At 43.3% G+C, this 249,873-nt stretch overlaps 6 protein-coding genes and 1 long non-coding RNA gene across 7 annotated transcripts; 4 read left to right on the top strand and 3 right to left on the bottom strand.

Moving 5' to 3' along the window:
* Positions 1-16,728: 16,728 nt before the first annotated feature.
* SH3D19 (SH3 domain containing 19) lies at positions 16,729-167,632 on the top strand (the record flags this gene model as incomplete). Its single annotated transcript, XM_082483062.1, has 23 exons — positions 16,729-16,788; positions 18,543-18,675; positions 81,586-81,725; positions 81,927-82,173; positions 102,709-102,748; positions 124,140-124,180; positions 132,427-132,469; positions 133,695-133,842; positions 134,072-134,273; positions 134,885-135,871; positions 147,429-147,536; positions 151,223-151,335; positions 153,566-153,624; positions 155,941-156,205; positions 157,522-157,590; positions 158,852-158,924; positions 159,233-159,363; positions 161,727-161,785; positions 163,435-163,622; positions 163,887-163,939; positions 164,462-164,648; positions 165,597-165,694; positions 167,101-167,632. The coding sequence occupies 23 exons, from the start codon at positions 16,729-16,731 to the stop codon at positions 167,215-167,217; spliced, it is 3,561 nt and encodes a 1,186-aa protein (XP_082339188.1). The 3' UTR covers positions 167,218-167,632.
* A 5,658-nt stretch (positions 167,633-173,290) lies between these two features.
* On the bottom strand, positions 173,291-177,616 carry RPS3A (ribosomal protein S3A). Its single transcript, XM_082482507.1, has 6 exons — positions 177,511-177,616; positions 176,582-176,685; positions 175,131-175,318; positions 174,748-174,956; positions 174,048-174,157; positions 173,291-173,456 (listed from the first exon to the last, which is right to left on the bottom strand). Exons 1-6 carry the CDS (start codon positions 177,570-177,572, stop codon positions 173,335-173,337), a joined length of 795 nt encoding a protein of 264 aa, XP_082338633.1. The 5' UTR covers positions 177,573-177,616; the 3' UTR covers positions 173,291-173,334.
* A 188-nt stretch (positions 177,617-177,804) lies between these two features.
* Positions 177,805-181,156, top strand: LOC309671552 (ribonuclease CL2-like). Its single transcript, XM_082482812.1, has 2 exons — positions 177,805-177,995; positions 180,676-181,156. Exons 1-2 carry the CDS (start codon positions 177,987-177,989, stop codon positions 181,111-181,113), a joined length of 447 nt encoding a protein of 148 aa, XP_082338938.1. The 5' UTR covers positions 177,805-177,986; the 3' UTR covers positions 181,114-181,156.
* A 5,162-nt stretch (positions 181,157-186,318) lies between these two features.
* Positions 186,319-188,411, top strand: MBOAT4 (membrane bound ghrelin O-acyltransferase MBOAT4; the record flags this gene model as incomplete). Its single annotated transcript, XM_082483005.1, has 3 exons — positions 186,319-186,437; positions 186,991-187,206; positions 187,496-188,411. 3 exons carry the CDS (start codon positions 186,319-186,321, stop codon positions 188,409-188,411), a joined length of 1,251 nt encoding a protein of 416 aa, XP_082339131.1.
* A 3,082-nt stretch (positions 188,412-191,493) lies between these two features.
* On the bottom strand, positions 191,494-213,148 carry PRAG1 (PEAK1 related, kinase-activating pseudokinase 1). The gene is made up of 5 exons (XM_082482070.1): positions 212,849-213,148; positions 209,641-211,475; positions 200,420-200,577; positions 196,279-197,018; positions 191,494-192,818 (listed from the first exon to the last, which is right to left on the bottom strand). The coding sequence occupies exons 1-5, from the start codon at positions 213,131-213,133 to the stop codon at positions 191,781-191,783; spliced, it is 4,056 nt and encodes a 1,351-aa protein (XP_082338196.1). The 5' UTR covers positions 213,134-213,148; the 3' UTR covers positions 191,494-191,780.
* A 28,544-nt stretch (positions 213,149-241,692) lies between these two features.
* CLDN23 (claudin 23) lies at positions 241,693-242,391 on the top strand (the record flags this gene model as incomplete). The annotated part of the gene is made up of 1 exon (XM_082482264.1): positions 241,693-242,391. One exon carries the CDS (start codon positions 241,693-241,695, stop codon positions 242,389-242,391), a length of 699 nt encoding a protein of 232 aa, XP_082338390.1.
* Positions 242,392-248,135: 5,744 nt separating this feature from the next.
* On the bottom strand, positions 248,136-248,888 carry LOC309671097. Its single transcript, XR_014269104.1, has 3 exons — positions 248,799-248,888; positions 248,496-248,682; positions 248,136-248,163 (listed from the first exon to the last, which is right to left on the bottom strand). It is a non-coding gene; the product is annotated as an uncharacterized lncRNA (long non-coding RNA).
* Between the last annotated feature and the right edge of the window lie 985 nt (positions 248,889-249,873).

Raw genomic sequence — 249,873 nt, 5'->3', positions numbered from 1 at the left:
GTTATATGGGACCATAATTGTTTCTAATGCTCAGACTTTTGAGATCAGTGACTGAATTAAGGCGCTACAGAAATAAATAAGCATAACAGAAGTTCACACAGTAAACATTTTATGCATATGCCACTACATTTTTAGTTTTTCATTATATTTTTGCTGTCTGACCATGTCTCTTTTTAGAGTTGCTTAGTAAGTAATGTTGCACAGGTTATACAGGTGAAAAAAGTACAGGTATTTATTATAAATATATATTTATATATATATATTTAAACAATATTTCAATTAATAGATACAATTAAAAATACTTAAAGTTTTCTGTCAGAAAGCACATCATAAACACTTGAAAACATCTGAGGAACACCATATGCAAGTAGAAGGATGCCTCTGTATCAATACCAAAGTAACCAAAAGCAAACAACAGAAAAGATAAAACCTTCATGCAGCCAAAGTCAAGTAAATTGAGATGTCGTATTAAAGGACTATGAGAATAAGACCGAACATTGAAACATTCTTTTCATCCATTATTTAATATCCTAGATATCTGAGTATCAAAGTAGTTGCACACCTGCAGGGGAAAGTTAAAATGAAACAAAGGCAGATATCTTCCAGATACTTGAGAGGCTTAAGCAAACATATTATTCCCTCAAGCACCGATATCTAACTCAGAGTCCCCCTTCTTCCCCCCCCCCCCCCCCCCTCCATGAGCTTTACATTTTTATTCTCTTTTTTGCAAACCAACTAGGCTTTTAATTTAATTCAATTTTGGGCCATAGCAAAAAAACCCAAAACAAACACACAAGCAAACAAAACAAAAACACTGAACACCCCCCACCCCCAAACCTACCCAAACCTCCACAACACCAACATACAAAGAGCTTAGGAAGACAACAAATGCACTACAGGTTCCAACAGGTCATGTAAATCATAGTAGATTTTTATTTTCATTAGAGGCTGCATTTTGAACTGCCTTCCTTTTCTCCAGTCTTCGTTAGGATCCCAGGGCCCCTGGACATTCATTGGCTTAGTGAAATACATGAGGAAATTTCTGTACCGCAAGTTGCCACAGCCCATATAGAAATTCTTTGCCAGTACAGTAGGTATTTCTCTGCTTACATCTTTAAAATCTTTTCTCTATAGTGGACATCTCTGCTCCCAGCATGTGTGCTCTGCTTATATTCTTGAAACTGGTAGCATGGCAAAACATACAGCCCGTCTCAAAAGTAGCAGCAATTTTTTCCATTTTCAAAATGTCCAAAAATATACAGGGTACAACTTCAAGATTTCTGAAGCAAGCAAAAAGCAAAAGACGGTTATGGATTCCCCTGTATCTATATATGCATAATTCATATGTTCAAGATTCAACTGCATTATCAGAGTCTCCCCCCACATCCCAAGCCTTGCTTCTTACAGCACATAAGATGCGTTTTCTAAACACTCTCACGCAATACAATTAACATGATCTAGTTCACCCTCTTTGCAGATAAAACAGTCCGTATGTGGAGAAGCCAGCATAAAACCTGGACAGTTTACCTGTTTGGGTACCCCTACCTCCAGAAGGAAGCTGGCACTCCATACAAGCGACTCTCCAGATAATAAACCACCTGGAACCAGATACACTAGAGAGCATTGTGCAAAACCAGTGCGAATTAGCTTATGAGAGTCTGCCAACACTGGGAACAGAAGTAATCCCTTATAAAATATTATCAAAGTCTCTCTATTCCTTGCCCCCCTACTCCACTCACACTTCTTACCTGCCTACCTCTTCCCTGCCCACACTGGCATTACACTTTCTAGTACTCTCCTTCCCAACAGTTTGCTTCATATACTCATTTACTTGAAGGCACCTACCAGTATACTGCTACTTCATAAACAGGCCTGTAAAAATGAATAGTACTATTTCAACATTACTGACATTCCTGCCCAGGGGAAAAAAAAAAAAAAAAAGGAATAAACAATAAAAAATAATAATAATAATAGATCTAAGTAGCAAGTGGATTTGAGAACCCAAGTTCGGAGGCCTAGGAGCTGTTGTGTTTTTTTTTTTTCTCCAATTGTTACTGACTTAAGTAGGTACCACCATATGTTCAATGCACAGCTTCTGGTAGCTTTTGCTTGCAGCTCCAGAGAGCTCAACATTTCTACCAAAAAACATTCAGAAAACAAGATGCATGCTTAGAGACTAATTAAAAAAAGCCTGCTCTAAGTAGTTTGCCTAATGTCATACCTAATAGTCCCAACCTGTCCACTTCCTGCCATTTCCCTCTTTGTCAGCCCTCTCCTTCAAGCAGCAATTTTCCCATTTCTGTAAAAGTTCCACAGACTCCTCCAGGGAAAAGTGTCCATCACTGCATAGCCCTGATCCACCCTTTGAGCAGATCTGTCCTGTGCATGAAGTGAAGCAAGCAGCTCTGTAAAAACTAATATGATTGTGTAATTAAAGATGGTATCATAGGGTGCAGCAAGAAAACTTAATTAACAAAGCAGAGGCAAGCTCAATTCTGGAATTTACAAGTTGCTTGACTTTACAGCTTAGAGGTAGTTTCAATGTAGACTTTGCATGCTATTTAGGAATTTAAATAAAAGAAACTGATATTATCATAGAATCGTAGCATCATGGAATATCATAGATATTATCATACAATCATCACGAGTATGCCTGTCCAAGCCATGAGCAGCCAGTTTCTCCAGGAGAATGCTGTGGGAAATGGTGTCAAATACTATCTATCTAGATATTACATGAAGAATTCTGTCACCTTTATGATACCAAGAGTAGAATTGGAAACTTCAGATCAGCCTCCACTACTTAAACAACAGTAACAGAGATTATGGCTTTCTTTAAGAATGCTGATAAAAATCAAAGATCGGCCATGTAAGACTCTTGAGATGCATGCAGAGCTCTGGGATGTACCACACACAAGGTAACTATATAAACTGTCACCTTGTCTTCTCCTCTAATCTGTTCTAATTCTCTGTCCTCCCTAGCCTTCACAATTTTCTTTTTTCCACATGCATCTTTCCTATCCCAGCCTCAGACTCTACTCCACAGACTTCAAGACAGTACTCATTCCCTCCCCATCAGACCCTCCTTTAATATGTCTATCTTGTAGCTCTCTAAACATATTTTTCGGGGGTAGAGGTTCCATACTGGTGCTTAGGTCATTACAGACTCTGGAAATATTTCCCTACTTCTCTGCAGCTGTGAGAAGGCCTAATGTGAACAGAAATGGTACACGTCTCACCACACATTCAAAAACCAGCAAGATGTCAAGAGATCCAGTGACAGAGCCACTGTTATGTTTGTGTGTCCAGTAGGAAAGCTCTTTCCATGAAAGTGCTAGTTATTGACATTTATGTAAGAATTTATAACCACCAGTATGTTATTGAACACTCAAGTCCTGCCACTGTTAACAGTTTACTGCCTAAGTAGATGACCACTACAGTCTCCGCTTGTAGTACGGACATCTGTTCCGACACAAGGATATTTTAAGTCTAGCCACCATATATTAGGAACAGACATAGCCCCAGTGGAAGAATCTTCAAGACAGGCTGGTGTGTCCCCTCACCTGCTGTATAAAGTCCCCTAAGGTCCTATTTATCCAAGATATTTAAGAGCTTCTTGCTATTTCCAAGTCCCAATTTGGGCACACTCAAATTACAACACTGGGAGTTCTCAGATACGCAGGTCATTAACAACTGCCAGCATTTTGATTCAAATCGGGTCTTTTGCAGAATTAGATGACACTAGGACAGAACAGCAAGGGCTTTCAGTGCTGCTAACTCTAGAAATGTCTGTGATACCAACCACAGAAAAGTTTTAGGAAGTTTCCCTTGAGCTGATGTTGCATGCATCCTGCCTGGTTCATTTCCTAGATTTGTTATTACAGATACAAACACTACCCCATTGCTTTATAAAGATCTTCAGGAGTATGTGACTGATAAACTGTAAAACCGCTGATTCGTCTCCACCATTGATGTACTCTAATTAAAACCTGCACCTAACAGTATACTGCACATACATACAATCACAAGATTAAAGCCACTTACATCTTTAATGACAAAGAATCATGAAAAAGATCATTCATCCCTTGGTAACAAAAAATAACATCTCAGTAAATTCAGCCTAGCGGTTCATTCTGAATGTTCACTCCTACTGCACAAATTCATCACAAACAGACTGTACAAAGCATCAAGTGAAAAACAAAAATATCAAATTTAAATCATTAGCTGAAAACAACTTGCCTGCAGCAAATATTAAGTTGATGAGGGCTACGTTCACTTATATTTAGCCCAGCTGTCGGATCAGAAACCTAAGAGTAGTGGGAGAACACAGAAATTATCGTCACAGCAGCAAATACTATGGCTTTTTAATCATCTTTCATTTAAAAGTAACAAGACAGCAACAAGCTGACTGCAATGTGCAATAATATTTCTAAGATCAAATCAATTCCCTTAAGGAAGCAAGTATTTCCAGTTTGGAAAGCATCTTGGGATACTAGGATTTCCTTAGTAATACAAAACACTAATAGATTGTGTAGACTTCAAAGACTTCAAAGTCTGTAATAGTGTTCCAAAAAGCATACAAAGCTTTTGACAACTTAAGTGGTCACAGAGCAGATTCTAAAAACAGCATACCTATTTAAAAAAGGAAAGTAATTGAATTGGAAGAGATACTATCTTTCAAGATACATATCAATCTAAAGTTAGCATGTTCTAGTTATAGCAGTAGTATCACAGAATCACGGAGTTTCAGAGTTGGAAGGGACCTCTAGAGATCATCTAGTCCAACTCCCCTGCTAAAGCAGGATTGCCTAAAGCACATTACTCAGGACTGCATCCAGGCGGGTCTTGAAAATCCCCGGAGAAGGGGACTCCACAACCTCCCTGGGCAGCCTGTTCCAGTGCTAGTAGAAAGAATATATTCATTATATTTGTGGTAAGCATATTCTGTTACTAGACTAGTAGATAACTAGTTTTTCTTGGTTATTTTGCAAGACTAAGTGTGCCACAGTAACTGCAACATCACATTATTCCCTGTAAAACTAACTCAAATTAAACAGGACAAATAACCTGACTGCATTGAGTCCAAAGGTGAGAAAATAAATTGATTTATAAAACATTGATTCATGGAGGAAGGGGTAGAAGTGAACTTGGGAGCAACTAACAACAAAAGTAACAGTGTATTTTAATCAGTTCATGGTTAAAATTTTACAATAATTTAGCCTTTTCTCTCTGCTAAATCCTGATCAAGGTATTACTCCATCATTTGATAGTCCTGACAAGTGCAAATACACCTTTTCTGCAGTCCATTCACAATTCTACTTCCGAAAACCACTGCTCAGTTTAATACTTTGACCCTGCCACACCAGAACAAAACCTTTTTGGCAAGTAAATCTTTCCGCAATTCAACCATATCTTATCTATCAGTCATTTAACCCTATTACAAGGTCAAGTCCACTTACACATGCCTTCTAGAGCTATTTCAGCTGCCTATACTGATAACACTTTTGTCTCTAATCCCTCTTCTCCTACACAACGTACCTGCCCCTACTGCCAAAGGTTTATACCTTTAACAATCCCCATGTGGAACAAGAAGCACCAGTGTACACATGACACATGAGGAACTGAGGTTCAAAGAGACAAGTCACTATCTCCCCTCAGATCTTCCTATATTCTCTGTATAACTGGACAATAGCTTTTGAAATCAGGCAACTAATTTGCACCTACATAAACTTTGTCGATTTCATATTAAATAGCTTTCAATGTAAGCTTGTTTAGTTCGTTGGGATATTTTTCCTGAAAATCCGGTCAAATGTTGCATATACAAACATGCTAACAAGCATCTGTCTCTCCCTAAGTGGCAGCAAAATTACGCAGTCCCATACATAGGTCTGTAACAGTGTCTGTGCAGGCTCTGGTAAGTGAATGAGGGTGGAAGAGAGCAGAAATCTTTAGCACAATTCAACCTATTTCCAGTTTTAAAAAAAAGCAGTAGTCCACAACTGCACTGAGTAGCTTTAGATTAATGATGAGATTGAGAGCCAGTCATTGGACTCATGGAGGATATCTGCTTTCAGTTTTCCTTCAGAAGTCTGTAAATCATCAACTCTTTTTCCACAGCTGATTACAGGGCTGAACTCCCCAATCAACAGAAGTACTTATTTTAGTGCAAAGTACACTGGAAGAACAGCCTAGCAGAGAATCCCTTGTGAAGTCTGCTCCCACTGGAGTGTCTCTCTTCAAAAGTTTCACTTTTGAATTTAAAAAAGTGCAGAACTTTGCAGCATTCGGGCTTCCCAGGCAATGTACGACATACAAACAGAAGATACACTGCCTAATACAGTAAGGTAGATGCAAAATATGCGGCAACACTCTTCAATTTGATTATCAAGGTTGTCTACTGTTGAAAGGCAAAGACGCTGTGTTCTCTAACTGTTCTCATACACAAGTGTACTTCTGTTATCAGATACTGTAAGCTTTTGCTTTACTGGCCAAAGCTTTCCACTCTTGTCAGTCCAGGTACACGAGAGACAAAGGAGAGATGGATAAGAAGCCTCGATGGCAGTGAAAGAAACAGCTTATATCAAAACATTTTCATGGATCAGTGTGGCATAAAGGGGCTTGAAATTAGACAACTTCAAAGAAGCAGAGGGAAATTATATGGTCTTATACATAGCTATTCAATCACGTCTCTGCAGTCTCTGATAAGTGAATAAGGGAGGGCAGGAGAAAAATGAGTGGCAAATTTTAGCATGCCTCAACTTAGTTCCAGCTTAAAAGGGACCTTGTTCAGGGTTTGTTTATTTTTGATTTGAAAGAAAGCCTTCTGCATAAATTTATCAGCTTTTCTTTAGGGACTATGATCTGGGAGAGGGTTTAAATTTTATTAGCAAGAGTGTTTCAAAGGAAGACATCAATCCTTTCAAAGGAAAGGATTCATCCCGCTTGTGGTAAGTTTTGCTACAAAAGCAAAGCCTATGAAGAACAGTCACATCCCCACCCTTATGATCCTATTCATTCACCACCAGAATGCAGAAGGATTACAGCTTGCTCACTGGAGAGCAGCAGGCCTGTGGCAGGCAACTGAGAAAATGTCAGTGGTCAAATGCCACTGCATCAGAGGACACTTTTTGGTTAAGTACTACTCACCTTCAGAAGCTCCACTAGCAAGAAAGCTGCAGCAGACCACTAGAGGAATGGTTTAAACAACTTGAACAATTATCCTCCTTCCTCATTTTTCTTTCATGTTTCAATGCTGCCATTCACCAGTTGTCCTGTCCTTTGTCTACCTCAAGCAAATATTTCACATTTAGTCACCTTTCTTTATCTTTTCTACCCAGTATCTGCAAAGACACTATGCCGCCCATGTGTGGGTGGGAGAATATATGTTTTACACTGATAAACCTATCTGCTTAAAAGCCTAACAGAGAACAAGCCACCACAAATTGTAAAGCAATGTAGTTAATCAAAGTATCAATCTGTTCTCATCAAGCACAATTTAATCCAACCTGCTAACTTGAAAGTAAGACTGTCTTGTGACTTGTCCCCACAGAGACTGCCTAACAAGATCTACCTCAAGAGAGAAACTACACGCAATATGTTTCATAACGAGACAAAAATCTTACTGTCCTATCTACAGTGAGCCTGCTGCAGTTAAAACACACAATTCGTCTTTTCTCAAATCTCCCGGGACGTACACTGCTCACATGTTTATTGCAGATTTACAGTGGCTCAGACAAATAATTAGGGTATCCCTAACCCCTTCATGTGATCTACGCAATTCTATGGTATTATACATTAGGGGATTCAGGTTACAGACACATAAATATTACAATTAATAAAGTAATAAATACATGATAATGTATTAATAGAGTAATAAATATACGGCTCTCCAGTCACATGAATAGGCAATTCCTCCACAGTTAAGTACAGCAACAGCAGCAGGCGAGAGGCCCACCTGACAGCCCCAGTTCAGCAGTGCTACAATGGCACAAATGTGCACACTTCAAGGGCAAGCAATGGCATCACCTCACACTGGTGGCCTGTGCACTGGGACACAGGCTAAGCCAAATCCCAGGCCTTCAGAGACTTCTGCTGTGTGGGTCAGCTGAAATGAAAGAACAGTGAGGCCAGTTAGGCAGTATCACCCAAAATGCATGGATGGGTTAGGCTAAAATTATACACAGTGGGTCTAGGGAGGTATACGGCTAACTAGCAAAGACAGTTCATCAAAGGTCATATTACCACAGCAAGAGAAGTGGCAGTGATTGCTCAAGAAAACAGTAATTAAACAAAGCAGAATAGCCAGAGACCTTGATGTCCTCAAGGAGGGCTCTGTTTCCCTGATACACCACAAAGCATGTTCATCTACCATGTGCATTTGCACATAGGCAATTTCACTGGAACTCAAGAGCATACAATTACTGAAGTTACTCTTGCAAAGTCCCAGGAGGAACGAACTACACGTTCACATCCCTAGGTTATAAATCTGAAGCTAGGGAGGGAAAAAATAAGGTTGCAATTCTAGTGGTATGACTTGTTCCTTTTAGAAAGAGATAAGGAATATAATAAACCTGTTTCTCTGTTTTATTTGATCTCCTCACATTTGGCCTACCACAGAAAGGCAACAACTCAGTAACAATTAGTGGTTCAAAACACAGATTACATTGGTTAAAAACTTAAGAATAAAATAGCAGCTGGGTTCTTAAAATACAAGATAGTTATCTCTTTATTCTTAGTAGCACTCAGGCACAGTGTGACAGGTATCTTGGCTGCTGCTAGCAGACAACTGCTGCAAAAGGGATGTGAAAACATTAAAATAAACTGGAAAAAAAACCCAACAACTTAAAAACAGCACCTCAGAAAAGTTCATTTCTACCTATATACTGAAGAAAGCAGATATCATGGAACTGAAATCAATTCAAAGGCTTTGATTCCTAAATCACCACCAAAATTGCTGACCCAAGAAAAGCATGATTCCATAGAAAACCAAGCCATTAAAATGTCTGGGGCCCACAGACCAAAGTGTTTAGTGTTGTACGGTGTGAAATAGGCATTATAAGCAACAGAAGCAAAAGAAAACTCAGTCTAAAACTTTGTTCTGTGAGTTCACTTTCATAACAAGTTTCAAAGAGAAAAAGAACAACCCCAAAGGGCATAACACACGCCACTGAATCAAAGCTACCTTCCATTCCTTGATTTATAGAGAAATTGCAGATATCGGCTGCTGTGTCTACACTAGTAATTTTGTTTTGTCATAATTGAAGTGAATTATTTGGAAAAAAGATAGTTATTGCCAACCTCCTGATCTCTACTGAGAATTTGTACAAGGTTTGTTTCAAAATTTATCACTATTCCGGAATGGGAAGGAGCAACACATCATAAAGCAGACATTTAACAAAACCTACTTTATGTTCTGGTTATGCTAGTGGAAGAAAGAAATCAAAATGATCCACGCAATCTGCAACATTGATTTTGCTTTCCAAGATAATTCTGACAGCTGTGTGACATACAAATTTGGCCCCAACACGCTCATAATTTAGGAAAACCACATGCTTCTTGAAGTTGTGATGCTGAAGTGAATGGAACTTCTTTTCTTTTTTTAAATATTTTTTTTTTTTGAGAAAGGCAAAACAATATCTATATCTGAAAGTATAAAATGAATTCATAGGAAATTATTAAGTTGCCTATCCAGAAAACCTTCCTGACAGGAAGATGAATGAGACCAGCAAACCAGTAGAAGATTCTATACTCTGAAGATTTAAAACTATTTTCAGAACACTAGCATACAGAATAGAAAATACTACCTTCCCGAGAGAAAGATGGTCTAGAAAAAAGTTATCAATATACCTGTAATTATCATGTGTAGAATACAGAACACTAAATTAAGCTATATATTTTATGGCTAAGCAATAATATGTAAGATAATTTTTCAAGTTATTTGTATAACATGCCAAACTACTCATTCTAATAAGCATAAGAAGCCCAAGAATAATGTTCTCAAGTCTACAAAGTGACAATAAATATGTGTGTGCTTTCACCACTAATCCACAATAAAATGCAAACACACATATATTCTAAACATTCCACATTTCATGATAAAGAAGCCATAAGCATTTTTTTTTTTTATTTCCAAACTCTCAGATGATTGTGCAGGTTCTAAACACAGATCAAGCACAAGAATCAGTAGTAAAACACCATTAAGGTTATCCTGATTACTTGATCAATAAACCAACCAACAAGCTTCCCCAGATGATTGTCACCAAGTTTTCACAAAGAACCTCCACTTTGCAGATGGTATTCCTCTCTTTTGTCCATATGCACATGATACTTCTCTTTATCTTTCTTTTTCAAATTAAAAGCTCCAGAAAAGGACAGAATATGCCATAAAAATCAAAACTGTTAGGTACACAAGGGATATTGCATAGTTGTTAACATAATACTTACTCTAGGTGCATATTTATTTCTTCTCCCACGGCTTCATTCACAATACAAAGTTTTTGTTTTTCCTGGAAAAACAATGGTTTTATAACTGCATATAAATTTAGATAGGTATCTATCACACAATAAAACCCTCTCATACTTCTCAATATATTCATTATAGTACACGGACTATAATATTTGACTAGATGACTTGAATTTATCTTTCTGTACATGATTAACTGAAACTACTCATTTTAGAGAGAATTACCACCCCAAGATACTAACCCACGAAGTCAACATTATTACCTACACTCTGAAGCAATAAACTGTTAGTGATGTGTTGAACTAATGAATGAAGTGAATGAGCAAAAGCGTATCATTACACAGCTTCAGGACAACTGTTTCCTTGCACTGTAGGATGGCAGAAGCCCATCACAAATTACTTCTCAAACCTAGTAAACTTAACAAGCTACTAAAATCTGAAAGGTTGTTTTCGTATCTCACCCTGTGTACTATGTATCACTTGACATTAGATGGGGGGTTCTGATAAAATGTTATATTTAGTGGATCGACAATTTTGAATGTAAAATGTACTTTTATGGTCTTTCTTTCCTTCTTTTAAAAAATAAACAGAAGAACAGAAAGAACAGAACACTGTGCAAACCAACACTTTTTGCATCACGTATTTGCAATTTAGCTTTGAGAAAGCTCCAGAAGATAGTGAACTCCCTTTGGCCTAAAATTACGTTCCAGGCTTGGCAAAGAGAAAAGCAGTTGCAAAATCCTTTTTCATTTCCTTTTTATGACTATCAATTGCCAAATTTGGGGAAAACCACTGAATAAACATTACTGTTTAAGATGAGACCTACAAATCACTGGTCACTGAAGAACAAGTGTAAGGAAGAAGAAAAGAAAAGGAAAAAAAGACAAAACAAACACTCCTTACAAAATCCCATCCCATCCCTCCAGCTCCCCATTCCCATAATGAACAAAACCCCATGTATTTAGTCTCACAGGAAACTGCACGGAAATGCTGTTCTCCCTCTCTCTTTCTATTCCAACTCAGAGCAGACAAGCAGAAGTTGAAGATTTATTTCACATTAATGCCTACTGCAAAGTCAAGAACCTCAATAAAATAACACTTCCCATATCTGTGAGCACAGATCCAGGAAAAAAGCCACATCTCCTCCTGCAATGACACCCTTATTTAAAAATATTAGTACAGATTTGCAAGTTGAGTGGACATTGACAGATTATGGTTTTCTATATGTATGTTGAATTATTTGCTTTTAATACACACAGTAGTAAACAGCAAAATCCAAAATGCATTGTTGGCACTTTTATTATGTTTAGTGCATAAAAAGCCAAATCAAAGAAAAATCCCCATGTTATTGAGTTTATAGTTCCATTTCTATTAAGTTTCATTGCATTTATACAGGTGGTAGATGTTTTTCCCTCTAAGCTTCTCCAGCTTTCCGAGGAATAAAATTATTTGTGTTATATAAACAGTGTTAAGTTGTCCATTATGCAGAGTAGAAATTAATTCTTCATCTCTGATGTCATAACACAAGTCTATTCTACTATGAAAATATGTTACACTCTTACACCGCCTAGTCTTCTCCAAATGGAAACTGAATGACACTACAGCATCTTCCATTCTTGTGACTGCCTTTGCCTGGATAATAAGGCATATGAATGCACTAGCAAAAAAGAAACTTATGTAGTCTATACAACACTTGTCTTAGACATGTTGCCAGCATGCAAAAAAGTAACTGTTAAATAATCAAGGGAACAATTTAACAAAAAAAAAAAATAAATAAATCCAGGTAATCTGACACTTCCATAACAATTCTGTATCTTTTTTTCCCTTCAGTCTTGCCTTTGAACCTTTGGGAAAACATAAATAGAAAAACAGGTGTCTTTCTACTCCAGGGAGGAATAAACTAGCAACTTCACACCCTGGAGTGTAAAAGAAGGTAAATAATAGGCCTTTCTGAATTGCAAATGAAGACTATACGTCTTATAAAGGGAGTGCTCTGGAAAACACGGAACCTCACAAATTATGTGGGAGAACAATATCTACTAAAAGTTGGGGTAAATATCAGAAGCTAGTAAAACTGAAATTTAATTACTATTTAAACTTTTTAACACTTGGAATGATCAATACTGAAAGCTGAGTAAAGACGACTGTTCGATGTCAGACCTAGCAGGAATGCTTCTCGGGACAGATAACCGAAAGTCAAAGCACAGCCTCTCCCACCTAATTTTGTAACACCTAAGGAGACTTTTACAGACATGGGAAAGCACAGGTTCCACCCATCAATAGGTTGTTGTTATTCCTGCCTGAACACTCCCAACAGTGGGGAGTGTCTGTGCATGTCTCTGGGAACCCTGGGGCTTCTCACCTCTACTACCATCCTTCTGTCTGACGCTGTCAGAGCCACAGAAGCTACAGTACACCAATACTCTTTTGGGTTTGGTTGGTTTGGTTTGGTTTTTTGTTTTTTTTTTAAATAGTTGGGGTGTACTCTTATCTCTCATGCCTGAAATCCAGCACCTCTCCTCTCACATTTCCCCTCATCCCAAATTTTTCAATTCACTTTTACGATCTTCCTAAAAATTGGCGATAGATGTGCTATTGAAAATTGCAAACTCAGCCTTATGCAAAGTCACATCCGACATACCAACCCTCACAGAGCTCCAAAGAAGAGGCACAAGCTGAAGGCAGGAACAGTTTGAAGAGGCATGAGCAAGTCTGTCTGTATGTGCAGGCCTTGAATGTTAGTTGGTTGCAACCACAGCATGTTTGGAAGTAATATCTCCAACTTGATATTTATAGGACTATTATCTGTAGGACATGGTTCTTGACACTGAATTACAAATTTATGATTTTTTTTCCAACCTCTCATTAGAAGGGGGAATAGGCTATGAGAATTAGAAAGCATACGTCAAATCAATTTTTTTTTGTTTTGATATATCAGTTATGAAAGTACTTCAGTATACACAAAACTAGTACATAGTTTACCAGTTATCCCCCTGCTGAAACAAAACTTACAGGATTTCTACCGTCATCACATATATTGCCATCTCTGTTCTCTGTTTTATGTTTTTCCACATTTTACTGTTTTATCTTCAAGTCCAGCTTTCCCCACAGACACCATTTTACTTGCATCGTAATTCATGCCATCGGTACTCCAATAATAAAGCACTTCAACGCTGTTTTGGAATACGCTATCTCTCTGCTAGTCAGTATTCAGATATCCCTGCTGTTCTCAAGCATACTTGTACTCTGAAGGACATTAACCTCCAGTGCTGAACATCACGTAACATCCCAGGAAGCCCTTCATTGACTTTATGGAAGAATTTGCATACAATCAAGCATCTGCACTGGAAAACTAACTGCAAATAAATGGTGTTATTAGTAAGTCACCACTAAACCAAGCATATATGACTAATGACAAATTAATGATGGATGGTTGAAAACCTCTCTTCAGGAGCGCCCATACTAAAAGCACATCCACCTGCAATTAAGCATACCACAACAATCAACCTAATTGGGAAGAACGAGTCCTCAAAGTTGCCAACACTTGAAAATTCAAACCCACTAGATTCAACATGTACAAATGGGGTTGTGGCAATGCCTCTCCATCCTCTAATTCAGCAGGACTGGGAGCCAAGATCTGCAGTTTTCACTGACAAGGGAAAAACCAAGTTATCTACCAACTCAACCATCAATAAGATCAATGCAAAAAATAAAACACAGTACTGTGATGGATGACTAATAACATAGTAAACCTACCACCAGAAGCAGTCAATGGGCTCTATGGGCCCATGAGGGCTGTACCTACTGCTATTAAAATACAGTGCTACAGCAGCTGTCCCATCTCACATCCCTCAGAGTACTACAAAAGGGTTTAAGTATCAATTTAACACAGGATGGTATGAAAAGAGATTCACCTTGCACCTCTAGCAACCATTTAAACAACAGATTCTCTCATGATAGACCATTTCAGGTATCTGAAGTATTATTTTAATGTTGCTCTAGAAAGAGGTGAAATCATTAAAGAACTCGACTTGAGAAGATTAGTGTAAATTTTTCAAATTAAAGACCACATGAAAGCAAACCTGAATAAAATCAGCTTATAAGTGGAATGATTGAGCTTTGGTGCCTCAGACACCAGAACCAACCATGTTTACTCACAATCACTGAATCTTACAAACATTTATTGGGAAACCTTCAAAGCTTTAAAGTTTCTAGATGGATTGAACAAGTTTCTTTGGACTTAGACAAGATTGTATGAGCAATATGGTGGGAAAAAGTATTACCTGGACTTGCCAGAAGAATTCTCTCAGATCTGTTAAATTCTCTCTTACTTGCTCTGAGTAGCGTGCTGGGGACACAATCAGCATCACGAGCTACTGTAGTAACTGCCTACATGCAAGAGTTCAAGCCAGCAGACTTAACGCTCTCCTCTACTTCTCTTCCCTTTTACATGAGCCTAAGGCCAATCACTCAGCTCAGTTTCTCTCCTAAGGTGAGAGCAACAGACTTTTTGAGAGCTCTGTTTATTATTAAAGCATCAAGTCATCATTATTCAGTTGACAGCCTGACTGTTTTAACTGCCCTGAAAACTCTGAGTCCCTGCGTACCACACTCAGACAACACACTTAGACTTATGGCCCCCACCAGAAACCCCTACTTGGCAAAATGTCTCTAAGCCCAGGACCTACAAGTAATGAATTCTCATCTTACCTTCATTTCTATGTTTTGGCATTGTGCAGAAAAGATAAGACACAATCAAGGCCCTCTAAATGAAGAAAAAAATACATTAAGTGTTTCAGAATACCAGTGGGAAGACTTCATGCAATGAATGGCTATTATTAGAGTGCTATTTTGCTTAGCAGATCAGAGTATATAATCAGTAGATGATGCAGCCATGATTTGCGAAGCACAGCCTTATTAAAGACTAATGAGATAAACGAGTTAAAATTTACATTTTGCTCCACTGATAAGGTTCATTGGCACACTTATCTCCAATAACATGGTCTGAATATTAAACCCACTTATTAACGTCTAGTAAAGCTAATTATAATGCTGAGTGGCATTAAAGTATAATAACCAAGCAGCATGTTAGAATCACATCCTTTAGCATTACTGTAGCTCTGAGTTAAGTGTTCTGCATCTGGAAACAAACACTTGTCAAGTTCAGGCTGTGAGAAAGCACTAGCCTTCTGTGCCTTTTTCCTGACCCTTCTGAAATCCCAAAGCCTTGTTCTAACAATGCAGCAGGCAGGTAAACATTGCTCATTACTATGATTTCAACAGTGTCTATCTTATTGCAGTAACAGTAAGGATTAAGTGACAAGTATTTTTGTATCTACAATATATTACATTACACTTGTCATATACTCTCTAATCCCTAACAGAAAAAGCACTGAGGTACTGACAAAATTAACAACAGAAACCTGGAGACTATATTTGTTTGTTTTTACTCACCTTTCTCCCTATTGTCTGTCAAAACTTCACGTATTACTCTGAAGCATCCACCATTTACTGAAAAGGATACTGAAAATACTGAAAATATTTTTATATAGGCCCTACATATTTTTATGCCACATTTATCTAATGTCACCACTTAAATGGACAACGATCATTTTTAAGGATAACATAAGAGGACAAGAGCCATAACATTCTTTCCATTTTAATCTCCGCAATGTATCTCTACTGTGACAGCAATGGAAAGAAAGCAAGACAGGGGATAATTAAGTGCCAGCTATCCGTGGATCAACAGTAACCCATGTCAGGACTCACATGTGCCAATTCAAAAAGAATTTCTGGTAAGCACAAGCTTAAGATGCACAGTTCCTCTGGGAGCTCCCTATCCCAACACAAGAGCAGCACCAGCTCTCCTTCCATGAGGAGAGCCATGGAAGGTACAGGACTGCTCAGTAGCCATCATTACCTTTCCAAAGTAAAAAATACAAAAAGAATGACAACAAAAAGCATAAAACCACTATAGATAAAACAACTCCACTTCTTATTTGTAAGGTAATACTCAAAAGCAAATATTCATTATGCACATAAAAAAGGCCTTGCAGAACTACCAGATTTTTTTCTTCTCTGGGGAAAAGTGAAAAGGCACTGAAAGCGTGACAATAAAAGAAACTAGCTGAGCAAATTATGTGTGAAGCATTAAATGCAACTGCTTTTTGGAAAGCGCTTTTGTTCATTTCAATTTATCACATGATTTAAACATTCAGCTTGTAATACAATCCATTCCATTTTCTTCAGCCCAGCTTTAAAATACAGGCATGCCATATTTCAGCAGTATAAGCAAAGAAACGCAGTGGAGCCCAGAAACAGATGATGAGGTATGTGAAGCATTCCACTGCATCTCTGTTTACAGAAATCCATGGGTATCCACAAGGCCGTGCTGTAGCCAGGCACAAAAAAATAACAGCGGTCCACTTCAGTGGCAGGCTCTAGTGCCACAGAACCACCAAGCCAGATAAGCTCCACCAGACTCTTTCAGCTACTAGTAGCACGAGTCATGTCGAATGAACCCCCCCGTGCTCTTCACACAGTTCCTATGCCACACATCAGGTCCTGATACCAAACCTGGAAAGGAGTGCTTGTTGAGCGCTCCGAGGATCCCTCCCAACAGTCTGTCTTGAAAACGGATACTTGTGACTTTGGAAAAGCAGAAACATCAAGCCTCTTTCCCTAAGGAAAAATCCTGCCAGCCTGATCCCACAGGAGCTCCTCTCTCTACACAGGTCCTTCCCACAGAGGATAAAGAGGCTCTGCAGTCTTTTTCCTTCAATAAATTGCAGTAGATGTGGCTTTTCCCAAGCCACTTTACGAGTACAGTTTGTTTGCTAAAAGAATGATCAGAGAAGCTGCTCCAATTACTCTTTCAACTATGCTAATACTTGGTAGGTATTCTGAATCTAGATGCTTCAATACTTCCCTGCATCTATAAACAACAGATGCTTCTAAAGTATATTATATTTTTAAAAGAGAGACAGCCAGCAGCACAGTATTCCCACAGGCAGCCTTGTCAAAAAAGCTATAAGTGGTAAATAATTAATTTTCCTAGGTTAACTTGAATTCCAGACTAGCATTTGTGAGCAACAGTGCCATGGAAAGGTAACTAGCAATTCTAGTTTGTATTCCTGTCCAGTGAGGAGTTTTACCTTACATGCAAGCACTGACAGCAAAAGTTTTATCATCTCAGAGAGAGGAAAAATAAAGAACACTTATGCAAGTCCAGCAAAGACTCCTCTGTGAAATACACAGAAGTCTGTGCTTGACTACTACTGTATTTTTTATTATTTCCTTTTTTGACAGTTAATGGGCAAAACATAGATAGGTGCTGAGCACTGATGTCAGAATGCAGCACACAGAACCCTCCAGTATCATCTACCCTACAAATAATTAAAGACGCTGTTCACTGCTTACTATGCTTTTTTCTCCCGCATTACAAATTTTTGACAGGAAGGTTGGGGACAATTCTAAACTTGGGGGAAGGTGGACACAAGGGACTGGCACATTCCAGCCAAATCTTTTCAGAATTGATCTTAAGTTAAGCAATTTACCAAGTAAAGTTTTAAAACAGTACATAAAATGTTATGACTAGTACCGGTGTACATTCAGTATTTGTGGTGTGAAGTGACTGAAGTTTTATATAGATTATCAACTGATGAATTGTGATGCTGTATCACACTTAAAGAACGTGAATGATCCAATTCTTTTACCACTTTATTTGTTGCCTCAAAAGCGCTGGCAGATCATAACAGACAAAGAATCATTCATACAATCAGGAACAAGCTGGCCTTTGAGACAAGACTTTGTAGAAGGTAGTTCCTTTTCCTGGAAATGGTCCACAAGAATGGACTAGAAAACCACCTATACAAACACTTAAGAAAAACTTCATTAACATGTTATTGCTTACGCATTCATTTTCTGACAAATGAGGGATTTCTTAAGTAATTCTATACCTGGTGGTACCCATAAAGGGGACGGAAGGGCCTCTCACGCTTAGCTTTATTTTCAAGCCATGGAACTAGATCTAATACCCCAGGAATTTTTCTTCAAAGTGTGATTTTATTTCTTGTGCTTCTAGAACTGCCTTGACTTTGTGACCGAGAGCAAAGTTGATGGACCTCAAGATCCTATTTCCTTTCATTTCAGCCGGATGAATTTAGAGGATCAGAATACAGTCATATATTTCTTTATAATAGAGCTGCCTTACAACCGTGATAAAGAAATGGGAGAAATGTTCTGCTCTGTTCATTACAATCAATAGATTATGTAGCTCAGTCAGAAAGCAGAGGGAATTATGAAAAAAGAAAGCAATCTTTAAACTATTAATATTTCCAGAACAACTTTTCTTTTAGATACGCAGATTCTTACCTCCCAAACACAGCTACTAATGTCAGAAGCCCTGAGATTCATATGGTCAGAATGACTAATATTTACATTAAGCAAATGTATTGCCATAGTAACATAGACACCACAGAGCTATCTACCTGCCACAGATCACTAAATTATTTAGCATGCCAATACTACAGTGACACTGTGTAAATGATCACATTCATTAAGAGCAGAGTATGTGCTGAAAAACTGAATGTTAGACAGCTATATTTATTGCCATGAAAAAAACAACAGCACCAGTACTGAAAAAAAAAAAAAAAAAAAAAAAAAAAGCAGAAAAGCATAGAGGAAGGCTACCGCCTGGCAGAACAACACACCTTGAAAAGTTTCATTTAAAAAACATGTCCACATCCACATCCCAGTCACTGTGCAAAGCTGCACAAATATAATCCCACTTATGGGACATAAACCTGACCTGCTGTGGCCAGAATAAACTGAGATATTAATTACCTCCCACATTACATTTTGAGGATAATAATTAAATTTGTTTAACATGCATTTTATATTCCCAAAATAGTATCCTATATTGTGGGATTATAAGGGCTAGTGCACATGAAATATTCAGAAGTAACTATGACACACTTGCAGAAATCTGTAATTCTTCAACAGTCAACACATTTATAGTCAGGAGAGAGGTGTAATATTCTGGGTGATGGTCTGCCATGTCCTCCAAGTGGTAGATGACGGCAGGGATCTGAGTGGTTTGTGTAAGTCGCCATACTCAACCTGAAATAAAGCAGTTTGTAAACCTCAATCATTTCCTGCACTATGGATATTTTCCCCTCATCATGTGCAACAGCAGAATCAATGACAGGTCAAGAGAGCGAAGGGACAGCTCAGGCCAGCTCTTGGGACCAGATAGATTTCTTCCTGATTTTTGGCAACTGTAGCCTCTTCTTGTATTGGACACAAATAATGATTTTTCACATCTCTGAACTCAAAACAACCAAGAGGAAACCTAAGAGTCAAAGCACAAATATCCAGACACAAAACTAAACCAGCCCAGCTCTAACCAGCTCCTGTTCTCTGATCTTTGTAATGCTTCATCAGCTCTATTTACAGGATTTCAATACAAGAGAAAGCTTTAAATAATTTCTTCTACTACATTTTTATGGAAAATAAGTCTGGCATACACCCTTCTCCACCCTCATGCTTGTATTATTTATTCATTTGCATGGAAATGCCATAAAGTCTTACTTAAAGACATTTTTATAGTACTAGCAATAATCAAATCCAACCTCAAAACAATAAGTTACCATAACAGAGACTCATGTAGAATTTGATCTTCAGAGACCAGCTTTTTGAAATATTGCAGTGTTTGGGCCACACTGTTTTACAGCGAGAATACTGCTTAAATAACAAGAGTCTGCTTTTCTTAAGAAAGTTATTTTAATTAAGCGTTATTCAAGAACTGACTTGATCCTCCACAGGAGGACATCAGGAAAGTATGGAGAACAGCACCATGGTTTGAAAGCAGTTTTAGGAAGTAGCCTCATGGGACATATCAATAAAATCCAGATTACTTTCCACTCTCTACTAAGTATTTTAGATCCTTGGAATATAATCCATACTGTAAGACAATGTGACATGCATAATTGATTGTTTTTAACTCATTCAAACAATGAGTGACATTGCATACCTCACTGTCACATGAATGAAATCTTCCCTAAATGCTCCATCTGTATAGCCTAAATCTTTCCCTCCATTTACCAGCTGAATCTTATTTCTGAGATAAAACAGATACTCATACCAAAGTAATACTACCCCAAAACAAAAAAACACAAACCACCACAACGAAACCCCAGAAATTTTTCACTCCATTATCTTTAGAAGATGACACTAATAAAATTATTATTTTGAAACATGCTGTTGACAATCAGCTTCATTCTGCTTGTCATCTCAAAGAGCCTCTCTCCTACTGGAATCTGCTATAGGAACCATTTCTACAAATACACTTTTTTTTTCAGTAGAAGATAGAAACAATTCATGCAGTTATTTAGTGACTTCCTGTACCAAAGAAGTAGGCAGAACTATAGCTAGTGGCATATCATACTGGACCAATCCACACTTACAATTTTCCTGACATCCTGACAGTTCTTACAGCTGAGAACATAAGATTTGGCACTTCAAATTAACTAAAGCATCTTCCAATGCTAAGTTGAACATCAGCATTACTGTTACTAGTAATTTTAGCCAAGCTTGTTGCTATCCTAGATTTATTGCAGGAGCTTAATTTGCAAGATTGCCATAATCAGACAAGAGGTATCAAGGGGTTCGAATGATTTGAAGTAAAAGAAATCTAAGAAAAAATAATAAGGAAGTGGGTACCTTTACCTCCATGTTCTTTCCATTCCTCTGTAGCAGTGCTATAGAAATGTAATGCAAGATCAAAACAGAGTTCTGAAAGCTATGCACAACCGAGGTGCAACTACAGAAAGACAAAAGCATCCACTTAGCCATGACTATACAGACAGCTTCCTAATATACAGAACCACAGAAGGGTGCCTCAAATACTGGTATTGGAGAGCACAGGTGTGGTGAAGAATGCCAAAAAGCTGAACTGCTTATGGAAGTCAGTTCATCTTCCTAAAGTATTTAGGCGGTGAATTTCTTACACGGTCTCCACTCAATATCCCACTTGAGATTATGAGTATAAACAGAATGTCTGCTGGCTTTAGAGAAATACCTTAGTCTGTGAAAGATGAATACTGCTGATAGGACTGTCCAAATATAAAGTGATCAGATCAGAAGCAACTGACTAGTAGACTAATTAGCAGCAAGCAATAGAATTATGCAAAGCCTCCAAACTCCAGGCAGAGGTATCAATTATGCTTACATGTTAGAAATCACCTTGCTGATAAAGAGCAAGTGAAAACAGGAAGTCACCTTCAAGCATTCAGCATCTTAAAGCACATTTGCAATGGAGCCAGTGGAGTAATTTCATTGGAGTAATTTAAAATGTGCATTAATACTTGAAATGTTTCTATGACAATTGAGCATCCAGCTAAAGTGGCTGAAATAAGCCTTTGACAATTCTAGATAAGAAACACTAAGCAATTAAGGGAGGTATCCAAACACTAACCTTAAATTCAACTTAGGTTGAATTTTCTCCTGCAACTTCCATCTTTCAAGCTTACAACTGAAAGCAAAGTCAGTCCTGCCACATAAGCCACAATTAATTCTAAACACAAAACCCGTATTTTGTTTTCAAGCCAACAGTGAGTAGATTAACCCAAAAAGCAACAGCAGTCCACAGGAATACTGGCTTAATTTTATTAGATTTGGCTCAGCACCACTACGACTGGATCCAAATTGTCTCCTGCAGAACAATTTAAGTAACGGCAATGCATAACACTTTGCTCCAACAGGAATGCTTTACATATCAGATGTGGTGTCATTCCCAAAACAAGCCCACGTTTTTGCATGGTGCTATATTATGCTATAACAAATCTTCTCAAAACCTAATATTAAGCAAGCCTTACATGACACCAGCTTACATACAGCAGAATGAGAACTAATGACTGCAGATGAAGCTGAGCCGCCTTCAGGCTGATTGGAAGCCTCTGTGCTGAGCACCACCGTGCTTCCCATTCCAGGAACATACGTCCAAGGTGGTTCTGTACAGCGACCATTTATTAATTTTGGTTCTGTGTCATGCAAAACTGGTTGCACCATTACCAGAAACAAACTGACTTTGGAAACATTAAAGCCAAATTTTCTGTAGTACTGTGCCATGCCATGCCAAATCCAACACACCTAAACTGTTTTTGGACCTACAACATGGTTAGCCCACAGTCCAGGTAATCTGGCAACATACAATTGTGAGTTGACATTACACACGCATGGTCAATATGCATTACAAAAATTTTGCACAGTATAAATTATGAAATTATATAACCAGACATAAAGCTTCCTGCACAATAAGCAAGATTTCTTTTAGGCTTTCCCAGTAATCAAATACAACTGCTACTTGAACTCCCTTAACCAGCACACAGAGTAGCAAGTTCAGAAGAAAAGCAAAGTAAAAATTTCAGTATCGCTTACTTTTAAAAGATGATTTTACAGCAAAATGCTTCTATTGTATAAATGATGACTCAAATTGGAATCTTTTTTTACTCTGTATACACAATAAAATCTGACCCACTATAAGGGTTTTTGCATCCAGATTGTAAATAGACCTATCATGCATATCCACAGGTAAATTAAGACAGATAGCTAAAAACTCACGTGTACCTGATTTTAATTTCTGGACGACCAAACTTGTGTTGTGTCAGCAAGGCAAATTTAAGCCTGCAGAGCATTACTGGGTAGTCCTCTACTACAGTTGTGTATGCATACATGTCTGTACATGTGCTTAACTGTAGCTCATTTGGACAACTCAGTATCCTGAGAATAAGAACAAAAAAAGTCAAAATACACCATTTCTGTGGCTCAGTTAAATTTAAAAGTCAGACTAAAGCAGGTATAGGAACTGAATAGCAGCTCTACTGCAGTTTCACATATTAAGGTTAACAAGCAGCAAGTAGGCTAGCTGACAAGGACATAATTGCAATTAAAGGCAACAGCAGCACATCTAATTTCCAGTGCTATAGTCAGTATCACAAGAGTGTTTTGTTAACACTGAAGTATCAATGACTGTACAAATAAAACATCTTACATCTTTTTACTTTTAAGATATTGAAGAATCCTGTGGTGCGTTTTACTTTCTCATGCATTATTCTGATATGAAGCTTGGTCTCACCCAGTGCAATGTGTCCTGTTCAGTTTAATGGCAACTTGATTGCCCTTTCTTAAAGCAGAATAGAAGAACTGTAAAAGGTTCATTTTTATTATTATTTGTCACTATTGCCCTTCCTTCCAGGCTCCCCCTTCAAACCCAATTTTTCAAGCAGTACACCTTAACTGCTTCAAAGCCCTGCAACCTGACAAGCCAACAAAGAAAAGGAAACCACGTGTTTAACACAGTCCCCAAACTGAGGTAGAATCCCCAGGCTTGTAGAAGTGAACATGTTTAAATGCTTTGTTGGACCAAGGCCAACTCAGCACTTTGCAGGACTAAGCCCCAAAGAAGCAACAAGTCTGGAAAGAAGAATCAAATCCAGGCCTTCCATATGGTATAAAAGAGCATTAACTGACACAAGGGTTGGCCTATATTTGGTCAAATTGCAATTTCTTTGGGTTTATCCACTGATGTATTGGCATGCTAAAGCAGGCTCAAAAAGATCACTAAACATGAGGAGCTCCAGAGACTTTTTGCTTAGTGGTTTAGAATCCAAAAGTTGAAGACAGTCAGAGGGCAGAGAAGACCCCAAAACTCAAATACATCTCATCCTCATTTCCACATCTTAGTCCTCCAACCACTTAATTTTAATGGAAGTACCAAAATCCTAGTTCTGCAGAGTGTTTTGCCGAAGAACCAAATCGTTTCAGACAAAACAGAGCTAAGAGCTGATACCGAAGTTTTTGTTTGTTTTTGAGGTGTTGAAGTACCTGGCTAAACGCAACTTGCAAGAACATACTAAACTTTCAAATGACTCATCACAATCCATAGGCAACCACCAGAGCAAATAACCTGTAGCTATAGCTGGGGAGCGGGAACTGCCTTTATTTTTACTAAACCAGAAAAACTCCTTCCATGCTCTGCTGTCCTCAGCCAGGATGGGAACAAAGCACTTTGTCAGGGTTAGCTTAGCCAGCAGCCTCTCTCACGCTGGCAGCTGCTTTTATACGTACCAGGGAGACTGAAGAGGTAGAGCAAAGCTTAGCATTATCAGCTCAAGCCCAGGATTTTAAAAGGAACAAAGTCTTTTGCATACCACAACAACTCAAAAAACTCCCTGGGGTGCAATGCCCTTTTCCCCTTCCATTCTGCCCCCACAACGAAAAATTATCTCTGCCATGTTTTCTAAGTGGCAGAAACTTCCAGTCCGGACTCACCAAACAGGATTAATGCAGCTATACTCTGCACATAGCTAAGATCCTGTCTTTTTAGTCATTATTTACTCGTATCTATGCACTTCTCCCTCTCTTTCAAAACTACCTGTAACAACAATCAGGGCAATTTTCTTATAGTAATTCCTGTATATCTAGAATAATGTTTTTAATTGTTCAGTCATTTGGCGTCAGCTGATCTCCCACAGACAACCTGCCATATTGCTGAAGGAATTATGTGAGTGATAAAAATAAAATGGGTAAAAACAAAAGAGATGTATAAAGGAACAGACCAGGCAGACGTAATAAAAGCTTTTTTTTCAGCTCCTCCTCCCTGCACACACACACACACCCCCCCACACCCACCTCCACAAAAAAAAACACAAACATTTCAAATTCCATGACTAAAGCCACAGTTGACACCAGCGGCTGGAATGGGACAATACCAGAGAGGTCAGTAAAGTAAGGAGCAGCAGCTATCTAAAATTTTTATTAGAACAAGGGAGGCCCTCTCACCACAGGTATCCATGCACCATCAATGGAAAGTCTTTCATGAATTCAATAAATGTAGAATTCGTACAAGTTTTGGTACAACAGAAGTCAACCAACAGCAGAACCACCAGCACAATGTCTCTGATTTAACAAAAGCAAGCAGAAATTGGGTGAACAAATTCATAAGAACCTGAACAGATTGCCTAACTAACATGACCTTTACTTAGACCCTACCTCCTAATTCTGCTTGTAAAAAAAAAAAAGTCTGTGCTGTTCATCCCAAACTCCATTCCACCTCATCTACTAACCTGAAGTAAGAGTAGAACAAGCATTCCAAGCAAGGAGGCAGACATGCACAAGGCTCCTCTTCACTCCAAAATTAGATTATTAAGAAGATTATTTTAAACACAGTTTTATCAAGTTTACCATAAGATTTTCTCATAATAAGTACTTATATAGTGCAAAACTCCTATCAGCTTTCTTCTTTGCTAACTCTAGTCCTTAAAGCTTTCTTTGTTCTAGTAAAATAATTTCCTAATGAGCTTAAATATCCAGAGAAGATGCACTATCAAGGACAGGTCTGAACCAGGACTAGCTTTTTGCTGCCATTTCATAGTTCAAAGTAAAGTTGACTTTGCAACTTACAATTATTAAAAAAAAAAATTAAGCTTTCAGCCTCCTATTTTCTGATCATACTTCCATAGAGTTTCAATTTCTCTCTCCCTTCCAACATCAGAAAGGCAAAAATTATAATCATTGTTTTGTGTCAAGCTGCTCAATTTGGATGCCTGCTGTGCTATCATTGACACTTTTCCCACAGGTGCTCCAGGCAGTGCAGAATTAAGATAGTGAAGTAATTGCTACCATACTTTTAGTTGTTGTCACTACCCAACTCAAAAGAATTAGAAGTACAAAGCAGGATCATCCATGGCTGACAGAGGGAGAAGAGCTAAAGAAATAAATGAGACAATAACGTAAGAAGGAAGAAAAATTAGAGAGAAGTGCAGAGAAAAGGGATAGATGCAGATAAGCAAGGGCCACTTAACACACTGGAGTCTGTCATCTCTCCCTCCAGTTCCAGTATCACTTCTGCAGAAGAGCATTTGGTTTATCAGAACAGAGTAAGTGGAGGAAGGTGGAAATAGCAGAACTGAAGTAACAAAACGAAGCTTTTTTTTTCCCAGACAAAAAGGGATGGGAAGAAATAAAGAAAAACAAAAATGGGAAACAAAAGATAGATTTATATGATTTGCATTGATTAAAACACTAATCAGTCTCTTTTGTACTGTACAGCAGTGTTAAAAAACCCTGCCACTGCCACCACCAACCATGCCCATACATACCAATACATATACAAGCCAATATACATTGCTATTAGGAGTTGAGCTGCTGCGTACTTAATAGAGGCAGATTTACTGAACAGGTATTTCTAAATTCATGTTCAAACCCCACAAGTGCCATATCTAAAGCATATGAAGTCCTCAATATCTACACTTTGAACATAAAAATGACAGTTTCAGATACAGATATATTGCTATTAAAAAAACTGAATCATTACATAAGCATTAAATAAATCTTATGCCATTTATTTCCTTGATTCTTTATGTGCCAAAACATGAAAAGAAAAAAAAACAGAATAAAACAAAACAAACAAAAAAAAAACCCAGACGTGCCCACCTTACTATGCATTATTAAAATGCCAAGCACACTAGGTTGTTAATTTTTCACTTGAAGTAACTGCATAACTTGGTTGGGGAATTATTCAGTTCTAAAAACTCTGTAGCCATTTCATTTCACCTTTCATTTTCTATCATCCACAAGGCCAAATCGTATATGCAGTTTAATGAAAAGCAAAATGCACAAGTCCTTGAATCCCAGATACAGATGGGATGCGCGGTGAGTGATTTTTCTTACCATAACTGATAAATAAGCAAAAAAACCCCAAAATAAAAATAAAAATATACAGAGATGTTAGTATAAGCGTAGTAAGTCAGAGGTTGTTTTTATCATACTGGAAACAAAATTTCTTCTTGCTATAAGCCCAAGATATATTTTCAATCTTTTTATCATGTCTCCATGCTATGTATCATGATGGTAGATGGTGATAGATGAATGGCAATAGAATGGCGATAGATTAAAAATAGTGACACTTGGGTGTATGAGAAGCTTTAAAGAATACTTTGAGCATAAACATAAGTGCATGAGCAAGAAACTCATTATCTATATGCCAACAGACAAACACAGCACATGCTCAGGGACAGATTCTTTTTGTGTGAACACCCTCCTGCTATTAACTGTGCGGGACTCAGGGTCAGGGATGGATGCCGAGTCAAACTTGCAGTAAATAAAAAAATTTAACCACAACAGATGCATGTTTATCTAACTACCGTTCTCATGACTCACACAAAAGAGGTCTTTCAAAACTTCTTAATATGTAGGCCTGTTGTTGATGCTTGCTTAAACACTCTAGGAGATGGGAAACGTGCATACTGATCTCCTTCAAAAATGGGGTGATTGGAAGATCACAGATTGGGCTACTCTTTGTATAAAATGCTAAACATCCACCTGGGCAGCAATTTGGATGCACAGAAGTTGTCACCTGGTCACTTGTATAAATAACATCCTGTCTTTGCACTCTCTGCTCAGGCTGTGAGCATGCTGAAGAGAGGGAAGATTGTGGCATCATCTCACTCCTGACTTAGGTAAGTGGGAATCCCACTTGCTGGGATCGGTTTTCCAGCTACTTTCCCATAGACAATTTTAAGACAATTATTCTACAACAGGAGATGCTTACTGCTTCTGTATGCTACTACAGCATTCTTTATTAAAAGTCTCAAGAATGAGGATATACCATACAGGTTTGAAAAAAAAAAAAAAGATGTTAAAGAAGTATCGCACAATACATAAATTCTGTAGTTTGATAGGAGAAGGGGTTTGGGGGGTATGTCCTTGTCCAGAAGTATTCAGCACAGGGCTTGTCTCAATTAGATTCAAAGCCCATATTGTTTCAGAACATTTAAAAACTTTTTTGGAAGACAATAGTGACACAGTAAATGAAACATGCTGACAGAGCACATCCAAGCTTAGTTGTCTTATTAGTAACATGCTAGGCAATACATTCTGAAAAAAAGAAGAACGCATACTTTTACAAATGTAGAAAAGATGCACTTACATGGTCTCCCCAGTTTGCATTTTAGAAGATGCAGATATAAGATAGAGTTCAGGTGATTTTCTGGTGTACATGTTTGTAACATAATCATGCAAAGAATCAAAAAGTTCCATTATGAGTGTATTGGCTTTGCGTGGCAAGGTTTTGGTGGCAGGGGAGCTACAGGGGTGGTCTCTGTGAGAAGCTGCTAGAAGCTTCCCCCTGTCCAACAGCCAATGCCAGTCAGCTCCAGGACAGACCTGCCGCTGGCCAAGGCCAAGCTCATCCGCAATGGTGGTAGCACCTCAGTGAAAACGTGTTTAAGAAGGGGGGGGAAAACAAAACAACCTGCAGGAGAGCAACCAGGAGAGAGGAGTGAGAGAAACAACTCTGCAGACACCAAGGTCAGCAAAGGAGGGGGAGGAGGTGCTTCAGGTGGCGGAGCAGAGATTCTCCTGTGGCCTGTGGTAAAGGCCATGGTGAGGCAGGCTGTCTCCCTGCAGCCCATGTAGAGCAGATATCCACCTCCAGCCCATGGAGGACCCCACGACAGGGCAGGTGGATACCTGAAGAAGGCTGTGAACCCGTGGGAAGCCTATGCTGGAGCAGGATCCTGGCAGGACCTGTAGTCCCATGGAGAGAGAAGCCCACGCTTGAGCAGGTTTGCTGGCAGGACTTGTGACCCTACAGGGGACCCACATTGGAGCAGTTTGTTCCTGAAAGACTGCACCCTGTGGAAAGGACCCACACTGGAGCAGTTCGTGAAGACCTGCAGCCTGTGGGAAGGACTCACATTGGAGAAGTTTGTGGAAGACTGTCTCCCGTGGGAGGGACCCCACGCTTGAGCAGGGAAAGAGGGTGAGGAGTTCTACGCTGAGAAGGAATGAGCAGCAGAAATATGTGATGAACTGACCGCAATCTCCAGGCCCCATACCCCCGACGCTGCTTGGGAAGAAGAGGTAGAGAAATTGGGAATGAAGTTGAGCCCAGGAAGAAGGGAGGGGTGGGGGGAAGGTGTATTAAAATTTGGATCTTATTTCTCATTACCTTATTCTGACTTCTAATTTGCAATAAATTAAATTAATTTCCTCAAGTCGAGTCTGTTTTGCCCATGACAGTAATGCCCATGACTCCCTGTCCTTATCCTGAATCCTCAAGCTTTTAATTATATTTTCTCTCCCCTGACCAGCTGAGGAGGGGGAGTGACAGAGCAGCTTTGGTGGGCATTTGGCTTCCAGTCAGGGTCAACCCACGACAAAGAGAAAAACCAAAGCATTCATAAAAGAGCATCAGTAACTCTGCTCAGGATTTCTCAGGTTATTTTTGTTTGTTTGTTTTTTTCCCCTTCCAGTTTCAGGAAAAGTAAGAAGTTCTGAACAGGGTCATTCATGATACTGTGATTAAGCTGCTGCCTTGCCTTTCAAAAGTGCCAGACCAGTTTTTCTCGTTTCTTTTAAGAAAGCAATGCAATGGGACAATAGCTTCATCTCCCAAATTAACTATTGTTGGGCACCCAGCTCTAGACAACTGGCTTACTCTGTGCAAGCACTTTATTACTACCCTCCTACTTGTTTATATTTCTCAACATGCAGCATATTATTCTCTTTGACTGTAGTTGCTTCCCACATGTTCATTCATCTTAGTCTGTCTCACTGAATTTCTTCAACTGTCTTATTAAACAGTCTGAATTATTCTTTTCCAGCTGCATGCTACATTGACTTTCAGTGAAATTAAGGTGCATTTACACCAATGAAAGGAAAACACAATCCAGTCACAGTCTTAAGATTTAAGTTTTCTAGGTTATGAATATTAATAATCAAAGATTACCAATTCATCTTAGTCTCAGTTCTATCCTTCTAGGACAAAACAGTCTAGAGACTTTCTGATAGGGTTTTTACTAAAAGCATAGCTCCAAAAGATGGGGTGAGCCAGTCGAACAGCTCATAGTTCTTTTTGCAAATATGTTAATAAAAATTCCCTATTCTCTTAAAATAAACTTGTCACATCCTTTCCTCCTCTGGAAAGAAAGGATTCTGGTTTCTCAAAGATTGTTTTCCTCTTTTATTTCTCCAAGATTAAACCTCCATCTCCGCATCTGGGCAACAGCCATTCCAAGGTGAACAAGACCCTTGGAGGCCAGCAGATTCTTTTGCATCTCATCCACCCCAGCAACTATGAGTAGGGCTGTGCCTCTCCCTACCTGGCCACAAAGAAAAGTAATAGAAGATACAGCAACTTTGCCATCTATTCTATCCCACCCCCAAAGATCCTTGGTATGAAGGGAACCGATTCCAGAATGCATCTACCATGACTCCAGTAAAAAGACTTTCGTTTCCACCTTAAAACACACTTTGCTGTGCAGCTGACACAGTTTTGAAAGAGAAAACAGACTGATAAATGTTACAGCCTTAAAATAAGGGCAGAAAAAGTAAAGTTGTTCCTCTCAGGCATAATACCTTTTTGAACTGCTCTTGGGATGAAGCCTACCATTACTTCCTTAATCACAGCAAAATAAAGTCCCTGTCTTGACATTCATGAACAGCAAAAAGTTACACTGAAGTTTCTAAGCTGTTTTCAGAAGAGAAATATTTCAATTACTTTGGCTTTTGAAAGTTTTTTCCCCCTGTGCCATGACCTTTGTGGGGCTTAGAACCGAAATATTTCCTTGGTTATCAAGGAAATTCATAAATTGATCAAGCTCCAGCTTTTTAATGTTCTCTTACATTCACTGAAGATACTATGACATTTCCAAACCAGTGAAATATCAGTGCACCCATTTTTTTTCTCCCAGTATCATGGGAGAGATATCTCCCAGTATCTACTTACTCACTAGAATCACCCACAGAATCAGATAACTGTCAGTGTTTTATGAGTGTTTTTTAAATGAGAAGATAAATAATTAGATCTTTAAAGACTGTACTGTAAGATAAATTTTAAAGTTACTGAATTCACATGTAGAAGCTTCATTACCACAACATCTTCAAAAGATTAATTTTTTCAGTTGCAGCTGGTTGCTCAAGGGTATACCTAAACAATTATTTCATGAGGCTAAAATGAAAGCTCCTCTCCAGAACATCCTACAACAATAATACTCTGCTGCTGGTGTGTAGAAAGTTTATTTCGCATAGGCCGCTTGAGAATCTACACCATTTTACAGATCAGTAATGTAATTTCAGCACACAGGGAGAACAAACTCTCAACTCAAGCAAAGCTCATTAGGACTTAAAAACAACCAGCAAAACTAGGAACGATTAAACATCAACAGCCTGAGATAGGGTTGTGGAGTTTTTTTAATAATGTTGTTATACATCTCCTCAGTATAACTGGGTAGCCATTAAGTGTGAAGAACAGCTATGAAGTGAGAGAAACGCTATTGAAGAAAATCAGTATTGTGGTACTTAGCAAGTTAGTTTGTAATATCCCTTTTTATATCTGAAGGATCCCAAACAGCTTCAGAAAGCAATCAGATTGTAATTGTACAGTGATTAAACTGACAAACACTGCACTGTTCTGCACTGAAACAAAATGTTTATACATTGCTTGCACTTCAGATGTTGGTAAAGGGTAACTTCAGATATTGGTAAAGTAAATCCCAGAGTAGTACCAATCAAGACAACGAGTTACAGTAATTTGACCCAAAGTCTGTGTTCTCATAGGTAAGTTTCAATACTGTTTCAGGTTAGCCTCCTTCTGCAGTAGTGTAGTCAAAGATTTCCCCATTAGCAAAAGATTCAACCAAAAAAGACATTCACATATTGTCACACATGCTACCTTTGTGTCACAGCTAGAATGCAGTGAAACTTTCCCTTCCTCTTGAATATAATGCTCCTACTAGAAGAAGGTAAAACCCCCCATGTGTTTCACAAAACAGTTTCCATGCAAACTTAAAAAAAAAAAATCTTTAAAACCTGGGACTGAAGTAGTCAACTGCACACCTTTATAATAAATTGAAATAGCCTACAATAAAAGAGCCTGTGTATAAGATACACTGTTGTACTTTACCAGTAGGAAGAGGAAGCTTTTGAATTGAATGGACGTAAAAAGAATAATACGGTAAATCATTTTGCAAATGACATGCTAGTTCCAGCAACCAGTACCCTTCAGGAATGCATCATATTTATGTAAATCACTTCCACCTTCTCTTGGTTAAGAGAATTTGATTCTTAGAGATTTTGTTCTGCAGTTTTATTTTGTATTAGCGTGACTTTTTCCTTATAAGTTTGCTGCCATCACAACTGTGTTTTTTAGTCCAAAATAAACGTAAAAACACTGTGTTGATAATGCTCACTTTTATTATGAAAAACAATCATTTTTTTCCGTTTTGGTTTTTTTTTTTTTTTTTTTAAGACTATCATAAAAATCTTTTAATTTCTAACACTGAACTTACCAAATCTCCTTTGTTCAGAATCGTCACAAATTCCCCTAGGTTTCATAAGGCTGCTACCAAGCACGATTTACACTAACTTAGTACTAAGGTGAAGCCAACTCTGGAAAGATACCTACTTATTATTCTTATTTCAATGGGACCAAAGTTGAGAAAAAACAATTGTCACTATTATCAGAAAACTAAGCTTACTTTTTTATTTCATCATGCCAGCGGCCTCTCCTATCTACCACTGCACTTTGCTAACTTTCCTGCACTGTGCTTAATTCTTTAGGGCAAAATATGCTCTTATCTAATTAGACTCAAGACATGAGCAATGACAAATAAGTCAAGATGGTTGGACAAAACATTCTTTATGACACACCCTGAAACTTTGCAATGAATAGCCTACATTATGTGATATGTTTTTTTCCTTTTTTGTCTTAAGCCGAGACAGAGCAAGTGTCTTACGCATTACTAGCAATGTATACACCTTTATACTTCTCCAAACTGCCAGGCAGATGCATCCTTTATGGACCTATCCCTCAGCATCACAGTGAGAGCAAATTTGTATGCTAGTATAAAGTGCTGAAAGATTAGAAGTAAGAACTATTTGAATTACTTATAGCATATCATTGACTCCTAAAGAAGGCCATGACAGGTAGCCTAAACTGACCTAAGGTATCCCATGAAAGAGTAAAATCTAAATAATGTAATAGCTCTTTTCTATTAATATTAATATTTTGTGAAGCTCAAGGCAGTTCAAAAATTACTTACATCAGTAGAACAGGATCTTCCTCTATAATGGTTTCAGAAAACTGATAATAGCCAAGTTTTTACTGGATTGCTCCTAAGATCAAACTCACTGCTGAATGAAAAAAAGACACTTCCCTCTCCACAAATCTGAGTCTTCACCATTTTTCTACTTTTTTTTTTTTTTTAAATCAGAACAAACTCAAAACCCTACAAACCTTTCACCAGAAAAAGAAAAAAGAAAAAGAAAAGGAAAAAAAAAAACAAACCAAAATTGCCCACACACCAAAACCCAACCAACCAATCAAAGAACAACAATAAAACCACCCCTCAGGAAGAATGCAGCTGAAAGGACACATGATCCTAAGATCCTGCATCCAAACTAAGTAACTTTAAAACAGGGCTTTTACCAATTTTGTGTCTTTTTTCGTTCTGAAATTCCAACCTGAAGCTAGGAAAACTTTCCTTAGAAAAGTTTAATTGAAAACAAAAATACATGGGAACATAATTATTTCAAATGCATTAGTATTTTCTCATAAAAAACATTATCAACTCTAGGCCCAACTGGTATTAAAACCTTAATCACAGAAAAACTTAATAAACTTAAACTAGATACTCAAGCTCTTACATTAAGAAATTAGAATTGTTTTCATGACTACTGTTAGCTAAAGCAAGAAGAAGTCAAACATACTAGTGTAATTGATGACTTGAACTATCAAGGAGTAGGAACTAGTGGGAACTAGAGAAAGACTTCACATCATTGTGTTAGTTCATGTCACTTTCCACCATCAGTGACTGCATTGCCTTTCCATTAGCATAACTAGACTTTAAGTCAGGGACAGCAAAAATGACTAACTGAAAGCTGTACACTGCTATCAACAAAGTTACAGAATTAGATTGGACTATAGTTTACACTAACGGTTGCTGTTCTTTGTTTTCTATCAGGAAAATTGACTTGCTTTTATTGAGTATGATATTAATGTAATTAAATTCTAATGCTACAAACCATGTGAAGAACAACTCTTACCTACAGCAACTGATTGAGAAATAGTGACTTTGGCAAAGCTGCTTCCATACAGCCACAGAATCATGGATAAGCTGTAGCTCAGTACATGTAAAAGCTGATACTCATTCAGCTTTGAGCAACCTGGTCTCAAGGGAGGTGTCCCTGCCTATGGCAGGGGGGTTGGAACTAGATGATCTTCAAGGTCCCCTCAAACATAAACCATTCTATGATTCTATGATTCAATTCTGGATATAGTGCTATCTGTCTTGGGAACATGTAATTCTTCTGGACAAACAGCCTGCCAGCTGAGCTTCTAGACAAGGCTTGACATTTGGAAACATTTTAATGATTTGCATTTAATAAAACAGGTTTATAACATGTCAGAGCTGCCAATTAATTCCTTCAGAAAGTGAAAACAATGACATATTAAATACTTAACTTGTCAGGCATGAGTGTTATCTACAGCCCCTCAAGTATCCTAAAGATACATTGATGTGATACTTTGGGAACTTGCACAATGTATTGCAGAGAAACCAGATGCCTCCCTAACCATTACAGAGAAACACATGTTAGTATGAGAATATCCTCACTTCCAACTTGACAAAACAGAAGTCTCCCATTCACAGGTTGGCATCAAGAACTGCAACAAACTGCATCAAGAGAGAGGCGGAAAAATCAATATGTAGCATTACAGGGGAGGATAAGACCAGACTAGGCTACATAAAAGGCTGCTGAAAGATGGTGTTCATTTTCACAAAGCAAGTGTCTGGAGTTTTAAAACTAACAAACAAAGCAGAAGAGTTTACCAGATAGTTAATATTTAGTTAATATCTACCAGCTATTCCTATTTTTTCTAATCAGTTTCAAAGAAAATCTAGGTATATAAAAAGATGGAACCAGTGACTGTTGTAAAGTATCATTTTGTATTTGTTTCCTTTTCTAATGTTATTTGACTGATATGATTGGCCTACTTGATGTAACCAATACAACTCTGGAAACCAAACATACTGACAAATTTCAAGCTTGTCTGTACTAATCCCAGTTTCATTTCACACCCACACATCAGGCTCCCTCCTACTAGCTAGCCTGGGCTTCTCTTATGCACCCAACTTCCTTATGTCAATCTTGCAATTAACATCCACGTCTCCTCCCCAAATGATGCCAACTCTTCTATGAAACATTCAAGATATGAAGACCACACCCCCCTTTCATATTCTTTCATCAGCCCCTTTTGCAACCTGAGCTTCTCTTGGGAAGGAGGCTCATAATTATTCACCCCTTTTCACCTTGTAAAACAGCTTATCTAATTTAAAAAGACACATCTAAAATGTTGCACCAAGAACCAAATGATACTCATGCTTGTAGATCAGGTCAGGGAAGAGATTTAACTGACTCTTCATCTGTCGGCTGACTAGTTTCACTGCAGAGTAAGATGATTCAATGACAAACCAAAGCATAAGAGCCTCTACCCCTTACTCAGTTTTTGTTGTAAAAGGATTTCTGAAGTTTCTGTGCTCAATTTTTAAGCACAGATAGAAAAGATGAGTCTTTCCTCCTTCAACTCTTTCTGTATCCTACCGTGTACCTGTTAGAGTCAGAGGAAAAGAAGAAAATGTGCACTTGTCACATGACAGGCTTTTCAACTATCTCATATCCCATAGTCCAAACGATATGGAGATATTCTGAAACCAAAAATGAGGAGTCTTGCCAACTCAAGAAAATCCTGCTGTACAGTCTTTTGGGTTCTCATCAATGTGTTACTGGTAATCTATCACCAATTTATAGGGTATGTAGGTCACATACAATTACTCTCCAGAATTTACAGGGCACCAAGAGACAGCTAAAGTGCATTTGATAATTGCCATATATTCATTCCACATGTAAGCAATTATTGTGGTTGCCACAGGAGTATTATGCAACTGTCATCCTCTGTGGAGTATACTGTATAAGTGTGAACAAGAAGAGAACTGAAACACCAGACATTGACAGGATGCTCCAGAGCCCACATTACCTAAATGCAGCTCAGTGCTACTAGAGTCTCTACTTGACATTTTAAATAAGACTGAAGTCTCAAGCCTGCTTTTCAGAGGACAGGTGCCCAGACTGCAAAAACCTATCATGACGCCCAGCATGCCAAACAGAGAGCTCATGGTTCAGCAAACAGACTTCTATTATGAATTACCTATTACACGCACATACACACACGCACTTTACCTGCAATTAAAGCATGTCAACAGGTCAGCAAGGAAAAACTTGCTCTGGCAGCTGTTCCATTTGGTGGACAATCTAGATCTAAAGTTTCTTCAGCTGACACCTTTCAGCAGCATTCAGCTTTCCACTACAGACAAGAAAAGGCAGAGAAAGTAGAAAAGTAAAAATTATCATTCTCTATTAAGTAACTGCCCAACACTTGAATGAAATTTGGCAGCTGAACAAGTGGGGGAAAAAAGCCAAACCATCTTAAAGAGAAGAAGATGATAAAATCTCAAGTATACAAAAGTAGTGACAAAGTGTATTCCACAGTATGAGACAGGTCCGCACATACAAGATCAGAGCTTTCAGGCCTTCCACCCTACCTTGGCGAGAAGTCCTTGAAAACATCAAGGCCATCATCAGCTATGAGCCCACACCACTGCAGAAGCAATCCACATTTCCCTTCTTTGCTGCCTTCTGGTCGCTGCTGCAACCCAAAAACATTCGCATCCATGCTGCACCTCAAACACACTTGTGCATCACACGCTGGATGTGTTTGGGGCAATGAAGAAACTGTTCTGGCTAAAAAGTAATCATGGGGGCAAAAAAACAACCCCCAAAAAATGCAAAAGCATAAAAAAGTAGTGTGACACTGAATGCTAAAGCTGGCTATGCTGCCAAAAAGCTGATTATAAAACTCAATTTTCAGACAGGAAATGCATCATAACAACATCTTGTTAAACAAGCTAAACACATGCAAAGGCAAAGGAGAAGGAGAAATCCACACCTTTCTGTCAACACTGGAGTCATTTATATTAAATTTATATTTGACATGTAACAAGGCCGCACACATACCAAAAAAACATCTATGAAAAGGGTGTCTATTCATTTACACAGTACTTAGCATTCAAAATTGATTTTACAGACATCCTGCTAACCTGTCTGGCAGAAATTCCTCCAGACGACACAAATTAATTCAAAATAGGGAGACTGTCAGTTTTTCTGTCTTATAAGCAAGTTAAGATTCTGAAATAGTTTTACATGATTCCTTTCAGCATGCTGAAAAGTTAGAGGTATATATATCAAGGGAGAAAATAATTATTTTGCGTTAAAAACAATTTTTGGCCAGAACTTATAAACAATGTTCTTAAACAGCTTTCCCATCAAAGTAGCATGAACAAAACCACCAAAATGAAGAGATTATGGGAAGACACTTTTAGTTTGTAGATCACAAATATAACATGGTTCCCGCACAGGCTAGACTAGATGATCCAAGAGATCCCTTGCCATTTTATGCTCCTGAATTTTAGGGATGATTATACCAGGTTCCTCCACAGAGGTAACTAGAAATCTCATAACAGTCATTTAGCATTATTTTTACCCTCTAATAAAACAAAGAGGTAGTCCTAAAATCCAGCCAGTTTACTCCAGTGAAATGATACCAGGGTGAATCTCTCTATACTCCAGATAATCTCTAAAACAATTCCTGCCAGTGCCTTTAAAGCAATCCTACTCCAGCCTGTGCCTCTAAATAACAGAAAAGAAAATATATACCTAACACCAACACGGAACCAGATTAATCCAGAAAACATTACGAGCTAAGGTTTGGGTGGTTTGGTTTTTTTGTTAAAGTACCCTTTAAATAGTATGTGGGGATTTTTTTTAAAAATTCTACATAAGGAAAAAAGTTTGTTAGTTTGTTGTTTGTTTTTTTTTTTCTTTGACCCCAATTCAGAAAGGTATTACTTTGCATAGCTCACTAGAGATAAAAATCCATAAGAAACTCATGACAACGTCTCCACATGCTTTTATCTGCTGACATTCTGTACGGCCTTTGTTACTACTAGTTGGCTTCCACAATCTGAGGATGTGTGCAGCATCACTGAAATAGTAAAATACTGCTCACATAATGCTATTTCACTAAAACATTGTATTTTTAATATATTTTCTTATTACTCAATCATTCTAAGTGGGGGCTCTAAAGGAAGGAGATTTATCCATAATTTGTAATTAACACTAACTCCCCTCCTGTCTGCTTCATATATCCATTATGTTTGGTCATAAAAATAAAATTATAAGTTTGATTTGTTAAATACAGTCTTTCTATTTTTGTTTTGCTGTATCACTTCTCTGTGTAAATTTATAAGTGGAGCCTATAATTGTGTTCTTGACCAAGCTGTCCTTTACCTTAAATGATTATTTTCTCCTTTGGATTTATCTTCTTTAATTTGCAGCATAGATTAAAAACTAGTCATACACATAATAAAAAGGTATAGTCTAAATGAAGTCCTCATGATTGGAGTTTAGTCTGTGGAGTTTGATCAACCTGGCATTTTTCTTTCCTTTTAGCTACATATGAAATAGTCCATCACAGGGAACAGAAAATGGGAAGAAAAAAAAAAAAAAGGAAGAGAAATATCTGCTATTCACAGTCAGAACTAAAGTCTAGCACAGAAGAGAAGGTAACCCTGTGGATCAGAATTAAGAAAGGCAGGAAGGCTGGGGGGAGGGGGGGGGGGGAAGATGAGCCTCTTAGCACATTTTTTTTAAAGATACAAGCTGAAGAACATTTCTTATCTAGAAATCACAAGCCTGAAACTGAAAATTGGTACAAGAGACTGAAACCACAGTCAATAAAGAACAGAATCATATGAGGAACAACCCCATTTCTGGTCTGGCTAGTGCATGTTTTCCATTATATGCTTAATAAAATATTACACATGTTTAAAGAGTGGTGCTGTATTATCCTAACATATTCAGTGTTTCAGCTTCAAAGTATTACAAGACTGACTCAATGATTCTTTGTTACTACTACCAAGGCAGTAAAGAAAAACCACAAAGGTTTGTTCTTTTGTAGTCTACAAAAGCATGATTTCTCTGTGATATACAGTTGATGTGCATGTTTTAAAAAGAAGGTGTTCAGAACATGGAAAGACTCTCTGATCACACATATGTAAAAAAAATCTGGATCTGAAACCTTAACATCAAACTATGGTAACTTTCCAGAACCTAAGTGCCTTTATCTTCCCAACTCATTTCAAAACAAACAAAACAAAAAACAAACATACACCTTAGGTTAGAGGGCAAAAGAAGACTGAGTCTATCTAGTATATGAAAATCACAAGAATTTGAATAATCTAAAGATATTCCAATTTCTAATCAGCTTTTTTTTTTTCGTTAAAAAAGCTGTAATTAAAGAAGCACAGTTATAATTAAACTGAGAGTTTGCTGTACTTATGGCCCAGGAGAGTCTCATTAATCACACAGTATTGCCAGAGTGTACTTGTTACCAGCTCTCATTCACCTTTAGACAAAATTCACTACCGCCAGGTAGAAAATAATACATCCTTATCTCCAGAGAGCACTGACACTCTTTCTAGACACTGATAAACCATTACTGCCAAGCACAGTCTTGCCTTATGTAATGCATTTTTGGAAGAAAAAGTATTTTCCTTTTGACTCAAATACACAGCTTTGTAAAAGTGAGCAAGCAACACCACACACCAGGTAAAAAATAATATACATCTGCATTCTTCATCCTAAGGGGGGGTGGGGACAGGGTGGCAGAGAGAGAACACAAAAGGTTTCTGCCTTCTCATTTCTGAGAACTGAGACAAATTTGGAAAACATGACATGGTAGAGGAACTGCTCAAAAAAATTGGAACCCCATATAAAAAAAAAATCATATTAATATCAGATAAAAATATATTTTTACATATATATATATATCAGCTTACATTACTTGGATAGCTTGAAATTCTCTCCTAACATCAATATTAAACAGTTTTAAAACATACAAATAGTCAATTCATAGTAGTAACCTTCATGAATTAAGATGCTCTATTTTATATCTTGATATCATCAACATCATGACAGAAGGCAGTTTTCAATGTTTCTTCAAACCACAGCAGAGCAGTCTGTCAAACCTTCTTTTAATAGGCAGATTACAGGACATCCTCAGAATGGCAAAAGCCTTTTCAAGGATTTGTAAGTGAGTAGCCAAGAACTAGCCATCCTCTTTTACACAATTAATTTCGAGCTCAGGATTACACTGCATTTTATTTGAGATGAAAGTTGTCCTTAGAGACTGTATTGCATCCCATGTATTATAACCTACACCACTACCCCGGCTAGATATTATGAAAGATGCATAGCCTTGTGGTTTGGGAAATTTAAATTGCTTTCCTTATCTTTCCCCTTCATGTGAAAGCCCAAGAAAATAACCCCAGAAACCATAGTCCACAGATTTATGAATCAATACAAACACTCCCAGTAGCAATACATGCCATTCCAAATCCCACAAAAACAGCAGATGGACTTTAAAATATTAAAAGGGAAGTATGTTAAAAATTAGCTCTGTTTCATACATGCATGATGGTAATTAAGAGATAGAACATATCACAGAAGTGTTACATCCTTGGAAACTTCCCTCTGTGAGTAAGAAAATAAAAGTCTCCTCAACGGTTAATTTTACATAAAATTGTGCCTATTTGCTTTTGATTTAAAGATCAGTTGACACTGCAGGACTTGCTCAAATCTTTATTTTTCTTCTGCTATTCACAGCTTTGCCCAATAGCATCCAACTGAAATTAAAACCTTGTTTAATGTCACTGTTACCTCTATTCAGACAAATCTCACACAGTGAAGAGCCATCTCTGTTTTGTGCTGTTATCAGACAATTAATTAAAGGAAAAGAGTTAGTGCACCCAAATAAACACAGGCTACAAGGGCAGCACAATAGAGGGTTGTTTACAATATACAGTGGATTACACAAAAGAGTTTGCCAAATTGTCACTAACACAAGCTGATTAAGTCTGCATGGCAGAAAGCAGACATTAGCACAGGTCTGGAAGCAGTAAAACCACAGTGGCTTGGATGCAACACCATACAAATATGACTAAACTGCTTTTGAAGCTAACCCAAGCATCTTCACACATTTCCTAGCACTCCCTGTTCTAGGATTTGCTCCTGCAGAGCCCCTGTGGGTATAGGCATGCCCGCAGACCTTTTCTCACGTTGTTGTCTTATAACAGGCAGTTCTAGCTACTTTGCAACAGCCACAGCGAAGCAAAGTTCTACGTCTCACTCATCTACTCCATGCAGGCGAAAAGAAAAAAAAAAAAAAAAAAAAAAAGATGAAAAAGAAGCATAATGTACCTTTTGGATCCTCCCTGTCAGATGAGACATAAGAGCAGAGTTAAGGAGAAAAGGAATTCTCAGTACTGTGAGTACTGTGCTCTCCCTGGATTTTACAGATCATGATGCACCACAGTAACCATCTCCCATTTACCAGTCAAAGGATCAAAAAACACTTCAAAGTCATCTAGTCCTTCCCCCTGTACCATGGTAATGCCCATCATGTTTCTGTCACAACTCACATATGTTTGCATCACCCGTTCTTAAAATTATTCACTTTTCCTGATAATGTATTCCAGTGCAATAGTGTATTACCAACCAAGGAAAGAAAACAGATCACCAAGAGAAACATGTATATTTCACATACTTAGACTAACCCTCACTCTCATTTCTCCACTACCTCTTTCTCTTCTTTGCAGCTAAAATAACAGCTCCTGGTTCATTCAGTCATTCCTCCAGATACCCAGGTATTCTTACTGCTCTCCAGACTCCCTCCAATGGGTTCATATTAACTCCTTTTCTTCCTCTTTTTTTTTTTTTTAATTTAAATAAATAACATCTTCAAAACTGGAAACTACCTCAACACTGGCTAGAAAGATTACTGCATTTAACTTGCAGAATATACTTCTATTCTCACATATGTGATGCAGTCAGAGGACCCCACAGTAAGAACTAGAAAGGTCCTAAAGGTTTACTGAAGCAAGCTCAGGGAAGCATTTGGTCCTTCTGGCCTTCTCTGATTGCTCCCATCACCCAGGAGACAGTAATTACTTTAAAGAAGGCTCTCTGTGTTTGAAGTAAGGAACTGGGCTGTGGGGCTCATACTTTTGCTATGCAAACCTCAGCCCCAACCTGAGAAGGAGCCCTATTAACAAAACTCTTTTCTAAGGGCAGAATTCAATCATTCTGTGACAATATCTTCGTATGATATTCTCTAATTTTACAATTACAAAGTGTTGACTCTTACTATTCTTGTCATCCACTATAATACCTAAATCCTTCATATTATATAAAAAAACAAAAACCCCCACCCCAAATCCAAAACACTATCCCATGAGTGCATTTCTAGAGAAAACAATGTTTTTCAAACAGTTTAGCACTTACCCACAGTCAATTCCTCCAGACATTCTTTAACAAGAGTGAAGTTTTGACATTTTCTATCATAAAGAGTCAAACTATCAGAGTCCAACTGCTCCTCGTCTGATGGCAGAGCCTGTTAGCATTTCGGAGAAAGAAATTACATTAGTCTAACATGGTTTAATCTTAAAAATAAAATCACATGGGCTACTACTCATTTCTTTGTCATCTTCTACTGCTTTAGGAGGGTTTAATTCCCAGCGAAAATACTGGAACAAAGAATCAAAGCTAAACAACTGGGTCTACAACTGCTCATTTCCACTTCTCCCCCCCAACACCTGTAAAGACAGACACTATAATCATTGTTCTCAGCCTCACAGTATTACACACACATCCTCCATGAGTTAAGTAACTGCAGCAGCTCAGGGATTACATCAGCCAGCTCTTACCCTTTCAATAGTGTTTTTTAAACACTTCAAACTTAAACTTATCTAAATGCTCTATAACTCATTCCTTCCTCACACCAGCTTAGGGTTTTAGCACTTGCCTTGAACACCCATCACAGAATCACGGAGTTTCAGAGTTGGAAGGGACCTCTAGAGATCATCTAGTCCAACTCCCCAGCTAAAGCAATGTGCCCAGAGCACATTACTCGGGACTGCATCCAGGCGGGTCTTGAAAATCTCCAGAGAAGGGGACTCCACAACCTCCCTGGGCAGCCTGTGCCAGTGCTCTGTCACCCTCACCATAAAGAAGTTTTTCGGTGTATTTGAACGGAACTTCCTGTGTTCTAACTTGTGCCCATTGCCCCTCGTCCTGTCATTGGGAACCACTGAAAAGAGCCTGGCTCCATCCTCCTTCAACCCACCCTTTAGATACTTGTACTCCATAATAAGGTCTCCCCTCAGCCTTCTCTTCTCCAGGCTAAAGAGTCCCAGCTCTCTCAGCCTTTCCTCATAAGGGAGGTGCTCCAAGCCCTTAATCGTCTTAGTTGCCCTTCACTGCACTCACTGCAGCAGTTCCCTGTCCCTCTTGAACTGGGGAGCCCAAAACTGGACACAGTATTCCAGTTGTGGCCTCACCAGTGCAGAGTAGAGGGGGACAATGACCTCCCTCGACCTATTGGCCACACTCTTCCCTATGCAGCCCAGGATTCCATTGGCCTTTTTGGCAACAAGGGCACATTGCTGGGTCATGGATAATTTACTGTCTACTAGGACCCCCAGATTCTTCTCCTCTGAGCTACTTCCCAGCAGGTCCACCCCTAATCTATACTGGTGCTTCGCATTCTTTCTCCCCAGGTGCAGGACCTTGCACTTGCTTTTGTTGAACCTCGTTAGGTTCTTCTCTGCCCAGCTCTCCAGCCTGTCCATGTTCACTTCCTAGTCCCCGTCTCTCTTACTAAACATGAGGTGAAAAAAAAAAAAAAAAAGACCCATCTGCTTTGCACTATCTGTCCGCAGCTCCAGTCTTCAAAAAGTAGCAAACCTTTCCTGTCTTTCCTTTTACTAACATATTTTTATAATGATTTCTTGTTACTCTTTTTGAGTTGGCTATTATATTATAATTGCATGTGCTTGTGCTGTATTTTTACACTTGCCCTTGGCAATCCAGCCTGGATTCCCTTTCCCTCCTTGTTGTGTTTGATGTTAAAGAGCTCACTAGTAGCCAAACCAGCCTCTCACTACTTTTTATATTTTCCTCTGCAGAAGAATAGTTTCAGTTTCTGCCACTATCATAGTTTCCTGAAGGAACAATATCTCTTCTTAACACACAGAACTAGTGGATAAGATTCATGCTAGCCAGACTTACTGAAGTATACCTTTCTAAAAATCCATTGTTTTATTTTAGCACAAGTCCTTCTTCCCAGACTCTCATTTGCTCACTCTCACACAAGTTACTTATCTTCTGGTTATAAAAAAGCTTGGAAGAGCCTGTCCTCTGGTTGCTTTCTGCATATTGAGTACCGGGAAAGCTTTACTGAGGTCCTCCGAGAACTTACTAGGAACCTGCACCCCACTGTACTCTCTAACCAACACTCCTAGGTAATTAAAGTCCTGTGATATGGATGATTTCTGCTAGGTGTCCACACACGCTCTCATTCAGAAGATCTCCCCAATTTGCCAGCCCTCAGTCACCTCTACCAAGACAGTACCAATAGTCTTTTCCTTTTTATTCACACAGACTTTTAGTAGAACTGTTTAGAATGGAAAAGTTTCTTTGTTCTGCCATCAGTTGTTTTTTCAACTCCCTTATGCCACAGACACCAATATTCCAGTATTTTTATCTCAGAATATTTGAATGTACTTTGGAACGATAACTGCTTAGATTGCATTATCTCCTGTCACTGAGCCTAATGCTGAGTACTCCTGAAGTGTTGCTGTTGAGTTGATGCCTCCTTTAAACCTAAACTGTTCTGTAAATTTTGCCAAAACTCTGTAGGAATGTTACCACTAGTAATGCAATATGCCTTGCTGCCAATACAACAAAATTTTATCCCCCACACTTGCTGCTACTTTGAAATCCAACAGTAACTTTCCACCTATTGAATCATTGCACACGTACCTGCTACATTAATGATATAACACACAGCAAGTACTGAATTTAAGCTATGCATAGTTTATCACTTCCTAAACTAGTACAACATCCATGAAATGGGAGGCATTACTATCACTTTAGAATTCTAAATTGTCAAGAGGAAGAATCAGATAACATTTCATTCATCTTTAATTCATTTAACTTTTTAAAATGTATCTGCACACAAAGTAATGTGAATGCTGTTGAATTTCAGTGAAGGCTAATGGGAAAAGTTCATGAAAATACAAGCCACAAATTCTGCTAACAATTTTTTTGCTTATAGCAAAGACTAAAAAACATTAATACCCAGGAAAGCATTCAGGTAGCTTCTGTATACACTGAAAGTAATTCAGTAATTTTAACTGAGTTGACTGGAATGTCAGCAGAACCAAGGTCTGTGTGCCCAGAACTTTGTCTACTCCCTCAGCTACAGAAATCGATCTAATGAAGAGCATAACAACTTCCTTTTACCTTTGTCCTTAACACTGGGTGGTGGATGTGATTTACCATTTCTGATTAACCTATTTCACTAACAAGTAAGTTGCTAAAAACAACACCACTAACAAAAAAATAGCATGCAATACCATGCATCATAAATGCAGTGTTTGCTGAACTGCCTTAGTTATTTCATAGAATTATAGTTTCATAGAATGGTTTGGGTTGGAAGGGACCCAAGATCATCTAGTTCCAACCTCCCCGCCATGGGCGGAGACACCTTCCATTAGACCTGGTCGCTCAAAGCTCCATCCAGCCCGGCCTTGAACACCTCCAGGGATGGCGCAGCCACAGCTTCCCTGGGCAACCTGTTCCAGTGTCTCGCCACTCTCACAGTAAAGAATTTCTTCCTAGTATCTAATCTAAATCTACCCTTATTACACTCCCTGACAAAGAGTCCCTTACCATCTTTCCTGTAGGCCCCCTTCAGATACTGGAAGGCTGCTGTAAGGTGTCCCCAGAGCCTTCTCTTCTCCAGGCTGAACAACCCCAACTCTCTCAGCCTCTCCTCATAGGAGAGGTGCTCCAGCCCCCTGATTATCTTTGCGGCTCTCCTCTGGACTCGCTCCAACAGGTCCATGTCCTTCTTATGTTGGGGGCCCCAAAGCTGGATGCAGTACTCCAGGTGGGGTCTCACAAGAGTGGAGTTTCTCTCTCAACATTTAAATTTGGGGATTTTTTCCCCCAACAATAAAGGTTGTTGTGAAAAGAAAAAAGTTTTCCAAGTCCAAGGACTCCACTGGCATCCAAGCAAATCAAACATACCTCTATCTAGCCCAAAGAAATTCTGTAAAACCATCTCAATACTACGGTCTGTTCTGCTGTGTCAACACTAAGAAGTCAGGAACCCCTAAGCACTGGGATGTTGTTGGCAAATATCACCACTGTAAAAATCATGCCAGTGAAATACTGCTGAAGGCAGATGTAACCACTGACATCCATAAAACTTCTCTGGTATCTGGCAGCCAGCTCACACTAACGTCTCCCAGTTCTGTTCACATTGATGGGACAAAAGCATTAAGAACAGAAATCACTGTGAGGGCAAATCAGTTTCTGCCCTCCGTGTTTATTTTCCTCCTTTTTTCTTTTTTTTTTTTCCTACCACTTTTAAGACAATGTACTTCCACTTCACATGCTCCTCATCCTATGAAAATGTTTCAAGGAGCTGATAAAGAACTTTCTAATTGTTTACCTGAAACCACTCCAAGCAGGCAAGCATAATTAATCTTAACGCAAGTCAGCAATTCAAGAAGGAAATTATCCTGCTACGCCTATTGCTGACTATGTGTTCTATGCTTCCCGGTACTGAATAGCAAAACGGCCAATTTAAAAAACAAAACAAAACAAAACAAAAAAAACAACAGGGAAAACATAATAAAAAGGCAAGACCACCTCAAAGTAACAGACTAGCTAAATCCACTACTTCTTTGAAACTCAAAATCACAAGTCCCAGTATGACTGATATTCCAAATCTACACCACAAGCATTGCAAGGACTTTTGGGTGGTTCGATAACATTGGAGCGAAACAAGGAGCTATGCCCCTTTTTTGAAGGCATTAATGGTTCACAGAAAAATCTTGGTCTGCTTAGCACCTGTCATAACTGCACCTTAGTCAGGCACACAGGAGAGGGAACCCACACACAGAGAGAGAAACCAAGCCCTCATCTCCGAAACAAACCCACATCTTGCTGTGGCTGGGAGCATGCACTTCCTGCGAAGTCCAGCGCTGAAAATAAAGGGAGTTCCTCACAAGGGGAGATAAGCTTTTGTCTTCTGTAGGTTTTCTTACAGGAATACTGAATTTATGACACTCTACTAAAACATATTTATGGCACCAGCAAAGCATAAAAGTGTCACAAATGTGCAAGGAGGAAACAGCACAGCTATGTTTAATAAAGCACATGGGTCCAGTGTAACAAGGTAATAAGCCACAGATGTTTCAGCTTCAACTTGTAATTATAAAAGCAGCACCTCCCTACTCAGGCTACTGTCTTCCCTTATATGTTCAAGATACATATGCTTACAGAAACACTACTATTAAAGTAATGCCAGTACACCGGTGAAGCAGCAAGCCAAATTCTCTCTCCCTCTCAGGTTTGTTGCATTAGGGCAGGAGCCTGCCACATCAAAATGGGTTAACTCAAGTTAGTAAAAACCCACACTACTTTTTGGACCTGGCTGCACAACCCCCATTTTTCATTTGTTGCTCTTTGATCTGTGTGTCAAAAAGCAAACATCTGAAAAATGTTTAGTTATTACAAATATATTAATTGTTAATAAAACTGACTCAAAAATACAAAATTATCTTCCCTCCTGCTCAGGCATACCTAAGGTTATACAAAAGATTTTGTGAACGCAAGTGGGATTGATTCATCAGCAGTACAACTCTTCAATCATCGGCACAGTGCAATAAAAACAGCCAACAGTTAAATTTAAGTTACAATTCAAAAGATTACTGGCACATAGGTCTTGTCAATAGCTTAAAGGCTTTATTTTTATTTTTTTTACATACATTAGGAAATCCTTCTAGCTGTGAGCTCTTTTGCTGGCATCACTTTATGAGTTCCCCAGGCAAACTAAACTACTACTAGAATAGTCTCTACCTTAGGTCTACTTATATAAAAATTTTCACAGAAATAAATCTTGCCCTCCACCAATATACAATACAAGCAACTTGTAAAAAATGAACTAGAATTAGAAGGATAAAGGGCACAAGTGTCTTTCAGCAACAGTTAGTTACGCAAAGAACCTAGCACATGTTTTTATCATCACACAACTTTTTTGCCCTTTTTTTCTTCTCTTTTTTTTTTCTAAACCAAACCAGACAAGTTCTTCTAAGGCATGCAACTGTTCAAATAAACAAAACTGTGTCTGTCATACTGTTTGGAGACTACAGTAGAGGTACAAGGGGAGAAGATGACATTTGACTGTGCTTCTACAGTTAAATGGCAAAAATTACATAATAAGAATTTGCCTAATACTTTTAGCACTAATCTAGCTATGTATTTCCCCACACAGAACAGATAACATGTCCTCTACAATGCTAATTATGATTAGACCAGAATTAACTGTCATGGTCTAATGGTCTATAGTCACTGTGCATGTAGGCAATCCAGTATTACCTCACAATTTGACCTTTCTAAGAAAAAAAAAACAGTCATTGATTTCCCAATAACTTACCACCCATGGAGAGCCACCACAGTTTGAAACAAAATAAATTTCAGGACAAATTCTGCAACAGCTATGAAAACATGCTGCATTTAGTTCAGAAACAATGCGAGTCAAAGCTCCAAGTACATCTTACACAAACCAACTCAGGTTCCGTCCTTTTCAGGTGGCAGTTGATTTTGGAGGAAAAATACTGTAACACATATATATGGAACTAGGGTTTGGGTTTCCTGTATGGACATACCTATATTTGTGCCATGTTTCCAAGCTTAACTCTGTTAATTAAAGGTAATCCCACTAAATATCAGAGGTAACATGTTCTTAGACTGTGTCTTTGCATGCCTTCAGCCTCTACCACCATTGTCACCAGCTCTTTACCTTACGTGTTCTGCTTTCATTCCACATGGAATTAATTGCCTCACCTGGACATGCCCTTCAGGATCACCTTTGACAAAAATTTTTTGGCCACATGGTTTAAAATAGAAGGCATTCCTAGCATACAATCAAGGAGTAATTTACTAAAAGATACCTACATATAATAATAAGAAGCCTTATGATCGATGCCTAAGACAGAAAGTAGGGCAAGACGTGTTCCCAAAAGCTCTTTGGTCTTCATAACACTAACTTTAGATGTGAATGCTTTGCTACCATCACAGCACCTCCAAACTTAAATTGACACTCGAAAACATACTGGTGTGTGTGTCCATATATATTACATAGGAGTAACTATTCCAGAACCACTTATTGCTGTATACATTCACAAGTGCATTCAAACCTCTCCTTTCAATTCAACCCAGTCAAGTCTTCAGGCTTGATCCAGGTCTAACTGACCTACTCCCCATGACACAGTGAAGTCCTAGCTCTACCTCCCAAATGGATGAATCCAATCAGAAAAAGGCACCATTTCTTGGAGGCTGTTCGCATGAGTTTTTAAAGGTACATCAATTCTTACAGAACAGTCATACCAACAGCTACTTACAAGCCTTTATTTGGCCACTATGTTGTACTGCAAAAAGGACTGAAAGAAATTAAGAATTTCCAGGTCACTAGGTGCCCCAGCTTTTGACCAGTGCAGGCCTTTGTAGCCTCTTCTGGAAGCACCCCAAGGTTGCTTGTCCTGACTCAACAGTATCAGAGCATTAAAAGTGCATCCATAACATACCTAAAGTATAAGCATCCACTGTTGTGTAATACATTACCTGAAACACACTCAAAAGCAAGACACAAAAAGCACCGTTTTGCCAACAGCCTTCCTTGATGCCCTCCCTCCTGGGGGCTTACTCCAATGGGAATAGAGGATACAATTTGTCCTGGGTTGCAGGTTAGTCTTACACAAAATAACTACCTGATTAGGTTAAGGGGAGACCACAAGTAAGCTAACAGTGCCAAGTCAGCATGTTTGAGTAGAAGAGTCTTAGAGTTTAAGTGCCTATAAACCAAAATATAGTTATAAAACTGTTACAAAAAAGAATGACTGGAACAAGAGGTCACAAAAGCCCTGTTCTCAGGAGCACATAACAAACACGACAAACATACTAACTACTCTAGACATGCCATAGGGCACAAAGAGAGAGAGAGAGAACAACTCTCAAACGTCTGAGAGAAACTACTAGTCACAATAAGATTATACCAGGATGTGGAGACACGCATTTTTTAAACCTCGAGTATGGAACTCAAAGATTAAAGAACTAAACAATATTTCCATAAGTTGAATTAAAATTTAAAAAGCCCTTGCAATGAAGCCTTCTGTGAGTATCAAAAAGCAGCATTTGTATACTAATAAATAAAGATATACAAGGGTGGAACAGCAGCATTTGTGAATAAGTTCTTTTTCAAAAAGCCTTAAAACTTGATGTACATCAAAGTAATCTTGATAACACTTTAATGACCAGTTTAACAGAGAAACTGATGCTTCAGATGGTACAGAGAGTCTGTAAATCTGAAGACTTAAGCTAAACAGGCATCAATGCATTAGTATAATCTTCCAAAAACAAAATACAAATACAGATTTCTAAAACTCAGTTTCATGCCAGGATCAAATAAAACCACATCAGCAGCAGCTTCTCCAATTTTGGTTCTCTTAGTTTTGGATTCTATGAAGTTTTGTATCCCACTTTGGGGGAAAAAAAAAAAAACACCCAAACACAAAACAACCCTCACAGAGGATAATACAATTTTTATCATCACTACCATATAGTTTAGACACAATGTGGATACAGCAAAGTTTAAAAAAAAAAAAAAAAAAAAAAAGATGTAAATGAAGTTACGTTCCTAACGTGGGCTTTCGAAACACATTTTTCATCATTTTAATATAATTCACTTATTTTCCAAAGCACATATCATCAATCATCATGGCTCAATAAACATATTAAAATAGCTGTTAGCAGAAGTCAATTGAAAACATTTATCTTGATTGAGATGGATAACAGAAAAAGACATCTGGATGTTCCATCAGCTTCACAACTGCCATCCTCACACCAATATCTCACCGGTACAATCTTGCCCTTTGCACTTATTTATACTTTACAACGTAGATTGTAAGTTTTTCTGTCTTTTCCTTCTCCCTTTGACCTTCCATGTTCATCAAAGCAGAGCCAGAGAGGAAGAAACAAATTACAGCATCAGGTCCTAATTCTTCGATTAGTTTCAGATCAGGTGGACTCTTCATATACAGCCCAGCAGAAATAAGGTAACACAAATAACGTGCAAACCCTAATCTGACTTCACTCCTTTGGGTATTATATACCCTTCCAATCACCGTTTTTTCTAAAAGGTTTACTTCTAGAAATTATGATATAAAACCACCATAGGCCAGAAACATAGGTCTGGACTGCATGACCTAACACTACTATCATATTGGTGTGCGAGAGATCTCTTTGAATGGACAGTTTATTATCACTCCCTCATCTCTCTGAAAATGAAAACAGATAAAAGCATCATGCTTCACCACTAACAAGATGAGGCCCTGAATCCTTCTTACAGTTACAAGGAGGGACAAAAACACTGTTGTACAGATGAAAAAATGCAACTATAAACTCTTGCACAGCATCAGAGTTTCACAATGATCAACAGAAAACATGTAGGCAGAGAGAGAGGGCACTGGTAGATTCTAAAGTCTTTTTCAGTTCAACCAGAAGTACGACAGCATATAAAATAACACAATCATTTTTAGGCATTTTTCTTCTTATTATCATCATATGAGGTGCTAATGCTCATCAGAAAATCAATCAATCACACACCCCATGGAGGAGGAGGAGGAAATCAGGCTGAAATAAAAGTCTCCAAATGCTACCGAGTGTGCCTTAGCATTTCTCAATTATAAGAAACCACATACGCCAACCTGGAAAACTGTCTTATACCAGCAGGCTGCCCCTACACACAACCTCCTAACAGAGAGCATGTATCTATCTGCCCGCGCCTACAGATTTGGCCGCATGGAGTAATTCAAAATCACACCGAGTTACTACCAACCACCTTGGGTGACAGAACACGTTCACATGACCTTGCTAACAGTTCCTCATTGCCTCAAAGATCACAGCAACACAGCAATCACTTTATCAGGACGCACCGCCTTCTACAGTTACCAGGGCCCTGAAGTTGCCCGGACCTCTACTTTCCTTGGGTATCCCAAGAAAACACCAAAATAGCTGCCAGTGATTCAGCGAGCGATGCAATGAGTGCCCTGAAGGAAACAAACAAACAAAAAAACAAACAAACAATCAAAAAACCCACTCAAAAATCGGTGTTACCGGACTGCTAAAGCAGAAGCCTGAACCCAAACTGACAACCCACGCACAGGGTCACGCAGATGCAAGGAGAAATACCCGGTACTATCTGTGGAGCGTCACACCCGTGAGGAAAAAGCCCCCCGTGAAAGAAAAGCGCGCACCCCACGCTCTCACCTCGCCGCCCGCCTGCTCCCCCCTGCGCCGAGCCTGGGGTCTTCTCCCAGAAGTTTGCGGCCAAGGCTGCCCGGGTCGCCCTACAAACCAGCAGCGCAAAAGCCGAGCCAAAAAAGATAAAAGGAGATTAGGCAGGCATTATTTCCAGTGACCTATATACTCCCCCCTTCAGCCCGCCGCGGCCCTGAGGCAGACAGCAGCTGCCCCGCTGCGCGCGGGGGGGGACACACGACACACACCGGCCTCGCCTCGCCTCGCCTCACCGCCCCGCACCGCCGACCAGGACGAAAAGGCGGCGAGACACCTCCTCAACTCGGCGCCCGAGCTCTGCCCAACCCCGGGCGGCAAGCGGCTGCGCCCGCCACGGAGGCCCCGCCGCCAGGTCGGAGGCCCGTCCCCAACCGCCACCCCCCTCACGGTTCCCGCCCCGTTGTGTGTGGAGGGACGGGCCCAGCCCCTACCTGGCGCGGGCGGTGGCGACGGAAAGTTTCGCGGGGAGGGGTGAGGCGGGCTCCGCTCCCTCTCTGACGAAGCGACCGGCTCCGGGAGGGAGGGAGGCGGCCGCCCAGGTAAGCCGCCGTCAAGCGACGGGACAGCCGGGGCCGGCGCTAATCCCCCAGAAGAGGGAGGGATCCCCCTCAAGCCCGCCCTCACCGAGCGCCCCAGAGGCTCCGTCCCCTCAGGGCGGGCATCTTTCCCACCGACACACACCCCCTGTTTCTCTCCTTCCCCTTACGGCGGGCGGCCCCAACTCGGCACCGGCCGCTGAGTCAGAGAGGCGGGGAGGAGCCGCGACCTGGCGGGGTGAGGCCCGGCCCGCCGCGTCCTCTGGCGGGCGGCCGCTCTTGCCTCGGCGGGGCGCCGTCGGTCGGCACTGTTACACACCCCTCTTTTTAATTTTATTGTGTTTGGGTTTGTTTTTTTTTTTTTTTTCTTTAGGTGATACCGCGGCGTATGAGTGTTGTTGCCTCTCCACAGAAAATGCCGGTGCTCCTCAGGGCACGAGCAGGAGAGAGTTCCGAGTCCTCTCTCCTCGGTGAGCTGTACACTGGCCTTTGGGGGCCTGTTGTGGAGAGTTACGGGTGGGGAATCATGGAATGGTTTAGGTTGGAAAGTACCTTAAAGATCACCTAGTTCCAACCCCTCTGCCATAGGCAGGGATGCCTCCCACTAGACCAGGTTGCTCAAAGCCCCATCCAACCCGGCCTTGGACACTTCCAGGGATGGGGTAGTCACAAATTCCCTAGGCAACCTGTTCCAGTGCCCAGTAAAAAGTCCCTCTCTAGCTTTCTTGTAGGCCCCCTTCAGATACTGGAAGGTCTCCCCAGAGCCTTCTCTTCTCCAGGCTGAACAACCCCAACTCTCTCAGCCTCTCCTCATAGGAGAGGTGCTCCAGCCCTCTGATCATCTGTGTGGCCCTCCTCTGGACCTGCTCCAACAGGTCCATGTCCTTCTTATGTTGAGGGCTCCAGAGCTGGACGCAATATTCCAGGTGTGGAGCAGAGTACAGGGGCAGAATCACCTCCCTCAACCTGCTGGCCATGCTTCTTTTGATGCAGCCCAGGATACAGTTGGCCTTCTGGGCTGCGAGTGAACCTGCCAGCCATTTGCCTGGACCCTCTTGGAGGGTTACTCGCATAGCCCTTCTGAACTCAGAAAGCTTCCTGCCATCAATTTCTCCTACATGGATAGCCAGCAAACCATTTACATCTAGCCAACGTTACTTACAAATTAGAGTTAGAGATAATTCCCTAATGGTACAAACTATATAGTTCCTATTTTTAAATACCTCTCTACAACTGTGATAGAATGCCGTGGTGAATAGTTAAGGATGGTTCACTATGCTATTGTGTCATTTTGTTGTTTTTTTTTTTTTTTTAAATGGCTTCAAATAAATTAATCAGACTGCCAGGGTACTGATTGTGATTTTGCTAATGACTCAAAATAGGAATAAATGCTGGCCTATTAGGGTAACAGCTCATTTAAATAAATGTATAATATAATTTACCAAGTGTAATGGTGTTCTCTGTGAGCTCAGGAAGCTTTCTCTCCAAATGCCCTATGTAATTAAAGAATAATTTACTAAGATTACTAACTAACTAGATCCTCACAAGCTAACTCACTCGTAGGTATGCCAGAGTTAAGGTTTTTCCAACCCAGGACAAAACCATCATCCAAAAATGTAATCAGAAATAAAACTGACCAAACTTGAGCCAGGTTCCTCCACTTAGAAAGACTGGAAGAATCATTGGGTCTTGTAAAATATCTTGACATATGTTGAAGCTAAATCTAAGCTTTAAGGAGGGAGGAGCAGCCATTTCCAGAGGCTATAATTCCTCCCTCTTGCACTGTTGTTTATTGTTTTCAGAACTGCAAGATGAAATATTAGTTCAACATAACTCTTTAGCACTTCTACCATAGTATTTGCAATAACGTCATCCACCTCATAGTCTGAATCCAGAATCTGTTGCCTAGATGTCTGGGCATGCGTGTCTGGTGGAGAGGTGGTTTTCCTACATTAGATCTGGTATTTCTTACTATTCATTCAGGAAGCAGCTTCTGTGTGCTGCTCCAGAGCCTGGGTACACGGGTGGGTGGCATTCAGTGGCTGCCTAGGATGGCAGAGCAGAAACCAGCTTGGGAATTTGGGAAAACTGAGGACTTTGGCAGAAACTGAGAGGATACTTCTGTTTAAATTCTTTAGTCTCAGAAGCATGAGAACTGTCAACCAGCTCACAGATGAAAGATACCCTTTGTGTGAAACATCTCATTGTAAGCAGATCATTAAGGAATGAGTCTCTGAAGCAGTGTCTGTTGTGGATACTGATATAATCTATTTCGCATCTTTCTATTGCCACTCTAAGCATTTTAAAAACACTCTATAATTATTTTTCCTGTGATAATTAGGTTAAATCCAAGATAGCTGTCCCTTTACATCCCTATCTCTTAATCATTAGATAAGCTGTGCCATCACACAGAGTTAGAAGAGATGGAAGTGTAAAGATGGCTTATCACAAGCTCCAACTAATCCTCCTACTAGCCCTCTTTGTTCTGAAGGCATTCTTAACTACTAAGAAATACTTCACCCAGGTGTAAGAGTAAAAGGCATAGCACTTGAACCCAAACACAATTAACTGACAGTATAGTTAAAAGTAGCAAGGGTAATGCAAGATTTAACAAACAGCATTTGCCAATCTTGAATGTTGTGTCATCAGTACAAGTATGCAGTGCCTGTAGTGAAGTTGAAGCAGTAATTACAACTAAGTTTGTGTTTGTAGTAATTAGAGGACATAACAACATGTATGCTCATACTTTTGGTAAGCTGTTTTACTCCACAAAAAGGTCAGGCTTTCTAAAGAAATTCCAGAAACTTTCTGCTTTCTGTGACCCAGGGGTATGCCTGCAGCACCAGAAAAAAATTTACTGTTGCAGATAAAAATGACCAAGTGTATCTAAAATAGACAGCTTTTAGAAAAGTTCTCTTACTGTAAATTTCTATACCATTTTTTCCTTGTTACATATTTTGAAAGTATATAAGCATTTGTCCATTAAGAAGTGTTTTATGCAAAGTATTTAACTACACTCTCCAATTATAAGTTGCAGGTGTACTACAAATAGAAAATCCATAAGATGGATAGTTTCATTTAAACAAAAAAGTGATGGTCAAAAAACCAGAATGCTCACTATGAATTAAGTGACCCTTTAACTACCCCATTTAAGACCAATTTTTTGTAGATGTGATCTAGATATCATCTCAGTAAAACAAATAATCAGATCTCTTGCTAAGCAGCAAATGTGTTTTCAGGAAAGGTGTCAGAGGATTAACATGTCCCGTTTAAGAATGAAGAGGAATATGGGAATGTGTTCCAAGTCACGTTATGTGCTGTGTTACAGCCTTTTTTCCACACCTTCTGTGAGCGATAGGAAAATAGAAAATCTGCTTTAAATTTCCAGAAAGGTCCTTTAAGAATTTTCTCTATGCATACCTTAAAATCTTCATACTAAGAAAGAAAAGCACTGTTCTTTAAATGCTTATGAAAAACCACTGATTACTTCTACCTAAATCATATTTCATCTGAATGGTGATTATCCATTATCCCTTAATGTTTATCCCTTAATGTGCAAAGATGTCCCTAAGCTTTTTTGAGATATGGTTTTGCAGGTATTTTGCTTCAATGCACAATTTACAATGTAGTACCATTCTAAAATCATTAGTATGTGAAAGAAAAATGTTATATTTACATGGATAGAATCCAGACACTTGGCTAAACTGGTAACTAATAAAAATATTTATACAGATTGGAAATTAATATGTTACCTTCAAGTGCTTAAACAATACAATGAATACAAGAAACCCAAGATTGTTAAGAAAGAGATACTGAATTCTGAAATGTCTGTACTTTGATGAACAGAAACAACTTAAAAGATTTCATAGTCCATCTTAACTGGTATTTGTTGATATACCTGTTTCAAGACAACTGTTTAAACAAAATAAAGTGTTAAAGCAGTTATATAACAGGATTTAGTCAAAAAGACTCACCTTTGACCATTATAAATTAGTGATTTATGAGACAAACCAAACTAAGTTCACTGCCCCTATAACAAAATTATTTTTCCTCTTTAAAACCAGATTTGGTTATCCATGATACATTGTAAGGGCCTGACACTAATTTTGAGAATAAGTTAATTCACTCTGCTCCAAAAGTCAGTCCACTCATACTCTGTAATTTCTCATATGCTGTAAAATGGCACAGGTCAGCACTGCTATCAAAAGAAGTAATCTTGCCTTCCTCCACCCATTCTGTCCCTCCCTATACTTCCATCTTCCCTGATGCAGTTGAAGAAAATCTATGCAGCTGTTTGATAAACGAGATCAGTTCCCTGATCCAGATTAAAAATACCCCCCCCCCCTTTATTACGGTTAACTTTAACGTGGATCAGTTCTTTGATCTGGTTCACCTGCCACCACATAAATCCTTACCCTGGCACAAGAGAGGGAGCAGCATGAGGGCAGGAATGAGCTGGGGCACCATAAATTAGCATAAAGAATATGTGAAGCTGAAAATATGATTTCAAAAATGTCTTTTAACAGATATGCATCTAGAAACAATTGTACTCTGTCCTATTGTTTGCGAGTTTTTTTTGCTTGAGAGTTTGTGTCTAAAGCACATGCTATAATATATGCTCTGCATTATCTGAGAACTTGCCTTTGTCCTCTTCAGATACTCCCTTTTTCTCTTTATGCTTTGAAAACACAGAGCTGAACCCTGGCCTTGTGCTGTAAATCCTTCAAGCTGTGTACTTGGGAAGGAAGAGGGCAACTTATAACATGTTAAAAAAAAAGATAAAAAAAGTGCCTCCCTTCTCATGGAAACAGGACAAAACCTCCTTCCTCCTCAGTAGGCTGCTACTGTTGCAGGGTAGTTGCAGGATAGAAACTTTTTCAGTATCTCATAGATTTCTTTTGGATTTGCTAAACCATCCCTGCCAGCAAAGATTTATGTCTGGACCCTAGCAAATCGCTTACCTTAAGAATATAGCTGAAGGATAGTTAACAAAAATGTATCCCTAGAGGATGAGTAGCAGTAGACTTTAAAGGCCCATCCTCCTTTTCTAATTACAAGTTATACTCCAAGGTCCAGTGGGAGCTTTGGCCAAGAACTACATAACACATGTCTTAATGAAAATTAGGTTATGAGCATTATTCTGCTTTTCTGGTTATACAGCAAACAGAGTCAAAGCTACTCTTCCATAACCTATAACTTGCACACATGTCACATCATTGTTAATAGTGGAAAAACATCCATATTTTCTGGCCCTACTCCCTCAAAAGTCACCTCTGACAATCTGGATTTAATCACTTAATTATCTCAGATTTTTGAAAAAACAGAACATTGGCAGTTCATCAGTAGGGACAATTTTAGCAGACCGCAATAGCACTGTTGAACACTGGCTCAGGTAAAAGGCCTCTTCCCAGCTAATTACAATGCAATCTATGGAAATTCTTTAGAGAAGCACTTGCTTATTAATACCTACACAGCATTCTCCCTGTTTTCATAACATCTCCCTTAGTTTTCACCATTATATTGCCCTCCCAAAGTCACACTTCTTTCTGCTTTCATAAAACCTTCTACTTTGCCCTCCTGACAGACCACCTTTTTGCTAGACTCTCTAATCACCGAACTACTGACAATGGGAAATAGGTTACTTGCGGTATGGGAAAATCCTGCAGTCTGTGTTACATTAAGCCTATCTTCCAGATGTTAAATCAGACATATTGGAATTTATTATTTTTTTTCCCTGAACTAACATGAATTTGCACCTGCTGGAAATCGTTGCTAAGGGAGGGAAAAAGAAAATATCATACTGTACAAGACCACTGGTCTCTGAATAGTACTACTGTCCAGCTGCATGCCTGTGAAGATGCAGAGACAAAACAGGCAATAAAAGATTATATAAGTCTGCATGTCTCTCTTATACCAGTGAAATATTATTCAGTAGCATTCTTGTGGGAGTATATGAATACTGATCTCCTCTATGAATGGACCAATACTAGACAGGAGATGAACCATTCAGCTGCTAGGCAAAAAATCTATAGTGAATCAGAGAGTAATTTTTAGTGGTGTTTTATTCCTCTGCATGTGCTTTTTGTTCCTTGCTTAGGTCTGAAATAAAGTGATTCTTCACCATTATCAGATACTTTGTAGTAGGTGTTACTTTCTACAGAGAAAATAAGAGACAGAAGGAAGACTTGCAAAGGAGGAGAGTTTTGCTTTGCCTTTCTTGCACACGGTGTACGGAAAAAGGGGTTTCTTTCCTGGAAACTCAGTTTTTTTAATGGCTTACATCGTAGCTTAACTTCTTTTCAGAGTTTATGGCTGTTAAGAGTCGTAAGTATAAAGTAGTGGACTGAGAGAAGTTTTTACTTAATCTTTTGAAAAATTAGTTTTAAATTTTTGCCAGTAATGATTTTATTCATGCCAAATAAATACTCAGTGCAAGAGAAAAGCTGGGCACCTATCTTTGTGTGAGATTAATTACTTCAAATTCTCAGAGCGGGCAGTTGGAGAGAGACTCTCAGAAAGAGACTGAGAACAGCCAAGACAAAACCTCCAGTATGACTTCCAGCAAAATGACAGACATGAAGCCCCATATTTTAAGGTCCCTCCTTGTTCTGCAAGGTATTCAATAGGAAATTTTACTGAAATCCTCAGCAATTTGCTGAATTAGAGGTCAATGGCTATTTAGGGTCAAATATCAGCATTACTAGGTGCCTAAATTCTTTGAAATAAAATCCTGTTGGGATTTTTTCAAAAGCAACTGGCAGGTGAGAACTGCCCATAACCTTTTGCACTTAAAAGTCATCGGATGAAAGACATAGCCAGCATTAGGATCAAAGACCAGGCTCCAAGTCTCTCTCTCTCCCTTTGAGGGCTGGTTCCTAGCTGCCAGCTGGTACAATCATGCTCCTCTTGCTTGCTCTTCTCAGGCTTGTGCTCTTTGCAGCAGAGTACTCCAGCTTCAAAAGACTCCCTCGTTTCTCACTTTGTATAAATTGATGGGTAAGAAACATTGATGCAAGGAAGGAAAGGTGAGTTTGAATTTCTTTGGCTGAGTTAAAATTAAGCCCAGCTCTTTTATTTTTGTAGGCAAATGGTCTATTAATGTACTATTTCTAGGGCCAACAGCAGTTCCTCGGCAGATGTGATCTGACGAAAGCTCCCTTCAGTTCTTTCTAATAGCAGTTTCTAGACTCTAGGTGCAAGCTAATTAAAAATCTTCATCTGTAGCCGTAATTCGTACACTGAATCTCCAGAGAGGGCAGGATTGCTGTTACACTCTTCTGTATTGCATAGCCCTTTAGCTAGCTCTGAGCAGCTCCCTGCTCAGTGGAGACCTCTTGGATGGCTTTTGTAAGGGCCTCAGTTCCCCGCATGCACTCCACGAAGGACCTGTTACACAGGTGTGAATTTCACTCTAGCATCTGAAAGTTAGGCAGTGCCACTGCTGTTGGAAATCTGGCCATTAACTGTCTTGCTGAAGGCAAAATAGAGAACCAGAAATAGTCAGAATTAAAATTCAGGGGAATTTGTCTTTCAGCTGCCTTTTTTAGGGTAGTTCTGATGAGTTGTTTTGCTTTTCCTATTTTTCCTTATATTTCTCTCCCCAAAATGAGATTCTGTAGTATTTTACTTGCATTAAAGGAAACTTGCATATGGTTGCCATCTACCTATACAAAGAAAATAAAACAATACGTAGTTAGTATTCTAAGTAGACTGGATTATATAATGAAATGTTACTAATTTTGAACTGGGACTGTTACAGTTCAAGAAACATGCCCTAACTGTACAGCATGAGTTGTACACACTTGTCTCTGAGAAATCAATTATAGTCTGCACACCCAAGAACTTGTATATTTATAGAATGTAAGCTGCCACATACTAGTGTCTTGAGATTCTTTATCATAAGAAATTATTTGTTCAAGTTCAAGCTTGATACCCTTGTTTAAAAAAATACCATTTTTAGGGACTTTGTCCTTTAACATGTAGTCACTGGAAATTACAATCCTGATGGAATTCAGTGTTTTTCATTTGTTGGCCCTGGCAGCTGTGCATTAGTAAAATAAATAAATTAAATAAACAGCAACATCTGTTCCAGTCACTAGAGGCTTATTGCTGGAGTTATCTGCATCGGATGGGAGGAGAAGCTCTAGTAGAGGAGCTCAGCTTTCCAGAGCAGAGATTAGTGGAATCACTAGGAATAAATATGTACACTTGTGTGACCTGTGGGAAATAGCTCACCTGCCAAATGATGATGCTAACTAGTATTAAAGTCTGAAGTCCTCTAGCGTCTATTCTGCATTATTCATATGAGTAGGAATCCTATTATATTCAAAGAGCTAATATGTTATCAGTCTGTATCTTATTAAAAAGAAAATCTGTGGTGTAGTTGAGAACCTAAGCCTGTAGGTTTTATCTTTTAGTCCATTGTTCTTGGCTCCAGGATACCTCACTCTATATACCTATATGAATAGTATAAATGTGTTTGTGTATATATTTATGAATATACACGTAATTCTTTGTGTGCACGTGTGTGCGAGTGGGACTGGATAATACACATATGACCTTACATGCTGTAGTCAAGACACCTTCCTGTCTTGTTTTAATAAACTAAGCAATAAACATATTAGATAGCTGTGATGCACAGAAAGTAAGACAAGGTGATCTAATAATGCCTCAGGATTCAAACTCCAGGAATCTCTCCATACACCTGAGAGAGCAGCCACAAAGTAGGTATTCCTATTCTGGTATTCATCCTTGATTAGTTAATGAGTGCTCTCTTACAATTTTTAAAAAGGTGCAAAATAGATTCTTAATTAGCCAGGCACATGTTACTTGCCAATTCCATGAAAATCATCTGGAAAAGTAGTATACAGCTGTAGGAAAAACGCGGCAGAGTGAACCAGAATGTTTCACTTCCTTTATTGGAATCCAGAAACTCAAATGGAAGTTGCTTATCAGGGTTGCAGTCATAGCCAGAAATGCTATGTATAGTGCTATGCTTATTATGCTAATAAGTAAATACTAAAACTGGGAGGAAAACAAAATTGAAGTTTATAGACTTCTGAAGATGATTGTGCTGCTGAATGCTATAGTTGTATAGTGCATTGTTGTTTCAATTGGCAAAATTAGATTTCTGTGAAACTATTTCTGTACCAAGTCCTAAGCACTTAAGAAAATAATTTATGGTAGTTAATCTGTTCCTAGCTGGAACCTGAAACTCAAAAAAGGGCTTCCTTGGACAGAAATTGCTTGTTTCTGGGAAGGTAACTAGTTTGCTGCCGCCTTCTGGTTCTTGTGCAGACATCTCTTTGGATCTAATTGCAGCAATCAGAGACCCACAGAAACACAGAATCATTCAGGTTGGAAGGCGTCTCTGGAGGCCACCTAGGCCAAGCCCCTGCTCAGAGCAGGGCCAAATAAATCAGGACACTCAGGGTCCTTTCCAGTCCAGCTTCAGATATTTCCAAGAATGGAGATTCCACAACCTGTCTGGGCCCTTCCTCCAATATTTGACTGCCCTCGTGGTAACAAAGTTGTTCCTGATACCTAGTGGGAATTTTCTGTGTTCTAACTTGCGCCCATTGCCTCCTGCCTTATCACTCTGCACCTTCAAAAAAGACAAGGGGACGCTGCTGACTCACATTCAACTTGTTGTCTGACAGGACCTCCAGGTCCTTTTCTGCAGAGCTGCTTTCTACCTAGCTGGCTTCCAGCCTGCCCTGTTGTGTGACGTTATTCCATCCCTGACATAGGACTTTGCATTTGCCTTTGTTAAACTTTATGAGGTTCCCATCAGCCCATTTATCCCGGATGCAGAGGTCCTTCTGAATAGCAGCCCTGCTGTCCAGTGTAACAGCTGTGCCCCCCAGTTTGGTTGCACTCACAAACTTGCTGTGGGTGCAATCCATCCCATCATCCAAGTCTTTATTAAAAGCATTAAACAGTATTGGCCCTAGTATACATCCCTGCCTGAAGGCGCTGCTAGGAAGTGATGGCTAGTTGGATTTTGTACCGCTGATCCTAGATAGCTTCCTGGGCCCAGCAACACAGCCAGTTGCAATACCTGGCTTCTAGGAAATGCAGCTGTCAGGGAACGTAATGCTTGTTCCCTTAATTTTAGCCAGTAGAGTCTGTGGCATCATTATTCTCATAACATAAGCCCTAGAGGGCTGTCAGTGAAGTGAAGTTGCAGGTTTAAAGCAGCGAGTGAGCAGGAGATAGTGGTAGTGTAAGGGATAGTAACTGAAGCCTGGGAAGAGGAGTCAGAATGCCTTGCTAGATAACTGATCATTGCAACACAGGGGTTGTAAGGTAACAGTTAAAATGGGTTCAAAAGGGAGGAGAAAAATGGAAGTCAAGTCCCACTGATTATAATTTATATTGAAAAAAGTATTCCTGGCGCTTTCTTTGGTTCAGAAAGTTTCTGAACTGCTTATTGCTAGAGAGGGAGGTTAATTAAGCTATTTTCATCCTTTTCCTGTAAGTATGTACTATTAGCTATTGCAGAAGATGGGATATGAGGCTGGACAGACTCATCTGTGTGAGCCATTATAGAGTACTTGACTTCCATCTCTTTTCACATTAAAAACAAGAGAGGATTAGCAGGCTAAGTGGTAGTGAGGTAGAATTGAAGGAAAGATGATGTTGACTTTGTTTTGATATCCAGGAGGAAGCTGAGAATGTTGGAGGTTCCCACTTTCTTTTCCTTTAGAAACATCAATTTATTGCAAGCAGCAGGCACAGAAGAGAAAGGGGCAGAATATGGACTGTTTAGAGTAATTGTTACAGCTCTGGGAAGAATTATATTTACCAGTTCTCTCTAAGCACTGAATGCTAGCCAAGTAAGTCAGATAGATATGTGTGGGTAAAAGGGATATGTGGTAATTTGAAGGAACATGAGTATGGCAGCAAAGGCTTCTTCAACTTTGTGTCGGGGTGCTTTTCAGTTTTCAAATTATATCTCAGTCTGATCGGTAATTTTCAGGCTTCCTGCAGTGAAAGTTGTTCACATGAAAGTATAGTGCAGCCTATATTTGATTACTAATTGGCTGGCATTTATCTCTCCACTTTTCTCAATTTTTGTATTACATTTGGTCTGCAAAGAACATCAGTAATATGTGGACATCACAGATAAAGAAATCAGGAATTGCAGCATGAAGATATTTATTGTGTAATAACTAAATTTGATAATTGCAGCTATTTGAAGTAAAACTATAAATGGTTCATATAAAATAATTCTGGTTTTAAGAATAATGAGCTATATAATTTAGTAGCACTGGGAACTAACTTTAAAAGTTGCTGTGGCTAATGCTTTTTTCATACTAATTTCATGCTGTTAAAACTCCACCAGCATTAATGGAGTTAATTCTGATTTTCATTTACATACGTGCAAAGAAAGCTCAGCCTCAGTGATATTTTACGTACTGTTTCAAGTGTGCCTGAAACTGCTTAACCCACTTAATTCCACATAAAAATAAAGCTTACTGCAGAGAGATCTAATTGTTCTTATTTTATATGTAAACCTCTATGGTAAACAACAGAACAATGATATACTATTTTTGACATTTTAGATTTGCAATGCTGGTGGAACAGAGGCTTTTTGAGCTGTATTTTTATCAATGAAGAGTCAGTGAAAGCACTTAACTAAAAATTAGCTTGTATTAATGTAATCCTGTCCACTAGCTTCCATAGATGCTGGAAGTACTAACTGCCTGTATCAAAGGAAAGAAAAAGCATTTGATTTTTAAGACATAAATCAAGTCCTTCGTTTCTTACTCTTTGATCAGCTTTGCTTATGTGGGCGTGTAATTTGACCCCCTTTGCCATCTAATTTTCAACCTTTTTCCTCTCCTTCCCCTCAGTCTTCAGCTTTTATCAAGGCCAGATTATTCTTTTTTTTATTTTTTTTCTCCAGGGAATAGTCATGTCTCATTCATTTTTCTCTCTAGTGCTTAGAAACCCTGTTGCAATGTTAAACCATTAGGAAATACCCACTTTTTGGAACATCAAGTATATGCTTTTTTTTTTTTTTTTTGTTACTAGGCTGCCGCTCTATGGCCGTATGCATAAACTACAGTTTTAGTTCCACTGAAGTAAACTGTATTGTAGGAGTTTCTGGGACTGTGTGATAGCACATCTGGGCTTCATGTTCTACAGTGAGAGTATGATTACCTTAGAGAGGACAAAGGAAAAGACTACCATTTCACCTTTAGGCAGTTACCGGACTGATATCTTAAATACATTACAGACTATCTTTTTCATCATTAATACTGTGCATACTGTAGTACCCTAACATGTAATTTACCACAATGCTGCTTGCCCTGGCTGTCTAGAATAATGCTATTTTGAATTGGGTTTTCAAACGAGAGAATATTCAGCATTTTATGCTAGAAAACAAAAGGATACGCTTTCAAAAGCATACCCTGGCTAGGAAATCAAGTAGATGCTTAGACTGAGACATGTCTGGTGTCCTTCATAAGTATGAAGTTTTGATGCTTTTGAATCGGTGCAGTACCAATCCAAGTGTGTTTTAAATGCAGAAGCTTATATGTAGCCGTACACAGTGGTTTACAAATGGGTTAAAGGGGCATCTAAACCTTTATTAAGATTTTTTTCACTTATGCAAGATTAGAATATGCTGCCTAGTAAGTTATTATATAGGTCATTGTTTTCACATCTGCTTCTGAAAAAGGAGAGGATTGAACTGCAGCAAATTTGCCATCTGAGGACCATGAGCAAGCTGTAGATATGTCTGCCTATAAGCACTTCTGCTCGTGTTCTACAGTGTCAAGACCTTTCACAGCCAAAACTCATGTTAAAGAGGGTGGGAATGGCACTGTATATATGTATATTATTATTACTCATCCTTGGGCAATTTTGCATGTTTCCATTCAGAAAGCGGAATCAGAATGAGCTTGAGATGCATTCCTGCCTTCATTTCTAGCACATCCAAGCTAAGAGGAAAACTCCAAGCTTGATATTGATGGAGATCTAATTTCTTGTAGATGTTAATTTCTAAACAACACAATCCCTGGTCGATGTCCTGTCAGTGACCATCAGTTACTACATAAAATATTGTAAGGGCTTCATAATGATACTGTTTTCTGTATAAGCAATACCCATCATTTGAAAGCAATCTGAAAAATTAAAGTGCAAAGCAAAGGAAATTCATTCAGTCGGGTGAATAAAAGAGGTCTTATGGGCCAGAGAAGCCCAGTAGCTTGAAAACAAGCTAAAAATTTTTAAGATGTGTTTTCCTTTGAATATTCTACTGTATGCACTCCTGGGTTTGCTGAAAGGCAGAGGGTAAGGAGGATTGTTAAAAATTAAACAGCTTGCTCATACTAAAATAAAAATCCATTTTACAGTCATCATTGATTTAAACTAAAACAAGTGCTGGCCTTTGACCATGTTAGTAATATTGTTCCAGAGAATCTCTACAGCATTTTAATATTTTGTGTTAATGTATATTAATATTATAACAAAGTACAAAACTTCTTGGAATAGTGTTTTCCAGGATGTTAATCCACAAGGCATCTTTGGCTTGTAAACAGAACCAAGAAGGTAACAGTGCCTATGCCCTAATAAACCAAACTGTAATGTATATTAGGAGGCTTTGAATGCCACAGTTATATCCCCCCATTTAGGAATATTACAAGTAAAATTTAGTATGAATAGGAGATTGAGAAAGAAGGGGAGATCATAAAACAATATAAAGCAGGAGCTCAGAAAGAAGTTGGACAAGAAAAAGCTTGGGCATGGGAACTAAACCAGAATAAAATGAGATTATAAAAAAATTACCCCATTTTCGAAAGTATTTCTACAGCAGTCAGTGCAAGAAAGAGCAACTTAAGAGAAGTGGCTTAAAACCATATGCTGATGTTGCAAGTGATGACATTGAAATATAATAAAAGTATTTTTAAAGAACAGGGATGCTGACCAAATAGCTAGAGGCTGGAATGCAAAAGAAAGCAAGGCTGCCTGAAGCATGATGCAGGCAGTGCAAGATCCTTCTCTGTAGCTTATTCGTTGTAGCAGAAGCACCAATGTCCCCAGAGTACTGATCGGTGCCGTGTACAAACCTAGCCAGTGCTGCAGTGCAGCAGTCTGACACCTAACACATGCAGCTGAAGTCTACTGGCAGGACTAAAGGGTGAGATTTAGAGCAGTAGACAGTGAGAAAACATCAACAAATTTTCTGTTGGGTGGCTCTGTGTCAGGTATACGCACAAGCAAACTATGTATGCAGAAGCATACAGCTAGCAAAAGGTAGGTTAGCTATAGTTTGCAAGAATTAATGTAACTGTTGTTTTAAGATGGTGAGTTGAACTGCAAACCAAACCAGATCCTGTCACAGTCAATACAGTTTTTGAGCTGCTGTAATAAACTGAATAATTTCCTTTACATGGAGATACTAAAAATGTCCGTCTTGTACAAAGTGTTGTATTTTTTTCCCCTGAAACTTTTGCATAGCTTCATTGCCATTTACCATGATTTTTCTCCTGCATTCTTCCTAAATGGTTGGAAATGCCAGTGCACTGTATTCCAGATATGGCTGCAATATGGCTGCAACAGGGCTGTATAGAAGAACATGCATGCTGCTGAATTCCAAATATGATCCATGGCTATTCTCAAAATGCCACTGTTTCTTTGGTTTTATATTGGCATCATATAACAGGTCTGTAGCCTGCAGCTACATAATTTTCACCTGTCTGGGCTGGCTCTGCTTCTGAGACAGTAGGTGTCAAAAACTGATTTTTTTTTTTTAAACAAAATAACATGCCCTCAATGTTTTAGAAATGTAAACACATCTTAATATTACCGAGTGATCCTAATCCTGAGAAAGGCACCTTTCCTTCCTTGTGTATCTAAATTATTCACAGGGGGAGAAGGCCTACGAAACCAAATCAACCTTAGTGTCAAGACATGGAAATCTAAATAACTGTTTTTATCTTATCTTCCTTTCCTCTTGTTCTGTTTACTAGAAATTAGTCAGTCAAATGATTCTGTGTGTTTATTTTATCACAGTGCCCAGGTGATTTAGTTACACCCAGAATCCTGCTGCGCCAAAACAGAAAGTGCCTGGAGGACCCAGATGTAGTTTTCCCAGTTTTGCTGTCCCTTGCCACTAAAGACCTTGGGTAGCATCATTGAACTAGCAAGGTTAGAGCCTTAGAGAGGCAGAGTTAATTACCTGCTTCTGCCATCCCTGATGAAATGCCATTTCACTTTTCTGTGTTTCAGTTTCTACATGCATTTCCTTCATCTTATCTTTTTTTTTTTTTGGGAGGGGGGGTGTCATTCCTTTGTTTTGTGTTGTTCTTTTTCCATATTTGTTTTTGACAGTAAGCTCTTCAGTGTAAGAACAGTGCATCTATACAGTACCCAACACAAAAGGGCCCAATCTGAGTTGGAAGCTCTTTGTGTTGCTATAATCACACTAATAAATTCTTTAGTACCTTTATCACTTTATTTCACTAGACATAGTTCCTTACAGCACTTCTTCCTCGCTAATAGGTTAGAAGGAGCTGGACACCCGCTGCCACCCTTGCAAAATAGTGGAGGTCACGGTCAGATCCAATTAAGAACAAGAACTTAAGAGATACCAAAGTTAGTATCCCTTTCAGCTACCCAATGCTCTGCCCTCTCTCACCTCAGATTAAGTTTCACATTGAAGTAAATTCCTGTCTTGATTTTCCTGCTTTGTTAAATTATCTGTACTGTTTGTACTATTTCTTGTCATGTTATCTCTATTAAGTTATCATTTCTTTTCCTGTTGGCTTGACTGCAAAACTCTTATCATGAATATGCATAGAATCTAGTACAACCTTCAGGCAGTGGTGACTCTCCAATACTGTTATTTGTAAAAGATATTTTGTGGACGCTGTACACACAGTAGTAAATTTATTGAAGTGTAAAGAGAAAAATTGCTCAATACAATGCAACACTTCAGGAACACATTTTGGTATAGCTCTCAATCACATACAAACATGAAGTTATATTGTCTGTCATAAAAGAATTGAATGTGATAAATTCTGTGAGCAGTGTATTAAATCTAAGGCTCAAAAAGCTAGCCACTTTCACAGTACCAGCTCCAGGAAGCTGGCTTGATTTCCCTTCGGTCTTATATTTAACAAATTGCCATGAAATTATGTGGGTGCTCTTTTCTTTCTCTTCAAAATATAGCTTTGAAACGTCATTATTTAATATTTTCTCTTCACATCCTAATGGATAAATATTCACAATGCAGAATTTCCCACACCTGGCAGAAATTGGCAGTGCTGCTGTTTGTTAGAAGAGAGGCAAAGGACTGAAATGGAATGGTATTGTTGCCCCATAAACGTAATCTCAACAAATCAATCTGCAGGTCTGGAAAATTCATAGTTCTTCCGTTGGATTGCTTCAGCACTGTATGTGTTTTGTGGATAATGTGAGGACTTACATGCCTGATCCAAAACCAGCTGAAGTTGGCAGAAAGACTCCATTGTTTTGATTGTAATTCTTTGCAGTATGTGTCCTCATCTACTGACACAGAGTAAAATAGGCTGTCCTGGTTTGAGGCATACAGAAATACCTGCGCCTGTGTACAACATTTTGCATGTTTACATGTTTACAATATTGCTGCTGTTTTTTCAAATGAGGAAACCCAATACTGATGTAGAAGGAAGCCTGCCAAATTAAGTAAACAATGCGGCAGGACTACAGGAAAAGTTTTACACAGCACGTCTAGAAGCAAGAGGACTGAATTCACAGCCTGAGGGGAGGATAAGCAAGACTAGCTTTAAACTATCTTTGTGCTCCTCTGATTCTGGGTTGCTTGGCATTCTGACCTGGCTTCTGACTGGTGCGGAAGTTCTGGGCCTGACAGCACCCATTCGCCATGTTTTGAAAGAGGCCTTTGCATAAACAGGCTTTATACTCTTTATACCTTTGTACCACCACCACCAAGGACTCCACCAATTGCAGTACACTCCAACTATCTCAGTGGGCATAAAGTGGGTAGGAGCACATTTGAAGATATTTAAAGTGCACAAGAACTACTTCACTTTTATTGAGAAGTCGTAAGTAATTTCTATGAGGCTCACTTGCCAGGAAATGCTGTGCTGATACAGCTCTGTCGGCACTGTTCCAGTTCATCACTGAACTCCCCAAAATAACAGGAGAAATGCAGAAGACAAAACACCGGAGGTTGTGGTGAAACCAACACAAAGCCCTTACAATCAGAGTCTGGAACAGTGTGGACCATATGGGCTCATCATAAATGTGCTAGAATATTTATTATACAAAGAATAAGTATATAAACACGACTTTTTATTGTAGCCAGCAAAATAGTAGTGTAACTGGGAGAAAAATGAGGAATTAATCAAATGTGTAGTTAATGGCACAAACATAAGAACTGTGATATCAAACGTAAGGCTAGAATTTCTGTGAAAGAACAAACAACTTAGTGTGTCTTTTCAGTTTTTTTATTTCCTGGATTAAGGTATTAATGATTGTGGGGTGTTTGGGGCATTTAGAAGCCAGAAATAAACTAGAACATATAGCAAGTTTGTCCTGATCCTCTCTTATCTACTGCTACCCCTTCCTTCCTGGCTGTCTTGCTTCTACCTCCCTGTTCGTTAAAACTGCTTGTCTTTATTAGTGATGGTGTCACACTCCTTCACTGATTAAAAGTCTTACAAGATAGTCCCTCTAGACAGTTTCTGGTTCTACCATTTCTCCTGATTCCCTATTTCTGATTTCTGATTCTACCATTTCTCCTGATTCCTCACTAGCCTTTAATAAAAGTGATACTTCTGGTAGCCTCTGCATTTCCTGCTTGAAATAAGTTTTCAAGTAGCGTGCGTGTATTAGCCAGGCTGACTGAAGACAGAGGTTGTATGAAAACTGGGAGGCCTTTTAATGAATATTTTCAATATAAAAAGATTCATGTGACAGGACTCTGAAAACAAGACATTAGACAAATAAAAAATTAAGTCCAGTGGGTGTATTTTTTAAATGTTTTTACTTGATTCAGTAGAATCTGCTTGGTTTTCTTTCTCAGGGGTGCCATGAACTTCTGTTTTTCCTGTTTCTTCTTAGTTCACTGTTTGTATTCTGATATCACTTTGCACAGAAAAAGATTGCCTCTTGGAAAGTTCGGTTACACATGCTGTTCAAGTGATCCTGACAAGGATGAATGGTAATAAAAATTGTCCATACTTTGAACGTGACTTGGATTACACTGCAGAAATTACATGTCAATATTGGATAGACCTATATGGGGGATACACACAAGAAATATAGGGTTATATGTGGACATGATTTGTCATTTCCCTCTTGACACCACTCACTCTACATGCCTTTTCTTTATTTATAGGCAAGAAGCATGCTGACATTTCAATATTCCTTCAGCTCAATAGTTCAGAGTACAGTCACAGCAAGAAAAGCAACATATGTAACCATGAATAGCCTGAGATTAATTTCACTGGATTTTCCAAGAATTTAATTTTAAATTGAAAGGTAAGCCACAATGCTAATTTTACAGGAGTTTTGAAAAGGAGAGGTCAAATTTTAGGATTAAAAAAAAAAAAAAAGTATGACTAGCATTCACAAGATAATGAAGAGACTGGAAAATGGCATACAAAATTCCCTTTACATTTTAGTAGTAATTAAAAGAGACAACAGATTCTGTCCTGTCATGCAACATAATGTTTTACTTTATCTAGTTCTGGGCTTTAATTGTATTACTAGGGCCAAAAGTCAATCTTAGCTTATTTCTATTGTGTCTTTGTTACTGACAGAAACACGAATGATCTTTTATACACAAAGTCACACAAATGTGTGACACACATAAAAGTTGTGCTATTGTAATTGGAAGCGTGAAAAAAGTGTATGAATTGAATAAGGCTTCAGTTAATTTCATTAACATGCCAGGGTACTGTGATCATGGGCACATTAGAAATATCTTAACAGTGATAATTTTCCATGTCCCCTTTGAATATAATTTTTGTAATACATTAGGAAATCATGAAAATGCGTAGTTGTCCCCTGAAAGTTTTGACCTGGTAATCATGCAGAATGAATATGATACTTCTGCTAGTAGAAGACTAAGAATGTCAAAATATTTCAGAGTAAATAAGATGGAGATTACATCTTGCAAATACAACATATTTTGGTATTTTAAGTTAGCAAGAACGATTGCACTTGGGCAAAAATTCACTTGCTGGGGAGAACAGGAAGTGTAATTTAAGTATTTTCATTCACTACATCTGCTTTTAGAGTCTCCAGAGAAAAATCAGGCCTGTAAATTTTCACAAGTCTTGAACAAATACCAAAACCAGAATCAGAATGGAAACATTCAAGCATGTCACTTTTCCAGTTGTTAACACACCAGGTGTAATGTGAACTTGTCTAGTGCTAAGCAGTTACTTTTTTTTTCAACAAGACATTTTTCATCAGGACACAAAAATAAAAGTCCTGCTAGATTTAGAAATCTCTGGTTCAGCCAACATTATGTCAATATTATTGGACTTCAGTTGCTAACAACTTGCAAGCTGGAGAATTAATAACCAGACCTAAGTTGCCACCATTCGCTAATGAGGCTGGAACGTGACCTGCACACCTAACCAGCCATGAATACAAAAGAAAAAGCTCAAGGCTCATTTACTACAACTGTCAAACTAATGCATTTGCTTTATTGCTAATCCAAAGAAGGATGAGCCCTAGTGCTGCAGCGGTATATCAACATTCCACCAGTGTAAGCACCAGAGTAAAACAAGAGACAATTTACGCCAGAAATTCTCAATATATGTTTCCTTTTGCTATAAACGTTTCTAATGTCTTGCCCTGGGACTGGATGATAAACTCATATTAATCCCCTTGGAAGGCTGTATTTCCTGTAATTGTGTGAGATGGGACCAAGGTTTTATCTGCATATTTTACATTCTCCTTTTGCAAATTTTTTGCATTCCTTTCTCAGTCTTAAATCATTGCTTTGCCAATAATAATTGTGTACGCCAGAGCTATCAACAGTAGAAAATTCCATATGTTGCTGCACAGATGAAACGCAGAGAAGAGAGTAACTCAAACCTACCTCCTTTATATGCACCCCTCCAATCTGGGAAAAAGGGGGCTGTACTGTAGATTTCATAGCTGAATTCTAGATCAAAACTGAAAGTTATATTTTCAATTAAATCAGAACATCTCACTTGTGTTCTCGCAACTCAAAGGAAGTCTGAAATTGTTGTCCAGATACAAATTCAGGGCATGACCACATCCGTAGATTTTCGGAATATAAAGGCTGTGTTACAACCCTGAAGGTTTTGTGGAATAAAGTTGTCTCTGCGAGAGCTGCTTCAGGACTGATAGGTTGTTCCTGGCTCCAGCACAGTGCTGTACACACGGCTTTTGTGAAAGCATCCCAGAAACTGATTCTGACACTCTTTTCCTTATTTTCCAGACCATTGAACTCTTACTGATCGGGAATTGAACACTGTAGAGATCCTTTAAACAACTTCTGGCATTTAGACAGCATCGGGAGGAGGGGAATTCACAGTAGATATAAAAGATTTCTTTCCTTGAAGCCGATCCCCAACTGATAAAGTTAACCTGAGATAAGCATTTAGGAGATTTTGTCCTTAAAGACAATTTAGTTAGTCAATGGGAACACCAGAAAGAGTGTTGAAAGCACAGGTGAGTGTGTTTGGAATCCTTTTTGCTCTACTAATTCCTGGATGCCACTTCCTATCCTTGGAAACAACAAAACCCCATGTAAATTGGAGCAAGGCCCTTTTCGGAGAGAAGCGGAATATCCCATACCTCCTCCCATGGTGTAAAACCCCAGGAAATTCTACCCAGGCTTTTCTCTGCCTTTCATGCTTCCCACACTCCTACAGCTTTCTGCTCAGCAGCCCCTTAAAGAATGTGGCATTTCCTTTGAGCTAATGAAATTGCAAAATGCAGCTCTAAGCTTTGGACTGAATGGGCTGTTTCTCTGTGAGGAAAGAGTGCAGTTTCTTTCTGGGTAAAGGAATAAATATTTTGAAGAATAAGCAGCATGAGTAGCTGCAGTCTGAGGAAGGCAGATGTTCAGGGAAGGCAAGAGGAGGTTACAATATATACGCATTGGGGAAGAGTAGGACAGACTATGGTGACATAAAATGCCACAGAAAAGATGTGAGGGAAGTCTGAAAAGGTTTGAAAATCATACCTTAGGGAAAATATGAGTTGCTTCAGTTTTCAGCTGGGAACTGCTGTGTACAGATCTTTCTCAGAAACTGGCTAATGCAAAGCTCTGATGCAAGGTGCAAGTTTTCTGTGAGAAACTGTCCATCCAGCTCAGGATTTTGCCAAGAGTATCTTGCAAAAATGCTGCTAACCTTCATCAGTCCAGACCTCACGGGGAGATCCAGACATTTGGCAGACATTTGGTTTTCACTTATGTAACTAAACAGAGGAAATTTGGTTACTGTTGTGCCATCCCATTATAAACTTCAGCTTTGTATTTTTTTAATCACATGAATCTTTTTTCTTTTGAATGATGCAATCCTGTGATTATACTTGGTGAATACAGAAAAAAAATCTGAAACCCAGTGAATGTCCATATGTATATGTAAAGTAATAAGGAGGTGAAAAAATAGGATAAGGCCTCCATTGTTGGACTACACTGCTAACAAAACTCAACATCAAAGAGTTTAGCAAAAGGTCATTGACACTAAAACCACCAGATTGCTTTGTAGTAGCAATGTATGATTAGCATGAAACTATTTCTGGGAGTCAGAAAAAAAGAATGGGTTTGCAGCTCAATTTTTCATCTATCTGAATAGTATAGGTATCTCCTTGATTACTCAGGAGTTGTCAGGTCAGAAACTACAGTTGTTTAAATAAGTATGTATAACTGGAGTGCGGGACCCTAAAAGCCTAGCAAAATAAATTCTTGCAAGCATGAGTGTGAAATACATAAACTCCCTAGTCAATGTCAAGCCTTAAGCCTCAAGCCTCTTTAAAGGCAGTATGGAATGCCCTGATGATGAGGATGCCTGTCCTCATCTATTCCTCTATTGACATTTGGTGATTAGAGTAAGGGTTGTGGTGCAAAATTGAAAAAGACAGGACTGATACAATCATGTAGGATTAGTTTTATTTTTCCCTTAATTGCTACTGAGGTATGCAGGTCCTTCCTTCTTATCAGATAAATTGAAAAATAAATGTCTGAGAAACACTGCTGTATCTTGCATCACGTTTGGCTGGCTGGATTAAAATAAGCAGGTGTCATCGAAAATTTGTCAAGGGTCCTAGCCAAGTACTCAATCAAAGCTATCAAACTCATTTTCCATTCTTCAGCTTTTATAAAAAAACCAAATTGTTTTAAGAAGCTGTATGTTGTTGAATTTATGACTGAGAAATAATGTATGTAACAGATCAAAATATTTTTTTTAAGTTGGAAACTCCTAATATTCTATTTTTAATAGTCTATTTTGAATTTTTTAAAAGCTTCCACATTAGAAAAGTGTTTTTCCATTAGCAGACACACGTTACTGTAACTAGACTCTTATGACATCATTAATATTAAACTCTTCACCACTGAACTCACGAATTAGTAATTATCATACAATTATTTAGTTGCAGAATTATCCTATTGCTGAAGATTAACGTACCCTTGTGGACACTTCCCGTAAGTGTGAACTGTGTTCAGCTCAAGAAAAAAGTGACAGAATGCCTGACTGCTCAGAGGTGGTACTGTGGGGGGAAAAAACCAACCAAACAAACAAACAAAACAAAACCAAAAAACAACAGGACACTGCAAATTTTTTATTGAACTGTGAAGATTATCCACCTGGATGTCTCATATATTTCCAGGTAAAGGCAATTTACATGCATTTCATGGCAGAAGAACAGAAGAAAACAAAATCAAAGCTACTCTTATCTGTAACCGATTTCAGTACTGTGAGAAACTTCTAAATTTACTGCAATTTTATGACAAATTTATGAACCCTCTTCACCTTTTGAAAATTCTTTAGGACTCTGCTGTCTTCTGCAAGTTTTTCCCTTGTCAGCTCTTTGCACTGAAGTGCAAACTGCAGCAGAGAAGCTGGACGCTCATCCTGGGGCTAGCAGTGCATCTTCTTAGGTATTAGACTCACGTGTGTCCAATGTGATAGTACTTCTTACATCATGCTGTTGCCAGCTCACTTAGCACATCAACACTGTCCACTGATAACTGTGGTTATAGGGTAAGCATTAATACTTCGGAACTCAACCTACAAATCAATTTGGCCTTGACAGGCTCTTTTTCTAAGAAACTTTTACCTCTGAACCAGCTCTTTTACCTTCTGTATTTCTTCACAGTTTTTCTCCTTTTCCTTATTATCTTTAATCATGAAGGCAGTAGAAGCAGGTATATTTATGACCCTGCAAGTGATAATACTAATAATGGAGAAAAATACTGTTAAGAGATGTTTGTTAATAGGACAGGAGAGGAAAGGGTGCTTTTAGTCCAGCAAATTAACAGAATTATTTGTAAAATTAATTTTAAAACTAACAACTGTAAGAATCTCCCTCTGGATAGGTTTTCCCCTCTTGACTGCCAATTTTTGGTCTTTTGAAATTACTGGATTTGCTGCTTTCATGCTGAGATCCTCCTCATTTTTTTTGAGAGCAGTCTCAAAATTGCTAGTTTTGCGTAAAGGGAATTTCCCAGTGTTTCAATAAGAAAGGTCCTTATTCAAGGAACTCAATAATCTTCTATTTTAATCACCTTCATTCAGTATAAAACAGCTACCTTTAGACTGTCATCATGCCGATATGCTGGGAGCCACAAGCAGTTGCAACAATGCAAGGGGAACCCACACTTAGCTGGAGACGTTTCAGGAGGCCTGCAGGCTCCTGATATGTCATTCTCCAACTACACTAAAACCCATTGGACCAGCTGAACACAAATGGAGATCAAATTATCAGATCTTGGCCCTCAGCAATGTCAGCTTCCTATACTGGCTATATTGCCAATGTCATGCGTCTATTGAACGAGAGCCTTGTTATTTTGACTCAGAACAAAAATAATGTTGTCATGTCCAAAGACTACATTTTTCCTTTTGAAAACACTCTTTTTCATCCTTTGCATTTTTTAAAAATCCTTTGTCTGCATTCTTTTGTGGTCTGAGGCTCCTGTATCTTGGCCAAACACTGATACATTCATTGCAGGCTTCAGCTGCTTTGCAGAACCTGAATAGACACTGAGGCTACACGGGTGACTTCAATTAAGCAGTTCTATAGAGCTGATATTTTTTGTTGAAAAACAGTGTCTTTTTGCAGGGCCAAACACAGTAGCAATTCCAGGGATGCAAATCAGAACAAAATACTTAAAAAATAATAACTGCCAAGGCATCTAATTGAAGGCATTCAGCAGAGAGTACAAAGACACATGTACCCAGTTGTTTCCTTCTTTTACTCTACCATTGTGAAATTCCAAATATGTACATTACAGCAAAGATGCATATGATAAAGTAGAATTTCAGTGAGAAATTTCCAGATTTTAATAACCAAGTTGCAGACTCTTTGAGACAGTAAGGTTTGTTTTCTTGGAGAAGAGTAGCCATGAAAATATAAAAAAGTCTTTTTATTCCTACACACATGTACACAGCAGAGATTCTCACTGAAGTACAAGAATGCAATTATTTTTCCTTCACCCTGCTTGTAAGACACAAATACACTTTACTTCATGAAGGGCTTTAGAGCAGCATATGCCACATGCTGATGTGTTCCTCTTAACTACCTGAGACTACAGCAAGTGCTGTGCTTCTTTTTGTTAGTTTTTTTTTTTTTTATAAAATTTTTGCAACTTGCTTCTAAACATGTATTTTTTCTTCCCATTTTATTTCTTTTTGATAATTTCTATCAGTTTATTTGCTGGAAAGTAAAAGAGGAGCTTCGTTCCTTCACTTTCTGGAGAGAATTTCTCACATGGCTTTAATTCCTGCTGCACTTGAAACCGTTGGGACCAATTCATCCCCCCCCCCCTCCTTTGTTTCCTACTTCCCCTGGGCCTGACAACCCAGCAGAAGGCTTTTTTTGTGTATGTTCTAATCTGAGCCAAATTATCGCAAATTACTCTGTCTGGCCTAGGCTATTATTAGACCAGCCAGCAACTGTGGCTCTTTTGATTATTTCAACAGCTGGTTTTGTTGCTTGTCTGAAGACCCAAAAGCACAGCGCTCTCCTCCCCCTAGAAACTGCTTACCCAGATAAAGGGCTGTGTCAGAATCTGTTCCAAGACTGCTAACGTGGATCTGCCGTTGCTGCTCAGGAGCACTTTGTCAGAGCCTGTCTATCTCCTGTAGACTTCCCCAGTACCTCCATTAATTACACACTGTTATCAGGTATCAAACCAGTGACGTGATTCTGCATTTGACAGAGCAACCATAAAGCTATTGATCACTTGCAAATACCAATATAAACTAGAAGTGAGGCACAGCTCAGCGTATGGATGAGTGCATCTGGCAAGCACTCCTTAGAAAAGAATCACTTGTAAGAAATGGAGCTCTAGATATCCACTTTCCATCTCTACTCCCTTAAATAAGTCACTGCATAGTAGCAGATTTTGCAGCTGAGAGAAGTGAACATACTGTCTTACACATTCCTCTATGTTACCCTACAAACACTTGTTCTACAGGCATTTAAAACCTAAAAAACCCCACCTCTAAGCTTGAAGGCTTGTGGCATTTGTACACTGGCATTATGAGTACACCTACAGACAACATACCATGAAGAACACTAGCTACTGGTAAGCAATCTTCTTTTCAAGGCAATGTGCATTATTGAATGTTTTTTGCAATAAAAGCTTAAGAAATGTGATTCAAGTATTCCATGCAATGCTGCCTTGCATTTTAATTTTGTTTAAATGCTGGGAATTTTTACTTGTTTCCAGTAGTACTGATTGGAACCTGTTTCCAATAGCATGCTAGTTATTGCTACCTGAATCTTGTATCCACATATGAATTGTGTCATAGTTTGATCTCTTTCTTTCTGGTGAAATCTGTCCTTTATAATTTCCAGACATTTCTTGAATGGCTTCTCTAGCTCGAAAATCTAGTCCCTGTCCTGAGGGCATTTCCCACTGGCCAAGCTTGGTATATGGCCAAGCGGTTGCTTCAGAGACTTCATCACTTTATGTAATTTAGGTATTGCACTTTCATTTTTAAGTAGGACTTTCCCTGTGAACTGTAAGCAACTCTTGATGATGGTCAACATTAAATACACATGATCTTTCCATACTCTATTATTTGAGATTTTGGGGAATGTTTTCTTAGTCATAGCTGAAACTACTCTGTTCAGCATGTTTTTCTTAGGCCTAAATTATCTCCAAATGTATTTTTCAGCCTTATATGCTTGGAAACCTCTGTGTTAATTTCATCAACAGCAACAAAAGAAGGTTTAATTCAATTTTCTGGGGGATTTGAATTTGTGTAATGTGCTATGGTACATTTCTGTTTTTTACTTCCTTTCCTTCCCCTCCCAGCAGCAGTGAAACACATAGTATAAAAAGGAAATATTCAGGAAGTGGAAAATGGATGGTCCTTGTAACTCTTTGTGGTTAGTCGAGTTTAGGAGCTGAATACAGGTGCTGCTTTGCTCCACAGCAAAGAATAAGAATACAAAAAACACGTACAGGTTTGGGTTTTTTTTTGGCATGGGAGATTCTCTTTTGTCTCTCACACACGCACATACCAGCGACTTCCCTCTCTTCTGCTCTTCTTCCTCATACTTTCTGCATTGGAACTTCTTTTTTTTGTGTTTTTCTGTTGCAGGTGGGGCTTTGTGGCACAGCCCTATAGCATACCTGTGATGGCAGTGCACCACTGAGGAACTTTGTAAGCAGCTGGTGATCCTGTACAAGGCACGATGGTCTTGCATTGAAATTTGTGAGGTGAGATCCTTTGACCTACCATACAATCTACCCATGCAGAGATCATTCGGAGCAGGAGGCTTTTGAGAACACAGACCTGTAGTGGAAGGTTTGATTTGTCTGTTATGTAGTCCTGCTGTACAGCCAGTTTTATGCCTGGCCTTATATTCTCTTATAGTATAAAGCCTTATGTCCTTCTAAAGCGTAACTATTACACCCTTTGAACACTAAATGTTCCAGTGAAAAAACGTTCTGTTAAGGAGCAATGATGTAAAGTCAAGTGCTGAAACACTAAGAAATGCATATGCAATCACTTGTATTTATGCATTATGATATATTTTTCAGTTTCCTGATCACATACATTTTTTTCAACCTGCACGATCTGCTTTATTCAGTGTACAGAGTAGATGGTGCTTAGTGAGTCAACACAGATATTGCTCAACATTAGGATTGCTCAATGTTTTGTTGTATGTTCCTGGACTAATTTGTGGTCACATACTTTATTTATTTACTGTCCCTTATCCACCTGCTTTGAAGCTGAATTTAACTTCCTTATATGCTTTCTTAAAGTGGTGCTGAGTATTGAGTCATCTGTAAAAATATTTATGGCTTGGTTTTACAGTAACCATACGATGTGAAGAAACAATATAGTTTCCATTTTCAGTATGGGCTAAGGGAAAAAAAAAATAATTAAAGCTAAAACTACACCTGACTTCTAAGTGTCCAACCTGAAACGTGGCCAGATTTGTTGCATCACTTCTGTGCTGGAAGCGTGTACCTCAACAGTTTTGAGTGCACCCGTAAGACCACTTCTCCTGAAGTGGTTTAAACCACCCTATCAAACCCCACGCCAAGAAATACAACCTCCCGGCCGCCCATTACAGGCGGCCGCCGTGTGAACGCCCTCCTTCCCCCAGCCCGAAGCCCGTGGGCCACCCGAGGCCCCGCCAGCACCCCCCGGTCCTGCGGGAACTGCCCCTTTTCTCCTCCTGAGGCGAGGAAGACCTCGGACCCCCTTCTCGATGCAACCCCTTTCTCCCCCTTAGCACGGGGCTGCTCGGCTTCACCCCGCTCAGTACCGCCGGTAACACCACCACCACCGTCGCCACCGCAGAGCCCGGCCCGGCCCCACGGGGCACGGCGAGGTGCCCCCCGCGGCGGAGCGCTGCCCGGCGGCGGCCGCCAGGTACCTCCCCCCGCCGCTGCCTCCTCCGCCCCCTTTTGTGGCGGTGCCAGGCGGCCGCCGGGTTTCCTGCTGACGCCGGAGAGCCGCGGATGGGCAGGAAAGGCCGCCGCCGCTGCCTTCTCCTCTCCTCTCCTCTCCTCCCCTCCCGCCTCGCCCCAGCTCGCCCCGCCGGCAGGAGCGCGAAGCGGCCCGGGCTGAAAGCTCTCCGGGAGACGCGGGGCGGAGAGGGCGCAGGTGCGGGGCAGGCCCCGGGATCACGGGGGCCGCGCTGAGGGGAGGGCGCCGGCCGCGGGCGGACATGGCAGCCCCCGCTTCTTGAATGCGTTCAGCCGTCCGTCCGCCCGCCCCCTGCCGCCGATGGCCGAAGCCTGGAGGCTGGAGGAAGACGAGGAGGAGCTGCGGGAGCTCGGCAGGAGGCACCGGAGGGTCGCCCTGAGCTCGGCGGCAGGTGAGGGGCGGGGCGCGGCGCGGCGGGCCTCGGCGTGGCTTGCTTTGGGCTAGCCCTGGCCCCGGTCGCCGGGTCTGAATTCCTGTCAGGAGCTGGGGCGGCCTTGGCGGTGCCGCCCCGCTGTGCGGCTGTCCCAGCCGGCTTCGCCAGAGGTCGGGTCAGGTCAGCTCCGGTGCAGCATCGGAGCCGCGGGCCGGCGTGAGCCGCGGGCGCGCTCCCCGCGGGCTCTCCTCTCCTCCCCGGGGCTCAGCCTTCTCCCAGCTGGTGCACACTGTCTGCCAGAGACCCCTCCAGACACTTAAGGTGCCATATCAGGAAAGAAAATACCGATTTTTCCCGAAAGTAGCAAGGCGGAGGAACATCTAGACGTCAGGGTTGTCCACGTGTGGCTGTTTCCGTGTAGGTGTGGACAGCAGGCCTTGGCAAAGCGGAGGCAAGAATCCGTGTATACAAGAAGGCATGGAGATAGGAGCTTGGGAGCAAGCAGGTTGATGTGTCTTTATAGAGAGACTTGGAGGTCGCAACTGGCTTTTATTTGAAGTGGTGAAATCAGGTGGACCCTGGCAGCAATTGAAAGTGTTTCATTCAGACATGATTGTTAATTGAGGGGCAACACGTGTACTTTCTGTAGGCACTGAGGTGCGGATGTGGCATTTCTCTTTCTGTCAGTGTAAATTCCTCTCCAGAATGAATAGTTTTTCTAAGGTCTGTTTCCAGGGAAAATCTCAGCCACGCTGCATATTTAAAATCAAATTCCAAATATTATGGTTTTTAATAATTATGATACAACCTTAATGGTATAGTGACTCCTCCAATTCATGTGGTTTTGCATCCATTTGAGCAACAAGAAATTGAGTATCCCTTCGTAGATGACAAAAACATGGCGGTTTGAGGGATCACAGAGGAAAACTTGCAACAGGCAGGCCCTAGTTATGTCACTGCATATCTGGGCAGGTGCAGGAGGATTAGCAGGAGCCTGTTGAAACCATTGTGGCTTGGCACGCGCACAGGGTTTTGCCTTCTCTAGAGTAGGGTGCAAAAAAAAAAAAAAAAGAAAAAAAAAATGTTGTTTCTTGTATGGTTTCCTTACTAGCTAAATGATCATGCTGCTAGCTACGGTGTCTGGTTTTTAAAGGTGTTTCTTTTGGAGATTTTTATTAGCGGAAAACATAGAATTGATTCTACAGTTTATATATGTATATAATCTTTGCCATCTTCTTGTGGAACAAAGCTTGTTCCCACAGTTTGTCTTTGGCACAATGCTACCAATCAATAATAAAGGGCCAGCGTCCTTTTTTATTTTTTTTATTACTATTTTGTTCTGACAACCCCCCTTTGAATGGGCTCAGCACTGTTTACCTTACTAGCGTAAAGTATGTGTGAATGAATAGTGTTCTGCTTTAGCTGTCACGCCTTCTGTCCATCTGTGTGGAAGACTCTACAGTGGAAAACAGAACAAAGACTGCCAGTGGAGCATTCTTAAGGCATCCCTGAAGGATATCACCCGAGGTGGATGGGTTTGCTGTTATTCCCTTAGTTGACGCCTTTATTTACAAACCTATTGAAAATAACTGCTGGTTTTTTCATGTGTAATATGCACTTACACTGCCAAAATGATAATGTAAAGAGGTGTTAAATAAGCCTGTTGGATACTTTTGCTGGGTTTAGGAAATGTTGTTGCATCTTGGTAGATTATTAATTTAAGCATTTCAGTCTGTTAAACTAATTGTGAATGTGAGCAACTTAAATTTCTGGTATGTTCAGCTTATTCATGAAAGTGCATAAGGGCAGTTGCTCACCTTTGTCCTGCGCGTACAAGGTGTGTATGCAAAGTGGCAGTTAAAAGGTGAAAGTTCACAAATGCTTCTGACTGGCTAAACTCAGACATGTAGTTAGCACTGTTTTATTGGAGGACCGGAACACAGGAGACCGTGAAATGAAGAAGTAGTATCTTCCCTTGAATCTAGTCACAGTTGTGCTACGCCAGATACTGTAGGATGAAGCCAACTAAACTAATCTAACAGCTTGCTGCTGCTTGAGCTGTGATCTCTTCCATGGATGTGCACTTCTGCTTTCCCTCCTGTGTCAGCTCTGCTGCTTGTCCGACCTGTTGGTGAGTGGAGTCACTGAAGTTGAGGTTTGGTGGCAGCCTGGGATGATCTACCCGGTGGCTGCTGAGGCCTCTCGTGGAGATGTTGTGCTCGCATGAACCTGCACCAACTTGTTCTGGTGCGTTGGCCAAGCAGAGAGCTATTTTTCACATTCTCTTCAGTGGAGAGCCTGCTGATTCAGCTCACTGGAATGGTTTTGTACAGGTTCTGATGAATGTTGAAGCTGGCACAAGGGAAAGAGTAGGAACATGCAGCCGGAGGGAGGTAAGAGACTATTCCAGCCAGGACTTAGTTTGGCTTAGGTTGCTGTGAAACTGCAGCCTGAGAGCTGTTAGAGATCTGCTCATGTGGGGCATTTTATTGGGTTATCTGGGGCTTGTTGGTTTCATTGTTGTTATTTTTTTTCTGGATTGGGGACTTCTTTGCTGGTTTAATGAGCTGAAGAGGCTTACTTAAGCACTAGACAAATGTCAGAGCTGATGTTAAAGCAGAGAATGAAAACTTGGAGACATGAGCAGGTGAGATGGGCAGAACCACCCTTGTCCATGGAGTAGTCGTAGATAGCTCAGCTGTGTTGTCCGACTGTCCGTTTTACCCCACTACATGTCATGACAATGGAATTGTTTTCTCTGAATTCAAGAAAGCTTTTTAATTAGCCTGTTCTGGAAAACCTGCAAAAAGTTACTAAGTAGAGCAATTTGAGACTTTTCTAATGAAATTATTATCCCTTGGAGAGAATGCTGATAGTTTGATTATTTTTTCGGTATGTATAGGTTTTTTAAGCGATAGGGAGGAGAACTAGGATACATTCTTTAAAAATTGAGAAGAATAAAAGTAGCTGCATAGGTTCATTAAATTGAATCATCTGGTCACCTGCTGTGGGAAAGGAAGCCAGTCTTGCTGGCTCTTGGGGTCTTTTACTGGAATATAAATAAGTAAAATAATGTGATCGATTTCTACCCCCCTTGTTGCATATTTCTGTCACATACTTTATTGCTCTGGGAAGTAATAGAGAACACTGGATTTTTACTGGATTTTTTGGTTTAGAATGTTAGTATGTTTATTTAGTTTGTTTTTAGTAAAGTGGCAAAAAAAACCAAACAAAAAACAAGAACAAAAAAGCAAACTAAAATCCTATTTCCCCATAGACTTACAGGTTCTCTTCAGTCTAACTTTGGACCTTAATCTGGTGTGCTTTCCTGTTTTGACTAGCTTTTTATTCTGTGACTACTGACTAAAATAAGCAGCCTCGCAGGAAAGTTTAGAGTGAATACAGTAAATCTTAGTTGTGAACTGCATCAGCTAATTATGTGTCCTTATAGTCACATTAGGGTTTAGGGATAATCTCAGTATTCTGGTGTTATCTAAAGTGCACAAGAAAATTTTCACATATTCAGTATCTATATTATTTCACTTTGAATTCTGGTCAGTGTTCCTTGAGAAAGAATAGCCCATTATGGATGTGGCAGATGTTTCCTTACTTAAAAATCAAATAAAATTGCCAAATATAGAAGTCAATAATGAAATTTTTTTGATTTCATAATGAAGAGCTGTTGTGATTTGTACTTTCATGTGTGGTTAAAAGTACAGATGGTCAATAATACAAGGAAAGGCTTTGACTTAATTTAATATTGCTCTGTTTTACTTATCACAAATGCTTGTCTGTGGTTTGTTCCCACACAGCAGCAGTAAATTTTGCACATGAGTTTTGCTATGCTGACTGAAACATCTCGGTTTTTGTTTTTTTTTTCAGTCCCATCCCTCCCCCCCCCCCTTCCCCCCCCCCCCCCCCCCGGGTTTCTCTGTAGTATTTCAGATGTTTTCTGGAACTTTTTCAACTCTGTTGGGAAATTTTAGATTATGGGTGAAATAATCTATTTTGGTTGATTGACTGAGTGCTTTGGGGTTTTTCTTGCCAAAACAAGACCTAGTTCAGAGTTGGATCAATTCTTTACACTCCCACAACTCCCACATCAAACTGGCGCTGACTTGTTTTGGAAGCTGAGAACAATGAGCTGTGTCCAATATAACAAATTAAGTTTGAATATTTCACTGCTCAACATGCTGAGAGGTTATGGGGGTACATTTGTGCTGTGTGTCTGATGAAATTCAGTGAACACTTAATTTGCAGGCATTGTGGATTTTTTACAGATAAATGAAGACTTTGATACAAGAACGCTCAGCAGTAGTTTCCAGGTTAACGCAAAATATGTGTTTTGTAAAGTATAAGTATAAGTAAAGTATAAGTATAAGTAAAGAATAAGATGGTCTGAAATTCTTCATGAGCTTCTTAGGTCTGAGACTGATTAAGTGATGATGTCCTTTAGGGTTCACTGGATCATAACATGAACAGCTTGACCTTAGTACTTCCCAAGGGGTGCCAGTGACCCTGGAGCAGAGAGAAAGCATGATTAGGAAAAAGGTGGCTCTAAGAGTTAGTTGCTGTGTTTGTAAAATCTTAACTATAGCTTACATTTAAGAAGTGGAAAGATCTGCATCTTACAGAACAGAAGTAAGCATTGTTCAACTGGAAACTTTGCATGCCTGTGTCCTTTGGTGCTAATCTGGAAATTGTTCTGCTTTTCCATAGAAAGAGTAACCATTTATTGTCTCTTATTCAGAGAAGACAAGAAAAAAATCCCAATAGAGCAGATGAAATGTCTTGAATAAATGCATAAGGAAATGGGTTCAAGTTATGTCAGGGCAGGTTTAGATTGGATATTAGGAAGCATTTTTTCACTGAAAGAGTTATTAAACATTGGAATAAGCTGCCCAGAGAGGTGGTGGATTCACCATCCGTGGAGGTGTTTAAGAAAAGGGTAGATGAGGTTCTTAGGGACATGGTTTAGGAGTGGTGGTGTTTTTATCAGGGTAGGTTAATGGTTGGACTTGATGATCTTAAAGGTCCCTTCCAACCTCACTGATTCTATGATTCTATGATTCTATAAAGTCTACCTATGATCTGATAGTCTGTCCACATGTATACAAGAAGCCCTTAAAAGGAGGGCTGAGAGGAGAGTTGGGAGTGGATATTTGTGTTTGGTTTATTTATTTATTTATTGGAACGGTTAGCTCACAAGTTCAAGAAGTGGTGGAGTCGATTGCCAGCTGTGCGTCTCACCCCTCTTTCTCCTGGGATTCAGCCTGTTTTGTTTCTGTAGTCCCAATGCGGGCTCAAGGACTTCGGTTTTAATAATTGTTTGAGGCACCACCACTGTAAAACACTTAAAATTCAAAGAGCGCAAATAATGTAAATCTTCTGTAATAATCTCTAACTGTTGCTAGTATGTTGTATCATGTATGTCTTAAAAAGATTGCCTGATTAGACCTTTTCCATAGTCCGTTGAAGTTACTGCATGTATTTCTGCTAAATTTCATAGTCACAGAATCATAGAGTCATAGAATGGTTTGGGTTGGAAAGGACCTTGAAGATCATAGAGTTCCAACCCCCCTGCCATAGGCAGGGACACCTCTCACTAGACCACGTTGCCCAAGGCCACCTCCAGCCTGGCCTTGAACACCTCCAGGGATGGGGCCTCAACAACCTCTCTGGGAAACCTGTTCCAGTGCTTTACCACCCTCAAAGTGAAAAACTTCTTACTAATGTTCAATCTGAACCTGCCCTCTTCTAGTTTAAAGCCATTCCCCCTCATCCTATTGCTGCATGCCTGAGTAAAAAGTCCTTCCCCAGCTCTCCTGTAGGCCCCCTTTAGGTACTGGAAGGCCGCAATAAGGTCTCCCCGGAGCCTTCTCTTCTCCAGGCTGAACATCCCCAACTCTCTCAGCCTCTTCTCATAGGAGAGGTGCTCCAGCCCTCAGATCATCCTTGTGGCTCTCCTCTGGACATGCTCCAGCAGGTCCATGTCCTTCTTATGTTGGGGACTCCAGAGCTGGATGCAGTACTCCAGGTGGAGTCTCATGAGAGTGGAGTAGAGGGGCAGAATCACCTCCTTTGACCTGCTGGCCACACTTCCTTTGATGCAGCCCAGGATATGGTTGGCCTTCTGGGCTGTGATCGCACACTGCTGGCTCATGTTGAGCTTCTTGTCAGTCGGCACCCCCAGGTCCTTCTCCTCAGGTCTGCTCTCCAGCCATTCCCCACTGAGCCTGTATTTGTGCTCAGGATTGACCCGACCCAGATGTAAGACTTTGCACTTGGCCTTGTTGAACTTCATGAGGTTGGCTTGGGCACACCTCTCCAGCCTGTCCAGGTCCCTCTGGATGGCATCCCTCCCCTCCAGCGTGTCTACCTCACCAGACAGCTTGGTATCATGGGCAAACTTGCTGGGGGTGCACTCGACCCCACTGTCCATGTTGCTGACAAAGATGTTGAACAGTACAGGCCCCAGTACCGACCCCTGAGGAATGCCACTTGTCACTGCTCTCCACTAGGACATTGAGCCATTGACCACAACTCTTTGATTGCGACCATCCAGCCAGTTCTTTATCCACTGAGTGTTCCATGTGTCTTCAATTTAGAGACCAGGATATCATGTTGGGACAGTGTCAAATGCTTTGCATAAATCCAAGTAAGTGACATCAGTTGGTCTTCCCTTGTCCACTGCCACTGTAACCCCTTCGTAGAAGGCCACCAAATTTGTCAGGCATGACTTGCCCTTGGTGAAGCTGTGCTGGCTGTCACCAATCACCTTCTTGTTTTTTATGTGCCTTAGCAGAGTTTCCAGGAGGATCTGCTCCATGATCTTGCCAGGCACAGAGGTGAGACTGACTGGCTTGTAGTTCCCTGGGTCTTCCTTGTTTCCGTTTTTGAAAATAGGAGTTATGTTTCCCCTGTTCCAGTCAGCAGGAACCTCACCAGACCGCCACGACTTCTCAAATATGATGGCTAGTGGCTTAGCGACCTCATCTGCTAGCTCCCTCAGGACCCGCGGGTGTATATCATCCGGTCCTATGGACTTATGAACCTTCAGGTCCCTCAGGTGGTCTTGTACTTGATCTTCACCTACAGTGGGTGGTTCTCCATTTTCCCAATCCTCGTCTTTGCATTCTGCGTCAAGGGTAGTGTGGCTGCATCTTTTGTCCTTGCAGTGAAGACTGAGGCAAAAAAGTCATTGAGTACCTCAGCTCTGTCTCTATCCCGGGTAACCAGTTCTTGCGTTTCCTTCCGGAGAGGGCCCACAGTTTCCCTAGTCTTTCTTTTCTCGCTGACATACTTAAAGAAGGATTTTTTGCTTGCTTGAAGTAAATATAAGATACTAACTGAAGCTTTTGTGGAAGTTAAATAATGTAGCCTATATGTGGAAATTCAGCAACATATCTTGAAATTCAAGTGTAATGTCAGTGGCAAGAAAAACTGCTTGCAGTCACTTGGCCAAGAGTATAGACCGAACCACAGAATGTTGTGTCTTCTGAAGATGAAATCCTTCTAAAAATGAAGGCTGCTCTAAGGAAAATAACTGAATAACTTCTGATAGTCAACAGGGTGATTCCCTAGCCAAGGAAAGTGTAGAAGGACAAATAATAATAATAATAAGTATTATGATTATTATTATTGCATGATGAAATGGACCTTCATTTATGTTGTAGTCAAAGCAAGGCACAAAAATGTATCATTGCGTAAGGAGGATAACCCATTGAGTTATGATTGCCCAAAGACCATGCTGTTAACTGTCTTGCAAGCAATCATTTCCTGTCAAGGTAACAAATGATAAATCAGGGTTGTTGCATAAAGAATGGGGATACACAGCATAGGGCAGAATGACTCATAACCTCATTGCAAGAAGCTTTTACCATAGTGGTTGTTGTTTACAGATGGACAAAACTTTAATATTTGTAAATAAATTTGTAAATATTTACTTTTGACAATATCACCTTGAATTAAAATCTGGAAAAAACAGAGAAGCAGTGTTGACATTCTCTCCATTAAAAGTTGATGTAGTTCAATAAGTATCTCATACAATATGGGCAGTATGAAAATAAACTTTGACAGCACTTATAGCTGTTTGACATAAGGTTCTTCTGTTGATGCTTATTATCTATAGTTAAATACAGTGCTTTACATTTAGCATGGCTTAGTTCCTTTGCTTTGGTGATTTTGTGTTTGTGGCCATGGAAGTGTTGGCTGGAAGGGAGCTCTGGGGTCACCTAGTCCAGCCCCCTGCTTGAAGCAGGACTGTTGCCAAGGCTAGATTCATCCAGCCAAGGCTTTGTCTAGCTGTGTCTTGAAAAGTCTCCCAAAAGAGAGGGATTTACAGCTTCTCTGTGTAACCTGCTTCAGAGCTACACTACCTCCTAGTGAAAGAATTTTTCCTCACATTCAACCTGAACCTCCCAAGCCACAGTTGTGACCATTGCCCCTTGTAGTATTGTACACTGACACCAGGAACAGTTTGCATTTGGGATCTTTGTTGCTGCCCTTCAAGTAGCAGTGTGCTGCTGTTACTTAGCTCCTTTGCCTCATCTTTGCCAGACTAGAGAAGTCTGGCCCCTTCAACCTTCTCACTGCGCAGTCCTGCCTGCGAGAACTTCAGGTTCTCGAAGTGTACAAAAATGGAGTGGAAGCACTGCCTTCGTTGCTGGCCAAGATTTTTACTCTGCTCTTGAAAAACAGCATGCAGCAAAGTTACTGAAGCATTCCAGCGGCAGACTTGGGAAGACAGTATATCATCTGTTTATCTGTGGTTTATGCTTGGCAAGCATCCTTCCCTTCAGTGAAGGACAAAAATAAGTTTTGCAGAAAAGCATAGATTTAGTGGTGATGGCACACAGCAGGAAAACTTCCTTTTTTTTCCTCTCAACATTGTATGAATTTTGAAAGACACAGGATTTTATGGATATCGATATTTTTAAATTAACCATCTGACGTAGTGCTGTGTTACACTAACTGCTTCAGGTAGTGTTATAAATCAGAAGAGATCTGTATGGATTGCATGTGTTATTCCAAAAACATCAATTTGACATTCTGACTTCAGAATTTAGGATCTTCTTGCAAGATTTAATGGAATTCTAAATAAGATGCTTCAAAGACGAACTTAATTGGTTTATGAAGACTATACCCCAGTGTACAAACTGAAAAAAATACGGAACAAGAATTTGATAATTTTCATGTCCTTAGGAACATCATACTGGATCAGACAAAAGGTTCATCTTCTCAGGTAACCTATTTCTTACAATTGCCTACAAATGTCTTCAGGAAAGTATGCAAGAAACATCTCCTAGGATTCAATTTTTACTTCCAAGAGAGATTCCTTCCCCTCTGCAGTCAATGTCTTAGTGACATCTCAGAGGCAGCATATGAAAGGCCCTGCTAAATTGTTGCCAATTGATTTATCTTTCACAAATTCAATTCCTTTTTTGAATCCACTTACACTTTTGATCTTCAAGTCTTACTTGGTAGTAAGAAACACAATTATTCATTATATAAAATAAGTTCCTACCTTTTACATGCTGGTTGGTATTTTCACCGGGTATTCACTAGTTCTTGAATTGTGATGATTAACTTCTTATCTATATTTTGCTTTTTTAATATCATTTTGAGCATGGTGATTTACACTTTTAAAAACTTACATAAACTTTCAAGCACTGTGTTTCCTACAAAGGGGTTTCTGATCCATTCTCCTTCTAGACAGAATATTGTATGCATATAAGCAGCCATTTGATTGTTTTCTTCAGCTATAACATTTTGCTTATATTTATAAGAGTAAACTAAAATTAACATCAATTGTTTTCTTAAGGTGATAAATTTGTATTCATCGTGCACTCTGTCCTGCATTAAAACCTGAGTGCTCAAGATCTGCACATGAAAATTGATTCAGGTTGTGCACATCTGTGCTAAATCATTTACAAGAATTTTTGAGTGAACAGTGTGCTGTGATGTTATTCATTATTAAAATACTGTTGGCTCATCCTGTTGGAGCGATGGGACATAAACGCCTGGAGACAAGCTCAGCATTTTGATAACTTTCTCATAATAAATTGCTCCATCAGTGTGCTGTATTCATTTTACAGCTGTCTGCACTGTAAATCTAGGGTGCAGAAACTAATAGAAACAGGGAACTTGGGATCAAAATACAAGTTTTGGAAACAATCTATCTCCTTCTACCTAGTACTTTGAAAACGGCATTGTCAGGTGCCATGGTTTGTCTGATGGCAACTGCTGTAAGCTTTGTGATTTGTCATAAGCCTGTCAACCTTTGCAAGTATGCCTGACAAAACACCCAGTGATCTCCAGACTGGAATGATGAAGTTCACCTGAGAATGGAATTCCTGAGGGTGGGACACCTGCTGTAGTCTACCATGTCCATTGTTTAAGCGGGTATCATCTCTGGGGAATGCATAGTAGCTGCTGCTGTGACATTAGGCATGCTTCATTCCTCTAATTGCTGTCCACTAGCTTGATGTTGGTGGATCCATTATCAAGAACTATTTAATTGAGGTGTGTTGTTATGGTATTTTACCCTTGGCACTGTAGCAACGTAAAGGTACTTATTAGTGTATTTACAGAGGTTGGATGACTCTGACAGGACGTGTAGGCCTTTTTGGTGTGTGCACAGGAGCGGGAAGAGGAGAAGTCTGGGAGTGCGTGGGAGGAGAGGTATTTCTCCAAGGTATCGAAGAATTGGAACAGTCTCTGCCAGCGTGATCAGAGTGCCCAGGAACCGTGGGTTTATCTGCAGTAAACACAGGATTGTTTGTTTTGAGGATTTCTGGATGTTTTCGGCTTTGCCGTCCTTTCACTTGTTCAATTAAAGCTGCCTTATGGTTTCTGAAGCTTCTTGTTAGACAGTAGGGAAACTGCTTTGTGTTACTGTGAGTAGCAACAGAAAGAGTGGAATTTGCATTTAGAAGACTGACGAGAAGATGCACTGACCTGATGTCAAGGTTGGAAGCAGCTAAAAAATTACTTTTATAATAGCTGCTTTTTCTATTGTGTGTTTTTTGAGAGGCTGTGAGGAGGAGGAAGTACAATTTCCAAAGATCTGGAAAAACAGATGAGAAAGTTCTGTGAAATACTGTAATTTTTCAGAAGGCCAGAGATAGGTGCAGTCAGCTCTTGACTTAAGTACAGGGGCCACAAGTGAAGAATGAAAGTTGTATGCATCTAATATGAGTGGTTGTTTATAATGCAATTCTTAGAATTGTGACTTACAGCTTTCATTTTGTAAATGAGACACAGTATTTTTATTACAATTTGTGTATGTTTTGTAAATTGTGTTGAATTCAACTGTGTTTTCAATTTTTAATTAAAAAATAATATACCGAGCTGTGTGTTGTGGACCATACTCATTTTTGCTGAGCATGCTTGAAGTTCTTACTAAGTGGTATAAAAGTCCTATGCTCTGGAGGGGTTGCCCACCTCTTTTTCATCACAGCAGGTGGTGTTTCTATTTTGCAACTTACTATTTCCTTGTTGTCTCTCTCTCTCTCTCTTTTTTTTTTTTTTTTTTTCCCCTCCTGTCTTCCCTCTTCAAAGCATTGTTATTTTCTTCTCTTTTGGAGCTTGAGAGAATATATGTATGTTCCCCACCAGTTAGGCAAGTGGACCTGTGTTAAGAAGGTAATGGCACTGGTGTCCAGTGACTGCATCTTTCGGTCCTTGTCACAGTCACTGAGGACCTGTGGGCTTCCTCAGTAATCCTGCTCTTTGGCATTCTTCCTGATTAGCCAGGATTTCTGATGCTCTTCCACTATTTGAACTGGGATCTGGTCCCCTTTCAACTTCCTCTGTTAAGTTGTAGTAAGACCCTAATTTAATGTTGGTCAAATGAGTGTACACACCTTCATTTTCCCATGGACCAGGCTGATGCAGAAGTGACTGCAGAGTGATCAGATTTACTGCACAGACACGTCTTCTGCATGAGATGAAATCACAGTGCAAGGAATCCAGCGGTACACAGTGACTTCTCATCAGGATGGTCCTCAAGGAGCAGAGGGCACACATGCAGATCTACATGCGCGCATGTTACACCAGTAATGAAGGAGTCTGAGGTACCTTAAAGGGGATTTGGTATATGTTCAACAGTTACATTGGAGTGGATGTGGATAAACTCATCTCAGACCTCAATAAAATGTCTTCAGGCTGCCAGGTGGCTCACGTCTTTACAAATGATTTTTGGATGCTGATGCCTACGTTAGCAAATAATATGCATTAAAATATGGCATGTTTCAACAATAGGCAAGTGCTGGGCTTCCTGTTCTGTGGAATATGAGCTTAGAGTTGCACAACTTTTAAGCATACGCTCAATGCTAATGGATGAGGATTGTCTCAGGTTGCAACAATGTATTGGTATATACCAACATTATTAAACAAATCAATTTTTTATACCATTGAATTAATCCCTTTTATGATGTTTCTAGATCTCATAATCTTTGTTTTACGAAAAAGTGCAAGATACCTTTTGGGGATTAATCCATTCTGTGGTACTTAAGAAAAATCCAATGCATGTGAGAAGCAATTGTTACATTCACTTTCCCAGAATTTTTTGTTTCTGTGTGGCTGTTGGGCAGAATTACTAGTGTCACTGGAGGAAAATATTTTGTTAATAGGCTAATTTCAAATGCACTTCTATAGAAAATCAGTACTTGCAACAAAATCATTGAGGTTTCAGAGTGTTCTCTTATTAGGTGTCTTTATGTGGACTGGGTAGACAATTTTGGGCTTCTTTCATCATAAATAGTGACAAGGGACCACAAAATATTCCAAGAACAAGCTATTGAGTATTTCAGTGGTATCTGAAGAGAAATAAATATTGTTATTTGCCTGGTACATTTCTTCTGTTTTTATAGAGGTGGTTCTTTTGTGGTTGAGTGTGGTACAACCTTTTATTTTAATAAGTAATTTTCTTTCTCTGTGTGTCATTTCATCCCTCTGGTTTCCCAGTTCCTCCCAAAGTGCAGACTTACGCACTTACTTGCACTCACCATAATATCTAATTCCTGAATTGGAAGCAGTGTTATCTATAATGCTGTCAGTGGCTTCACAGGATGAAATAATCAAGAAACGATTTTTCTTGTTTGTTTGTTTTAAAGGTGAATTAGTTTCATGCGATACAGAAGTGGGAATACCTTCTCCTCATATTGCTATTCAGCATTTTATTGTGAATCCATGTCTCACGCACATTAAATAGGACTTAATTTCCAAGTGCATGATGCATAAGATTACACTGGAGACAATTGTTGTTGAGGTTTGCCATCTCAACAATCAAAACATATTGTTTTGTGTAAGCAAATTCCAAAAACTTTTAATTGCCCAATGGGACAGGATTGTTGGGTTGGCAGGGAGAGTGGGAAGGGTGAAATTTGCAAAGTGTTTTACATCCAAGAATAAATTTCCTTACTGTATAGCATAGTAGATGGAGATTCTGTCTTTTGAAAGTAATAAGACAGGGTGTGATTTCTCAAGAATTGTAAAAGATTATCTGAAATGTATACAACAAAGGCTGTTTCTACAACACATGGGTTTGTACTGTGTAGGTCAAAGGAAATTGCTTAAATGGTGGAAGTGATATCCCCTGCAGTCATAGCCTCAAATTATCCTGCCTGTGGCCAGGAATGCACAAGTTAAGGAAACTCTCATTTTAACAGGAAAAAGTCCAAACCAAACAAGCCAAATGCCCTGCAGAAGACTTAAAGAAAATTATTCTTTTTATATTATTTTCAGAAAGCCTTTTATCATGCTTGGCTCAGTCACTCAAATGCACTATTTCTCTGTGCATATTTTAAGTCTCCAGGCATGGAGTGTGCCTTAAATTAGTGCGGTAAGGGGTATGTTGTGACAGGCAAGTGTACCTATGCACAGGTGTTCAAAGCTGGAGGCTCTTTTGGTGCTGGATGTCCTGGTCCACAAGCAGGGCAAACCCCCGAGGAGAAAAATAATTGAATACATTTGGATCTTGAATAAGGTGTATGAATGTTTATAAGATGCTCTGTTAATACAATGTAAGAATGATGAGTTTATTACACGTGTCTAACGGTATTGCGTTTATTGCATGTTGTGTATCAGCACCCTATGGCAGGCAGACATACCATGCCATAGGACTCTGAGCTCTGTTGTCTAGTTGAGGAATATGCAGAGCCTCTGCATACCTACTCAATCTCAGATTTGGGAAGAAAGAGATAGTACGGTGGTCTTGAAAGATAATTTCCTTTTACGGGCAATGCTAGCAACATCAGAGAAATGTTTTTCAGAAATGTAGATCAAACATTTCTGAAGTGCCTAGAAAGCAAGGTTATAAATCTTTTGTCTAACCAAAAGTTGAGCAAATTGGTATTTTCCTCATGAAAGTATATATTAAAAAAAAAAAAAGCAGTTGGGCTTGTCTTGAGTAGCTCCCACTGTGATTTCTGGTGGTGTGCAGATACCTGTGTCTGCTTGTACCTGAGGTACTTAATCTCAGAATGACATTGCACTGATCAGTTGGGATGTCTTGTATGAAGATGTGGGGATTTGCACTTTCAGGAATTGTTCATTTCTTTAAAAAAAAGCCTTAGAAACAAATGTATCCTAAATTTCCTTGTTAAAAAAGTGTGGTAGAAGATACAGGGGTGGTAACATATGCATATGCTGCATATATTTGATTGCTTATATGCTTTATCATTCACGACCTGAGAACAAGACCAGTTCCCGGTGCTCCTATGTTACTCCTGCAAGGATGAGGGGGTAGAAATTCAGAGTCACAAAAACAGATCAGCAGCAAATACAGTACTGGCAAATGTGACCTGTTGTCCAGTAATTTCTTTTTTCACTTATATGTTGAACAAGTGCACAAAAGGCTTTAAAGGTGACTATAGTTTACTGTTAATCTCTTTAGCAAGTTAAAAAATGTGGTCTTTGGATAATTACAGGCTTTATGGTGGTCAGTAGGTTGCAGGGTTAAATACTCAACCACTGAGGTTCAAAGCGTTCTTTGGTATGTGTTGGGGTCTGTCGTGTCCCCCCCCCCCCCCCCAGCTGTGTATCAGTCATGCTTAAAAGTGGGTAAAAAGCATTACTCAAAGTATAAAAAAACTGCAGGAATGCTTTGTGCTTACAAGACTCAGCTACTGTTTAGAATTAAAACTGACAGACTAGTGTCATTTCATTTGGAGGGGGGTATATATTTTTTTGCCCTGCAATGTACTACTCTGGAATTCAGCAGCATACTGTAGAATTTAAAGCAAGTGTAAAGGCAGACAGTTTTTATAATTATAAAGTTCGAGTGCGTCCTGTTTTTGTGGCCTTTTGGAATATAGGGAAAGCTATACATAAACTAAACGAAAAAAGTTTCTTCCAAACCTCTCATTAATGTCTCCTTGAGCCTTCTGCCTTTTAAACAATTGATAAGGGACTCTGCTGTTATGATACTAAAATACATAAGTAAATGTTCAGTTTTATGGGCTTTGTTGTATAGCAGTTCCTAATAAAATCTAGTGAAATTTATAGTAGATTCTATACAGTGGAATTAATTTGCATTGTTCTGACTCCCTACCTGAGAGAAGTGATAAAAAGGAGGAATAGTTGCTGTAAGCCACAGTGTGCCTTAACGGAATGGAAGACAAAAAGATTGTAATATCAATGGCAGTTATTGCTTATCTCAGTGCAAATAAAGCAACTAGCACTGAAAATCCTGCAGATCTTTTTCCCAGAAAATGTGCAGTTTAGTTCGAATGAAGGCCCCATCTGCATTGGCAATTTGAAATGGAAATTTGGGCCTCTTGATCTAATGTGGTTGGCTAACAGGAACCGTTGTACCATTTAGCTATGATCAGCTCGGTAGTCAAGATAAATGTTACTAAAATTATGGTAGGAGCCATCGCCTTGTAAAGTTGCTGCATCAATCTAGGTTTGTTAAAGCCTGGAAGCTTATGCTCGCTTGGGTTGCTCATTGGGGATTAACGCATTCAGATTAGGGCAAGTTGTATAGCCTCTTTTAACAATTGCCTATTCTGAGAATATGACTTCTCTGTATATTTTGTATTTTGGTGTTGCCAGCACTGCTTAAGAGCCCACTGTTCCCATTGCTTGGTTTATCTAGAGGTTTGCCATTGTTACAGAAGTATTGTTATAAGCATCTCATGCTACTTTTCATTACGAAACCGCTGCTGTGCGATCAGGGGCTAAAACCAACATAGATGGAGACAGCTGGTTGCTCTAACTATGTGTCTTCCTGAAGAGTGTTATGATGTCCTGCCCCCTCTGGTGGCTGCTCGATTCAAGACTGATAATTAAGATGAAAAAAATCAGTATTTCCCAGAAATGGAAATGTTATGTACCCCTATTTGTTCCCTTCAGGCAATTCAGCTTTTAAGAGATCAAGCTGTGGGATGGGGTTAAGAGTAGGAAGTTACCTATCTGGGGAGGCAGTAGCTCAGTAGCTTTGCAAGTTCGAAGTGGCAGAACGTGTGTTAACTTTCCATTCATTTTTCAACAGCATTTCATGTTTATACTTAAATTTTTTTCTGGTGAGAGCACGCTTTTCAGTTGAAGTCACTCTTAGCAACAAGATACTTTGAAGAAGCTTGCAAAATAAACAATGGAAAACAATGGCTCTGTTTGGTGAGAGTTGCCTTTTTCCATTTCTTTGCTTGTCTTCCAGAGACAAGAGTGAGTTCCTTAAAAGCCATTGTTTTCTGCTTTGGTGATCTTTTTGGCAAAATCTTAAGCTATTCTGAGTTTGTGGAGCAACTGAAATAATGTAGAGTTAGTAATTTTTCTCCTGATGGTTATGTTTATATTTTCCTTGAGAAGAAAAACTGTTTTATCATATTAAAAGCAAACAAACAAAGAAGATAATTTTCCTGTGCTTGAAGGGTAAGAGAATCATCAGTTATAGAAACCTAACCCTTTCTGAAAGCAACTGGAACGTGGCATTTCTGTCTGCTGCTCAATCTTTGAATACTGAAAAAAGGCATAAAATGTCCATGCTATTGATGAAATATACACAGCACGATTTTGTAAATAAACACTAAATTTGCCAAATAGCTGTGGTATGAATAGCAAATCCTTGTGTCCTGATGTTTTCCATGATTCTTCGTCAGTGCTTAAAACCTGGCACCAGTCTTCCCAACCTCAGCTAGGAGCCTCTCACTTTTTCCACCTCGTCTGCTCCACCTGCCAGCTCCTTGACATCTTGCACTGTATCCTGCTGCTGAACAAGGATAATATATTTCTCCCGCACTGGCTGTATTTGTATAAGGGCAGCAAAGGTTTTGTAAAGAGTAGATGCTAGTATGAAGTGGAGATAATCTCTTTAAGTCTGGACTACGGAAGGTCAATTATTATGGATTGAGAGACTGCAAGTCTCTGGCTATGAGAATTGTGGATTGCAGGACAGATTCCTCTGTCTGCAGAAGAACCATTTCTGTTCTGTAAGTCTGTATTATCTCAACTAGCTGGCAAAATCTGCAGTAGTAAAATTATAGAGTTGATAGCACCATGCCACCTCTAAGATAGTTGTCAGTAAATCAAGAACAGAATTGCCGTGCTAGTACAAAGCCTGAACTACACACTGTTCTCCTCTAACCATCAGGTGAGAGGGATGATGCTGATTTTCAAGAACAGTTCAATAACCAAAATAAACTTAGAATCAAACAATCCAGTTCTCTAGCCTGTGAGTACTAGCTGCTTAGGAATTCCTAGCCTATTTGACTATAGCTATATACACAGTAAGAAATTGTATTAGTTTAGCACCACAAGGATAGGGAGAATAGTACTGGTGTCTCATCTGTGGAAGCTTGTGTCTGGAAGGTAGTATCTATCACTGGAAGTGCAATTTTTTTTTTTGTAAATTTCCCACGGCAGAGTGCAGACTGCCTTGTTTGTTCGTTGTGCATGCTAGTCCAGCAAACGTTCAATGTTTGCTCTAATATGACATGCGGTTTTGGCTTCCAGAGTTTAGAATTGAAGGATATACAGTATTGTGCTAGAAAGACAGCATGTCCTATAATGTTTTATAGCAATTTATGTCATTGATGTAGAGAAAAATCTGTAGTGCAGGATTTGATTTTCAGATCTTTGCATCTATATGGTCTTCTTGCTTATTTCTGTTAGAAAAGATTACAAAGAGATCTCTCAGTTGTTGAGGTAACATGTATAGAATAAAAGAGAATCAGCTGTGGGCATGCACTTTTGTGACCCAGCTTTCGCAAGCTAAGGATTTGCCTGAAGAATGCAGGAATGGGATCTGCATGTGTGTGTGCTAAAGTGTAACATATATGTGTGTGTGTGTATCTCTATGTTAAAGAAAAAAAAATATTTGCCTGTTTCTTCTGAGCTTTTATATTCTAGAGGTGTGTGGTGTGTGACATTACTTGAATTGGTGCTTGTACATAATGCCAAAACAGCATCTGGAATTGCAAAACTTAAACACTAAATTGAAAGACTCAGCTCTCTGAGTCTTTTGTTACATTTGATATTAAATAAAATTTAAAAGATTAGGTTCACAGTAACCTTAAACAGGTGCAGGTTTTATTTCTGCTTTAAAATGCTAACTGTGTACTAGTAGGATTACATTTCCCTTTGTTCTTTTTAGTAAGACCAGTGTACATGTGGATGATGTGCTTTCACTACGTTTATCAGTAAACAAAATGTGTAAACACAAAGGTAATGTTTCCTGTTTCAACATTCCAATAAAACAAAAGGGAATTGCATTGATTTCCTGAACAAGGAGGTTGCAGTGGGGTGGCCAGGCTGTGGTAGATCCACCAACTGGACAGGGGCTGAGGGAGGAGAGCTCCCAGACGCTATGTTTACATGTGCTCTGCCTCCTTTAATTCCTTCTTGCTGATTTATTTGCATGATCTTTTCAAAAGTGGGAAGCTTTTGCCTGAATACTGTTAGATTGTGGGAACGTACATAGCAGATAACACTGATAACAAGCAACAGATGGCAAGCAAATTTCAGTAGGAAGTCTTGCCCTGCTTTTTTCAGTACTCACAGGTAAGGAGGTTACATGAACAGGTGATAAGGGTGGAAGGAACCTTTCTGTGTGTATTTGAAAAACTGTTGCTGCAGCTCTGGTTTGAACTATACCATGCTGTTTCTAACTAACAGAGTAGCACACAGTGTGATGAAACGGAGATCGCTGTGAGTCAGAAACACAATAAATTATACACTGTGGCTATGACAGCTCAATAGGAGCACCTGTGGATGGAAAAAACATTAGAAATGTCTTTGAGCACTGTTGACATGCAATAATTTTTTACCTCTTTAATGAAAACATAATCGAACGAGCACATAAAACTTGGAGAGGAAAGTATTTCTTCTGTACGTGAGATAAAACTACGCAAACAAATGTGTGCTATTAAGAGAACAAATTTTATTTCAAATACAGAGCTTTAAGGTTAAAAATAAAATCTGTGAGTATGAAATTTTTTTTAGCAAGAGTTATTCTTCTGCATAGACAAGCATGTTTACTAACACAGGAAAAATAGCTTTCTTTTTAAAATACACAAAGATGGAATCAGAAGCAAAATTACTATGGTCAGTGGAGATTATATATAGCTGTAAGAATATCCTTCTAATTGCATAGTGAATCTTTCTGTAATAGATTATTAAAAACCCCTCTGCTTTTAGAATATATATATTTTAGAAGGACACAAATCTCAATCGCTTCTTTCAGGTAGTTCAAAAGTCATGCGGTAAGGGATATGCTGAATTTACAATATAACTGTTAATATGTGAATTCTAATAACACAACGGAGTGGCTATTTTTTAATGCTTGTGTGATAATCTTATCTGCTAGGAGAAGTATTTTATATTGGAACTTTCAAAAATTGAAAAACTTTTAGAAATGTATCTAGAGATGGCTTTAGCAACTAATACATTGTTCAGCAAAAGAAGCGTATCTGACTTGATATGATTGTACTATCTAGATTTTTGTTTGCGACACACTCTCATTGGTGCAAATAAGCTACTTGAAATACTTACAGGATAAACAAAACCCTCTCTGAAAACACAGAAAGATTTTGTATCTAGAAAACACAGAAAGATTTCGTATCTAGAACACTCAGAAGTCAAAGAGTTAATGATGGGGCTGCACTGGATTCAGTGTGTTTGCAGATGTTGCTGCAACCAACTGCTGATTTTTCTCCCATCCTGTCGGGGAACTCTGCCAGCCATGATTCATGGAATGATTTTTTTGCGCTGAGTAATCTGTGGTTTTTCTTTTTTCCTCTTCCCTCTCCCTTATTTTTACCCTAAACTAAAGTGCTATTCATTTTAGCTAAAGGGAGGGGAAGCTTCCAAAGCATTAATACAAAACATTAAATACACTGTGTTTTGAGTAGAGGATTTTTAACAAACGTTAAACTTCCAGTAATTTTACTTGGTCTCAGGCAGAGTAGTGCAGTGCAGAAAAACAGTTTTGTAACAGAATCAGTTTTGGTTTTGCTAGTCATATGGTGTCACTGTTCTTTTAAGACTTCTGTACTAGTATTGCTAAAGAACATCAACTTTTGTGCTGATATTATGCCTCCTTTCTCACAGATCGCTCTGAAAGAAATAAACCAGACTGCCGCTCTTCAGGGTAAGAACCATATTTCTGTATTTATTCTTCGCTTCTTTTTCTTTTTTTTTTTTCTTTAATTTTTTCCTTTTATAGTGTGAATTGGAAATTAGCCAGAAAAATAAAAATGCCATTCTTCTTCTTCTTCTCTGTTTTGGTAACAGTAATGAAATACCAAAATAACTTTGTGTTAAAGGTAATTGTTTTATATTCCTTACGGGCAAAATTTTCCAAGGAATTAACAGGACTTACTACACTGTAATTGTGTGCACTTAAAATCCAAAAGGCTTGTTTATGTGTCACATACAAGGTTGTTTGGTAAGACTGTGATTTAAGACAAGAAGCCCTCAAGACTCTTGTTTCTCTATTCTTTGGACTGTTTGCTTCTGTAGCAGGGAAAATAGTTCTTGGTTCATTCAAGAATAGCAACACTTTATTCCATTAACTGTGATCCCATCACACCTAAGGTTTCAAAATTGAGAGAAGCAAACAAATGAGTATTAAAAAAACAGACACACACACAAATATTTTATGTTTAGTTAGAATTTCCATCAGCAATTGCCATAAACTTTCTAAGCTATTGATTTGCAAGGCCACATTTTCCCTTAAGCTACTGAATATTCTCTGGTTCTTCTCCTTATCCCCTTGTTTTTAAAAGATCTCTTTCTCTTTTGCCTTATTTCCAACCTCTCCCTCTCAATACCCCACCAGGGAATAGGATCTCGTACATATCCTGTGGTGGATCATGGGATTTTAATGAAGTAAAGTGATCGAGCAGACCAGCTAATGCTGGCTCTCCCACTCCTTTGTGAAAATCCTTTCCGAAGGATGCCCCTGGTGTCCAGCCTTCTGACATGACATGACCTTTTCATTTGATTTTTACCGTCTGATTTTTTTGTTACATTTTTATAGTACAGTGGGTTTGCTTTTATAGCTAGAGGAACAGAGGGAACTGTAGCCTCTTCTAATAGCACAGCTGATGTGTTGTATCTGCTGTGTGGTGTGATGGAAGAGAGGATATTTTTCCCCTTCCCTCCCATATCCACAACAGCACTGTAGCTGTTTCCAGCAGTGTGTTTACGTTGCAGGGGGAGTATTGCCTTTGTCTTTGATTACTTATATCTACTTAAAACATCAATCACTGTATTTCCCTTTATAAATAAAAATAAGTAACTTTTTTCTTAAAATGATGCAGTTACAGTCTACATGTTTGAACTTGTATTAGATCATGTCATGTTACAATAATGTCAAATAAATCCAAATCATTATCAAAAGGAAATCTAATTTTATTAAAATGTTTAGTTTAATGTTGAAAAAGTTTCAGTCTGTTCCCCTTTCTTCTGGCTGGTCCTTCCCATCAGTACCTTTTTGCTCTGGAATGTATTTTAGAAGTTCTAATTTGGAACCGAAAGCAAAGTGAAAATTCAGATTTTTTTCCATGGAATTGGAATTTCAAATGTGGACCAGCCCTGACAATAAAACACTGCCCTAAGTTGTCTGGGTTACAGATTCCAAATTTTTATGTGGAAAGCACATAGAAAATAACAGTATCATGTAGGTTGCTCATAATGTTGAGGAAGAGGCAGCTTCCAATAGTCTTTCATTCCTGTCAGTAGTGCACGTGCTTTCTAACCGTATCTGTGTATCTTTTCTCCCCTTCTCAATCTCACCAGCCATCGTGTCATGATAGTTCTGCTTTCCAGGATGAGCTGTGAGGAAGAAAAGTCATTGTTTAAAGGGTAGTGTAGTTTTGTGCATGTCTTGCTCCTGCTTCTAGGCCAGAAGAAGCAGCCTGCCTTACTTAGATGATGTACTCTGCTAATTGATACTGCACCACTCTATGGTTCATCTCTCATTATAGTTGGAAGCATAATCCTATGGTGAGAAATTGCGGGGTGAGATTCTTATCCCCAGTCTGGCCATATCATGTCTGGGGAAAGAGCTGCAGCCTCGTGAAGACCAGAGCCCCTTGCTGTAAGAACTAAGGGAAAACTCAAGAGTGAAGTATGCAACACTTAATTAAAGTGCAAAGCACACTTCTCTTGTAACATGGGCAGCATTTCAGAGCTGTTTGAGTTCCACTGGGGACAGTTTTATGGCTTATGACATTTTATGATGAGCTGCTACACCCTTGACACTTTCTGGGGGCAGCTCATGACAAGGGAAAGAGAAAAAACAGTGGCTCAAGGGCATCTTGTCTACTTTTTTCTTAAGCTACTTGTTGCAGGATGCATCTCTTAAAAGCACAACATACCATCCCTCTCATGTTCTAAAGTGGAACAAAAATGACCCTGCAGGTCTTTGTACTTGGACTCAAGGTCTAGTAACAAGAATTCCTGCAATGGAATTACCGTAGAATAATGGAGGTGGACTTGGGGATGCTAGTTGACCAGATGAAGACATATGCAATGAGCCTTAAGAAAGGTTGCTATTATAAGATGAAATAGTGAGTGTAGATGTTGCCCACAAGTCTGTCCAGTCTAATCACAAATGTGGAACATCGGGATAAGAAGAGACAAAAAAAGTCCAAACTCCATCTCCTCCTCAGGCTCTGTAAGATTAAGTTTTAGTCTGGAACATGATCAGCTTAATAAAAAGACCACATGACAATATTTCTTGTGATTGCAGGTGTCTAAGGCTTGTCCTTTCCAACACTGTGTTCTTATATGTTTCCGTGTCTTTGTATTTCTAGATCAGCTTGTGCTTGAGTCTTCGCAGTATTAGGGATGAAGAGCTCATATACAATGAAGCAGGAACAGTTTTAAAGCAGAGCTCAGACATAATTCATTTGAAATGAGAAGGATGTAAAATGTGTTTTACATAGAAGAGTACATAAATGGTCTTTAATATAATTCCTTTTATTATAGGATGATGCCATTTAGATAATCACAGAATCACAGAATCACAGAATTATCAGAGTTGGAAGGGACCTCTAGAGATCATCTAGTCCAACTCTCCTGCTAAAGCAGGATTGCCTAGAGCACATTTCTCAGGACTGCATCCAGGCGGGTCTTGAAAATCTCCAGGGAAGGGGACTCCACAACCTCCCTGGGCAGCCTGTTCCAGTGCTCTGTCACCCGAACCGTAAAGAACTGTTTCCGTGTATTTGAACGGAACTTCCTGTGTTCTAACTTGTGCCCATTGCCCCTCGTCCTGTCACTTGGAACCAATGAAAAGAGCCTGGCTCCATCCTTCTTCAACCCACCCTTTAGATACTTGTATGCCATAATCAGGTCTCCCCTCAGCCTTCTCTTCTCCAGGCTAAAGAGTCCCAGCTCTCTCAGCCTTTCCTCATAAGGGAGGTGCTCCAAGCCCTTAATGCAGGGTGAAATGTATTTATAGTGCTATCGGGAACTCTAACAAATATTTCCATTTTGTTACTAGCCTATCAAATGTTTAGTATGGGAGAAATGCTACAGGAAGGTGCAGTATTATAAGTGGTAATACTGGGCTCTAGCATGACACTGGGTAGATATTTGGGGAGTGGATGAACCATAGGTAATGGTTTAAAAGGAGGGAAACAGATACTAGATCATGCTTACAAACTGTGCGTTAATACACTATCTTTTGGCTCTTCTGGCAATTAGCAACCATCTGCCATGGAGGAGTGTTTAGGTAAGTGAGGAGTAGCAGAACAGGGCTTGTGGATATCTTTTTCATGTACCGCTCTGCACTGATTTTTTTGTTAAATATTAGCACACTAGTAAGATCAAAACAGATGTTCCCTGAATCCAAGTAATACATATTGCTATGTTAAATTTTTATCAAGAGACATTTAATTTCATGACCTAATATTAACCATCCTTCAATTGTTATATTTCGTACAGTATTAAATATATGTCTAGACTGGCAGCAGTGATCTGTAATTACCATTATTTCTTGGTTTTACTGTCAGGTCGTGTACTGTTGGCTCTGACAGCTTCAGGTCGTGCCCTCCTGTAACACAGGTCAATTAGGTCAAAAGAAGCAGACCCTTTAGTCTTATGGCTCTAAATGTTTTCAAACTGAAAATTATATGATAGTAATAGAATAGAAGATTTCGGGCATCCACATATTTGCAGTTAATCCCTGAACATGAGTAAAGCTCATAGAAGGAACTGGATTAATGTCATTGTGCCTTTTTTTTTTTTTCCTTTGAGATAAGGATTATGGATGAAAAAATCCTGAAACAGTCTTGTAACGTGATATAATTCATTGTAGTTGCCTTGACCTTGGAGATGAGAGGATGAAGGCATCTAAACACTGCAACAATTTATTCGGAGATATAGTAGCGTATCAGTCACTTGAAGTCAAGTAAAAGATTTTGATTTTTAAAATCTAGGTGTCTACTGAGAAAGCTTGCCCTCAAAATGGGGAGGGGGAAGAAAATAATTAGTTCATTTGTAGAAGTAGATTTGAGATTTTATTGGCATATAGTCTGCCTGCTGATTGTAATGTGCTAAAGTTCTTTTACAGCTGTTTGCCTTCATTTGATTGAACTAAATTGGGCTTTTTTTATTTAAAATACATCAAGTCAACAATACAAATAGACACAACCCTTCTTTTGTTCCTTTATAAAGAAGCTCTTGAAGTAGATGATCAAAGGGGCTACAGATCCCTTTAGTGAGCATCTGGTAAATCAAGCTATCATTTTTATGAATGATATTTTGTATCTTACTTACATTTTAAGGTTTTTTTATGTAGCAGAATTCCATTAGTGAAAGCTTCTCTGCATTTCTATTTCCTCTGCTATATAATGTTTATCTTGTGAAATTGTGTTTAATAAATATTACAGCATTAGTCTGACTATATCTTAAGAATGTGTTTTCCCAGATCATATGTGAAGCCTGAGACACATTTTAATTAAGATCTTAAGCCTTTAACAGAGCATGAAGGGAGTCTTAAGGCACAGGCCTGAGAACATAGTGGAACTCGCTTTACCGATGTGCTTTTACAAGTCAATATGCTTTTGAGGTCTTGAGAAAACAGACAGTAACGGGATTTTCTATGTTGTAACCGTTACGGTTGGTCTACGGTCAGTCATTTAATAATTCCAGCTTTGGAAAGCTGCAGGTGAATATAAGAGTCCTTCCTTCTGCCACAGAAATCTCGCTAGCTCCTAACACCTGAAGCCTTGGGGTTTTGGTTTGAAGCCTCTCACAAATTGACATTTGTACACCTAATAGCTTGAGTTGTTTTGTCCCCAGGAGTAATTTGACTGTTAATTTTGGAGGCCACTTAACAGATTTTGTGTATTTTAGGTAAATTTAAAATCCAGGTTACTATATTGGAATTGGGCATTGGAAAGAGTGAGAAGTGCTATTGTAACCCTACCTAAGACCTCTACTTCTCTGTTGTTACTTAGTCAAAGGGACGGTGTGAAGAGACTTCTGATGCTACTGCTGTTTCTGTACTGAGAAATCACAGGATGGTGGAAGTGGTGGGAAGGGGCCTCTGCAGGTTATGTAGTTCAACATCTTGCTCACAGTGGGAAGGTGCTAACACTAGATCAGGCCAATGATGTCTTTTTCTAGCCAAGTCTTGAAAAACTCCCAGGAGATAGAGACTGGGCCCACTTATTTTCTGCCCACTTATAGGCTGCTTGTCTGTCTTGTACTAACTTCCAAATGAAAATGCTGTGGGAGACAGCGTCAAAAGAACCAGTCTGAATCAAGTTCTTTAGTTCAAATAGTGGACTATTTTGTCCAGCTTTGGAGCCCTCGACATAAGAAGGACATGGACCTATTGGAGCAGGTCCAGAGGAGGGCCACAAAGATGATCAGGGGGCTGGAGCACTGCTCCTATGAAGACAGGCTGAGAGAGTTGGGGTTGTTCAGCCTGGAGAAGAGAAGGCTCTGGGGAGACCTTATAGCAGCCTTCCAGTATATGAAGGGGGCCTACAAGAAAGCTGGAGAGGGACTTTTTACAAGGGCACGTAGTGATAGGACGAAGGGTAATGGCTTCAAACTGGAAGCGGGTAGATTTAGAATAGATATTAGGAAAAAAATTTTTGCTCTGAGGGTGGTGAGGCACTGGAACAGGTTGCCCAGGGGTTGGAACTAGGTGATCTTTAAACCATTCTATGACTGCTTTATATCCAGAGGGACCAGATTCATTCCCACAGGCACCCTGAAATACAGCTTTTTTCAGTGCTGTCGTTCAAAAGCCTTGCATTGTCTGCTGGCAATGTCGGTGTTACCTTGTCAATGCAGCTATTCCACAGAGGAAAGTTTCAGGGTTTTGCCCATCCAGCCAGTGTTACAGGCTGTAATACAGATCTGAAGTTTGAGACTTTGAACCTTGCTGACATTCCATATGAAAGGGAAGGACTGTGTGTAGAAGAAAGAATGAATGTTGGAGGATGACACTTGTTTTACTGTTACATTCTTATTCTTTATATTTAGCTTTTATGATTTTTAAGGCTAAGGAGTAGCAGGTTACTCTCAGTCTAATCATAAATACAGGTTGTGAAAAAAAGAAGGTCCTGGTTTTGTACACTCCCAAGTAGGTCAGAAGTTGATGTAATAAAAAGTATCTAGTCTCCTTCCCAAACCCTCGGGGTGCAGTTTCACAATTGCCCTGAGCTGAGCTAAGCCTGTGCCACCCCAGACAGAAGGATCTCATTCCCTCCTTTGGGCTGTTGTCAGTGCTCATGTGGTTAGTTGGATCAGAAGGCTGATCTCCAGGGTGTCTCTTCTTTACAGACGAAGCTGGTTCAGCAGAGGGGGGCAGAGTGATTTCTTGCAACTCGCACAATAAATCAGTGGCAGAGCTGGAAGCAGGGGCTTGGTATCATGACTTCTGTTGTTGATATCTAAAAAGTAGGATCATGTGGCTCCATTTTTTTTGTTCTGAGAGCTAAATTTTGGGTTCAGTCACTCAGAGCGTGGTGCAATCCCACTGGTTAAGTGTGGATTTAAACTGGTGAAACTTGAGATTGGAATCTGCTTATGTGTCTTTCTTTTGTTTATCATGTGTTTCTGGTCAGCAGCACGTGCTGTGCATGTCAGAGATGTTCCTCCCTGGAGTAGAATAAGCTGGAGCAATTTTGTGCAGCATATTTCTTTGACAGCTTCTTTGCCACAATAAATCATTAAGTTTAATTTATTCTTTCCAATGTTCATTTTCCCCTCTCAGTTTATACTTATCTGTAAATGAGGAAAAAAAAAAATCACAGGTAGAGCAGAGGAATAAATGGCAGATGGGTTCAGCCTAGTTGTTGGCAATTAGAGATTGTGTGGGTATCTAGAGCCTATTGCTGCTGGTGTTTGTTTTAATGCCTCCAATTCGTCACTGTTGTGTTGGGGATTTTTGGCTATTCATCTCACAGATAGTGGTAAAGAGTTACTGTGAAGGGCACATCCTAGCCAGCCTTCCAGATTCCTTATTCCTAAACAGAGAAGAGGGATTTGTTTTAATAAAAGAGTGCTCTGTTCCTGGTTTCTGCAAAGGGAATTCTGAAGGACTGTTTGCTTTGGTGCCCTGAACAACTCCTTCCCTTGTCTGGGCTGCTCTCCAGTGCTTAGGCTAATTCATAATGGAAAATAATGCTGAGAATGAGATGGTTGTTGAAGGAATAAAGAGAAAAGTGTTCACCCTCCTTCTTCACTGAAGGAATTTCAGTGCTGCTTTGGGCATCTTGTGTACATGAGCAAGTTTCGCTGTCCCATCGCTTTTCGGAGGAGACTCCTGTAGAAGGTATTGAGGACCATCCAGACACAAGGCCACTCTGCTTGTGCATTAGAATTGTCTGGGGCATAAACAACCATGATAGACCTTAGTTCTAGAAAAGGTTGTTTCAGAAAGCACACAATTACACATTGCAGGTTTTTTTAATCACGGAGCTTTCCTTTTAAAGGTCATTTTGAGAAGATTTCACTTTTTCCCTATAAAATGGCAATAATTCTTTTTAAAACAACCATATGGTCTTTTAACCCTGTTCTGAGGTGTAGGGAAGCTGTGGGGAAAACTGGAATTCTCTGTTTTTAAGTAACATGTGATGGGCCAAATTAATCAGGCACGATTATAATTCTGCTTCTTTATGATTATTCTCTTTTTTCCCCAAGATGTTTCAATGACAAATAGCACGTGAAATTCATTTGGTGGATGGGAAAGAGGTCTGGAAGAGAATTCTTTCCAAAGGTATTTGTAATAGTCTCAAAGAAAAGAGAGAAGGAGGAGGATCTGTGGGATATGTGTCAGGGCTGAGGCAGACTCAGCAGGTTGTAACCTTTCAGCTCAGAAGTAGTAGTAGTTTGGTTCTCTCTGAAAGAATTTCATGTTGATATTTTAAGACTGCTGGAGCTGATACTTGAGCTTTCGTTTATTTCTCTAAGGATTTGTGTAGGTTTCTGTCAAGGCTCAGGTCAGTGTCTACATTTTCCTTCACCTCTGGAATTTGTGTGGGAGAGCTCAGTTTGCAGTTATATTGTGTTGGTTTCCACAGCCTCTTACTCCGATGTGCACAAGAGAGAAGAGATTGTTACTTCTTCCTTTTTTTTTTTTTCCTTTTTTTTGTGCTGCTCACCTACTTTGTCATTTCATTGCAAGTTATTCTTCGGTGTCTGCAGATCAGTCTAGTATAGGCAACTTTAAGCAGTTATCTGGTTTGGCAGGTTGAACATTGAAATGATTGATCAAATACTTTCAAACCATGTTACAGGTGCATCCTTACTACATAGGAGAAAAATATTCCTAGTGAGCCCTGTCACATTGATAGTTTCTTCTTCATGTGTTTCTGTCTAATGCTTGCTGTGCGGTTTGCACAGCTGTACTTTAGACTCTGATACTATCATTTGTGACACATTGCATTTCTGATTTTGCCACAAAATTTCTCTTTTCAAAAGCAGTATTTTGGTCAGTGCAAGTATTGCCATTTGAATTTAGGCCATGTTTACGTATGGGATTTGTCCTAGTTCTGGCCATATGTGGCAAACCACATGCTCAACTGAGCCCTTAGTGTAGATAAGGATGAGCTGCTTTTGCATCTGTTTCCAACTACTTCAGTTTCAGGAACAGAACTAAGATTCAGTGGTACAAAAATTCACATTGCCTGTTCCCTTGGAGGCTACAACCAAGGCAGGTCACGGGCAAGTCCCTTGCTGCAGAGGACTGAAATTAGACCACACAACCCTAAATGTGGAAAGTATTCATGTAAGTATGGTCTTTATAAGTGTGCATAGCCACATCGTAATCTTGGGAGAGTTGTTACCAGATTGTCATCTGTTCTGGGTATAGTGGGCGTTCCTATCTCCTGAGGCTTGAGGCAAAGGTTGACTTCTAATTAAAGAGAATGTCCAAATTTAATCACCACAAACAATGATTACTTTGTTAAATCTCTCTTTTGATCTACAACATAATATCTTGTTCAAGCAAAAGAAGTACATTAGTGATCTCATGTTATATTAAGCAATATTTTTGCTTGGAATAAATGCTTAGTGGAAAGAAATAGGTTTGGTTTTACTATTATAATTCTTCTATTCCATGTCATCTGGACTTCTGCTTCCCCACTCCCCCACACACCAGCATCTAGTACTAATAAAGTATTAGTTCAAACAACCCTGGTACCATTTTATGATTGGACCAGTTCAGGAAGTTTCCTTCCTCTCCCAAGAGCACAGTTTCTTTTGGGCAACTGCTTTTAAGACCACTGTGTTGTTTTATTACCTTGTTTCCACTGCCCCTTCTAAAATACTAGGTCCATCAATAGCTAAAAGTAGGCAGTGCTCCTGATGGGTGAAGGTTGGGCAGCTAGGAAGGAAGAGGACACTATCATGGGACAAGTACAGTAATGACACCTGCAGGAGAGTCTTGCTCACCATACCTTACCGGTGTGTAGGACAGAAGATTATTTGCATTACTGCACAATCTGTCTTCTTCCTTCTGAGGCTGTTGACAAGGAAATGTGTTCTGTGAAATGAATATTTTACAGTGTGAACAGACTATCAATGCTTTCTGTTAATAACAGCATTTATTTTTTTCCATCTAGGCCAGATCTGAAATGACGACACAGTTCTCTATTTATTTTAATTACTGTTCCCATACTGTCTTTTGTGGGTTTTTTAAGTGATGTCTGTTAGTATTTGAATTAACAAAATGCACTTTGTGCAGTAACTGCCTTGCTGCAGGTGCTAAACAGGTAGTTTGCTTAGTGTAATGCAGATGTACTTGAATGGCGAACGAAACCAAAATCATTAACGTTCTTGGAGGGTGTAGAGTAGAAATTGCCAAGATATTTTCACATTTTTAAAAAAGTCAGGATCTTCATGTTTTTAAAAAGTATACAGTCCAAGATTTGTCCTTTTATCTTAAGATTTATCTTATTAGAACAACTGAAGTAACTGGGAAAAAATGGCAAAGCTTTCAGACAGGGGACCTCCTTCCATCCTGAAAGACAAATGAGGGTGTAAAAATGGCTTTTGTGGAGCAGACCAACAGTCCACCTGTTCCACTATTCTTATTCTGTCTTTGTTTATGTGTAAGTAGAAGCCTGAGGAAGAAGATAACGAAAAAAACAAGCATGCATTGAACTATCCATGCATTTTGTCAGCATCCAGATTTGTGTGGTCTGGGGTCTCTGAGGGAGGTGATGCTTTGTATTTAATAGCCCTCAATGGGGTTTCTTTAGGTACTTTTGAATTCATATACACTTTTAGCACCCACAGCGTTTTGTGGCAAGCAGTGCCACAGCTTAACCTCATGTTGCATGTTGAAAACATGCATGTTTGACTCTCTTGAACTTGATGTCTCCTAGTTTTCCATAATGGTTTCTATGTCCTGTAGTGTAAGAGGCTGAGCTGTCATTCCCTAATAGCTTTGCTGCTTTTTGATAAAGTTAAAATGCTGTTGTTCTGGGTTTAAATAGATCGTGTTAATCAATTAGGCAGTCTTAAGGAAAAGATCACTATTACTTTTTGAGGCCCACAGGCATGTTAGCAAGGGGAGAGGGGGATAAGGTTGTTGGCTGACATGAGAAGGACAGGAACAATTTACTGCCTTTGGAGTTAAGGGCATCGTTGAGACTGGAGGTTAGAGAAATTATCTGTTATGCTATCTGAATCCAGAGCCTTTAAGCTGCACTGGAGATTTTTTTTAAAGAAATATTATTTTATAAGCCTGTCTTTGTTAATATTTGGGATCAAAGGTCAGAGGTCAGAGTTGAAGTGGTTGTTAGGAGAGAAGGGTAACTCCACTGGTCCCTGTTTTTTCTGTTCTTTCAGTCGCCTAAGCTGAACCTGATACTTTGTGGCTCTTAATTTCCTCTGCCTAATTTACCTGATGGCATATGGTGCATTGATTGAAGCACATGGAGTAGCATATGAAAGAGCTATGTGTTTTGGGGATTCTTATGGGCTAGGGAGGGGCATTGATTTCCGTGGCTGTGAAATGTTTTGGCAAGGTATTTCTTATGACTGTTGCTCTGTAAAGGTCTGGTTCAATCTGTTCTACAAGGTGTTTGTTTCTGAAGCTAAATTTAGTTGAGTGGGGAAAGGTGATGATAGTGATTATTTCTTCCAAGCTATAACCATCCATTAGGGGCTGCAGTATTTACTGATTTGCTATATAATTTGAGGTCCATGATGTCGTAAGACAGCCAGGGTATATGATTGAGGGTGGAGGAAGTTCTTCTTGTCTTGTAGTATGTTTGCATGGTGACTTGCTCAAAGATTAGATCTGTTTCACTGGAAAAGCGCCCCAGTGGATAAAAGCTTTGTCTCAGTTGTTGAGGTATAGTATTTTGAGCGCTCTTACAGCAAATTCAGTGCTGTGCCCACCTGTCATGGTTTTGCAGTGCGTTTGGTGTAGATGCAAGTTTTGGAGGTGTAGGTGTGATTTTAAAAATCTGTTTGGCTCTGATGGTTAATGCTTGTGTTTCACCCTTGGAAAAGATTTTGAGTATCTAAAAACTTGGCTGGTTTCCCCCAACTTGGGCTAACAAAGATACTACCTTTAGCTATACGCTATACCTTACCTACATCCTTGTAGAATCAGAATTACAAGACTTGAAAAATAATTTTTGATGCATATCTTTTGGGAGTGGTTGACCTTAATCTCAGAGTTACTGGATCTTTGTGAATTAATTAAAACGACTGCAGTTTAAGGTTATATTTAAACACGGAGGTAGACACTGTAGACCTACAGATGTATGAATGTATGGTTTGTTGTTATGTAGAGCAAGTTTCTGAGGAATCATTTTCTGTATTTTGTAACCAAAAGCTCTGTCAATATCTGTGATAGAAAAGAAAAGGAAGTGCTTCAGTGTTTTTGGAGGAAGGGCAAGGGAAGAGTGTATAGGCAAACATGCCATTTCTCTGACTGAGCTGCATGCAGAACACTTTCTGGAAAGACAGGTCTGGTGAAGGGTGTGGTTATGAGATTTTATTTTAAAATTTCTGTGCACTGTGCTTTGTGTTAAGGGCCACTGTTACAAGTTCATGGACCTTATGTACTGTAGGGTGTAACTGGGTGAGTCAGCAGTCCATTGGACCAAGATGTGATCACACATGAAGATAATTTTGTGAGGCTTTAACATGGGAGGGTTGAGAATGAGTGTTTCTGCTGCTTGTTAAATGATTTGTTTTATTTTATTTATAAATACAAATGGCCAGTTTGAAGCCAGTTTGTCTCTTTATGTGGATGACCTTGTAATATTCTTAGACACGTTTTTTTGGCTGCTGGTTCACATTTGCAGTGTAGAAGGGGTTTTGATTTTTGTTTTTGAGTGCTGAGTTAAGACTTCACTATATTTGATACATGTGTATTAATACATCTGTTTTATACACAGTCCTTTCACAACAATTGTCTTTGCTCTCAACAAATTTCTCTAATTAAAACAATGAGGAAATTCCTTTTGTTTCCTCACTCAGCTAAAGCTTAAACTCCAGCACATTTCATGCTGCTTATTTGACTCGGATGGCCTACAAAGAAGTTGAATTATGCTAAAGGAGCATGGAAATCATACAGGATGGGATTGATCAAAGAGCTCAGCATTGGCCGTTGTCATACTTTGAAATTCTCAAAGGTGCTCAGCTGATTTTTTGGCACTAGGGTCACACCAGCATTGAACGCTTCTTGTAATCTCACTTCTGTGGCTGTGGTCGAACTTTACATTTTGTGTGCTCCTCAAACAGCTGGCTTTTATATTACAGAGCTGGAACTGTGTGCTGTTAATCTCTGCCTAGGCAGGATCCAGATACTATCTTAACTGCTGAATGTAGAAGCTATTTGGTACTGTCCCTTGGAAATGAAACTCAATTATCCATCTGCCAGAGGCCTTAAGATGCCTCAAGATTCCCCCAGGATCTCCTTCCTCATACATCCGCTAGTTTCTTCCTCAAAGGCTGCACGATAATTGAAGCAAATGGGCCTATGCTTTACAGATTATTTTTACATGGGAAACAGACAGACCTAGGCAACATAAGAAACACCCATACCCTGTTCCCTCAGTTTGATTACTGCTCTGAATCTTTGAAATCTCTATGCTTGCAAGCACCTGAACATTTTCCTCCAGATTCCTCATCTCCAGCTCATACATCCTCTGGGTCCTGCTGAGTTCTCGCCTTTGCAGTCAACACCCTTTTGTTCCTGCTCATTCCTCTCTGGAACCATGCCCTGTTGTGTTTCTATTCCTAAGCTTCTCAGCCTCTATGTTTTCAAAAGGCCAGCTGAAATACATCCATCTTTTGACTACTTTATGCAATCCCCCCTCTTCTTTTCTTTTCTCCTTGTTGATTTGGAGGTAACTGGTTTAGTAGGGATTGAAGATACTCACTGTTGTAAAGCAAAGTGCAATCTGTTTTGTTAGTAGTCATTAATGCTTCTAGTCATATAAGGACATTCACATACCACTTTCCCCCTTTACAAAACTTTAAAGATATTCTTAACACTATACTCGTATGTTCTGTGAAGTACACAGATGATTTGAAGAAAATCTAATATCTATACTTTGAGATACCTTGAATCCTGTGGATCCAGATCAACAGGTTTTCTTTATGCCTTTGTCCTGCTCATCCTTCATGATTAGACCAGGTTTTATTCATTTGTGATGTCAATTACAAAGATTCTGGAGCTCATTCAGCTATTTGATGTACAGAGGTGTATGAAGCAAGCAGAATGTCCTGTCAGTGGCTAGAGAGGGCTTTGACGGAAATGCTACTGCAAATAATTGAACCAAAGAACCATTCTTCAGAAACAAGCTGTGTTTTGTATTGTGGAAATAGGGCACTGTCATCTTTCCCCATTTGCAAATGCAGAAACTATGTAGACTTTAATTGTAAAGAATTTCCATCAGAAGAAGCTGCAGTTTACAACTAAGTTGTTTTATCTGAAAGAGCTGGTTCTTCCCTTTGGTTTTTTAACCCTTACTTTTGTGTCTGAATATATTGCTGGCTGGGCCCAAATATTCTGTCACTGACACTATGAATTCAGCGATACTTGCATTTACATTTACAGTGCTACGTTGCTGTTATGCTATTATTAAAATTATAGGTGCTTTCTACTGCTAGAAATATTTACTATTAAGGTTAAATTGTTATAAAGTATAAATACTATTTATTAATTTTATTCAAAACATACTAGCAGCCTATCACAACAGTGAGTAAAAATACATTGATAGAGGAGAATGTTCTTAGCTGTTACAGGAGGGTCAAACTCTTCAATAAGTAAAGCCCTCAGTTCTTGTAATGTACATTTTATTGGGAGCTGAAATCAGTCAATATACAATGAAGACTGAAAATAACTTGAATCACGGTCTGAAGATTTGTCTTTCTGGAACAGATGTGTTCATACAGTCATCTTTGGAGACAAGGTGGAGTTCAGGTCAGGTTGTTACCTGAAAGAAAAAGCCAGGGGAAATCTAGCTGTAGGTCTGGATCAGGAAGAAGTTAATTCAGGGTGCACATGAGCCGAGTGACACAGATTCACAAAAAATTTGGGAGGTGTTTCAGCTTCAAGATCTAAGCTGGACATTATTAAGTGTGGAAGCTGTTGCAACCTCATGACTTCTAGTTTGCTGTGAGAATTGGACTGTGAAATGTTATCATCTGCTGCCATGATCTGCTTTGACTTCCTGCCTGTGTTCTGCCTTAAAATTGAAGGTTCAGTTGCTAAAATATGATCCTTGAGTATGACAGTGACAAGCACATGAATATGTAATAAGTGGCTGAAGAAACAGCTAGAGAGCAATTCCTGAAAGGATTTCCCTATGCTGATCAACATGAGCTGTTTTAATTAGCTGAGCAGCTGGATTTTAGCTGCTTCTTAACGACATCCTCGCTTGTCCAGACAGTGGGAAGTCGCAGTTGCAGCATTCATTAAGTGATGCAGAAGTAGACATTCTCAGCATAGTGATGAGGATTGAATTGTCACTGGACTTAATTACTGGTTCAGGATTACTTGCTTTTGGGGCTGGACCCAAGAGAGAAGTAGTTTCACCAGGGTGAGTCTGATTTCCTAGGTGACCAAATCTGTGCTATTGAGCACATGATTTCTTACATGGCTGGATCTTTATTAGCCTTCTGTACCCACAGGGCCATGACAATGCCCCCTGATTTACCAGAGAACGTGAGAGTGCGTCTTCATTTTATAGAGAGACCACTGTGGTGCCAGGCTGCTGCTGACTGCTTTTTTCTGGTCCTTGTCTGATCTCCCTGTGAGTCAATCTGAATGACCAACACCAACAGGGGAAAAAAAAAAAAAAAAAAAAAAAAGAGTGGATCAACTGATAACAAAGGGTGAGAAGAACAGGTGACATGAGGCATAGCCAGCATTTGGTGATTTGCTGTCAGATTAGCTGCAGAGTCATGGACTTAAGGTTTGGTTTTGAGAGTAGAAGCTGAGCTGCTTACCCCAAGGACGGCTGCTGGCCTCCACGGCTGTCCATTCCCACCACTCATCCTTGTGCTTGTGTGGCTCTGCAGCCAGCTGGAGCAGTTGGCCTGTCTGGCTGAAAACTAATCGGGATGTTTGGGATGGGATTGTTTGTTGTTAGCAAAATCACGTGGCTGATCCAGCAGACTTGTGACGATGTCAGCACCAACACAAGAGAGCTGGTGGAAATGGTGGGCATGGGGATGGTGGGACTACTGGCTGCACAGTTACTGCTTCTTTTATGCTAATAGGGAAACTGCATCTGGAGTCTGTGTGCCACATAATCTCATTTACACGTATCAGTTGGAGGACTGGGTGTCCTCTGCAGTGGAGGCAACGAAGAAGCTGAACACTGTCAATACATTTTCAGTGTAGATTTACTTAATCCACAGGATTAATACAGTTCTGTCTGCTGCATCCACATCATGAAGATGAGATAGCTGTGACTCTTCTGTCCCAACTTTGGGAGCTTTTTGATTGAACTAATAGGTCTGTCTTTGGCCTGCTATAAGGGAGGTGGTAAATCTGATCTTTTGCACCAACCTTAATTTAACTATAAAATTATTAATATCTTTCTGCAATTCAGTCTGCAGTGAAATCATTTAGGTGGCATTTTAAACATTCTGTGTTTGGAATAATGTCTTCTAATAAGTTTTTTAAATGTTACACTGTAATATACTGCCTGTTATAAAGATGGCATGATTTCTAAAGTAACTGAGAGGAATATATGATGCCTTTTATTAAACTAGTGTTTTGCCTTACAGTAATTTCAACATCAGCTATTTAAAAATTCTAGGCTCACATTCCAAGAAGTCACAAGACATTAAAAATAGCAACATTTTAACTTTTTTAACTCTGTGTATTTGTGTATGCATATAAGACAAGGTCAGTAACCATCACAATTAAAAATATTAAAAAACTTTTACACACATGTGTGTATCTAAAGACTGATACTTTAAGAAAAGCTTTTTATAGCATGACGTGAAGGATAAATTTTGAGACTGCAGCAGATGCTTCAGTGTATTCATTTTTTACAAGTGATCATTCTTTTTCATTCTCCACCCCCCCCCACTTTTGTGTATGTCTAGAGTGATGTATGAAAGAAGTGCAATCAGTTTTCCTGCAGAATATTCATTGTTATGTCAGTTTAGACAAAAAAAAAACAAAGGTCCTGGTGCTGATAAAGGGAGCAGACGTTTCAGAGGATTGCTCAATTCCTGCTGAGAATCTCGTGCAAGCCAATAGGAGACTGGTAGAAGTGGATGAAGGAGAGATGCTGAGACAGGACTGTAGCTTGGGATGTCTTTTGTATCCCAAGCAGTACCACAACCCATAGGGCAGAAGACTGTAGATAGCCTGGGGAGACACACCCCCCCCCGCTCCCCCCCCCCCCCCCCCCCAAATAACTACAGGTATGGTCACAGGCAGGAGGGAGCAGTCACAAGCCAATACTGCCTGTGCTCTCCAGAGGCAGGTAAAGCCCAGCACTCCTCTGCCTCTCTGTGCTCAGCAGCAGAGCTGCCTCACCGTCAGTCGGCTGGTGGGAATATGTCCATGAGTTGCCCTCAGCTGAGCTGGAGCCACTGCTGTTCCTGAAACAGCTAAAACACATGTGGGTGAAAAGGTAGCTCGGAACCTCCTGGCCTCTTTGCTCGGGTAACGTGTGACTTAAATGCTATCCTGCTCTGGGCACACACAAATCCCTGCCTGCTCGCTCGGAGATGCCTGTGTGATTTGAGCTTTATTCCACTTGAACAGCACCTCCCCTCCTCTGCTGTGTGGGGACTGTTCAGGTGAGTGATACTCGCATGATTGCTGTGTTGGGTCAGGAGTCACGCTGCAGGAGCGGGCCTTTGAGAAATACTGCAGCTACACTGAAGTTGTGTTTGAAGAGAGACACTGCTCAGTGCAAGTAAAAGTGTCAGAGCAGAGCCCCCAGTGAGGGAGAGCCCATGGTTTATGCACAGGAAGTGCACTTACACCGCTGAACAGTTTACAGCTCTTTGCCCAGTCTAGTTTGTGGAAATTTTATTTCCCCAATACACAGACCTAAAATAAGCTTTTGAAGCGTTTTCCTCAAGTGTTTATATTTAGAAAACCTGTCCTTGAAGCCCAGAATAAAGCCTGCCAGGAAGAGTGAGTAGGTATTCAATGTCTTCAAACACACCATTGCAGGTTCTTTATCTTTCAGAAATGGTGACCCATGGGACCCTTTTCATATTACTGCCGACTTGAAGTACCCAACTGCTTTCAGCATAGCAGGTACAGCAGCTTACGGATCCCCTCTGCACCTATCTGAGTGCATTTGTTTGGGTGTGCAGAGGGACCAGCAGAGGTGGGTTAGGTCCTCCTGTTCATGGGCTGGAAGGTGAAGCTCAATGTTTCATTTCCACCTAAGGCAGCAGCTTCAAAGTTTGTGCTTTAAATTACCAGTGAGCGATGTCTAAAATAAATCTGCAGATGTCAGAGGAGTTACTCCAGTTGTCCACTCCTGTATGGCAAATTGTGTGTGGGATGGATGAATAGTTTGCATCTTTACTTATTCCATATTAGGTATGGCTGGGGTGGTGTTGGAGCTAATGTTTATCAGCATCTTTAATGCTCTGAGAGGTCCTCCTTTCTTCTGTCTGCTCTGTTTTCTTCCAGCAATATGAGTTTGGACTTTGCTTATATACATTACAGGGCGACACAGGGGCTAGTTATTGTCATGCTGTCCCTGCAGGTATTCTGATGTACCTGTCAGGGCAGTCCCACTGGGACCAGGATCAGAGGTCCCACACAGAGGTCCCTCTCCATTTTTCCTTGACACGTGCTTTTGTGAGGATTTTGTGTGTACTCTGGTTCAGTGCTGTGCCTTATGGACAGGAAAGAGGCAGGGACTCCTTACAGTAGAGTGATTGCTGCAGTTCTTACCTCATCAAATAGGAGAATTAAATTTGATTTGGTTATGTTAATAATTTGGATGACTTGAGAGAAAACATGTCATTAACTGTGGAGCAGAGGGAGGATGTTAGTAACCTTATCACTTCTCTCTTTGCAAGACAGGACAAGAGACCAGAAATTGTTGCCCATGAAATGGAGAGGGGTTAGCTCAGCATTAAGGTATGGGCAAAATCACAATCTGCCCCAAAACCAGCATCTTATTTAAATTACTGGGGTTTAGTGTATAACAAAGTTATGAAATTTCCAGTTCCTTTACAAGGCTTCAAGGCAGGGGGGGAGAGAAGGGAAGAAGAAATTCTACCTCCACTCCCATTTTCATGTTTTTAAAGGGCTTAAATAATTGTAAGCTAAGTGTGAATCCAACACTCCTGGGGGTAGGAAACGTCATGCCTTGCCAAAAGGTTGTTGATGGGAGGTGGAAACGAAAAACTATCTGCTAACAGCTTGTTTTGCCTGGAAGCTCATAAATTTTCTAACAGAACCATGTTGTCCTGCGTCCTAAATTACACAGATAGTTGCATACTTGAACTGCATTGCTCTTGGTATATCCATACTTCAACTTCAGTAGGTTGGTTGCGTGAAGGGTTTTGCTTCTTTGTTCTTTGCATTTTGATTTTAAAATTGTTTCTGTACCCTTTTGGCCCTCATGTTGCGTGGAAAACCGTAACTTTTGCCTACATGATGATTCCTGTGATTTCTAGCCAAAAATACCTGCTTGTGTCTGAAAGTGCTCATCGGATTCTGAGACAAATTGCAATGGGTTGAAGCACTCTTGCTAGTGGAAGAAAGAACTTAACTTGTTCCTTTTGGTTCTTACTGACACTTGAATATGCATACTTTATAGATTTCCTAATTTCCTGCTATAAAACAGAAGTAAATCTTGAATTCTGAGTATAGAAAGTTTTTGTTACTCCAGAAGATTTCAGATTCATGTTAGCAGACTTCAGTCTCCTTCCTGCTGGATACTAAATACGATTAAAATAAAACCCTAAAGATAGTAGTGATTCACAGCAATGAAAGCAGAAGAATAAAGTTTTGAAAATGAACATCCAAAAGAAAGAGACTTGAGTTACAAAGAAGAAAAAAAGGAGTCTGGGGTACACCCGTGAGGAACATACAACTAGAAGTGTTTCTCAAAGATGAGACTGTGTTATGATGGGGCATTTTGAAGGAAAAGCAGAATCTTTTTCTGCTGAGAATGCACAGTGAAATATAACTGATAGAAATGTTTTCTAACACAGCTTTGCTAGTTGGGTGGACAGGGGCCAAGACACATTTGAACTGTTTCTGAAACCAGACAAACAGGCATTGTTTATTCTAGACTAGCCAAACTATTTCAGAAAAAAGTTCAGTCAGAGCAACATTCATTTCTAGTCTTAATTATTTTTCAGAATGACTGTAGAGGGAGGACATTTTTCATCCACGTCCATTTTGACCGCCTCTTTCTTCTCTCCTCCAAATCCCCCTATTCTTCATCCCACTGGAGTAGCTGCAGCCATCAGCAGTTGCAGTGGAAGTGCATGTGGAGCTAAACTGAGCCCTGACAGAGTTGCGGGCAGAGTCAGAGCAGCGTTAAAATGCTAATGCCCTCTGCTGTATTAACATTCCTGCTGTATACCACTGATGAAGGCTGTGGTCGAAGGTTTCCGGAAAAGACTTGATTATTATATCTTTCTGTTGCAATTAAGATATTGTATTAATTTAAGTCAAATATAGTCTATTTATTTTCAACCTTTAAAAAGACTATTCAGCACTTCCAGAGGTTTTTCAACAACAAGTATTCTTTACCTGTTGTGTTTAAAAAAAAAAAAGAGAAAAAGAAAAAAGAAAAAACATCCTTTTCTGAAGTAGTTCTGTGTTGAGGTTTTTTTTAATCTCCTCCACAAGTGGTCATTAAGACCATGTTCTTCAAGTTGCAACACTTTCTGAAAATGATAATTCCAAGTTAATTTTGATTTTTACCTGCAAAAATAGTAGGGACTGCTATATCCGTTAAATAAAGCCTTCAGAAGAGAGGCATCAGAAACCTTAGTCTTACCAAGAAAACAGATGGGTTGACAAAAGGAAACATTTTTCTGTCCCTGTGTATCAACAAACTTTTGGTCATGTTGTCTTCATGTCTAACCCCACCTACCAAGTTATTCCTGAAAAATGCAATCTCAACTGAAAAGAAAGATAAGTTGTTAAGTAATTGTTAAAAATATTTAGCAAAGGAGTTGTAGGTTTTTACTTGTCTGTGTAAGTTGGATTTATTTACAAGAATGTTAGGTCATTAAATGCTTATAATCTGAGAATATGCACACCCACATGGGCTCTTTTCCAAGTTTTTCTGTCAAATGAGACAGCATGTGAACTTCAACACAGAATCAAGAGGAAAAAATGGTTTTAAATATTGGCTTTCTATCTTTGCTGAGTGTTGCAGCTAAGCTGTAACCTGGTTTTCATTAGGATGGGTTGGGTATTGTTGCATACTCCAAGAGTTTTGGAGAAGTCTCTGTAAGATAACAACCTAGGGGAAAAATGCACTTGGCAAATCCTTAGAATACATGGGGAATTTCTGCATGATGTTACTTTGTTGTTTGAGACTTTAACCACTTTGTAATATTTTTTTTTCTTCATTAAGCCAAGGACCCTTGTCATCCATAAGAGCAGCAATCAAGAGATGTAAGTTTACTTTTCCTATTTATTGAGAATCATAATATTGCAAGATTGCTAAATCTTCATTTTTGGTAACTAGTTAAGTTTATATGAGACAACAAAGGAGCTAGCAGGCTTTTGGGGGTCTGTAATTTCTTTCTCACTCTTTTTCGTTTTTTGCTTCAAGTTAGACTGTCGTTTTGGTTTGCTCATTCCTTCTGCCAATTAACAATATTTCCTTACTTATGGGCTAATGCATTTGTGCACAGATGTGATCCATCACTGAGGAACCTGGGTTACACATACTCGATTTTTAATTCACTTGACAAAACAGAAGATTGTTCTACTTCAGTAGAAATCTGCAGCAACTTCTCATTGGCTATACTAGGGACAGGATTAGACTCATGTACCAGACTCATTGTGGAAAACAAAAAATTGTTTATAAATCTTGAATGAAAGTCCAAACTCTTCTTCCCTGATTTAATTATTTAACTTTTCTTTCCCTTTCCCTGCTCATGATATTTCCAGGGAGAGAATTTCTTTAGCTGCATCTTCCAAAGAATTTTATGCTGTTTCTTTCTTCCGCTTTTCTTTTTTGTCTTTTCTGTCCATTATTTCAATTTCATATTGATGAAACAACCCTTAGGATTCTGCTATGGGGAAAAATAAATTAGTGTATGTACTACTGATTTGTTTCTCCTGGACCTATTAGTCCAGGGCTCAGTAGTATGGATTAGGTTGGAGGTAGTCAAGGGGGATCATGAAAGCTTTATTCAGAACAAGTCTACATGATGCTGTAGTTAAAATGCAGCACTTTATCTGTGCTGCTGCTGTCATAGATAGGAAACTGCAGAACAGAGTGCATCAGATCAGAGGGTCTTTTGTGGTGGAATCAGAAGTTGATTCAGACTGCCTAAGCCCCAGTACCTCATCTAAATGAGAAACTGTCTAAAAGATCGTTAAGCAATTGATATCTATGTTTTTGAAAATACAGTAGCAAGTGATACTTTGTTTTGAGGCACTATCAAGTGAAAACTAACCTAGTCAAGAAGCCCTGGCTCATATGTTATAACATCATTCTTAATAATATTAATATGTAAGAAGCTATGATGAAATATAAGTACCATGTGAATTATTCAGGTGATAAACTATTCCAAAATCTCCAAGCACATATCAGGACGTTGTATATGAAACCATAGTTCATTGTATGCCAGTAACCATACCTGTGGATGTACCTAAATTAAAAACGGACCCTGAATAATTCCTAACTCCCCTTGCATTAATCTGGAAAAAGTATGGTATTCTCTGGAAAAGTGTATTTCCCTAAGAGAGTTAGAAGTCTATCTTTAATTCTTAATCACAGCTTTTGTGGGCTGTTTATCTCTAATTTTCAAGAAACATGATAGGTATTTGCAGGGTTTCAACTTTCTAACTTGTGGACAACGTTTTATGACTTTGTGTCAGTGAGTCTCTCCATCTTGTGGCCAAAGAGGAAGAGGGTTTATTTTCCTTTCAGCCACAACTCTGGCTAGAAAGATGATGCATTTTGTTTCAATTGTTTGATAGCTCAGTAGAATTCAGAAAAGTGAGCCCAATGTGCTTGAAGAAAGCAAGCATGAGAACATGAGATATGCTTGGGAGTAATTTTTTAATCTCCACTCTTCAAAGGTTACCCCTGGATTTTTAATGATGATCTCAGGCCAGGACACACCACTAAATCCAGCGCCCACTGAAATCAGTGAAACTATTTCCATTGACACCAGAGGCAGCAACATGCACGAGAATGCCAAAGAAAGTAATGAGTCAAGCCAAGTGCTGCAGTAGTGAGACAAAGGTGAACAATGTTTTTGTTAGCTTCTCCAGTGTTCCAGAGTAGGCTGGTGTTAAGGAGCAGGGCTACAGAAGTAAGTCTGCTGCCGTAAAATATTTCAAGAACCTGCAGGCTTGTTCCATTCTTACTCTGTCCTAAGCAAATATAAGGCTGAATGAAGGATGTGTAACAGCTTGTATGCACTCTGAGGCTGTGGCTTCCCGTTTGGCAGTTTTGCAGCCATTTTTGGCTGTGGGTTTTGTTTGTTTTTCATTTTTGTTTTGTTTTGCTTGGGGGCTTCCTAGGTTCTTTTGGCTCCTGCTTTTTCCCAGCCAGATCAATTCTGTGACCTCATTCTCTCCCCATCTGCACAAGCATTTGGGCTGGCATAATGCAGGGAATGGTGCAGAGACAGGAACGTACAGCCCGAGGAAAGATGTGGGAAGGAGTGAAGCACCTTCATAAATCATTATTGTCAAATTTGAGTGAAACTGCAGGCTTGCTCTAAGGGTGTAATTACGCAGATTTTATTCACCACCCTCTATGGTGCCAGGCAGTTTGGTCAGCTGTGAAGAGGGTGCTTGAACTCACTGGGGGTAGGAAGAGGAATCCTGTCACCCCTTAGCTTATTTTTGATCAGTTCTCTCACTGAAGTTGTGCGAAGAAGAACTGGAGCCGGGAAGCAGAGGCAGGAAACAGGCTGCTGTTGGTGGTGGCATTTTCTTTCCCCTGTGCTGCTGGTGGTCTGAGCCCAAGGTGAGCAGGTTCAGGGAGATAAAATGGACAAAAACTGTACAGAAGGTGCCTATTTATTAATTTAAGACTCTGAACTCACTTATTGTGAGGTCATATGAGTGCTAATATTTGTTCAAGAGGGGACAAAAGTCCGTGTTTGGAAGAGGAATTAGGCATCACCATCTCTTTTAGCTACATTCAAGCATTAAATCAGCCTAGCTCTAATGTTAGACAACCTAACTTTTCCCTGAGGTGCCTGGAAGAAAAGGAGCAAGACTTCCCCCTTGTGCCAAGAAATAGTTCAGGAGAAAAGCTTCAACTCTCTTACTTCAGAGATGCATGAAAATTTTCAATTAGTTTGGACCTCCAGTTTTACACAAATAGTCTAATCAGATCTTGGGTGAAATCAGATATTTTTTTTTCTGGTTTTGTCTTGAGGATTACCTGATCATTTTAGCGTTCCCTGAAGAAGGCCCTCCACAGCCATGTAATGCTTTTGGTATTGCAAAGACAGCAAGTGTGGCCTCTTGCATAGGACCATTCTGTCAACTCTTCTGGTGTATTACTTTGTAGGTAAGGGAGGGAGTGTTCACCCACTCTTGAGGCTCTCCTTGAGATATTATAATGAATAACCTTTTATTCCTAGGCAGCTATACTGTGAGAAGAATAACTCCTCTGTCTAATAGTCTACATATTTCATAGGATTGATGGAAGAAATGTCTAGTCCTGTGTTGGAACAGTACTGAAAAAAGCTGTATTGTTAAATATTAGCACATGTTCTTGTTGTAGAAAGTAATACTAGTACTTTAAAACCTATTAATAATAGTTGATATGAATTAACTGAGATAGTTAATTGGCAGGATCATGTTTACTCACACCTACTGGAAGGGACAATAGATAAAAATCATCAGAAAATTTTGAGATTGATTTCCCACAAGACTTGGGCTATTTGAGGCTACGCTTCCAATCCTTAATGCAGAATGAAACTTGCTTTTAAAACACTCTGCAATGACAAAACTGTTCGGTATTTCATATGTATTTGCTAATGGAAACATGAATATTATTATGCAGTGTCTATATTGTGGAAGCACTCAGTGCTCACAGCAGGATTGTGTCTGAGCAGATCCCTGAATGAATTTTGTATTTGCCTCTATATAGCCTTAAAAGATTGCCTGAAAGACTGTAAATTCTAGCCTAGCTCTCTTCCAAAGACTCAAAAATGCATGTCAGGCTTCTTTTGCCACTGGCTTGTCTGTAACACTGCAATTTATGGGTTTGTGGTGTAATGGTGGTTGTACCAACACAGGCATCTTGATCTCATAGCTTAAAATGCCCCCTGCCCCATAATCTGTGTGTGTTTCAAATACAAATGACATATTAAGCGTGCTTGAAAAGTAGGACCTGGAGAAGAAACAGTAGAGGAAAAACATTCCAAACTTAAGTGTACAGCACAAACTGAGTTCCCTTTACCACTGCACGTTCAAAAATAATTGGATAAAGCCCCCTAAATAGTGCTTGTAAGAAATATGTACAAAAAATAAATCTGTAAGTCACTGATCTGTCCTCCATTTACAGTATTACCATTAATCCTTTACTTGCTTGAATTCTACTGTACTAGGTTAAACACATTTAGATGCCTCACTGACCCTAATGGAAATAAATAGTGACAATGTTATCGGTTGATTTGACATTTTTACTTTCCCCTGAGACCAATAAAGTTAAGATTAAAAGGTGTGGATTTTATGCACTGGGTTTTTCCTCTCCCACCTCTTCTTTAACTGCTTTGCTTACGTTTTATTTAAATACCACTAAGCATATGCTCCTGGAAATGTCAACAATTCTCACCCTGAGCATTTCTCAGTGAGAAAGTTGAGGGGACAACTGTCTTCAGTTGTCTGTATGTAAACCAGCACTGAAGTACATTTCCAGTAACTCCCCTGATGGAAGAAAGGTTTTTTTAAACCTTAAAGCTGTCATAATTTGAAATCTGGGGGAAAAATGAATAGCGTGCTTTTTCAAGGCAATCTGCAATGGGAATGAAGAATAGACTTACAGGATCAAAAGACCACAAGGCCAGAAAAATGGCTGTGGGGTTTTTTCTTTTGTTTTTAAATCAGGTGTGTGCTATATTTTAAAAACTGGTGTCTTCTCTCATAGGCTTTTTAATTTAAATTCATTTCTTTGAAATGGTAAAGGAATAAAAGCTGTGCAAGTCTGGAGGCAAGGATTATTTAGAAAGTTTATATTTTCTTTTCCCTAGCATTTGTGGAACTCCAAGGAAACGTGAGAGCAGAGATGCTCTCTGCTCCTACTGTGGATTTAAGAGCTTCCAAAACAAAAAATGTTATAAAAGTGTAGTTGTAACAAAAATGTGGCGATAAAAACAGGGGAGCAGTTGATGGAAGGAGGGAAGAACTTTATCAAGGTTCTTAAAAAATAAATGTTTATATTAAATGTTGTCCTGGTTTGAGGTAAAACAGAACCAATTTTGTTCAGTAACTTTTCTCCTTAGCTAGGCCTCTCTAACTACTGAAATTAACTGCATACTGTGGAGACAGTGTTCACTCTCTCAGAGTGGTAAGACCTATGTTTATAGCTGATGCCCAGGCATGGTATGCAGAGAAGCTCTTGCTTATACTTATTGCTATAACACCCAAGGCCAACCACGACAGATTAATTGGCGCCTAACGTGGGGCACGAACCCACGACCCTGGGATTAAGAGTCCCATGCTCTACTGACTGAGTAGCTAATTAATCTGTCGTGGTTTAGGCCAAAATCCGCTACTGGGGACCTGGGGGACCCCAGATGGGACCGACAGATGCTCCCCTCTACCCCTCTTCAAAGAGAGAGGTAGAGGAGGAAAAAGAGACTTATGAGTTCAGAAGGAACTAAACTACTTTAATGAAATAGTAATAATAAAATAAAAAGTAATAATGAAAAATATATACAAAACCGTATCAGGCTCCCGAGATGACAGTCACGACACCGGCTGGCACTGGGGCAGTCCCAGGCTGGACTCAGTGACGGACGGGAACTGGATTCCGGATCTGGAGTCAGGATCAGGATCACAGGCAGACGAACAAAGTCCTCCTCAGATGTCGGCCATTGAAGGAAGAGAGCTGACCCTTTGATCCCTCAGCTTTTATACTGAGCATGAGGCAGATGGGATGGAATGCCCTGTTGGCCAGTTTTGGGTCATCTGTCCTGTCTGCTCCTCCCTGCAGGTGGGACCCCACTATGCTTTTCCACTTCCGACCCTCCAACGGGGCAGATAACAAAGTTGGTTGGCCTTGGGGGTTATAGCAATAAGTGTAAGCAGGAGCCTCTCTGCATCCCATGCCTGGGCATCAGCTGTAAACATTGGTCTTATCACTCTGAGAGAGTGAACACTGTCTCCACAATATGCAGTTAATTTCAGTAGTTAGAGAGGCCCAGCTAAGAAGTGAATTTACTGAACAAAATTGGTTCTGTTTTACCTCAAACCAGGACAAATGTTTACATACATGGAAGCAGCTTGATTCCATAAATGCCTGTGAGATTATTTTTTTTTCCAAACAGAACGAGCACATTCTGAAAACATATATGATGGCTTAGATATTAGCCCTTTTGGAGAGACTATTTGTGTCTACTAGTAAGGTTATTTTTATGAAATATTTTAAATGCATTGTTTTCAAGTGAGTTTACTTGTTTACTTGAAATTTGGAGTTTAATGGATTATATAGATGCCTCAGTGGAGGTTTTTTGCCTATGTTAAGAAAGGAAAAAGGTCTTACTTTTTTTTAGGTTTTTATTTGTTTTAAGAATGTTAATAAGTAGAAGTACATTTAGAGTCTCACAGGAGAAAGCAGCATGTAGAATTTATCTAGAAATGAAGAAATAATGAAAGAAATTGACAGGTTTATAATTCAGTTTTACACCCCTCATTAATTAGCTTTTATTTCTAATGCCTTTATCATTGTAATTTGGCTATACCCCAGGCAGCTGTGTTGAATACATTTACCAAATGAACACTTTCTTCCATCCTTTTTGCAAAAGTAATCTTGGAATTGGTTGGTTTGGGTCAGTTTGTCTTTTTATCTTTAATGTGTGTATTAGAGCAATGCTGCATTAAGATCTCTGAAGAAGAAAGTGAGGGTGAGGTGTAGGGGATTTTTATTTACTTATTTTTGTGAAAAAATTTTTACAGCACTGGGTTAGGAGATGTGCAGTCATGCCCGAAACTTTGAGGTGTGCCTCTTACTGGAATCAACCTGCCTGCCCATACCTCTTTGGTAGGTGGGAATATAAATTATGGGATCCCAGCTTCTTTGCATCTGTATCAGCCCTTCAGTGTAACCCATTATTTTTGAAAGGGAAAAAGTGCAGACCCAAATAAACCATGCTTTTAAACTACATAAAGCATTCAGAGACATTTGACTTCCCTCTCCTCATTCCTAGAGCGGCTCTTTGTTGAGCAACTCAGTGGACATTTCCATATTCAGTTATATTCTTCATGGTTAATTTATTGCAAAGGAAACTTCTAAACAGCCATTGTTAAACTCAGCATGAGGCTAGAAATAAAATCTGCTTTTATTTTAGTTTTTTGAGACTATATTGTGAAAAGACATTACAGTTGTCCTCTTACAACACTGGCACGTGCGCTATCCTTGTGTGACTAACCCATTTGGTCATGGTTTTTGGCACTCTGAAGCCTTGGTTTGTTCTCCTTCATCTCCTCTTCCTCTTCTGTAACCCCTTCTTTTTTTCCTCTAGCATTCATGAATAGCGCACATCAAAAATGCCCTGTCGAAGAGGTATGTCTGACACAACACTATGCAGACTCTTGAATCAAGTGTGCTTTGCCAATTTCAGCTCATGATTCTGTGATGGCACAGGAATAGCATAATTGTCATCTTTTGCACAATAAGACTCTACCACTTCTTAAATGGCACTTGCTATGCAAACAATTGTCCCTTGGATAATTTTCTTTTCTCTCTAAAGAAATCATCATGAAACTATAATGTGGCCATTGAAAAAAATTATTTGAATATAAATATGGCAAAAATAGAAAAATGAAGAGGTCAGGATTCACTTATTTTATGTAACTTAAAACACATGGTTTGGAAAAAAAAAAAGAAATGTTGCTGACTTCTAATCCACAAGTGATTAAACTTTAGGAAATTTCTAACTGGTAGCATTTAATTATTTCTTTTTATGTAAGCGAGGGTAAAATAGCTTCTTAGATTTTGTGCCTTAGCACTTTTCCCTTCTCTAAAAGAAACACAAAGACACATTAAAAAAAAAAGATTAAAGAACACATCTCAGAAATGAGCCATCGAAAGCAAAGCCAGATGTGTTTAACACTTCTTTTTGTTTTATTCATGGTTTGTTTTAAATAAAGAAAAAGAAGTTTCAACTCTAGGGTCACCACAATGCAGAATGTAGGAATGTCTGGTAAGGAAGAAGAAAGGGGACACCCATCTTTCTTGGTGGAAACTTGGACATAGATTGTCTTAAACTGATTATGAAACTGCACCCTAAACCTTTTAAAAGCTTGTCCTCATATTTAATACAAATAATTTTTTTTTTTACTTGGCCACTCTTAAAATCTGGAATTTATGATCAGATGCTATATCTTCTCCATTTCATTGATGGTGGATTGGTAAGGGCTCTGCTATTTTCCTCATCTTTTGGCAGTGAGAGTATATTTTAACATCTTCAAAACTTTTGTTTCTTTTCTTTAAATAGCTTCTCGGACCTCTAGCCATAGTGAACAGCAGCGGGATAGAAGGTATGATGGTGTTATTTATATTGCAATTAGGTGTTACTGTAAAACTTGTTAGATTGTGTCACAGTATTACTTTTTATGGCTTTCTCCTCTAGTTTATTTTTTTCCTTCTCTCTATCCTTAGTGTGTTTAAAAATAAATTAGACTTGGAATAAAATAAAAATACTGTGATTCTTAAACACACGGTAGGTTAAGAGTTTGAGGAGTTTTCTCATCAACTTTTGTATGTATCCTCAAAAAAAGAATGCAACCAACCATCAAACCTCTGCAGAACTGTTTTACTTTCCTGACATCTGTTTACAGGATCACTTCACAATGAAAATAAGCACTCTTTCATGCCTCCTTCCAGTTTCTCAAAGGGTATTGAGAAAGGAGGTCACCAACCTGGATATCTGGTGAACTGAGTCTGCCATTATTTCAGGTGTGAAGGAACTGTAAATTCATTTTCCAATAGTTTTAGAAGTTATGCTTCTGCGTTTTTTTTTTTTTTCTGTCAGCAGACAGAGGCTTCTGCAGCAGATGCTTTGTCTGCTCACAAAACTCACTTCTCAAGGTCTATTTTGCGTGAGACTCTAGATTGATCGGTTGTACTCTGGGGGCCATGGTCTGAGAACGTGGGCTATCGCTGCAGCTTATGCTCTAAAGCAGTTGTTACAGTGATAAAACAGGGGTAGACCTACGGGTCCTGAACTGTCACAGAAGTCCCTGTTGTACTAGATGCTGTAAGCAAATAGGACCTGTCCCAAAGGCCTTGTGAGGCTTGCTCTGCCCCACTTTAGCACAGCGGGAGGTTTCCCGAGAGGTCTGAGGGTAGACAAGCTTTTAGTTAGCCAGCCAGAAGCAGTTTTAACTGTCCTACTGTTTTCACGTTGTAGCAGGCTAAGGGCAAACACATGATTAGTTCTCATTATCCCCAAAGAGTAAGACTTCTTCCGTCTAATAGAGTTACACTTGTGTTTAAGTACTTTAAGCATGTAAATTATTTCACTGGAGCCAATAAACCTACTTTTTGGCTTAGGCATTTAATTAGGTGCTTTGAATGGACGCCTGAGTGCTTGCTAGAAAGGTCAAATAAGTTACTTTGAAATCATGGGAAAACACCTTTGGTTAAATCAAATAGACCTGAGCTACCTTGATTTCCCATGCCGAGAAAATCTTGGTCTTTTATACTTAAAAGAACTATTTAAAAAAGTTTTAGATAATTATTCCCCTTTGCCTTCATTTCCAGGCGTCCTGAAATTACAATAGTTGCTGCTGAACCCCTCCGGCCATCCTCCTGGTTTCCAGGTGCAAGCCCTGTCACTCCTCAGGGATTAGGATTCCCTTCTGCTTCATCTCATGCTCAGTGGAGGAGAAATGAGCATATTCCAGCTGAGGTGAGCATGAATTTACAGGAGGTGTGTTCCATTTACAAAGGTAAAAAGGACTTTAAGTTAGAGAGGAACAGAGGTTTTTGCTTGCTTAGACTTTCATCACATTGAATAAAAGACTATGACAGTGTTCTTTTTGTCTGCATACGTTAATTTAGTATTTTTAAATTTATATGTCTCTCTTTAAAAGGATCATAGCTGGATGTACATTAATATTTATCCCTCTCTTTTGTAGCTTCCACCATCATATGAGCAGGTGATAAAAGAAATCAATCAAGTGCAAGTCAATACAACAAATAACAATAATGCCGCTGCTCCTAGACATACCACTACTTCTGCAACACAAACTGACTTTCCAGAGGAAGTAATTGGCAATTTGCCAAGAAGTAATGTAAAAACTAGTGTGCCTACACACTGGGAATCTGCAGGCTATCCAGGTGAGGCTGTTTTGGATTTCTCATTGATGAAAACCTTATTCTGTCTCCTGAAGATGTTCTTTATTATCAGTCTGTGCAGCATTTAATATGAATAACAGTTAAATTTCTGTGAAAGATTACTTCTGCAAATTTCTGTAAAAATCCTCTGCTCTGAAGCATTACCATTGCGTTCATGGTTAGACTATAATTAAATCTTGAAAGTTTTGCTCGATTCAGTCATAATGGCAATTACTTTTGGGGCAGAGGAGCTCAAATTTCCAATCAGAATAGAAGCAGTGTTTCACGTTAAGACTGAAAAGTGTGCAAACCAAGCTGAGGAAGTTACTTACTATTCTTTTGTCTAGGTGTTGCTTGCATGCTCCTCATGCTGCAAGCTAACAAGTAGTTTTGAACTCACAACGTGTAGATAGCATGCATTTCAGCAATCTTCGGCTTCTTCCTGGAGTTTGTATATTTTTTTCATTCATCTTTTTAGAAAAAGAACTGCAGCTTCACGAGCAGCAGTAAGTTCTGAATGAAAAGTGTCATGTTTACCATCCTGATGGCTGACAAAAAATAACATAAATAAAGTGTTCTGGAATAGATAACTGAAACCTTTTCTTTTCTGTTAGCAGGGCAGAGTCCTCTTAAACCTCCTAGGCCTTCTGCATCTCTCCTGAATAGGTCTCCTTCAGAAAATGAGAATCCCTTAATAGTCTTTGAAATTTCTGAAGGTCAGAGGTGCCAAGAAAATCCCAATGCTGTGATATGTCCTGTGCCAAAGCCAAGAACAAGAAGCAATCTCAGACCTGTGGTCAATAATACTGAAAGTAAGATAGAAAATGGAGAAGTGAACCAGTCTACCACAAAAAGGCAGCAACCTCCAATTCAGCAGTCACTTCTCTTAGATGATAGCTTACTAGACAATCACTTGGCGATGGACAGCATGAGTACAGAAAAGAGCCAAAATAGTATTGTTTCAAGGATCAAAGTTTTTGAATCCCAAGGAACTAATGATACCTCAGGATTATTAAAAAAGCCAGAAATTGCCCCTCGTTCGTTCACCCCAAGACCTGTTACTGCAAAGAAACCAGTAGTTGCTCCTAAGCCAGAGGTAAGCAGAATTTCAGGAGACTGGGATGCATGGACAGAAAGCAAATCAACACCTTCCAAGGAATTGCAGCCTCAACCTGAAGTAGCTGGGAGCAGTGTTGTAACCAAACCTGAACTTCCAAAGAAACCAAAACCTGGCCTTGTTAAAAGTAGTAGTAGTGATTTTCTTGATGCAAGGAGTGGATCAAAGAACAGCGATGGACAAAAGAAATTTCCTGTTCCTGCTCCAAGGCCTCTTGTTCCTAAAAAGTCACATTATGCAGAAAATCCTGCCCTTTCTTTGGTCCCATTAAAACCGATTGCTGTTCCCCCACGGGCTTCTGTACCTGCCCAAGAAAAAGTTTTCAAGTCTCTGGGGGAATTGTCACCTGCAGCCAACTCCTCAGCACCTGCTTTGCAAAATAAACTAGATGTGGAAGGAGATCTGATCAGTTTTGATGATGACGTTTTGCCCCTAAGTCCAGCCTGTGTAGTTAAAGATAGCATCAGTTCTGAAGCAGCAGCAGGTAAGAAGGATTTTTTTTTTAACCGTTACGGTGGTTACTCTTTGCAGGTGTATGATCCTGTGTGATTTACGTCTACCTGTCTTGACAGGGTTTATGTGTGTATATGAAATTTTTGGTTTTCTATTATGTCCAGATCACTATGAAATTGCTTGGATTTTGAGACTTAGGAGGTTTCAAGACTATATAAATCTCAGGACTTCCCTGCTGGATTTATTATGTGATTACTAAAATAATGATAAAAGACTTGATGTTATACGCTAAACGTCACCTCCAGAATGTATCACAGTTCTCTCTGGGGAACTTGGGACATCTTTTATCATCTAATCTGACTAATTTATTTGAGTGCCTGCAGTTCTGTACTGGAAATCTAGTCATGTAGAGAAGCAGCAATGTTTGTTGCATTTAGGGAAACTTGTGATCAAACATACTGGGATACTCTGTCCATCTCAGCAGTGCCTACTTATTTTGTCTTTGTGTCTTGCCTTGTCATGCAACCATATGCTTGTTACACAACTTCAATTTTTTCTAATAAGTGAAAATAATTGTTTGATATGGACAGATTAATTACTACAACTACAGCCCTTTCATAAATCTTGTTTGATTCCATTAAGCACTTGGGGTCAATTTTTTTTTTTTAATGCGGTTTTAGGTATTTTAAGACACAGGTGGGTGTTGGGCTGTCATTAAATTTTATAGCAATAGGTTTTTCCCTCGTAATATTCAAGTATGTCCTGATTTGACTTACAAGTCCCATTGTAATCCAGGGTCTGTGTCATAGAAAGGACTAGCTATGATTTTTAATCTTTTTTTTTAACCTCATTTATCATTAAACATCTCAGCTTTATGAAAAGAAAAGCGTAGATACTGTGTAGTTGTCACAGTAAGTCAATATTAATGATTGTTAACAAATGCGATTTCTTCACAGTTTGTGGATTATATCATTAGGTGAAGTTCTGATTTGTTATTGTTTCTCCTGTGTATTGGCATAAAAACCCCAAGGCAGATGTAGAAAGTCCCTTAAAGCCCTAAACTGTTGAGATTGGTGTGTATGAACGTAAAGATCTCAGGGGAGCTTATGAAAGCACTGAAATAAGGCAACAGAAGATCCTGCAGGAGAGGTAATTAACTCAATGTGGATTCAAGTCCATATTTTCTTGGACTGACAGATTCCAGAAACACTGCAGAAGCTGTACCAAGCCTGGAAGAAGGGAAGAGTACAGGCTGGCTGGAGAGGCATTTTGTACTTATGTCAAGGAAGTGTATGACTGACAGTGTCTAGCTGGGAACAGAGTCATGATCATCGTTTCTGGAGACTGGAGTCGTGGAACAGCCACTGTGCATGTGATGGTTTTAGAAGAAAGTTAAAAGTGCGAGGGGTGACTCTTGTTTTCCATGCATTTAGGGTAAAACTTGTAGTTTCAGTTATTTTATTTTGATTAATAGATGCAACAAAAGGAGGGAAAATTTAACTGTTCTAAGTAGCAGGCAAGAAAAGAGAATATAATCATAGAATGGTTTAGGTTGGAAGGGACCTTAAAGATCATCTGGTTCCAACCCCCCTGCCATGGGAAGGGACACCTCCCACTAAATCAGGTTCCTGGCCTTGGACACTTCCAGCGATGGGGCATCCACAACTTTTCTGGGCAACCTGTTCCAGTGTCTCACCATCCTCACAGTAAATAGACTTACAGTTTGAAAGTACATAAAAAGTAAAATGATGTTTTGGCTATGTACGCTAAAAAGCTGCCTTTCCCCCAACAGGGAAAAAATAAATAACATTAATTCTTCTGTTAAATCAGAGGTCGAGTGATCCCAAACAAAAATCACCTGAAAAAACAGCTTTAATGATGAAGTTGTAAGAGTGTCAGTCTTCATCTTTCTGGTTGGTGTCCCAGGTGTTATTCTTGATTTAATTAAGAAGAAAATACTTTCTATTCTCATGGTTAGCAGAAGAATTATTCAGATAATAGTTTCCTGACTTCTTTTTGAGTCACCTGTCCATGATTTTATTCATTTCATAACATGGCATCTTTGCTGCAAACCTTCTTAACCACTCAAGAGAAAAAGGTTTGACAGCATTATTACTTTATTACGTTGTAAAATTAGGATTAATTCCAGATTTTTGCAGGCATTTGTGAGCTCAAGATCATATCCTATACTCTTGATTATAATGCCATGCTGTGTCTTGACAAAGCATCCACAAGAAGAACACTGGCTTTCTGAAAAATGAGGCAACACGGAGCACTAACACTAGCTATTTCTCATGTTCCCATAGGAACAGCTTAGGATTTGCAAGATGAATCCGCAGTAAAATGTTTTGTAAAGGCAGGAAGAGAAGCTGTAATCTTGCTCCCAGTTCCCCAGACCTTTGCATTTCTTACATATTTGTCATTGTCATTACTTAGCAAAATGACAGTGCTCTGCTTGTTGTTATGGCAACCCTAGAAAAGGAGGAAGGCTTTTATGCAGTGGTGGTTGAAACTAAGCACCAACAGCTTGTTTGTCAAAGAGCAGTGTTACATCACAGATTACAGCATTCACAAAACTTATTTTTTTCTGATACAGCACAAACGCATCTGGTACTTAGACTAATGTAAATAGAACTGGACGGATCGATTGCTGCTGCTAACAGCTGATGCAAAAATAAGAATGTGAAACATTCAGCTGATGATGGGGAGGGCGCAGAAGCTGAAGTGATCATTTGAATGAAAAGGTGAAACAAGCAAAACAAATTCAGTCTCCGCAGCAATTTAGTTGACTGATGTAAGACATCAGTTTCTTCTAACAGAAGGCTACTGTCTCCACCGTAGTGAAAGATATTTGAATATTATTTACATGCTAAGATCAACAGTGTTAGCAACAAACCAATTTATAGTTTCGCCAGTTTAACTGTCAGTGTTTAACTACTAAAGCTAGCTGGATGATTTTCTTCAAAACTTACCTCAGGAAATCCCATGGGTTTCATCAGTGTTTGACAGCATCTCCCACAGCACAGCTGTTAGTAGGCTGATCTTGTCCTTATCCAAACATTAATGGTTTTATCTTTGCCTGACCTATATGGAGGGGGGAAACCGTTCTGGTGCAAATAGAGACTCTGGGTACCAAGATCCCTTTCAAAGCTTTCAGCATCCACTCTGCCAGTTGAAGTCTGTGGAAGCTGTGGAAGCACAACAGCACTGAGATTCAGTGGTGAACTGTGGCAGAACCTTGCATCCAACTCCTGTGTCTGATGCTGGCCCAATGGAAGTGCCAGGAAGGAGAAGTCAGGAATGACAAATCTGTAGAACTGCTCCTTTCATCAGCAGCCAAAATTGATGCAGGTTTTAAGTGCCATAATTTTGGACTCAAAGGCTGGAGATAATGTTCAAAGCCACTTACACCCTAATGAAATTACTCCTGTTCAAGTCAGTCATTTAGAATGTGAAGGCATCTGTTTGGGACTCTGAATCTTGAGGTGCTAATGCTTTGATGACACTTGTGATACTTTGGACCATCTGGGGTATTTTTGCATTTCTCTTATAGCTGATAACAGGGACTTGGGCAGTTCCTGAATTTAAAAAGTTTCGATAATCTATCAGGTCGGCTCTTTTCTCACTAATCCATTTTTACAAACGCTTGGAAATGAAATCCTAGTGCAAGTTGAACTGAGTGTAAACTCCATGGCTTCAGAAGATACATGATTTTACCCATAACTTTTATTAGTTGCTATGTTAAAGCATGTGGTGTGCCTGCTTGCTAAATGTTCTGAGAATGTATGTTTTCGACAAAAAATAAAAATAAGGTAACAGTGCCTTTAAAGCACACATTTAAGTTGAAACCTGGAAGTGATCTTGCTAGAGTGTTTTCATTCCTTTTTGTGTGCGGAGCATCATTCTTCTCTCTCGCTTTTCTCTCTCTAAAACAGCATATACTTCACTGATTGCTCTATGCCTGATATACCAGAGCTCAATTTAAACCAAATGCTTTGAAAAGTAGTTCAGAGAAAGCCGTACCTTACCAGCAGGACACAGCACTCTCTTTTGATATATTCATCATATTAGTGTAGTTCAATTCTAACAATAATACGACGACTGCAGTTCTTAATTGTTTTGTCTATCTGTCTGTCTATCTACTTCATCACACTATGGAAGTTCATTTCTGCCTTTATGGCAAAAAAAAAAACAAACCAAAAACAACCAAACCAGAGCTGCTATCCATTTTTATGTATTGTTCCTTCTTGAGGCATGAATGGTGGAATTTGTGTGACATTGTAGTCAGTTCAGAAAAACTGCTGCTTGAGTAACTCCAAATTTGTCTGCTGTGGGGATATTGCCCCAGCTGTTTGTTTTTAATTGCTTCCTCAGGAAGGAAAAGAAAAAAAGAACTAAAATATTTCTAACTAGTAGATTAGTCCAGACGTATCTTCAAAACAGTGCAGCTTTTCTTAGGGTTCTGCTGTGTTACTTTCCAATGACTCTTGTAATTATTTTAAAGTTACCTGTCTCCTCATTTACTTAATGCCTAAAGTATCATCCCCGGACCAGAGTGAGCTGTCTCATCCATTTTGATATGCTGTTTGGCTTAAACCCCTGACAAAAAGAGATTTACCTGAAGATATGCTACTGTGGGGTGGAGTAGTGGAGGTATGGGTCTGTGCTGTGTCCTGGTGGTTTTGCTGCGAGGTTGGAAATTTCCAGTAGAAGTGGTAACAAGCATCCATTAACTCTTCAGAAGCTACAGATGTTTGCTTAGTAAACATAAATTGGAGTCTTCAAGGAGCTTGGAAGTGACTCCGTTGTTACCACAGGAGAAGGCCTTATATCTAGTTTCAGGAAACAAACAAGGTTTTAAAAGCATAGCTACATAATAGATGAGGAGCCCTTTTGGTTGTCAAATGCAAATGAATTTGCTTTTGAGTTCCATGTCTATAGATGCTATTAAGTGGTAACACACTAATATGTAATAATGTTCTTAACAATAACTGTTGTCTTTGGTGATTAAATCTGTTTATTTTACAGTAACACTTAAAATGCAGATATCCTTTGATCAGAAAGATTGTCAACGAACAACAAAGTGCTTACTTAAAAGAAGTGTTTATAAATAAAACAGTATTTATTTCCTTTGCTGAAAGCATCTGAGATTCTTGCAAGAGGATGGATGGGTATTTTAAATAACATTATAAATTCCCCTGTCCTTCACATTTGCATTAAAAGGATTTTGTATGCCCTGCTGCTTTCCCTCACCAAACCTCTGCTTTGGAGATTTCCAGCTTGCCTGTTTTGGGGCACTTGAATCTCTTGCAAATGAACAAGCATTCATTCACCTGGCAAGAATGGACAAGGCCATGTTTCTTCATCTCCAGGGTAATTTAAGGGGGTTGGTTTTTTTGTCACCCACTGCATGTCCAAATACCCTCCTGCATCCAGTTTTTGAAGTGAGACCAAGTTATGCAACCAATTTCTAAAAACATCACCTCACGACTGATCTGTTCTGGGCAGGAGGTTGGGTTCTCTCTGAACTATCCTAGTCTTACTTCAACTATTAAAATAGATTAATGATGTAGGAATAGCTTCCAATATCTCACATAATAGCTCGTGCTGCTATAAGTAGTCCTTTTGTGCCAAAGGTGGTGTAATTACTATCACCTTTACTAGTATGGACAAGCTAGCAGTAACCCAACAGTTGTGCTTTTAGATACATACAAATAGTAAGTGTGGGCAGTCCTGCAGTCCTGCAGTTTGAGAAAGAAGTGCTGAAAACTCAGAAAAGGTCCATTTATATCTGTTTCTGTGTATGATGTAGCACTGTAGTTTTCCACCCCATAAATGCTTGTATTGCCATTAAGTGTTACAATAGCCCGAGAAATTTTGCTGTTCCAGTAGCAGATTTTGTTTTATCTGCTCTCTGACTTTCTAACAATGTAGATGAGATATTTCATTGCTCAGTTAAGGTCATCTTGCATTTTAAACGAGTACATTTAGGTTGGATGTTCTGTTGCATCTCTCAGCAAGTTTTTTTTTTTTTCTATACTTTCCTGAGAATATCAAACTCTACATAATTCTTTGACTTTGTGCACTTTTGTCATACTGATGGCTGGATTCCATCTGCAAACTCCACATGTATCCTGTACACATCATTCATTCTTTGGATTGGACTCATTCCTCAAAAATAGTGATCACTAGCCTTGAATTGCCTTGCTTTTTGTGGTGATCCATCAGATGTCAGCAGTGAACAGAGAGCAATGCCTGAAACCTATGCAAGTAGTTCACTATATGTTCTCTGCTCTGAGTAGCAATAAGTGTTGCTGGATAAATTCTTCCTGTCCTGAAGTCTTCGCACAACTCTTTTTAAAAAATCTTGTTAATGTGTGAGAAGTTTGAAATTTCTATTTTGGCATCTGGACATCATGTTTCTGGGAGAAAGGATAACCTTCAAGATAAAATTTCTGAAATTACTGTGTGCTTGTGCTCCAGTGTTGTGTGCTTTTAGTAAAACAGCATAAGCAGGTGCAGAAATAAAACTAATGCTTTGGCAACTACATTGGAAAAGCTACTTCTATGTAAAGGTTCTTATATACAAGATACTTTTACCAGCCCGCTCAAGTACCTGTTTGACTGAATGTGCCATATCAGATAAAGTAAATCTCCTTGGCCTGATGAACTATAAGTCTTTGGATGAAGCAGGACCACGCAGTCTGTTCATAGCCTCTACCAAAATAACTGGGCTAGTCAAGAAAAACCTCTGTGTAAACTGGGGAGAAAGAAATTGTAGAATGTTATGATAGCAGATTTGCTTGTCTCTGCTCTAACTTTAAGTTTGAAGCTGTACTAAGTCTACTCCTGAATACTGTATTCCTTTTATTTGAGTGACCTGATCTACTCTCCTAATGTTAGGGGAATGCTGAGAAGCCCGAGTTTCACCTAAGCTTACTTTCAGGTTATGCACAGATTACATCCTGAAAGAACCTGCATCCAGTTCTCTCTCTGTCTTTTTTTTTTATTCCTTTTTTCTTTATGAATTTCCCAGTCTTTTTAAAGGTATGGTCATGACCAGTTCATAGCAATTTTCCGTGCAGAGGGAGCTGCAAATTGCATATTTTGAGAAAGGTGGTGTAGTCCGTATTATTCTCTCTGGGTGAGAAATACCATTTCTAAGAACAGTGAACTATTAATTTTGGTGATGAAAAATACTGGGGAAAACTGCGATTGGGAAAATTTAGGATGGAATTTAGGTAGGATACCTGTCTCATATGCCTATTTGTAGTTGTAAATAGGCTGAGATTTAGAATGTCTGAGTGAACATTAGACTTTTGTTTGTAGCATTTCACAGTGTTTCTTGAGCATGGGCCCCATTCTTCTTTGGGATGTTATCTGTCAGGTATCCGTTGAATCTCCGGCTATATTACTAGAAGGGGCCTGTTGTTGAAAATCTTCCCCCAAGTGTGGGTTAAGTATGCTTCCACAAACACCAGAGTGGTTTCATGGGGCTAGGTTTTAATAAAACTGTTGATGACGTTTGGCTCTACTCTCTGTTCCTGGAAGACCCTGATAACAATACTGCTCTTTGTGAAGAGAATGTGTGAACCTTGCCTATAACAGCTGATTTTGTTTTTTTAATTAAACATTGAAAGTAGACACAGTTGCATACTTCTGTAGTGGCAAGTTGTGTAATGTCAGCATCAACACCTTTTGTACTACATTGCTCTCATGTGTACTGAGAGTACTTCTTGCAGGACTGAGCATCTTCACAGCAGATATTAGTGTTCTGCACTTCTAGCTTTCCACATCTGATTTGTCTGGAGATTCCCCTTATTGCTGCTGAGGTAACTGTTACCATCTTACTACCACTTACTTAAAGACTTCCAATAAATGTTTCAGAAAGATATCCATCTGTCCTGCTCATGTGGGCAAAAGCCAGTGTTTGTTCTGTAACCTCCTAAATTTTTATTTTAAACAAGGATGGTAAGTGAGAGTGGAGGAAAAAAAACCTGTCTTTCCTAAACTAGTAAAAGAAAGAGATTATATCGAGTGTATTTGAATAAATGATTTTCATTTGTATTTCCTGTCAACAAGTACAGTAATATATATTGTCACATAAACCTTTGAAACAGAAGCTGTAGAAAAGTGAGACTAAGGAAGACACAGGCTTTAAGCATCATTGTAAAAGTTTAATTAAAAAATTACAGAAGTCTGCTCATATGTGTTATGAAAAGTGCCTTGCAGATTAATTTCCTTGAACTGAGAAGCTTTAAATGAGTATATTAACAATTCTGTTTTCACACCTTCATGAATTATGCGCAAATGATGCCCAATTGTTGTTAAACAACATAAAAATTTGATATGTTGTCAGTCCCATTGCACAAAGCAGCACAGTCGTTTACTCAGCCAATTTCTGCTGCAAACCCAACACTGGGGAATGGAATAACACAAACAAGGTAATGAGTTTTGAACTAATTATGAGGTGACAACAGTATAATTGAACATAAGATAATCAGTGGAAAACTAAGGTTCATCGAATGGATTTCTCAGCCTTAGAAATGACTTTTCTCAGACTTAAAAATTACTTCTCAGATTTATTGATTTAGAGACCTCTGCCAACTGTTGAATGGTTTAGAAAACCATTTTTACACATAGCAATGATTAACAGCTGACAAACAGTAATTTTGTACAATTTTAAATCTCCCATAAATTTACAAGACTACAGATCTGTGATTATTTTGGCTGTTTAGATCATTTCCACTTGTTCTCACGATGTCTATATTTTTATAAGATGGAGGCTTTGGAAAATTGTTTCCTTATTGTTCACGTTGAACTTCCTTAACCTCTGCAGAACCTTACCTTGAGAGGTGCTCCATGTGTCGGTGTGTTCCCTATGGTCTTGCTGTACCAAGGAGCCTGTGACTTAGCCCTTCTCACCTTTCCTCTCCTTGCCCTGTGTCTCCGGCTTCCCAGAGGACCAGTGCAGCTTTGAGGCCCCACTGCCCTGCTGCCTCGCCAGGGTCACTCCGCAAATCTGGCATAGGGTTGCCACATAAGTGAAAGAGAGAAGAAAGATTTCTGCTTTCAGTTTTCTTTTTCAGCTGCACTAAAATCACTCTGAATGGCAGCGTAAGAGTTAAAACTAGATAAATCTTTTTTTTGTTGCAATTCAAATGTTAGCACTGTATCTAGCAGACATAGGTATAATAGAATAAAAGAAAATTGTATCCTCAGACTTGCTCTAAGAGTGGGATTTTTGTTTCTTCTAATGACCATACTGCCAGAATGCTTGCACCCCTCTTGTGATCTCTGCTTTCAAATCCTCTAGAAAAATCCCTGCTCTGATGCAGCTTTCACTGAAGAGACCTAAACCTTTTACTGACTAGTGCTAATCCATAACTTAAACAAGGTGTTAGTTTTACCCTTACCTTTTAACATTGTGGGTTGCCTGTGCCTAGTTTCTGGATACTCCAGTGTCTTTGGGCACAACGTGATGGAGCCGTCTTCTGTCTAGGTGGTAGCAGGGCTTATTTTTAACTATAGCCTATATACCTTTAGCTATAGACAAATCGTTGGCCTGTCATGATCCATTCTACCTGAAGTGTACACTCAAAGCTGTTGTACGAGCAGCCTGACAGAAGGAATTGATGTGCTTTGATTCATGATTAAAATGCGACACAAAGGTACCCAGGCAGACTTTTGGGGAGCCTGTAGGCAAGTAGGTAGATGTCTTGACTTTGAGAGAGACAATGGCACAAACCCCCATGGCACACCTGTACGTGACGGATATGTCTCCGAGGAGAGCCTCAAGCAAGGGGCTAGCGGGAGGTGGACATCTGAGCAGGAGTGAGCATGCACAGGCCCTGTGGCATGTCGTCCCTGCTGTGGCTGCAACAGCACGCTGGCAGTGGGAGCTGGGGAGGACCGGGGGCACGGGCAGAGGGGGCTGCCGGCTGCAGCAGGAGGAGCGGTGGCAGAGGCTGTGGGAGCTGTGACCACCAAGACGTGTGCATGCGGGAGGGCAGCCCGTTACACTGTAACTTAGCAGCTCAATATTACCCAGTGTTTTCTCTCTCTGAGGAAATTTTTGATTGGAAAAAAAAAAAAAAAATACAGAGCTTGATGTACTTGGTCTTCTTCCCCTCTCTAAAAATGCTGAGGCTTTTTTAATTAAAATGCTAAAAGGTTTTTAATGAGGTTGTTCATAAATACCATGTTTCTGGATTTTCTTAAATCTTATGTGTATTCCCAGACACAGATTTCTAGCGTCTTGATAAACTGTATTGTGTTATACTATCCAAAATTATCTGTAAGAAATCATGACTTCATACAATGTAATTTTAAATTGTTTTTTGTAAGTGTTGAAGATAGAATTTTATCAAATACAGGGCTTCCAACTTTGTCAGAAAGTGTGGTTGTAGTTCTGGGAAAGGGTCTGTTTTTATAAAAGGTCCTGAAGAATTTAAAGAGATGCCCAGCGTGCTTCCTCTCTGAGACTCTGACACTCCATAAATAACATCTCATTGAGCTACACATCTAAAAAGGCCACCAGAGGAGATCAAACTCAGTTGTTGGGGCTATGAATATGAGTCATGGAGACTTTATTGTCCGGAGTGCTTCTCCAGTTTCTACTTTACATATTTATGATACCGTTAAGCGTTGCCATTTTACTACAGGTTTTGGTAATGTCAGAGAAAAAGGTAGCAGTTGTTAACAACAGAGAAGAGGTAATAAATGAAGTATTGCTCTTTGACATAAAAGTGTACTTGAGAAAGAACCCATTGATTTGGATTTTATTTATGTACAAGTATTTTTACAGCTGCCTTCTACATGCGCATATGTTCCCATGCCTATTAATAAGAGGCCAGTGCTTAAGTTTATGAAGCATAGAAAACGTTGCTCCTGTCTCCCCGATGGAATGATTGGACAGGCTGGTAAAAGAATGAGTTGTACAGGCAGGGGCAGAGCTCAGGCACAACTCACAGTCCTTGGTCTGAACCAGTCTCCCCCATGACACCAGGTTTATAATCAATGAAATGATGCAAAATGTTCCAGGGACTTAGTTGTTCTACAGCAAAGACATTTTGTAATCATTAATATTTAAATGCTTTGCTTTGTTTTGGTTTGGTTTGTTTCTGTAGGCATTTTATCTGCTGCAGTGCTGACTGTTTAGCTTTAGCAAGATTTTATTGATTAAAACTTTCTAAGCAAATGTGTTCACAGCTATGCCTGCATATTAGAGCAACTGCTTTGAAAATGTTTCCCTAAAGCCATCCTGATTTCAGGTCATTATTACCAGGCAGTGTGGTTCCTCTTGTTCAGTGGCTTATGTAATCCCAGAAGGCATCTGGAACATGTTTATGTTAAGTCAACTATGAATGCAGATGTGCAAAAAGACATATTCTTTACAAAGAGCTGAGTACGCTATTTGCATCATCCTGATTTATATATATATATATTTTAAGAACTTTCTTGGGTGTGAAGTATAAATGTCCTTAATAATAAAAGCAATACCCAGTGAGATTTGTGTTCAACAAATAAATATTAAATATGTTGGGGTGTTTGTTTTTTGTTTTTTGTTTTTTTTTTTTTCCTTTTAGATCCATTTCAATTCCTCACTAAAAATGAACCTGCAAAGGAACAGACAGCTCAACCAGCTTTAGCCCGGAAACCCACTGTGATCCGAATCCCAGCTAAACCTGGGAAATGTAAGTCCTTCTCCCAGATTGTCTGAGAAATTTCTGTCAGAAAATAATTTTAACTGAGACTTATTGTTTACTAATTGAGTTGCTGTTTACTGTCTATATTAGCTGCCAAAGGAATCCCATGATACAGTTTGACAAGAGAGAGTAGCCAACCTAAGGGCTGTGGTGGGAGGGAGAAATAGCTGGGAGTCATGTTCCCCTTTCCCTGCCTCCCAGCTACCTTGTCTGGCTCCCTGCCTTGTGCTAAGTTTGGTGCCCCTCAAACCATATGGAGCATATCAGAAGTGAAACAGGGGGGCGGGAATCTAAAGGCTGGCAGGGAAGAGCTGGAGGACACCCTTTCAGCAGAAGCAAGCTTTTTGGTCAGCTGAAGGAGGACTCTTGTCAATGGTTCCCAGTGACAGGACGAGGGGCAATGGGCACAAGTTAGAACACAGGAAGTTCCGTTCAAATACACGGAAAAACTTCTTTACGGTGAGGGTGACAGAGCACTGGCACAGGCTGCCCAGGGAGGTTGTGGAGTCCCCTTCTCTGGAGATTTTCAAGACCCGCCTGGATGCAGTCCTGAGTAATGTGCTCTGGGCAATCCTGCTTTAGCAGGGGAGTTGGACTAGATGATCTCTAGAGGTCCCTTCCAACTCTGAAAATTCCCTGATTCCGTAAACCATATCACTGAACTGTACCTTTGGTCAAATTGACTTCTGTTCTGACATCAGCTGAGGGTATTTTAGTGCTGCTCTCGAGTTTCCTGGGAGCAGGGCCTCCCACTTGTCAAAGGAACAACATTAGTATATTAAACTTTGCTTCAGCGCCGCTTAGTTGGGATTTAAACATATTTTTCCCATCTTACATCAAAAAGATCCCTTGACCCATGTTAGATTTGAAATCTGTGGCCATTTAGGCAATAGTGTTTTGGTAGCAGCTGAGGAAATAAAAAAGACATGCAAAAACTTGGGTGCAAAAACCTGATGTGTGCAATTTTGTGTCAAATATCCTTAATGCCTTCCACCTCTACTCCTTTACAGCTTTACAAATGACACTGACAGTATCTCAGAGTGGAAATTTATCAGAGAGCCACAAGGTCTTTGTGTTGATCTCGGTATGCTGGAGTACACACTTGCTTCTGTTTAGCCTTATGTTTTATCCTCAAAGCTTAGGGAGAAATGTCACAAGATAGTTCTTAAAACTCATATTTCAAAATTATGTTTTCTACACTGAGTAGGTGTAGAGCCAGTTTGTAGCAACTAGATGTCCAGATGGTTTTTATCCTAAGACCTTCTATCATTGTTTCCTGAGTTGCCTCTCCACCCTACCTCCCCTGCCCCAGTGCTAAAATACTAGGTTTTTTTTTCCTCTGCTTATTTGAGAAATGCAGTGGAAATGATTAAAAATGCAGAGAAGACTGAAGATAAAGCTATAAGGAAAAGTCTTTCTGTTAATGTCTGATTATAAAGAAATTTTTTTTTTCAGTTGGAAGAATATGTTTACGAACTGCTGTAAAGAACCCAAGGCATAATTCTTCTCCACAAAGGAAATTGTAATTTCCATTACAAAAAAAAAAAAAAAAGACCTGACAATTTTTTTTTTCCATTTTCTTTTTTCGTTCCTGAGCTCGATTCTCTTTTGAACTTGTAGATAACTGGTCCGTTGCTGCTCTCTAGTGGTAATTGAACTTTCCACAGGAGACTGCTGGTCATACTGTACTTAGCTACAATTGTTAAGGGGGTGTGAAGGACTGCTTTATGGGAGGCTGTGGCTGGAAGATTAATGGCATGTTGAGGAACAGAAGTAGGTTCCAAGAAAGCAGAGTAGCCTTTTGTCACATAGGAGCTGCTGCAGACATGTAAGCTGTTAAAAAATGAGAAAAGTACAACTGGGCATAGTTATAACATGGATATAGTAGGATTTACCTTGTAAGAGGACCACATAATCTCAGTAGAAGGGGTCTTTCACCATCGTGGGTAGGGAGGGAGATTAATTCTGTAAGGAACCAGCACAAACCAAAAAGAAAAACCCCAATAAAACAACAAAAAAACCTCACTCAGCACTACCGAAAAGGGGACAGAGCTGGATGCTTAAGGATTTGAACTCCAGTAAAGCACTCATTTAGCATTAGCATTTTAGTCGAGATGTGATTAGAAAGGAAGCATTAAACTTCCACTTCAGTTATTAGACTTAGAAATCACTGAAAATAACACCTGCTTTCTAGTTCTTGGGTGGGTTTTTTTCTTCCTTTATTTCCTTTAATTTTGGTCTTATAAAAAGTAAAGGCAAGGAAATTGGGCCATCTGTATATACGTCAAGATTTGAAGTGGTATGAATAAATAAATCTCTTATGCTTTTTATAAATCAGTAAGGTATGATAAGAGAAGATTTCTCTTGCATGATCAGGTATTGTTTTTACTTTTCATCAGTCATACTAACTTAGAAGAGTGATGAACTTCACTAATATTTTTCCCCATGCTTGCTCACTGCCAACACAGTAACTGTGGCCTGCTCTGAAGAATAAGGGATTTATCCTTGAACTGATCCATTTTTAAACATCACACCAGTGTTTTAGATCATAGTAATGCAACTGAGGTGTTAAAAATAAACAATACTGCTTCCTATGTGTTGTTTCTTTGTTGAGAGTGTTTTTCAAGAAATGAGCAACTGAAAGTTTTCATTTGGATAGAATCTCTCCTCTTTTTTTGCCATCAGTCTATAAATGTCCAGGCTGTCTACAGATATTTTTACATAACTCCAAGTCTGTCTGGAAGTCAGAAGAGCTTAAGTGTCTGAAGTTCTTTGTATGAAATTAATTTTCTTGGTATACAAATACATTGTAAAATAGATGGCAAGGTTCGAATATATAATGACAAAATAATTGGTAAATAGGCTGGCAAAACCTGTCCAAGTGCTTCCCAGGTTTCAATGGCAGCAACACTGAAAGCAAATATCATATCATTAGCAGGGTTTTGTCTTCTTTATTGAGACTGAGGACATCATCACTCTTCCCTAGTAAAAGCTGTACTGTTTCCTCTTCCGTGTCCTGAATTTGCTCTAGCCCCTTAAAGACTACTAGGGATCCTCCATCTCTTTTCTTTCTGTCACCCTGAATTTTATAACAAGCAGCGGTTTTGTTTCTTGCCTTTACCTTTCTGGAGATTCTTCCATCCAAGTCTCCTGATCTTTCAGGGTTACTTGAAATAACCCTCAGCTGTTTTCCAGCCTGAAGGATATTCCAAGAGCTGACAGCTGAAAAAAGTGAGCCAGTTTAGAAATGTGGATGAGAGATGGTGCTGGTGTTTCAGGGTATCCAGTAATGAGTCTGACATTCCCAGGGGCAGAAACTCTTCTACTCGTCTAATATTATATGAGCAAGTATTGCAGCTGAAACCCTGAAACCCTAGAATAACTTGCTGGTGTCCTAACAGTAAAGTGAAGATCTGGGAATGCAGGATGGGAAGTATTCCTGAAGTCAACCTCAGAGTTGCAATGTTCCCTTCACGTCCCTGTTCCCTTCACATCCTTTTTCTCTTTGCTAGTCTTTAAGTGGTCCTGCCCATTGACTGCTCTGGCTTCGAGGAAAGAAGTTGCATTCACAAAAAATTTCCCCGAACCAAGGTGGATTCCCCTGCCTATTGTTGGTCCATGTAAAGAAACTATTAATTAGACTTTCATTTGGGAACTCTTGTTTTTTTTCACAGCTTTAAATGAAATCCCTCATAGCCCTCCACCACTTCCTGCTGAAAAGCCTATTGGGAACACCTCTGATACCACAGTGAGAAAATCCAACAGTGCTGACCTAGTAAAAAAAGTGGTAAGTTAGAACTGTTTTCCTGCATCAGAAATTTGTCTGCTTTGGTTAACAGATCTCTTGTGACTCTCAAGCATTTGTAAAGTAAGTTATTTGAAGGACCAAAGGATGAAAAGGACTACTCAAAAATATAAGGCTTTTTTCTTTTAATTGCATCCTCTAATTTAATTAGGTAATTTAGACTGCTGTCAGTTCTGAAAAGCACTTTGTTGATTTCACTAAACTTTGATCACATCTATCTTCAATTTTCTGTATTTAGCAGCTGGAATCAGGATATTCTACAATTTAGTTTCAAAAGCACTGCAAAGTGGTTCAAAGTCCAATGAGATTTACATAGTGAAATATCGTCCTTTAGAAATGTTTTTATTTCACTTTCCTACACACGGTACCTCTTTGTGTTTGTGCTAATTTTCAGGCAGAGAAAACTTTTGCTGTAGATGAATGAAACTTGCTTTCTTCAGCTCTTTCCTTCTAGCGTTTTTTCTACCGGTCCTGTCATAGCCTGAGTAGAACCATCTATTTTGGAAAGTAAGGTTCTGCTCCTCACTCCTGAGCACGTAGTAAGGGAAGACATTGTAGCTGTGTATCCTATATACCCTTTGACACAGATTTAAAAAATAAACTAGAAAATTACAGTAGAGTTTCCAAATATTGAGTGCTGTGATGGCAAGAATGGCAGGGAATCTTGTGGAAACCACAGGCAGTAAAAAGATCAAATCAAATCAAATCAAATCAAATCAAATCAAATCAGAAGCCCTCAATGGATGGACAGCTTCCAGCAAATGTCTTTGTGGGTACCTCTGCTAATAGGATAAAGGGTTTTTTAAATGTCATGATTGAAGAGGCTATTCATAGAGGTCCCATATTTTCTGGATAATGCTGAAGAAATAATTTCCAATACAAGACGTTAAATATCATTTTATACAATGCAACGCCAAAACTTTTACAATGTCATCTAGGTTATTGTGGCTGGCGTGTGTAAGCTTCAGAGGATTTTTTTAAGAAAAAGACTGCATCAACTCCACTGAAACATTTACATTTTATCTTTGGAAAGATAAGAACTTCTGTGCTTCTAAAACTAGTATTGCTTGTCAGTGGAAGTGATTAACCAGCAACAGTAAAAAATGTTGACTGTAAGCGGCAGTTGGCACAGATTTCTTCCTCTTCATACAGAAGAGGAAAATTTTTGGTATAAGAATAACATCCCCATCTGAAAGTGGCAGGTTGTTTACTTTCTAATCAGGATCATTTAATCAGGAATGTTCATTTGGGGACTTAATCAGGGGTCAAAATTATGTCACAAAATATATCTAGGTATATTTTGGGTGGGAAAAATCAAATAAATTGTTTACCAGTTCCAAGCACATGTATCCCTAATTAAGCAAACAAGACTGTTTAGACTTTTTTAAAATTACTGGTTCAAAAAGGATACTTTTGAACCCAGATTTAGCACTTTGATTTACCACGCTGTTCCACCAGCAGCTGAGCTTGTTCTGCGGAGTTGGCAGTACTCTCTGGCACTGGGATGAAAATGAACAGCAGGAGGCAGAAAGGATGGTAACTTGTTAATCCATTACGGTGGTCCAAGCCCTTCAGACATGGCACACGTTCCCCTCTGCTGACTCTGCTACAAGGTAGTAATCTTTGGCAGGGTCAGAATGGGCAGCTGGGATGAGTGACGCCTTAATCTGCCAAAGCAAGATTCACCAGGGTTTATCTGTTAGATCTCTAGGAAACATACTTAGATGCCTTCTTTAATGAGAGGTAATGTTGTTTGCAAGAGACTGTCCAGTGCGAGTTGCATCAATGTCATGTGTTATGCTTTAACCCTGTTCAAAGGGTTTCATCTGTCAAAGTTGAATCAAAATTTAAAATGTCACTGTGGCAGTTGGAATCCTACGGGCAGAGAAATTGTACATTTGTATGGCTCTCCTGAATTTGGTTCTTCAGCCCTGACTCCCATGTAGTAGGAAAAGAGGGGTGGGTCATACCTAATGCACAATTTAAGATGTGAATCAGGTAGTCAGCCAGGTTATTTACCTCTCCTTCTATGTCCAACAAGACTTTAAAATGCTAGAACACACCATAATACTTATTACTTTATTCCCAGACCTCCAGAAACTCTTGTTTTTCCAATCTGTAGGATATAATGTAAGAAATACATCATTTAAACAAGATAATTTTTGTTTCTTAGGCTTAAATAAATCGCTTTTTTTCTTTTGACTCTTTGTAGGAGTTGGATCATTCAGAACAGGGTGGAATGCCTCAGCTAGAACCTGTGCTACCCCCAAGGTAAGTGCAACTCTTCAGTGACTCACTTAAAAGTGATGCTTCTGAGTTAGTTTGCCTAGTTTCAGTGTAGGCACTACCAGCTCTAGTCCTAACTCAATAGGCTTGGGTAGGTAGTATGCTCACTAATAAATAGGCAGGACCAGGTTGGTAGCTGATAAATACTTGTTTGTACGTTATTGGTATGAGCAGGGAGATGATAGGAGGACAGCTGTTTGACTCTTCAGCTAATGTACAGTGGCTGCTGACAGTCGTTCCTTTCTGCATCTTTAACCTTTCCACCCACAGCTGAGCATAGAACATCCCCTCGTGCATGTTGCTGACCTTTTGATCAACAGCACTTGCACTTGTGGCTGGGTTTGAGTGGTGAAGGAATGGAGGTGGCAGATGCTGCCAGTCTGAAAAGAGCAGATGCTGGGCCAGCACCTTCCCAGCAGCACTGGCTAGTTTATACAGTTCACTTCAGACCTAAAATGCCTGTGGAGGTGCAGAATCAATGATAACCTTTTTTTTTATTATTATTCTTTTGAAGCAACAAGAAGGAAGGTCTGCAGAGGCAAAAGTAACTGGACCAGCCTTAAATTCAGGTCCACTAAATGCCAGAGACAAACTGGAGGGAGATAAGGCATTGTCTAGCTAGCCCACTGTGGCTGTCTTGGTATTTGTACTCTAAATCTGTGGGTTTAAACGCAAGAATTTGCTCTGTTGTGTCAGGACAAGACAATCTTTCAGTTATTAAACTTAGTCTACCAATAATAATATTTATTAACAGGAAAGAATGTGATTGTACACACAAGGAAACACCTCATTATTGCCCCTTAGGGGCTTGTTACTTTCCCCCGTTCTGTTTAGCATAACAGCATTCCTAATTCTCCCAAGGGTCTCTGGAACTGCAGTAAACATTTTGTCCTTTCACTCTTCTGCTCAAATGGATTTTTATTTTTTTTTAAGTAAGCAGTAATAATTCTCTTACTTGCTTGTTAGGGTTTTCTTGTTTAGTTGAGTTGCCTTACAAACGTATGGGTTGGTTTGTTTCCAGATTTAATGCAGTCTTTCCCCTTTTGTCAATATGAAAAATGCTTAGTTTAGGATGAGGTGAAGAAAGGGGAGAGGTGTAAGTTGAACAAAAGTGGAAATTTTTTTTGAGATTTAAAAAATAATCTATACTTAAATAGTAACAGAGGACTCTTATCAGCAGCATTAGTAGAGCACTAGTATCTTCTCAAGTGGTGGATAACACAAAATATGTCAGGATACTCTGAAGATCCACTAATGCACATTTGTTGTGGTTGATAATTTTTAAAGAACCTTGAGGAATTCATGCAAGCAAATAATTATGCTGAATTACGCTATATGAAAAAAAGAGAGACAATTGTAGCAGAAAATTGCAGTAACTGGCCAGAGATTTCTGAACAACAATCAAACAATATTCTATTTTTGGAATAGTGCTAGTGCCAGGGTTCTTAATAACAGGAAGCCAAAGTTTTCTGTACATAAAGTTTGTTTATAACAAATGTGATTTGAAATTAGCAAATTGTTGATTTGGCCACACTCTGATTCTAAAAATCTTGGCTCGTGTGTATTGTATAGGCAGCTTTTTTTAATCAATGCTTTACTAAGCATTTTTTAGATTTTTCAATATTTTTTTTTAAATTACCACTGTCACTTACTAGTCTCTGATTTTGGTTTCTAAACTATCGGTACACTAATGAGAGTATGGTACCTCCAGCATTGCCAGAAAACTCGAGTATTTTCACCAGTGTTTTCTTTCTGCAGTAGACATCCGTTGCATAAAGATGGTAAATTCTTCTATTGTGCAAAGTGGGGTCATATGTCATGAGTTTCAGCAGACGTCCAAAAATCACTTCAGGTAAATGATGTCCCAGGGAATGCGCTAGGCTGATCCCTGAAGACCAGCTAGATCAGCAGAGCTTCTCAGGGCTGTCACTAAAGCTCTCTACTGGAAGAACTTTGTCCTGAGGCAGCTTCAGACAAAGCTCTTTCTAAAGGTGGATTGCTGAAAGAAATCCTGCTTATGTAGTGGGCCCCTGAGAAACCTGGCAGGCTGTTCATAAGCAAAAGTGGTGAGCAGACTTGGAAATATAAGCCAAAGGATCTGTCTAAGGACTTGATCATCTAGTCCCAGTGTCTGAAGAGTTCATGTATTCCCAGAGAGCTTCAGATACTACACACTCTACAGCCCAGGTCATCGTGAGTCACGTTTCTGTATTGCATACCCTATAGCTAGGGCTGTGGTGGAGGATAAGGCAACGGGCTTATTAATATGCATATTTCTCTGATGGTTTGCCCAATTTTTAGGCCTGTGGATGGAAAAATTGTACCTGCTCGACCTCCCCCACCTAAAAGTGTTCCTGGAAGGCCACCTCCACCAAAACTCTCTGCAGCCAAGACCTCCTCCCAGAAGGATGCTCTTTCGCGATCTACTTCTAACATCGCTCCCGATAAAAAAAACAGCAAGTTCAGATTGGGACCCAAGAGAGCAAAAAGTCAAGTCATTAAAAATCCAGATCCAGCATTACCTCCTAGACCTAAACCAGGTCATCCTCTCTACAATAAATACATGGTGAGGGTTGAGATACAATATCTGAGACTGTTCTTTATAAACCAGTGCTGGTTAAATTAGTAGTCAAAAAGGTAGTAAGGTAGGTTACTATGATGTGACTTTCAAGGTGCATCTATCAGCATAATCTTCCTTAGAAAATACTGATAGATAAATAGTGATAAGTACTGTAAGGTAATACTGGAGAAAGTGATATATGCATGCAAAGTACAGACGTGTGTGTATTTTTGTGTATCTATGTAATTTATATATATCTTTAATGTATAGCTTTTGGGTTTTGGGGGTTCATTTTACAGTCACCAGTTCTGAATTCTATTACAGCACGAAAAATGATGCTAAATAATTGCATTTCTATATTGTTTTTCCCTGTATATGTCAAAATTGGGGGGCATTAGAACTTCAAAAATAGTTTTCTTTGCTTAATCAAGCCTACAAAGCATGAGGAATTTAAAATCACTTATCTTACATTTTCCTCCTACTGATGCCATCTCTTTTTGTTATAAAAATATTTCCTTTTGGTATTGCAGGTATTGTTAGGGAATATTAAATATTCCCTATTTCATCATTAACATAATCAACATTACAGATAAAAAGGAGAGAGTGTTTCTCTAGATACTTGAACTGATCAGTGATCAGTCAGTGACTGCTTGAACTGGAGTTGTCAAAAAAAGCACTCACACAACCCTACCATGAACAACATCAACATTCAGCATGAAACGGAAGCTTTCTGTTGCCTTCTCTTTGATCTTCACTGCTGCATTTAGCTCCTTGGTGGAGAGGAGCAAGAAAGAGAGAGAAAGACCTATCTAAGTTGATAGTAAGAACAGCTTTGAGATAAGGGAAGCATGTTGCTTCCTTTCTGGTGTAGCCACACCTGTTTACATAAGAAACCTGTGACATATTTTGTGGATGAGGTTTTTTTTCAGAGGCAGATCACTAGTAATTCTCTGCCCTCAAGTGTTACTGTCAATGAAATTTTCCTGCCAGGTTGTTTTTCCAGTGCCCCACATGACAAATCAATACATTTCTGTGTCAGTGTGTTGCTGAATATCATGCACTATATGGTATGATACCGGTTAGGTGGCTAAGACACTTTTAAAGCAGATGACGCCACCTGCGTTTCTTGAAGTGGCAGTTCATATCACCAGCAGTCCTGTTCTGAATGCCTCCCAAAGGAGCTTGTCCTCTTCCACTGCACTCCTAAATTAGTTACCTGTAGGTGATTTGAATAGTTCCATCGTCTGACCATTTTCACTTGCAGTGGGAATTTTAGATGCTTAGAAGTGAAACAAACTCTTCCCTTCCTGTTTCCATTCAAGCTACCTGTGCCTCATGCAGTTGCCAAGGAAGATTGTCTTCCCAGGAACCCTGAAGAACTGTCCTCTAAGGTAAGGCATTCTTTTCTGCTGATAAATATTTAATGAGCTAGACTCCTGTTGCATTAAAGTATCGAGCGCATTAAGCTTACACTGAGGTTACACTGAGAAATGTAATAGTGGTTTGTTAAATCCTTGTGTTTCTTTAATAAAAACAAAACATCCGCCAAAACAAAACCCAATAATGGTGATTTGCCTTATAGCACGGGGACATTCTGCCTATGGAGCAGAGCAACAGTAATTACTTGGAGTGCCAGAAGGGAGAGGAAACTGGTAAAGTTCCTCTGTCTCATGGGAAGATAATCGCTCCCTTGGCTGAGTATCTGAAAAGTGGGAAAAGATAAACGAGTAGTTTTATGAAATGCTGTACATGACAAATCAGTGAATTGGGTTTGACATATGGACTTCAAAGTATTCTCCTCTCTCTGCTTCTATAGAACATAACCTGGTTTTAGGGCATAACTATTAATATTAAATAGCTAGTATAAATTATAGCTCTGAGCAGCCTTTTTGATTATTATCAGAAACCTACATGGCTGAAATAGATTTCTGTGCAATTGGTTATCATCTGTTGTAATTCATATTATTCTGGCCTTATCTTTGTCCATGTTGGGCTTTTTTGGTTGGGCTTTTTGTATGCAATGTAATTCACGCACAGTGATTGCCATCAGTACAGTCTGAAAATTCCTAGTGGGTGGGATAGAGAAGAAATTTCCCTTTATAAAGATCCCACAACAAAATTGTCATTTCCCTTCAGCGGTATTTTCCTGTAAGCAAAGGCCTAGTGGCTTGCTCACCCCTCTGAAATGCTTGGCAGATGTGCTGCCCTTGCTGAGTGTGCTGGGGAGACTTGGGCTGGGGTGTTCTCTCCCAACAAGGAAGGGTAACTGGCAGCTCGTAGTATCGAGCAACAGTGCAAAATTTGGGCACAACTCTTGCAATGAGGATTGCTATCAATGCTCCAGATTTCTGATCCACACAGATAGCTGAGGCTTTGTCTGTACTGGGAAAAGTTACGTACCTTCACTTCCTTTTACTGGCTCAAAAGTAGATTTTGGTGAAACGCATTCTGGTTTACACCGGTGAAAGTCATACAGAATTCAGACCCATAGCTGTGTGACCAACGCTAACTGTTGCCTCCAAAGGTGATTCTCTGATAGCAGAACAACATTGTGTCCCAAGTCAGAAAATTACTTTCAGAGTACATAGCAGAGAATCTCTCTTAGTGTCTTCCATGATTTATAAACTACTTGGATTTATTTGTTGTTGTCAGGATTCAAACCACCCTCCAAAAGTTTCTGACACAAGCACACCTCATGCTGTAGTCCTGCATGATTTTCCTGCAGGTAAGTAAATGTGAATATTCTGGAAGCTTGTTTTACTCCAAGACTTTCAAATGGGAAGTTTCTTAGGAATTAGATCTTAAAAATTATGAGTAAGCTCAGCCTACAAGGTCTGCATGTAGAGTTCAAATCCATGGGTTTAGCTATAGTTGTGCCAGTCTCTTAGTTAAAGCTAACTTTATCAAGTATAATTAAGACTTTTTGAAAACTCATTCTTGTTTTGTATGTGTTATTTATATTAAGAAGCTTTTAGTTACAGAAAATCAGTGAGTGTGACAACTGCCATTAACTGAAATGATGCTGTCTTACAGAGCATGCTGATGACTTGAACCTTCATTCTGGAGACACTGTTTGTCTTTTGGAGAAAATCGATACTGAGTGGTACAGAGGAAAATGTGGGAATCGCACAGGGATATTTCCCGCCATCTTTGTTAAAGTAGTTGTATGTAGGCTTTGTGTACATTGCTACATAAGTTCCTATTGCATTGGTTTTCTGGTTCTATTTTACTATAGCTCCTGCATGTTTAACTCCATTCTGTATTTAGATAATCTCTTTTCCCTCTGGCAACACAGAAGACAACTTGTTTGTATGGTATTACAAAGATGCTTGATTTGGCATGACCAATTTTTGTTATGGGGATTATTTTGCTGTTAATTTGAAGCCAAGTGAGAAAATCATGGCCCTTACCAGATTCTCTTTGTTAACCTGGGTAGTTTCTTAGGGTCTACAGAGCAGATTGTTTTTCACAGCTGCATGTAAGAATCAACTCTCAGTAAGACGATTTATTTTTGTGCCTCCCTCCTACCCACCAGCTTCTCTCATGTTCTTGTCCCTTCAACTGTGCTGGAATTACCACTTTTATAGCCATGTAGTGACCTAGGTCAGAGCAGTAGTTGGGCCCATCAAAACATGTTTTTTTTTAATTCCCAGAATATTTTTTTTCCAGCTCGATCAATTCACCTAAGTGGTTTACTAAGTGGCTGCACAAATGGTTGTGCTGGCACAGTGCAAGGAGATTGTGTTGTTGCAAATGAGCAGCTTAAAGCAATCCTGTTACTGAATGTGACACTTGACAGTAAACGTCAGGCGAGAGACAGGTGCTGTTTTGGAGCCCAATAGCAATTAATTGAGTGCCTCATCTTTAAAAGAGATACAGTACGGTACACTGCCTCAAAAGCTGGGTCAAATCTATTGCAAGCCTGAATCTGAGATTGAAGTCCATTTTGTGGCAGTAGAAATGGCTGTTGGGCTATCCACACCAGTGATAAAGACACAGAGGAATGCTAAACTGCCACCAGGATGCAGTGAAGGTGTATGACTGGGCATTGAAGACAGTAAGTCTGTGTCAAGCTGGGACAGCTGGCAGAAATGAGTACTGCTGCTACATGGACAATACCAAGTATTTGGTAATTATCAAAGTGTGTTACACAGGGTGTCTGTTTAGTTTGTAATAGCGTTATTGGAGAAAAGTTTTAAGATTTGAGAAGTGCTGAAGGATAAAAACTAGATTTGGGATTAGCAGTAATGGAACCATGCTCAACTCGCTTTCACTAGAAAGATTTGTTAGCTAAATTGATTAGACGCTTCTACACAGACCGAAAATGTAATTTAAAAGTTCTTGTTACTACTGGTGGCTAATAGAGAAAAGATTTTATGTTAAAGGTGTGGAATGAATATTTGGGGTCAAATTCAGCATTGATACAGGCAGATATAACTTCATAAGAGCTAGGCAAGATGCGTTTCAAATTGCTATTTTAGTTGTAAAAGTTGGTTACCCCTGTGAGTGCAAAAATTTTGTTTCAGCAAAATTTAAAAAAAAAAAGAAAAGAGTGCAGTAGATGAGGCTGATTTTCTGAGTCAATTCTCCTGTTCATTCATGTCAGTTTTGATCTTGATACACGGTTTCTATACAATACGCCATAGTGTGTTTTACAACATTGAACTGGGTAGTAGCTTGATATCTGGACACTCAACAATACCAGATGGATATTACTTCCCATAGAACCTTCAGAACACCACAGATACCAGCTCCTCTAGCAAGAGCACTGCACAGATTAGTTGTCCTAAAAGGCAGCATGATTTCCTCCAATCCTTCACATAAGCTAATAAAACATTCTTGTTGATTTTTATGGGAACTTGCTCATGCAATAGTGAGCTGTAACCCAAAGCTCCTCACCAGGGTCTCTAGGCTTGTAGTCTTATACATCTCACAGATCATCCTTCACGTCACACTAAAAATACAATTGAAATCCTTTTACGATAAAGGACTTGACCGCTTTCTGTTTGATATATCCGTGTATTGATTTTCTAAATTGTACTTCTCCAATTCCAGTGAGATTTGTGAGATGTGTTTTTGTTTGGGGGACAGCTGGCTACCAAAGCCCAGAAAGGATACGTGTAAACAATAATTTTGTCTATTGTGATATATTGTGATAGTAAATAATAGAGAGCAATTACCAATTGAAAGTTGGGAGCTAAATGCAACAACATGTAGTAACATCCGGTCCCATATTCTGTCAATCAGTCATGCCAGAAATAGAAACAGTAAACCATCTTCATAAAAGGAAACATTAAAGAGTGCTCCTTGTTTGCATGAAATAGAAAAATGAGAGATCAGGCATACATCTATGTTAATATGGTCATATATCATAGCATGCCAGTGACTACAGAGCATCACATGGAGGTCATAACTGGAGTTGATGCTTACCTGAAAAATAGATTATTTGAACCGGTTCCAAGTTTATTGTAGTTATGTTGCCATGAGCTTGAAATTGCAGATTCAGTTTATTTTGTTGTCTTGTTAGATTGACGTTCCAGAAGAAGGCAACAAGAAAAAAACACCCTGTTCATCACAATGTATCAAGTGAGTCAGATAAACTTATTTTCTTTTTCATCTTGATTTACTAGGAAGTAAAAAGAAAGATAACTTCGAAGCAGGTGCTATCTGCGCTGAGGTTAATACAGTTAACAGTTTCTTCATCAAAATATATTTTTAAAAATTAAGATCTCAAAACTGAAAGTTTATGATGTTTTAATAAGACTCATTCAGGTAAAAAAAAACTTTTAAAACTCACTTCTTGACTTCAAAAAAATGGTAGATTGCTTTCCTTCCTCTTAGAAGAGCATCTCCCATAATTTTTCGCGAAAATTGGTTATAGAAACTGTGAACCAGTCTGATTGACTTGAGCAGCATTGCACGCTCCTCTCTTCACTCCTGGCCTTGTTACTTTCTTTCAATATCCTCGTAAGATGTAACACCGTAGGACTCCTACTTATTTGAAAGAACAAGATAAAATGGGACAGAATGTAGCTGTACTTTAAGTAGAGAAATCTCTCTAACCTTAAAGTGTATAACTACACAGGTGAATCTAAAGTTCCCCAGATCAAATTATCAAAAGTACTTCAAGCACTTTCATTTCTGATTTGCAAACAACTTCTACTAAGATTTGTGGGCAAGGAACAACTTTTCATACCATTTTTACTCAATGATGATTGATTGGAATTCATAATCATTCGTGGTACTAATTAAAGCAAATTCAGGCAGAGGCAGGAACTAGTATCAATGGGATCATTCAGTTTGTTCTTCAAATAGAGCTTGGCTTAACCAAAACTTTATTTTTAGAAGTTGCTTCTGCAACTGAGAAAGAAACAGAAAGTGCTAGCTCTGTTCTGAAGCTTTTGCAAAGATATGAGTGGGGGACAGGGGTGGGAATCAAGCTTCTTACATTGGTTGTATGCTATGATGCTGTAGAAAGAATTAAAGTCTATTATCACTTCTTTCTAGCATGGTATTTCTGGTAAATCAAAAATTTTCTTAGAGTAATTTCTTAAATGTATTTTAATAGTTTATTAAATTATTAAATTGATTTAAATGAGGGAAAAATGTTTTTTTCAGTATTATACCAAATTATATAAAATTTATCAGATGCATTGATGTTTCTTTCTGTGATAGATAATTTATTTCCTCATGCCTGGCATAGATTTTACAAAATAAAGTTTGTCAAAGCACATAAAAACTAGCTTCCCCCTATGAAGCCTCCATGTATTTGGGACAAATGCACAACACCTACCCTCCACCTGTGTTTGACTGTATCTAAATTGGATGCTAGTTCAAAAAACCATCAAACTTTTAACAAAAGTATATCCTGACACTTACTTGGATATGGGCAAAAATATAAAATGAGACAGGTAGCCCAGAAATAAAGTGATTTCTTTTTTGTTGCTGTTGTTGTTTGGAAGAGAAACAGGGTCTTATGCTAAATACTGTAACAGTCAGGAATTGGGATGCAGAAGTTGCGTCCAGTTCCTCCAGACTCCATACTCATCCTCCTCAGGAAGCAGAGACGAGAATCAGGTCTAGACCCCAATTTTCTACCTGTTCTATCATCTTCAGTGCATTCTTTCTCCATTTTAATTAAAGATGTAAATCCATATTTTGCACCATGCTGCCTTATTATTAAGTGGACAATAATAATAAATAAGCAAAGTAAATTTCTCTTTTCTTTTGTTCAGAGGCCCAAGATGTGTTGCACGATTTGAATATATTGGAGATCAGAAAGATGAGCTCAGTTTTTCTGAAGGTGAAACTATTGTCCTTAAAGAATATGTAAATGAAGAGTGGGCCAAAGGAGAGCTCAGAGGCACGTCTGGAATTTTCCCCTTGAACTTTGTGGAAATAATTGAAGATCTGCCTGGAACAGGTATGAATATGTTCGCAAAAATCTTCCACAACATGGTTTTGTACTACATGCATATAGATAACATACAGGAGAAAAGTCCAAAGGGACAAGGAATGTGGGAAGGAGGTAGAAAGGGAGAGAAGACAGATCAGAAAAATCAAAAGGAGTAGTAGGACTTCTTAAGAAGTTATTCTTAATAATCACTTTGAATATCTAAAATCTCTATCATTAGTAATGTTCTGAATAGTCATTGCGGGTCTTCTAAGTTGTCCTTCACTTATGTAGGTACAGGAGCAGCACCGCAGAACAAGGTGGAGGCTGCTTCTTCCCTTCCTCAGGTAATAAAATTTTATAGGTGAGGGGCGGAATTTACATAGCGATTTCATAGATTTACATAGACTTTCTGTTATAACATCAGATTAACTGCACAACTTTAAACCTGAGTGTAACACAACTCCCACAGCACACAATGCTGCACGGGCACATCTTGAATTCTGACAGTTGGCCTAAACTGATTGAATTCATAGCTTCTGGCAAATTAACATAAGGAAATTTTTATCTTTTTTGCTTAAGCAAATTCTTGTTAGCTCTATTTTAAGTATTGCTGCAGTGGTCTAATTTTGAATTTATTAATCCTGTCCTCTGCCACCAATGATAAAAAAGGAATGCGTCTGAGCCTAGATGAAATTCTGTGGTAATTGCTGGAATGCCATTCTAGTCTACATCTGCAGTGACACTATTGTATGAGAGAAAGTCAGGACACCCGTGCTCTGTACAGCTGCTTTCACCCGTATCCATCAGCTTATGGGCCCCCATTAACGCTTCTAAAATTAATGCATTTCTTCTGTTCACTTGAATAGAGCAACAGACACTCAGTAGAGTGGTGTGAAGCGCTTCATGATTTTACAGCAGAAACCAAAGATGATTTATCCTTTAAAAAGGGAGACTACATCCAAATACTGGAACAAGTAGATCTGGAATGGTATAGAGGAAGACTGAATGAAAAGGAAGGGATTTTCCCAGCAGTTTTTGTTCAGACCTGCTCAGGTACAGTGTTCCTACTAGATGGCAATTTATTATTCCTTGGGTTGTGACAGTCATGACAGAGTTCTGGGAGAACCCAACTATCCCATTGCATTAAGAAGCCACACACCACCGCAGTCCTTAATATTCTAAAGCTAAACCACATGTTGAACCACCCTCTCTAATAACAGCAATATAATGCTCTGGTCAGTAAGTAGTCTGGGAGGCGATACAGATTCTGGGTCGTTTTAGAGTGTGGTTTGTGCACAGGCAAAACCAGCACCGTTGAGCTGCCTTTAGTAAGAATTTAGGGGTACAAAAGATTGGGGGTGGGAGGGTGTGTGTGTGGAGCTGGGTTCTCCCACAGCTAAAGAGAGAAACACTGCAGCACAGCTTAAGAGCTGCTAGAGCTGTAAATAACTACAACTGCTGTGTCTTGGCACAGAACTATTGTAATCCCTTTGCTGAAGCAAGGAATTAGCGCTGCTTGCTCTCCTCAAGCCTCTGTTTGGTCCCCAAATCAATGCAGTCAAAACCTTCACAGAGGACACAGAAAATCACATTTTTTTCCCATAGTTTTTGCAAGTAAAGCCATGAGTGAAAGTTGACAGGAAATAAATTCCACCTAACTGGCAAATAGCACACACCGAGTGCCGCTTCATCTTCAAGTGCAAAGAGGAAAAAGACAGCTTTTATTAGATATCACCATTGGAAAGTTCAAGTAAGTGAACTTTAAATTTAGTCCTCTTAGAAGCAGAACCATGAGAATGTGTTAGTACTGTAAAACGAACTGGTGTCAGTAGAGATTTTTATTCCAGTAGGAAAGTGAATTTGCTAAGTAGCAGTAGTAATAACAACTGGACACCCTGTAGCACACTAGTGGGGAGAAAACACAGGAATGACAGGAAACTTCTCCAAAAATATATTTATTTCACTCCAATCCAAATAACCTGTCTTGCCCATGTTCTGCAGCCAGGGCAGAGCTGTCACAGTCTGTAGGAGGGAAGAAAGGAAAAGCCAAAGCTCTTTATGATTTTAATGGAGAAAATGAAGATGAGCTTTCCTTCAAAGTAAGTACCACTTTCAGCCCAATTTTCCAAAAGGTCTTGCGCTTCTAAAGAATGCTAAAAAATAGGATTTATCCACTGTGAAAACAGGCCTGGAACAAGAAAGAGCAAAGCATATAGAATAGGCATAGATATTAACAGATTTGATAAATGGTCTCTCTAAAAAGATTTTTGCTCTTACTACTTCTGTTTCATATTGGTGAAATCATCACTGAAGACACTGAAAAGAGGTCAGGAGTTACAGAATTCCTCCAACTTCCCTGATCCAGTAAACATGACAAGACAGACCAACCTTATTTTGCAGTACATTCAGTTCTTTATCAGTTAATACGGTCAAGGGAGCCTCTTTTTTAACTAGAAAGACAGCAACGAGAAGGATAATTAGTACAAGTGCCAGGGCTACAGCAGTGCTGCCTCTGAGGGACACCTAGTGCAGCAAAATCTAAAAGTTTAGCAGCACAATATACAGTAACCATGGGAGCAAGGGGAGAGATTAAATACTTGCTGGATGTCCAGATAATATTAAGAAGCATCAACAAAAAACAGCCTGTCCTTGTAGATTCAAAGTCATGATTTAGCTAACTGTGTCCTCAAAAGCAAGTTTCTGAGAAACCGCAGACTTTCACAGCAGGCCCAAAATTGTGTTTATCAGCTGGAACACACTATTTTCTCTTCTAAAACTAGCAAAGTAATTAGTTTCAGCATTAGCAGCTTGCAATGCTGAAAGGATAGACGATTCTATAAATCAGAAAAGGGGAACAGAGGTACTGGAAGAGAGGCCAGGACCATGACAGTACTTCAGATGAAGGGTGTGGCATGGGACAATGAAAACAGGAACAAGGATCAAACACAGGAGCTGCAGTTTATTTTGAACAGCCATGCTGAGCTACTTAAATGATTGCTTTCCTTCTTGGGAAAGGAAAGTTTATAAAGGAAAGAGGAAAGTTTCCAGGTGCTGGAAAATATTGGGATTAAATTGAAAAAAAAAAAAAAAAAAAGCAAAAAAAAAAAAAAAAAGCCTGCAGCTTTGAAGTGTTTTAAGAAAAGAAACCCTCATAACAGAGAGCAGGGAAACACACAAGTAACAAGGCAGGGGGGTTGCGAGCCAGCTCTCTAACATACCTGCCTACCTGGAGAGCTTAAGCAACACAAAAAGTTATCCAGCAGTGCTATTTTTTTCCTTCCGGAAGGCGATGTTTTTTTTCAGCATAGACAAGCATTTACCCTAAAAGAAGCTTCAGCTGGTTTTGGCAAACAACCTCAAAGAAATGCAACCAACAGAAAAGACGGGCCACATCCTGCTTCTCTTCTATTTGATTGATAATAATTGGTTCTAAGTAACATCAGCTATGCATGCATTAACATTGCACAGTAAGCTGTACTGGCTCACGTTACTCCTTCTCTTACAGGCAGGTGATACAATAACAGAGCTGGAATCTGTAGATGAGGACTGGATGTGTGGAGAGCTACAAGGGAAGTCTGGGATATTTCCCAAGAACTTTGTTCAGATTTTAAAAACACCATGAAGTGTTGCCTCTCTTTGTACTCCCTCCACGTGGGAGAGAATGTTTTCTATCCTAAAGGCACAGCGAAGACATCAACGTGTTTTGACTATCAATGTTTTGCACTACTTTTTCTAGACAGTCATACTAGTGTCTTGCAGTCAAATAAGAAAATTTTAGTCTTTTGTGACAGCGTATGTAGTCATGCTTCATGAATGCTCCGAGAGCAAATACAAGCAGGATTTTTAGCTGTTTCCAACAAGGGAAATACTGTGGTGCAACAGCATTTTAACTTAAATAGCATTCTAGTATGTTTACTATCTGGTATTACATGTATCATGCACAAAGTCTGCATAAAGTAAGCTTCTTTGGGCTTCTTTGAAAACTTTTTAAAATCCAGATTAAAAAAATTGTTTTTAAGCTATAATTACAGCACTCAGTATGTAGATCAAGTTTGCTAATCAGGTTTCATTAGTGCTTGACTTCCACATTACCAGTAGAATCCACTTGTTTTATGACTTAGAGGATAAGGAAGATAACTGGTATTTCATAGTAGAAAAATATCAAATCTAATACTGGTAAGAGGGAAAACTCAGAAGCAAATCCTTGTGTAGTATTCTTCTATTCTTAGCCCAAGCTGCTCATACAGGAAGATCACAAAAGTATTTTGCCTCTTAATGAATAATGTTTAAATTGTTATGAATCATCTTAGACCTTCCTCCCTTCCCCCAGAATCCTTTCCACATACAGGTTTAGATTTTTCTACTGTTGTTCGAGCACTGTCATACCCTTCTTTCCCAGCTGAAGTCAGTCGTGACAGACAGCATTTACTGAGCTTTCTCAGATCCCCTCTGTGCAGTAGCTGCACTATTCCAACTATTTGCCCCTCCACCCCCTTCATGTAAGTGGAAAGCCAGTCTTCACTCAGTCTGCATTTCATTTGTCACTCAAGCACTGGAACATACTTCAGTAACACCATTCCTATCCTTAACATGAAGGGTATTATACAGCCTTGGTTTTAACTTTCAGCAGACATGGGATTAGTTTTCAGGTTGTTACCGCATACCAACTATACTGAGCATCATTATAAATGGTCTGTCGAGGCCTTAAGGAAAACACGCCTGGCAGGAGGTTACTACAAGAAGCTCGAACAAAGGCATTTAGTAAAAAGCAGCAGTACAACTTGGACAACAAACTAAGGCAGACATGATTGAGGTAGCTTCACATTATAGGAAATTCTGGCGGTAAGTTCCTTTTTGCAACACTTTGCTTCTGACAAAATAATTAAATGCATCTTGATTAACTGGTAACTTTATCATACTGGAATAGAAAAAATTTATGCTGACAGTGTTCCATCACTTTTGTACTATATAACAAAAAGGAACCGGTAAGCTGTTGGCATGAGTCATTACTTCAGAGAGAAGCTGGTCACTAGATATCAAGATACCCTTACAAGATTTTTCTTAGTGGGTCTGGAAGTTCAGGTTGCAGAAGGGCCAACCGTTGAGTGGTGGATGGAGACTGGAAATGAGTCATCATGATTGACCTTGAGATAGTTTTGATTTAAGTCATGTGCCTGCCTACAACTTTATCAATACAATGTCTAAGTATTACAGCAACATATCATATAATGGTTTAGGTTGGAAGGGACCTTCAAGATCATCTAGTTCCAACCCCCCCTGCCATGGGCAGGGACACCTCCCACTAGACCAGGTTGCTCAAAGCCCCATCTAACCTGGCTTTGAACACCTCCAGGGATGGGGCAGCCACAACTTCTTTGGACAACCTGTTCCAGTGCCTCACCACCCTCACAGTAAAGAATTTCTTCCTAATAGCTAATAGCATATTAATATCTAGTATAGATCCAAAAAGATCGGGGTGCATCTAAGCAAGGTGGTAAGGGTGGCTGTCCCTGCCCCATGCCCCACACTTTAGTCCCCATCACAGCAGGCAGAAACAAGCGCACAGCCAAAACTGAACTGAAGGACTCCCCTGCAGCAGGGAAGGGGCATCCAGTCTCGGTAGCGGAATGGAGCTCACCTGAAGTGAGTCGTTGGAACACACAGCACAGATATGAGGTCCTCGGCACCGTTTTGTTCTGCGGAGTCACTGTTATGCCACAGTACTTGCAAATGTAGACACAGGCATTAGCCCTCTGGATTTTTCTCTAGAAGCTTCATGAACATGAATTACTGTATATTTAAACTGCACCAATCCCATTCACACAACGGGGGGATGAAGATCACACAAAGTTTTAATGAGCAGAGAACTGGATTTCTACTTTTATGAAGGGGATTAACATTATAAAAACAATTATAAATTATGTGCTATTCTAGAAATAGCACAATTTATACACCTATTATTCAGTTTTACCATCCACAACAAGACTATCCAGAACTCCTGTGGAATCAAACTTTAACCTAAGTCCACCTCCAAGGACAACCCTTCCCACTCTCCAAACTTTCCTACCGGGAGATGCCAAAGGTTCTTGTTTATTCCAATAAAACAGCCATCTCCTTCTAGAGCAATCCAAGGAAACAAATATATAGACATATAGCTTTCCTGACTCCTGCAAGCCCCCACTCAAGACTCTTCAACCATAAGCTTTCAGTGGACCACCCTATTAAAACAGGCTTCTTCCACCATGACCTGTGCCAGCACAACTCCTGAACCCCCAGTGCGCACAGCAGGGGGGAGAACAGCAGGACCAAGCAAAGCGCACTCCAGCAAAGAGACTACCCAGGTCCTGTGAAGACATACCGCATCCTCGTCATGGTGGATGAGGCTTAAGTGTATATGATGTTTACTTACTGTTTGTCCATCAGTTTTCTAAGATTTTGATACAACTCTCAAAAGTAGAACTGAAATTTTTATATTTTTTTCCCCGATTTCCTCTTCCCCGTTTTTATAACCGTGTATTGACGAGTTGTTTTTGTAACTTCCACTGAATGTTTGAAGTCAGTGCCTGTCAGTAGGTAAGACCACTCTGCTTTCTTTTAATCATCTCCTCCCTATTATGCAGGGCAGGAAGAGCAGCAAAGCCTTACATTCAGAGCAAGGAGTGCCATCTAAAGGCTGTTTGCATTACTGCAGGCAGCTAGACCTGCGTATTTATTAAAACTGAAACAAGTTAGATGCTTGGCTTTTACAGGAAGGGATTTTCTCGAGACTTGATGCCTAGTATTGCCATGAAACTGCATACAGATCATAACATAAAATTCCTAAGGTGTACAGTACATAATCTGCAAAAAAAAAAAAACCTATAATGAGGTGGAATAAAAATCCTCACTGCAATATAGTAGCAAATTTCAGATGTAACCTTGAAATTCAGCGATACCCCCATACGTTAGTATACTAAAAGGCTCGTTTATCAGAACATTTTCTGTTTGACCTACCCTCTGGAAATATCTTCAGGAAGAAGATATCTTTGTTCTGTGTACAATTAACAGTGTCCTAAATAAATCTTTGTTAAGTCAGTAAGTCTGTTATGGTACCTCTGTAAATTAAGAATGTATTTAACCAATAAAATTTTTATAATTAAGTCATGATGGCATTTTTATTGTCTTACGCTGTGGAGAGCTGAGCTGTCACTTGACATGACAGTTTTATAGATCTCATTCTGCTTATATATTTATATAAGGAAAAAAACCAACAACAAAACCACCCCCAAACCAATAATACAGTAATATCGCATCCCTTTACAAGTAGTCCAAACACCTCAGAGAATCCTGAGAGCTTTAACACAGTTTATTCAAGCTTTCAGGCTCGGGCAGGTTTCACACTTACCACCTGCAGGATCTATGACATTTGCTGCTTGCAGCAAGCAGCCATCGTCCCAGGGTACCACCCAAGACAGTGATGCTCTGCTCTTGCTGTGGCAAGATTACTTGTGACAAAGACATGGGCTGAGCCCGAGCTGATTAGCAAGTCCACACTGCTGCTGTTCACACATTATCATCTTTCAGCTGATGTTTGTACAGAGAATACAGAGGATGCACAAAATTTTCCTTCCTGCTCACTTTCCCCCCATCTGAAATCATTTTATAAAGCATACATTTACCCAGAGCCCCTATATGGTAATGCCAGCAGTCTACTGTTCCAAAACATAAATGAAAAAAAAAAAAAAAAAACCCTGAAAAAAGCAAGCTCTTGTTCCAAATCCTCTTGGACCAGCCTTTTTGCAACTTACGTGCCTCAAGACATACAGCTGAAGGAAAAAGTAACATTATAAAAGACACACAAGTTTTCAGAAACAAGGTCAGAAATGACACCTTCGTATTTCTAACTCTCCTAGTCTGCAGAGTACACCCAGTTGCAGTCCCTTAGGATTTATTTCACGCAATTATTGCTAAGCAGAGAAAGTATCACCAACACACATCCATTACTAGAAAGCTCTGACAGATATTCCTCTAATGCAGGGCTTGACTATATGCATATATATATATGCATGTGTACACACCTGCATTAAAACTTACTGCAGCAGGTGCAAGGATTTTCAACCTCACCACACTTATCAAAATCGTGGTTTGTTTTTTTAACTCCAGTGAAAGTTTCTCATTTTTGTTAGAGAAGTGAAGGGACATTTGTTGCCATATATGGCTTCAAAAATACAACTGTCTGGGACTCTCAGAGAATGACACCCGCCTCAACAGCACAGATGAGAAGAGCAAAGCAGAAGATTAAAAGCAACACTCTTCCTTTCTCCTGTTTCAGCATCATGAGAGTTTTGAGGACTCACTATCCCTCCACTACACAAACTTGAAAAAGCAGAACAAGTAGGCCTCATTTACAATCCAATATAGGTATCTGAATATTAAGTCACAGGCTATTCTAAATATCATCATTAACTAGTAACTTGACGTTACAACATGAAATCATATCACCTGCAGTCTTCCAAATAAAGGCTTAGAGAACAACCTCTTTATTTTGCATACTAATTGCTCCAAACCAGAATTCTCAACTAGGAAAAGGTAAAAAATCCCTGCTGTTGAAGAGCACTGCCCGCACGGGTAGCCTCCCTCTACTTTTCCCGCCGGTATCTTTGTTGCAGCAGTACCATTTCCCTACTTTCCTCCCCTCCTTGTCCTAAGCTCTTTCACAGCTGATTGCAAGAGCCACCACTCTCTCTGCGACCTCCCCTAAAGAGGCCAGCACCATTGTGTTCTCAGGTCGTAAATCACAAAACTTGCCAAGATTTTAATAGCACAAACTTTAGGTTTGTTGCCCGGTTCTAAACAAAACATGCTGCTAGTGCAAAACACTCCTGGTATTAGCCAGAAAAACAAACTCTCTACATTTTCTAAGCTTGCATGAGCCAAACAAGCAAAAACATATGTGCTGTCAGATAACAGAAAAAGCACTTTAAGTGATTTGCTGGGTAATCTTGAGTGCTTTATTTTCAGAACATAGACTATTGCCTTTTTATTGTAGAATTTTTTTCCCCTGAAGTTCCACCGGTTTTGCACCTGGGATTAGTTACCCCTCAGTTCTGATAGAGGTTAGAAAACTACACACAACCCTACTCTTGAGCATATTCTGCATTTCTACACTGCTCAAAAGTAAAACTGCTTCCGCAATCAAAATTACAACTTAAAGATCTTTTAATACCTTTTGAGCATCAAGAGACCAAATCTATCCCATGAGAGGCAGTATCAAATAAATTACCACCAAGAAGCCTAAACATGCACATATGTAATTCTCAATTAAGTAGTCTGAGAAATCCCTAAGACTTCCTTATAATAAAAAGTTCCGAAATACTAAGGTTCCCTGTGTGGCACCCCATTTGCCTTGTACAATGCTCCTCTTTGAGGCACCTTTCACCGACATAACAGAAGCTACAACTTCTGCACACAGCCACATCATTTCTGGACAAAAATTACTGGGAAAAACCAATATACAGAATCCTTGGTATCATACTTTCCACCTTTCAAAAAGGACAACCCACCTTGTTCCACCCATCTCGCAACAGCAATCATGAAAAACAGATCTCCAAAACTTTTTTTTTTTTTTTAAATCAAGACAATAGGTTTACCTTATTAAAAACCCATCCACATATCCAGTACTGATATCGTCCAGTAGCGATACAGGCAACCAAACATTGTTGTGTATATTAAAACTTTTATTTTCAATCAATTTTTAGTTTCAGACAGACTCTTGCACGGGCGGCTCATATCCATCAGCTCGCTCTACTTTGGTGCCTGCCTCATCCCCAGAAGGTTTTCCAGCACCACCACCTTCACCATGCAGTTCCATCAGCTTGCCCACTAAAAAGAAGCATTGTAAATAGTGAGAGATGCACCTATTTAGAGCAGTTTTACACTATTGAATTGTTCATCGTATACAAATTAAACCACCAGAACATCTAATGTAGGTATGATCACGTCCATTCCAGAAAGCTCATGCAAGGAGATGCTCCGCATTAACTGACAGACAAAAACAAGCAGTGAAGTAAGTCCTACATAATGAAACTGCAAATTAAACCTCTTTAAAAAAGAGGTACGTCAAGAACCTAGTACTGAATTATATGGGAATGTCAGAAAATGGGAAAATAGAATCATTCCATGTCATCTGGGACCGAAACATTTTGTCATCATTCATTCCCAAGCTGAATCCTTTAAACATTCGGCAGCAGTTTTAGGCAAGAATTCAAAAAAGCTCCAAACTGAATTATCACTGCTTTGCTTTTGAGCTTGAAAGCCAAGTGTCAGACTAGAAGGACAAGCCTTTCTACTACTACAGCTAGTTAACCTTATGATGCTGCTTTAACATCTTTATCCACAAGCAAATGCATTTTGAAGTACCAGCTTCCCACAGTCTCCTCTAAGAACACTAAATGTGTGCAGTAATTGACTTACATTCAAACTTGGGCTTCTTCAGCATCTTAACCTTGCGGACATAAACATCGTGAAGAGGGTAAATGGACTGACATGCCTTCTCTATGTCTTTGCCGATGCTGTCTGGGATCCTAAAAAGTCAAGACAGATCAGTACCTGAACGTTAAAAATTGTGCCTGCTTCTTCATCAGCAACACGTGCTTAAAGTAATACTTAAGAATACGTAATATTCTACAGAAGTTTGCATCATCAATACTACCTTCACTCTGACAGTTTTCTTCAAGTATGTTTAGATTGTAAGACATTTTCCTTGCAACATTAGAAGGGCTATAGTGCAAGTGTGCTCATTTTGAGAGCACCTTTGGAAATAAACACCATACTTTGGAAAACTTCCTTCTGTCAGAAGAACTCAGAACAATCACAGCCACATCTGATCAAATTATTACAATTTTAGTCTGTAGAAACAGGAATTAAAAATCTCTGGAGAGCCTGGTTTTACATTTATGCAAACATGATGGTTGACAGAAGTCAAATACAATGCAGAGACGAAGACAGTATTCAAAGAAAATGGCACATTAGCTTTTCAACACAAGAGGCACCTTGCCTGGTCTGCCAAACAGCATGTGAGGCACCAGCATTCCCTAAGTACTCTGTAACAACTGACCAACAAATAACTATTTAAACTGTAGGGGAGAAAAAAGTTAACACAGCCAAAGCTTACAGCTTATTGACAACTTCTTTCAGGTCATTGGTTTGGACCTCCCGGGTCATGATTTCCATCATCTTCTTGCGAATCTGTCGAACCTGCTGATGCTGGGCATACGAGGTTTTGCGGATTTGGTTATTACGCTTCTTCGTAAAACCCACACAGAAGAGGCGCAGTAGGTAGCCATCAGTAGTTTTGACATCTACATGGGCTTCGATCATTGTCTAAAAAAGAAACGGTCATTTATCATCAATGTGACAGACAGGTTTCTCAAAACCATGCACCTGAAATTCATTAATATCTGCTGATGCCACTTCAAGCATTGCTTTGCAACACATCAGCGGTTACCTCCTTTCCTAAAGGCACTAGCAACAACACAGACTTTGCTTTTTACACACCTGCCATTTTTTGACCATGGAGCACATTTTATCCCGGGTGAGGTCCATTCCATGGAAGTTGGTCAGGCAATTTTTGCCCTGAACATCCTCAGTTATCAGTTTAAATTTACGGAAGGCAACCTCATCATTCTGCAGATCAGCCAGACTCACTTCAAATACACGACCCTTCAGTCCATCAGAGGCTATTTCTGTATTACGAAACGAAATAAAACACCTTTTATTAACATTAGAAAAGTATTATTCAAATCAGATACTGAATTTCCAATTGACATTTTCTAATGGTAGATGATGCTACTAGCTTCACAGCTCTTAAGTTTATATGTACCTTGAACAAGATCAAATCAACTCATAGAACCAAATACCATATTTTAAGTTTCTGAGGAATATTTTAAAGGTAATTATATCAGATACTGAACCCAAATACCAGTATATTGCAGATTCCAGCATGTGTAATAGGTTCTTTGTTTGTTTTCAAGTGGAAGGGGTTACAAAGTATTTGGAAATTATGAAAAATAAAAGATAAACATGAAAAGCCACATGTACTCAGCAAAGATAAAGCAGCAACAAACACCTAAGTACAGTCATTTCACAGCTCCACCTCTAATAATCATCCAGTGTTAAAATGGTTAATTCATACTTGATTTACAGTGGCCCTTACTTTACTTGTTTCACATGTATACACCTCAAAATAACAATCATCTTCACAACTTTAAGTGCAACCAGAATAGTGTAATGCATCTATTTAGTGAGTCTACACATCTAACCTTCCAAAAATACTGTTACCTCTATCTGCATCATCCTGGTTTTAATGGAGGTTTCCTTTTCCTAAGGCGTGCCAGATCATACAAAAACCTTTACCATTCAGCGATACATCTACATATGCTCCCATTAAGTTAGCAATTCCAGCTCTCAACAGAGAGATCTCTTTACCTAAAAGTTTCAAATTCCAGTCTCTTCTAACAGAATGGTCATTATGATCCTATTAAGACCAAGGTCTACTATAACACTGTCTCCATGTCTCCCTCTGTGACAATCAAAATTACTCCCTAATTCTTAACGTTCCTCAAACCCGTCAGGTTACCCACAACAGCAGTTCATTAGAAACTTCAGGCATGTCCTTCTGTATCATACCCATGGTTTGGTGCTCTTGTACAAACAAGGACCGCGCTGCATTTATTTAAACAACTTTCATTTATTTTCATTTTCATATTATTTTCATTTATTTAAACAACTCTGTCAACTGAAAAAAACTCACTCAAATCAAGCAATTAAGTTAGAGGCACCTGTTTAAAAAAAAAAAAAAAAAAACACAACAAACCAACAACAAACTTCCAGGTTCATAACATTATGAGCAAAACCTATTTGTCAGCAGTTCTTTAATGGAGTCTCATTTGGAGCTAGCACATGGAAGTAGTACATCACCCTCTCCTGCATAAAACCCCACTACTCACTAGTTCCTTGAGTCCTGGTGACAAGTGTCTTCCCGATGTTTCGAATATTAAACATTGCTGGTGCTTTGACATCGTACCAGTCCTTTTTGGAGAAAGGATCAACCCTTAATTTAAATAAAGGAGAAAAGATTTTTTACTGATTTTCTCAGATTATACCAGGCTGAAGTAAGACTCTCCTCCCCCCATATGCTTCGTGAAAGGGAAATGCAAACGCCTACATTTTATGCTTTCAAGTTTAACGTGAACAGGTTGGTGAGCATGTGAATGCAGTTAGTATTACCCACTACAGGGAGGCAGGCATTCATTTCAATTTACTTCAGAAAGAGAAAAAACAACTTCAGAAACGTCATAAAGCTAAGACGACAAAAAAACGTAGAGCGCTACAGTTCCAGCTGCCCCTCAGGAGAGACACAAGCAGTGCACTTTAAGCTCCCCATGAAGCCCCCATTTCTTGACTTCTGCGGCTAAAACACACCAGACACAACGAAACCTGCACCACCGCCACCCGAAAACCCCCACTTCTACAGCGGGCAAGCTACGGCCTCAGCCCGCTAAGCCAGCGGCCTGCACCCCCGAGGACAGCAGCCGGGGCCGGGTGGAGGCCGCATTTCTGTCCCTTCCCCGTCCTCCCACCGGCCGCCCGGCGCGGAACGCTCCCCACGCCGAGGCCCTTCCCGGCGGCGGGGCAGCGGGCACACGGCGGGGCTGCCGGAAGCCCTGCTCGGCGGGGACCCGCGCTCTCTCCGCGGCGGCACCCACCGCCCCTCCCGCCGCCACGCAGGCTCGCCCCGCGCCCGGCCTCCGCCATGACAGCCGCGGCCCGCGCCGGGCCGTCGCCGCCATCCGCCCCGCATCCACGGCATCCTGCCGCCGCCGCGCTCCGCCCGGCGCCCCGGGCACCCGTCTCCTCCCCTCCCGGCCGCCCTTACACTTTCTTCTTGGCGCCTTTCTTGCCGCCCTTGGTGAGGCGCTTGTTCTTGCCCACCGCCATGCTCCCTCCCCGCCCACGAAAAGGCCGGACACCGCCCCTCGCGCGAGATTATACGAGAGTGGGGCTCGCGCGAGAACTTGCGGGCGGCGGCGGCGCTCTCGCGAGAGCGGGTCGGCAGCGGGCCCCGAGGGGGCGGGGCGGGGGCGGGGGCGGAGACGGGGGCGGGGCGGAGACGGGGCGGGGCGGGGGCGTGTCGCTCCGTCTGTCCTGCGGGGCGGCGCTCAGGCTTCCGCGCACCCGTCGGGGCTCCCCGGTGGCTTCTGCGGGGCTTGCGGGGCGCTCCGGGACCCTCCCTGCGCCCCTCGGTGCAGGTGGCGCATAGGGGCGCCTGGCGGGAGGCCCCGCGTTTGAGGAGCGGGTGATCCGTCCTGCGGCCTAGAGAAGCCCCGCTGCCCTTACGGTCGTCTGTAGCGTATGGGAAAGGTGAGCTGCTCTGCGGATGGAGGGGTGAGGCCGGTTGATGCTGACCGCTGAGGCCGCCGCACGTTGAGCGGCTGGTGAGCCCCATCAGCGTCAGCCTGGGCAGGCACAGGCCTGCGGCGTAAGATTTACTTGAGCCATCAAGGCTTACTCGCTCTCTGTGTTCTTCTTCTACCTTAGTAAAGCTTCTCTTTTCTTTAGCTGTCTGTTGTCGCACCTTTCTTGCTGAGATCCAGGAAGAGCCCTGCGCTGCCTCTCTCCCTCTCCACCTCCCCCTGCTGCCGCACCGCACGCGCCCCACGACCCTCAGAGCTCCTTGCTGGGGCACCCCGACCTCCTCCGTCTGCCTTACAGTGCACCCCCAGGTCCCCAGGGAGCCAGCACGGCACTTGGCCCCTCAGAGCACACTCAAGAGTGCTGCTCTGCGGCTCCTTGGTTGAACACATTAGTACTTGGTGGCTGCTCAGTGCGGGATGGGAGATGGCGGAGCAGGGCAGCTGTCCTGCAGGCATCCAGGGATGACACTGGCCACCAAGCTCGTGCAGATGTGAGGCAGAGCACCCTGGGGTTTGCGGCTCTGGCACAAACAGAGCAACAGCCCAAAAGGCAGGTGCCACCTGCTGCAGGTTCTGTGCAGCCAGTAGCCCATGACTCATACGTTAAATCTGGACAGCGGTTTTTCCTCTAGAGGTTGAGGGTGGTCTGCGTTGCCAGGGCAGAGACCAAGCATTGGTGGTCGTTCTCCAAGGGCTGAAGGGCTGAGATAGAAAGAAAGAGAGCAGAGATCAAACCCCTAAGTCTGCAGAGGCCCCAGGCATCCTCTCCAGACAGCGACAGCGCACCCAGCCCTTCCCCCACTATGGGGAAGTGAGAGCACCACAGCGCTAACTAGAAGTTGCTGCCCTGGCCTGGGCTGCCCCAAGCGTCTGGACTGGTTCCTCCTCTCCCCTCTGCACAGGGCTGCAGGGCACGCTGCCCTCACTAACCCACCCAAATACTCTGCGGCTTCTGGCCCTGATGCCTCGTGTGCTGCACAGTGAGCCCTGAGCACACGCAGCCCGTCACCCCTGCGCTTCCCAGCACCGCAGCCCCACCGGGCCACGACAGCCTGACTGCCTCCCTGCAGACAGGGCTGACCCCAGCACGGCACAGGACAGGGTGTTGTCAGCCTCAGAGAATCAGCAAGGGGGCTGTGCTGATCTTCCATGTCTGCAAAGTTTTGGCCAGGTGCCTGAGCTGTTCCCACTGCAAGGCTGTGCAACTTTGGGGAGGATTTCTTGAGAGGCCCACAGAGCCATAGAGATGAGGAGAAGCCACCACAGCTCAGGGCAGGGCACTCTCTACCTTCATCTACCTGTTGAAGGACACGGTAGGCCTGGGACAGACAGGGGGGCAGCTCTGTGCTCTCCTTGTGGACAAGTAGGTCGGGTCTGACAGTGACACACACACAAAGGGTGCAACTCAGCAGCCCGTGGCCCTAGTGCTGAGGCCCAGCCATGAAGTGTCAGCATCCGGTGTTACTATCCTCATTGAATCACTAGTGGGGTCAAGCTTTGTTGCTCATGTGGAAGAAGAGCAGCTGAGGGCTCCCGTTCACTTTCTTCCTCATCCTCCATTTGCCACTTCCCATCACAGTCTCTATCATGTCTTTGAAGAGGAGGATGGAGATTGCTTGCAGCCAGAGGTGACATGACAGCCTCTCCTAGGCACTGTGTGCCTCTCCCTCTGGAGGGGACACGCTCTCCTTGGGGCTCCATCAGGTTCTCCCTGATGGTCAAGGCAAAAAACCTTTGATGGACGTACCACATCACCCAAGAGGGACAGGAGCATCTGCCAGCTGCCCCAGAGGTGATGCTGACGTCCTGCCCCCCGCCCCCAGGGAACTAGGTATCTTGCCCTGCCACCCAAGGGGACCCAAGTGTCCTACCCCAATGGGACACATGGCCCAGGCCAGAATGCAAGGCAACATGGGCAGGGGACACCCTAGGGGACGTGCACAGCCGGTCACGTGGTTTGTTAATGACTATCTAGTGACCTTGGGGGGCTTGCAAGGGGGAGTGGGGCCTCCTGGACGCTTGGCTTCCCCCCACACGTCTGCTGGACCTTGCTCTTTGCCCTGCTCCTCCTCCTGGATCCTTGCCCATTGGGCCCAGCTGGGGCCAGTATAAAAGCGGTGCGGGGAAGTGGGAGGGATCCTGGAGACCCTGAGGCCATAAGGGAAACTGAGGCACACATACAGGTGCGGGTGAGGGATGCGTAGGGTGTCTGCGGGAGGGGACTCTGAGGAACCCCAGCATCCAGTGGGGGTGGGAGGATATGTAGGGGATCCAGCTGTCAGGGCAGGGGGCAGATCTGTAGGGGACCCAGGGGTCCAGGGGGTGTGTTCCATAGGGGACCCAGGCATCTGGGTGGGTGCAGAACTGTAGGGGACCCAGATGTCCATGGAGTGTTCTGTTGGGGACCCAGGCACCCAGGTGGGATCTACAGATGGCCCAGGTGTTGAAGGGGTTGCTATAGCAGACCCAGGAGTCCAAGGATGGGGGGGGGGGGGTGTCCCTGTGCATTTAGAGTGGGTCTGTAAGGGTGTCTGGGAGGGGGAAGTTGTAGAGGAATCAAGCGTTGGGGGTGGGATTTCCAATAGGGGTCCCAGAACTCCAGATGGACCTGACCCCACTTTCCGCAGGTGGCCATGGCAGGCTGGGCCCTATGCATGGCCCTGGTGCTGGCAGTGCTGGCAGGGGCGGTGGGCGAGACCCGCTACGAGAAGTTCCTGCGGCAGCACGTGGACCACCCCCGGACATTCAACCTGGCGCCCCACCGTTACTGCGAGACCATGCTGGCGCGCCGGAGGGTGACGGCCCCGGGGCGTCCCTGCAAGCCCTCCAACACCTTTGTGCATGCGCCGGCCGAGGAGCTGGTGGCCGCCTGTACCCAGACGCCTGACGCAGCGGGGTTCCAGAGCACCCCAAAACCCATGGGTCTCACAGCCTGCCGCCTGCGGGGGGGGGATACCCGCCCCCCTTGCGCCTACCGAGCCCGGGAGCTCTACCACCACGTGCGGGTCTCCTGCCTGGGTGGGCTGCCCGTGCACCTCGCTGGCACCCACGCACCCCCCCAGTGAGGCTTGACATGGGGGGAGAACATGGATCCTTCCTCCCTCTGGGGCTCTGTCAGGGGTCTGCAATAAAGGAGGTGCCACAGGCCTGGGCTCCGGCATCAACTTTTGGGGGGCCCCTGCGATCCTTCCCCTCTCTGGGTGCCCCTGAGCCCCCTTGGGTGCCCCCAATGCTGTCCAAGGTGGACCTGGGCCCCCCATGTGCCTCATAAACCCCTGGGTTTTCCCAACCTCCTGGGTGTCCCATAGCCCCCCCAGGGTGCCTCTGACCTCTCCTGTGCCCCACAGACTCCCCCTTCCTGGGTGTTCCACAACTCCCCTGGGCGCCCCATAGCCCCCCCAGGGTCCCCTGATCCCCTGGAGGTGGACCCAACTCTCTCCCCCAGTATCCCGACCCTTTGGGTGTCACATTGCTTTCCCAGATGCCCCATAGCTCCCACAGGGTCTCCCAAACTCCCTCATAACCTGCCTCATAACCCCCGGTGTACCCCCAAATTCCCGCATGCCTGTCCCGTAAACCCTCATGTGCCCCACAGTCCCCTCTCCAACATACCTCTGACCCCATCTGGGGCTTCTCTGGGGCTGTGGCTGCTCTTGGGCCCCCTTGGCACCCCTGTGGAGCTGAGCACCAGCTGGGGCCACACGCAGCCCTGAACCATCACCCCATGCGCACATGCACCCAGAACACACACAAAACCACAACACATGCACGCATGCAAACACACAATGCACAAGCACATACACACACCGCAAACACTACATGCACACGCATACACAAATGAATCTTGGGTTTGGATGAGATTTCTTGCGTTTCACATTGCGTTCACCACCTCCTGTCCTGTCAGTGGGTGCCACTTAGAAGAGTGTAGCTCCCTTGTCTTCATTCCTCACCATCAGTACTTATGAATCCACTGATAAGCTCCCCCTGCCTGAGCCTTGTCTTCTCCAGGCTGAACAGTCCCAGCTCTGTCAGCCTTTCCTCTTACCAGTGTTGCTCCACTTCCTTCATCATCAGCAGCACTTTCTGGACTCTTTCCAGTGTGTTCATGTCTCTCTTGTACTGGGCAGTCCGTCACTGGATCCAGCACTCCCGGGTGCATCTCACTAGTGCTGAGCAGAGGAGCAGGATCACCTCCCTCGACCTGTTGGCAACACTATCTAATGCAGCCCAGCAGGCTGGTGGTCCTCTCTGCTCTGGTTCTGTTACCCTCAGGACTCTGATGGAAGTGCTGACATCCATGTGCTGTGTTCCTGCAAAAAGGCAGCCCGAAATGCATTCAGAAATTGTAGCTGAGGAGGAAAAGAAGCACACCAGGTGGTCTTCCTGATCCTTTTCCTTTGCTCCCTGCCCATGATGTCTCTTCCTCATGTGCCTTGAGTAACTCAGGTGCTCCTTTTCTGGAATTCAGCAGAAGGGGCCCTTCACAGACAGGTGTGCTCCAGCTCTCAGCCCTGCCCCAGTGTGGAGAGCTCTACTCCCTGTACACTGGAGAGGAATTGGGGTATTTCAAGGGCATTTGGGGCATTCCGGACCTGGCAACTTCTGGCAGATTCACTTCTCCACACTTCCCTCCTGGCCATGGGAGAAGCTGGGTAGGCTGAGCCTCTCAGGAGAGTGTCTCTGCAAGGACAAGGATTTGATCTCTGCTCTGTTTATTTCTACCTTGGTTCTTCAAGGCTTGGAGGAGGACTCCAGCCTCTCCACCTGTTCTCTGGCGGCTCAGATAATCCTGACGCTGAGAGAGAAAAATATCACTCACTATGAGCCTTGCACTATGGGCTCTGAAGAGCATGGGAGAGGTGGCACCCATCTTGGGGAGACAACTCTGAGCAGGAGTCCCAGAGCAGCAATGCCAGTTCTGGGATGCCCTGCATGCTGAGGCTATCTGAGTGTGCTTGAAAGTCTGGGACATTCCTGGCATCCCCCCTTTGCCTGCACGGCAGCTCCACTCCTCTGGTACATCCCGTCCCGTTATTGCGCTGTTGGTTCACCCCACTGCTGCGTTTTCCCCTAAGAAGCAACTCTGTTTTTTTCAGCATATGTTGGTGTCTGTTCTTTGTTAAGGCTAAGGGGGAAAAAAAACTCAGCAACAAAGGAATCGGGATCATCCTGAGGGTGTTAGGACATCCACTCTTTCTGGCAGCCATACCAGGCAGATCATACCAGGTAGTTTCTCTCTGAGGCAAAGAACCAGTTGATCTGCTGGCTTCGTAACAAGGATCAGAAAAGCTGTAGCTGCTCCTGCCATCTCCAAAAGGAGATGCCAGGACAAGAAATGGCTCTCTGCAGGGCTTGCGTGTCATGTGAAAGAGGATGAAAGGGGAACAACATGCAGCCCGAGGCCTTTTTTCCCCATCACTGGCTACTGTGCATGGTCCTTGGAGCTGCATACCTTTTGTCTCAGGAGCTCTGTGGTGAAGTTGAGGGGAAGCAGCACGGGGGATGGTCTCCAGTGATGTCAGTCCCTGTTCTAAATGTCCCAAAACCTTAGGAGATACAGGAGGATCTGTCTCCATCTGGCCTTGGTCTCAACACCGAAAGAGAGAAAGGAGTCCCTAACAGGATTCTGCCTTGAAAATAAATGAACTCTTTTGCCACTGCTGGCACAGGGCTGGCCCCTCACCTGCACTAAGTTCAGCTCATGTGGCCCTCCATGAGTAGGGTCACAGCCGCAATACGAGACTTCTGCACTATCCTTAAACTGCTGGGATGCAGCCCTTTATTCCTGGGGAGACAGAAGGGCCTTTGCCACAAGCGGCAGCGGGCCATTTACAGGCAGCAGTCAGAAAATCTGTAATGGCAACAAGTAGCAAAAAGCCAGCGTGGGACTGGTGCCTGAAAATAAGGGAAGGATTTTTGCATTTTTGTGTTTTAATAAACCATTGCATTTGTTTCTCAATTCCTTTCTCATTTAGGTACTTTCATGTCCTGCCTGTCACAGCCAAATGTAAAATCCCAAGGTTTGCGGTTGATTCTGCCTTGTAACACCACAGGGAGACAGAAACGATCACTTCTGTTTTGTGGATGGGAGTTAAGCAGCTTTCCTGAGGTCACAGTGAGAGACAAGAGCTCAGTCCAGAACTCCTGAACCCTATTTTAATGGCCTCCCTTCCTATTTATGTGCATTTTTCTAGACAAAAGACAAACAGTATCAATCTGGCTTTTTTTTCTTTAAAATAACTTTTTTTTTGCTTTCAATGTACATCTGTCACTTTGCAGCGTGCCCTGCAGTAGATCAGTATCGGCTGCATTACAACAGGAAACCAAAACTACTCCCAAAACAGCGCTATAGTCCACCAAGAAAGCAACTATACGTTTTCTGGATACTACCCCAAAGCTAGGCTGTGAGTCCTATCTGCTTGAATTTCATGCCCAGAACTTGCTCTGGCAGTGGTCAGCCTGCTCTTCTCACCTGCCCTGTTACCAAACAATTCATTCCTTAGCCGGGAGCTGTTGCTTGTTGTACGTGGAAACAAAGCAAATAACTCTCTCTCGCATGCTTCGCTACAACTCACCTGCTCGCTCTAGGATGACGCTTCCACCGTGCAGCATCTGAGGGTATAAAATGAGAGGCATGAGCAGGGTGTTCAATTTCCGATGCTACTGTGGAAATTCATTTCTACTTCTTGAAAAGCAATGGCATTTTTGCAGAACCATAGCAGGGAATTGCTTAAGCAGGGTCTGCAAAGGCCTTCAAAAATATTTACTCAGCAAAGTCAATACTGGGCTCCATGGATTTGGCAGAATGAGTCCTGTGAAACCAGGCTGTTGCTGCATGCCACGCATGCCAAAATTGACATGGAAAAAGCTTCTCTCCGGTGCTACCGCTTAGTCTTAAAATATACCCTGCACAAATAGAGCAAAATACAGCTAGTTTCTCTGCAGCATTTGCTCTAATACTTTTTTCCATGGAGTTTTGGTCCCCCACCTTCTTATAACCAAATAACCCATCCAGTCAATGTGGTAAGCTTTCCAACATCACGATAGCTTGAAAAGCTCAGTGAAGAGTAGAAGCGTTCATGAAAGTCAGACTTGATGTACTTTTAAAATCAAAATTTCTTTTTTAACAAGCACAGTTCTTTCTTTAACTTTAGGCACCATTTTTGCTCTTTTTATTGATCTGCCTCTCCAATATGTTATTTTTTTTCTTCCAGAAGGAAATGCTGGGGTATTCCTCTTTGTATTCACACTGTTCATAAGCCTAAAATAAAGCAGATATCAACTGAGTTTTTAAAAAAAAAATCCATGAGCTTTCCATTTTAATTTGTCTGTTTTTTCTTAGCTGTATCTCACAGAGAAGAGTCAAGTTCTGTGAACTGATTTTCTTGGGGTTTTTGTCTGTTTAGCATGAAATACTGCCAGTGGCATTGTGAAAGCAATAGCAATCGGCTTCATGATACACCCTCGAGATGACTCTTCAAATCACTTTTCAAGTCTGGCCCAAAAGAGGACCTTTTGCTTCCTCATATGGCACATTTTTGAATGAATGTGCAGTTTAAACAGTTTAACTGCAATGACTAATTTCTACTATCACAAGTATCTCTGTGAGTCCTTTTTTATTATTATTATTTCTTTACTTACTTGAAGAAAAATTGTTTGGAGAGAATAGAGTGTTTCCTTTATCTCTGGTAAATGAAGAGGCCCTGTAGTCTGAGTAGTGGGACTGATGGGCTCACCCTCCCTTGTCACTGAGAAGTGACAGAACCCATCCTCTCCTTCCTGTGACCAGGGGTTTAAATCCTGGGCTGTCCCCACCACTACCCTGTAATAAGTCAGCAGGGAAAAAGCCACAGCTTTCTGTGAAGGACTGAGCTGAGAGGCAGCGAAGAGGAAGGACCAAGCCTCTGGGAGTACCTGGGGATTTTGCTCTGGGTGCATGCCAGCATGGCACACGTGGCAGCTCAAAGATGCTCTTATCTCAGCAGCTTGCTCTTGCTGCCTCTGAAGTATGTGGTAATGGCCCAGGCGTCTGGCAGAGCAAATAACCAACCCCAGCTTTTTCCACCTACACACAAACCCTGGGACAGAGGTGCTTGAAGGAGTCAGCACTGACGAATGCAAAAAACATGCTCCTCTTCCTGCAGATACCTCTGTTTCCTTCACTCTGCTCTGTTTTTTTTGAGGTCCTGCCACATATAAAAAGGAGCCAGAGCAGCCCTTGGCTCAGTCCTTTCTCCAGGCATCAGACAGTTGAAGAAGAAAGGCGCTCGATGCGCTGGGCAGACCTGCTTCTCCTTCTCCCTGCAGCCCCATACCGACTGGCGGCTTTCCCCTTTGCTGCTCTCTTCCACCGTCTCTGTGCTTTGGGGCACCTCTCTCTGACTGCTCGGTACGTGGTCATTACTCCTGCCGCTGTGCTGAGGGCAAGTCATGCCTGCGGATGCTTTCTGGGGGCTCTCCTGGCCAGAGGTGCAGTGGGACCCATGGTAGTAAGTCCCTGATGACTTGGGTAGAGATGTTTGTATGGCTTGGATGTGAGCTGTCCCCAGTCACCCCTCTCTGCAGTGGAGCCAGATCAAGGTTGTTCAGGACAAAGCAGCCAGGCTGGACACTCTGGTGTTGTGAGCGATGGGTTTAGGGGTGTACCAGGCTGAGAACATGGGCAAGGGGAGCAGGGCAGGGTATGGGGATTATCTCTGGTGTGATAAGGATGGGGGCAAAGCAGAGCCAGCAATATCCGCCCCAGTCCACCCCCATTCCTGCTTGCAGTCACGATGATCCTGGTGTTCCCTCAGCCCCACGGGAGGCCAAGAAGCAGACTACAGGGGGCCTGTGGAGACTGCAGGACCCACACTGCAGTGACTCCACTGTCAACACTATGATGGGAGTTTTAAGCCACATTTTCCATAAAAGGCAGCCAAAGGGCATCTGTTCTCTTCTAGGTATGTATTCCTCCTCGCTGGAGGATGTCTCCTTGCTGGCACAGCCATGGGCAGCTACGTCGTGTTGCTCCTCATCCCTGCCGCTGGCTCCGTGCTCGTCCTCCTCTCCATCAGCCCAGCTCATGCCCACACCTGGGTCTTCGCCCTCCAGATGTCCTGGCAGACACTCTGCCACCTGAGTCTGAGCAGCCAGGAGCTGGACCCGCAGGATGCCAGGTAACCCCCTGGTTCTGCCTCCATCGCATTCCTCCCCTCAGTGGGCTGGGGGCCCTCCTAGTCATTTTGTGAAGTTGGTGGGCCCCCCCGGGCCGCACCAGCTCACTGTTCCACAGCTGTCAGTCTCCACTCTGGCTCTGGCCGCATCCCCTTGCATGGGTGATGCTGTGGGCATGGCAGCGCTTTGGGGACGTGGGACAGCACATCCCCAGCGTGTGGCCCTGTGCCCGTGCCTCTAACGCTCCCTTCAAGGGACTCTCAGCAGCTCTCCGGTGTCCTCTTCTTCCAGGCCAGCCATCACCCTCTCTGCCATCATGCTGCTCACCCAGAAGGCTACGTCTCTGGCCCTGGACATCCACGAAGGGGTTGTGCTGCTCCAGCTGGGTCAGGGGCCTTTGGAGCGTGCGCTGCCCCTCTGCAGCTACCTGCTCTTTTTCCCAGCCCTCCTCGGAGGTCCCCTGTGCTCCTTCAGCAGGTTTCGGGCCCAGGCCAAGTCCTTGGGGGCTCTCCCCCACCGCCAGCTGAGGGCCACCGGCCAGCGGTGCCTGTGTGCGCTGGCCCTGCAGGGGCTGCGGGCTGGGCTGGCGGGAGGGCTGGCCACCAGGCATGGCTGCCCCAGCCTGGACTGCCTGCCCTGCCTCTGGGCACGGGCTCTGCTCCTCAGGCTGGCCTACTATATGCACTGGGTGCTGGATGAGGCCCTCCTCGAGGTGGCGGGCTTTGGGCCGGAGGCAGGTGAGGGAGACCTTTCCCTCCATGACCTGTGGACGCTGGAGACCACTCACCGCCTGGCTGTCTTCACCCGAACCTGGAACAAGAGCACGTCCCGCTGGTTGAGGAGACTTGTCTTCCAGCGCTGCCCGGTCCAGCCGCTCCTAGCCACCTTTGCCTTCTCTGCCTGGTGGCATGGCCTCCGGCCCGGGCAGGTCTTTGGTTTCTTGTGGTGGGCTGTCATGGTGGAGGCCGACTACCGCATCCATCCCTTCCTCAGCGCCCGTGCCACCTCCAAAGTTGTGAAGCTCCTCTACCATGGCACAACCTGGGTCTTCACGCAGCTCATCGTTGCCTACATCCTGGTGGCTATGGAGACCGAGAGCTTCTCCACACTCTGCCTGCTCTGGGCTTCCTGCAACAGCATCCTTCCCCTCTCCTATGGCCTCATGCTGCTGCTGCTGCTGCTTGCTGAGAAGCTGAAGCAGAACTGAGCCTGTCCTGGGCTAGCTTGTGTGGCCAGTAGGGCATGTCCCTGCACACATGAGCACGCAGGGTGAGAAGTGCTATCGGCCAAGCAATCTCATAAAACAGCATCTCTGGAGAACCAGGTTGGCTTTTGCTCCTGAGATATCCCCCATCTTTGAGGGATGCTCTGAAGCAGGAAGGTGAAGTCACCAAATCTCTGGGCAAGAGGGCTTCTAGCAGCACTGCCTGCCCAATGTTTGTCTTGGGGCTTTGGGTCTCAGCTTCATTTCACGTGGGAAACACACAACCTCACCAAACTCATCTGTGCCACAACTGTGTCCAGCACCTGGGAGTCTGTTCTCCATGGTGATAGCAGGCACTGGCAGAGAGCTGCCTTGCCACCTTTCTTGTGTGCACCAACCACTGGGAGCCTGGGCACAGGGAAAGGGGCTAGCAGTCTGTCTGAGGGCAGCACAAGACAAGAAACACCCCTTTCCCCACCCAGCAGTACTACCAAGATTCACAGGTCTGCGGTGCTCCTCCAGCAGTTGCCCCTCAGCACTGTGCCTGTGGCTTGTAGACCCCAAACTGTGTTCCCAATTAGCCAACACCTGCAATACCTGTCCCTCACCAAGTGGGTGACATGCTTGACCTCCAGGGCACAGGCAGCTGTTTTCCCTGACACACAGTGAAGAGGGGGATGAACCATCCCCTCCACCATTCTTGCAAATGATCCTGAGCATGGGGGCAAGAACACCTACTAGGAAAAGGAGGGCTACTACCCATGGTATGCTGAGGACTGCATGGGCAAGGGGGAGTAAGCCAGCAAAGTCCTCAGGCTCTGCTGTGGCATCCAACCAAGGGTTAGGTGCTGCTTTCCCCACAAAGATACACAGCAGAAACCCTAATGCACTTCTCTGGTTCATGCATTGGTGTAGGACCCAAAAGCCTAGGACTGTTTAGGCTGGAGAAGGAGCATGAGCTACCACAGGGGAAGGTATCAGGACAGCACCGAGCTAAGAGTTTCTGTTTATATGAGACCAAGAAGCTACCCACCAAATCTCAAAATCATACAGCTGAAAATGCTACAAGACTATTGTTGGTCTCTTGTCTGCTGGGCATGCTGCTGTGGGATACCAGGACCAACACCAGAACCAGTCTCAAGGGCCCAAAGTCAAGGGAGAGCATTTTGATCAGGGTAGCATCCCATGCCATGCAAGCCCTGTGCCAATACCTGTACCAGTGTTTGTCACTAAATTGAAACTAAGCATGAAAAATGGAGCCAACCTTGTTTTATGTGGATTGATTGGATGTTTGGCTACTTCTTGAATCTCACTGAGTACCCAGTCCAAGCCTTGCAAGCCACTTGCCCCACATATAATGTCCCTGTTGCCAGCACAGCTTGGATCTGTCATGGCCAGGACCTGTCTCCTTTGGTGCTGTCCTGCAGCATTGCCTCCAAATTATTCCCTATATCCATGCTTAGAAACTGAGTCCAATCTCTGAAAAACATGCTGGGCTCCTTCAGGCAGGTTCTCCATCTCTTTCATCACCCTGCTGGCCCATGTGAGACCACATGCAGCAAGCCAGGGCCAGACTTTCCAGGGCAATGTGTCCAGGATGGTCCACAGGACAGTGGTTCCCAAGCCAGAAGGCTCCTGCCACCTATGTTGGAGGGAAGTGGACCCAAGAGTCAGACACAAGGAAGCCAGTGTATAAAACAAATTCCCGACGGCCGCAGTTGGAGCCATCCCACATTCTTTCAGCAGGCAGGGACGTGCATGGCCTCCTCCCTAAGGGGATCAGGGGAAATGCATTGCAAATGGGTGCCCAGCCAAGGAACCATCCCCTCCCATCAACAGCAACCATAGCCAAACAGATTAAAAAAAAAAAAAAAAAGAAAAGCCTGGAAAAGATTCACAGAAAGTGTATGAAGTGTCAAAAAATCTGGGGAATTAAAATTCCCCCAAGAATGCAGGCTGGATCTGGAGGTGAATCAAGGCTGGAGGAAAGTGCTCATTAATTTCCCCCTGTTTTGAGCTGGGAGGGCGGTAGCTCAGTTAGTGACATCCTGTGTCATCCAAGCTGACACTGGGCTCTCTCCACATGTCCCAAACTTACCTCTTCTCCAAGGACTGCAGAACTGGTGCCAGAAGCAGGGCAGCTCATTTCTGTCACGTGTTGGGGTGGAAGAGTAAAAGCGGCCCACAACCTTTTGGAAAATCCATTTTTCTGAGCAGCAGCACAGCCCCTCTACCAAGCTGAGTGGCTGCTATGTGTTTGGATGGAGAGAAAGAGCCTGGAGGGAGGCCAGGTCAGCTTGTCCCTCTTCCGTCGTGCTGCTCTGGCATCACATCTGTTGGAGGAGCATGTCCACAGTACACCCAGCCCTATGCATTTCTAATTCAAACACCAGCAGCAATAAGACCATCCCAGACCACAGGCAAGTGGCCCTGGCCTTTCACATGCCAGCTCATCTCTCAAATAAAGGATTAAATAAATGCTAGACACAAGGGACAGGTGAATTACCAGGTGAAGGGAGGGAGCTGGAGGGATGGGGAAAGCAAAGCAACCTGGCCCTGACTTCCCCCCCAAGGCCTTGGAGGTGAATTGGGGATTTTCCATTTCATTAACTTTACAAGGGGTAATTCCCGACATGCAGCATCATTCTCAAACAGACCCATCCTGGGCTCTCTCTCACCCTTCACAGTCAACAGCCTGTGTGGCTGCACCACTAGACAGGAAAGCCATGCTGCATTAGTATCTAACAAAGGTAACAGGCAGCTGATATTGAATTGCCCACAGGGGAGAATATAGCTGATACACAGAAACAAGCAGTAATTTTTGTTTTTAAAGTGAGAAGCAAAATGGATGCCAAAACCCACTCAAGACGTGAATTTGAAAGCCTCTCCTGGTTCTTCCTTGCAAAGGAGCAATATGTCAGTTGCTCTTGCTCCCCAGGAGAAGCAACCAACCATTCATCCCTGCCGCCCACTCTGGAGAGGGGTGGTGTTCCCAGGCAAAAGGCTCTGATGCTTTAGGGGGGATGGGGATCAAAGGACTGTCCCACAGGCACAGAAATCAACTCAAGTACATTGCGCATTGCGTTCATTAGAAACATGCACACACGCAGGCAGGAGTTTATTAGTCCACAGACTTACCATACCGAAAAAAAAAAAAACCCCAAAACAGGGGTAGGTCCCCAGTTTTGCCTGCTTGCAAATTAACAGTGCTGAGGGTACTAAACATGTCTTGTGCACTCTGATCGAAGTGCAGGGCAGGAGCTGAATGCGCATTTGCAGCAGAGATTCAAGCCTCTCGCATACAAAGGGGCTGTGCACCTTTAGCCGCAAGGCACCCAGGAAACCTCAGCTGCCTCCCAGACACATCCAAGGTCAGAGCAGCTGCAGCAGTTTTAACGTGTGTGAGAGGGAGGCCGGCTCAGCCGACGCTAAGTACTGGCAGCACAGCCAGTCCTCCAGTTCAATGCTCCGCTCTGTGTCCACGGCCCTCTCTGCAAACTTCATCATGAGCAGGGCGCGCTTCATGTCTACCCAGTTCTGAAGCACCCGGCGGAGGGCTTCCTCGTGGCTGAGGGGCTGCTCGGTGAGGTCTTTCCGGGGCCCCCATAGCAGACACTGCAGCATCCTCTTGGCCTCGGTGATCCGCACACGCTTGATGGGATCTGCTTCCAGTAGCAGGTGGGCCAGCTGCTGGAGCCCCCGGGAGTAGATGGACAGGCTGGGCAGAGCAGGGAGGTCCTCAGGGCTATACTCCTGCTCCCTGAGGTGCACCTTCTCCTCGAAGGGGTTGGGCTGGTGCAGCAGCTCGTAGATGAGAATACCAGTCTGAAACTCGTCAAACTTCTTGTACTGAGAAGCCGACACAATCTCCGGGGCCAGCCGGGCCTGACTCTTCTTCAGTTTGGAGTCTCCAGTTCCTGGCTTCTGTTTGGCTTTCAAAAAATTGCTGATGATGAGGCGGGGTAAGTGTTTGTCATCTTTGGCTTTCACACAGCTCATGGGGGGCTTGCAGGGAACAAGCAGGAGGTTTTCTAGACACAGGTCACGATGGATGATACCGTGCTCTTTGAGATGCTCCAGGCCATTGCAGAGCTGGAGGAGCAAGAAGCAAACGCGACGTTCATACTGCTCGGGCTTGGCTTGGTGCAACATCACCGAGTCCCTCACAAAGTCGGCAGTGGTCTGGCTTGGCACCTCCCGGGTAATGACCACCACACAGTCATGCTCGCTGGCAGTGCGGGAGGGATGGAAGCCATCCCCAGGCATGCTTTTCCCCACATCTGAGGCCAGCAGCATACTGGAGGGGACAGAGGCCACAAAATGCCCACAATCCTGCTGGATGTTGAAGTGGACTGGCACTGCAGGGCTGCAATACGAAGCAGCCACCTTGGACTCCTGGGTTTTACAAATCTGTGAGGAGAGATCAAAAGAAAAGTCTCGTCAGTCATTGACAGAGACAGGTCAGGGACCAGAAGGGACCCGAGATTTGCAGATGCTAAGGAAGACATCAGTAGAAGCAGGGTGCACTTTGGTCCCTTTAGTACTTCAAACTACCTCCCAGCTTGAGGATCTTTCTTGACCTGTAACACCCCAGCCTTAGTAACCAGATGTCTGGGTTGTGTTTCTGGGCATGCTTCCTTTGCCAGACAATGCCCAGTATTTGCAGGAAAGGAGGAAGGTAGTCCTCCCATGAGTAATTTCTGGAGGCTGTGGCATTGCTGACAGAAGCAACATAGCTTTTACATCATGGATGTCATCGAGTTTCCCCCCCTGCAACCTAAGAGACATTCTGCAGAGTGAAAAGCAAAGCCTGTAGCAGAAGATGTGCTGCCTGCGTTTCTGGAGGTGGTTAACACTTGCCTGGATGAAGCCCCACACAGTGTGACGTGGCTGCGAGGGTGGCCCTGTTTGGAGTGAGGAGTAGACAGAGACCTCCAGCACTTTCTTCCCACCTAACCCTTGTCTGGTCCTAAGCCCTGGAGCCACTTTCACATCCCCCTCAACCACTCTGCTTCCTTGTGTCAGTGGCTACTCTCAAACCCCTGATCAAAGGCTAAGGGAAACCAGCAACAAGCTGTACTTATCAGCACAGGAAAAAAGCACCAGAGAAAGTGGAAGCTAACAACAGGCTTAGAAATAAGTGAGCGTGCAGCAAACTCGAGGGAAAGAAAGCATTTTATAATCTGGATTCTCTTAAACCCACATGACTTTTATCCTTATTTTTTTTCGTGTATTTTAGCTTTATGACTGCATTAAAGACTAAACAAACTCAAACCCAGGTTTATTATAGGACTATCCATTAGCGTATGGGGCCTTCTGGCATTTCTATTATCCACTACTATTTTTTTTCCTTTTATTTAGCAATGTATTTATATCTCACCCACAGGAATCAGCAACAGGCTGAAACTCGGCATAAAAGGTTTCAAACCCTGGAGCGTGCCACTGCCAGTCACAGCATGCGTGCAAAATCGGACAAGAAATCAATTTTGCCTCCGAGTTAAAATAAACGCAGGAATAGAGAGGAGCTGGAGAAGTGGGCTGCTTTGTATTCCTCTAGCAAGGGTTTGAATCTAGGCATTTGCAGGTAATTCACTCAGATGAGACGATACTGTGGAGACAGGGCATTTCAAATCCCTATTGTCCTGTTTTCTAAACAAAAATACCTTGCCGTGGCTGCATGCTTATTTTGTGGAAAGACAAGCTTTGGAGAGCTAGGCAGATGGCAGATTAATGCAGTGGGACGCAGGAAGACGGACAAGGTCCTTAAAGGCAGAGGAGGCCTTCCAGCCCTCTGCCGAACAAGCCTGTTTGTTCATACCCATGTAGGGAAGACTTGTAAGGCTTAGGAAATGAGGATGAAGTCCTGCAATGGATAAGTCTCTGGAAGAATAACTGCAACCAAATAAAGACAGGGAGATCTTCCCTGGCTGGCCATTCTTTGTGACTTTGGCTGCACCAGAGGCATTCTCCATGCAGCAAGCTCCAAGTAGGAGCCTGGGGCTGGCTTAGTCACGCATCTTTAATTGGAGAAAGAAGCCAAGGCGTGGAGCATATCTTGGCTTAATTCCTCTAAAGCCATTTCATGTAACCCTGGCTCCTTCTGACTGTTTTATATGTAGCCATGTCTGCCTGTGCACAGCCCAAACTCTGGCTCCTGCTCCTCAGCAGGCTCCTTGGGCTCGAGTCAGATCCTCTGCCCACGTGCTCTCCAACTCTTAATTTTAACTACAAGTCTGTGATCTCTTTCACGTCAGAAAATCTGTACCAGAAGCCAGGAGGGGGCAGCTAGGAATCAGCCAGTTGTAAAGTTTCACAATTACTCTCTACTTCGGCTACCAGAAGGAAGGTGGCATGCAGGAACATTGCAGGAGGTGTAGGCATGCATATGTGTAAACGTAAACACAATTTCACTTTACGCTGGCACAGAGAAGGGCCCTGTTGGAGTGGTTTTGGCTTTGTTCAGGCGCTCCACAGTGTGCCAAGGGCACAGAGTAAGCCCACATCATACACAAGGACAAAAACGCAGTCCCATTAAGAGATTGAAACGTGCTGTTTCTGCCTTGGCAAGAATTCATGAGTTACAGCCTTAGAGCTGAGCCTCTGAACCCCACCTAACACAGCAGGCAAGAGCAAAGGTATGTGCATGCCACAGGGAACCACAGATTGAAAAAGGGCACACCAGTTCACCATTGTAGTTCTCAGGTATGGGGAGGAAAGTTGCAATGGATTTAGATATAACACAAAAGAGAAGCTGCAGCTCTGAGTGTTGGACTAGGGGTGTTGGTGCAAGGTCTCCTCTAACTCCATTCTGGTTATTTACAGCCCCCCTGTTGGGTTGACTGTACTTCCTTTAGAATATGAACTGGCTTTAAAGCTATCACTTAACTAAAATATCCCCTTGGGGTTCATAATGGTGGAAACGGTTCAGCAGAGATAATTTTTTTTCTTGCTTAATGCATCTCTGACAGTGCTTTTTGGGGAATTACTTTAGGTTATGAAAACAACCTGAAGAGTAAGCAGCAATGAGATGCCCCTAGGGTTAAGTCAGAATAGAAATTAAAGGCTCCGTATTCAAGTAGTAACATGGGTCAAGAACCCAAAATCCATGGGATGTCCATGGAACAGGATGGATAAGCTTGCTTATCCAGGTTTCAAAGAGCTGAACTATTGCACCTCAAGTTTCCATTTCAAACATGGATTCTGTAGAGTTACAGGAAAATATTTCAGACCTGACCTTACACAGCATGTCTGGGTCAGCCTCACATTGTTTAATCGAGATCTGCAATATCTTAACACCTGTAATTTCAAGATCATATAAGCACTCACATGGTTTCTGGGTCAGACCTTCCATTTAAAAGGTAGGCAGAGGCAAAACCACTGTCTTTTGAATAGCCTTTCATCAGCTTGTGTCATCAGAGGCGAATGTCTCTGAGTTTACAACATAGTATTTACACAAACATTTTTTTAGAGAAACTGGTTGGGTTTCAGACCCTACTAGTCTGCAGCAATAAGCATCTGACTGGCATTCATTACAATGAAAATATACTTCTCCAAATTAACTTTTGCAAGCGGTAGGGAAAAAGTGGCAATTTTGGAAGGGGTTTTGCTTGCCAGACCTCACCTGTGAGAAAGGCAAACAGAGAAAACAAGCCATTGGGTGCTGATGGTGCTTCTCAAAGGCGTACCACTAAGTCTGCTTCCCACTTATTCATTCAAATCCATATACCAGAAAGGAGGAAAAAGAAGCTTGAAGTTTCAGTCCCGGCTCAGCCACAGACCCCCACGCAGCTTTGAACCCTGCAGCTCTTTCCCTCATCCTCCCAGCTGGAAGATGGAGATAAGCTTGGATGCTTCCTGTGTGTGGGCTTACCTTCACAGCATAGGTGGTAGAAGGGTCCTTGGAGCAGGTGGCACAGTAATATATTGCATCCCCCGAATCACAACAGGGCTTGTTGCACGCCAGCTTGAAGAGCGACCAGTTGTTCTCACTGAAGTGCAGCTCGTTCTTCTGCTCCCGCATGAAGCAGTCCTCACATTTGGCAACCAGACGGCGCAAGGACTCAGCATAGAGGGCCCCCAGCTTGGCGTACACCCCCTCCCTGCTGTCCATGTTGCTCAGGAGGTTGTGGAGCTGGAGGCTGGAGCCCGATGACACCTGGCTGGACACACTGAGCTGCGAGGAGGAGAGGGACTGGAGGTTTCTGCTGGGGACGCAAGCCCCTGTGTTTTTACCAGTGGCTGAGCCCCAGTAGCCGTTTCCTTTGGAGCCTTTCTCCAGGGACTCAGAGGAGGAGAAGGCGCCGGGGCGACCCCCCAGGCTGGCTGGGTGGGCAAAGGGAGGCTCCTCTCGGAGGCAGACATTGCTCTCGGAGTGGCTGACATTCAGCCTGGGGCTGGCAGCACCCGCTGCTCTTCCCGAAGACACCTGTCCTCCAAAAAAACCATCTGGGGAGGACACCGTTCTGCTCACTGTCTTCTTCTGGGGCAGAGGGGGCGGGCAGCTGGGGGCAGAGGAGGGACCATCCTCACCTGAGGTGGGAAGGAAGGGGACAGGGGGAAATACTTGACTCTCAGCTGGAGGGGGTGAGTGGTTCGGCTCAGATGAGTGCCCTAGGAGACAGTGACACACAAGAAGATGCCATGAGTGGCCCCTGTGGGCTGTGAGTGCAGGTCCCTTTCCACATCCCTGCCACCCCCCTACACCCTACCTCTCCCAGGGCCCTGGCTGGGAACAAAGCAGCAAGCCAGGTTATATCCGAACCTAGCACACAGTCCTCATCTATTCATGACCGCAAAGCTTCACTGAAGGGGTTAGGGATTTAATCCAGTTTAATATGGCAGGTTTGCAAAGCAGGCTGCAACCAGCCATCTAGAGACATTTCTGCCCGCCCCCCCCCAAAATCACTCCCCTATGAACTGCGTACACAGTAGTAAAAAGCTAGTAGAGGGTAAACATTTAACCTGTGATGTCATCCACAGGGAGGTAAGAACAAAGCACTTGGGATATGAGGACAATCTCTGAAACACAGCCCGTTTCACCTGGGAGCTGCCACCCAGTGCTTCAGCAGCACAGCATGATAAGGAGGGAGTGACTCACGCTACGCAGCTCCGGCCCTCCAGCTGCACCAGAGCAGCCCAAGAAGTATATTGAACCTGACTCTGCCTCACACTGGGTAAGGGTCACTAGGCAAGGCCTGGGATTTTGGCAATTTCCATCCTCCTGAAAAAATCTGGCCTCCCCGCTGTCTGTCCCCCAGCTTATCGCCTCTTTGCTCAGACAGCAGCCTGGCCCCACTACACACCGCTAAACCCCAAATAGTTCTACATGCCATCTGCACACAGATTGGGATGGAATGGCTGGCTCATTTCAGGCAGCTGTTTTCCTACCCTGGCCAGACTGGAGACAGGTAATACAGTTGCATGTCATGGAAGAAGGAGAAGGAAAAAAACTCACAAAACCAAAAGATGATTTGATATTGAAATAAAGAGCAATCATTTCAGGTCATGGAGACAGAATGAATGAGGCGTGGAGGAGTCTGCAGGGGAAATTAAGAGAAATAATTATTTCAGAGAATTTTCTATGCCACTTGAAGGACTGGTGGGACTCTTGATAAACTTGAGTTCTGCTAACACCTGGCATGCAAGTGTAGAACTTGAAGTGTGCATGGTGGGGTTTTGCTCCAAGCAAGCTCAGCAGATAGCTGGCTCTATTGCTTTCTTTGAACCCAGCTTCCAAAGCTGCAGAGTGGTAGCAAGCCATCCTTCCTCCTCACAAGGCTGCAGGTGAGGGTTCAGCTGCCAGCAGGCACGTCCTCACAGCGGCTTTCTGCTTGTTCCACAGGAATGCCCTGGGGCAGTTTCATGTCAGCCCGAAGCAGGCACTTGTCTCTGTCACAACCCTAGTGACTCACCAGCTTTCACACACAACCTCCGAGTACAAAGGCTCGGATCCGAGCTCCCAGCCTGTCCTGGTGTGTCACATGCAGGCTCAAAGCCATACCAGCTGTGCTAGAACAGCAATCCCTGTTAGCTGCTCACCACCTGAGAATGAGGTGAGGGCCGATCCCCTAGTTCTCAGCTACCAAAGTGGATGCCAACACAATCTGTCCCTGTCCTCCCCACCAGAGTTTGGTAGCATGACATCAATTTTCATTTGTCGCCTCCACTGCCAAGGCTGTCTGTATACTCCTGCTGCTAAACACCCCATCCCAAGCAACAGGGTTGAGATACACCTCAGGAATGAGCAGCACTGATTTCAGCTTCTGCTGAAGATGAGCTTCCAATGCAAGGCAGTTTTGGCACCCCATTTCTGACAACATGCTCAGAAACAGCTCTGTAGGAAATGTTGCGAATCAGCACATGTCTTTCTTGCCTCAGCTCCTGGTGCCAAGCTATCCGACTCCTGTTGGGCCCCTGCCCCAGGTGTCTGCCTGCGTTGTACACCCAGTCGCCGAGCAATTGACTGCTCTCCAGTTTCAACTGTTCTGCTGCCGCACAGTTAACTGTGCATCCCATGGCTCAACAGAGATGCGTGCCCCAAGTTTTAATGAAAACCCAGACATCTGCATCGCACCCTGCCTGGTCCGTGGGAAAGATCCCCTCTGTTAAAACCCTGTCAAAAGCCACAGGTAGGGATGGTTCAGCATGGCATCTCTTGCCACTTCCAGTCCAAGGGGCTCTGACAGAGGATACAGCCAAGAGAAATTCTTCAGCATGCAGCCCAAGAGCAACTCAACGGAGGCATCTCTGCCAGGACATGCAGTTGAATCCCCGTTTCAAGAGGCAAGATTTACTTTGACAGAGTCTTACAGAACAAATGTCAGTGCTGGAAGCTTTGGCAACCGGTTCACATGCCTAGCCCACAAATGCCAAACTGCTCTTACCTTTTTTTTTTTCATGTGCTTCTGGGCCCTGCCACAAGCACAGGATAACAAATGAAACCCTTTCACAACTTTCCTAACAGTACTGTACACCTTCAGCGTAGAGTCCTTCTGCATGACAAGGGCTTAAAAGCTCCCCCTCACTTCATATTTTAACATCTGACAGCATAGCCAATTAATTTGAGCTCACCTCACTGAGTGACTGACTGCATAGCTTCTTGCTTGCATCAGCAAGAAAAATTGCATTCGGGTTATTCACTTAAAAACTCAGCTTTCCCAAGATGAGTTGAAACAGTTGTTTCTGTTAGTGGAGGCAGAGAAATCCTCTTGTCCCATATCATTTTTGACAGTAAATTGCTTCTGTGCCCAGCAAGTAAAGATCCAACATATGTGAGTTTTTCTTCCCCCTGTACAATTTCCTGGCATGGTCTCACTCTCAGACTCCAAGTTAGCGGTGGAAAAATGGAGTTTCCAGAGCTCTGGCTCTTAATTTTATTGCTACACATTGTTGCTCTTGGAAAGACAGGACTTCCACTACACGAAGGCTGCTCTTGCAAAGGAAATACTTTCTGAGCTGCTGAACACGTTAGTGCATGTCTACGTTACGCACTAATGAAAAAAGTGACTTCATAGTAAGTATTTTTTAATCTCAGTTAAACGAGTGCAGGCAGATTTTTTCCCCTTCAAGAAATAGCTGGGAACACAATGAGAGGGAGAGATCACCTCTAGTATAAGACTCCTTCTGGTACTCTATCTATGGAAGACGTTCTACGGCAGGGCTACTTATCACCTCATGCAATGTATGAAGCACAAGTGGAATAAGGACAATTGCTTTCAGATGGAGGTTTTATCCAGACAAGAGGAGATCTACAGGATAAATGATTTTGACACTTGCCAAATGAAGGAGGAAAAAGCCCACAATGGTGGCCTGACTCTGCCCCATTCATGTTAAGTGCATCAAGAGGCAGAAGAGTAGGAGAAGTGGAAAGATGGAGGGTTGCTGGGAGAACTAGGTGATTAGACTCTCATGACCCTTTCTCTGAAGATGCTGCCCCAGCAGTGGACCTTAGGATGGAGGTAACTCCTTCCTCGGGTCTGATGCTACCTCTCCCACACCCAACAGCCACTTACTGCCATCGCTGCCGGTTTGCGTGTCTGAGTCGAGGCTGTCGGTGGAGCCAGCCGTGAAGCTGACGTGGACGCTCCTGAAAGGTGGGCTGAGGCTCTCAGCAGAGCTGTTGCTGACCCTCTCCAACTCAGCATTATTCGGGTTCATTTTCAGGATGTGCCTAGGGAGAGTGAAAGAGAAGAGTCAGGAGACAGATAACAAAAGATACCCTGCATATACTTGTGCATGGAGCCTCAAGCCGAGAGCAGCCTTAGCTTGGTCCCTGTCCATCTACACAGACACTGTACAGCCTTTTTACCATGCCACAGCACCTCATTCCTGTGTACTTTTCTTCTTTCTCCAGCACCTGGGGATTGCATCGCACTGACACTGAGCAGTTACAGCCTTACAGCCCCCATGCCAGCCCCCCATGACAAACCAGCTGTGCTTGAGCAGAGAGACAACCACTGAGCCAACAGCATCCAGCCCCAGTCTGCACCTTCTTTGCCTGTGGTCCTGGACCACATCCCACCATCACTGGGAAGTGGGGACCCACCAGCATTCTCCTTCAGTAAAGTTCTTGAGGGAAGGGAGTGGCATCACTCCTATTTTACCGAAGGGCAGGTTGAAGCTGGGTGTCAGAACCCAATTCCTTCAAGGTGGAGGCATAAGTGGAAGAAGAGGCCATTCCTAGCAGCTGCTGTCTCCTCAGTGCATCACAGTAACAACTGACACCTTCCAAATGAAGAAGCACCTCTGCAGAAAACAAATGTCTGCCAAACTCAGGACCTACTGTGCAGCTTTTACTGCAAGACCTACAGTTACCTATGCAGCTTCCATCTAAAAAAACCTGTAAATAAATAAACCATAAGCGGGGCTTATAACAGGTCACAGTTTAAGTAATCAGTTGTAGGCAAGCAGGACTTTTTGCTAAGATAAAGAATTTCCCCTGAATTTTCTTCATTTTTTTTTTCATCCTTGGAAAACAACAGAAACTGTTGAAATCGGGCATCACATCAGAGCACAAACACTCCTAGCTTTGGTACAGTTCAGACTCCCTGTCGGCCAGCAAATGAAGATTATCGGTCCACATTTTTTAAGTAAAACTGCCAATCTGCTGATAAAATTCAACACGTTGTTGATTAAGAATGTAAAAAGATTAGAGGCAGACTTGTAAAAAAGAAAAAGGACTTCCACCAGCTATCTTGCTGGAAGGTATCCGGCGTTTCCTAATCAGACGGCTGAATGGCTGCTGAGAAAGACAAACAAAAGACGTGCACAACCATTTTCTTGTGGCACCCTGTTCACGCGCACAGGATCTCTCCTCTTCCAAAACCCCCAAGCACAGCAGATGCCACGAGCAATTTTTATTTGAAGATTGAGAAATGTTTCATTCCCCATCCAGACAAAGCACTTACTCTCGTGTCCACACCACCACATGGAGAGCAGAGTGTATGAGAAGCCCGGAAGAAACTTCTGCCAGACTTCCTCATTTGCCTGAGCAGCCTCGGTCTAAAAATACCCAGGGGCTGATGAAAATAAGTCTCTAAAAACCACCTCAGGTATAACTCAGCAGAGACACTGGTCTTGCACCAGTGATGAATTTACCACGGCAAGCCTCTTGGGGATGACTTACAAAACTTTGCAATGCACCATACAAGTCACAGTTGGGAAAAAAAAAAAAAAGAGAGAGAGAGAGCGCGAGAGCACGAGAGACACACACTGAGGTTTTCAGCTCTGTTACAATTAATGCTGTTGAAAGAAACCAACTAGACTTAAAATACCGTGGGTCTTTTTTTTTATTATAAAGATATATCTTTATCCTACAACTTTCTCAGACCTTTAACTTTTGGTAATTTGGAGGGAAAGAAAGCATGGGTGCACACCCATGCGGGTGCACTGTCTGACCTGGCAAGAATCAAGGAAGCATTTGAATCCATAAGAACAGAAGAAGATTTCGCAAGAGAGCCGGTCTCGATTTGCACAGATGAGAGGTTTTCCAACACATTCTTCCCCTCCTCCCCGCCCGCCGCTTCCCCCCCCCCCCCCCCCCCCCAAAGTTGATACATTTCTGTTTCCTTCCCATCACTTAAACACAAATCCGCAGAGCTGCCTTACCATTCCCGCACTCAGAGAGAGATGAGACTTTGCTCAGCGGGGTCCAAGGTCCACCGTGCGGCAGCCACACCTATTCCTCCAAAGCAACCTGGGCGCAACGCGGCGTCTGCCAGAACGGTGCTGGCTGCTGCCTTCGCTGAGCTCAATGTCGCGGTGAAGTCAGATGTACAGAGAGCCCCGTTTCCTCTCTGTACCGCTGTGACTTATGTAAAATGCAGTTCCTGAATAGGCACACCGAAATAGAAATTGTTTGCTGCTTAAACGACATCCTGCTCTTGTTTCAGATGTTACAGCCGGGCCAGCTAATACTGCCTGGAAATATCGCTGCTTTACATCTCCCTCTTTTCCTACGAGCTGCTTGAAGCCCACACTGCAGCCTGCACAGATTAAAATACTGCCCACTATACCGAAGAATTAATGAAAACACTTGCTAGGGTCAAACTCTCCCATTTCAGTAAAATTCCACCCCAAGAGCTGAACAGCCCATCACTGCAACAGCCTGCGGGATCCTGATTTACAGCTAACCCGAACTTCGCCTGCTTTGCTAGTGTTCCTTTCCACTACGCATGGCTGCAAGGGCACGGGTTGCTATTTTCCATCTCACCCTTTTCACCAAAGGATATTGGAAACAAAGAGCATCAATCCACCTAAACCTGAAGAAATCGGTGGGATTGCCCCCCTACTGGCTTGCTCAAATCTGTGGGCTCCAGTCCCCTTCAGAAAAACGTAGCAGTGGTTAATTTACCTTCATTTCAAAAATTCATGCTCAGCACCTTAAATGTAACTGGCAACTTCAAGAGCAGCACGAGAGCCTCCTTCATGTGCCAGTGCATAAAGAACAGGTCACAAGAGTCAGCTCTCCCAATCTAATAACCTAAAAAGACAGGATTTCCAGCTCTCCAAATTATTCTGTCAGCTTTACATACACTTCAATTATTCAGCATCCTCCATGCAACACACTGGCATATTTGGGTAAGCCTTTCCATTCACTATTCCCCAGTTTTCCCATCCTAAACAGTTTAATCCAGCTGGCTTTCCACACATTTCTCATAGTCCTGCCTAAAACAAGTCAAGGTTGAAAACTGTGGTCTTGTAAAATAACCAAACCAAAACAAAACCAACCCACCCCCCGACCCCCCACCCCCGGTTTGGAGTTCTATAATATTACAGAGGGATCTGGATCCTTTGCCATGCCCCACATTGCATCTCCAGCCAGGGCATGGCTTTCCCGTGATGCCTGTTTGAGTGACAGCCTTGTGTTTGACATCACATTTCTTAACAGATCAGGGTCCCACCTGATGCTGCTGCGGGACTCCATCATCACCAACTGTGTGCCTTGCACTTCTCAGAGAGAGAGTGGAGATGGGCACCAAAGCATGGATCCCCTAACATCAGCAGACACACGTGCCTTGGGATATTGCCCCAGGGTTCCCTCAGACTCTGGGCATGCCTTCGGCTTGAATTCCCTGCCCGAGATTCGACATGCAGATCTGGTTACCCTCCAGAAATGCAAGGGACAGGGAGGTTTTGAGAGGGGGAGAAAGCGACTCAGATGGAAGAGCTGCAAGGCTCCCGCTCACTCCTTTCCAGTGGCGATCACATGCACAGACTGTTGGCAGTGGTGGAGGATGCTGGAAGGCACCTCCCCCCCCCATGTAGAGACCTGATCACAAGCAGCACCCACTCTGCAGCCCCATCACAAGGGTTTCCCAGCCTTGCTGTGCCAGCAGGAGGGGGCCGCTCCTTCTCAGCACAGATGACAGGACTTGAACAAGTAACCGAGATGCTGAGCTTTATAAATCACACAACAGGGGAAGAAAGCAGAGGAAAGCAGAGAACACACACAAACCACCACAAACCAAACCACGCTTCAGGACAAGGCCAGTGATAATGTCAACAGGACACCTCCTCCCAAAATAAAACACTGAAGCTAATGGGCGGAAGAGGGAAAAGCCAGACTGCATTACAGCATCAACACAACACATGGCTGGGCATAATTATTACACAAGAGGAAGCACCATTCTACCATATGCTTGTCTATCATGAAACTTGAATAATTATATCTTCCTCCTCCCTCCACTGCTGTTTCTTCCAACATCTATTTTCCCCTGGATGCACAAAGCCGTTAAAAAACAGCACACAGGAGCATACAACATTTGAGCCTTGGATTTGTACTTATCCTTCTGCTACCAGATGGTAAATGTGGGCAAACCAAAAATCAAGGTGAGGGAAAGAGTATTTTGAAACACTCCTTGTTCTGTCCAGAGGACTACACTGCTCCTCCCTGTACCAGAAAGTTTTTATATAGTGCAGGTTAAGTTGAAACAAGGAGTTGGAGTCTGGAGATGCAAGGGGAAGTTTGGATGGGGTGCAGAATTAAGACGGTAGATGGGTTAAAAATTAAATCACTGAATGCTCCGATGCGGTGAAGATGACAACGAATCTCATTTCAATTTCCAACTCTGCACTTTTTTAAGTGGCAAGATAGAAAACACGCAGAAAAGCAAACCACTTTAATTTTAAAAGAAAAAAATCTCTCCTAAAAGATTGGCTGATAAATCATAGCCTTTTAAAAATGATCCACTGGCAGAAGCAGCATGAGAAATTCCTGATAAGCTTTGGACAAAAAACACGGGGGCAATCCAAAAGGTGTACTCCCTCCCTGTCCTGGAGCCTGATTCTCTCTCCTGCTCGAGCCATACCCTCCCTTATTTGCTTTATTTACTTATTTAATTATTAATTATGTATTTAAATAGATGCCATCCAGAGTGTCTTATTCATAAATCTGGCTTGTCCTATACCAAAAAGTAAGTCTCTGCTGTCATCCACAGTCACAGAGAAGAGTGCAAAAATTTAGGACCCGTGTGACTTCCAATTCCATTTGTAATTGCCACAGCAGCTCCATGTACCAGTCTGCCTTTGTCACCGGGGTACACCCTGACACTGAGATCCAAAGACAAACGGGTGCCTCGGGAATGGTAAGAAAATGGGAATATTCTGTCTCAGGTGCAGCGCTGCTCTGCCACCGACTGATTCCTGGCAAGAAACACACAGCACAGTCCCACCAGCCAGCAAGCACCACCTCCCCAGCGAGAAACAAACCTGGCTCTTTTCCTGGTGATCCAATTCCCAACATGGTCGTTTTTTGTAATGCTCTTGTTTTCTGTTCCCTCTGGCAACAAGCGGCAGCAGCAGCACCGTAACACGCAGTCTTGGCACATCTCAAGCTCATTTGTCCTGACTGTTTTCAGCGATGGTGGGTGTCAGGATGTGCCATACTACACCCCTTTTTTACCCCAAGCAATTACATTCAGCAAATTTCAGACGCTATCTAAGGCACTGCTTTTTGAAAGTGGTATTAATGATGATGAAAACAGCTCAAGAGCCAACAGCTCAAGATGCAAACCAGCATCACTCTTTCCTTTCTTTAAGGGGCACACGAAACAAATTAACCGCCAAGGTTTTGCAGGCTAGAAGGAACCATAAAGATCATTTAGCCTGATGCTCTGCATAAGAGAGGCATAAATTTCAGCAAAGACTCATTCCTCGTGCCAAGAAAATAAAGGCCATGCTAGAGCACTTCACACTGAAGAACCTTTAAATCATCATTGCACATGTAAGTCCTGGGGATCCTAGTTCCTCTGGTGAGCCCTTTCCTTGGCCAACTACCTTCCCAGCTTTTGGAAGAAGACCAGCCACCTTCTTCCCTTTCCAATCTTTTTCCTCTTGTAATTAAACTCATTTTCCATTTCGTTTCAGACCAAGCAAGCCTTGAATACCTATAATCTTTCAAACAAGCAGGAAAAAAAGGACTGTATGAAGAAACAGTTGCAAGAGGTCCAGGGTAGCTTTATATAGGACAAAACAGGCACAAATTCATTATTTTCTTTTTTTTTTGCGCCAACTTTAAAAACTCCCTAAAATAACTCGTTCCGCCATCCTAAGAGACAGCTTACTGCAAAACCAGAGTTTCTTCGGTGCCTGGCAGGAATTTACCCTGTAAAAACTTTTTTCCCTTTTAATTGTTAGAGCCAAGATGAACAAAACAAAATCTACAGACTTACTTTTTATTTCTCTGCTTTGAAACTAGTTTGAACACACATGCAAGTTTTCTTTAAAATAAGCAATTAAGTTTAATTAGGATAGTCAAACAGGCAGGCTTCATTTTCCAGCCTGAAATCAAATACCTTGCTGCAGCTTGAGATCTAGAAGGAGAAAGGATGGTTACATGCCTTTCCTGCAGCTGGAATGAACCCTGATTTGCTAAGCCCCAAGCCCCAAGCCTGAGCCACAACCAGGTCTACGCTGACTTCATCTCCACCCATCCTATCAAAGGAACCTTTGCAACTGTGCCACTAGAGAACATCTTAGGCTGTGGTGTCTGTCTTTGTGAGGGTCTACATAAGCCTAACAGTATAGGTGGTTCTTCCATCATGGATGAGCATATGTCCACAGACTGCCTGGGCCTAGGAGAGTATGGATTTGTCTCAGAGTCATCTTTGTGTGCAAGACCTCCTCCCTTCTTCAGGCATTTGGCTGCAGGCCAGGAGGATCAGAGGACATGTTCCTCCAGCACCAGGTGAGAGTCCTTTCATGACCCTAAGCTGCAAGCAATGACTGCCCAGGGTAACACAATCCCGCTAGGGTGATTTTAACCAGTTGTGCACGTAGCTATCCCTCCCACCGCCACGTGCGGGTAACACCACCCTGGTTCCTGCATCAACATGCTCAGAGAAGCCACGCTTGAGACGAAAACGAGAGTATCCTCAAAGCAAACAAACAAAGCAACCAGCTGGGTTTGCACGGCTTGCGAAACCTGCCATCTGATCAAATCGGTCCTCAGGCTGGCTGCGCAGGGGTTTGGTAGCCGGAGGGAGAGGTATGCTTCTTGAGTAAGGCGCCCCAAGGCTCAGCTGCAGGCACCAAGGCGCTCAGGAGACAAAGACATGTAGCACAACACATGGCCTACAGCCACAGGGGGTAAAAGCAATGCCAGCACCTACCTCAACCACCTGGCAGGTTTTGTGGCTCTGCCAGAGATCCCGGTCACGGTTGCCACGCGTTTCCAACCTCAGTTTCCCTGCCTGCTTTCTAGCACACAGATGCTTTCAGGATGACTGAGAAGCAACTGTTACAGTTGGCACAGCCCAATCACACCAGGAACAAGAAAAAGCCCCTCCAAGGAGCAGAAAATGCTCCATGCCCCTCAGGACGGATCGTAACTCCATGTGGAGGGCAACAGCGGGGCATGCTCCTGGCTTGGAGCACAACTGGTCCAAGTCACTCAGCCAAGGAGACACCCTGACACATCAAGGAGACCCCTGCCTCCACTTCCAGCCCTCACGAAGGCAGGAAGGAGACTCCAAGCAATGCCAGGGAAACATCCTTGCCCCTAGGACAGACAAAGGGCTCTGCATGGCTGCTCTTCCATGAGCAGAAGGAAGTCCTAGCACTGCAAGTGGAAGATGTTGCCGGGATGTATATTGCTGAGTTTAAGTGCCACCACCCTTCCGGCCTGCCCGGTGACCTCTGCTCTGCAAGGGAGGGAATCAGGTCCTAGAGGAGTTTCAGCAGGCAACTTGCCATTTCCTAAATGATCACTGCTCGATAGCATCATATCATCACAGCTCTGCTGGGCTGCAACAACACCTCATGTGGCAAGTACAACCCCAAGCCACAGGCTGATAGGAGACACCAACTGGCAGCAGCCATGAAAGGAAGTTCACAGGGTCAAAGCTAAAGCACATCTTAGTGTCCTCTTTGATTTAAAGGCAATATAGCTCATCTGTGTGCTCACTTGCTTGTGGATCTTTTCTTTGTTCTGACTCCAGCAGGCACACAGCATCACAGCAGGAAGCCCAACATTAAAGAGAACTAAAGCCTCTTCTTCATCCCTTCCCTTTCCTCAAGAAACCTAATTTCTTCACCACTTGATCAATTTAAAATGCTAGTTCCCCGGGCTAACCCTAAAAACATTGAAAATTCAGTGTGAGAACAAAACAACAGATGGGCCAACTCAACCACAGTCTCAACCTGGAGGTCTTTGATGCCTACGCATAAGCTTGACCATGGACCCCAAGAGCAAGTTCTCCTTTGAACACCTATCCCTTCTTCTCTCAACTTTTAAAACAAGGAGTGGGAGTTAAATCTGTTGTGCAATACACAGCTCCAGGTAACAAAACTGACACACTCAATAAAGCAAATACAGGACACACAGAGAATGCAAAAGTATCCCTCTCCACTATGACCAGACAACCTAATCCATTAGTTGCATGGCAAGGAAATCATTTTTTCTTCCTCCATTTTCTCTTTTTTCCCTTTGCTTTTTTTTTTTTTTTTTGATACACACAGCTGCAGATACTGAATGCACACACAGTATCAGAAGCCTGTTTTTTTAATTGCTTAGCAGAGCTACTTCCTTCCCAGATGGACAGCTCTCCCTCATTCACATTTGTTGTGCAGGGCCTGGTGTCACCCTGCCTGCAAACCTGACTTCCAGGAGAGCAGCGAGGGGAAGGCTGCCTGAAGCCAGGGAGCTCCCACACATCATGAGTGCACGTTCGCCAAGCTCCAATTACCTGCTTGCAGGCATGGAGTGCTCCCTGGGAAACTGCAGCTTCAAGAGTTAACCACAAAAGCAAAAAGACATTAGAACCAAACTGAAAATGAGGATTCCAGAGGCCCTTGCTATTAGCACCAAGAGAAGTTGCCCAGTTCCACCTACAAGAGGAGCTCGCAACCCCAAGTTTCTATCCTATTCAAAAACAAGACAGAATGAAGCTGACCTGCGAAACACCAGCCATCCCAGGCATGAACCTTGTTCTCACTTGAACATTGGGACCCAAGGCCCTACCTTGCAGCCCTGAAGGGCTTTTGCAAGTACACATGGCATTCGAACACGGACTTGCAAAGATCTGACAGCTTTTCAGTGTTAAAAAATAAGTAGGTTTTCAGCCGTGCAGTCACCTCCCATGCTTATGAAAACCCACCTTTGAACAGAAAAGGAAGAAAAAAAGAACGGGAAGCACCTACTAGTCAGTCAATCCCTACAGCAAACATCCAGACTACAAATGGTTAACAGACCACCACACACACACACACACTCACAGGGCTGTAAAGGCTGTACCTGGACTGCTTTTTCGGCGGTGGCGGTGGTGGTGCAAACTCCACACCATTGCTCTTGTCTTTAGGGAAATCAAAGGAGAAAGATGATGATTTGCTGATCCCAGTCTGGCTCTCCAGCATCGGGCTGTCATCCACAAGGTCAGCACCAGCTCTTCCATTCTCAACTCCCACTGCCCATGGGTGGGTTAAGAGCTCCTGCTCCTCCTCCTGCTCCTCCTCCTCTTCTATCCGGCACGGCTTGGTCCACGTTTGGGTGTAGTATTTCTGCCTTCTGTCATAGGACGAGCCCGCAAGGCCTCTGCTGGACTCCTCTGCAGAGACCCCATTGATATGAGCGCATGGAGAAGGGGACATCCCAAAGGCACCTGTATCTGTACAGCTCCGTGGCAGCAGCTGAACACCAGCTCCATCGTGGCTGTTGTCATCACTAAACCTTGCCGCATGGGAGCTTACCGGGGGCACACGGTTCCCCTCACTGCCTGGCTGGCTGTTTTTGGACATCTTTGGGGGAATGGCAGGACTCTCAGTAACTGAGGTCTTGGCAGGAGCTACCAGATGAAATCTTGGGCTGTTTTCACTTCCAGATGCTTGAAAAATCTCTCCAGGCTCAATGGCAGGTGATGAAATCCCAAAATCAGGGTGGGAAGTGGGGCTGATGCACGGCCACTGAACTCCCACTGCCGAGTCAGGGCTGCTGAGGAATATTGTCTTATGATCATCCTCGGTGTGTGCCGTCATTATAGTTATCTTTGCTGCCACCTGGCCGGTGGAGTCCTGGTATTCCTTCTCACCACCCAAAGCCCAGCCGCCATCCCTCCATGTCCCATCAGCTTGCTCCTTGCCAGTGCCATGGGCCAGCTTCTCTGCTTTTGCCTGGCCGCTGACAGCCTTCAGCTGTGCCTTTTTCCTCTTGGTGCTCTCGGCGTAGATGGGATCACTGTGGGCTGGCTCGGCAAGGCGAGGGCGCTGCGGCTCCACCAGAGCCTGCTGAGGAGTGCTTGAACCCTCAGGCCAGGGGCCTCCGGTGGCAGAGGGCTCTCCAGGCAGAGGTGAGTCCTCGTCCTCCTGGGACAAAGCAAAGGCAGCTGCCTTGTTGCTCCCCGTGCTCTCAGGGAGGGCGGCAGGCTCGGAGTGGAGAACCAGCTTTTTCCTCTCTGAACACAGGGCATAGGGGAGAGGCTCACCCTGGTCTTTCGTGATGCAGAAAGCCACATTCGCAGCTCTGCGCTCCTCTTCACTGAACTTGACCGCCCTGCCACTTGGCCTGGGAACCTCTGGAGCATCCCACTGCTTCCATCCGCAGGGAGCAGGGCTCTCCTTCTCGCACCGGGCATCCTTCCCCTCTGCACAACGTGGCTCCCGCAAGACAGGGTGCTCTCTGCGGCAGTCTGTGATTGAACAGTACTCACCCCCTTCGCTTTCGAAGCCGGAGGAGAGGCGACTGCAGTCGCCCTCTGAGGGGAGTGCTGCTCCTTCTCTGGCTTGGGAAGAAGGGTTTTGGCTGGAGTTTGTGGTGCTTCTGTCCCCCAAGGGGGACGGATTAGGGCAGAGGGCCCGATGTGGCAGGGCAAACTTGTCTTTGGCTCTCTCCTCCTGCTTGCCCACCTCACCCACAAGCACCAGGCTGTGGATGGAGACATTTCTCTCCACTCGGCTCTCCAGGCTGCGCAGGCCCACCATGGAGTAGCTAGAAGGACAGCAAGACAAGCAGTCGCTTGGCTGGTTGTGAAGGAAGGGCTTTCTTACACTACCGTTGCCAAAACTGTCGAGGCAGATCCGCTGCGCATCTCCTGATTTCAGAAGGAGGTGTTTGCCAGACACCATGCCCCAGCTGACCTGCACGGGCCAAAGAGACAAGAGCACTGTCAGGATGTGCATATGCAAAATGAAAGAGAAATATTAAAAAAAAAAAACAAACAAAACACACCAAAAACAACATCAAAAACCCCCACCTCCACAGAAAAGTCCCCTGGCATTCACAGCCTATTTTGCCCTGTGCTCACCCCACCAATAACCACCGCAAACCTTTTCTACTTAACTTACACTTGCCCTATTTCCTGGACCATTTGCAATCTTTGCATTACCAACAATGGCAATGCACTGAAATAAGGCATTCTCCTTTCTCTCTCTGTGGGTTCGCTGCCAGAAACGTGTCCAACCTGTCATCTTGTCTGCGAATCACCGTGCAATTAACAATTCAGAGAGGGAAGGAATATTTGCACCTCCCTCTGCTTATTTTCATTTCATTTCACACTGCTGCTCTTGGAGTCGCACGCTCCGGAGCACAGACACAGACTATCACAGGTTGCCCTGGGCTAGCAGCTTGGCTACGCTCAGCAGTAGGGACTGAGGAGCAGGTGGGGAAATGTATCCAAAATCTCTTCATCTGAGGAAGATCTATCCTGCTTGCGGTGGGAGAGGAGGAGCAGGAGAGGCAGGGAGTAACACGTGCCTGCGAAGTCACCCCCCATCCCAGGGTGGCAGAACCCAGTCCCATAGCGCAAAACTCGTCCCAGGGACAAAGATCAAACCCCACCAACAATGGCAGCCTGAGCTCCTGTGCCATTTATCCCTAGAAGAGGGGCAAGGGAGAGTAACGGGAGGCTAAGAAGAGAGCTGTCAAGCCCTACCTCTCCTCTGGGACAAGGGTGGGAGGTACAAGCACACCTACGCCACAGGCATGGTGACAGCATTGATATCAACTGGGCAGGGACTGAAGTGAACCACCCCTCTCGATAGCAACTCACTCCAGCCAGGGCTTGCCAGTTTGCAGGCAGGCAGCAGTGCTACACCCAGAGGGCACCACTGCTCTGGCAAAGGCTGGGAGCTCAAGGAGCTGGGCTGGGAAGGTAGGGCGCTTTCTTCCTCACCCATGAAGACCGTGGATCCAGTTAGCACTGACTGTGATCAGACAGGACCTCTTTGCGGTATAACTTCACAGGAAAATAACTTTAACCCACATCCTCATTTAAAATCTGGAATTTCCTAAACAAACAAGGTATTTTTAAGCTCCTTTGCATGTGCCTTGCGAGCAACATCTCATTCAGCTTCAGCCAAAGATAGTTTGAGAAGCCAATATAAGGCTTAAAAACCTGAGTCAAGACTGGAAGGAAAAACAAAGGGAAGGAAACCATTTTAACAAATATTCCTAGCACTCCCGAGGAGAGGTAAGTAACGGGAAGTCATGCTTTGTCTGGATTAATCATTACCTGTGACAGATCTGCATTCATATTCACATCCGCCCACGCGTCAGAAACATCTGAGTTTATCATAGTTGGCTTCACAGCAATTGTTGGCTTTGAGAAGGGAGAGGTATTTACACCTTCGTCTTCCAACGCGGGGCTCTCAGGCTTGGTCCTAACTCCATTCGGGAGTACACCACAAGCTCCCACGTCTGGGGGTGTTTGCAGCCAATGGGAACTCTTTGGGTTGAAGCAGTTTTTGCAGGAGCCGGGCTTCCAAACGTGTTCCACAAAGTCACTGCACGCAGACATCTTCAAATCCTCCTGGCTCAGACCGAGAGCCCTCTGCGTCTTCTGCACTGTCCTCCGCTGCTCATTTTGTGTTTGCTTCCCAGAGCCACTCTTAAAGACCACCTAGTTATCTGGAAAAGCACAATACTGTCCGATTAGTTTGGTTATGCCCCCAAATGGGAAGATTTTTAATAGGACAGGTGATAATTATACTTACTCTGCCTTCATCACAAAGGCTTATTGTTTACAAGGCTTTTTTCACAGCTTAGCTAAAGCCCACACAATCACTTAAAAAGCCTCAACTTCTAAGCATAACTCTGTAATAGCGAAGACATCAAGCAAGCAGCATTCCTATGTGATTTAATTCCCCGTTTAACGAGCATGTATAACCAGCCACGTGCAAGGTTTAGATCAAGGGTAAAGGAAAGAAGTCTTGGAAATAGCTGTTCACAGCCCCACAAGCAGAGCCAGGCAGGAAGAATTCCTTCTCTAAAGCAGCATCCTCTCTCTGGGAAACATAAAAGGCCTGGAGATACAAGAACCAGAATCAGCGACAGTGTAACCAGGGGGACCGGCAAGAACCTTCCTTCACCCAGAAGCACCACTGTGATTACTGCAGTCATACACAAAGGCTTCTCTCCCACCCAGAGCAACGGAGAAAGGCAATCAGCAAGGCTGGGGCTGGCACTGATTTGAGCAAGTGCCTGGCAGAAAGCTCTTATCTGGTCTGCCAGGAGCCACAAATAATAGTGTCAGCTCGCTGAAACGGTTCATTGTCTGCAAGGGGAGAAACGTTTTGCTCTTGGATTACTTACAGACAAGGATCCCTTCCCATCTTCCTTCCCCAGGAGGAAATGCCCCGGGAACAAGACATTCCTGCATTCCTGTGCCCCCCCCTCCCCGAACAGCCAGGTCTGATTGCACTCAGCCGGTAGCTACCTGGAGCTAACAACTTTGGAAATACTTCACACAAGGTCTCCCACAAAGCTCAGTGGATTAGGGAAGAGAAGATCAGAATACACAACTAGATCAGGAAAATCGCAGCTGGCTGCTATGGGTGTCAGGGCACACAAGTCTCCCACATTGCTCCACAGAGTCCTTCCCCACCTAATCAAGTTTATGTCATCATCTCCCGGGCAGCTGACCCCAATGCAAACTGAGGCTCCTGAGTACCTGAGTGAACAGGCACTTTTACCCACCCCCCAACCCTGATGGCACAAGAGTAAAATTTAGCAGCCTGATCCTTCAGTGCTTCCTCCAGGCAGGTGTACTGCAATACCACTGTGGCTACAGACACCTTTGCACCTGCATGCACCTCTAAACCAGCCTGCGCTTCAGTAAAGCCTCTTGCCTCGGGGCTCAGAGATGCCCTGGGCAGCCTCTCCAACAGCCACCCTATTGCATGGCAAAAAGAAAGAATACTAATAAGAGCTTGGGTGGGACAAAGAGAAGAGGGGGAGAGCCCCTGACCCACAAGCATCATCTGAATGCAAATGCCACCTTTGGGAAGGGAGGCTTTGATCGGCTAAAGCATTAGTACCTGCAGACTCTTTCTGTCTGGCAGGATGATAAATTAGGATCTGTTTCATGAAAGAGCAGAAAGAAGGGAATATTAATGGGATTCACAAATCAGATCGGTGCACGTCTCTCTCTTTTTAGGGAAGAGACTGTATTAGACAGGTTTTTCCATGGACTTCACAGAGTCCAAATTAACCAAATCACTCTTGGACATACCCCAACACCTTCAACGAGATAAACAGTATTTGCAGGGAAAACGTATTTTAAAAAGTATTCTATTCTTTGTTTCCTTTTAGATCTAGCAAGCAGTGTCCAGCATCCCCCAAAGTTGAACAAGTGTCCTGATGAGAGCCAGCACAGAAAAAAGAAAAATCAAAGGGAGGAGAGCAGGGACCGGAGCCAGAAAAAACTCTTCACTTCTGCTTTAACAATCGGCGCTGCCAACTGCCTTTTAAAGATCGGGATTTCCCTTTCTGCAGCTAAACCAGCCGTTGTTTCTCGCCGCCCGGAGCCCGGGGCAGGCGGCCCCGTGTCTGCACGCTGCCGGGGGCAGCCGGCACTGAGCCCGCACCAACCCACGCGGGGCCGCGCGGGGAAACCGGCGCGGATCGATATCCCCCCCCCACCGCCACCCCCACCCCAAAACCTCGAGCAAGCCGAAAGCCAGGAGTTGGGTCTGAGGCACCCCCGGAGCCCCCTCGCCTCCCGGGGCACCGGCAAAGACCCAGTATAAAGGCTACCTGTTATCCAGGGTAGAGATGCGGGGATGCGGCACCGGGATGCTCCGGCGCAAAAAGAACCGCCCCCCCAACCCAAGCGGCTCTGGCTGCCGGACGGCCCCTCCGGGGCGCCAGGCGTCCACCGGGACCGGGAAAAGTTTACCGGGCACGGCCCGCCGGGGATCGCGGGGCGGGCGGCGGTGCCGGTGGGGACCGGTGCGCGACCGGGGCCGGCTTCACCCCGCCCTCCGCCTGCGTGCTCGGTGGGCACCGACACGGCCTCGCCGGTATGCCTCCCCCACCGGCGCGGCCCCGCCGCACCGGACTCCTGGCAGCTCCGCCCCGGCCCCGAGCGGCGGCGGGGTCCCTCCCAGCCCGGCTTTGTCCCGGGAGGCGGGGGCCCGGTGCCGGTGCCCGCCCCCGGCTCCGCTCCCCGCTCACCAGCCTCCCACCGCCACCACAGCGGGGCTCCGTTCCGCTTCGCGCTGCGCCCGGCCACGGCCGCCGCCGCCGCCACCGGGCGAGTGGCAAACGGGGCCCCGCGTGGGCCGGGGGGCAGCGGCCGCCCCGCCCCGCCCCGGCCCGCCTCCCGGCCCGCCCCCTCGGGGCACGGCGTGGGCAGCAGCCCGGGCGGGGGCAGGGCGGGCACTCCCCCCGCTCCCCCCGCCCACGCGTGTCTCCCCTTTGCACAAAGCACACCCACCCGCTGCAGGGGCACACGCAACCCGCAGCGACACCCCACCCGCAGCCCCAGCAGCGCCCACGCAGACATGCACCGTCTCAGGGACATCCCCCGTGGGTACCAACACCCTCGGGGGATGCAGGCGGCCACATATCCCCCATCGGGTCCTACGCACGCCCACCCACACCCCCTGCAGGGACACAGTCAGCGCACGGGCGCCCCAGGCCCCTGCACCCCGACACCAGGCTTGAGGACGGTCCTGGACCCAGCTGGGAGACACTGGGAGCCAGAGTTCACTCGTCGGCGCCGAGGCTGCCAGACAAGGACATGGTGAAGTTCAGCCCCAGGGGATGCTCTGGGAGGAAAAGAATTTTGCAGCGATTGAAAGCAGGATTTGACACACACCCCCAGTGCAAAAAAAAATGCAGACAGCATCTCAGGAAAATCCCAAACTTCCGTCGGCCTGGGAGGCTGGGGGGTCATAAAAAGGGAGCGGGATGAGGTTTTGCTCCCTGTAGTGTCTGAGCTGCGCATTAGGGCAGGCTGGAAAAGGAGCAGTCTTCCCCCACCCTGGTGCTTGCTCTGTGGTGTTTAGTTTTGAGCACCTAAATTCTCCAAAACTAGGGGAAAAAAAAGCCCAACAGGTCTCCCCCCCTGCCCCGGTCAGGGCCTTAGCTCAGCTTCTTACTTAAGCCACCTCTCCTTTAGCGCAACAAAGCATTCCCAGTCTCACACATTTCAGGAGAAAATAGTGGATTAAAAAGGCAAATAGGCTTGCAGAATGGGAAATCCAAGCCCCTCGAGGAAAAACTGGAGATATGCACAGCACTTATCATGCAAAAAAAAAAAATCCCTCTTGGGAGCCAATCATCCTGGTGAATTCTTCTCCTTCAGGGAATTTTGGCAGTACCGCAGCTTGCAAAGCTTTTTGCTCGCAAACATCCCGGCTGGCTGGTCTTCCACCGTTACGGCTGTCTGCTCGTGCTCTCCCTTCTTTTTTGATCAGTTATTAAAATAGCCCAGAGACCCCACAGTAAGAAGAAACACAGGAAAATGTGGGAACTCTTTCACTTAAGTTGCCATATTGCCATGAAGACATCTGCTTAACACACCTCCCGCTTCTTCTTTCAAGCAAACCACTCGCCATCAATTTGCTGCATCTTTTTGCATGCAGGATCCCTGTGCCAGCGTGTGCAGTTGAACGAGTAAATTAGCTCTCTGAAATGCCTTCATCATGACAGAAATATCTCTTCTAGCACAGAGCCACAGCTCGTCTGCGAGCGGGGAAAATGAGCGGCCCACATTTCCAACATTTTCCCTATTTTAAAAGGTTTGGATGAAAGAACCCAGCTCTAACCAGCCCAGCTGAGGTCATAGCTGAGGTCTGTATGGCTGGCTAACTTTGGAGGATGGTGAACTTCCCCAAATTCAAGCAACTGAATTTCATACCTGTAAGTTCAAATTTCATACTTGTAAATTTACAAAGAGCCTCTGTTCTTTTCAACCTTAGGGAAGGAAAGTCAGATTTAAAATTCATCCTAGCTTCACACCGGAATGGCACTCAACCTGCTGAGCGTACTGTCCTGAGATGTTCACCCCAGGTAGAAAAACCTTTCCCATGCCAGCGGCTGGGGATTATGGGATAATGGAAATTCATTTTTTTTCTAATAAAGTCATCCTCTTTATTCCAAACACTTTGGTGGAAAATTGAACAACCTCAAATTTTCATAAAACAATTGTTCTCTAAGGTCTGAGACTAAGAATGACGGCTTTTTTGCACGGCTGTAAACTCCCATGGCTTCTCCGGTACAGTTATTCATCATTGTTCATTTTATATATTTTCTCAGTGGCCAAGAAAACTTGCACTAAAGAAGGCCTCTCAAGTGGAAAAGAGTACACAAAGCCCACTAAGACGTGACCACATGTCCTGGCCAGCCATAGATCTTCCAACGTATTGTTTCCAGAACGCTGACTCAGCAACAAGGCACATGGATTGGAGCAACGCTGACAGCACAAAGGGAAACTTCAGGCCAGCCGGAGCTTCAAGCACCATCCCTCGCTGGCAGAAGTGAGACCATCACCGAGTCTTGTTTTCAACATGTCAGCTGTAAGAGAAACCCCCCGAGAACAGGAAGACAAACAGGCATAAACCAACAGGGAGTTTCTCTGTGGGCAGACAAAAAAAGGTCTTTTGAGATGGGTTCAGCATTGCTCATGGCCGGCAAAGCTGCCCAGTTCCCAAGACTGCTGGTGTCAACCGTGCCTTTTACTCCAGAGGACTTAAAAAAAAAACAACAGGAGAAAATGTGACAGCTTTTCGTCAGTTATGGTCCACACTGTGTGACTGAGCAAATCTTAGTTTCCACCTGCGATGCACAGATGTCCTCCTGGCTGATGTGCTGGGGCATCTTCCTAGCCCTGTCAAGACTCCAGCTTCGCCCACGGTGCCACAGCTGGTAGATCTTTCCTGTGGAAGTGGGGTGGCATTGTCCATGCTATGACTAGTTTGCCTGCTTATACGCAGCAAGAATAAATGCACCTGTGCTGAGCCAGGGGCAACCAGTGGTAGCATCTACCGCCTGCCTGGCGAAAGAGCAGAGTACCGTCCTTCAGCAGGCTCTCAAGATGTTAATACCTGCTGCCACTCAGCGAGCTGCTTTGGTCAACGTGCCCGTCCCTGGAAACTGCCTCTCCGGGCACTGCAGACCCTTTACCTACTCCATAAGTTGGTGACTTTGTTTGCTGTGCCCCTTTTGTCCCCCAGCCCTCCCTTTCCTGCCAGAGCAGAGGTGCCCAGCAGTGCCTACCCCCTGCCCCTGGCGCTCCTCCTTGCTCTTGGGGAGATTGTTGCCACCCTGACACACCATCTTACTGCATAGGAAGAGAACATACCTGGGGCTATAGGTGCCCCTTTTGTTCAGAACAACACCATGAGACCCAACTCCAAAAAAAACCCTCAGAATCCAGCCCCTCTTTCCTGGGAAGGGAAGATTAAAAGCATCAGCCATAAAGAATGAAGCCTTATTGTGGTCTTTTAACCACCCTTCATGGGAGTTATCCCCCCTGCTAACATCTGGAGACCAAAAGTATGATCTCTGTAGGACCCATCTACTTTGAAGGACCAGAATGAAGCCTTAAATTGCTAATGCAGCCCCATGTGCAGGCAGCAGCCCCCTGTCCCACGCTGGCCACTGCAGCGGGCTGCAAATCAGTATGCCAACCAGCGACAGGCACCGCTCTTCCTTTGCTCGGGGGACTGTGTCAAAGGGGGAGCTCAGTTCCCCGTCCCCAAGAGCAACAGTGGCTGTTAAGAAATCATGGGATAATAGCCCTTTTGATGGATGCTCGGCTTGTGCTTTCGGGATGTAGCGGTTGTGGTGGGGCTGGGAAGGGGGAGGGTGCAGGGAGGCATATGACAGTGCCGATAACAAGTGGGCTTTGTACGCCATGGCCAGGGGCTCCCACAGCTGCTCCAGCCCCCTCTCCCGCTTGAGGTAGTTTGGGTGGGAGAAGAGGCTACAAAAGCTCAAGCAAACGAGCATGACACAGATAAGATTTTAATGACTGAGCCCCTGCCTCTCTTTAAAAAGCAAAACTGTGGCAGAGCATCTCCTCCTGCCATTCATGCGGGGGCTCTGGAGAGGAGAGGCTGTTCTGGGCTGGTGATCTGGCTGCTGCGGTGCCTCCTGGGCAGGGAATGCCCATGAGCACGTCCATCCAGTTTGTTTCCTTTCCTCGTGTAGCTGGTGAATACTTGCAGCCCATGCTGGCCACGGACCTCACCTGCTTCTTGCCATCACTCCGAGGGCTGTGGTGGTGCTGAGGTGGAGCCTGGTGGCAATCTGGAGCATCCCCCTGGGAGAGGGCAGGGCAGGCCATCAGCCCCGAATCTGTCCCAGTGATCGGTGCAATAAAAGGGGCGGGCACCATGGCAGAGGGAGGACTACCGGAGCACACGGCATCTAACCAATATTAAGTCCATGTATGCCTAGCTTTACTTCACTTGTCATCACTCGACGACAGTGTTTTTTTCTTACGACGCATGTTCTCTGTGGATGGGGAGATAGTGATGATGGCAGCTGGCTACAGATTGCCAAGAAAAATACTCTCCCCCTCCAAAAAAAAACCCCAAGTAGAAAAACTTCACCCCCAAGCCCCCACACACTTTGTTTCTGTAATCCCTGTCCCAACAGGACACGAGCACAGCCTCCCAGCCGCCATGTGTGGTTGCTCTTATTAAGCTTTGAACAGCTGACGGATTTGAGGATGGGATTAGCTAATACAATCCAGGCTCAATTAGCAAAGGAAGCATGGAGATTCCAGCTCCCATTGGGACAGATGTGGGCAGGACCCCTCCAGAGGGTTAATCGCAGGGCAACTTGCGCTTCATCCACGAATAACTGAGCTGCCTGCGTTCCCCCATCCCACCCACAGCTACCGTTGGAGTGGGAAAGCTCGCCATTGCCAAACACTGCCCTACCCCCTGGACGCGGCTAAAAACCCGCTTTCCTACCCATGGGCTGGGAGAGGGAAGGACTAACCGCAGCGGGGAGGGAGAGCAGGCGTGCACGCAGGTGCAGAAAGCTGGCAGCCAAACAAAGGGAGATCGCAGGAGCAGATACGGGCGCATGCAGGCTATAGTGCTTGTCAGCACGGCTTTCTATGAGCAAGACCAAAGGCAAGGGGAGGGGGGAACGAAGGAGAGGGTTTCTCACTGATGGGAAGCTGCTCAGATGCACCAGCAATGGGACACCAGTTCTTTGTTTAAAACTGGGACCCCTGGGCAGGGCTTTTGTTATCACAAATGCTCTTTCCTTGGCCAGCTGGGAAAAGCAGCGGGCTCGGTGGGCTGCTGGGGTATCCTTCAGGACAGACTTCCAAGCACTCCCAGCCACCTCGGGATGAAGCAGAGCCCACATCTCTAAACAATTCAATGGTTACCAGCTTCCAAACTTTCTCCCATACCAGTCTCCTTGAAAAGCTGAACCAAACCCACATGGGCACCTGATGCACATCCACAGCCTCCGTTGGTTCCTCATTTCCAAAAGCTGCCCTCAAATCTGCCCTCTGCCTTTTTGGGGTGTTTTAAAGACACATAGCACCTCATGTGCTGAGACACAGAGACTCCCTCGCCAGAGACAGGCCTCTGCTTGCAGAGCTGGTGAACCGGTTCCCAGGGTGCGAGTAGCATGGGCGAGCTCTCCCACGCACGGATGGGTTTTGCATAGCCCTGACAGAGACTGGCTGCTAAACGCCAGCTCTCTGTGGAAAGCAGATGGACTTGGAAAATTTGGGGGGGATGGAGGGGGGCAAAGCACTTCGTGCTTTGGAAAAAGGTGCTCCTGAAGCCAGGGCTGAGGACTGCCAAAAGGCAAGATGCTCTTTGATTTTTCAGTTCTCTGAAGACAGGAGTCAGGAATCAGACCAGGGACAGGTGGTGAGGAACAGGGCTTGGGCCAAAGTGACTGGCACAGGAGATGCAGTGAACCAGACTTGCTTTCCCAGCCTTCCTTGGATGGGGAACCAAAAGCCTTGCAGAGCGAGCTAATGGTCCTTGACCAGTGCCAGGTGAATGCAAATAAATGCTAAGTGCCTTCCAAGGTGCCAGCTTGGGAAATAAACCCGATAAACCAGCCTCTTCCCAGTCCAGTTGCTGGGACTCTGACGGAAGAAGCAGTAGCCTCCAGCGCTGTGGAGCAACTTTGCCGGGGTCAGCAAACACCACCTGGTCTCATGTCAGAGCACCCCAGGGTCTGAGGCTCCCACCGCATCCAGAAGACATAGCTAGGTCTGAAAAAGCTGTTGCCACAGAAGGAGCAGGTGCACAGACACGAGGCACCACAGGAGAACACACTGCTGATTTCTGCCTCTCTCCAATAAGATTGGCTTTTTTCTTGCTCCTCGATGGTGTTTGGTGTTTACAGGCGCTGGGAAACATTTGCTCCTTGCACTCTTTCCAATGGAGCGTGGGAAAAGCTCTCACCCGAAACAAAAAAACATGGGAATTTGCTTTCAAGTCTATTCTTCTCACTCTCTTTCTCTCTAAGTGAAAAGCCCTGAGCTGGCTTTTTTTCTTTGCAAGGCAAGTTTTCTGGCCAAGGCAAACTGGCGTTTGTCTCTCATGCTGTCAGCAGAGTGACAGGCATCAGTACAAGCTGAGAAGCACGGCTCTGGCGAATCAACCGGGACAGAGGGAGTGGGAGCAGGGCAGACAGGCCCTGTGTGCATCTTCCCCCCCCCCCCCCCAGCTTTTAGTTAAGGGAAACGGCACATTTCACTTCAGTAGAAAGAGATAAGGGCTTGGTTTGGAAGGCATTCTACTCCCAAAGGATATATAGAGCCCTCAGTTTGGTGCTTGGCTCACTGATGCAGGCAAAGAAGAAAGGAAAATTAGCATGAGAAAAAAATGGAGGTTGCCCTCTCTGCTTACTGGCTCTGGAGCGAATAGGCAGCAAGCAGAAACGCCAAAGCATCCTCCCCTGTCAGTAGCAACACCAGGGTTTCTCCCATCCCTCATCCAGCTGCTGTGTGCTGGATCTGTCTGGCGAAGGCAGCCCCTGCACCGGCACCTAGTACACGCTGGCGTTGAGCGCCGTTAGCTCTATGTGCCAAAAACTCCCAAGGGCTGGGACAGGAATATGCGCCAACCTGGCTGCTTGGTCCTTGTTAGCACCTCGGCCTCCAGAGCGCTGGCAGGAGGAGGCCTTCTGCCCCACCAGCCAGTGTCTGCCTTCACTTCTGGCCTCTCCAGCTGGTCCAGGAGGCCTCGCCAGGCGAGGCTGCAGGAGGGCAAGTGTCTTCGGGTGGCCTATTTGCAACAAGGCTAGGGTGATGCAGGGAGGCAGGGAACTTCCGAGCAAAAGAAAGAGGCAAAGTTATGCGCTTCCTTGCCTGGGGGACCAGAAATAATGCCTTCTCCAGAAAACAAGGCTGAGGGACCCAACAGGAGTCTGCAGAACTCACAGGACAGTGAAAAACCTGGAGAAAACAGAGCCCTCAGGGATCTGACCTCTCCCCCAGTGCAGGTCAACACCGCAGAAAAGGTGGTCCCCATGCCCCAGGATGCTGCTAGGAGGTGAAGAAAGGCACACCTGCCCCCTTGCCTCCCCCCATAGCCCTCTCCAGTATTACAGGGCAACCCAGCGGACCAGCAAAAGGACAACTGTAACCCCTGATATGACCCAAGAGACCCACTCTAGGGCAGGACAAAAGAGGGAAGAATACCCTTTATATCCCGAGGCCAAAGGCAGTTCTCAGCTTCCAAACCCCATCCTGCAAGTAACCTGATGCCCCCAGCACAATTTTTCCTGTGTGAAACTCCCTCCGAAAGAGGTGCCTTAGGTGAGCAGCTGCAGAGGCACAGCCAGATCCTGGAGGAGGTGTTTGCTTTCTCCATCTTCTCCCCCCCACCCCGCACCCCACACCCTCTTTTTAATTGTTTGCACATCAAGAAACGACTTGCTGTATTGCAATCTCCCACAGGGAGGTAGGCATTGAACTCGTAACCTGAAACTGCCTCTCAGGGAGACAGCCAGCACCCATCTCCCTCTGTTCCCACGTCCTCTCCCCGGCTCATCCCCACCTGAGCAGCAGCCATATCCTCCCCTCACTCTGCTCAGCTCTTCAGCAGCTACACTCTTCGCTGTTAATGAGCTCAGAGGGAAAAAAGCACAGAGCTGCCATTCAGGGCCTCTCTCAGACACCAAAACATCTCTGTGCATTAATAATCTCTTTCAAAAGCCCCTTCCTTGCACACATTCCCCTCCTCCCTTCCCTTCCCCTGCCCTCCCCCCCCAGCCCTCGATGCTTTTCAGGAGCGACCGTGATTCATCTGAGGTGCGAAACAGCACAGTAAAATTTTAATACAGCCTGAACATGATGTGAGAGCGCTCAAGTGTCTTTTAAGCAGCCTGCCTGTCTCCAGCAGCTGCTTTGAAGGCAAGATCGCTTCAACACTGCGTGAAGAGCTTCAAAGAGAATATTTGGGACTGATTTTGATGTGACTCAGAGAAGGCAGTAAGCCTCCAAACACAGTTCCCTCAAAGGATGAGCACCAGCAGAGGAACGTGCCAGCTCTCGCCATGCCTTCTTGCTGGGGATTGGTCCAGCTGGACCATATTGGGGAGCCTGGGAGGACCACAGCAATGTGTACCTATAGGATGCCTACCCAGTGTTGTGACCTGGTCCTCATCTCCACAGAGTCCTGTGGGGAAGAGATTTCCCTGACTACTGGTTGTACTGCATGCTAATAGCCCTAGGACCAATGGTCTGCCCTCCACTGTGATTTCCAGGGCTGGAAAGCAGAGTAGGGTTCTCCATGCCCCAGGGGACAGGTGTTGATAGGAAAAGTACGAAAATAAGGCAAAACATTTGGGTTAGCCCAAACAGAAAGAGATGCTGATAGCACCCAAGGACTCCTCCTCTACAGCCAGTAAACAAAAGGGAAACAAAAACAGTGCCCTAGAAAGTAGGGCTAGGAGATGAGTGAGCAGGAGGAAACAGCACGGGCAGAGGAGGGTGCTTCCCAAGAGAGGCTTTGGAAGCCTCCACAAGCTCAGCCAGCAAACATCCCTCAACTTTGCTGCTTTTCTGTCTCACACGCTGTTCCTTGGCTCCCTCGGCCTCTCCTGACCTGCAAGCAGCACAACACTGCCCTCACACAGGGAAATGCTCTGGCCCTGGAGACCTTCAAACTCAACTTGGGAACATCAAAGGCCAAAGCAAGAAGCTGACCTCCGCATCTCCAGGCATCCTGTCACAGGGAAGCTGGCAGGTCCTGGTGATCTTGTATTGTTTCTGCTCCCACGCCACAGGCAGAACATCAACCAAAAGCACCTGGTCCGGAGTAGTGGGGATCTGTGTCAGTACTGAGCAGCTTTCACAGCTCCTTCCCAGACCATCCATCCCCATTTACCTGCCAAACTGGCCCCAGTAGTACATGTCAGCCCAGGGCTGCTGGAAAGATGTTGGGAAGGTGCAGGCTGCAACCCTGCATATCCTGTGCCATCAAGAAAGGGAGGGTGAAACCACTGAGAAGAGGGTAGAGCAAGTTTGAGTTGGTAAAACCCCTGAGGGTACTGCAGTGTTTGGCTTTTCTCTGCAAATTATGCAATGTGGCAAAGTAATCTGCCTCCTTGGGCCACCACAAAGAGGACTTGGAAAGGCTGGAATGCCTTTGTTGAAAATTCAAAAGCAAATCACAATGATATCCCGTCTCCATGTCTCTCCATGGGCAGTGCCAGCACACGGGGCTGGTAGGGGACAAGGTCCAAGACCTGGCCCCAAGACAGGGTCGCCTGACTCAAATGAGGGGGACAAAAGGGCAAGAGCCAAACCCAAGGTCTGAGCAGCACAGCTGTAAGCACACAGGTTTACACGGGCTGGGAAGCAGACAGGCAGAGAGGCTGTGGAGGACAGGGACAGCAGCCCTCACAGTTTGGAAGAACAGCTTTCAACATCAAGGCAAAGCAGCCCCAAAGACTGCAGAGGGGATGTCTGGCGGAGTTCAGGGCAGCTGACCTCTATTGCCCTGCAGAGACAAGCCTAGGAGGATCCCAAAGTGCATAGATCTGCACACGGTTGAAGGGAACACAACCACCTGAGCCCCACGTTTACATGAAGGTGCTGCAATTTTTGAAGGTTATTTGGAGTCTGGAGCTACCTATGGAGAGGGATCAACCTGGTATCAACCTCGGGGTCGCTTCTCACTCCAAAAAAGACTCTTCCCCTTCCCAGAGCTACATTCATGACCAGGTTTTCCTGCATAAATATCTCCGCTTAGCAGAACTAGTGCCTGCGCTGACACATCCCGAGCATCTGCACTTACTCAGAGAAGAGCAGCTGAAGCACTTGGCCTGGCTGTCAGGGAGCAACAAGTGCAGAGAACACCCCACCCTAGGCTGCACCCAGCCTGAGAAATCCCAAAGCGGGGCTTATTTTGGGGAAAATCAGTGGATTTCAGAGCTGAGCTGTATTTGCAAAAGATTCAGCCAACATTTTCGAAATGAGAACTCTCCAAGTCAACTGGGAAGTGAAAAAGGCACATGTATGGATTCAAGTTAGCCCCGAGAGGGAACAGAGGCACCATCTCACCTGCAGCAGAGCTGTTTTAAAGGCAGTCATCACCACTCATCCTCCAGCAGGTCTGTGCCACCCCTAGAAACATATCAGCAAGGTTTCCAGGCTGAGGATGCAGCTTCTCATGCCCAGACTGTGCTCTCTCAGTTGCAGGAAGATGCAAGATGGTGATCTATCTGCTTGCTGGAGTTCCATTGCTCCTAAAAGGTTGCAGTCAGCAGTACCTCGCAGGAGAATGGAGACAATGGAATCCAAATTACGTCTACACAATTTAAGAAAACAGCAAAACTCAATTACCTAATGGGCACACTTAGTGTCGGCTGACACACCCATGAGCACAGGCATGTCTGTGAGGAAACGTCAGAGTTTCAGTGTGCTCACACCCCTTATATTTCAAAGCCACCTTCTGAACTAGGAATGGCAGGGGAGAGAGAAAGTAGCCAGCAGTTCTGTGAGGAACCAACAGAGAGGATGGCTGAGCCATGGATGGAGTGGCAGGAAAGGGTCACAAAATCAACAAAATGAGCCTTAAGTGGGGTCACCGTCAACACTTGCATGTAAGCAAGGGATTGCCTACAGGCGCCATCGTGGAGAAATCCCCCAAACCCTCTTCAGGAACCCAACATACTGGGAGCCTCTCTAACGTGTCCGTACAGTAATGCAGGAAGTACAGGGAATAAACACGAGGAACTAGAGATCTGTGTGCAGTTGCAGGGCTGTGCTCTTGTGGTGGGATGGCTCCCATGACTGGAGTGTTGCAACGGAGGGATACAGGCTTTTTAGGAAGGGCAGGATCAGAAGATGAGGAGGGGGAGTTGACCTTCACATGAGAGAGCAGTTGGAGTGCATGGAGCTCTGGCTAAGAATCGATAAGGAACCAGTTTATGGAGTAGGACTAAAGGGAGAACGGGTAAAGGTTATGTTATTATGGTGGTTGTCCGCTATAGGCCACCTGACCAGGAAGAACAAGTGGATGAGGCTCTCTACAGAAAAGAGCAGCGTCATGCTCACATGGTGTCCTCTTGGAGGACTTCAGCCACCCTTATATATGCTGGAGGACAACACAGAAGGACATAAGCAATCCAGGAGGTTCCCGGAGTGCAATGATCATAAATTCCTCTTCCAAGTGACAGAGGAGCCAAGAAGCAGAGGTAATCTGCTGGACCTCATACTCATCAACAAGGAGGGGGCCATTGCAGATGTGAAGATGAAAAGCAGCCTTTGCTTCAGTGACCATAAGCTAGTGGAGTTCAGGATCCCGAGGGGAGGGAGGAGGGTGAGAAGCAAGCTCACAACTCTGAACTTCAGCAGAGCAGACTTTGGCCTCTTCCAAGATCTGCTTCCAAGAGTCCCATGGGATAAGGCCCTGGAGAGAAGTGCAGGAAGGAAGGAGGAGAGAGAAGGGGGAGGGGAGGCAAAATAGCTGCTTAATATTCAAGGATCACCTCCTGCAAGCTCAAGAGAGCTCCATCCCAACAAGTATGTAGCCAGGCAAAAATACCAGGAGGCCTGCGTGGGTGAAAAAGGAGCTCCTGGCCAAACTCAGACACGGAGAGGAAGCATACAGAGGGTGGAAGTGCGGATGGGTAACCCCGGGGGAATACAGAAACATGGTATGAGCATCCCTGTCTAGATTCAGTTTCATCTGGGCTTTAGCTTTCTTAACTCCAGAGAGTGAGGTGGATTGAAAACTGGCTGAATGGCCAGGCCCAGAGGGTGGCAATCAGTGGCAGGAAGTCTAGTTGGAGGCCAGTCACTAGTGGTGTATCCCATTGGTCGAGATTGGGTCCGATCCTGTTCAATATCATCATTAATGATAAGGATGATGAGGCAGACTCTGCCCTCAGCAAGTTTGCCAATGACACAAAACTGGGAGGAGTGGCTGATATGCCAGAGAGTTGTGCTGCCATCCAGAGGGACCTGCACAGGCTGGGGAAGTGGGCTGACTGCAAATGAATTTCAACAACTTCATGAAGTTCAACAAAGAGAAGTGGAATTTGGTACACCTGGGCAGAAACAACCCTAGGCACCAGTACATGCTGTGGGCCATCCAGATGGAAAGCAGCTTGGCAGAAAAGGACCTCAGGGGCCTGGTGAATGCCAAGTTGAACATGAGGCAGCAATGTGCCCTTGCAGAAAAGGCTAACGGTATCCTGGGCTGTATTAGGAGGAGTGCTGCCAGCGAGTGGAGGGAGGTGATCCTTCCCTCTGGTCAGCACTGGTGAGGCCACACCTGGAGTATTGTGTCCAGTTCTGGGCTCCCCAGCACAAGAGAGACATGGACATACTGGAGAGAGTCCCACAAAGGGCCATGAAGATAATTAAGAGACTGGAACACCTCTTCTATGAGGAAAGGCTGCAAGAGGATCTGGGGGTTGTGGTAGACAGTAAATTATCCGTGGCCCAGCAATGTGCCCTTGTTGCCAAAAAGGCCAATGGAATCCTGGGCTGCATAGGGAAGAGTGTGGCCAGTAGGTCGAGGGAGGTCATTCTCCCCCTCTACTCTGCACTGGTGAGGCCACAACTGGAATACTGTGTCCAGTTTGGGTCTCCCCAGTTCAAGAGGGACAGGGAACTGCTGGAGCGAGTCCAGTGAAGAGCAACTAAGATGATTAAGGGGTTGGAGCATCTCCCTTATGAGGAAAAGCTGAGAGAGCTAGGACTCTAGCCTGGAGAAGAGAAGGCTGAGGGGAGACCTTATTATGGCGTACAAGTATCTAAAGGGTGGGTTGAAGGAGGATGAAGCCAGGCTCTTTTCAATGGTTCCAAGTGACAGGACGAGGGGTAATGGGCACAAGTTAGAACACAGGAAGTTCCATTCAAATACACGGAAAAACTTCTTTACGGTGAGGGTGACAGAGCACTGGGACAGGCTGCCCAGGGAGGTTGTGGAGTCCCCTTCTCTGGAGATTTTCAAGACCCGCCTGGATGCAGTTCTGAGTAATGTGCTCTGGGCAATCCTGCTTTAGCAGGGGAGTTGGACTAGATGATCTCTAGAGGTCCCTTCCAACTCTGAAAATTCCGTGATTCCGTGATTCCGTGAGTGGGATCGTTCAGCCTAGCAAAGGGAAGACTCAGGCGGGATGTTATTCATGTATACAAATACCTGAAGGGAGGGTGTAAAGAAGGTGGAGCAAGGATCTTTTCAATGGTGCGCAGTGTCAGGACCAGAAGTAATGAGCACAGACTGAAACACAGGAGGTTCCATCTGAACATCAGGAAACACTTTCTTAATGTGAGAGTGACTAAGCACTGCCACAGGTTGCCCAGAGAAGTTGCACAGTCTCTATCCTTGGAGAAACTCTGGTACATGATGAGGACCGACCATCTGGAAGCACTAGCACAGTTGCCCAGAGAGGCTGTGAAGTCTCCATCCTTGGAGGTATTCCAAATCTGACCAAACATGGCCCTGGGCAGCCTGCTCTAGGTGGCCATGATTGACCAGGGAAATTGGACTAGATGACCACCAGAGGTCTCTTCCAACCTCAACCATTCTGTGATTCTGTGAAGCTCTAACCCCTCACAGGAGGGCATGCTTATGCCATGGGACCTGTTGTGCTGAGCCCGTTGATACTGTTGGACAGCCACCAAGTGGGGGGGACAGCACCCTAAATGAAGTGACAGAGAGAACTGGTTGAATGTTGTAGTCCAGGCTGTCTGGAGGATGCGCCTCCAAAAAGCCACTTGGGACTTGAGGTCTGTAACACCTTACAGGCTTTCTGACATAGAGGGTGTGATGGATAAGGATTCAGTCCAAAGAAACATACAGATACAAGAAGGTACAGCCATGCTGACCAGATCCCCGCCTTGAAACCCACACAGAACTCCTAAGGGTTTATGCCACAAACACAAGATGACTAAATCTTTCTATTTCTTGGAGCACAACTACTTGATAATACTGTTGTGCCTCTTCCAGGGCCCACAGTAATGTTCCTACCTAAGAACACCCAAGGTCCATGAAGGCCATAATCATGTGTCCAGCAGTGGCCAAAAAACACAGGCATCTGGAGATCTCCTGGTCTCCAGCAAGCTTGCAGGGCTTCTTGGGCTGAAGTTGGTCTTTGGATGTAACATTCCCAGACTCTTCCATGAATAACTCCAATTTCCCCTGGAGCCCCTAGAAATTGCAGGAGCCCCTCTGCAACATCCTGCAGCAAGTAATCCCGCAGGTCTGCGCTGGGCTAGGGGAAGAGCCATTTCTTATTGCTTAATTTGAACCTGTCACTTGCTAACTTTCTTCAACACTTTCTGGATCCTAGTTGTTGTTTTGGAAGGTGCACACTCATGCCCTCTTCAGCATACACGGATTTATCAACATTTCTTGTACTGTCCCTCACACGTCTCATCGTTCTTCCTCCCGGGCACTGCACCAGGCCATTGGTGCTCCCCTGCGGAGTGTATTCACAGCCTAAACAGAGTAGCAGCTGACAACAAACAGCACGCAGGGGTGAGACAAGGCACTGCGCATCAGAATAACACTGATGAGAAGACTGGTTTATAACCAGAGTGCAATACCGTCTGTCCCAGAGTGGGTATCACCTATGGAGAAGGCTCATGCAGAGCAGTGAAACAGGGCATGGACAAGAGACACCAGTCTGATCACTGCCAGGAATGCTGAAATGCCAAGGTCCTGTGCCAGGCTGTAATGTGCAACAGGCACAGTACCTTGGTGTTGGTACCAACTGGCTTTTGGAGCGGTGCAGAAAAAAGCCACAGAGGGGTGGGAAGATATAGAGTATGTTTCTGTACTATCACCTTTCCCAGGGGCTGTTTTTGCTAAGATAAGATTTGACCTCTCAAGAGCAGCATCAGAAAAACCCAGTCCCCCTTGGTATTTTATCAGTGGGCAATGATTTATGGAGCAGTCTAGGAGCAACTCCAGCCAAGGTAGGAAAAAAAAAAAAAGCAGGATCAGAACTATATTCTGTTTGGCTTTGCAGCTGTAGCTGACATCAAGTTGAACATGCCTTTGAAAGGTCAGCCCTGCAAACACAAACCTGCTGGGACATTACTGGGCTGGAGGCACCAGTTATCGAGTGAAACTCTCTGTCTGGTGTAATGCTCAGAACCAAAAGGGAACCTCTGTCTTGAAAAAACACACCGTTCTAAAAACAAGCATCAGGGATGGGTACTGGTTTCTTCCTGGATGGAAGGGAAAGCCTTAGTCCCCTGTGGGAGGTTTACAGCTGCTGACTTTGTCTTCTAGCCCTGTGGGCCTGCACCCCTCATTGAGATGGGCCAAAAAGCGACTGGGAGCGGCTGCATATATTGTGGGTAGAAAATTTTCAGAGCAGCTGGGAGCTGGCATTTGTGCTGTGAGTAAGATGAGCTCCTACAGAATGAGTTGCCGGATGTTTGGGATGATTCATTGTCTTCTGATAACTGCCCAGCTCCTGAAGCATTGCTGGCATGCAAAAACAAGGTAGGTCTGGGTGAATCAGAGGGCCAAGGGAAGAATATCAGTGGTAGTTAGCAAAGACATGCCCAAGTTTATTGGGGACCAAGCTGTAAACTGCCACTATTTTCCAAGGCCTGCAGTGAACTTCCTGGAAAAACTGGGTCTTCTTTGCTACCAGATTTGGGGTGTGCCTTGGGAGCAAACCCCTTGCTCCATCTTCCAAAGGCAAGCACTGGTGTGAAAGGCTAGAAGAGTCAGGCTGAGCCATCTGTATGTGGTACCTTCTGCCCATCCTCCCAAAACATGTACAGTGAGTCCTCTGTGCCAGGCAGCAAGAGATAAGGTCTCACTGGTGCTGCCTGGATGATCCTGAGTGTCTCCAAAAGATGGGAGCACCTTTTCTTCCATCTCTTGCTGGCCTCCAGGACACATCTCCAGATTCTTTGGCTTTGGTTTCTCTGCCAGGCACCTAAGCTACAATATTTTTTTTGCCTCTACAACTGCCAAGAATATTTGACATCTCGAGTACCCACAGGTTACTTTGGAGAGGCCAGATGAATGGCAAGGTCTGGAGGATGAAGGAGGGAGCAAGGAACTTGGTGCCAGCTCATACCTACATCACCACTAGCTTCTGACTTTAAACCAGAGGTCAGGCATTTGTCACGTAATGAAAAAGAGCAGAAACCACAGAGGACTTTGCAATGCAGCTCAGTGGCCTTGCATATGTCCCAGGGCAAAGTTTGTAATTATACCTTATCCTAATTACTGCTGTAACAGCAAAGACAGCAAAACAACGGAACAGGCACCAGCACCCAGGGCAGTCCTGGCCATGGGAAAGGATGCGAGTATTCCCAGCTCTAGCTATTAAATCCCAAATTCTGGTGCTCAGGAAGCTCAGCAACAAGCTTGCAAGTTCAGACATTTCAGTAAGGCTATTTCAAATGCAGTGGCAGGCCTGAGGGAGAAAGGCAAGGTCAGCTCTTCTGCATCTGCTGTGTTTCCATTGTACATATGAGTAATATTGAGGCCACTTCACAGGACGCTAACACCGGCTCAAGGAAAAAGAAAGGGCTGTTGTGTCCAAGTGCAATGCAGATGTGGTCCTGATGCAGGAGAATAACCCAGCTTTGGTATGTACTGATTATTTTCTTTTGCAGACCCATAGCAGCTTTGTCTGGAAGAGCCCTCCACAGTCTCTGGTCCAGTCTCCCTCTTGGAGCAAGACTGTCGCCAACACTGACGCAGGCCAGACGGCTTTGACTAACCAACACTCAGAAACCCCCAAGGGCGGCAAGCCACTAACACCATGAGGACCTGTCCCAGGGCTGCCCATTCTCTTGGGGGAGATTTATTTTCCTAATGTCCAGGCTGAAATCCCAGTGCTGCAGGAGCAATTCCTCGCAAGCAGCTTTTTATAAAAGGGAGGGGAGAGGAAAATAGAAGAGCAGAGGAAAGATCTGAGAATTAGCAGAGCTCAAATGTTTGCAGGTGGCCTTAGACTGAATCAGCTAGCTCTGTGTGCAGTGTTTGCCTTGCCAATGATTGCTTATCATTGAAAAGATAGCTTATGTGCTGAAAAGACAGTGACGGACATGAGAAGCAACTGTAGGAGGGTGAAGAGGAAGGACCAAGGGGAGGGTGAAACCATCACTATCATTCATTTGAGGAAAGCAAATGGAAGAAACGGATGACTCTGCTAACTTTCTTGCATTTAGCTTTCACATAAAGTTGAACCTAGAGGTGAATCACTCACTGAAGGGATCAATTACCCTCCACAAACCACTAAGATAAAAAGATAACTAGCTGAGACTTTGCAGTCTCTCTCTTAGGCACCTACAGCCAAACCCTTGCCCCGGCATTTAGCCATAATGATGAACAGAAGAGGGGTCGGGAAATGGGCCAGGATTGCGAAAGAAGAGGTTCACGAACTTTCAGCTAGGTGAAATGTGTATGAGCTACAGCAACACTCATTATCAGAGGAGGAGCTGTCTCCAGTTCCCAAGCCACGCTCTCCAAGAACTGCTGGAGGGCTGGAGCAGAACCAAGGAAATGGCACAGAATGAGCGTAGCATCCTGTTTAAAGGGCTTGAAGTTACAGATCCATAATTCAGTGCCTGGAAAATTGACCTGCACAAAGGATTAATTCAGAGGCATAAAGGGGTTAATACGGGGGTTGAGAAGTGGACAAGTGGGATTTCTTAAGAACTGTTTTATACCAAACCATTCAAATTTCCTCTCTCAAAGATTTGGCAGATAAAGAGGAAGCAGCAGATGTGATAATTTTGACCTCCATAGAGGACTTTGTGTTATACCAGTCAGACTTCTTGTCAGAAGGAGAAATACAATCTAGATGAAAGATGGATGTAAAATTGGTGCAAAAACAGCACCTTGATCTGGTGACAAGAGCTATTCATGGCTTACGGTCAGACTAGAAGGATATATACAGAAAGAAACAGCAGGAAAATTGTCCTGGCTGTGGTATCATTCAGTGCTTCTGTACTGTGGATTAGAAGCCATGCTATGCTGCCTTAGAATATTGCAGATAATGTTAAAGAAAATGAGACCAGAAGAATGTCAGAAAGTAGATTCACCAGATGACCTTAAAGACCTGGCAAAGACAGGATTTGACATCAGTCAGATTCAATTCATTCAAGTCAGGTGTGAAATGCTTTGAAATCCAATCAATCCAACCTGAGGAAAGAATGGGAAGTGGGATGACACAGGCCACAAACCAGGCAGAGGAGCATGCTGGAAGCAAGCCTTCCTCCGGTGACGGATAAGGGGACACGTCACATGCTTAAAGGATGTTTGCAGCTCTATTTCCATCACTGAATAAGTGTCAGGGACCAAATCAGTGCCACAGAGGGATTCATACTTAGCAGATGGAGACAGTTCACCCTAGCTTTACCCTGCCCATGACTGCTGTGTCTACCTGTCCTCTCCTTCCTGCCCAAGTGGCTGGCAGATGCAAGGGTGATGGGGACAGGCAGCTTGCCTGGGCCAGCTGCTCTCATTACAGCTCAGCCTTAATGAAACTCCACCAAGATGGGAATAGCATTGGGTACCGTTTCCACGTGGCCCGCAGCTAATGCCTGCTTTGAGAGGGAGCCGATATTTGAAGGATGCTGTGGTCAGTGAGTGGCAGCCTGTCCTGGACACCCCCAGAGAAGAGCAGCCCTGCAGCCTGCTGCAAACAGCTGGCCATGACAGCTGGAACAGTGACAAAGTCCCATCTGAGCATGGGCACAGGACACCAGTAGAAACCTCACCCGTCTCCCAGGGCAAGAATGATCAGGCCACCCCATCCTAGAGGCAAGATCACCATCCTGCAGCCCTCCATACTTTCTCAGCTGCCCAAAATGCCATCCACCCGTATGACAGCTTTCCATTGTCACCAGTATTAAGCCCTCCAGTCTCTGAGTGAGGGCACCCAGTACATCCCAGGGCCAACTGACAGGCAATCCTGTACCTCATATGAGCAGCAAGTCCTGCTGGGCACTTCATACAGGCTGTGGCACACTGGGCAACCTTCTGGGAGTCGAGCAGTCTCTTGGAGTTTTGAAGCAGCCTGGCATTTTGGGAAAAGAGAGGACTTCTATAACATTTCATTAGGAACTTTCTCACCTTGATGATTTAGCAGCAGCCTTTGAAATTCAGCAGCAGAGTCCCCCAGACAGGGCTACCAGTGATGCTGTTTACCCAGTGATTTTTCTTTATGAGAGGATAGGAACCATGGTGAATGGGGGGGGTTCCCTCTCACACACTCCACCCCCACCCCTAGCCTGTAGGTCGGTGGCTTTTCGGCCAAGCGTGTGCATTTGAACATTCAAATGACAGGTTGAGGCAGCACACACTGCTTTGGGATTTCAAGGGTTGCCTGTTGTCCTCCCCGAGGGGACACGAAGCTAGAAAGAAGCAGATGCTGGCAGAACTGCAGGACACGGGTCTAGAGGGGTGGTTTTTTAACCTAGGTGTAAAAGGAAAGGCACAAGGTACCCAAGACTAATCCTGCTCTCTGCTTGTGTCTGTGCTTCACATTCTCTGTGGCTGGTGATTTCACTGGCCTTTCCATGACAAATCAATTAGTTTTGTCCCCATTGATGTACTGACCGACTCAAAAGTATGTGTTGATAGCACCAGGCACATTGAAGGCAGGCTCTACTACATGGATCTGACACCTTGCCAAGAAGAAAAGTATTTTCCTTTCATTTGCAAGATTCCTCTGATTAACCTGGAAGAGTCCTGTGCTTTTCCAAAGGGGGCAAGATCCTCCTGTGGAGCAAAACTGGGCAGTCTGTTCACCAGCAAGTAACATGAGAGTGAGATGCAACTACCCTTCCACCCAAAATGTCCACATAGTTCACAAATACAGTGGGGGAATTTCCTATCGTCAAGATGGAGGTATCACCCCACACGTGTTCTCATCTTATCCACTATCAGAATAAAATTCCCATAGACTAGAAGTCCCATGGCTCTTAGTCCCCAGAACAGGTATGAAACATAGCTGTCTCCCGTCCAGGAATTTCTCAAGAGGAAAGGTTTAAGCAGGTCTTTTCTCCTGCAGCCTTGGCCATATGTCCAGTGGTTTGACCCACAGAGCTAACCAAACTGCTAGAAAATACGTAAAAGTGCAGTCATAAGCCATCTGCTCTTTGGTTTCAGGCCTTTGAGCCCAACAAGACATCAAGTACGTGCAGATGAGTCACATTTGCAGTAACTGGATGAACCTCATCATGAAGCATTGCTTTTGCCTTGCCAGTTGCGACATGCTCTGCACCCACGGGCACTGGCATTGCTCTTTAGCTCCCAAGCTCTGTGGCCCAGGAACTGGACAAACATGCAGTTTCCACAGCCAGACACAGCTTTAGCCATCCTGTTCTCCCTGTCTGAAAAGGGCTGCACCTCCAAAACCCAGCACGAGAGCTTCATGTCCAAACCACTCTCAACCATTTCAGGATTGAGTCAGACAAAAATAGATATAGCTGCAAAAATGCTTTTTATATCATTCTCTGAACTGAAAGCAGAGACTTAGAAGCGGCAGCGGGCAATGTGGCAAGTCCAAGTGCAGCAGTTTGGAAGTGAGGGAGTTTAATGGATGAGTGAATACCTGGGGGGCATCTAATAAGGCTTTCAGCAACTCATTCCCAGGATCTAGTCTGAATAGTGTTCAGTCACAGCTGGGCTGCAGAAACAGAGCGGAAAAACCTCAGCGCTCACTGATGGATTTACTGCTCCCTGCAGGCATTACAGGATGCTGCCCCCAAATTGTGCGGGCGTATGCAGCTCCCTCACGCTGCGTTTTGAGCAGGGGGAACAGCCAAGACCCCTATGGGCCACAGGCCTGAGTATGATAAGCCACTGCTGGGTCACAGCCCCTGAGTGGCACCTGCCAGCATGGGGCTTGCAAACCCTTGCACACCAAACACATCCTCTGGTCTCTGATAACCCCTCTAAAGCACATCCTTAGGGCTGCCGTCACCACCATGGCCAGTCTGGAGGGTGGCAGGACAGTGGGCAAACGGAAGACCAATAAATCTGCTTGCAGAAGTCACGCCCCGAAGGCTGAAGAGCTGGGGCATGGAGCTGCATGCTGGGCACTGACCACCGCTGCCTGTGCTCTGGGGAGGACACACAGATGTCTGTTCCACATTCAGCTAGCAAGGAGGACCCTGTCTTGCCAGGGGGCTCGTCCTTGGCCTCCCAGCAGGCACAAAGACAGTGTTGTGTGTGTCCAGGGAGGAAGCTGGGAGCTGGTCTGAGAGAGAAGCCCATTGCAGCTGCAGCTGTTTGCACAATGCAGAGCGTGTCCCGCTGCACTCACACGCTGCCTGGTCCGTGGCTTGAAAGCAAAGGGTCGTCAATGGGGAACCCTCGTTCTGCACTCTTGGAAACTCCCCCACTCCAAATTCTAGAAGAAAAAGCATCAAAATGTAACGGTCAGAACCAAGTCCTTCAACCTGCACAGCTGCCTAATGAGACTTTCCTGTGGGATAGAGACTGAGGAGAGGTTTAGACAACCAGGTCTAATGCTAAGAATGCCAGACTGGGCTGTTCGAGCCATCCTGCTTTGCTCCCATCCTGCAGGGATTCAAGGTTTCACCAGAGAGGCAAATACAGGTAGCTAGTGGACCTGTTCAAGGGGCTAGACCAGAGGAAATTGCAACACCCCTCCAAGTACCCTCAGCTGCCATTCCCAGCCAGTACCCATCCCCTCTACTGCTGGTAGGACACAGGGGGCTGCCAGGGTCTAAAAAGCGAATTCTCCTTAAGTGAGAGAGAGTGCAAAGGACACACAGCCAGGGTTGAGCACCCTGCCACACGTAGTGCAGCCCAGGGAGGCACAGCTCAGGCACTGCCATTTGCCATGTCCACAGACCTGACTGCCACATGGCTTAGCGTCCAGCACTGGCTGAGGCCACGCTGAACCTGAGAAGCGGTCAGGTACAATATAACATGTGTGATATGCAGGTGGTGCAGTGGTATGGGGAGGAACTTGCTGTATGCGATGCCGGTGAAGCCCCAGGGTCAGTGGGATGTAAACAGGAATTACCAACTGCCGGCTCCTGCTAAACAGCCCTGGCCCTGGCTCTTCCCCATACGGCAAACAGGATGCCGAGAGATCCTGCTGCAGAGGAGGAGAAGTCTTGTAGAGGCGAGGGGAAGGGGGTCAGAGTAACCCCCTCGCAAATATGTGATTCCTCCCTGATCTCAGTGTCATGAGCTCAGTAGACAGCACAGGGGCAGAGCTGCCTTCATGCAGAGAAGCTCTTCTCTCCAGCGCTGCTTTTTGAAAGCTCAGCTGGACCTGGGAGCCCGGATCAGACTAAGGATCACAGAGGAAGCTTTGGAGACTGTTGTGTGCATGTGTTCCCTAGCTGTGGCCATTTCTGGCATCAGACAAGGCCCAGCTATTACATCAAACTCTGCTTAGTTGGTGTGACAATGATGTAACCCAAAAGCCACTAGTCCTATCCACACTGAGCCACTGTCACCTGAGAGACACTAGCACTTGTCCAGTCTGGGGTCCTGTTACCACCCGTGGCTGGAAGCAGACACTGAGGGAGGCAGGGAACAGGCTGAACACAGCGACATTGCCCTGAATGCATTCCCTGCCTTCAATGATGTTGGGTATCTGAGGGTGGAAGCAGCAACCCAGCGCTCAATAGCCCATTATGGATTTTCTTTTTTTTTTTTTTTTTCCTCTTGGAATCAATCTCAAGCTCTGACCACCCTGCCCTGGATCTTTTCCAGTTCCAGTTAGCACAAGGCCTTCTGCCGCTCCTCCAATTTATGAAGTGGGGTTAAAAGATAATAATAATAAAATGCAAGCCAACTCAACCAGGCTCGGATAAAGTTTCCATCACGTTTTGAAGAGATGACCTTGCCAAGGTAGGAAAAACTAAGTCAGAACTTTGGAGAAGGAGGAAACACCAAGTAAGGTGGCTCTCCCCACCCAGCAGCTAGGGAAACGTGGAAAGGAAGGCAGTTTCAGCCAGACCATTTTATCTCTAAGACCAGATGGCTTTAAATGCTTCCCCAGAGCTTGGAAAGGGCCAGGCTCTGCTTTGAATTACTTTTCATACCACCTCATTAGAAAGTAAAAGGGAAGAAATGAACAATCTATAACTCTGTGGCATCGGGAAACAGCTCCATTAATCCCGTTTCCTTCCCCAAGCTTACTCGAGGAAGGTCATCCAGCCTCAGGGCCACATCATCTAATCAGTTTATCCTTGCCCTGCAATCAGGAGCCTGGGCAGAAGCCCAAAGGGCAGATGCATCCTCCTGGACATTATTAATAAATTGGAAAGGCCTAGGTTGTGAAACCTGACCCCGATGCTTAAGTGCAATGCTCCCAGCACCCAGCTTCTGTTTGCTGCTGTAGATCCAAGCAGTCGCCACCTCCCAAACCCAAGTGTGTGGGAGCAAGGGCAAGAGGGGCAGAGCATCGCTGAGGGAGCAGATGAGAAGAGAGGGAAGGTGCTGCAGGGAGAGGCACCCTCTGCAAAGCCCAGGGTGGGGGTACCTGTGGCACCCCTTGCACCCCAAGCAGCAGGCCTCTAGGCTCCATGGCCTGTCTGGGAAAAACGTGGGCAAATCCGACAAGATGCAGAATTTCTGCCTTTCCAAGAGGGCTGGCACACATCACACCTGTGCATCTGGGACAGGGAGCAAAGCCCACAGAGGGCTCAGGGCTTGCTCCCACCTCACAGCTACAGCTCAGCCCCGCTGGTCCACAGGTGACCACTGCTTTACCCTGCCAGCATTGCCACTGAGCTGTGTTTTGTCACCTTAGTAAAAACCTTCTGAGCTCGGGAGGAGCTCAACAGCACTGACAGACCCTCATCCACAGCACTCAGGCTCACAGTGCCACCCAGCTCACTACCAGCCCTTTACCTCTGCCTCCTTCTCCCCAGGAGGACTATGCCTTCTCACAGCCAATCTCCATCTCGTGTCCAGGTGGAAAGGAAAAATACAGCCTCCTGTGAGAGTCAGGACTAGATTTCAGGCTCTTTCAGTGCCTGCTCCCATCAGGGGTGGGGGTCCCATGGCAGAAGGCAGCATTGGGCAGCACATCAGACAGGCAGCATTTGGTCTGTTGGTTGGACCCACAGCTCCAAGGGTGGTAATGGGTGGCTTGGCACAGGGTCAATGGCCGGAGTGGGGTAAAAGATAAAAAAGTTAACAGGACAGAAAGAGAAACAGCAACCCCTAGCTTAGTTTCTCAGCTGAGGAGTGCCAAATTTTAGCAAACTACATGCTACAGGTGTCCCCGGTCTGGAGCTACGCAGAGCTGGCAGTCAGCATTGCTGCCCTGCAGATGTGGCTGGGGACATGAGCCTCTGGCTGAGGCCAACCCACCCCTGCCTTCCAGCTGGGCTGAGATCCAGTGATCAACATCTCCGCCATCCATCCCCGAAATGATCTGGCACCCACAGGCTTTAGGGGCACTAGGGAAAATAGCTGTAGGACAGAGAAGTTGGGAAGGGAGTTGTGGAGCAGCTGGTCCAGCACAGAGCCAGCCAGCCCTCCAGGTGGCCAAGGCTACCAAACCAGCAGTGCAAAGATGCTGTGGGGCACACGTGCAGCCAGCCCTCCAGGACAGCTAGGGTTGCTCATCCCAAATTAATCCACAGAGGATGCTGCCCTCTTTTGGGGTCAGTGTGACTAGCAGAAATTGAGGGAAATTTAGAGAGAACCAAGACCAGTCTTTTGGGGGCTCAAAACCCCACACAGGGGTTCTCAAATGCGGTGACTTCCCATACCTGTTTCAGGGGACATCCCAAGGACTTTTCTCACCGAGAGCCAGGCTGCTGTGCCTGTGGGTGGCCCCTGAGCACAGCCTGGGTAGGGAAGAGCAGGGCCAAGCTCAGGAGCAGTCCCTGAAGGACAGGGAGATGTTTGCTGGGATGAAGAGCAAGAAGACAAAGGCCAGGGGCTGGGAAGGTCTCCTGGGCCTGGGGAGCACCATGGGGTCCTTACCAATTCTGAGAGCTGCTAGCGTTTCATCTTAATTAACGATTTTCATAAATTAATTCAGTTGATAGTAAAATACATTCACAACCGGTTTAATTGAGTGAGCCGTAAGAGGGTGCTGTGCTTCCCCAGCAAGGAAGAGTCAGCACCGATCGCTGCCAAGCCCCAGGGTGACGCCGAGATGTCCCGGTGCCACCTGCAGCCCCCGGGGACGGCTGACTGTTCCCGGCATCCCAGCCCCGCTTCCTGCAAGGGGACAGCGGCCGGAGCTTCGGTGGTCCCCGCAGGCTCCCGCAGTCCTGGAAGGTGCTGTCCCTGCAGCCCCCGGGGCTGGGGGCCGGCCGGCCAGCTCTGCCTGTACCAGCCAGCCCTGCCTCTATCGGGTTCCTGCCTGCCTGCCTGCACTTCCTCCTGCCGCTGGTACCTCCCCGCAGCCCTCGGCACAGCCAGGACGCGGCGGCCCGCCCCGGATCTGCGGGCTACCCACCGTACAGGGGTGCGGTGGACTACCAGGGCTAGGACTACTTGCCCTACTACGGGATAGCCCTGCCGGCACCCAGCAGCCCTGGGGCACCAGTGCCACCTCTTCTGCACAGGTGACAGGAGTGAGACCCGGCTCCCCTGGAGCACCCCCGCCCCGTTCCCCGGACCTCTCTGACAAGCAGGAGTTGGCGACCCACACCTTGGAGCCTGCTTCACCCACCTCCCCGGCATGCGGACGCCGACGGCGATGATCGTGGGGCTGGTGCTGTGCCCCTGCGGGCTCCTGCTGACCTTCATAGGCACGGTGGCACCCAACTGGAGGCAGGTGAGCCACATATCCAACCAGCCCATTGACTTTGTCTTGGAGCAGGGCATCTGGGACATGTGCAGTGAGCAGCAGAGCAGCCACGACCGCCTCTGTGGGCAGGCTGATGAGCTGGGCTACTTTGAGCAAGTGCCTGTGCGGGTGGCCCAAGGGATGATGCCCACCTCACTGGCACTCACTCTTCTGGGCTTGGCAGTGGCTGCCCTGGGGGTTCGCTGCTGGCAGAAGGAGCCACGGCACCTGGTGGCTGGTGTGGCAGGGCTTGTGCTGTTTGTCTCAGGTCTGCTGAGCCTTGTGCCTGCCTCCTGGTACACCCATGAGCTGTGGACACTGCCCGCACCGGCTGGTGGTACACTGGGTGCAGGTTACAGCTTGGTGCTGAGCTACTTGGGAAGCTGCCTGGAGATCCTGGGGGGGCTGGCCCTCACCCTCAGCTTCCACCACTGCTGCAAGGAGCACAGGGCCCCCAAACTGCCCCCCACCCCTGCGCTAGAGGCTGGGCCATGGTCCACCACTGGGACTTTCTACAATCCCTGGGACGTGCTGGGGGATGAGCGAGACAGACAACAGAGGAGCACCCTGCCTTGTGACTCAGACTTGTAGCCCCAGCACAGGGACAGCAGTGGGTGCCAGCTAGCCCCCCTGCCTGGCACTGAGAGCAGCACTGGCTCCTGCCCCTCCAAGCCATGCCCTTCTTTTGGGGCACCTCAGAGCAGACTGTAAACAAGACCAAGGACCAGGCTTTAATCTCTGCAACCTCCTCAAAAGCCTGCCGTGCTCCAGGTCCCTCAACTGTGCCAGGTTGAGGAGCAGCCCTGGCTCCAGTCCCTCCATGCTCATCCTCCCGCACCATGCAACAGCTTGGGCAAAGGCAGCTCCAGTGTTCCCATATGAACAAGGTGCAGGTTAGCACCAGGTACCCTTCAGGGCTGGGAAGAGGGGAGGGGAGCACCTCCCACCTGTCTCTGCTCAACTCAGGGCTGTGCAAACAGCAAAATAAATGAAGAGGAACAGGTCTGTGCTGTGGGATGGTTATGGGCTTTCTGCCAGGCAAGCTGGGCTGAAAGCCAGTGGACACAGCTAACCCAGCTCCCCCCTGCTTTGCCTGAAGCAGGGAGGAAAGGTCTGTAGAAAGGGTCAGGTAGCTTTTATAGCATCTTCCTCAAGGACTTTGACCCCATAGTCAAAAGTCTGCTCTGGAAGAGGTTTCTCCTTGCTTGAGCACAGCCACTTCAGGAGGAAAAAAAAAAAAAAAAAAAATAAAAAGGAGATGGGGGGGGGGGGGGGAGGAGGAGGGCGGGAATTAGCATATATTCCCCCTTTCATCATTTAGCTTGGTGCAAGGCAGTAAAACCAGTCTCACTGGTTTATAAGGGACACTAGGGAGGTCAGAACTGCACTATAAAATCCTGGTTGGCTCCCTGAATAACAGGGCAAGAGCTGAGCCAGCTTCCTTGCAGAACTATTCAGCCAGATTTCTACTCCAGGTGAGCCCAAAGCACCCTGGTCAGCAAGCTAAGCCTTGCTGCAGAGGGACAGTGGATCGAGATTCCCTAAAGTGTGGTTAAGGAATGGCACAGGGTACACCCTGTAGCAGGGGATCAGATTCAGGTGTCTCAGAGTGTGTGTTGGGGCTGGAGACTTCCTAAAAAACCTCCCAAAGCTTTTTCCTCTGGACTGTAAGTTCCCTAGAGCTAGGAAGAGCAAATCAGCCTCCCCTTCCCAAACCACACACAAACCACAATGGCACCAGAGACACTGCACAATGTTCCTTTATGAAAATACAGTGTCAGGGTGAGATGGTCCCTTCCTCAGCGGGGCTGGCAGCTCCTGCAGAGATCACAGACAGGTGCATCAGGGGTGAGTCTGAGCCAGCCTCCCTGGGCCCACCCCACACCTTGGCACAGCAGCTCCAGCCACAGGCAGAGTGAGACAGCCCCTGTACCATCCAGACCCCAGCCACCCCCAGGTCTTGCCCCTATCCCCCAGCAGGAAGGCAGAGCTTGCCTCAAGAGTGGGCACCATACCAGCGCAGGGTCTGGGGAGGCATCTGCATATCAAGGGTCTTCGGGGCATCCCAGGGTGGCAGGGGGGTCCCTACCAGTACGTGCTCCAGATGGTGCTCACCTCTTTCCCATCGTAAGCTTCGTTCACAAAGGTGTCACTCTTGGGGGGAAGCTCTTCCTCCTCCTCATCCTCTTCCTCGGGGTCGCTTTCACGGTGGTACAAGGTCAGCACCCGGGTGGAGGCAGTGCTTGAGGTCCTGGGGAGGAAAAAATGTATGCTGAGGAAGGCATGGCCGTCTCCTAGAGGTAGGGCATATCCCAAGGTCCTGCCACAACCCCTGCCAGGAGCTTTCCACATAGCCCAGGAGTGCCCCAGGACACCATGCTGTCCCTGGGCAGGGAGACCCTGTTCCTCTCCATCAGCAGGTGTACCTGGCCCAGCCCAGCCCCAGAACTCACCTCCTCCGTCTGTCCCGCCTCCGCATGTAGGCCAGGGCCCCCACAGCAGCGGCAGCAAGCAGCAGGAGCACGGCCACCCCCAGGGCAATAGGGCCTGCCATGGGCTGCACCTCTGCCTCCTCACAGTAGTCACCACGATAGCCCAGGGCACAGTGGCACGTCACTCGCCCAGCCTCGATGGCACACTCCCCACGCAGGTTACACGTCTCACTGCTACATGGCATGGCCCCCAACACCTCCTCGGTGCTGGGGGGTACCAGGAAGGGCTCTCCATGCTCCTGGGGGCCAGGGGCTGCAGGCAGGCTGGGGCCGGGCTGCCGAGGCTTGGGTGCAGCTGTGGATAAGGCTGGTTTCTGTTCTTCCACGTGGGACATTGCTGATGGTGCCATCAAGGGGACCTGTGTCCCTACCTCCACAGAGGGGCCTGGAGGGATGGACATAGGTCAGCAGAGACCCAGGTGAGACCCTTCTTCCCAAACTAGGAGAGACTGGGCAGGCCCCCACTGTGCCCAGCCAGGATGCCTGCACACCCTGCCTCTGGGCAGGCACTCACAGTCAGACTCATCGGAGCTATCAGGGCAGTCGGGGCGTCCATCGCAGACCTGCTCTCCAGAGATGCAGGTCTGGAGGTCAGGGCAAGCCTGGAGTGGGGCCGGGCAGGGCAGTGCCAGTGTGCACGCCACCCCACGCACCAGGTGGTAGCCGGGGGAGCAGCGGCACAGCCGCCCTGCAGGGTTGGGCAGGCAGAGCTGGGCACAGCCCCCATTGCTCTTCGCACAGCCATTGGTGCCTGCAAAAAAAAAAATACATGTTAGCACAGCCACCACAGGTCACAGCTCACCCTGCAGATACTCCAGGCTGGGTCAAGACCCAGACCCACCTTCCTGTGAGAACTGGCTGTAAATCCTCATGGCTACCAACTCCTGCTCCATTGGGAACCACCAGCTCTCGGCCCTCTCTAGCCGGCTGTGCCAGATCTTGCTGGAGCCTGGAGACACATGGGGTCAGCACTGCTCCACCTCCTCCCACAGGGGTGACCAGGATGGGAATTGGGGTCCCCCAGCCTGCCCTTCACCCTGGGGAGGGGCAGCCTGCACCCCACAGGGACTGTGTCCTGGTGCAGGAGGAGGAGCTGGACAAAGCATAGCAAATGGACTCACCATTGGTTGAGGTTGTGCTCCAGAGCAGAAAGCCTTCTCCAATGGTGAAGAGCGAGAGGCCGTGCAGCCCTTCCCGCACCACCCGGAAGTGGGATCCATCCAGCTCGACGCTGCTGATGGTGCCTCTCTCTGCAGGACACATGCAGGGACATCAGACGTGGGGGGCACAGAGGGCTCTGGGCTGCCCCTCAGGGCCATGCCCTGCAGACAAAGCACCCGCACCCCCACTGCCCCCTGCAGTGCCCCAACTCAGCCCACACTCACCCCGGTCCGCCCAGTACAGCCGGGTACCGGCACCCCCGAAGGCGAGGCCGGTGGGAGCCCGGGCTCTCCTCCAGACCACTCTGCGGCCAGTGCCATCCATGGCTGCACACTCCACCGCAGTGCCCGGCGCATGGCTGCCAGCTGCTGTGACAAAGCACATGGTGGAGGCGCGAGGGCACAGTGCCAGCCAGGCAGCGCCCTGCAGCCCCTCACTGAGCAGCGCCAGGGCCCACCGCCCCCCCGGCGCTGCCACGTGGATGCTGGGTGGCTGCCCCCCAATCCAGTATAGGTTCCCACTCAGCCAGTCCAGGGCCAGGGATGTCACCATGCCCTCCACAGCCACCGCCTGCTTCCAGGACAGCCGGCCCCAGTCCTTCAGGCGCAGCAGCCCGATGGAGTCGCCCCCTGCCTCCGCGAAGTACAAGCTCTTGTCTTTCACTGCGTAGTCGATGGCTGTCAGGCGGCCCACCTTGGCCAAGGGTAGTGCTCGGTGCGGGGGAAGGTCTTGTGATCCAGCCATTGTGGGCAGGTCCTTCAGATAGACCTGGGGGAAGGAGGCAGCACTAGGACGGGAACCCCACTGCCCTGACTGCGGGGAGGTCAGCAGCCCCCAGGGCCAGCTCCAGAGGACAATACCTGCGCCACAGCTGCAGGTGACACTAGGAGGGCAAAGGCCGAATCACGGAGGGGAAGGCAGGTGGTCTCATCGGCGGCCAGCGTCAGCCCGGTGGGGCACCGGCACTGCCCGGCGTGCCTGGCGCTCAGCAGGCACAGGTGGGAGCAGCCACGCGCCACACACGGGTTGGGGGCCACGGGGCGCAGGGCTGGGTGCATCACCTGTGGGAAGGGTAGGCTCAGCCTCACAGCCCTGCCAACACCCTGCAGTGGAGCTGAGCACAACCAATACCATGCCATGCCCCCAAGGCCTGGACACAGCCCAGCTGGAGGCAGGATGGTGAGGCAGAGATGCTCCAAGAGAACCAGAGACCCTTGACCACAGGAACTGCTGGTCCAAGGACCACCAGGGCGGGGGTACAGGCTCCCAGTGGCTCTGCACTTGGAGGACGGCAGGGCCATGCATGGTGGGGTGCCCTGCAAAGCTGTCACAGCAGGGTTCAGGGCTCCCCCTGGGAGGTACCTGGAGGCCGTGGGGCTGCCCATGTCGCTTGAGCAGCACAGTCCTGTTCTTGCCGCTGGCCTTGTCCACCTGCTGCACGGACCATGCCTTCCTCTCCGACCAGTAGAGCTGCCCCTCACACACAGCTGCTGCAAAGGGGCTCTGGACCCAGCTCAGCTGCAGGACCTGGCAGAGAGGCTGTGAGCACCCACCCCGGCCCCTGTCAGGGCCCCATCACCAGAGCCCCACCACACACCTTCACACTGGTGCCATCCAGACGTGCAGAACCGACGCTGCCCAGCTTCTCATCCAGCCAGAAGATCCTCCAGGTGGGGAGGTCAAGGGCCAGTGCTGTGGGCCAGCCCAGCCCCTGGGCCAGCAGCACGTGCCGCCGACTCCCATCCATGGTGGCTTCCATCAGCCGTGGGTTGCTCCCCACCTCTGACCAGTACAGCAGCCTGGCAGGAAGAGAGATGCTGGCCCATGGACCTGCCACAGCATGGTCCCAATAGCAGGGCAACCCACAGGAGCTGTGCAGAACTTCCCATCCCATCAGGGACGCACTGAGAGCTCCACCCAGGGCAGGAGCAGTTGCCTGGGCTCCTTCTTCCCCAGTTGCACAGCCCCAACAGCACCCAGTTGAGGCCATCCCAACTCTTCCCCAGCCTGTTGCCTGCCTCCATGGAGGAAAATAGGGCAGGGATGGCAAGGAGGTCCCCATCTCCTCTTGTCACAGCCTTACCCTGCCAGAGGCTGAAGCACCAAGGAGTGCGGCTGGTCCAGGTCTCCATCCATCACCACAGTGTATTCCGGTATCCCTCGCCAGGCAGCCCCCAGGCGAGTGGCCAGCACCTGCCCTGCTGCCCCATCTGTCCAGTACAGGTTCCTGCCGAGCCAGTCCACTGCTATACAGTCTGATCTCACACCTGCAATGTGCCCAAGAGTCAGCACCTGTGGGATGACAGCTGAGTGGCCTTCTGGCACAATGCTCCCAGCCCAGGTTCCCTCCATCGCAGGAGCTCCTCCCAACCCTACTCCCACCAGCACCCTCCACGCAAGGGGATACAGCCTGGAACCCCACTGTAACCTGGAGATTGCACAGCCACGGAGGGGCCAGCCCTGCTAACCCCCCCACGCTGTCGCAGCCCACCTTTCACCAGTGTGCCTTTCTTGCCCAAGTCGAAGTCCTGCCAGCGGATGCTTTCTGTGGCTAGGTCCATCCAGAAGACTTTCCTCTCCACCAGGTCATAGTCAAGCGAGAAGACAACGCGATCCTTGTCAGTGGCCAGCAGGACCTCCTCGTGCCCACTCCGCAGGCCACGGGACAACACCTCTGACTGCACGGCCACCAGCAACATGGGCTCTGGTCCTGGGGCAACACAGAACCACCTGGATGTTGCCCAGCACTGGTGGCCCTGTGGCCCCAACACACACAGGCAGGGAACATGGCACTCGCAGGCACTGGACCCTGCTGGGACTCGGCCCTACTGCACACTGTGTTCCCCAGATAGTGCAGAGTGATTTTCTGATTTCACAGCTGAGTGGGGCCTGGGAGGCCACATGGCAGAGGGGACAGAGCCATTCATGGGACTACAAGACTCCCCATGGGCAGCAGGCATAGGGGGACAAGTACCCACCGGCTCCTGGTGTACCTTACAGTGCTGGGGACCCTCAGTGCTCCTTGGCCACCCCAGGACTTACCAGTGAGTTTGCAGACTCGGCCATCGGGCTCCAGCAGGTAGCCTGGGAGACAACCACAGCTGTAGGACCCTGGGGCATTGAGGCACGTCTGGGTGCAGGCTCCCTCGCCCTGCTCTGTGCACTCGTCTATGTCCATGCAGGACAGACCATCCTCGGCCAGCTGATAGCCTGGGTCACACCAGCACCGCTGTGGGGAAAGGGGATGTCAGGGCGTCTCCCTGGGGACACACGAGGCTCTCTCCTGCAGCTGGACCAGGGCAGCATGGCAGGGTAAGCCCCTGGACCAGGGCTGCCAGCACTCACAGGGCCCTGGGGCGACGGGTAGCAGAGGTGAGTGCAGGACCGCTGGCAGGGCACAGAGCAGTTTCCCCCCTCATCTGAGCCGTCCACACAGTCCTGCCGGCTGTCGCACACTAGGGATGCATTCAGGCAGGACCCCAGCCCACATGGGTACTCGTGACTCTGGCAAGGAGCAGGCTGGCCTGCGGGGACATGCAGGGAAGGCTGCCCTGAGCCTCATCCACCACCTCCTTTTGCTCAGCTGGGGCAGATTCAGCTGCTCCCACAGGGTGCCCAGGGCTCACCACAGCCACATCCACAGCTGTGCCTGTAGCCCAGCTTCAGGCTGTCCTAATCCTAAGGCCACCAGCTCTACAGGGACAATAGCTACCTGGGGCACCTGGAGCCACCACAGATGCTGGGAAGAGGCAACTAGCACACAAGGCTTTTCACCTCAGCACAGGCACGTCCCCACCTCCCTCTGTGCTGGACACCCACCAACCACGCCTGGGTGAGACACAGAGAGGATAGAAGCAGGGTGTTGCTCACAGCCAGCCTCGTCGCTGCCATCCATGCAGTCACTCTCTCCATCACAGCGCCAGACATCAGGGATGCACTCGTGGCCACGGGAGCAGCCCCACTGCCGGTGCCGACACAGCCCTTCCTCCCAGGCACAGCCCTGCAAAAGCAGAAGGTGAAGGGAGCCACCAGCCCTCCCGGGAGCAAGTGGGGATAGGCTGCGTCTCCACCACCCCACCCACCTGCTCGTCTGTGCCATCCCCACAGTCTGCGGTGCCATCACAGCGCCAGGCCTCCGGCACACACTCCCCACTGCGGGGACACGCCACCTCACCCGCACGGCAGAGCAGCGGCCGGGGCACGGCGCAGCCCTCCTCATCCGAGCCGTCCCGGCAGTCACGGTCACCATCGCACCGCAGGGCCAGGGCTATGCACTGGCCACTCCGGCAGGGGAACTCGGCTGGGCTGCACTCCTTCGGCGCTGCAGGCAGGGCCAGGGCTGAGCGGGGCACTGTCCCCGCCACCATCCCCATCCCACCAGCACAGGCATGGCACTAAGCAGGGTATGGCCCTTCCAGCT

The sequence above is a fragment of the Vanellus vanellus genome (genome assembly GCF_965231255.1).
Source record: "Vanellus vanellus genome assembly, chromosome: 4".
Taxonomy (NCBI): domain Eukaryota; kingdom Metazoa; phylum Chordata; class Aves; order Charadriiformes; family Charadriidae; genus Vanellus; species Vanellus vanellus.
This window is presented reverse-complemented; position numbering and strand designations above follow the sequence as displayed.

Coding starts and splice junctions, on each gene's coding strand:
- RPS3A (XM_082482507.1), bottom strand. CDS start 177,572: ATGGCGGTGGGCAAGAACAAGCGCCTCACCAAGGGCGGCAAGAAAGGC. Junction 174,158..174,747: donor AAAGAAGTTGTCAATAAGCT/GTAAGCTTTGGC, acceptor TTGACTTTTTAG/GATCCCAGACAGCATCGGCA. Junction 173,457..174,047: donor GAAGAAGCCCAAGTTTGAAT/GTAAGTCAATTA, acceptor GCTTCTTTTTAG/TGGGCAAGCTGATGGAACTG.
- PRAG1 (XM_082482070.1), bottom strand. CDS start 213,133: ATGTCTGCGTGCAGTGACTTTGTGGAACACGTTTGGAAGCCCGGCTCC. Junction 211,476..212,848: donor TGAATGCAGATCTGTCACAG/GTAATGATTAAT, acceptor TGGCCCGTGCAG/GTCAGCTGGGGCATGGTGTC. Junction 192,819..196,278: donor CTACCACCTATGCTGTGAAG/GTAAGCCCACAC, acceptor CTCTCCTCACAG/ATTTGTAAAACCCAGGAGTC.